At 40.8% G+C, this 262,776-nt stretch overlaps 4 protein-coding genes, 1 non-coding gene and 2 pseudogenes across 10 annotated transcripts; 3 read left to right on the top strand and 4 right to left on the bottom strand.

Moving 5' to 3' along the window:
• Positions 1 to 7,549: 7,549 nt before the first annotated feature.
• On the bottom strand, positions 7,550 to 97,390 carry PAK2 (p21 (RAC1) activated kinase 2). The gene is given in 17 exon segments (XM_047733980.1): positions 7,550 to 11,451; positions 11,898 to 12,035; positions 21,016 to 21,212; positions 23,417 to 23,516; positions 25,269 to 25,386; positions 26,996 to 27,108; positions 27,614 to 27,662; positions 29,132 to 29,195; positions 30,940 to 31,072; positions 32,490 to 32,597; positions 33,277 to 33,307; positions 35,316 to 35,470; positions 35,810 to 35,910; positions 50,947 to 51,000; positions 51,003 to 51,026; positions 51,029 to 51,152; positions 97,081 to 97,390. Coding segments are annotated over 16 exon segments (1,575 nt in total). The 5' UTR covers positions 51,132 to 51,152; positions 97,081 to 97,390; the 3' UTR covers positions 7,550 to 11,364.
• Positions 97,391 to 101,502: 4,112 nt separating this feature from the next.
• On the top strand, positions 101,503 to 101,575 carry TRNAK-CUU (transfer RNA lysine (anticodon CUU)). Its single transcript has one exon. It is a non-coding gene; the product is annotated as a tRNA-Lys (tRNA).
• Positions 101,576 to 103,952: 2,377 nt separating this feature from the next.
• PIGX (phosphatidylinositol glycan anchor biosynthesis class X) lies at positions 103,953 to 144,141 on the bottom strand. The gene is made up of 8 exons (XM_047732299.1): positions 144,041 to 144,141; positions 141,329 to 141,623; positions 141,088 to 141,274; positions 138,252 to 138,315; positions 121,659 to 121,800; positions 109,663 to 109,876; positions 107,542 to 107,642; positions 103,953 to 104,470 (listed from the first exon to the last, which is right to left on the bottom strand). Exons 1-8 carry the CDS (start codon positions 144,139 to 144,141, stop codon positions 104,327 to 104,329), a joined length of 1,248 nt encoding a protein of 415 aa, XP_047588255.1. The 3' UTR covers positions 103,953 to 104,326.
• Positions 126,902 to 128,798, top strand: LOC125087706 (ras-related protein Rab-5A-like; annotated as a pseudogene).
• CEP19 (centrosomal protein 19) lies at positions 141,452 to 147,974 on the top strand. Of its 6 annotated transcripts, none has more exons than XM_047734037.1 (3): positions 141,452 to 141,602; positions 144,268 to 144,431; positions 145,042 to 147,973. In XM_047734037.1, exons 2-3 carry the CDS (start codon positions 144,302 to 144,304, stop codon positions 145,401 to 145,403), a joined length of 492 nt encoding a protein of 163 aa, XP_047589993.1. In that variant the 5' UTR covers positions 141,452 to 141,602; positions 144,268 to 144,301; the 3' UTR covers positions 145,404 to 147,973. The 6 variants fall into 6 exon arrangements, with proteins under 6 accessions (XP_047589993.1, XP_047589948.1, XP_047589958.1 ...); XM_047733992.1 differs by having other exon boundaries at positions 141,453 to 141,602; positions 144,291 to 144,431; positions 145,042 to 147,974; XM_047734002.1 differs by having other exon boundaries at positions 141,477 to 141,602; positions 144,232 to 144,431; positions 145,042 to 147,972.
• A 47,225-nt stretch (positions 147,975 to 195,199) lies between these two features.
• On the bottom strand, positions 195,200 to 224,080 carry NRROS (negative regulator of reactive oxygen species). The gene is made up of 3 exons (XM_047734051.1): positions 223,898 to 224,080; positions 201,053 to 201,173; positions 195,200 to 197,427 (listed from the first exon to the last, which is right to left on the bottom strand). The coding sequence occupies exons 2-3, from the start codon at positions 201,158 to 201,160 to the stop codon at positions 195,457 to 195,459; spliced, it is 2,079 nt and encodes a 692-aa protein (XP_047590007.1). The 5' UTR covers positions 201,161 to 201,173; positions 223,898 to 224,080; the 3' UTR covers positions 195,200 to 195,456.
• A 4,906-nt stretch (positions 224,081 to 228,986) lies between these two features.
• On the bottom strand, positions 228,987 to 229,253 carry LOC125083301 (60S ribosomal protein L7a-like; annotated as a pseudogene).
• Positions 229,254 to 262,776: the final 33,523 nt, after the last annotated feature.

Here is a 262,776-nt window from a genome sequence, read left to right on the forward strand (position 1 = left end):
AATGGGCTCTCAACAGTGAAATTAAAGGTATTCAAGCTACTTGGATTGGCTAAAAATGCAGCCTTGCATTGGCAGGGTTTAAGAATCTAGTGAGGCCTGCCACCTGACTCCTTCAAGGATGGCCCTCAGAGCTCTGTCCCTAAATGAACACTGTTTGGGAGGATGTCTGGGTCCGTGATGGCAAGGCAGACAGAATCCTGGCCTCTAGAATGTTTCTCTGTCCCTTAAAGTGAAAACTTTTGTGCAAAGTGTGGACAGAGCCCTTAACAGGACAGACACCAAGGATGATAATGAGCTGTAGAACAGGCCAAATGAATGCTCTTGCTAATAACTGTTGGCTTAAATTAGCTTCTATATGTGTGACAGAGCTTGGCTTGAGACTAGCTCATAATCTAGGCACACAACTGTCATAGGTTAGTTACGCCCCACCATTTCAAATTTTTTGGGTGGCTAGCTGTACCCAAAGAACCTAAGAATAGTGCACAAACTGACTTTTTAAAATTTTTGCAGTAATTCACAAATCATACTTTTCTTTATCCCTATCTACCTCTTCTCCCTCCGAAAGTCCAGAGACTGCTTAATCACAAAAGATCCGCATTATGGAAGACCATGGTACCCTGCAATCCTGAACATGGTCAGTCTTCAAATTTGCCTTGTGCTCTTTCCCTACCTACTAATCCATCCCAATCCAGTGCTAACTAGGGTATTGCAACAGACCCTCAACACATTTAATTATATGACTGAAGAGCTTTTGAACCATAAAGTTTGCACTAAATCACCCTGAAAGGCAGGGGGTGTGGGTGAATAGAACATCCTCTCATCTCTACTTGCTTCCTCTTTTTCTCTTCCTCTCAGCATGACAAGACCTGAATTAGGATGGGTTGAAAATTACAACCTTAGAAAGCAGTCCCATTTAAAACACTATTGACACCAAGCCAAGATCTTACCTGAGAAAACTTGAGAAGGCAAAATTTGTCAGTGTTCTATCATCTTTCTAGAATATTGTCCATGGGGCAGGGCACCTGGGTCAGTGGCTTGAGCATCTGCCTTCAGCTCAGGAGCATGTTCTCAGGGTACTGGGATCAAGCCCCACATTAGGTTCCCTACTCAGCGGGGAGCCTGCTTCTCCCTCTCCCACTCCAGTGCCTGTGCTGTCAAGTAAATAAAAAAAAAAAATCTTAAAAAAAAAAAAAGGATACTGCCCAGTGTTTATCTTCTAATTTACACCCACTACTGTCAAGGTCCTCTGTGTCCTAAAGACCTTCACACGCCAAAATTTTTTTCATCCATTCTCTAAGAGATTAATGCTCAACCAGAATTTAGATTAATGGATTAGTGAGAAGGGGAGAGGGGAGAGGTCTAAAACTTCAGGGGATATTTGCAACAAAGAGAAGCTCATAATCCAAATGAGTATTTTCTTTTTTAAAAGATCTATTTATTTTAGAGAAACAGCATGCAAGTTGGGGGAAGAGGCAGAGGGGAGGGAGAGGAAAAGAATCTCAAGCAGACACTGCACTGAACAGAGAGCCCGACTCAGGGCTTGATTACATATTCCGGAGGTCGTTTCCTGAGGAGAAACCAGGAGTTGGAGACTTAATTGACTGAGCTACCCAGGTGACCCCCAAATAAGTATCTTATTCATAGAATGGACTGGGACATAATTTCAACACTCACACACTGGAGGAAAATACCTGAAATAATAATAAGAATAATAACAATTACTATTTTTTATCATCAACTTCATCTCTTTTCAGCCAAAGGTGATCTCAGGGCCTCCAATTACAAGTGAAAAGAGGATTCCAGAATTTAATCAAGTTTCTTGACTGGTAGGATGTTTAGCAGCCAACAACGAGATGTGGCCCTGTGGAAAACAGTAGACAGCAAATGGGTGGGTACATTCCTTTGGGTAAAGTGGCTCATACAAACAAAACTACTATCCAAAGAGTCTAGATTAGTATACAAGCCACAGTATGGCTTCTAGGAAGTGTCACCTTATACTAAAACTCAGGAGAATATATAGCTCTGACTCTGAACCAATGTTTCATTAAACTGGGATAAACTGAATCAAATTGTTTTTAATCATCTTTAAATCATCTTTTTAATCATCTTTTAATCATCTTTTCAACGTTCACACTTGAAACTATCCTATCCATAAAGCAGTTTCCAACCCAAATTTAAACTCTTTCATTAAGGGGCACCTGGGTGGTTCAGTTGGTTAACTATCTGCCTTTGGCTCAGGTCATGATCTTGGGGTCGTGGAATCAAGCCCCACATTGGGCTCCCTGTTCATCTGGGAGCCTGCTCCTCCCTCTACCTCTGCCCCTTCCCTGCTTGTGCTCTAATAAATAAAGAAAATTGTAAAGAAAAAAAATCAATAAAATCTTCACAGTCTCTTTATAAAGTTTTTTGTTTTTTCCTTTTTTGCATTACTTATTTCTAGGTACTTTATATATTTGGTCTATTACAAATGGTAGATTTTTAAGATAACTTCAAGAGATTCTTGCATACTGTATATTCAATGGTAAAAATACAATCTTACTAAAAGCTTACCAAATCAATAGCTGTATCATATTCCAGAACTTAGTTCAAAATAAATGCTTGGTCATAGCATTTAAAAGCTAGGAATAGGGACGCCTGGGTGGCTCAGTGTAATTTTCAACCCTGCTTTCGGCTCAGGTTATGATCTCAGGGTCCTGGAATCAAGCCCCACATCGGGCTCTCTGCTCAGCAGGGAGCCTGCTTCCTCCTCTCTCTCTGCCTGCCTCTCTGCCTACTTGTGATCTGTCAAATAAATAAAATCTTTAAAAAAAAAAAAAGGCTAGGAATAGGGGCACCTGGGTGGCTCAGTTAAGTGTCTGCTTTTAGCTCAGGTCATGATCCCAGGGTCCTGGGATCGAGACCCAGGTCAGGCTCTTCTCCCTCTACCTCTGCCCCTACCCTGCTTATGCTCTTTCTCTCTCAAATAAAATCTATTGAAAAAATAAATAAAAGCTAGGAATAAAAGTCCTCTATTCTGCAACAAGGAAGTCTGAAAACAGTAGAATCTTAGGAATCCTGAAAACCCCCCAGTAAGCACACTAGCTACCAGCTGAAGGAGTCTTCTTTTTGATGTTTTTTTTTAAAGATTTATTTATTTGACAGAGATCACACGTAGGCAGAGAGGCAGGCAGAGAAAGAGAGGGGGAAGCAGGCTTCCTGCCGAGCAGAGAGCTTCCTGCCAAGCAGAGAGCTTCCTGCCGAGCAGAGATCACAGGACCCTGCGATCATGACCTGAGCCGAAGGCAGAGGCCTTAACCTACTGAGCCACCAGGCGCCCCTTTTTTTTGGTGTTTTAAGAAGTGCCTAGACATTCAGTGGTCAATGGTGATGTTGGTTAAGAGTAGTTTCAGTGATATGCTGAGGGGAGAATCAAGGTGGTAACGAAGAGAGGAACAGTCTCTACAAGTTTTAGTTGAGAAAAATCAAAGGGAATTTGTTATAATAGGAAGATATGTGTGCATGCTTGTTTTGCTGAGGGTTATAGGTTGCAGGCAGAGGACAGCCAAGTCAGTCAGTGACCTGAGGATCTGGGAGGTGGTGAAGTATGGAAACAGGTCCTTGGTGAGGTTAGCTGCAGAGACAGAGAACATCTTCCACTGAGACCAAAAGGAAGAAGGTAAAGATAGAAACATGTAACATTCCAGCTTTAGGGTAGAATAAAGTGTTAAGATGATGGGATAAACGGGTTGAGAGTCATGAGATACTCTGCAGAAAGTAAGAAGAAAAAAAAAATCTAGGACCAAAATGAATGACTGGTGAACACCACCAAGAAAACCCAGCTGAAGATTGAGAAAAATCAATGTATAAATGAGTATTTGTTTAGGGCAGCGCCAAACAGTGCAAAATTACTGTTGTTATAGAAACAGCAAGTATGCACCAGACATCTATAAAAAGTCTATGGGAAAGACAGAATTAAAAGCAAAAAAGAACCCAGAAAAAAACACACAATCCAGAGATAATATGGCATGAATGCCCCCAAATTATTATGTTGAAGTCCTAACTCCCACTGTATTGGTATTTTTGGATATGGGAGTCTTTGGAAGGTAATTATGGTTAAAGGACTTAAGGGTGGGGCCTCACAATGGGATTAGTGCCCTTCTCCAGAGACACCAGAGAGACGGCTCTCTCCTCATGCACACATACAAGGTAGGAGTCCTGTGAAAACACAAGAATGAAACCTACTGTGCCCAACATCTCAATCTTGGACTCCAGAACTGTGAGAAATAAATTTTTGTTGGTTAAATCTTTCAGGCTATTATATTTCATTATGGTAACCTGAACTAAAAAAAAACTCACAATTAATATATCAAGAAAGATATTAAATTCATGAAATAAGAACAGAAGGCTATGAAATGAAGATTAGAAAACAAGAATGAACTTTTGGAGATTAAAAATCTGGGGGGGTGCCTGGGTGGCTCAGTGGGTTAAAGCCTCTGCCTTCGGCTCGGGTCATAATCTCAGGGTCCTGGGATCGAACCCCACATCGGGCTCTCTGCTCAGCAGGGAGCCTGCTTCCCTTCCTCTCTCTCTGCCTGCCTCTCTGCCTACTTGTGATCTATGTCAAATAAATAAATAAAATCTTAAAAAAAAAATCTGGTAGTTGAGGGGTGCCTGGGTGGTGCATTTGGTTAAGCATCTGACTCTTGGTTTCAGCTCAGGTCATGATCTCAGGGTCATAAGATGGATGGATGGAGCCCCACACCAGGCTCTTAGTGTGGAATCTGCCTCAGAATCTCTCTCCTCAACCTCTATCCCCTTCCACTCGTGCTCTCTTTCTAAAATAAGTAAATCTTTAAAAAAATAAATAAAAGGCAAAGAGGGTGGCTCAGTTGGTTGAGCATCCGACTCTTGATTTCAGCTTGGGTCATGATCTTGGGGTTGTGAGTTCAGGCTCCACGCTGGGCTCTGCACTGGGCATGGAGCCTGCTTAAGATTGTCTCTGCCCCTCCCTCACTTTCTCTCTCTCTCCCCTCCTCTCTAAAACAAAAACGAACAAAAAACAAAAGGCAAAGAGATGGAAAAGCAGAAGAGAAAGCCAAAGAAAACAGATGATTAATGCTGGAATTCTAGAAAGAATGGGGAGGAAAAAGTGGCAATTTTTACGATATAATATAAGAATTTCCCAGAACTGAAGAAAAGGAGTCTGTTATCAAGATGGCTTGCATTATGCCCAAAGCTAATAAAAGCATCTACACCCTCACCAAGGCACTTAACGGTAAAATTTCAGAACAGGTGGCTGAAAAACGGTTACATGTCAACATACTATCAGCAATGGCAGGTATCAGACAATGAGTAGTGACTTTAAAATTCTCAAGGAAGATAATCTCCAACCTAAAATCCTGTGTTATCAATTAAATAAATTTTCTGACATACACGTTCTTAAATATTTGACCTTTATGTACTCTTTTTCAGGAAATTAGTGGAAGATGTACTTTTTTGAAACGAGGGAATAAATGAAACAAAAAAATACGGTATCCAAGAAACAAAGGCTCTAACTCAGAAGAAAAGTGAACTTGAGTTTCAGATGCCAGGGTGGTAGAAGGCCTGTAGAGCAAGAGTCCAACACTGCAGTCCCAGCCAAGTTCCAGGAAAGAAAAAGGAACTGTCATTATCCGAGACATTTGTTAGAAAATAGTCTTCAGAGCGTTTTTGCCATTTTGTGGCAAGCCTGGGATAACTTGGTTAATAGGGACATAGGACACTTTGAAAAGAAACAATAAGAAAACAGTAAGAAAATTAACAATAAGAAAAAAACAGGAAAAGCAAGAAATGCTAATGTAATGACAATAAATTACTTAAGTGAACAACACTTCCACATAGTCAGAAGTAAAAGCTGACTACTGGGGTGCCTGGGTGGCTCAGTCAGCCAAGCCTCTGACTTGGGTTTCAGCTCAGGTCATAATCTCAGGGTGGTAAAATCAACACCCCTCCTCCCTGGCACGGGCTCAGAACTCAGCAGTCGTCTGCTTAAGACTCTCTCTTCCTCTCCCTCTGCCACCCCACCCCACACCTCTCTCTAAAATGAATGAATATTTAAAAAGAAATAAAATGGTTACTTGAATAAAGATTGTTACTTTTTAAAAAATAGTCCACACCCAGTGTGGAGCCCAGTGCAGGGCTTGAACACTCCACCCTAAGATCAAGATGTGAGCTGAGATCAAGAGTCGGGCACTCAACCAACCGAGCCACCTAGGCGTCCCCCCAAAATTGCTACCTCACTTAAATGGGAGACTAGATGGAATGAAATGGGAGAATGGGATGGTACGACTGTGCCCAAATTCTCAACTGTCATAAGCAATTACTAGATAAAGTAAATTGTAGAAGTGTCGAGAAATACCTGTTGAAGTATACAATTTTGAAAGGTGAAGATTGGGGTGCCTGGGTGGCTCAGTGGGTTAAAGGGCTCAGGTCATGATCCCAGGGTCCTGGCATTGAGCCCTGCATCAGGCTCCCTGCTCAGCAGTGAGCCTGCTTCCCCCTCCCTCTGTCTGCCTGCCTCTCTGCCTACTTGTGATCTCTGTCAAGTAAATAAATAAAATCTTAAAAAAAAAAAAAAAAGAAATGTGAAGATTAATGCCTACTAAGAACAGCTCAGCGTTAAAAGTAGAATCCTCTGTGGAGTTGGACTTGGCAGTGGGAAGTTTAAAGCTGGTAACCAGCACTGTTTATTACAATTCCTTTAAGATTATTTGGATTTTTAATCTATGTACTTTGGTTTGTTAAAAACCTAAAATAACTAGGCCTGAAACACTTCCCTTCGTTCTCCTTTTTGAAAGATAAAACTTGTTAAATAATGTAGCATAAAAAAATCTAATTAAAAAAATAAAAGCCACAAACTAGAGGGTATTATGCTGAGTGAAATAAGTCAATCAGCGAAAAACAATTATCATATGATCTCCCTGATATGAGGAATTTGAGAGGCAAAGTGGGGAGCTTGGGGGGTAGGGAAGGAAAAAATGAAACAAGATGGGATCGGGAGGGAGGCAAATCATAAGAGACTCAATCTCACAAAACAAACTGAGGGTTGTTGGGAGAGTGGGTGTAGGGAGAGGTTGGTTGGGTTATGAACATTGGGGAGGGTATGTGCTATGGTGGGTGCTGTGAAGTGTGCAAACCTGGTGATTCACAGACCTGTACCCCTGGGCCTAATAATATATTACATGTTAATTAAAAAAAAAAAAGATTATTATCTCAGCAAGGTAAGCATTAGAATTTCAGGCCAAGTTACTGGAGGTATTTAAACAGATCAGAAGTATTTCTCTGGGTCTGACAGCCAGAACATTTGTAAGATATGTATTCTAAACCTGATTTAAAAGAGGGAAGGCTCATGCTACCCATACATTTCTGAAAACTTTTCTAAATTGGAGCTCTGTAATACATTCAAAATAGTGCCATGTTTAACAAATATTTATTCTTAAAAATATCAAAATACTTCTTAAAAACCTATTATCTTTATTCTTTTAAACTATTCTGATCTGAAGAAAGAACTGAAGTTTAGGAAAGGGGAAAATGAACATAAAAAAAAAGTTTATTTCTAGCCCTGAAAGAACAAAATTATTGAACAAAGTCATCAAATACAGCAGTTAATGTCAAGGTAACAATTAAATAATTGAACGGGATTAAATTAAAAATAAAAGTCAATATAAAATTTGAAGACAAAACAGAAAAGACAAACTACTTTCAGTTAATTCCATTTCTATCTACCAAAATAAGGGGAAAAAAAGGTAACACATTCCTACCAAAGATGTCCAATTCTAAATATAATTCTTTGCTTTTCTTAATACATAATGAAAATTTGTTTGACAGAATTATACATTTCTTTCTCCCTTTCATTTGGCAACATTCTAGAATGGCGAGTGAAAAGGACTTCAGCTCTCTCAAGGGCAGGCCAGTGCTTGATTCTCCCTTGTAATTCCCACAATAGCTACCACAGTGTCTTTGCCAAAGTGGTCAATAAATGTGTTCAGTGACTAAAAACTGTATCTGCATTTTTTTCTGTGTTTTTTTTCCCTTTCTTACAAACCCACATATACACACCCTGTGGGAAAACTGATTTTAATTGTCTAGCTTACCTACTATGGAAGCAATGGAAACAAGGAAGACAATTTTCGTTCTATATAACGATGAAATTCCACTATAAAAAACCCAAAAGGAGTATGAATCTGGATTTTAACGCTAATTCTACAATGGTTTTTTATTTTTCACATTTCACTGGATATGGATCTCATTATATTTAACATTTTTAGATTAAAAAACTGATGCAAATTCTTTAAGCACCCGTTTTTTTCTAGCTATAATACTACAGCCCAATTAGATCTGAAATTGTTCTGGCTAGAATACAGTATATATAAACAGACATGTATTTATGTGAACCCTATAAAGAAATACTCATAGGTAGTTTTAAATTGCTTATTAAAGGCACAGGTTCATTCAGGACTGGTGGTAACTGGATACATTTTAAGTAGCTTAATATTTATGTGTGGAAGGGTAGAGAATTTATACTATGTGCCAGGCACTCAATACATGAAAAAAGAGTTGTGTTAGCTTTGATTTCTTATGCTACCACAACTGCTCTACTTTTTTACTAGTCTCAGGTAGGATATAATATTCACTATTTTCATGGTTCCCAGTTTTAACTGTCCCTAAAAGCAGCAAAAGGAACAAGAGGAGAAGGAAACTTTAAGACCACCAGAGAGTCTGAAATACAATAAATATTATAGTAATATTGTTTTCATAACACAAGAGGAGACTAAGGTAACTTTTAGAATTAAATGGGAATTTTCATTCTAAAGTGATGACAAAAAGGGTGAATACAAAAGGTAGTCATTAAAAAAAACATGAATCTTGATTCAGATGTAATTTTTCTTTCAACAAGATCTGAACATTTTAATTTAAAATTAACTAATAAATCACAATTCCATATTGCCTTTAGGATTATTTTGTTCGAAAATGACACATTTCAGAATTAACCAAAGTACATTGCTATTACAAGTTAGTTTATCCAAGTAAGTAAAGAATAAACCACAGTGTAGCTCCCTTAACCTAGGAGTCAGGTTTTAATGACAAAGTCCGTTGCCAGCAATGGACGTGCAGGTAACCCTCAAAGTTGTTGTAAATACAAATCCCAAACTGCTTCTATAAACTGAAAAGACCTTTGTTGAGTCACAGGCATAAAAATGGGGCATTGGCACTGTATTCAAAGAACATGGTCTTTATGACATAGGTAGGGAAGGGCCTTCTAGAGTTGATCATGACGATCAGTCTTAGCATCTAGTTGGTTTTCTATTTCATTGGTAGCATCTTCTTTATCGTAATCCATCCAAACAACTACTGACATAGAATGTTCAAATCGGAAACTCAAGAGGCACTGCAGATTTTCATCAGAAATACACCAGCCTGTTTCTGTAATTTAGTAATAGCTGCAAGTGGCCAAAATAATCCAGAGAAAAATGAAATCCAGAATCAAACTGAAAATAGAGACCATTAAGTGCTCTAGATACAAGTTTCACTATTTTACTCAGTCTTATGAAAACCTTCTTGCATTATCAATAAAAAACAGCCACTGCTATCCTTATATCTTAACACAGATGTGATGAAAAAGATAGGAAATAAAACACTATTCGTTCCCCTAATGTTTCCAAAATATCAAAATTATTTTTATTCATGACCTGTACTACTGCAGGATGGCAAATAGGTGTGAAGTTAATGATAAGTGGTAGTGGGGAACAAACCGTCTGAACCAAACCAGATTTTTTTTCTTTTATGCGGCTTGTGGCATGTCAGAAGGGATGACACCGCTTCCACAAGCAGAATAACAAAATATAAGGAGAGAAAAGAGACCAGAAGGGGGGGGTGGAGAAGAAAGGATACTCTCATAACTAATGCTACAGGTCACAGACCCTCTTCAAATTTTTAAAATAAAAAAAGTATTGCTATTAACAAGCACATTTCATTTTTCTTCTCCAGTTTTTTTACACACTTATTTTTGAAAAAAATCTAAAGTAACTCAACATCTCAAATAATCCACGAATTTATCAAGTACTTAAGTGACTTAAGTTCTCATACATAGTAAAATCTTGGTTATGGGCCGGAAACAATATTTATAACAAATCTCTACAATTTACTGGTCAGAAGCTGCATCTCTATGTAACCGTCATTTCTCTTTCATGAATATAATCTTATCTAATTATTTTAGAGCTCACTGAAGTTCTAGCCTCTCACTTTGTTTCTGCTAGCTCCAAGTATTTTTCTCCTTTAAATGGAAAAAACTTAACTTTTAAATTCTGAAAATTCAATGGTTATTATATTATTTACCAGAGGAGGAGGGGTGAGAGAGGGTTAATTAAAAAACAAACTAACTAAAATTACAACATATACAGAAACTTATTTCCAAAATGAAGGTAAAAGGAGAAAGGGCAAAGTAGCGGTAGCAACCAGTCACAAAGCCCAAGTTGGACAAGAAAGAAAAAATCACTTTGGTTCCTGAAGCCCAATCTGGAGAGGACACAGTCAGAAAAGAAACAAAATTGTAAGGATGCATAATGAATGGGATTCTTTTTCTGTCTCAATGATTTAGTTATAAATATAGATTATTAGTCTCTCTATACATGTAACAAATGCCAAACAACTCACTACTAGGAAATTTCTAAAATTGACTCTTTCACATTTGTTTAAAAAGGTAAAAATCACGTATTTTTCTTCCCTTCCTTCAGTTCAAATTATGAACTGAAATACTACAGGTAGTAAAAGCTGGCCCTAACTTCTATACATAGCTAACCGATTTTGAGCTCCTTTGCCAATATAAGGAGCTACATAGTTTTTATTACATCTGCCTTCAATTTAGGCACAAGAAAAATTTCTCAAAGCAACTCAAAGGAGCAAGGCAAGGAAAAAGAAGGCTATGAAGAAGAGAGAAAAGACGACCAGCAGATGAAACAAATACTCTGAAAAACTCGAATCTGCCATTCAAGTATTGAAAATACTCCCCAAAAGGGACAATGAATGGGATCTATTATGATGAAGTCAGCAAAATAAAATGCAAATCTCAAACACTATAAAATGGCCCTGATGGGCTGTCTGCTGAAAGAAGTTAAGGCTAGTGATTCAGTCTGCAATTCCTTTTGGACCCTATAAAGAAGGGAGTCAATAGAAAGCTGTCATTCTGTTTTGCAATTTTCTCTTGGCTGTCTTCAGGAAGTAGTAGTTTGCTTTTTCCTCCATGTTATGCAGACCATTTCTTTAAACCCCAAAAGAGTAATCATTTTCATATATTAAAAGATTTCTTTTAGAAAATGGAAGAAAGAACACGAGGCCACGACAATGATGTTAACGGTTACTCTTCATTGCTTCTTTAGCTGCCATGATCAGTGGTGTCAGACTGGACAAGGGCTTGGCCAGTTTCAGGAAGGGATGCTGCCAGAGAAGGGAGGGAAATACTTATCAGTGTCACCAGTTTAGAAGCTAAATATTTCCTTTCAATTAAACCCCAAAGACTATTTTATGGATTATAATTTAACAAACACGTATTTCAGGATGTGTATAAAATTAACATAATCAATATATCACTTTATAGTTGAAAGCAGTCCTTTTAGTTAATTTAGTATTATAAAATCTCACCTAAATGACCCAGATACCCACGCCAGCAAATGACCTTGTCTGAGAAGTGACAATATGCAAAACTCATATACTTGATTCAGTATTATAGCTATTTTATTCCCAACACATAAAATCCTAAACTACATCAACTGCCACGCTGCTGGTGATAAATGAAGAGTGAAATGTTATTAACCCTATGTAAACTTTGTTGGTTACTCAAAAAAATCAACTTTATCCAAAAATAGTATTACTTCCAAATTCACCTGTAACAATTCTTTGGCCGAACCCCTTTTCTCCACATCCATCTCCAAACAACGGTTTAAGAAATCCCGAAATATTGGGGAAAGTTTCTCTGGATTCTGAAGTTCTGGAGTTCCATTAGTTGCTATCAGGTACAAAGCCTAAAAATAGAAGAGTATCTCTGACATACTTAAGGTAGCACAACAAAGAGACAGCACTTTATCAAGTTTATGGATCTCTCACTTCTTCAATTTTTTAGAGAGATTTTTAAAAGTAATCTCTACACTCAATGTGGGGCTCAAACTCACAACCCTGAGATCTAGAGTTGTACACTCCACTGACTGCGCCAGCCAGGCACCCCTGGATCTTTTACTTTTTTAAAGATGTTCACCAGAAATAATAAACTCAGGTGTAGTATTATTTCTGCCCATTTGTAGCAGTTCTTTTCCCTTTACTTTTAGATGTTACATTCCCCTAATTTTTTGCAGAAATTAGCTTTATCTTTTTGGGGAGGGGTTACAAATTCAATACATGTTGATAAAAGAACTATAATACATAAGGGTATAAAGAAAAATAAGCACAATCACACTACTGACATACAGCATCCATTTGCCTTTCTCAAGATTTTATTCCAAGTCACACCAGATTTCAAAACAAGTTTTTATTTGCATTCTAGTTAGTTAACATATAGTGTTAATACTGGTCTCAGGAGTAGAATTTAGTGATTCAGAACTCCCTCCTTTTTTAAAACTAGCTGTATCTATATAGCTATACGTGACACAGGCAGAACAGGGGACTTTTAGGGCAGTGAAAACACTCTCTTATGATAATGGATATAGGTTATTCATTATACATTTGACCAAACCCACACAACTGTGTAATACCCAAGAGCGAACCCTAATGCAATCTGCAGACTCTGAGTGATAATGATGTGCCAACGTAGATTCTCCAAAATGTTTTTTTTTTAATTTTGCAATTCCCTAACTGCCTGATGTTGAGCATCTTATTATATGCTTATTTGCCATCTGTATCTTTTTTTCTTTTAATATTTATTTAAGTCATCTCCATGCCCAACATGGAGCCTGAACTCATGACCTCGGGATTAAGAGTCATACTCTTGCTCTACTGACTGAGCCAACCAGGAACCCCATCTGTGTTATCTTAATTATCTGTTGAGATCTTTTATCCATTCTTACATTAGTTTATTTTCTCATTGTTGAAGTTTGAAGAGCTCTTTATATATTTTGGACAGCATCTGATTATCAGATGGGTGTTTTGCAAGTATTTTCTCCCAGTCTGTGACTTGTCTTTCCATTCTCTTAATAGTGTCTTTCTCAGAAAGGAGATTCCCATTTTCTTTTTTTTTTTTTTTTAGTTTTATTTAAGTAATCTCTATACCTGACATGGGGCTTGAACTCACAACCCCAAGATCAACAATCGCACACTCCTCCAACTGAGCTAGCCAGGATGATTCCAATTTTAATGAAGTCCAATTTATCAATTTATTCTCTCATGGATGGATCATGCTTTTTGATCTAAAAACACTGCCAAACCCAAGGTCGCCTAAATTTTCTCCTGAATTATTTCACATTTCTGCAGTATAACCAAAATGCCATCAAAAAAGGGATACTGACGCTCAAACCATCAGGATATGGGTGTGCCTATTTCCTCGCTATCTGCACTCTAATGCCCATCTGCCACTGCACACTCCCCTTTCTGCCTTCATTTTTTCCATACCATTGCCCTACCCCTCCTCTAAACCACTCTTTCTCTAAGCCCTACCTCATCTACTAAGTCCTGGCTCTCCCCTGAAGGACTGCCTCATCCACAGCGGTCTCTAGGGGTCACCATTCCCTCCCAGAATTTGCGCCACTGCACCCAGAGAAGGAAGGTCCTTGTGGCTTCTCATTGCCTCTCTGAGATACCTACCCTGTCCTCCAGAACTCCCAGGCTTGCAGACTCATCTCCACCACATCTACCAAACACTGTTGTCATCATCTCTAACAGTACTCATAACTCCCAGGGATTTCAACAGCTTGAGAGGCTGGTGAGAGTTCCTTGCCTTCATCTTCTCCCATGCTCTTGTCCTTTGGCCTCCCTCAGCCACACAAGCCCATGGTCACAGCCTGTGCCTCACCATCAGTACTCATGACCGCAAGCCTGGAAATGCAGCTGCTCTTTACCTCCTACTTTTTTCACTCTGGGCACCCCCAACACCAGCAATCCCTTTGACTCTGCTGAACCTAAATCCCACTGATCTTCCAGTGTTCACCACAATCGCCTCTCTGATCCTCTTGCACTTCACAGCATTCACTTTGCTACACATTAAAACTGCTTATCCCTTGCCTGTACCTGTGCAGCTAAGGACAGTGGAAGAAAAAGATACATTCCTGATGACTGGCATCATTCACCTCATCATTAACAGGCCCATAGGACATCCAGCATTTCTACTACATATTTCCCCCTTTCACTCACTCTCCCACTCTCTGCTCTCTGTTTCAGGACACTCATGTCTCCTTAGCTCCTCTTGGCAGTGACAATTTCTTCGACTTTCCTTTGCTTTTGATAACCTTGACAGTGTGGAGGAGTACTGGGTCAGTTTTTATACTGTAGAATGCCCGATATTGGAATTTGATGTTTTCCTTGCGATTACAGACTTTGAATATGGGCTTTGGGAAGGAAGATCACAGTTAAAGAGTGCCATTTTCACTGCATCATATCAAAAGTACATACTACCAAATTAATTTATGACTGTATGTTGACCTTATCTGAGGTCTGTGCTTGTCAGGTTTCTCTTCTTCTAAAAGTTACTCTTTTTTTTTTCTTTTTTAAAGATTTTATTTATTTGAGAGAGAGAGAGACAGTGAGAGAGAGCACAAGCGAGGAGAAGGTCAGAGAGAGAAGCAGACTCCCCATGGAGCCAGGAGCCCGATGCGGGACTCGATCCCAGCACTCCGGGATCATGACCTGAGCCAAAGGCAGCCGTCCAACCAACTGAGCCACCCAGGCATCCCCTAAGTTACTCTTTTCTCCACTTTTTATACTCTGCTCTTCAGAAGAAAATCACTATGTGCTGTCTATACTTAAGGAGTGGGGAGTTATGCTCTATCTGCCTTAAGGAGGAACAACCACAGAAATTATTTGGAATTCTTTTCATGAGATTTGTCCCTTCTGCCCCACTTATTTATTTATTTACTCACTTACTTACATCAGCACGGACACATAAACATTATACTGAGGGTTATTATCCCTTACTACTTTATTTTGTGGTTCAAATTGCTGCATCTTTGGCCACTAGAGTGCTTTAATATGGCCCTTGCCCCTTTCATGAACTCCTAAGTGTGAGCTCTTCTCTTTAATTCAGTATGACTTATGATCCTATTTTATCTCCTTAGCTGAATTTTATCAGGTGTAATTCATTCTTTATTTTAGGGCTTGCTGAAGAGGTGAGAGCATGTGTCTTTCCATTTTCACAACCATCTCATTATTACACCACTTCCCACAGACTGCATCAATCTTACGGTTCTCCCCCTCAGCTTTATGCTTTTGTCATTTTACTTTTATCTACGTTCTTTTCCTCCCCCTCCATTATTACTTTCATGTAAAGTTTTATCTTTTAAAAATATTTACATAAGGAAAAAATCTTATATATTTACTCACATAGTTATTTTTAGCACTCTGATTCTTTTTATAGAGCGCTATTACCATTTTCTTTCTGCTTGAAAGACTTCCTTTAGTATTTCTTATACTGTAGATCTGCTGGTAATAAATATTTTCAATGTCTGTGTCTAGAAAAATCTTTATTTCACCTCAGTTTTTAAAAAGATATTCGCTGGCTGCAGAAGTCTTGATTTCTCCCTCCAAACTTGGTTACACATATATTAGAACATCTGAAGCTGTCTCACTATTGCTATTTTTCATCTTTTTAAAAATTTCATTTCTGTTCCTATTTGCTCCAAAAGTTGCTACCCTTCACATATGGAATGCAGTTACAAAAACTGCTTTAATGACTTTGTGTGCTCTTCTCTCTGTCAGTTCTGGTCTGCTGCAATGGGTTTTCTCATCATGGGTTGTACTTTCCTGCTCTTCTGTCTGCCTGAATAACTCTGACGGGATATTTACGTGCTTGTTGGCTGCTGGATATTTCCATATTCCTATAAGTATTCTTGAGTTTTGTTCTGCAACACAAGTTACTTGGGATCTCTTCAGGTCTTGTTTTTCAGATGGGTTAGCTGGGACAATAGCAGCAGGTAGTCTAGGGGTATTTTTTCCCACCAGTGAAGCAAGACTCTTTTGAGTCTTCTGTTCAATATCCTGTGTATTGTAAGGTTTTCCACTGTGGCTGACAGAAGCAGGCAGTATTCCCAGCCTCTGTATGAGCACCAAGCACTGTTTTCTTCAATCGTCTATGGGTATACCCCTGACCTTGGGTAGATTCTTCACAGAGATGCACCAGTGTCTGCTGAATGCTCAAGGGGACTCCATAGATTCCGGAATCTTCTATGAGACTTTCTCCTCTCCTGCTCTCTGTCTTGCAAACTCTAGCCAACTTGGTCTCCTCAGACTTTAAACTCCTTCTCCCTAATTCAAGGAGGCCATTGTGTCCCACCTACGTTCTTCCTCCCTGCACAGGGCTTAAAACCCTCTCAATACATTAAGCTGGACCAATCACAGTGCTCACCTCAAGCCTTTCCCACCTTTGGAGATCACTTTCTTCACAGATGTCCAGTGTCTTGCAAACCATTGTTTCACATATGCTAAGTTTTGCTGTTTTACTTTAGGCAAGGGTGGTGAATCTGATACCTGTTACTCTATCTTGACAGGAAGCAGAATTTCCTTCTTGCTAAGTTTCCAACAATTACATTCACACACTGCCAACCTGAATGATCGTTTTAGTCCTCAACTTACTTGATTAGCTGTGGTTACTGACAAGCAGACATCTCCCTTGCTTTTTGCATGGAGAATCAAAAGCATGTGTTTATTTGGTTTTGTGTACCTCTCCAGCCATTCCTCCTCATTCTCCTCTGCTGGTCTGCTACATCAAGTGTTAACTATGGATCGAATGCTTCAGGATGCAAGCTGAATCTTTTCTACTGTCTGTCTATGCCTACTTGGCCTGGTGATCTTATCCAGACATGTAACTTCAATTTCTGTAGCTAACAAGTCTCAATTTTACACCTCGGGCCTGATCCTAGATGGCCATACCCAACAGCCTATTCAACATATTCACCTGGATGTCTCTTCCCCACCCCAAATTTATTTATTTATTTTGAGAGAGAGGGCGAGCACTCGAGCCATGTGTGCAAGAGGGGAGGGAGAGGTAGAGGAAATCTGAAGCAGACTCCATACTGAGGTTGGGCCGTGGCAGGGCTAGATCTCACAATCCTGAGGATCATGACCTGAGCCAAAACCAAGAGTCGAATGCTTAACTGACTGAATCACCCAGGCAGCCCCTCACTTGGATGTCTTAGTAGGCACTACAAACTTGACATGTCTAAAACATGCTAAAATGTCACCTCCTAATGTCCCACCTGCCACCCCCACACACCACTCTACTTGCAGCCTTCCCCAATTTAGTTAAGGTGAACTTGAATTTCATCATTCCAGTTGCTTAGGCCAAACTCTTAGAGTCATTTCTCTCTCTCTTTCTCTCCCAGATAGGCTCTCCTTTTAAAATATATCTGGAATCCAACTACTTCTTCTACTACTTCCCACCTCTACTGATACTATTCTGGTCTAAGGTCCATTATGTCTAATCTTCTAACTGGTTTTCCCATATCTATCTCTGCCTCACTTGAAAATCTTTTCTCAACAGAGTAGCCAGAGTGATCCTATTAAAATACAAGTAAGACCATTTAACATCTCTGCTCCAAACTCTCCAGTTGTTTGCCTGTCTTACCTATGTAGAAGCCAGAATTCTTATAAAGGCCTGAAAAGGCACTACATAGTCTGGTCCCATTTCTTCACTGATCTACCTTTTTCCTCCTGCTGTATGCTCCCTGTACACTAGCTATGGGGGAAATCCTCAATGCTCTCTGAATATACCAAAAATGCCTCTGTTTCAGGGCCTTTCAGGTGCTGTTCTTTCTGACTGGAATGTTCTTCCCTTTGGTAACTCAGTATAACTCTTGTATCTTCTAATGTTCTAATGTCACCCCAGTGAAGCCCTCTCCAAGCACTCTTGTGAAACCAAACACTCTCTTGACTCCCTCTCTATCAGTCCCAGCACTTAGTCTCTATCACTTCATATACTACATATTATTCTTATTTTTTCTCTTTACTTTCTATGAGGGCAGGATTTTTTAAAAAGATTTTATTTATTTGAGAGACAGAGAGCGCACAAGCAGGGGGAGGGGCAGAGGGACAAGCAGACTCCCCACTAAGTGTGGAGCCACACATGGGACTCCACCCCAGGACCCTGAAATCACAAGCTGAGTGGAACAATTAACCCTCTGAGCCACACAGGAAACGGTGAGGGCAGGAATTTTTGTCGGTAGATAGCACTTTGTATGGTGTCTACCACAGAGCAGGTATTTGAATCAATATTTGTTAAATGAATGAAATGAGAGGGTTTTAAAAATTGTCCCAAAAGTGTTCTAAAGCTAATCACCTCTATAAAAGTACTTAATTTCTCACCTGAACTTTTTTTTTTGCAAGGAGATGAAAAACATTCAGGAAAAAGAGCATCAAAATACAATGCCACCCAGAAAGGGCCTCTCCTACATATACCAATTACTTGGCCTCTGGAGCCCACTTTATAGTAAATCCAACTTAGTTGGAAAAAAATTAGGAAAAAGAGAGTCTGGCAGTAAGCCTATAGTCATACATGGTAATTTAAGAACTTTTAAAAATAACTGCTTCATTGAGGAGTAATCCATGTACTATAAAAATCACCCTTGTAAAGTGTGTAATTCAGTGTTCTTAGTGTATTCGTAAAGCTGTACAACCATGACAACTAATTCCAGAACATTTTTATCCCTCTAAAAAGAATACCCACGTGTATTGTAGTTATTCCTTCTTCCCTCTTCTCCTCAGTTCCTAGAAACCATTAATCTCCTATCTTTATGGATCTGCCTGTTCTATTTATTTATATATATAGATAAATAAATATATCTATTCAGAGATTTCATATGCTGTTGATCCTCATTACTTGCAGATTCCTTATATGTAAACTCATCTACTCATGCTAAAATTTGTTTAACCCCCAAACCAATACTCTCAGTGCTTCTGTGGTCATTTATGGATATGCGCCGAGAGGCAAAAAGCATGGCGCTGATGTGCCGTCTGGTGTCCTAAGTGCAAGGAGGCTGTGATGCACCTTGTGGAGAAAACACATTTGGAAAGCTTCATTCAGGTGTGAGTTATACGTATACCAGCTGTGCCTTCAACATTACTCAATCAACAATATGTATGAAAATGGCTTTAAGAAGAAACACACATCAAGCAAGGTTATGGACTGATCAGTTGACAAAAATGTGACCATAAGCTGGGGCACCTGGGTGGCTCAGTTGGTTGAGCGCCAACTCTTGATTTCGGCTCAGGTCATGATCTGAGGGTCATGGGACTGAACCTCGAGTTGGCTCCCAACTCCGCACTCAGTGGGGAGTCTGCTTGGGCTTCTCTCCCTCTGCTCCTCCCCGACACTCACACACTCACTCACTCTGTCTCTCTCTCAAATAAAATAAGTAAATGAAATCTTAAAAAACAAATGTGACCACAGGCTTGCAGGAACCCAACCCTGTATTTCCCCTAGCAGCAACAGTTCAGCATTTAATTGCTTAATTCAGTTATCTGTGGCTTTGCAAAACCTAATTACCATGAATGACAAAAACTGACTGCAAATGGAGTCACATCATAAGTGATCTTTTGTGTAGGACTTCTTGCATTTAACATAATGCTTTCAGGTTTAATGTTGTCTGTATCTGTACTTCATTACTTTTACTATGACTAAATAATATCCCATTGCATTGATATACCACTTTTTTTGATATACCACTTTTACTCACCCATTCATCAGGTGATTGACATCTGGATTGTTTCTACCTTTTAACTATTATGAATAATGCTGTTTCGAACATTTGTGTACAAGTTTTTGTGTGGATGTATGTTTTAATTCTCTTGGGTATATACCTAGCAGTGAAATAACTAGGTTATATGGGTAACTCAATGTTAACTTTTGAAGGAATTGTCCAATTGTTTTTCCAAGTGCTGCATGCACCATATTACATTTCCACTAGCAATGTATGAAGGTTCCAATTTCTTCACATTTTTCACTAACACTTATTATTGTCCATCTTTTTTTTTTTTTTTAAAGATTTTACTTATTTATTTGACAGACAGAGATCACAAGCAGGCAGAGAAGCAGGCAGAGAGAGATGGAAGCAGGCTCCCCGCTGAGCAAAGAGCCCAATGTGGGGCTCGATCCCAGGATCCTGGGATCATGACCTGAGCCAAAGACAGAGGCTTTAACCCACTGAGCCACCCAGGTGCCCCTATTGTCCATCTTTTTGATTACAGTCATTTTTATAGGTGTGGTGTAGTATCTTTTTGGGGTCTGATTTGCATTTCTTTAGTAACTAATGATATTGAGCCATATATGGTAATTTAAAAGTAGAAGTAGAAGGAAAAAGAAAGGAAAGAAAGACAGAAAGAAGAAGAATGAATGAACTCCTCAACTCTCTACCTCATCTGCTGAAAGGCCTAATTGTTTCAAGTCTACCATCCCCATCTGTAACTCAGGACCCTCGCTCTTTTGTTTGTGAGCTTTAACATTGCCATCTACACAGATTTCTTATAGATGTGACCTTGTTCTCCTCTCCTGTGTACCTGGCAGTACAGGGGCCAAGGTTCAAAGCCACTATCTGAAGAGTACACCTAGAGATCCTTTGCGGAAAAGTAAACAAAGTCTTACTTAAGTGCAAAATTTAATACCATACAGTTTACTAAAAATCTACAAACTCTTTACCTAACACATTCAACTCAATAATCCAGAAGAAGCAAATATTTTTAGACGCAGAGACTAGGTTATATCGACATTGTATCCTAAATTTTTGACTAGTGGCTGGCGCAATCAGATTCTAAATAAATGTTCTGAAGAAATGTGTTTTTCTAAAAATAAGGCTGGTGTTTAATTGCTCTTACCCTCAAGGGATTTTCATTGAGGTATGGAGGCTCTCCTTCTACCATCTCAATAGCCATGATACCCAGAGACCATATGTCCACTTTAGGGCCGTAAGCTTTCCGTGTAACCACCTCTGGTGCCATCCAGTATGGCGTTCCAACCATGGTACTTCTCTTGCTCTGCTCAGGGGTGATCTGGGCGCAGAACCCAAAGTCGGCTATAAAACAAAACAAAACATATCTACAGTTAATGGTGCCCATGGATACTTTTATCTAAGAGCTCATGACAGATGACTTAATTAATAACATTTGACTATTCAGCCTCTTCTTTTTTAAAACTGTATTCAAAAAGTAAACCAGGGGCACCTGGCTACTGAAGAGTCCATAGAGCATGCGACTCTTGATCTCGGGGTTGTGTTCAAGCCCCACGCTGTGCATAGTGCTTACTTTAAAAAAAAAAAAAGTAAGCCAGAATGGGTGTCCGAGGTACAATGTAGAATGCAGAATGGGTTTACAAGTATCTTGATGATGTTATATACTCTCACTTTGTTTAGTTTTATTTCCCACAAGCAAAGGCCAAATGATCAGGTGGTCTTTTATTCTAAAGAACTATCCCAAAAATTTTAATAAAGTTGAAAAAGGAAAGTTACCAAAGGTGAGCATCAAAACTAAAATTCTACAAATCAGGTAAAAAGGTCCTCACCAGCTTACTCTACTCCAACCACCTCATTTTGTAACAGGCACAGAAAGCCTAGGTTAGCACTGAGTGTTAAATTTAGTGGGATGAGAATCTTTGGGATGAGAATCTATAATTTTTTTCCTCCCTTCTACAGACCCATTCTATTTCAAACTCAACTACTACTAACATTTAGGTTTGTAAACTTTGGACTTTTTGTTATGAATTTACACAGGTACAAACATCACCTGTGAACTGAATGGTTTATTTGACCTAGTTAGGACACTCTGTTAAACTGCTTTTTTAAAAAAAGTAAACTCTACCCCCAACATGGGGCTTGAACTCACCACTCTGAGATCAAGAGTCACATGCTTTACCAACTAAGCCAGCCAAGTGCTCCAGCAAATTGTTTTTTAAAATTTATTTTTAGAGATTTTTCCATAGTTGTAAACATTGATCTACCTCATTACTATAACCACACAGTATTACAAAATAACAAAATTATAATTTACCATTCCCATACTGCCAGACATTTAAGGTACTTTTTGTTGTTCTTTACAATGTTACAGAGAACAACTTTGTATTAACTGTTGTGCGTATGTTCAATAATTTTATCCAAGAGAATACTAAGTGAGCAATTGTTCAGTCAAATCATATTTATAGCTAAAATGGGTACTTGTAACAAACCAGGTACTGTTCCAAGTATCTTATAGGAAATCAACACACCTAATCCTCATGGTAACACTGAGATAGGTACATTTATTAATATTATTCTCATTTTATAAACTGGGAAACTAAGGCATACATATTTTTAGATAAGTTATCCAAGATCATTCATCTAGTATGTGGGAGAGCAAGGACAAATTTATCCAAAAAAGTCTAAGTCAGCTTACATGTGTATCCACCAAAAAAGTATGAGAATGTCCATTTCTATTTTGCCTGCTGATTAAGATTAGTAATCATATTTTTGACCCCTTTCCTGTGGTTGAATAATCTCCAGAAGAAATATCTTAAAAAAGAGATATTGAAAAAGGAGTCAAACACTCCAACAGAACAGAAGGAAAAAATTTTATCTGTTCATCCAAGAAATGCCTTGAATTTTGCATAGTTGGAGGAACCTCAACACAAGTTCTTCTTGAATCCTCCAGATGGCAGTGGTTGAAACTGACAGATTACAGCCAGCAGAGGAAAGAAGTCCAGGACTTCTCCCACCATGATTCTATCAAGTCTGATACAGAAGATAATTAGGAACAGAGGTTTTGTTTCTAGTCATCTCTCAGGTCAGGGTCATAAAGCCCTCCCCCAAATAGGCCATGCTCTATCAAATCCTAAGAAAGCTGAACAGCACAATGAGAAAGATTTACCCTAATAACAGAGACAAATTCAAGCTTATCTTTAGAAGACAGTACCAACAGGACAATCCCAGGCACTATTCCTCAGTGCTTTACATTTTTAATTCTCAGAGTAACTGAGACAGTAACTATATTATATATCTGAGACAGTAACTATTATTTTCCTTACCATCTGAGAACATAAATACAGAGATTAAATAACTCACCCCAAATTATTCAGCAAGTAGTAGCTGATCTGCTATTTAAACCCAAGCTGTCCAGCTCAGAGTCTATATTCTTTACCTTCTCCCTCCCCTTCCATATATTAAGTCACAAAAATATTAACAGGTTTCTTTTTACTTAAACAAAAGGCAGAACTATAGTAATAAATGTTACTTAATCATTTGCTACTTACTAAGTTTAACGGATCCTTCCATCCCCAAAAGCACGTTGTCACTTTTGATGTCTCTGTGGATCACTTGATTAGCATGTAAAAACTCCAATGCCTGTAAACACTAAACAAGAAAAACACCTATCAATGAAACAGTCCCTGAAAAGTCTAAACGAAGTGAGACATTACTTATGGCCTAAAGCATTGCTTCAGAATTCTAATCGAGCCCCTGAAAAGTAGGTAAGAACCTGGGAGGTCCAGTTCTATCCAGCTGTTCACTGATGTGATGTTAGGATATTTTCTTCATTTCTTTTAGAGCAGATTTTACATAAAGTGATTTCGACAACTTAGACACCACTGATGAAAGAGTAACTTTCCTCTTATGCCATGTTTCAGAAAACACAGAGTCAGAAGTAGGGAAAAACTCTGCCCCCTTCCTTAAAATTCAAGAACAAGATTAGAGTTTTAAGATCTGCTTGCCCCTGTTTTTGAATATTGCCTGAATATAAAATGTAAGCTTGGAAAAAGTTGTATTTTTATTTCTTACCCCCACTAGAGGAGAACAACAAAATAAAGACTGTATGTTATGAATAACAACTAAAAATCTCATTTAAGATATTCTACTATCCATTCAAGGAAAGACAGATAAACTGTACTACATTTACCAAACATTTTTTAAAAGATTTTATTTATTTATTTGACAGAGAGATCACAAGTAGGCAGAGAGGCAGGCAGAGAGAGAGGGGGAAGCAGGCTCTCTGCTGAGCAGAGAGCCCCATGTGGGGTTCGATCCCAGGACCCTGAGACCAGGACCTTAGCCGAAGGCAGAGGATTAACCCACTGAGCCACCCAGGCGCCCCCCCAAGCATTTTTTTTTTTTTTTAAGATTTTATTTATTTGTCAGAGAGAGAGAGCACAAGCAGGGGGAGCAGAAGACAGAGAGAAGTAGGGACTTCTCAGTGTGGGAGTTGATCCCAGGACCCTGAAGATCATGACCTGAGCCAAAGGAAGATGTTTAACCAGCTGAGCCACCCAGGCTCAGTTCTGCATTTACCAAGCATTTAAGCAGATTCTTGAGAACAAATCCTCCTCCAAACACTTGTACAACAAAAACAAATTTGTTACAATTCAAGGAACTCCTAAAATAATTTTTAAAACAATTATAAAAAGAAATTATTAGAGAAACAAATTAAGTATGGATACATTCTTTTAATACATTTAAAAGCTGACAAGTTTTTGTCAGCTTTTAAGTGACCACTCTTTGTTAGAGCTATGTTACTAAAATACCATATTCATAACTGTTAAAGAGTTCTTATTTCCTCCCCTCCTGAAACAACCAAATGGTCTACCCCTTCGGTGGAGCATAATTAACTCAGAAATACAAATTTTTAGTTTTAGTTTAGACTTAGGCAATTTGGCAGAATTCTACTGGCTTAAGTAACAGTATGTCTAAAAATTAAAGAGTGAATATCAAGAAACACCTAGCTTTTCACCTCTGAGGAGATTAATAAAGCCAGAAGCAGACTTAATACTTAAGGTGAACATGTGTCCTGCTTTGTGAGAGACAGTCCTTTTTTCCACTATCGAGCGGCCTTTCCTTTCACTCTTAAAAGTACTCTGTTGGGATGATAAGTTCTAATGACGAACTCCCTGAAATTTACCTGTGAGCTGGGCTCTTCAAAATCCATACTTTATTCCAGAATTAGCTTGCACAGGAAGGATTAAATGGTATGGAGACAACCTGCACAGAGTATGTAGAGAAAGTATCGCACATAGTAAAAATCACCTGTGCGAAAACTCTCCTCCTCCATTTTTTTTTTTTAACCTCCTGCTAAGGCTGTATGGTTATAACTTACCGGAAAGTGAGCGCACTCACCTCTCTGCAGACAGCGGCGATCTGTGCTTCATCCATGCAGGTCTCTGTCACAACATCAGTAAGTGATCCCCCAGCTAGGTACTCCATTACCACAAACAGTTCATCTCCCATCAGGTAACTAAGAAAACACGGAAAAACACACAAAATACACGCGCGTTTTTACTTTCACACCACTCTGTGCTTAAGAATTCAAATGTCAGACTCCCTGATCAGGAAGCTAGAAAGCTGGAAGCTGTGAGGGCCAGGAAGAAAACCGGCCAGTTGCAACACCACAGTGCGGGAAAGTAACTGACAGGGACTAGGACTTTTCTGAGTGATTTCAGAGCTGGCCTACAATTGTAACTTGATCGTTTCAATTAATATAACACTGTAAGGTAGGAATCATTCGTTCTGTTTTACAGATGAAGAGATGGAGGCTTGGAGAAGTTACTCACCCAAGTTCACATAGCTAGTAAGTGACAGAACCAGAATCAGAAGCCAAGTGTAATGGATTCCAAAGCTATGGCTTACTTTTTTTTTTTTTTTTTTGCTCTTCTTTTTCTTTCTTTTTTTTTTTTTTAAAGATTTTATTTATTTGACAGAGAGATCACAAGTAGGCAGAGAGGCAGGCGGGGGGCGGGGTGGGGGAAGCAGGCTCCCTGCTGAGCAGAGAGCCCCATGTGGGGCTTGATCCCAGAACCCTGGGATCATGACCTGAGCCCAGGGCAGAGGCTTAATCCACTGAGCCACCCAGGTGCCCCAGCTATGGCTTATCTTACCCACCCTGCAATACCGACCTGACATAGTACTTTCAAAAGCAGGGAAATAGACCTAGAAAATTGATTTTTATGAACATGGCCTCCATTACTAGGGCTAAAATCTAAAAATGTATTACCTTTTTCCCATTTTAAATACATTTAAATGTGGAAATAAGAAAGCCACCTATAATCTTCTATCTCCCCCACAATCACTATTTTAATTTTCATTTATTTTTCAATTCTTTCATTTGCATATATGTAACTGCTTAAGAATCCCCATATAATCGTAGAATATAATCTTCTATTCTGCTCTTTGTTCTGTTATTTAACATCAATTCTTAAATGAGGTTTTGACAAACTATTTGCCCATGAAGACAGGATCTAAAATAGAAACATGATCTGAAAGTTTAAAAACCATGTGGCCAGGCACTGCTGTCAGTCAACACATGAATCATAGCTCATTTCCTTAATGTTTCCGTTTCTGATCATTTGTAATTAATATAAGCACCAGCAGTAATGTCCTTCATTTAACTGCTCTCCCTTACTTGCCAGGTGATATATATGTAGAAAAAACCCTGCTAAAGTGCAATGTGCCCCCCACCCCTTTTTTGAAGATTTATTAGAGAGCTAGCAAGTGTGCGCACATGGGGGGAGGGGGGAACAAGGAGGGAGGGGCAGAGGGAGAGAATCCCAAGCAGATTCCCACATGGAGCATGGAGCCCAAGGCCTGGCTCTATCCAGGCTTGATCCCATGACCTGGAGATCATGAGTTGAAGTTGAAGTTTTGGAGCTGAAACCAAAAGTAAGACACTTAATCAACTGTGCCACTCAGGTGCCCCTGAAATGTGCTATTTTTTCTTTTACCTCTCTTCCTCCTTCAAGCTTACTTATCAACACTGACACCTACTCTGATCAAGTGCCTGAGTTAGCCCCCAAACCACAAGATGTAAAATTTCCACCCCCCACTGTTTAAGAAATAATTGTATTTACCTGTCCAAGAAGTTAACTATGTTGGGATTCTTTAATTCTTTCATCACCAGAATCTCATTAATGATTAATTCCTTCTTTGGCTGTTTCTGTAAATTAATCTGTTTGATAGCAACCTATGATAGAAACAGAAATTAAAAAAAAAAAAAAATCAGAACAAGTCTCCCAATTCTCTCAGAAAATTACAAACACCAACCAGGTAATGATTTACTTTATTGTGTATCTATTACATTATACAATGAGACTGTAACTTACTCACAGGTAGTACTTTTACTTCCACACTGCCTATGAACAATGCTTTGTAATACTTAGAGCCTAATTACTTCAAGATTACTCCTGAAGCTGATTACCCAACTCAAGGTCATACCAATGCCAGGAATTAATCCTCTTTTCATTCCGAGCTGGAAAAATAATTTTTTAAAGATCTGCTTATTTATGAAACTCAATACATAATTTCTTCTTTTTTCCCCTATTAAGAAAAGTGCTATAAAATACATAGAGTAATTCTTTCAACATATTCAACTGAAAAAAAGATTCCCATTGATTATTCATAGGTTTATCTAGTTTCCTCCTATACTAAAAAGCTAATGGTAACACCCAGAAGTATGAAAAAGTAGCTACCTCCTGTCCCAATGCCACATCAGTAGCAGTGAAAACTGTACCAGAAGCCCTAGGGGGAAAAAAGACATAACCAGATTTAAGGTTTCTAAATCACTACCATTTATATATCTAAAGACTTTATACTTAGAATAACTAGAAAGGGATTAAAGAACATTTAAGACTTAACATTTTTAAACAGGAGTAAAAGCAAGCACAGAAGGGGAAAAAATAAGAAAAAGGCAATCCTCCTAGCTGAAACTTGTTAGAAATTTGTCATAAATATACCTACGAAAATGTAGGAAAAAGATAAAGAAAAAATACATACTCATGGATCCTACATCCCTTTAAGAAACAAAAACCAACAAATAAATTTGAAGTCCTTGCATGCGCTTCCCAAAGGCATCCTTCCATGCTCCCAAAAGTAATCGGTATTTGGTGTTTATTCTGTAGTTGATGCACATCCTTTCCATGCATTTGTCTATACTTTATGTCTATCAATGGCCTAGGTGTGTATCACTATAAAATATATTCAACATAATTTTTACAACTTCTTATAATGGCTTTGTTTTACATATTTTTCTGCAATTTGCTTTTTAATTTTTTAAATTTATTTTTTATTTTATGTTTTGAGATTTGCTTTCTTAATTTAACACTGGATTTAGGGTGGGTCTTATACTTGCTGCTCATTACTATTATTCATATTATTCAATATATTATAATTTATCCATCATCATGCTCAAGAATATTAAGATGATTTCCAATTTTTGTTATTAAACCAGTTATGCAACTACATTTAGTTTTTTTTTTTTTTTAAAGAGAGGTAGAGGTGGAGGAGAGGCAGAGAGAGAGAGAGAATCTTAAGCAGGCTCCACACCCAACATGGAGCCGCATGAGGAGCTGATTTCACAACCCAGAGATCATGACCTGAGCAGAAATCGAGCCAGATGCTTAACTGAATGAGCCACCCAGGTACCCCACCTAATTTAGTTTTTAGAACAAAATTCATAAAGAGGTTTTCAAAAAAGACTTAAGCTCTCTTTCTAAATTCACAGAATACTGTCCAGAGATTAATAATAATAAAAATTCAAAATGTTCATTTACTCCCAGGCAACAGAAACAAAGTTAAGTATAGTTTGAAAACACAAATTACTGGACAAAATCAGATCAGTAGACTCAAACTTCAATACCCAATAACGTGATTAAATACACAGTTTTATTGCCTATCATCTTGTAGTAAATGTTCTTATTGTCTTTTTACATACATTTGGTGGTCAAAAAAAATATATTTGGTGGTCAATTTTTCCATCTAATCTCTTAACCACCAGTGGGAAACAACATTTAAGAAAAAAACAATGTACAGTCATTGCTCAATAGGTCAGTTTTGTAACACCAGGTAGAAATAAATACATTACTTATTTACACAAATCCAAGAATTCCACGCATAGAATGCTCTAAGTGCTCAACGTCAACAGGAAGAAGAGATACACTATACACCCAGGAATTACTACCATACTATTTAATACAGTCACAAATACTTACCCTTGCCCAATTTTTTCATATCTTGTGTATTTTTTCTTAGGGTCACCTATGCTCACAATAGTTCCTATTTTAAACAAAAAACAACAACAAAAAGTTGGAAGCTCAGTCAAGCATTTCAAAATTGTAAACTAGTATCATGACTCCTTTTAATAAACTACTGATTTCAGAACACTTGTTTTCAAACACAACTTTCAAAAATTACGTATGCTGGGGTGCCTGGGTGGCTCACTGGGTTAAAGCCTCTGCCTTCAGCTCAGGTCATGATCCCAGGGTCCTCAGATGGAGCACTGCATCGGGCTCTCTGCTCAGCAGGGAGCCTGCTTTCCCCTCTCCCTCTGCCTGCCTTTCTGCCTACTTGTTATCTCTGTCAAATAAATAAATAAAATCTTAAAAAAAAATCACATATGTTTCAAACACAGAACACTAAAGAAACTTAAGAAAATATCAGAAGCAAGAAGACATATTATTTCCATGAGGTTGGACCTCCTAGCTAATGTCTTAATTAACCTTTTTCTCAAAAATGAACACTTTAAAATGATCAACTGTATTTAGTCTGCCTAAGAATAAAGGGGTTCTCAGAATGTGGGATGTTCAGTCTTAATCGAGAAGTTGGTCATTCTACTTTTCATACTCCACTGAAATGTATTAAACTAATGGTAAATTATGAAACTACTTATTATCAGAAATAATATATAAATTATATCCAAATAAATAAGCCTAAATGGCTTTTGTAACTCTTCCCACATACCTTCTATCTTCCAATATGTTTAGGAAACCACTTATTTCTATAAAGATTACTCTACTTTAGTATGAACTAATCATATCTGTTTTAGGGAAGTTCACAAAGTCACAACTAAGCAACAGTTTTCCGATTAGTATTTGGACATAAAACTATAATATATTCTTATTACCACCAAGCCAAAACATGAGAAAACCATGCTAAGTTTTCACTTGCTCAAGGTAAAAGGAGGTATGATCATATTACAGAAACTCACACAAATAACCCAATTTTATGTAAGTATTCAATCTCAGGTCTACAGCCACTTTAGCTACAGTACTTTTCTGTGATCCTTGATCCCTCTATGTCAGTGTTCTTTATAACTATAGTTGCTGTAGACTTATAATTGGACATTCTTGCTACCCTCTCCCTGGCACTGTGTACATTATTTCCAATGGCTGACTCAGGCCAATGACAGTTAATGGATGAAAAGGGAGAAGAGAATGTTTTCACATATATCTATACAGGAAGGCCACATTGTTTAGTTATTTGGGAACATTTTGTATTCTCATATTGAGAAACTATAAGTATATATAAATATATACAAATTTCCTTTGATAAGGGTTTCAACCATAACCCTCAGATTTGGCCCTTTGGGAAAAAGTATTGCTCCTGAAGGTACTGATCACCGCATATATTATTCAACAGTCAATACATAATAAACAAGCAAATCAGAGTATGAATTTGGCTTTACTAGATCTTAATGGAAGTGACTGTTCCTAGAAGGAAACAATTTATGTCTTTTTATTCTTTAAGATTTTATTTATATATCTGACAGAAAGAGAGAGAGAGAGAGTAGCAGAGGCTGAGGCAGACTCCCTGCTGAGCAAAGAGCCTGATGCGGGGCGGGATCCCAAGACCCTGGGATCGTCACCTGAGCTGAAGGCAGACACCCAACCGACTGAGCCACCCAGGTGCCCCTATAATTGATGTCTTAAGCCAAAACACAGGGTATAAATTAAAATCCATCTAAGCCAAGTGTGTCAAGAGCTGTTAACAATTTAAGAATAATGTAAAATAAGTAACATACTTAGTTTCTCCATAATCTCTTCATCTGTCATTTTGGTCTTCTTTTTCTGTTTGTCAGAAGACTTGGCACCGCTATCAACATTAGAATCACCAACTGGTGCAGGAATAGGGTCAATTACAGACCGTGTATAAATCTGCAGAGAGATAGCTCGTTACTGAGATCCGAGGGAAAGTATTTAGGTATTCTTACCGTACACTATTCAGTTCTTTGATTTTTTAATCAAAACTAGTTTTCTCCAGTGTTCTAAAGAATGAGAATAATATTTTCAACTTATCTTAATAAAAGACCTATAACTAAGATGAATAAATGTTAAACACTTTTGACACATGATGTATAGATTTTTAAGAGTCTGTCTAGCAAAACACCAGATCTCTGAATGAAATCTAAGCTTAGCCAGATCTAAAAGGATATGCCAGCATTCTTACTACAAAAGAGAAATAAACAGCAAAATTACAGAAACATGATGTTGAATTAACTATTAATTCTCATAAAAACTTTTACCAAAAAACCCCCAAAGAACAAAAAAAACCTTTTACCGTTTCTACCGTTTCATTTTATTTTGTTTTATTTTTAAGCTTTTTATTTAAATTCAATTAACATAAAGTATATTATTGGTTTCAGAGATAGAGGCCAGTGATTCATCAGTCTTATATAATATCCAATGCTCTACCATTTCATTTTAACAGCCAATTCTAGGAGGTAAAGCCAGAAAACAAAGCTCTTTACTGTTAATCAGGACCCAGCAGCAGCAGTCCTCAGAGCCCTCCCTGCTGATTGTGCCAGCACTTCACCGCACACCACCTTCTCACACTTTCCTTGTACTGGCACAGGGATACAGGACTCTTTCTCTAAGATCATTTTTTTTTTTTAAGATTTTATTTATTTATTTGACAGAGAGAGAGCACAAGCAGGCAGAGAGGCAGGCAGAGAGAGAGTGGGGAAGCAGGCTTCCCGCTGAGTAGAGAGCCCAATGCGGGGTTCGATCCCAGGACTCTGAGATCATGACCTGAGCCGAAGGCAAAGGCTTAACCCACTGAGCCACCTAGGCGCCCCTAAGATCATTATTTTTTAAACTGTTCCCTATCCGGTTGGGAATTTCATTCTCTGCAGCCTCCTGAATGACACCAAGACTTTAAGAGAAATGTAAAATGGGAGATTATCTACACAATTTGGGTAAGAAGTAAGATTTAAGTTTTAGATATAGCAGTTATCAAAAAAAAAAAAAAAAAAAAAAAAAGATATAGCAGTTATCTGCATTGAGAAAAACAGAGAAAGCCAGAGAAATAGATGAATTCTCTGGAAGAACAGGGGTAATATAGAAAGGAGAAACAATGAGGTAACTATTTTAACTTTTAAGGAAGTCATTTAATTTTAATTTAAAAAAAAAACAAAAACCTAGTTTTTGATTAATGATTTTTAGGTAAAGATCTCATCAGATTTCCCCATACTGAGGGCTTTTGAAAATTAATCACTGGCAGACAACTACAGACTGCTGTTTCTTAAAAACACACATGCCCTGACATCCACAGTCCAAGTACCCAGACACGCACTGATTTTGTATGATCCGGTCGTGGGGCAATAACAGGAGGAGCAGCCTCTTCATCATCATCATCTTCCTCTGTTACTACTGCAGAAGTTTCTGATCCCTTGGTACTCAGCTGCATTAATCACATGAGCAAAGCAAGGAAGACAAGTCAGATGTAACAATAAACATACTTGAAAAAATGTATTTCTTTAATAGCTCATTTCAAAATGATAAAACCTCATTGGTTCTAATCACTTAAAAAGTAAAAGGAATCCTATAACTTACAGAAAAGTTTATGAAATGTTTATAGTAAGTACCAAGTTTTCTTAAAAGAAAATATATACCTTTTATATGGACAATTTTATGTCCCTTAAGCCCTAAAAGGAATCAATCACTTTGTTTGTTAAAACCAAAAATAAAGATCCTGTAGGATTTGTGTAAGTCAGAGTCATTTTCGGTCATTTAAGACAGCTAGATTCACCTTCAAAAATGGTGACTGACGAAATAAAAGAAGATGTTAATTTTTATAAAGAGCTTACTACATGCCAGGTGTGTGCTAGGTAGGTACGTTTCTTATTACCGCACTTTATCTTCATAAAACTCAAAAGAGATTGTTTTCCTCCTAACTGAGGAAACGGTTTAACTTAATATGGGTTCCTTATTGCTTAATCAAGTGGCTAGCTTAAAACATATTAACGTAGTTAGTATTTCTGGGTGCTGTAATTTATGTTAGAAAGCAAAATAAAAACTGAGATTTGTTTTGAGTAACTTAAGTTAGAACAAGAGCTACAAGAAGTAATATATTAACTTACTGATGGTGTTCCAGAAGGGAAGCCATCTTTTCTGAATACAAAAACAGAAAATAAGCTAAGTCAACAATTCAAACAAGAAAAATGTCTATATACTAAAGAGAAGGAAAAAAAATAAGAGGAAAGAAAATACAAGCAGAGCAAGTAAAATGTTCTTAGACCTGATTACATTTGAAGATGAGTAACCCCTTGAGAAAATGACAATACCAGTAATCAAATGTGAATTTACATGAGACTGTATTAACAAATCTCAAATCTTAATGGAACTCTGTAAATTTACTAAAAATCATGACTTGCATACTACAAAGGGTGAATTTTAAAGCATTTGAACTACATTTTCAACAAGTTATTTAAAAACATTTGTAACTATATTTCTCCATGTGTATATATTAAAACAGAAGTTTATTCATAGCAACACTTTCTCCAGAAAAAAAATGATCTAGAAACTTAAAGCAATTATTCAGACAACAGCAACTATGAAAAGGAAAATACTTGGCATAAATTTTGATAAATAAGAAAGCCATATTCCTGAGGGCAAAACACAGTTTGTGAAGACTCTAACAGTTGAAACATTCATTCTGGAGTTTAAAGAGCAAGTTTTGTTTGTTTTACTTTTCAATAGGCCCAGAGACTTTTACATTTTATACATATATATAATATCTAGCAATATATGCCTAAATAAGATCATTAATATAATTATGTATTATAATATACATTAATATTATTTAACATATACTATACATTAATAAACATATACAACATACTTATATTTGTTATTTAAGTATATAAATATATATTTATAAATATTATATTAAAGGTATATAGTTCATATAACTTTAACATATGTATTAATACATAATATGAAAAATAGGTGAAAAGAATATACCATTTTCTGGTCAACACTGATTTAAAAAAATACTAATTTACACGACGTACTGACACAGAAGTTCTCGGGACAAGTCTGACCTTTTGTAAGGATACAGAGATCAAGATCTAACTAACAAAGTCAAGCTCATTTGGCCACAGTGCTCTCTATTTTTTCTTTGAGCACAGCCCTATTTCTGTGAAAATGTAACTCAACTGCAATTAATTAATACTACATGTATGCTTTTTGGGGTCAGAGAAACATAAAGACACCTTGGGGATGTTATTAGCACAATCAATGGTCCACGGGTCAACAAATAAATTACAAGGAAAACAGTATGAAAATCCATGTGAGGGAGCCTAAACATCAAAAGAGAATCAAGAGATACAGCAAGCAACTATATTGCATGGTCCTTATTCTGACCCTGATTTGAACAAATTATTTTTTTTTAAAAACCCCTATACTCCCAATTCTTGGCCTAATGAGAATCTAATTCCAAGGTCTATAAAAATCTTCATTCTAATGTATTTTATGTTTGTATATTTGATACGTTTTTAATTTTTTTTAAGATTTTATTTATTATTTGACAGAGAGAGATCACAAGTAGACAGAAAGGCAGGCAGAGGAGCATGAGAGAGAGGGAAGCAGGCTCCCTGCTGAGCCAGAGAGCCGATGCGGGACTCGATCCCAGGACCCTGAGATCATGACCTGAGCCGAAGGCAGCGGCTTAACCCACTGAGCCACCCAGGCGCCCCGATAAGTTTTAATTTTTGAATGGACTTAAACATTTTTTACTTCAAAGTCTGTGTATTTAAATATGCAAACAACGTTCCTCCTATCCTACTAACAATAAATATATTTCTAGTATGAACAGGTCTATAAGTCAGCGCTTTCTCTTTTATTGCTGGGAGTCATTCTAAAGCAGTGACATGAAAAAACAAACAAAAGGCCAAAACATCCACTTTTGGCAAAACTAAGAGATTAACATACTCCCCAGACTCCAAATTATGCGTAAAAGCTGCTCCAATTAGTTTACGAAAGGCAGATCTACACAGGGGCAACAATAGAGACAGGAACCACACCACAGCTTTTCACTTTTCCAGAAGCAATCTTTTGATCTAGGTGTGCTTCCCAATTCTGCAATCCCATTTGAATCAGCCATTTACCACAGTATGACGTCTTACCAGGAGGAGTAAAGCTCAGATATTTCTGCTTCACCGTGTTGGAGTCATAGAACTTTAAGACATCCAGCACAGCCTGAGGATTCTTCTTTTGCTCTAGTTTGGTAATGTTAGAGGTCTGTAATAATCGAGCCCACTGTTCTGGCATGCCCTAACAAAAAGATATTCAGAAATTAGTTGTTTTGAGTTGCTCCAATAAAATCAATTTCCAAAAGTAAAAGACAAAACACATAAAAAACAAGTCAATCAACTATAGCCTTGATTAAATTATAAAATGTCTTATTTTTTTAGATCTATTTTGTGTAATTCTAACTAATGGGCTCAGCTCCCTAAGAAAAAGATACATCCAAACACAAACACTTTTATAAGAAATGAAAAGCACTAAGAATTCACAGTTAATACGTGGATAGAACACTTAGCTTGAACCTAAATACTGCAAAGAAAGGTTTGAGTGCTGATACATAAGTGAGTCCCAAATGGGTAAACTTACAGTGAATTCTCCAGTAACCGCATCAAAGCCAACATGAATGGTATGCTCAAAATCAGATGGAGGAGAAATTTCTGGCCGTTCTTTTTCCTTCTTCTTACTTCCTAGAGGGCATTCAAAAAAGAATCATCCTATTTAAACAAGATTAATCAAGGTACTCATAAATCTGTTTCTCCGAAAGAACCAATTAGGAACAAAGTTTTTCTAGAAGAGATTTCCCCTAAAGACACTGGCTGATAGGAAACTGATAAAAGTAAAGTAACCTATTCTGTCTTCAAGCAGGGTTGGGGACAACCATATTGGTGTCCTGATTAAAGAGGTACCTGGATTGACCCAGCACCAGGTCTGAATAAAAGAGCACACGACAGAACGAACAGCCCTTTAGAGCACTGGTTCTCATAAACAGAGGCCTACACTTCAGATACTGAGCAATCTGGAAAACAAAGTCTATGAAGTCCTATTTCCATTTGGCTCTATTCATCCCAAAAGAACAACTTACATTATTACCACCAACCACCTAGATAGTATAGACTGTATAAACAAAGAGTTAACAATAAGCACGCCACCTTTCTTGACCAACTCTAGCTTTTCTTTTTATTCAAGTTAATAACCGCTACATCTTCTTTTTTTTAAAATATTTTATTTGTTTATTTGACAGAGAGCTAGAGAGAGAGCACAAGTAAGCAGAGCGGCAGAGAGAGGAGAGAGAGAAGCAGGCTCTCTGCTGAGCAGGGAGCCCGATGCGAGCGGGGCTCGATCCCAGGACCCTGGGATCATGACCGGAGCTGAAGGCAGCCACTTAACCAGCTGAGCCACCTGGGCGCCCCAATAACTGCTACATCTTAATGCTTCCCAGTTTTTCCATGGTTCCACCAATTATTTCTGACACACATCTATCAATAATATTCTCTGTAAGTACCCCCATCCCCACTCCTCAGATCTTCCTGCTCTAATCTTGCAGTAGTTTATGCCTAGACTTCTGGCATAGTTGTCCTCCTAGCACATTCCTTCCCTTTTACCCTTGCTAGAATATTTTCTGGATACTTTGTTCTCTTCTTTTTGGTTTACCCCTTGATACTTCTTGACCACATATATATATTTAGGTTGAAAATGCCCCCCCGCCAGAACTTCTAATCTCCAGTGTTGCTATTTAGAAGGTCAATGACATTTTGAACTACTGTTGAAAACCAATTGTCCATATATGCCTGGGTCTATTTCTAGATACATAATTTTGTTGCAATGATCTCTTTATCTTTATGCCAATACCAGCCTGCCTTGACAGTTGTAGTTATAAAAGTAAACCTTGAGGGGGGCCTGGGTGGTGTAAGCATCTTGCTGCCTTCGGCTCAGGTCATGATCCCAGGTTTCTGGGATCAAGTCCTGCACTGGGCTCCCTACTTAGTGGGGAGTGTGCTTCTCCCTCTCCCTCTGCTGCTCCCCATGCTTGTGCTCTCTGTCAATAAATAAATAAAATCTTAAAAATAAATTAATAGGGAAGTATTCCTTTCCATTCAATTTTCTGGAAGATTATGTAAAACTGTTGGTATTTCTTCCTTAAACATTTGGTAGAATTCACCAATGGAGCCATATGGGTCTGATACTTTCTTTGTGGATGGTTAGTAACTACAAACTAAATTTTCCTAGAGACACTGTTTTCAAGTTACCCATTTCTTCTTGAATGAATGTTGAATATTTGTCTTTCAAGACATTTTCCCACTTTATCTAACATGTTTGAATTTGTTCCCTAATCATTTTTAATATCTATAAAAATGTGATCTCTTTCATTTTCAATATTGGTAATTTGTGTCTACCCCCCTTTAGTCTGCCTAGAGGTTTATCCATTTTATTGATATTTTCAATAAATCAGCTTATGGTTTCATTGATTCTTCTATTTTATTAATCTCCATTTTGAATTTTGTTATTTCTTTTCTTCTACTACTTTGGATCTTACTCACTCTTCCTTTCTAATTTATTAAGATGGCTTTGCTTAAGTCACTGACTTAACATCTTTTTCTTTTCTCATACAGATGTTTAATACCTAAAATTTCTTCTAAGTATTGCCTTAACAGCATCATACAGATATTGATGCTTTGAATTTTCATTTTCATCCTGTTTAATATACTTCCTAAGTACCCTTTTGATTTCTTCATTTATTTGCAAGTGGGTTTTTTTTTTTTCCAAATATCCCCAGGGATTCTTCTGTTATTGATTTCTAATTTAAATACACTGTGGTCACAGAATATATTTTGTGTGAGTTGAATCTTTCTACATTTATTAGGCTTTAAAAAATCTCCCTAGAATGTGATCTAGCTCAGTAAGTAGTCTATGTTCACTCAGAAAGAATGGGTATTCTGCCAGTAGAGTGTTCTATAAATATCAACTAGTCAAAGCTGATTAACAGTTTTAGCAATTTTCTGTCTACTTGCTCTACCAATTACTGAGAGAAGTGTACTTGCATCTCCAACTACAACTGGAACTGTCTATTTCTCCTTAAAATTATATCTGCTTTTGCTCTACTATTAAGTCCATAAATGTTTACTTCTATTATATCCTCTTGATGAACTGACCTTATTACTATTCTAAAATAAACTATTCCCTATCTTTATCCCTTAAATATTTAGGGCATTATTTTTTGCTCTAAATCTACTTTATCTGATTTTAGTCAGTCCAGGTTTCTTTTCACTGCTAGCAGACTTTAAAAAAAGTCCTTTTATTTTGACCTATTTTGTAGCTTTATATATTTAAGTGGATTTTTAAAAAAGATTATTTATTTATTTATTTATTTGACAGAGAGAGAGAGAGAGAGACAGAGACAGCAAGAGAGGGAACACAAGCAGGGGGAGTGGGAGAAGCAGGCCTCCTGCCTAGCAGGGAGCCTGATGCAGAGTTGGATCCTGGGATCATGACCGGAGCAGAAGGCAGACACTTAATGACTGAGCCACCCAGGCACCTCTTTAAGTGGATTTCTTGTGGACAGCATATAGTTAGTATAACCTCTGCTTTTTATTTACTTTTTAAAAAAGATTTTATTTATTTATTTGACAGAGAGAGACACAGCAAGAGAGGGAACACAAGCAGGGGAAGTAGAAGAGGGAGAACCAGGCTTCCTGCCAAGCAGGTGCCCCTCATACAGCTAGGTTTAAACCTACCATTTCATCATTTGTTTTCTAATGCTCTCTATTGTTTACATTTTTCCTCTTTTTGATTAAATATTTTTTATAATTCCCTTTTATCTCCTTTGTTGGTTTTTAAAAAGATATTTATTTATTTGACAGAGAGAAAGAGATCACAAGTAGGCAGAGCAGCAGGTGGGGGGGGGGGAAGCAGGTGCCCCACTGAGCAGAGAGCCCAAAGCGGGCTTTGATCCCAGGACTCTGAGATCATGACCCGAGCCAAAGGCAGAGGATCAACCCACTGAGCCACCAGGCACCCTCCTTTGTTGTTTTTTTAAAAATAACTCTTTATATACCATAAAGTTCATCTGGGTTTTAGTGGAGAGAGAGAGAGAGAGAGCGCGTGAGCGAGCGAGAGCTGTGCAACCACCACCACAATCTAACTGTGGACATTCTCATCATCCCTAAAAGAAACCTTGTGCTCATTAGCAATCACTTCTCATTGTTCCCTCTCTCCCTCCCAAACTCTAGGCAACCACTAATCTTTCTGTTTGCCTATTCTGGCCATTTCATATATACAGGACCACACAACGTGCAGTCTTTTGTAAATGGCTTTTTTAACTTAGTTTTTGAGGTTCATTTATGTGATAGAATGTATCAGAATTTCATTTCTTAAAAACTCGGTTACTTTTTAAGAGATTTAGATTAAAAAAAAAAAACTTTTACCATTTCCAGTGATTTTCATTCCTTTATGCAGATTCACATTTCCATCTGATAACATTTTCCTTCTGCCTGAATGATTTGGCTTAACATTTCTTATAGGGCAGGCCTGCTGGTGATAAATTCTTTCAGCCTTATATATTTAATATATATATACTAGGCTTTATGTATTTTAAAAAGTCTTTGTTTCCCCTTCATTTTTGAAAGATATGTTCACAACATACAGAATTCTAAGTTGACAGAATTTTTTTTTCGTTAAGTACTTTAAATATGTTCCTTCTTATCCTCTGAGATGCACTGCTACTTCCATGAAATCCACTGTCATATTTTGTTCCTCTAAATGTAAAGTTTCTTTTCTTTCTGGCAGCTTATTTTTTGGCTTACAACAAGGTTTTTTTGTTGTTATTTTTTAATAGACTTTTTTTTTTTTTTAAAGATTTTTTTTTTATTTGTCAGAGAGAGAGGAGAGCGAGCGAGCACAGGCAGACAGAATGGCAGGCAGAGGCAGAGGGAGAAGCAGGCTCCCCGCCAAGCAAGGAGCCCGATGTGGGACACGATCCCAGGACGCTGGGACCATGACCCGAGCCAAAGGCAGCTGCTTAACCAACTGAGCCACCCAGGCGTCCCAATAGACTATTTTTTTTTTTTAGCAGTTTCAGGTTCACAGAAAACTGAGCCAAAGGTCTGAAAGCTTTTAAAATGTTCTCTTTATCACTAGTTTTAAACAGTTTGATTATGTGTCATGGTGTAGTTTTCATCATATTTCTTTTGCTCTGGAATTCACTGAACTTCTTGAATCTACGGGTTTACAGCTTTCATTAAATGTGTAAAGTTTTCAGTCACTTTTTAATAAGTTTTTTTTTTTTTTTTTTAAGATTTTTAAGTCTCCAGTTTTTGGAGATTTCATTTACACTTATATTAGCTCTGCATGTAGGTTGTCCCACAGCTATTCTCTTTTGTTTCACTTTTCTTCTTCTAAGTTTCATTTTGGATGGTTTCCATTGCCATGGTCTTCAAATTCACTTATCTTTCCTTCTGAAATGCCTAATCTATTGTTAATCTTGCCCACTGGATTTTGATTTGTTCTTTTTTCTATTTTCCATCACTACTTCTAAATATGCTGAATCTTTCCTTTGGGTTCTTCAACATATGGAATATAATTTTTCACTTTTTTTTTTTTTTTTTTAAGATTTTACTCATTTGACACAGACAGAATGCAAGAAGACAGAGGGAGAAGCAGGCTCCCTGCTGAGCAGAGAGCCCGATGTGGGGCTTGATCCCAGGACCCTGAGATCATGACCTGAGCTGAAGACAGACGTCTAACCAACTGAGCCACCCAGGTGCCCCAGTATTTCACTGTTTTAATATCCTTGCTTACTAATTCATCATCTGTGTCATTTCTGAATTGATTTCAATTGATGGATTTTACTCATTATGGGTCTTTGCATGCCTGGAAAATACTAAATGGATGCCAAACACTGAAAATTTTTCCCTGGTAGGTACTAGATATTTTTGTGTTCCTGTAAATGTGAGCTTATTCTGAGACACAGATAGGCTATTCTTATTCCCCCATCATATGGCGGAGAAACAAATTTATGAAGAGTTGATCCTTTTAGGTATTAAAGTTTTGTTAGGTAAAATTGGAGCAACATTTAATATAGAGCTAATTCTACCCCATTAATGTTTTTCTGAATGGTGTGAACAGGAAATATTCCAGGCACTGTGGACATCGAGGATAGTTTCCTTTCGGCATTTCCAGTGATTCCTTTTCCAGCTCTGGGTAGTTATTCGTACATACAAGTGCTACTGAAGACTCAAGGGGGACTTCTAAAGATCTTTCTCTCTTCGCTATGTGTGTATAAAAACTAGTTGCCTTGACCTCTCCCAACTCCTAGTTCTCTTTCTTAGCTCTAGGAGACCATTTGTCTTCCCTTTACTGCAGCCTGACAACTCACACCAGACAGTAAGCTGGATCAATTGTAGGATTTACCACCATTGTTTCCCATTTCTCAGGGACTGCTTCTTTATTAGCTGATGTACAACATCATGAAAACCATTGTTTTGTATACTTTTTGCCAGTTTTTAGTTCTTTCACGTGGAGGGGTAAATCTGGTCCCTGTTACTCCATCTTGACTGAAAGTGTAACAGGTTTTGCTATCTTATCTGTGGTATTATGAAATTTCAGGATGATACGATTTGATGAGGTCTTTATTCTTTCACTGAGCTGAGTACTCAGTGAGTCCCTTCCATCTGGAAATCATATTCTTCAGATCTGGGAAATTTTTTTCTTTTATTCCTTGGATTATTTTCTTTGTTCACTATTAGTTAGATCAGTAAATCATATATTTCCTCTCATATTTTCCATCTTTGTATTTTTGTCTAATAATCTGGGAGAATTTTCTTGAGTGTCTTTCAAATCTTCTACCCACTGGTATCTTTGGTTTGGTTTATTAATCTTAAATGTTTATTTCCCAAGAATTACTTTCCATTGTTTTCTGATCGTTCTTTCTCTGAGAATATTTTCCTTATTTCATGGATGCCTTTTTGATCTTTTTGAAGATTATTTAGTTTACTTACATGTATAGGTTGGTTCCCTTTACCTCCACTGTCTGTTTCTTCTATATTCCTTTTTTATCCCCTTGTTTTGTACTCTTATAACAAGGGTGTTTTTCAAATGTCTAGTAATCCTTTGCTGTCTACTCATACAATAAAGTCTTAAAAAGTTAACTAGAAGATAAGTCAGCCTTTTCATTAAAGGTTGGGGGTGGGGTACCTAAAGTATTTTTTTCCAGGGCATTTGTTGATCCAGAGAAAACTCTTCCAATCTCTGGTCTGAGGGCTTAGAAACAAATTTAACATGTTAACATGCTTTGAATCTGCCTTTCTTCCCTTTTTTTTTTAAAGTTTCAGAGATAGAGTTTAGTGATTCATCAATTGCACATAACACCTAATGGTCATTACATCAAGTGCCCTCCTTAATGCCCAGCACCCAATTACGCCAATCCCCCCACCCACCTCCCCTCCAGCAACCCTGTTTGTTTCCTACAGTTAAGAAATCTGCCTTTCTTATTCTTGTGCTACACCTTTCACTGACTCCTCTGACAAGGATGAGAAGCCTCGTAGGTTTAATTTCTCCTCAAATACATATGAACATTAGTTTGTTCTTTTCTTCTACTGGAGGATGGGACTTAAAACATTTCACTGGCTGTATGGGGTAAAGAAGGGATCCTAATGGGCCTCTGACACCACCTACATAGATTTTCAATTAATTCCCCCCCCTTTCAGCCTGAGTATTATAGCTCCCCACCCCACCACACACACATGACGTTGTGTCCCTAAATCCTACACCTCTGAGATTTTTACAAGGAAACCAGTTCACTTCTCACAGACATTCCCATCTGCAAATGCTTAGGATAGGTCCTTGTCTGTTCAGTTTAGTCAGATGTCACTTTTCCATCCTTCTTTCAAAAATGTATACCCTGTCTCTTCTTCTATTCTCTTTGCCCTTGTTATATTAAAAAACATTTTTTTAACTGTCATTTTACTTGGGTCTGGGGAGGGATAGTGAATAGAGGCATGTGGTCAATCTGCTGTATTGTCAACCTGCTTTGTTAACCAGAGAAGTCTTCTACTATAAATGAGCTAAAAGTCATGTTGTTTGATAGGTCTGCATATCTACAGTTGAAAGGTCACTGTACACACTATTCTTTGTTTATAAGATGCTACTGACCCAGCATTAGTAAGAAACATATTATATTTTTTGACTAGTGATGATGGATTTGTGCTCAACTGTCCATCTCTTTTTTGGGTCTCGTGACATGCATTTATTTACAAGAGATAGGACTATGGTAAGTGGGCAGGGCAAATTAGGTGTAGCAAGGAGCAGAGGGAAATGCAACTGCAAGGCTAGTATAAATTTTGCTATCTCTACCGAAATGCACAGTTTCATCTATCATAAACAACCTCTTATTTTCAACTACACTCTGAGTGTTCGGAGGTCATGCCCTCTACTTCTCTTTGGAAGACTCTTTAGAAATCCCTAGACTTCCAACTCCATATCTGCATATAGGAGGAAATATTTTTTAACCAACTATAAACTAATAGTTTATTTTTTATACGGCTCTGAAGACAGAAAAACAATTTCATATACTACTGAAGTACTTTTTTTCGTCTTTTAAAAAAATCTGCTCAGCATCCCACTTTTGATTTGCATATGGTTGGCAAAGGTACTATTGTCTAAATGACCTTGATTACAGATGACTGGTCCAAGGTAGGCATGAAATTCAAGCCAGGTCAGCCCTTGTTCCCCCCACACTCCCAGCCAATAAGCATGGTTCAGGAGTGCATATCTAAACTAAGCCCAACTTAACACCCGAAAATCAGTCTCTCACTAGTGAATGAAGTTGTAAGAAATAAACCTCAAGAACTGTTGAGGGCTGTTTCTTAACACGCAGAGAAAAAAAAAAGCTGAAATTAAAAAAATAAAGCCAGGTAATACGGAAAAAATAAAGACCAGACATAGCTAGAGAATTCCTGGTTCCACCTGTATCTAAGGCCAACCATATTTTTCAACTTGGGAATGCTGAATTTAGAGACCTTTATTAAAGAAGTTTCACCTATATTAGGAGTACAGAATAAAAAGTTAAAGAAATAAAACAATTAAGCAGAACCTGAGACACATTTAAGTACACTAGTCCACTATAAAGGAAATGACCCAATATCTTAAAAATCTATTTAATTTCATTTGTTTTTTTATATAACACACACATACATACATACAAATACTCCCTGTATTTTAGTTGTCTTAAGAAGGGAAAGGGGTTATTTTAAAAAATATCTAAAACAAAAAGATAGTGAAGCAGGTCTCAAATTAAACCATCTGCGGGAAGGCTACTATTACATAAAGAGAATCATTCCTTTATAACTCTGGAAACCAAGAACTAAAAGGACCACCACCGAGAAAAAACCCCATGATCATCTATCAACAGATGTCCACCAGGCAACTGGATCACTTGCTGGGAAGTAATGGATCAAGGAAAGAAACTTCCAATAAAACCCACAACTTGTTAGTGTAGGAGGTGGAAAAAGATTCTTAGAACCACCTTCCAACTTTATCAGACAAAAGAAAATAAGCAGGCAGGCAGCAACTTTCAGCTAAGAGGTGGGGCCCTTATGTCCTGTGTTAGTTACACAGAAGGTGCTTAACAAGAATCCTAAGTAAATAATTGCCATATTCTTTTAGGCCACCACCTTATAGGCTACATTAGAACTGAAGTCTAAGGCTAAAAAATCCCCATCTCTTTAAAAGGAAGAGTCTTTCGGGGCGCCTGGGTGGCTTAGTCCATTAAGTATCTGCCTTCAGCTCAGGTCAGGATCCCAGGGTCCTGGGGTAGAGTTCTATCTACATCAGGCCCCTCAGCGGGGAGCCTGCTTCTCCCTCTGCCTGCCTTTCCCCCACTTGTGCACACTCTCTCTCTCTGTCAAATAAATAAATAAAATCTTTAAAAAGAAGACTCTTCCATTTCTACTCTAAAAGAATCAGTGATTCTCAACAGCTTCAAAATTAGTAAACCTTTATTTCATCACAAAGAAGGGTATTCTCTAAAAAATAGGAAGATGGGTATGGGCTACTATTATTAATCTTAGAATTCAATTTTTAGACTAGAAGGGATATTTACAGTTCTGTCATCTTCATCACTAACCAGAGGTGGAAGTGTGCACAGACTAAATAATTAGAAAATCACCTTGGGGGCGCCTGGGTGGCTCGGGTCATGATCTCAGGGTGCTAGGATCGAGTCCCACATCGGGCTCTCTGCTCAGCAGGGAGCCTGCTTCCCTTCCTCTCTCTCTCTCTCTCTGCCTCTCTACCTACTTGTGATCTCTGTCTATCAAATAAATAAATAAAATCTTAAAAAAAAAAAAGAAAAAGAAAATCGCCTTGGTTAATAAGTACTATACCATTCAACACTGACCAGAGGTTTTGCTTTGTTTTGTTTTGTTTTAAGATTTATTTTACAGACAAAAATCACAAGTAGGCAGAGAGGCAGGCATTGAGAGAGGGGGAAGCAGGCTCCCCACCGAGCAGAGAGAGCCCGATGCGGGACTCGATCCCAGGACCCTGGGATCATAACCTGAGCCAAAGGCAGAGGCTTAACCCTCTGAGCCACCCAGGTGCCCCTGGAATAGAGCCTTTTAAAAAAAATAAGCCAAGACAGTGGCTCATTGCCATTTTTTAAAAAAATTTTTATTTATTTGACAGAGATCACAAGTAGGCATAGAGACAGGCAGAAAGAGAGGGGGAAGCAGGCTCCCTACTGAGCAGAGAGCCCGATGCGGGGCTCGATTCCAGGACTCTGAGATCATGACCTAAGCCTAAGGCAGAGGCTTTAACCCAATGAGCCACCCAGGCACCCCTCATTACCATTTTCATTAACAAAACTACTGGCCTTGTTAAGCCATTTCTCACCTGGACTACTGAAGAGTCCTCCTAACTAGTTTCCAACTTCAGCCTTAGGCCTCCAACATACCTACTTTCTATACAGCTACTAGTCTCTCCTATTTAAGACAGAAATATGTCCAGGTCTTTCCCCTATTTAAAATTCTGTAATTGTTCCCTAGGAAACAGGAAAACATCTGAGCTCTGTAACATGGAATACAAGGCCCTTTATGACCTGCCCAGCTTCTTTTCCTGCCTGCAGTTTCCTCCACACATCATGCTATTCTTCCTCCCCCCCTCTGCTTTCAAGTCATAATGGACCATGCGCAGCTCCATGAGCATGCTATGACCCCTCCTGGATGTGGGCCACTGAAACTTTTGTAGGCACAGGACACACATTTTAACTATTATAATCCTCCTACCTATTTTCACTTATTCATTCTTAGTCTTCAGCTCCACTGTCACTTCTTTAGGAAGCTTTCCCAGAAAGGACAGACATCTTACATTATCCCTACCACCACTTTTCACAGTTCGTAATTTTATGCTGTAGTTCAGGTATCAGGAGAGCAGGGACACCATGTGCTTTGTTTATCTCACTATCTCTGATCATGCACAGGATTCCTACGATACATCTGTAACAAAATGTGAAAAGATTTGTTCAAGTTGTCATAAAACGTCTAATTTCTAATTTTCTTAACTCTTTCAGTAACACTGATTAACCAAAAATGAGTAACTGAAGACAGTCCAGCTTTTTTTTTTTTTGTAAATGAAAACATTAGCTATCTATTAGTAAGGACAGCAATAGAGATGTAAATTTGAGTAGCATAAAATGAGTATCTCTCTATCAGGCTTTAGAGTAGAGACGGCAAAAATCTTAGGGTAATTATGATTCTTCAAAATAAGAATACAGGAGCGCCTGGGTGGCTCAGTCATTAAGCATCTGCCCTTCAGCTCAGGTCATGAAGCCAGGGTCCTGGGATGGAGCCCCATATCAGGCTCCTGCTCAGCGGGAAGCCTGCTTCTCCCTCTCCCACTCCCCTGCTTATGTTTCCTCTCTCGCATGTCTCTGTCAAATAACTAAATAAAATCTTAATACATAAATAAATAAGAATAGAGGGCGCCTGGGTGGCTCAGTGGGTTAAAGCCTCTGCCTTCGGCTCAGGTCATGATCCCAGGATCCTGGGATTGAGCCCTACATCAGCCTCTCTGCTCAGCAAGGAGCCTGCTTCCCTTCTCTCTCTCTCTGCCTGCCTCTCTGCCTACTTGTGATCTTTCTCTGTCAAATAATAAACAAAATCTTAAAAAAAAAAGGAATACAGTTTTTTCCCTTCTAGACTCCTGTTTCAAGATGATAGACTAATGACATGCTGTAGCCCTCCTCCTTTAGAACAAATGTTTTTATTTATAATGGCAGAAAAAGAATGAGGAATGCCTCAAGATGAAGAGCAATTCAGATAAAACCGAGGAGAGAAATAACTGCTCGGGATACAGGCAGAAGGCCAGTTCAGAAATCTTGGGGTTGATTAAGCAGATAGATCTCTGTGTTCACTTAAGCATGAAGCTGTGTACACACACAGGGCTCTCCTTTCCTCCTAATCTTCAAAGCTTCAGGTCATAATTGTGTTGGAAATGTCAGCTTCCAGGAAGAACAGTAACCGTGGGAGGCTGCGCTGGAAAAGGAGGGACAAGCCCCCAGGAATGAGAGGAATTAAGGAGCACCCAGCCCTCCAAACATTTCACCTCTCTCTCTCTTCCTCCCTCCCTCCAACTAGGCTATAAAAAGTGCCTCTGTAGGTGCTCTACTCTCAACTACAAAGCTGAATGCGATTCTTCCCATCTTGCTCTGCAAATTCAATCCAATTGTAATTAAAATAACAGGTTTTTTTTTCTTTTCTTTTTTTTTTTTTAAGATTTATTTATTTATTGACAGACAGAGATCACAAGTAGGCAGAGAGGCAGGCAGAGAGAGAGAGGAGGAAGCAGGCTCCCCGCTGAGCAGAGAGCCCGATGTGGGGCTCGATCCCAGGACCCTGGGATCATGACCTGAGCCGAAGGCAGAGGCTTTAACCCACTGAGTCACCCAGGTGCCCCAGGTTTTTTTTTTCTTAAGTACATGATAAACAAATTCTAAAATGTACAGAGAAGAGCCAAGGGCCAAAGATCATAAAGAAGAACTTGGTTGGTTTGCTCTCTCAGATATTAAGAATCAGAAGCTATAGTAATTAAGGCAGTACAGTATTAGCTAAGGGACAAATAAGCCAATGCAATAAAAAGAGAACACAGAAACAGACCCTGGCACACTGGAAACCTGATCAACAATGGCTCATACTGCAGGTCAGTGGGGAAATGATTAAAGTGTCAATGAAAGATCTGGGTCACTGGTTTTTTTAAAAGTGAATATGTATCTCTACAGAAATATAAAAAACAAATCCAGATAGTTCAAAGGTTTAAACTGTAAAACTTTAAGGAAAACATAAGAAAGTATCTTTTACCCCTAATTTGGCAAAGATTCCTTTCTTTCTTTTCTTCCTTTCTTTCTTTTTTTAAAGATTATTTATTTGAGAGTGAGAGGGAGAGAATCTTATGCAGACTGTGCTAAGCACAGAGCCCAGCATGGAGCTAGATCTCATAACCCTGAGATCACCACCTGAGCAGAAACCAAGGGTCCGACGCTTAATCAAACTGTACCACCAGACACCCCTTTGATAGAATTTTTTTTAAGAGAAAGAAAAATAAGAATTAAGAAGGCAAACTTGTTTTCTTTTTTTTTTTTCAAACTTCGTTTTCATTTGTTTGTTTTTTTTTTTAAAACAGCCATAGGGGTTCCTGGGTGGCTCAGTGGTTAAATGTTGCACTCTTTGGTTTCAGCTAAGGCATGATCTTCAGGGTCATGGAAACTGAGTCCCACATGGGGCTCAGCACTCCCTGGCTCGCTCCTGCTCAGCATGGAGACAGCCTGGGGTTCTTTCCTTCTCCCAATCTCTCTTTCCCTGTCAAATCAATCACTCAACCAATCCATCTTTAAAACAGTAAAATAAAATAAAAGAGCCGGTAAAGTTTTAATATTAATACTAAAAAGTTATTAGACCTAGAATGTGATTAACAAAAGAAAAAAGGACCGGAAATCACAAAATAAAATTTAACAGTTATTAATTACAAGATCTCAAAAGCTGGATAACATAAATGCAATCAGAGCCATCCTACGTACCTTCACCCTCTCTTTGTATGGGGGGACCTTGAGTTAGTAATAGCTGATGAGTAATGGAGGGAAAGAAAGGGAAAGTGAAGTTAAGAAGAAGGTAAAATGAGAAGATTCTCAAAATGATCAGAGAGATGAGTATGCTCTTCCAACTTACGTAAATGCACGTTCACCTGTTCACAAATCCTACCGTTAACCCATTTCCTTTTGTGTGCTTTCTGCCTTTCCAAGGCTGAACCTAAGTCCCATCATGAGAATTCCCCTACCCCACCCTTTTATTAAGATTTTATTGTTTTAAGTAATCTCTACATACAACGTGGGACTAAAACTACTACCCTAAGAATAAGAGTCGCGTGCTCCACAGACTGAGCCAGCCAGGCACCCTTCCCCCACTCCCACTTTGCATTCTGTTCACTATAGGCAAGTCATTTCAACCCTGTCAGCAATTTGGTACTAACCTGCATAAATTTGTTTTCTAACCTCCATAATTATAAATATTGTGTTTACATGGACATTTTTGGGTTTTCCTACTCCATACACTAACTTACTACCATGGAAGAGAAGCATTCAGTGCTCTCCAAGACACACACTTGTCTGCCCTCTTCCCATACAGATTTAAAAAACATACTTCTATGAAAGTTTTCAGTTACAAGCCCACATGAAATCTTAAAAGCAAATGAGAAATAAGAGATATACCACAGAAGGAATAAGTTTTCAACTGTCCCATGATTACATCCTGTCTGCAAATCTAATTTCTCAAAGATCTGATTCTTTTAATATTAAATATATTAAATTACATCATTCATATTTTCACTGATTATGTATCTTAACTCTCAAGTTAAATGTGCATTTACTATTATGTATAAAGCACTAATCCTCTTCCACTTGCATTTACTTCTCAATGTTAACCTAGCTATAAAAGTGAAAATATATCTTTATCTTCACTTAGATGTATTACTGGCTATCAGAGCCATACAGTCATGCTTAATGTAATCAAATAAACTAATCCCTAATTTTTACTCTGAAAATCTCTATCTAATTCTAAAGTTGAAAAAGCTCTGAAAACCCAGGTTTTTTTCTTTAGGTTTGTTATCAAAACAACTTCAGTGACTTCAACTTAGATGAGATGACCATTTAATGCACAGACAGAACCCTTCACAAAAAGTGTTATTTGGTCCCAAATGCCAATCTTACTGAGGTTAAGAAACCCTGGACTGGACTAATGTTTGCAGAAGACACAGTGATGTACAGATCACTGAGTGCTGCCTCTGATGCTTCTCAGGGCATAACAAAATACATGATAAAAAGTGCAAGTATTACTACTACTGAAAAATCAGAAACTCTCTTAAGCAGATCTTTCTCAAATATCCAAATCTCATTAATGTTGGGAAGCCATAAACTATGGCCCAAGTCTTAGAAAATGAAGGAGAGGATTACAGAAATTCACTGTTTATAACAAGTAGATAAGCCAACATATTTAGTTTAATTCTTTCCTATCACAGGTTAAGAGAAATTCGCCTAACAGTGCCTATATGCCACCATTAATAGTTTTCTTGTATCTGTTTATTGCCCTCACCATAAAAATCTCAACTGTCTATATACTTCAATTAAAAGACATGGAAATCGGTAACATAAAATAACTGAGACTCTTGAAGTGATAGTAGGTATTTACCTTTCTCCGTGCCTGAGAATATAGAGATGATTTTATTCCTGGGCTTTTTTTCTCTGGAACAGAGGGCAATGGCTTCAACTGTGATTGGCTGACAAAGGGTCTTTGCCTCCGGTGCTGAAAATGGTACTGCTCATTCGCACAGGAGGTGCTGGAGGCCTGTCTTCCAGTTCTCCGTTATCAGACATGATTTGGAATTATGATACGGCCTGAAATAGAAAGGCAAAATCATACAGTTAACAAGTTGACAGCAAGGTAAAAAATAGTACAGACAAGCATAAACAGTAGTAATTATCCTCCTTCAACTCTGAATTAGAAAGGTTATCCATTTAGGGTGCAATCTGCAAATTTATAAACTCAATGAGTAAGAGATGAAATTGGTTATTAATATAGGTAATCTCCCCTAACAAAGTTGTAAATGGTTAGTTGAGGGAGTGTTTGAAAAGCCAAGTCCAGTTAAGAGGACGATGGTAAGTTTTGGGAGGGCATGATGATACCAACATATCAAAATATTCACCTGAGTCTAAGAGTATATATTCCAATGAAAAGACAGACAACACGGCAGTCTTAAAAGAGAGGGAATTCTGTAGAGGAAGACTATGCTCTGACTGCTCAATCCAAAGACGGGTCTCTGATAGGTCCATTTCTAGAGCAGAGACAGAACACTTGCTATTAAATATATCCACCAACACCACTCTCCATGAAGAATCTGACTCTACGCTCACTAGCCTTGTGATTACAACTTAGCCTTCACATAAACTTTCCTAAAGGATGAGAATGTGCCACTGATGCAATATTTGCTTCTCTGAAATCTGACACTCTAACTACATGTGTTAGTCCCTTGTAAGCTTTGCAGATAGTCCCATAGAACCTGACCCATCTGGGAACACTGACAAGTTAAATCCAGAGGTCTGGCTGAAAACCAGAGTATGGCCAAATCCCAAGATTTGGTTATCCTGTGATGCCCTGTTCAGGCAGTCTTGTTACCCCTCTTAATCCACATGTGACTAATTCAGTGGAAACTTCAACAATGTTTATATATAAATTAATATTGTAGGAAATATATATGTGTACATATATATAGCCTTTAAAAACAGTAGATTATACACATTTAAAGTCAGCAGGAAAGGGAAGGAGATGCTTAACTTCCAGATGAGTTCTGATACAAAAGTATATTAGGAAAAACAACACATTTCCCCAGTGAACAAGATTTTGATTGGTAATTAGATCCTGATTTGATTATAGTTATTTTAATACATGTAAGTGAAAACATTGTATATGTACAATGAAAAGAAGGCCAACTGTATCTAAATAAAATTAAAATTAAAAATAAATTTTTATTTTTTTATTTAGTTTGACGTCTAGTGCCTAACAAGAAAGTAGGTATCATTTGAGGAGAACTGAGGAATGAAGAGATTATGGTACTAATTCCACTTCGAATCTTACAGCTTTTGTTTTCCTTGACAGAGTATGTGTCCCTAGAACTGCCATATTTTATCTGCCATAACAACGGTTATTTCAGCCTACAAAAGAGGAAGGAGAGAAGATAAAGGGGAAAATGAACTTTTCTGGGGAGAGCGAGCTAAGGAGGCCTGGGAGAAGAGAGTACAGAAGATCTCTCATCTGTGAGAAAGACGCCTGAAGTGAAATCACTGTGGTGGTCAAAAGACGAAACAGGGCTGGAATCTAGGAACGTGATGCAGAAGATGCAGTCAGGTGATTCATGGGGGCGGGGGTTCGGTTTTTGCTCTGGAGGGAGATGCACCTGGTTATTCTTCAGTGTGGGCTGTCACGTATGCATCACCAGAGAGGACTTACCTACTGCTACAAATGGAAGAAAGGTAAGGCTTAGTCCTGTACTTGCAGGACTACTTGAGAACACGATCAATCAAGAGAGATGTTTTTTTCTAATGTGACCAGAACATCAAGGACACACCAGATGAACCCTGTAGCAGCTCACTTTCATCTTAATCACCAGTTCCAAGAGACACAGCATGTTAGGATTTTGTTTACACTGTGAATGCTCCATATTTATGCATATGAAATCTGAAAAATCAGGGTAATATGATGTCTGTGTGGCGTGGTCAGTTAGGCAGCTGACTCTTGGGTTTGGCTCAGGAGGCAATCTCAGGGTCATGAGATCAAGCCCTGCATCTGGCTCTGCATTAGCACCGAGATTGCTTCAGATTCTCTCTCCTTTTCCTCTGCCCCTCCCATTCATGCTCGCGTTGTCATGTGCAAGCTCTTTCCCTCCCAAATCCATCAATCAATCTTTTAAAAAATCAGGGTAAATATAGCAAAATTTCAAAATACATTTGCATAAATTCAAAGAAAGAAATGCACCAAAATATTAGTAGTAGTATCTGTGACTAACAAGTAATTTTTAGCTTGATTATAATCATCACAGCTGTGGTTAAGAAAAAAAGATCAATATAAACAGGGCACAACAGGGGTGCCTGGATGGTGCAGTTGATTGCGTGTCTGACTTTTGTTTCGGCTCAGGTTGTGGGCTGGTGAGGTCCAAATGCATGTCTGGCTCCACGCTCAGCATGGAGCCTCCTTGGGGATTCACTCTCTCTCCCTCTCCCATTGCCCTCCCACTTGTGCTCACACTCTGTCTCAAGATAAAATAAATCTTTAAAACAGGGCACAGGGCACCTGGGTGGCTCAGTCAGTTAAGCGTCTGCCTTTGGCTCAGGTCATAATCCCCAGGGTCCTGGGATCAAGCCCCACATCAGGCTCTCTGCTCAGCGGGAAGCCGCTTCTCCCTCTCCCACTCCCCCTGCTTGTGTCCCTCTCTCACTGGTCTCTCTCTGTGAAATAGATAAACAAAATCTTTAAAAAATAAAATAAAACAGGGCACAATAATTTCTTAACTGTAAACTGACTACAAATTCTGTCCTTAAGGTTGGCTCATAGATGGATCCTGACTAGACACTGCCAGTACCCCTTCAGCCGTGTGCTGCCCAATGTCGCGATAAGAGCATGGGTTGTGGAATGAGATCCCTCGGTTGGAATCCTGGTTCCAGTATTTACTCCAATTTGTGTCCTTGGATGAATTACTTAACTGTACCTCAGGGTTCCTTAAAAAAATAGCTGGCTCTAGGCCTGGGACAGGGGAAATACAAGATGAGCTAGAGTATCTTACATTGTCAGAAGGTAGAAGTACTTAAAAGGATGACGAACACCCACAGGAAAGAGTTTTCTTTTTTTTTTTTTTATGATTTTATTTATTTGACAGAGAGAGAAAGAGAGAGAGCACAAGCAGATAGGAGTCGGGAGAGAGAGAAGCAAGTCCCCACTGAGCAGGGGCCCAACAAGGGGCTCAATCCCAAGACCCTGGGATCATGAGCTGAGCTGAAGGCAGCAGTTAACTAACTGAGCCATCCCGGTGCCCCAGTAAAGAGTTTTCAAAAGCCAGTGCTGGAATAGTTCGGAGCAACAAAATTAATAAAGTAGCATTATATTTGACCCAATGTATAAAATAAATATACACAATGTCATATCAATACAAATAAATGAATAAATAAGGGTGGCTCACTCAATTAAGCATCCAACTCTTGATTTTGGCCTAGGTCATGATCTCAGGGTCATCAGGTCAAGCCCTGTGTTGGGCTCCACACTGGGCAGAGACTGCTTAAGATTCTCTCTCTCCTGGGGCACCTGGGTGGCTCAGTGGGTTAAGGCCTCTGCCTTTGGCTCAGGGCATGATCCCAGGGTTTCTGGGATCAAGCCCCACATTGGGCTCTCTGCTCATGCGGGGAGCCTCCTCTCTCTCTCTGCACTGCCTCTCTGCCTACTTGTGATCTCCGTCTGTCAAATAAATAAAATCTTAAAAAAAAAAAAAGATTCTCTCTCTCCATCTCCCTGCCCCCCAAAAGAGTAAATAAAATGGTGGGGTACCAAATCCTCCTCACAAAAGAATTCCAAATAACAAATGTAGACAAATCTTCTTCTAGCAGTCAGAATTTTAACTTCCCTCCCCACTGAATGTAGGTTGGACCTAGTGACTCATTTCCAAAGAGCAGTGTATGGAAAGGGAAAAATAACTTCATGGCGGAAAAATGTGGAAACACTGAATTAACCAAGTGATCAAAGGATAACATCTCCAATAATAACTTATGCTGACATCACTCACCACCTGATCTAATGTGATGAGAAACATACTTCACCTCTGCGGTATTCTTCCCCAAAATCCACAACCACAGTCTAATTATGGGGAAACATCAGACAACCCAAACTGAAGGACGTTTTACAAAAATTCCTGACCAATACTCCTTTAAAACTAGCAAGGACACGAAAAACAAAGAAAGAATGACAAACTGTCACCGAGCAGGAGTCTAAGTCTAAGTCTATTATACTCTGGAACAAAAAAGGACATTAGTGGAAAACTGGTAAATCCAAATACAATGTAGAATTTAGTTAACAGTAATGGACCAATGTTGGCTTCTCTGCTTTCGCTGACATTTTAGGGCTTATATTAACATTAGGACAAGAGAGATGATAGGTATACAGGAAATCTACAATCTCTGGAACTTCTCTATAAATCTAAATTATTCCATGATAAAGCCTATTTAAATGAAATTATGTAATAAAAGAAGAAGAAATCAGGAGAGGGATACAATAATAAGAGACTCTAACTATAGGAAAGAAACTAAGGGTTGCTGGAGGGGAGTTGGTTGGGGGGATGGGGTAACTAGGTGATGGGCATTAAGGAGGGGCATGTGACATAATGAGCACCAGGTGTTATATGCAACTGCTGAATCACTAAACTCTACCTCTGAACTAAAAAGAAGAGAGAGAGAAAAGAAAAGAATTATGTAGTAAGTTCCTCAAAAAGTTACAGAATTATCTATGATATGACTTGGCAATTCCACTCCCAGAATAAACCTAAGAGGGTTGTCTGGGTGGCTCAGTGGGTTAAGCCACTGCCTTCGGCTCAGGTCATGATCTCAGGGTCCTGGGATCGAGTCCTGCATCGGGCTTTCTGCTTAGAAGGGAGCCTGTTTCCCTCTCTCTCTCTCTCTCTCTCTGCCTACTGGTTCTCTCTCTCTGTCAATAAATAAATAATAAATCTTAAAAAAAAAAAAAGAATATACCTAAGAGAACTGAAAATATATATCCACAAATAAATTACCTATGACTGTTCACAGCATTATTCATAATAGCTAAATGATTAAAACAACCAAAATATCTATCAACAGATGGATATACAAAATGTGGCATATGCATACAATGGAATATCTGACCACAAAAAGGAGTAAAGTACTAATAAAAGCTACAATATGGATGGAACCTTAAAACATAAGTGGAAAAATAAGGGCACAAAAAGACCACATACTGTATGATTCCATTTATATGAAATGTTCTGAACATGCAAATCACAAGGAAAGAAGGTAGATTAGTGATCGCTGAGAGGAGGGGAATGAGATGTGATTACTAATGGGTATGGAGTTTCTTCTTGGGTAATGAAATGTTCTGGAATTAGGCACTGGTAAGAGTTGTATAACCTTTTCAATATCTTAAGACCACTGAATTGTACACTTTAAAATAGTAAGTTTTAGCTATATAAATTATATTTCAATTTTTAAAAAGGAGTTTTTACTTCATAAAGATTAAGTGAGCTAATAAAGACTGAATGTTGCTGCTACAATCATGATCACTAATATTTATAAAACTCTATGCTATAAGTTAGAAAAAAAAAGGAGGATCTAGTTCTTCTGCAAGAGTTCATAAGCTACTAGGGAAAGATCACACATGTCCCTTATCGACATCTCAACACATGCATATAAAAAACCACTTAGTTTCGGGCGCCTGGGTGGCTCAGTGGGTTAAGCCGCTGCCTTCGGCTCAGGTCATGATCTCAGGGTCCTGGGATCGAGTCCCCACATCGGGCTCTCTGCTCTACAGGGAGCCTGCTTCCCTCTCTCTCTCTCTCTCTCTCTCTCCGCCTGCCTGTCTCTCTGTCTACTTGTGATCTCTCTCTGTCAAATAAATAATAAATAAAATCTTAAAAAAAAAACAACACTTAGTTTCTTCAAAGGTAGCAGTTCTCAAACATTTTGGCCTCAAGCCCCCTTTACACTCCTAAAAATTATTGGGACTCCCAAATAATTTTTGTTTATATATCCATATTATTTATGTATTTTCTATATGAGAAATTAAAGTAAATTAAATATTTCATCAAAAATACTCATCGGCTCCTGGGTGGCTCAGCTGGTTAAGCGACTGCCTTCAGCTCAGGTCGTGATCCCAGGGTCCTGGGATCAAATCCTGCATCAGGCTCCCTGCTCCATGGGGAGTCTGCTTCTCCCTCTGACCTTCTCCCCTCTCATGCTCTCTCGCACTGTCTCTCTCTCAAATAAATAAATCTTAAAAAAAAAAACACCTCATCATATGTTAATATAAATAACATTTTCATGAAAGATAGTATTTTTTGAAACAAATATTTAGTGAGAGAGTAGCATTATTTTACATTTCTGGTATCTTTTTAAATGTCTGGTTAGTAGAACACTGTTGGACTCGTATTTGCTGTGTTCAATCTATTATGTTTTGGTTGACAGAAATGAAAAAAATCTGATTTTATACAGATATGTAGTGGGGAAAGATGTATTTTTTTTAAATATTTTATTTATTTATTTGACAGACAGAGGATCACAAGTAGGCAGAGAGGCAGGCAGAGAGAGAGAGAGGAAGCAGGCTCCTGCTGAGCAGAGAGCCCGATGCGAGGCTCGATTCCAGGACCCTGAGATCATGACTGCCCCGGAAAGATGTATTTTAATAGCTTTCAGTTAATTGTGGATATTCTTTCTTTAATATTACACCAAACTCAACCTTCGTAAAGGTAGGTTATATAATCTAAATCCAGCAATAAATTTTGTACTCTATTACCTTAAACTCGTTTTATACTTTGAATGGATCTTTTACCCATTCATGAATTTTATAATGTTATAAATTGATTATTTGGAAAATATTGGTTACTGAATATGAAGCTACTACAAATGTTGACACATTTTATGACACAATAAAAATCATATTCATTATATGTGATCTCATCAGAAAACTCTAAGTACTGGGAAACTATAAAACTCAAGAGAAGTAGATATAAGTTTTCTAAAATTATTATTATTATTTTTAGAGTCTCATGCTCTACCGACTGAGCTAGCCGGGCGCTAAAATTATTATTATCATTTTTAATGTAGGCTCTACACCAGCATGTAGCCCAATGTGGGGATTGAACTCATGACCCTGAGATCAAGACCTGAGCTGAGATCAAGATCAAGTTGCTTAACCAACTGGAGTATTCAGGCACCCCTAAGGAAATTCCAACTTTCGCTTGCAAGCTTAACTTTTATCCATTACCAGGGTAATTTTTGCGTCAGGTCTTATGTCAGAGTCCTGGGACTGAGACCTGCAGTGGGGTCCTTGCGCAGCGGAGAGTCTTACTTGAGGATTCTCTCTCCCTCCCTCTCTGCACTCCCCTTGCTCTAAAATAAATAAGTCTTAAAATATTTTTAATCAATTACAACAAATTCTAGCACTTCATTTCAGGAAGTGTCTTCTAAATACCTAGTCTGAACAACTAGTTTGTAGGCCAGTTGTTCTTTCTAATAAAAATGGTGTTCCATGGAGCTAGAGTGTATTACGCTTATAAGGGCCCCTATTTAGCCAGAGCAGCCCCACCTCGGTTGTTGAACAGCTATTTGTTGTTTATGCAGTAAAACTCAAATTGACTCAGTCCCCACCCCAATTATTAAAAGCAAGTCCAGGAAACCAGTCCAGGTAACAAATCAAATACAAGGGTGGGTCAGGTCAGGTGGACATTCAATCAGAGGAGCGCATACAGTCCCTAGCTACCAAGGTGATAGGCTAGTTTCCATAGCTACTATGGGGTGAATTGTAATTCAATTAGCCACCTCTGTGTGTGGCCAGGCCCCAACCACATGGCCTTTGCTCTATAAAAGTTAGTCTGGAAAGCAGGGAGGGGTCGCCCTCTCTGTAAGGGACGGCCCTGACCGGTCTGTTTGACGGTTGGTCTGATTCTTGATGCTTGGCGTGAAATAAAGCTTTGCTTGACCTTCGCTTTGTATCAGTCTTGCTCCTTTGACCAGGGACCCATTATTGGGGCACCAAACATTGGGGACCCAACAACGCTAAGTGAAACAAGTCAGTCAAGACAGACAAATACCATATGATTTCACTCCTATGTTGAATTTAAGAAACAAAACATAGGGCAAGGAGGGGAAGAAAGGAAAGCAAACCATAGCAGACTCTTAACTATAGAGAACTGAGGATCACTGGAGGGGAGGCAGGCATGGGAAAGGCCAACTGGGTGATAGGTATTTAAGGAGGGCACTTGTTACAATGAGAACTGGATGTTACATGTAAGTGATGAATTACTAAATTCTACTCCTGAAACCAATATTACACTCCATGTTAATCAGAATTTAAATAAAAACTTGAAACAAAACAAAAATAAAAATGGCATTCAATGAAAAAGGGGCTCAATCACCACAGTGCCCTCATCAAGTACATTCTTTCTTTTTTTTTTTTTAAAGATTTATTTATTTATTTGACAGAGAGAGAGAAACAGCAAGAGAGGGAACACAAGCAGGGTAGTGGGAGAGGGAGACACAGGCTTCCTGCTGAGCAGGGAGCCTGATATGGGGCTCGATCCCAGGATTCCAGGATCATGACCTGAGCTGAAGGCAGACGCTTAACAATTGAGCCACCCAGGCGCCCCATCAAGTATATTCTTCAGTAAAACTAGCTTTAAGAAAACAAGAAACAAAAAGAAAAACGAAAAAACCTCCAAGTGGTGGGGGGCGGGGAGTGTCTGGATAGCTCAGATGGTTAAGTGGCCCGAGGCTCCATCAGGCTTGTTGCTCAGCAGGGAGTCTGCTTTTCCCTCTCCCTCTGCCCCTCCCCCAGCTCATGCTCCCTCTGTCTCAAGTAAATAAAAATCTTAAAAAAAAAACAAAAAAAAACAACAACCTACAAGTGGGAGTGCCTGGTGGCCTAGTAGTTAAGCGTAGAACTCCTGATTTTCAGCTCAGGTCATGATCTCAGGGTTGTGAGAATGAGCCCCACATGGGGCTCCCCACTAGGTAAGGAGCCTGCCTAAGAGTCTCTCCTTCTCTTTCTGCCTCCCCCCACTGCAACGACAAAAAAAAAAAAAAAAAACCTATACAGTGCATGGCCAATACTTTGATTTCTGTTAAAGCACAGGCAGTTTTACCTACCACTACTTTTATACCAGCAATGCAAATTTCAACAGTATGAAAAGCAAAAAATATCTTAGTACTGTTACAAAAATAGGTTTGACCTCATAGACCCCAACAGTTACCATAGACCACACTTAAGAGAACTGCCGCCTTAAAGTATATCCCAGCTCTCTATCATCCTCATACCCCCAGTTTTAATGTGCTATTGGGGTGGCAGAAGACCCCTATTTATTCATCCTACACTCCCCACATTTTAAACGTAGGAAATGGTAAGGCATATAAACCTAACTAAACCTTTAACATGGTTGAAAATCTATATACAGTGGAATTTACTACATTACTTTTTATAACAAAAATCAGAAAGAGCAGTAAGCTTTCCTGGTTAGTCAGAAAGGACTAATTGCCATCTGTATGAAACACACACACACACAAAATTCTAAGCAGAGAATACTACATGGCAACTTTCAGAACACAGCCTTTCCTTATACTTTGGTTATCCAAAAAAAATTTCTTACTGCTCTATTTTAATATACTGCACAGCAGCTTTTTAATCTGCTGTACAAATTCAGTCCAGTAGAACTAAAGGGGAATATATTATTTGTATGTTTCAAACATTCTTCTTGGTGATTGTATATTATAGATAAAGCTTTATTAGCTGTCTCAGGGAAATCCCAATTAACATGATGTACCCTGTAGGCAACACATGTCTAAATAAAGCCCAAATTTAGATGAAACATACGTGTTACAGATGTCCTTAATGAAATTACTCAAGACAACAGATATGGACAGCAACAATTCTAAGTAACAGGCTCATAAATGATGAGATCTTAGTAATGATACCCATAATCCTTGATACACTGACACCAGCTTAGTAGAAGATGACTTCATCACTTCATTTCAGGATTTCTCCAACTAGTATCTATGTCTTCAAGCTGCTGTTAGAGGAAGAGGATAAAGCTATAACGAGCTTCCTAAAGAGTTCTATGCATTCAGGTTTTGCTTAGAGCTACCCATAACCAACAGACTTAGGACTAAACTCTTATATTAGGACATTTACTACTGAACCAATCTGATATCATATAAATGCACCACATAAATCATATGCTTTATGTTGCCCAAAACACCAAAGAATTTTCTGGCCTAATCATCTTTGCATTGTATATATATTTTTCCATTTTATATTTTCTTCATCCTTTTCTCTATCTAACCCAAATCTTTCAATGCTTAGCAATAATTATTTCCTTTATAGGTCATTTCTGTCTATCCCTCTTCAAAATGACCCTTTACTTCTTCTGAACAAGAATGACCCCTCACACACACAAAGAAGACCCCCTCTCTCCCCATGTCCTCTGAATACAAGTTACCAGGAAAACAAATTCAGAGAGTAGTAAAGCTGGATTAGAATTTATCTGGTCTATCTTTCTATTTTATATGAGAGGACCTGACACCCCAAAGAATAAGCAGTTTGCCTAAAGTGACACAAATCTAATTACAAACAAAACTAAGACCAGAATTCAAGGTCTACTAACAACTCTTAATCTCATGCTGTTTTTTCTTTTATTTATTATTTTAAAGATTTTATTTATTTGACAGAGACCACAAGTAGGCAGAGAGGCAGGCAGAGGGAGGAAGGGGAGCAGGCTCCCTGCCAAGCAGAGAACCCGATCAGGGGCTCGAAGGCAGGCAGGGCTTTAACCCACTAAGCTACCCAGGCGCCCTCTTTTTATTTCTTTTAAAGATTCTACTTGTTCAGAGATAGAGGGAGAGGGAGAGCACACAAACAGGAGGGGCAGCAGGTTAGAGGCAGAAGCCAGCCTCCCTGCTAAGCAAGTAGCAGGATCTGGAACTTGATCCCAGGACCTGGGGTCATGACCTGAGCTGAAGGCAGAGGCCCAACTGACTAAGCCACCCCAGACATCCCTGATGCTGTTTTTTCTCAATCATTTAATAGACTGTACCATTCTGGGGGGTTGTGGGGGTGGCACCTGGTTGGCTTAGTCAGTAGAGCACGTGTCTCTTGATCTCAGGTTCTAAGTTCAAGCCCCACATTGGGTAAAGAGATTACTTAAGGCAGGGGGTTGTGGGGGATAGAGGGGGAAAAAATGAAACAAGATGGGATGAGGAGGGAGACAAACTGTTAAGAGACTTTTTTTTTTTTTAAAGCTTTATTTATTATTTGACAGAGAGAGATCACAAGCAGGCAGAGAGAGAGGAGGAAGCAGGCTCCCGCTGAGCAGAGAGCCCGATGCGGGGCTCGATCCCAGGGACCCTGAGATCATGACCTGAGCCGAAGGCAGCGGCTTAACCCACTGAGCCACCCAGGTGCCCTAGATTAAGAGTCTCTTAACAGGGGCGCCTGGGTGGCTCAGTGGGTTAAGCCGCTGCCTTCGGCTCAGGTCATGATCTCAGGGTCCTGGGATCGAGCCCCGCATCGGGCTCTCTGCTCAGCGGGGAGCCTGCTTCCTCCTCTCTCTCTGCCTGCCTCTCTGCTGCTTGTGATCTCTCTCTGTCAAATAAATAAATACAATCTTTAAAAAAAAAACAAGAGACTCTTAATCTCACAAAACGAATTGAGGGTTGCTGGGGGGTAGTGCAGTAGAGATAGGGTGCTGGGTTATGGACACTGGGGAGGGTATGTTGCTATGTGAGTGCTGTGAAATGTGTAAGCCTGATAATTCATAGACCTGGTCCCCTGAGATAAATATAATAATATGTTAATAAAAAATAATAACAAATCTTCTAAAAAAACCCAAATCTTAAAAACAAAAATCTCCATATGGAATCACTATGGCAAGAATTTTAACTGTGCATCATTTATTATTTTAGGTGCCTTCCTGTCAAGACTTTAAGCAACTGAAAGGCAGGGATTATACAACCATCATATTACTATTACTATTATACATCACACTATCTACTACCTCTACTACTATATTATACATGGTACTACCTCCTTTAATGTATAACACAGATCGTTGCATGTATTAAGACAATAATATCTACTGATTTATGGTACTCTATTGCCTGATGAAATATTATCTTTCCTAAATTATTAGTTCTCTAACGAACAGCATTTAATTTACATATAAACTACCCAATATTAACAAAAGTATCACTGGAAAGATTTATACTTTTCCTCTAACAGCTGATTCATGGCCTTAGTCTTTGATCCTTTTCCATAAGACAGTGTTATTTTTTGGTGTATTGCTTCTACTGATGGTATCAAATGCCTAAAAAGTACAAGATGATGATGCGATAAGGTTCTTTACATCTTATTATTTAGTCAGAAGCAATAAAGAATATAAAGACAATTCATGATAAAATTCTGATTTTACAATGTTTTCATTCCATCATTACCAAAAATGTTTTTATTAAAACAATGATAAGTGTACAGTGTCTCTCTCCAAATCTGCTCAAACCCTTTTTGCTACTTTTCAGTGAAAAACAAGTAGGCGAAACAAAAAGCAAGCCCAAAAACACACTGTACTCTTCTAACAGGCCCATGTTTAATTGTGACACGACTCAAAGACAAACAATTCCTCATTGTCTACTGAAGGAGATTAGGGGAAGCTAAATATACAACAGAAATGAAAAAAGGAGTGGTGTCTGGGTACTAGTCAAACTAGTAAAAAGACTAATTTTTTTACAATCTAACTTGGATCAACTATGGTATTTAAGTATAAATCATTATTATTACTGACAAACGTGACAATTTAAAAAAGCACAGTTTGCTTTGTATTTTCACTTATATTTATATAAATAACAAATGAACCTTAAATTTCAGTACCTTATGAATGTAATAACATTCATATAACAAACAGTATTTGAAATATAATATCAAACAGTATTTGAAAAGACTTCTAGCAATCTCTGATAAGCTACAAGCTACAATAAGCTACAAGAGCTCCCAAACCACTGGCCTCTCTTCCCCTCCCATTCCAAAAAACCCTCAAATGCCTTTGAGAGTGAAAGTATCCATGAAATATCCTAAATCACCTCAAATGGACAACACACACTATGGAAGGCAAGTCCACAAATTAGAAGGTAAGGAATGTTTTTATTTGGTGGCAATGGCCGTAACATTAGGCCTATTAGTAGCAAAGCCAGAAAGGAAAAGGGAAAGAGGGATACAGACACTAGAAACACAAACTGGGTATACTGGAAAAGAATAAAGAAGGAAGTGGAAAGAAACTTTGCTCGAACTCAAATAAATGAGTGGATAACCTATCAAATGTATAAAATTGCAAGGATAGGCTAGTTAAGATGAAATGGATGTTTTCCATAGAGCCCAAGGCTGAATGAAATCAAGAACAAAAGAGTAAGCAATTTACTAAATCCAGTTATTCTTGGGGGATTTTTTTTTTTTTTTTTTTACTAACTCTAAAGACCTTCAACGTCCACCTTTGATGGCTGTCATAGGGAGCAGGTAATAAAACCGAGTCTGCCTAAATTAAGAAATAATAGAAGGTCCCTTCCACATGAGACTAAGACCTAAAAGTATAATCTCTATAAGACTAAATCGGGAATAAATCTCTCTGGGTCAAAGGGAAACAAGAAAACCTTAAATATTCTGGGTCCAATATCTTTGGTTAATATGGGGGTGGGGGATGAAGGTGAAGATTTCTGAGTAATCCTAACAAGAAAATGCACATTTTTGGTCTGAATTCATCCTACCTCTGAGGTCCCCAAATTCCCAAAGAGGTATAATTGAATATGGTCATGCTAGTAAATGGCAAACTCAAACAAAAGAACTTAATACAGGTCTCAAATAATAACCAAAGATAAAATTCTGAGGAAAAGGAACATCTCATAGTTAAAATTCAGAAAATGAAACAAGGCACTGGGATTGAGAATGATCCAAAACAAACTGGTGAAATAAATGTGGAATGATCTGACAGAGAAACATGTCAAGAAACCTGAAAAAAAGCAAATATGAAAAACCACCACAGACTCCTTTCAGTAAGAAAAACCATAATACCTGAAAACGGGAACTTGACATTTGCAGTAAAAATTAGTATAGATGAAACAGAAGAAGAATCAGTGAACTGGGAGATGTCTTTAGAAAGTCACATTAGAAAGCAGCAAAGAGACAAAGATATAGAAAATATGAAAGAAAAGTAAGATGAATAAGTTGGATGACCTAAGATATAACTATTGGAGTTTCAGTAGGAAAGGACAGAATGAATGAGGACTGGTTTACTAGATAGTCAGTAGCTGAGAAATTTCTAGAACTGATGAAGGACACAAATCCTTAAGATAAAGAAACCTAATAAATCAAAAGCAGGATAAAAAAGTAATTGAAGTAAAGTCACAATCATAGTCAAAACTAAGGTCAAAGGACCAGAGTTTCTTGAACTCAGCAAAGGAGGAAGGAAAAAGGGCAACTGGACTTCAAGCTTACTTCTTGATACCAACGATGATAGCCAGAAGACACTGGAAACATTCTCAATCTTCTGAGAAGGAGCCAACCTACCTGCAGATTCAACAAAACTCTTTCCAGAATGAGGACAAATAAAATATTTTGAGACAAAGAAACTTTTCAAAAGATTAGAAGTACTCTATACTCTTAACTGAAGTCAGTTGTTGGAAATCAGTAACAAAAGATTTAATTAGAACAATACTCTGTTAAGTTTGGAAATTTAAAAACACCTCTAAAAAACTTAGGTTAAGAAAAGAGTCATAGTATTTCCCTCTCTCGCTGTCTCTCTCAGTCAAATAAATAGTAAAATCTTAAAAAAAAAGAGATCACAAAGAAATTAGAAAATACTTATTAGAATTGAATGAGAATGAAAAAGCTGTGTGTCAAAACTTACAGGATTAGATAAACAAATATTGTATATACTTACTCTCCAGCATGTTTATCTTTAAAAAGATGTGAAGGGGCGCCTGGGTGGCTCAGAGGGTTTTAAAGCCTCTCCCTTCAACTCGGGTCATGATCCCAGGGTCTTGGGATTGAGCCTCACATTGGGCTCTCTGCCTCAGTGGGAAGCCTGCCTCCCCGTCTCTCTCTGCCTGCCTCTCTGCCTACTTGTGATCTCTGTCAAATAAATAAATAAAATCTTTAAAAAAAATACAAAATAAAAAAGATGTGAAATTTGGTATGTGCTATAATAAGGGTGAAGTTTAAAGACATTAAGTAGTAGGAGCCAAACACAAAAGGACAAATACATATAATTTCACTTCCAGGAGGCATCCATGGACCACTTCCATGGTCACATCTATGAGTGACCATCTCAGAGTGGTCAAATTATTCACAGAGACAAAAAGATTAGTAGAGATCATCAGGGCCTGATGGTGGAGTGAAGTGGAGACTTACTGTTTTAATGGGTAGAGAGTTTCTGTTTGGGAAAACAAAAACAGTCTTGAAATGGCAAGTTTGGGTGCCTGGGTGGCTCAGTTGGTTAAGCGACTACCTTCCGCTCATATCATGATCCTGGAGTCCTAAGATCAGTCCTGCACTGGGCTCTCTGCTCAGTGGGGAGTTTGCTTCTCCCTCTGACCCTCTCCCGTCTCATGTTCTTTCTCTCTCTCTCTCAAGTACATAAACAAAATCTTAAAAAAAAAAAAAGGAAAATGGCAAATTTTATGTTAAATGTATTTTACTACACGTACACAAACTTGTAGGATATAATTAAAGCACTTAAGGACACTTACAGTTCTGAAGTTTTACTTTAAAAAAGAACTAAAAATTAATGAGTTAAGCATCTAGCCTAAGAAGCAAAACAAAAACAAACAACAAAGTAAACCCAAAGAAGTAGGACGAAAATAATTCAGCTCAACACTGAAATTGCTTAATAGAAGACTATTCTAATACAGTGGAGATGAATAAGCTAAAAGTTAGATCTCAGATAAAACCAGTAAAATACCTCTGACAAATTTAATCAAGAAACAGAGAAAGCACAAACAAACACCCATAGGAATGAAAAAGGGTTTTAGGGATTCTGGGTGGATCAGTCGGTTAGGCGTTCAGCTCTTGATTTTTGGCTCAAGTCATGATCTATGGTGGTAGGATGAGGACCCGTTGGGCTCCATGCTCAGAGGAGAGTCTGCTTGGGTCTCTCTCTCTCTCTCTCCCTCTGCCTCTGCCCCTCCCCCTGCTTGTGCGTGCTCTTTCTAAAAATAGATAAATAAACCTTTTTTTTTTTTAATAGATTTTATTTATTTATTTGACAGACAGAGATCACAAGTAGGCAGAGAGAGATGGAGAAGCAGGCTCCGCCAAGCAGAGGAGCCCGATGCGGGACTCGATTCCAGACTCTGGGATCATGACCTGAGCCGAAGGCATAGGCTTTAACCCACTGAGCCACCTAGGCGCCCCTATAAAAGACATTTTTTTTACACAGTTTCAACCCACACACTGAATTTTCCAGCTGTGCAACCACTATGAACCAAGAGAAGCCTGGAATTCATCTTGCTCTGTTCATTTTTACTGCAGAAGTACTGTTATTTACTATTTGGAGTATCCTATTATTTAAGAACATGCTCACGCTGGTGGAGTTATCAATAGCAATACCTCTGCATGAGACTGCATTAAGGCCAAGCCTTAATGTATCTAAATAGATAGATACAGGCATTTCAATCTGATTTTTATGTATGTCGTGATCAAGTATTTACAAATATATATTTACAAATAGAAATTACATAGTTTATTACAGTTTTCCTTTATTTTTTCTATTAATTTCTCCCTCAAAACTGATTCGGGGAGGTGAGTTAGGCACTACATTGATTTTTTACCCTGAAAAGAGGACTGGTTTAAATAATCTCTAACTTTTATTTCATAGGAAAGCAGTACAACACAGTGTTTTGGAGTAAAGATATAGATATCCTATTTCTAGGAATCAATCCCAAAGACACAATGGCAAAAAAAACAGACAAACATATATAAATGGACATACATAATAACAGGCTGTATTACCTGTAATAGCAAAAGACTGTAAGCATCTCAAATGGCAATAAATATGAGACTGGTTGAATTAGCTATGACGTACCCCCCACTCAAGTAGTAGGAAGCTGTAAAAATGAGTGAGGAAATTAATCTATCCATGGAATGATCTCAGGGTATACTACTCATGAAAATCCACAGATTGGAGAAAAATATAAGTATGGTATGCTACCCTTTATCTAAGTGGAAAGGAAAAGGCATGTCAACACACACACACACACATGCGCGCACGCGCACACACACACACACACACAACCTTATTACTTTTTTTAACAGAAGGATAAACCCTAACTTTTCTCAATGGTTACTTTGGGGGAAAAAAGGGAACAAAATGGAGGGGACTGAATTAAAAAGTCCGATTTCTCTGAATATATCTTGCTTTGTATATTTGATTTTGGAACTTTGGAAGTTATATATAATCATCAGCAAAAGTAGAATGAGTAATACTACTTGAAATAAATATCACAGAGACCCAATCACATAAATCACTGGACACTAAAAATATGCTTGGGTACTGAGTTCTCTCCTTAATACTCATCACCCATCTAGCCCACCTCCCACCCAACCTTCCTCCATCAACCCCTCAGTTTGTTCTCAATCGTTCAGTCTCCTACAGTTTCCCTTTCTCTCTTTTTTCCCCTCCCATATGTTCATCTGTTTTGTTCCTTAAATTCCACATGAGTGAAACCATATGGTATTTGTCTTTCTCTGACTTAGTTTCCTTAGCATAACACACTCTAGCTCCATCCGCATCATTACAAAAGGCAAGATTCCATTTTTTTGGTAGCTGAGTAACAATTGTGTGTGTGTGTGTGTGTGTACACACCACATCTTCTTTACCAATTCATCAGTCAATGAACATTTGGACTCTTACCATTGTTTGGTTATTGCTGATAATGCCACTATAAACATCAGGGTGCATGTGCCCCTTGAATCTGTATTTTTTGTATCCTTTGGGTAAATACCTAGTAGTGCAATTGTTAGATCATATGGTAGTTCTACTTTTACTTTCTGAGGAAACTTCTTACTGTTTTCCAAAGTGGCTGCACCAGTTTGCATTCTCACTAATCGTACAAGAGGGTTTCCCTTTCTCCCTTTCTTCACAACCTCACCAAACCTGTTGTTTCTTGTGTTGTTAATTTTAGCCATTCTAACAGGTGTGAGGTGGTAGCTCAAAACTACAATAAATTAAGATAAACACAAATTTAGCAAATTTTTCAAGATAAAGAGGAATATCCAAAATTCAACTGCATTTTTGTACACTAAACAAAATCAAACTGGAAGGGGAAAAGATACCACTTATAACATAATATAAAAAACATGATGTTCCTAAAACAGAAGTTCCCAAACCATCTCAATTCATGGTGCCCTTACTATTCTCAGTGACTATTCACAATGCCAAAAGAAATTCTTAACAGTTTCATTTATTTAGTAGGTAGGTCCAAACACTGTATTAGTATTTATGTCCCCAAAACTTAGAGTAGTATTTTAAGAAGCAATACACATAAACTGAAGATTTCTTTTCTTTCTTTCTCAATCACTTAAAAACTGGAAACATGTGCCCGACTGGCACTGCACCATACAAGAACTCAAGCACTGCCCACCCTCACTTTCTGTTCCACATTGATTTCTGTTCCTTTAATCACAGCAACTGCTTCATAAAAACAGACATTATGAAAGCTATCAGAACTTAATGTTCAAACTGTGGAAACTCCCTAGGACTGGAAGACCCTACACAGTGTTCAACAGGTGTTGATCACCGATTCTAAAATTTAAAATACCATGGTGCCTCTGAGTTCAGGGGGTATCTCAGAGTACACTGGCACAGTTTGGGAACCATGGAACTAGAATCTTTATACAGGAGGAAAATATATTCAAAGATATTAAGGAGAACTACTAAATGGAGAGATACTAATGTTCAGGAAACTTAAGACTCAAACTGGGCACCTGGGTGACTTGTCGGTTAAGCATCTGCCTCCAGCTCCAGTCGTGACCTCAGGGTGCTGGGACCCAGCCCACATGGGGCTCCTTGTTCAGCGGGACCCTGCTTCTCCCCTGCCTGTCACTTCCCCTGCTTGTGCTTGCTCTCCCCCCGTGTCAAATAATACATAAATAATTAAAAAAAAAAAAAGGAAGAAATTGTAAACAAAAAGAAAAAATTTAAAAGACTCAGAACTGTATAAATGCCAAATTTCTTCAAATTAATCTAGATTCAGAGTAATCGTAATCAAAATCCCAGATGGGTTTTATGAAAAATTGGACAGCTAATTTTAAAATCTATGTGGAAGAGCAAAGCCCAGGAAGAACAAAGACATTCCAGAAATAGAATAATGTAGAGAGACCCTGACAGGAACATTTTTTATCTAAGCTGGATCCTATACTAGATACCACGCCCTTTATCTTTTCGGATCCTTTCAGCCTCACCTATCTCTTACTCAAGCTGCTACTCCACCTACCAGTTCTAGATTGGATGTGGCCAACTTTTAAATGGAGGCACATGACAACACCTCACTTCATTCCTGAGCTGCACACCACCCACTCAATTGCAACCTGGTAGTGCAGGGGAGTTAACTGTGGGATCTGTTCTCCTCATGCTGGAGAGTCTATGACCAGCATGAGGAGAACAGATCCTATCTCATTAGATATATCCTTTTTCTTATCCCCTGTTGGATGATCCTGAGAATGACTTTCTATAACTTCCTGGGAGGCAACACAAGGAGACTGAGCTATCAGTTCCACTTCCATACCAAAAATATCTTTAGATGAATTAAAGATTTAATGTAAAAGGCAAAATTCTAACTTACAGAAAATCATATAGGAGGGTATCTTTATGTAGAGGAGTTATCTTTATGATATAAAGGAAAAGACTGATAGATATGACAACATTAGATATGCTGCAAACCAGGAGATATTTGAAAAAGAAGCAGCTGACAAAATTATATTCAGAACATACAAAGAATTTCTATAAAGAAATAACCTAAGGGGCACCTGGGTGGTTTAGTCGTTAAGCAGCTGCCTTTGGCTCAGGTCATGATACCAGGAGTCCTGGGATCCAGCCCAGCCGGAAGCCTGCTTCTCCCTCTCCCACTCCCCCTGCTGTGTTCCCTTTCTCGCTGTGTCTCTCTGCCAAGTAAATAAATGAAATCTTAAAAAAAAAAAAAAGAAGGAGAAGTAAAAGACAAGCAATCCAATCAATAATAAGCAAATGACCCAAATACCACTTCGTAGAAGACAAAGTAAAAGTAAATAAATACATAAGAACATGCCCAACCTCATAAAAAATCATGGAAATGTAAGCTAAGGCCACTAGCAGATACCGTTTTATACCTTCTAGATTGGCAAAAATTAAGAAGGCTGACCAAAATCAAGTACTATCCAGGATGTAGAGCAAAGAGAATTTTCCTAACTGCTAGCAGGAGTGAAAGTAAAAACTACTTCAGAAAACAACTGGTATTAGCTTGGAAAGTAGACCATCTATTTTACATTCTGCAACTCACCAATTTTACTCTTGGATATAAATCCAAGAAACTCTTACACATGTGCAAATTTTAAGAACATTTATAGTAGCAATGTCATGCCAATTAAAGACCAAAAACAACCCTTATCAGACCAGGCTATGCACTGGTAACAAATACATCCCCAAATCCTAATGTTTTAACACAATGAAGGTTTATTTCTAGTGGACACAAAACATGAGGAAGTTAGTTCTTCTCCTTGAGATGATTTATGGATCTAGGCTGCTAAGATCCTCATGTTCCACTATCTTAACAAGTCACCAGCAAAATGGAGAGAGAGAGACTGAGAGGGCATGTGGGCCTCTAAAAGTGACATAGCTCACTTCCCACCTCGTGCTCAAAAGGACCTGCCATATACAAGGCCATCCGTGAATGTCCGCTAAATGAATGCATGCGTACAGAGGGGTGACAGATCACGTCTATCCCTTCAAAAGAGCATCACTGTAACTTAAAAAATGATGTAAAGAACAGTTTGCACAGATAAAACACGGGGGCAGGATATTCCAGGTACTACCAGAGATGCTGAGAGCCAGCAGGCTTCACTTCACGGAGCGGCTGGCTGCCATGTCCTGAACGCTGTGATGAGAATTCTGAGGCTGCATTCCTCTTATGGGAAGGAATGAAACAAAAATAATCCAGCAAGGACAGAAAGGCCAAAAAAAAAAAAAAAAAAAAAAAAAAAAATCCCTCCTTGCTTTAAGAAAAATGTTTTTTTTGAGAAGTGAGATAAGTTAAAAAAATATATATATGTATGTGTATATATACATATATACATATATACATATATATATATATATATTCCAGGAGACCTGGGCAGTTAAGTGGGTTAAGCCTCTGCCTCTGGCTCAGGTCATGATCCCAGGATCCTGGGACTGAGTCCCCCAGCAGGCTCTCTGCTGAGTGGGGAGTCTGCTTCTGCCCATCTCCCCCATTTCTCTCGCTCTCTCTTTCCCACTCTCTTCTCTCAAATAAAATCTTTTTAAAACATATATATTCATTTTTTTTTAAGATTTTATATTTATTTGACAGAGAGAACTCACAAGTAAGCAGAGAGGCAGGCAGAGAGAGAGGAGGAAGCAGGCTCCCTGCTGAGCAGAAAGCCCGATGCGGGGCTCGACCCAGGACCTGGGATCATGACCTGAGCCGAAGGCAGCGGCTTAACCCACTGAGCCACCCAGGCGCCCCATATATTCATTTTAATGTATTTTTATATATTTCTTTTTTTTTAAGGATTTTATTTATTTATTTGACAGAGAGGCAGGCAGAGAGAGGGGGAAGCAGGCTCCCTGCTGAGCAGAGAGCCCAATGCAGGGCTCCATCCCAGGACCCTGAGACCATGACCTAAGCCAAAGGCAGAGGCTTTAACCCACTGAGCCACCCGGGCGCCCCTATTTTATACATTTCTATATTAACTACATATTTTATATATTAAATATATTTACACATATATTCATTTATATATATATGTATATATATACTATATATATATATATATATTCCTAAACAGTATCAAATGGCATACCAGAGGTTTAAAAAACCAATCACTTAAGGGGCACCTGGCTTACTCAGTCAGTTAGAGCACACAACTAACTTCTTTTAATCTCAGGGTTCTGAGTTCAAGACCCATGCTGGGCATGGGGCCCCTACTTAAAATCGAAAACAACAACAAAAAACTGAACACCTAAAAAGTTTTTCTTTAACTCCACTTCCCTCTCCCTTAATGCCAGCTAGACTGAATGGCTAATGACAATTATGCCGTATTAATCTTTGTACTCCTAGCACACAGTACAGAGTATGGCACACTGTATGTGCTCAAGAGATGCATACTAAATTGAATCAAGACTGGGTGTGTAAGTAAGGTTATAAAACAGACATCACTGAGGGATATGCATCTTATTTTAATGTTTTTAGTAATCTCTATGGCCAACATGAAGCTCAAGCTCATAACCCTCAGATTAAGAGTCATATGCTCTACTGATTACACCAGCCAGGCGCCCCAGGATGTGCATTTTAAGATACCTTTAAAGAAGAAATGGATCACCGTCACATTTTAGTAATTACATTAGTGATACCAAAACATTTTCAAAATATATCAAATTAAGATATTTGGGGGAAAATGGAATACTATCAGGTAGAGAGGCTGACCACCTATAGGAGTTGCTCCTAAAGTCATCTTCAAATTACTTGTTTTAAAACTGGTTCCTTGTATTCTGTAAAGGGGCTATCCAATACGGTAGACATACTAGCCATACATGCCTATTTAAATAAAGTTCAGATACTTAGTCCACATTAGCCATATTTTCAAGTGCTGAGCAGTCACAGTGGTTAGTGCTGCCATACTGGCCAGCACAGATATAGAACATTTCCATCATGGCAACAAGTTCAAGTTGAACAGCACTATTCTTTTTTTATTTTAAAGCTTATATTTATTTATTTGAGAGAGAGAAAGCTTGCACAAGCATGGTGGGGGGAGGAAGAGGGATAAACAGATTCCCACAGAGCAGAAAAGCTCAACATGAGGCTCAATCCCAGGACCCTGAGATCATGACCTGAGCCAAAGCCAGATGCTTTACCAACTGAGTAACCCAAATGCCCCAAATCTAGCATTATTCTAAACACTTCTACACACCTACTAATACATAATCAAAGGAAGAATGGGTTATTTTAAATTGGCTATTTCTAAGTCAAAGCTTATATCCAAAAGGTTTAAAAACTGTACAGTTAGTAGTTTCTTAAATTTGTCAAAAATGGAAAGCAGGGCACCTGGGGCTTAGTTGTTCAGCAGCTGCCTTCCGCTCAGGTCATGATCGGGTCCTGGGATCAAGGGCCAACATCCAGCTCCCTGCTCAATGGGAAGTCTGCTTCTCCCTCTCCCGTCCACCTGCTTTTGTTCCCTCCCTCTCTGAGTCTCTCCGTCAATAAATAAAATCTTTAAAAAGAAAAAAAAATGAGGGGCGCCAGGGTGGCTCAGTGGGTTAAGCCTCTGCCTTTGGCTCAGGTCATGATCTCAGGGTCCTGGGATTGGGCCCTGCATCGGGCTCTTCTGCTCAGAAGGGAGCCTGCTTCCCCCTCTCTGTCAAATAATAAATAAAATCTAAAAAAAAAATGAAAGCAAACAATTCACTTCTTTACCAACCTGGTTAAAAGGTTTTAATAAGTCAGTAAGAACTAGTCTAGAATTTAGTAGTAGAGGATTTTTCTCTGAAAATGTGCCTAACATTATGTATCCTGACTATTTATATGAGCCCAGTTGTGGGTTAACAACCAAGAACTTCATTTTCCTTCTCTAGAATTCTCTCCAACTTTTAAAGTATAAATGCCAATAATCAGTAATATGGTATTATAAAGTCTTTCTCTTTTATGAGAATCCTTCAGTCTTTGATATCTAGGGAGGAATTAATTCCTAAACCTCAACAATGGCAAGATTTATTTTTCAATTTGTTTCTCAGATTAAGTCTGCTAGAACCCTGTTCCTACGAGAGCATTCATATGACCATATTTGAACAAAGAGGACTAAAGCATGATGACTTGTAAGATGACAACATTCCATCAATGTGATTACAATGTGATTATCTTCCTAAAGGTCATTTAAAGAGCACCAAAGTGATGTCTAGTGATTGTCTATTTGACAAACTTAAGTTACATAAATACTACATCAAAATAAAAAGTTTCTGCACAGCAAAAGGAAACAACAAAATTAAAAGACAACAAAGACAACCTACTGAATGGGAGAAGATATTTGTAAATGATATAAGTGATAAAGGGTTAGTATCCAAAAATATATAAGAACTTACACAGTTCAACACCCAAAAGCAAATAATCCAATTAAAAATGAGCAGGGAAAAAAAAAAAAAGCAGAAGAGCTCCCCCAGCTTGTGCTCCAGCACAGGTGTGTTCTCTCTCTGACAAGTAAATAAAATCTTTAAGAAAAAAATGAGAAGACATGAACAGAGATTTCTCCACAGAATACCTACAGATTCCCAACAGACACATGAAAAGATGCACATCATTGATCACCAGTGAAATGCAAATCAAAACCATGAGATCTCATCATCTCACACATGACAGGGGAAAATAAAAAACACAAGAAACAATTGTTGGAAAGGACGTGGAGAAAAAAGAACCCTCATGCACTACTGGTGGGAATGCAAACCGGAGCAGCCACTGTGGAAAAACAGCATGGAAATTCCTCAAAAATTAAAAATAGAACTACCATATAATCCAGCAATTCTACGACTGGATATTTACCCACCAAAATTAAAAAACACTAACTCAAAAAGATATATTCACCCCTAGGTTATTGCAGCATTATGTACAATAGCCACATTATAAGAGCAATCCAAGTGTCTAAACCATAAATGAATGGATAAAGATGTGGTCTATAAATACAGTGGAATATTACCCAATCATAAAAAGAATGAAATCTTGCCATTTGCAACAACATGGGTCAATCTAGAGGGTATAAAGTTACGGCGGAATAAGTCCATCAGAGAAAGACAAATACCATAAGACTAAACTCATACCGGAATTTAAGAAACAAGACAATAGAACAACAACAAAAAAGAGATAAAAAACATACCCTTAAATATAGAGAAAAAACTGATAGTTATCAGAAGGGAGGTCGGTGGGGAGAGGATGGGTGAAACAGGTGAAGGGGGTTAAGAGTACCCTTATTGTGATAAACTCCTGAGTAATGCATAGAATTGCTGAATCACCTAAAACTAATACAACACTGTAGGTTAATTACATTGGAATTTTAAAATTAATACAATTCAAATATAAAACATTTAAAAAGAACTTACACAAACGCATTTCACATAAACACCAGACAGAAAGTTCCTCAAAATGCTAGTATATATCATTTAGCATTACTGTGTTTTTTTTTTTTAAGATTTTATTTCTTAGTGTGAGAGAGAGAGAGAGAGAGAAAGAGCATGAGCTCAAGTAGGGGGGAGTGACAGGCAGAGGGAGGAGCAGTCTCCCTGCTGAGCCAGGAGCCTGGTATCAGACTTGGTCCTGGGATCCTGGATCATGACCTGAGCTGAAGGCAGGCACTTAACCTGCTGAGCCACCCAGGAGTTCCTAGCATTATTATATTTCAAAGCCCAATTTTTTTTCTGTAAACAAATACACAAAAAACAGCAGCAAACACCATCATAGAAAGCTTTTCCTCCCCACGATCTCCTCTACTGGCTATATTTTATCAAATGATAACAATGGTTCTCTTAAGGGTAACAGAGCTGATTGCTTTTCCCATCCTTTTACAATATACACAAGGACAAAAATACTGTCCATATTCTAATTAATTTTAAAAGAACATGTACTGTTTTGTAATGAGGAAAAAACAGTTGTCCTCTTCAATTAAAAAACAACAACAAAGACAACCAATCTGGGCAAAATGGTTGAAGGGGATTAGAGGTACAAACTTTCAGTTACAAAATAAATAAGTCACAGGGATGAAAAATACAGCACAGGGAATACCGTCAATAATATTGTAATAACCTTGTCTGGTAACAGATGGTAACCACACTTAACTGTGGTGAGCATTTCATAATGTATAGAAGTGTCAAATCACGGCTCAATTGGTTGGGCAGCTGCCTTCCACTCAAGTCATGATCCTGTGGTCCTGGGAGTGAGCCCCACGTCCAGCTCCCTGCTCAGCAGGGGAGTCTGCTTCTCCCTCTCCCCTCTGACCCTTTCCCCTGCTTGTGTGCTCTCTATCTCACTCACTCTCTTTCAAATAAATAAATAAAATCTTTTTTTAAAAAGTGTCAAATCATTATGCTGTACACCTGGAAGCAATATAACATTGTATGTCAACCACAGTTGAATTAAAAAACAAAACAAAAGGGCGCCTGGGTGGCTCAGTGGGTTAAGCCGCTGCCTTCGGCTCAGGTCATGATCTCAGGGTCCTGGGATCGAGTCCCGCATCGGGCTCTCTGCTTGGCAGGGAGCCTGCTTCCCTCTCTCTCTGTGCCTGCTTCTCTGTCTACTTGTGATCTCTCTCTGTCAAATAAATAAAAAAAAAATAAAAAAAAACAAAACAAACAAAACAAAAAAAAACACACACCCTACTGATCTTCAAGAGTTCATACACTACTACTTCTTCAACTGTCATAATCTCATAGGATCTCTACTCCTATATGCTCTGACAGCACTAATTCATTCCCATGCTAGTTACTGATTAGGTCTCTCAATTCCAAGTTCATCCTTTTTGTCTACTCTGAAAATAGATCTGGGGACCTTTCAGTGTGTTTCCCCTGGCTAGCTGGGCACGATATTAAGCTATATCAGTAGAGGGCGCAGGAGACAATGTAGGAGAAAAAGTTTCTACTTCCTGGTTCTGGTGTGTTTGCTCCCCAAACTCCTCCAGCACCAGGCTTCTGTACCGCTAGGCGACCAGCATCACATCCGGCAGCCCCACAGCTCTCCCACTCTCTCTTTTGGGAGCTGCTGTAGTGGAGTTAACACCTCCCTGTCAACAGCTTTCTCTGGTACCGTAGAGAGCAGATGTCCAGCAAGTTCTGCCCACACACGCACCTCTACCATTCAAGGATCCACAGCCATCTCTCCCAAACAAGATCTGGATCTCAGCACTAGGGGAAAGATGGCTCCTTCCTAGGTGCTGAGATATGAGCTCTAGGGTTAGCAGCTGCTCCTTACGTGCTACTGCTATTTACTTCTTACTAGCTCATCCCTCATTATTCTATATTCTTGTTAAAGTCAATAATTGTTAAAGTCTTGTTAAAGTCAATTATTCTTTCTTTTTTTTTTTTTTTTTTTTTTTTTTTTTTTTTAAAGATTTTATTTATTCATTTGACAGAGAGAAATCACAAGCAGGCAGAGAGGCAGGCAGAGAGAGAGGAGGAAGCAGGCTCCCTGCTGAGCAGAAAGCCCGACGCGGGGCTCGAACCCAGGACCTGGGATCATGACCTGAGCTGAAGGCAGCGGCTTAACCCACTGAGCCACCCAGGCGCCCCTCAATTATTCTTTCCATGTTCAAATTACTCTGTGGTTTCTCTCCTGATTGGACCCAGAATGATACAGTGCTATCCGTAAGTTTTACACTTACACACTTCTTTGTACTTCAATCACTGGCATCTTTCTTTTCTTCTCTAAGAATTTAAACTCCTGGCTTGCAAGGAACACTTTTCTTAATTTGCTGTATCCCTCTGACATTGTCCAAAATAATGCTTTTAACACAGAAGGACTAACAAATGTTCAAACTCACTTCAAATGCTTCAAAAATACTCTATCCACCCTCATTAGTTTAAGGCCACTATAAACAAATAAAATACTTTCTAGTGACCCACAACTGTTTCAGAATTTCACCACCCAAAACATAAAATAAGCACGATAGTGTAAGAATGCATTCCTTGGTGTCCCTAGACTAAAAGCTTTCAGAGACAGAACAGCCTGCATGCTTAGACCTCCTATAAACTTTTAAGACAGGAGATAATGAACTGCTCATGCTCACAGATTGTTCATGGCTACAGGGGTCAGAAATGAGGTTAAGGATGAATAATGCTTATTTCCGTATAACTATAAATAATGAGGTCAGAAATTATGATGTTACAGAACATCAGGACAAGGATGTTACAGCCAAGTGGTAAGTTAATTATTTAGAAACAAGGAAGATAACTACATTGGAATTTCAGGGTGACATGACTGGAAGTATACAAGCTTTATGGTAAACCTGCATTCTGTGCTTCTGAAACCTAGCAGGAACCTCCCCTTCACAAGCACAGTGTTATCCACACTGAGGGAATCTCCTGTGAGGAAAACTGGGAAAATGGTCAGAAGGCTGCCCTCACTGGCTGCAAATCTCAGGTGCCTTGTTTTCTGCTGAAACTGAACCCTCTAGCATATCCCAATAAAACGTAACTTGCTTATGTGAAATCTGTATGAAATGCTTGTTTTCATCAAGCCTCCAAAACCAGTCCTCTGGGGGACTACCTCAGTAGCAAGTTAGAATTGGGAGTCAGAGCTGGAAGTACAGAATACACAAGAAACAAGCTATGCCTTGAGTTCAAACACAGAAAAAGCTGCACTGCTTTTCAAATGCCTTTTAGTAATTTAAAGCAGTACCACTCAAAGAGTGCTACATGGACTATTGCTTTTACCAGTACTCAATGAAATACGGAAATTAAGAAAAAGTGTTTAGAAACTTTCAGAGCAATCTGACACAATAATTTGCTGTTGACCCAAAACACAACAACAGCAACAACAAAAGGGGCTTATATTTTGTACATCTGGTTTTTATTTCCATTTTATAGTATTTTGCAAAAGTTTATTAGTTTATTACCAAAAGATTCCTGAGAGGCACTGCTCTAAATCAACTCTGAACATAAAATTCTTCCCAAAGGATCTGAGTACCTATTTCTCAAAAGATACACAAATGGCCAATAACCCATTCAAGATACCTGACATCATTAGCCATTAGGGAAATGCAAATTAAAACCCCAATGAGATATCATTTCATACCCAGTAGGATGGCTACATTCAAAGCAGTACAGGTGTTAGTGAGGACAGGGAGAAATTGGAACCCTCACACACCGCTGGCAGGGACTGCAAAATGGTACAGTTGCTTGGAAAACATCCTGGTAGCTCTTCAAAAGGTTAAACATGAAGTTACCCTATGACTCAGCAATTCCATTCCTATGTATATACTCAAAAAGAAGTAAGAATATGTCCATACAAAAACCTGTAGACAAATGTTCACAGAAGAACTATTCATCTAACATGTCAAAAAGTGAAAGCAACCCTATTTCCATTAACCGATGAATGGATTAAAAAAAGTGCGGTAAACCCATAAATGGAGTATTATTAGTCATAAAAAGAAATGAAGTATTCATACATGCTACAACCTTGAAGAACAATGTGCTAAATGGAAGAAACTAGTCACATAGACCGTTTTATGTGAATCTGCTTAAGTGTCCAGAACAAATTCATAGAGACAGAAAATACATGAGTGGTTGCCTGGGACCAAGGGGAGCAGTTGCGGAAAATGAGTGACTGCTATAGGGTACAAGATTTCTGTGATAATACATTCTAGACTTAGAGAGTGATGATGATTATGCAAACTTACAAACACAGAAAAACAAAATCCACTTAGTTGTATACCTTTGAGAGGGGTGGATTTTATCATATATGAATTATCCTTTCTCTCTCTTTAAGGGAAAAGCAGTCACAGTGGGGCAGATGTAGACACAGAAAGAAAGGGAGTGATGGAAACAGGCAGAGGGACGGTTCCCCTCTGGGGAAGAAACAACTCTGAAGCAATTGCTGCAGTCTCCTACAGTACTTTAAAAAGAAGACTTCTAGGGGCGCCTGGGTGGCTCAGTGGGTTAAGCCGCTGCCTTCGGCTCAGGTCATGATCTCGGAGTCCTGGGATCGAGTCCCACATCGGGCTCTCTGCTCAGCAGGGAGCCTGCTTCCTCCTGTCTCTCTGCCTGCCTCTCTGCCTGCTTGTGATCTCTCTCTGTCAAATAAATAAATAAAATCTTAAAAAAAAAAAAAAAAAGAAGACTTCTAAACAAATGAAGAATGGAAGCATCACTGGAAAGATCATACAGCCTGCAGTGGGACTACTCTCAAGGTGACAAACGACCTAAAGTCATACTTCTTGCTGTGCTCGGAAAAGGAATCATCTTCAAAATTTCAAAAGCTACACTTCCTATCTTCTACTCTGCTGTTCTTCATTTGTGGAAAAAAGACCAGCTGTCATCATTTAACAAAAAAACAAAACTGCTCTCTGGATTATGTTTTCTGCTGGTAAAATGTCTATCAGGTGACAAAAATATGGAAGTAAAATGGTCAGTTTTTCCATTTTTAAGAAATTAGTGTTCAAATGATTTTTGAAAATCATTTGTTTCAGAGGCTTTCACACTCTCTAAATATCCTAATTCTCAAAACTATCCATGCCTCTCAAAATGTCTAAGTCACGGCAGCCAACAACTTAATCACTGTTATTTATTATCCCAAATGCACTCTCAGCCCCTCCCAGTCTATTCTTCACACTGCAGGGGGAACGACTTACAAGCACATTAAACTCTGCCATGTCAGTGTTCCACTTAAAGCCTTCAAGTGAGAGACTGAAGACAGAGCTCAACAGTACATGCATAAGCAGGCCCCTAACTTTCCATACTCATTTTTGTAGTTTTAAAGAGCTCTCCTGTAGCTTTGTCCTTTCTTTCACTTTTTCTCAGGCCTTACATAGGACCTTCTAGGAAGATTTTCCATTCACTGACCAATCATTCCATCTCCCTGGGACACCAGACTTTCAGCACTAAACCCAGGAAAGGCCTCAGCAAACCGGCATTGAGTTGGTCACCCCTACTTTCTGTCCACCAGCTCCACCTGTCAAACACTCACTTCAAGTACTGACTAAAGGCCACTTTCTCAGAACACCTTCTCCTCACTCCCAATCCATGCATATTACTTTATTTCCTTTAACATTCATCACACTGGATTGCTTTAATGTCTATCTTCCTTAACTACATCATAAACTCCACAAGCATGGATCCACTTATTTTGCAGACCACTACATCACTAACACCTAGCACTGTATCCCGTTCTACTGTCTATGTAGTAATTGCTGAATGAATAATCAACCAGTGAAGGTTTATCTGTGATGGCATCAAAGTTCAAGGGAAGGTTTTTTTTTCCTTTTTTAGGCCAGAGGGAACTCAACAAAATTTGAAGTAGCAGTCACTACTCTGTCTTCTTTCAGATCACTATTCTAGAACTAAGACAATTAAATGCTCTATTTATTTTGATCCTCACAATTGATAAAACTGATCCAAGAACCTCATCTTAACCATCACATACTCAATATAAGACCAGCACAACAATAAGTAGTCTAAATTCTGACTACTCAATCCCTACTACAATCTCAATTTACAACAGAGCACATTCCCATCTAGAAGATGGGATTCTGGACAATAGGAACAAGTATGATCTAGTTCATGAGACAGCAAGAAGACAAGAGGGCATATGGCAGACTTTTCACAAGTAGTGAAAAATCAGATTGTGGGGTAGGACCAAAAAGTCACAGGTGCTGGGCAACAGGGAGCACCTGGAAGTCTGAGAGGTTGGTTTTGAGTATTTCATGTTCTCAAAAGTAGTGCCCGATCATTACAGAAACAAAAACAAAAAACCCAGACCAGAATAAAATCTAAACAAAAAATATTTGTAACTCCACTTCCCAGAAAGATGTTTTTTTTTTTCTATTTTCACACTAGAAGCAGGGAAATGACACAGTTGAAGGAAAAAAACCTTAGTCTCTCCTAAGTCAGTCAATATTTATTTTGTGCCTACACTGTGTCAGATGCTAGAGATCAAAGATAACTATGATTAAGTGTCCCCTTTAAGCTGGCGTCAGTGGGAAAATAACAGACAACTACTCTGAAATAAGGTTAAGAGCTGATAGGGATGTGTGGAATACAATGGAAAGAGGAACCACAGCTCCCATTTATATAAGTTACTAGGCCAAGAAATCAGACTCGGCTTTTGAAGGATGAGAAGGAATTTACCAGGCAAGGAAAGAGAGGAAGGTCTCTAAATACAGAGGAAGCAGGGTGTATAAGAAACGCAGTAATCTAAATGTGATCCTTTTTTTTTTTTTTCTTTTTCCCCTTGGCGTTCACCCAATCTCCACAGTGAAAAAGTGAAACAATGACCAAGCATGAAAAAAGGGACAAGACTCAGAAATGCTTCAAAATGACCGTAAGGTAGGAATGGGGAAGTAAGGAACAACCATTAAAAAAAAAAAAAAGGCGGCTTTGGTCACAAACCCAAATGGCAATAAAAAATGAAAAAGGGTGGGGGGCAATAGATTTATGAAATGTGTTCAACTTCAGAAGAGATGCAAACTGAAAGAAGGTAACATTTCCTACTATCACAGTGATAATCAATCTAAAAATAAGATCTTTGACTAAAAATGGTTAACAGCAGACAGATTACTTGATTCCTACAGTGTTATCCAGGTTAAACAAAAATTGGAGCCGGCTTATTCTCATAAACAATGGTATCAAACCAGAAGCCACCCACCGTGGTCTATCACAAATTTCCACAAAAACAATTTATATCAGATCTCTGAAGGATATCCACTAACAATAAGGTCAATCTTAACTAGATTCATGACCCAGCCATGCTCTGCTTCATAAAACTAAGTTCAACCATGTGCCTAAAAGAAAATATGAAGACATGTTGTCCCTCTCTACTAGCCATTCTTTTATTTAAAGACCAAGTCAGCCTCAAAGAACTGAACTAGTCTCCCGCCCTTGCTAAGCTGTTTCTTGCTATGCAGAGGGGGGTTTGTGGCAACCAGAGATCCTTATTTTCCCCTCTGATCTTTCTACATACAGTTAGGATTTTACCATGCAAGTTCCAAAAAAAAAAAAAAAACCCCACCAAGTGTCTATGTGCCCATGTGTCTGTAGGTTCACATGGAGCTATATAAGCACAGAGAAATATGGAATGCACATAGCTTCCTGAGAGGTGTAATCACATAAGCAAAGTGCTGTGTTGTGGGTATAAGGCTAGAATCAGGAAGAGCCCTCATGGCACAAGTCAAAAACCAGGGTAGGATAAGATCCCACCACAACTACCGTATCAGATGAATGTCTATTAATCACCAGAACTCGGGCTAGGAGCTATGTATTCTTTGGCAATACACCTAAGAGGTATCATCCAGAAACCCAGCTAACTATAGCAAGGGTAACCCATGAACACTTCTAACAAATATACATCAGATAATATATAACAATTACAATTCAAAGATAAGAAGCAGAAAAAATATTCAACAATTTTTGTTGATCCCAACAAAATTAATGTAACACAAGAAAAGAGGGGCACCTGGGTGGCTCAGTGGGTTAAAGCCTCTGCCTTCGGCTCAGGTCATGATCCCAGGTCCTGGGATCGAGCCCCGCATCGGGCTCTCTGCTCTGCAGAGAGCCTGCTTCCTCCTCTCTCTCTGCCTGCCTCTCTGACTACTTGTGATCTCTGTCTGTCAAATAAATAAAATCTTTAAAAAAAAAAAAAGAAAAGAAAATACCCATCACATAAAGCAGTCTGACTTAGATGATGAATCACCTCAAGACACAGAATTAATTTCTGAACAGTCTGGCAAACTAGGAAACAGGCATATATGGAGAGAAAAACCAAAGATAATATGAAAGTAACTTAAGAAAAGGGAGTGGCACAAATTTTTAAAGGATATAAAGAAGCTAAAACTTTATTATTTTTTATTTTTTTTAAGATTTTATTTATTTATTTGACAGAGAGAGATCACAAGTAGACAGAGAGGCAGACAGAAAGAGGGAGGGAAGCAGGCTCCCTGCTGAGCAGAGAGCCCAATGCGGGACTCGATCCCAGGACCCTGAGATCATGACCTGAGCCGAAGGCAGCGGCTTAACCCACTGAGCCACCCAGGCGCCCCGGAGAGTTAGTTTTTAATAAGTATACAGGTTCAGTTGGGGAAGATGAAAAAGTGGTTGTGATGGGTATACAACAGGTACCTATACTTAATGCTAAAGAATTATTATGTAAAAATGGTGAAGATGGTAATTTTTATCTTATGTATATTTTACAATTAAAGAAGCACAAGGAATCATTAAAAAACAGAAAACATTAAGTAAAATGATAAAAACACACCCAACAGAATTCATTTTGACAATAAACAAATGTTTTAAGCATTCATTTTGAATTAAAACAAAAATAAACTACAGGGGTGCCTGAGTGGCCCAGTAAGTTAGGCAATGACTCTGGTTTTGGCTCAGGTCATGATCTCAGGGTCATGGGATTAAGCTCCACATTGGATTCCACATTCAGTGTGGGGGTCTGCTTGAGCTTCCCCTGCTTGCTCAAGTGCATTCTCCCATGTGTACTCTCTCAAATAATAATAAACAAACAAATAAATAAAATCTTAAAAAAAAAAACCTACATGTAATTTTAAAAAGGCACCAACTAAAACAAAATGGTATGGAAAGACAAAGTTGGATAATTTACTGAACAAAGACATTTAGTACAGACAGGAATTTAAGTAAAATACAAGATTCAGAAATTATGATGATTATTTTTATTAAGTATAATTCATAATGAGACCTTTAGCAGTAGATAACTTACATATACATCAAATAATACTGCATCAAAATACATGACAAAAATCATTAGAGTTGGGAGAATGAGAAACAAGTCACAGACTGGGGAAAAAATACCTGCAAAAGAAATATCATATATGAAGGACAGTTACCCAAAATATACAAAGAACTCTTAAAACTCAGCAATAAAAAAATTAACAACCCAATTTAAAAATGTGCATAACTTCTGAAGAGATACTTCACCAAAAGTGATACACGGATGGAAAAGCAGCATGCATCATTAGTACTGATGCTCAATATCAGTCATTAGAGTACTGCAAATCAAAACAATGAGATACCACTACATACCTATCAGAACAGCTAAAATCCAAAAAATTATAAACATCAAGTGCTCGTGAGCATGCTGAGCAACACGAACACTCACCCACGGTTGGTGGGAAAGCAAAACGGTAAAGCCACTTTGAAATTCAGACAGTTTAGAGATTTCCACAAAACTAAATATACTCTTACCATACCATCCAGCAATTATGCTCCTTGGTATTTACTCAAATCGGCTGAAAACTTATATGCATACAAAAATGAAGCACAGATGTCTACAGCAACTATATTCATAATTGACAAATGTGAAGGCTATGAAGATGTCCTTCAGCAGGTGAATGAACTAACTGCAGTACATCCAGTCAACGGAATAAAATTCATTGCTAAAAAGGAATGAGCTATCAAGTCATCAAAAGATGTGAAGGAAACTTAAATGCATACTGCAAGCTGAAAAGGTTACATGGTGTATGATTCCAATTACAGGACATTCTGGAAAAGGCAATATTAAGGAGACAGTAAAAGCACTAGTAGTTGCCAGGAATTAGGGAAAAGGGAGGGCTAACTATGCGGAACACAGGAGATGTTTAAGGCTGGGAAACTGTTCTGTATGACACTGTAATGATGGATACATGTCAACAATCCACATTTGTCCACACCCATTAAATGTATAATATCAAGAGTGAACCCTAAACTATGGGCTTTGGTTGATAATAGATGTGTCAATGTTGGGTTTATCAATTTTTAAAAAACTATCACGCATGGTGAGATGTTGATGGTGGGTGTAAAGGGAGTTAAGGGAGAGCTTGGGATATACAGGAACTCTGTACTTTTTACTCAATTTTGCTGTGAACCTAAAATTGCTACATAAATAAAGTCTATTAATTAAAAAATTAAAAATCATTAGAAATAAAAGAAACTGACATTCAACCAACATATACTTACTGCATGCCCATGTGTTCTAAGTTCTAAACAGAATAGCAGCAAAGAAATAGAGAAACAAGAAAATGAACAAAGCCAAATGACTTCAGATGAAAAGTGCTATATAGACAGACACAGAAGGGCAAGAAGTTAGAGACCAAGTGGGGTAGGTGGAGGCTATTTTAGATGACTGATCAGATCCCTAATCATCAAGAGAAAAGCAGAAATCAGGGAATCAGAAAACAGAAAACCAACAGGATAAATCTGAAAGCTGGTTATTAAAAACTAAATAGGTGAACACTTGGCAAATCATGAAAATTAACAAAATCACTAGTAAAAGATGGAAATAAACACCACAGACTTTAAGGTACATATTACATATATTCATACAATAACAAATTTAAAAATCAAAATATATATATAATCGGAAAAATACAAATGATCAAAACTGACTCAAAAAGTAAGGATTCCTCAAGATTTTACAGAACTACAGAAGTTACCACATGGCCTGTATACTCCTATTAAACTAAATTTCTGAGTTTTTTTTTTCTATTCTTTCGATAACTTCTGTACACTGACTAATATGAGTGGGATTCTGGTTCCTCATAATACGTGCCTTTGGCTATTAGCAAATTTATTAATATATATCCTTGTTAGTAGTTAAAAGAAGAAAAAACCTTAGTTAGCATCACCTAAAGAAGTATTACAAAAACATTTAATAAAATTCAGAAGCCATTCCTATTTTTTTGTGAAGTCAGAACAGAATCTCTCCCTAAAGAATCTCTCTCTGGTGCTCCTGGGTGGCTCAGTGGGTTCAAGCCTCTGCCTTTGGCTCAGGTCATGATCTCAGGGTCCTGGGATCAAGCCCCGCATCGGGCTCTCTGCTCAGTGGGGAGCCCTGCTTCCCTTCCTCTCTCTCTCTTTCTCTCTGCCTGCCTCTCTGCCTACTTGTGATCTCTGTCAAATAAATAAATAAATAAATAAATAAATCAATCAATCAATCTTAAAAAAAAAAAAAAAAACTCTCTCTCTAAAACCAACAACTGCCATCATTCTTAATTGTAAAAATATCAGAGATACTCTAAGACAATATCACCTCTCTTATTGAACCATGTCTTAAAAATTCTGGCTAATGTAATAAAGCCCTAAAACAGAAATCAATATTGTGACTATTGGAAAGGAAGGAAAGGTTACTATAATATTTTCAGACAAGACAATGAACCTAGAAAACAAAAGTAAATAAAATTTTAATTGAAGACCAGTAAAATAATAAAAATATCAGACACAAATATCTAGTTACATCTGTGTACTTATCAGAAGTAAATCAAATTAACTAAAACAAAATAACAATTTAAACGAGAAAGGCAAATTAAACTGCATTTTTATTTTCCTAATAAGCAAATTTTATTAATTTCATTAAAAATGATGCCTGCTTCATTAAGGATAGCGATCAAATGGGATAAACACTGCTTGTGATGACACACAGAAAACTTCTCTGAAGGATAACTTAAGACTGTTACATGCTTATACCTTTTCATTCAGCAACTCCACTTCTAGGAAAATATTCTAAAATAATCAGGGATGACTAGAAAACCATTTATTATAACATTTTTATATAAAATATTGAAAATAAGTTACACATTCAGCAATAGGAAAAGAGCAAATAAGGCACAGCTGTACAATGGAATGTCAGGCAAACATTAAAAGATGATTTTAAGAGAATCTTTAAGAACAAAGGGACACTTTCAAGATTTAGCACGGTAACAAATTATACAGAACAGGATTCTAATTTTATAAAAGCAAACTATGTACACACACACATATATAAAGAAGAAAAAGTACTGGCAGAAGCATACCAGAATATCAACAGTAGTTATCCATACATAATGGAATATGGTGTTTAAGAAAAAAAAAAAAGGCAACTTTATTCTTTTCAAGTATTTAGTCAGGAAGGTGAAAAAAAGTTTCAGGAAGAATTTACAATAGAGACACCTTATCAAACATCTAGCTCGATTCCACTAGTTTTTGTGCCAAGTACCTTCTCCTTTTTAATACTTTGCTCTTTAGAGCACCTGAAATTTTGTTTAAATGCTTTACCCACCTCTTGCTGCTCATGTTTATTATACAATAATTCTGTTCCACTTTAAGCCTATAAATCACAAAATAAACTAAAAAACAAAAAGCAAAAACAAAAAAAAACAGTAATTAAAAATTTAAAAGCTGAGAATGTATCTTAAAATTCACCTTGCAGGGGCGCCTGGTGGCTCAGAGGGTTAAAGCCTCTGCCTTCAGCTCAGGTCATAATCCCAGGGTCCTGGGATGGAGCCCCCACATCGCATCGGGCTCTCTGCTCGGCAGGGAGCCTGCTTCCCCCTCTCTCTCTACCTACTTCTCTGCTTACTTGTGATCTCTGTCTGTGAAATAAATAAATAAATCTTAAAAAAAAAAATTCACCCTGCTCTCCCACTCTCCGCCCTGCGTGGAGCCCAATGTGAGGCTTGAACTCAGGACCTGAATATCAAGACCTGAGCTAAGACCAAGAGTTGGATGCTTAACCAATTGAGCCATGCAGGTGTCCTAAAATATACCTTTTCTGATGAAATAAATGCCAAGGCAAAAATAAAACTTTGTAGCTTTCCAGAACCTATCAAGCATTTACCTGAAAAAATATTACCAATGTAACAGCTTGATCAGAAAGATGTGAGGAAGAACTCAGTAATGTGAGTTAAAAGTGCTCTGCATGCATATGTGTGTGCATCACTTTTAACCAACATTAAAGAGTTCTTCCTTACATCTCCCTGTTTGATTAGTTTCAACTGGCAAAAATTGAGAAATAACTCTCATTTCCAGATAAATAATTCATGCTTTCCGCACACCGCAAATAAGGATTGTGGATTAAAACATGTTAAGAAAATATATAAGAAGAATATTTATATCATAGTAGAGATCAGAAAGACTCCCAAAGAGCTACACTCAACGGTGGAAATTTGAAGGATGAGGATGAAATCAGTAGATGACGACAAACAGGGGTCAAGGGGCACCTGGGTGACTCTGTCAGTTAAGTGTCTGCCTTCGGCTCAAGTCATGATCCCAGGGTCCTGGGATAGAGCCTCACACTGGGCTCCCTGCTCAGTGCGGAGCCTGCTTCTCCTGCTCCCACTGTCTCTCCCCCCTGCTTATGCTCTGTCTCTCTGTCAATAAATAAATGAAATCTTAAAAAAAAAAAAAAAAGGAAAAAGGAAGGTTTAAAGGGGGCATTTTTTGTTTGTTTTCAGATGTGAGCTTACAATGAAACCAATACAATATTATTCCCTGAATTTCTATAATCGATTTATTTTCACAGCAACCTACAACTCCTGAAACTTTTTTCTATACCCGTATTTCATTTCAGTAGCCAAGCTATTTTATATTGTTAAAACTCTTACTTGCCCCCACACATATTTCAGAAGGATTTTTTTTTTAAGATTTTATTTATTTATTTGACAGAGAAAATAGAAAGCACAGTAGACCGTGGAAGGCAGAGGTGCTTAACCGACCGAGCCACCCAGGAGCCCCCATATTTCAGAAGGATTAAGATTAAAATACAAGGGGCGCCTGGGTGGCTCAGTGGGTTGGGGCCTCTGCCTTCGGCTCTGGTCATGATCCCAGCGTCCTAGGATCGATCCCCGCATTCGGCTCTTTGCTCAGTGGGGAGCCTGCTTCCTCCTCTCTCTCTGCCTGCCTCTCTGCCTACTTGTGATCTGTCAAATAAATAAATAAATAAAATATAAGGAAAAAAAAAAGATTAAAATACAATTGTTGGGGTACCTGGGTGGCTCAGAGGGTTAAAGCCTCTGCCTTAGGCTCAGGTCATGATCCCAGGGCCCTGGAATCGAGCTCCGCATTGGGCTCTCTGCTCAGCAGAGAGCCTGCTCTGTTCCTCTCTCTCTCTTCCGCCTGCCTCTCTGCTTACCTGTGATCTCTGTCAAATAAATAATAAATAATCTTTAAAAAAATAAATAAATAAAATACAAAGTTTTATTTATTTAAGTAACCTCTACACTCAATATGTTTAAATTTTTGAAGTTTTCTTTATTTAGAGCTTTTAAATTTTATTTATTATTTAAAGTTTTATTTAAGTAACCTCTACACTTAATATGTTTAAATTTTTTAAGTTTTATTTATTTAAAGCTTTTAAATTTTTATTTATTTATTTAAACTTTTATTTATTTAAGTAACCTCTACTCAATATGGGGCTGGAACTCACAACCCTGAGATCAAGAGTCACATGCTCCTCTGACTAAGCCAGCTAGGTGTCCCAATACAACCATTATTAAGAAGAATGTTTTTTTGATAAAGGTGAAATGCGAAACATCTTCCTAAGAGAAGGTGAAGGATTACTACCTATGATATATGAAGAGCTTCTACAACTTGATGAGGAAGTACAGACTGATATAGACTTTGGACAGTAATTTGGCATCTATCAAAACTTAAATGCTCACTGAAGAAACTTTTTAATGGAAATACTGGTACACATATGCCTATGCACAAAGATACACAGAAGCCCAGTAAGGCTCCAGTTCTACTTGCTCAAAATTGAGAGAATAAAGACTGTCCCTGACTTACCATGGTTTGACCTACAGTTTTTCATCCTTACAAAGACATGAAGTGAAGTTTCCACACTCAGTAGGAACTGTATTTTGAATTTGCTCTTTTCCCGGGGTTGGAAATATGCAGTACCATACTGTCTTGTGACACAGGGCAGTGGCAGCGAGCCACAGTTCCCAGTCAGCTACGTGATCAAGAGGATAAACAACTCATACACTTAAAACCATTCTATTTTTCCCTTTCAGTACACTACTCAATTAAGTACATGAGACAGTCAACACTTGAAAAAAAAAAAAGTATTATTTTATTTAGAGAGTTCTGCCCACCAGCAGTCTAACCTAAGTGTTCTGAGCACGTTTAAGGCAGGCTATGCAAAATGATGATGTTTTGCCTTATGCCATTTTCAACTTACAGTGTTTTTATTGGGACAAAATCCCCTTGTAAGCTGATGAAGATCTGTACAGTAGTCCCCTTTACCACGGTTTCTCTTTCTTGCAATTTCAGTTACCAGCAGTCAACCACTGCCTTGGATCCCATGGCTGAGGTATCATCCGAAGGTCAATGGTAACCTATCCTTACATCACACTGCCTCTGCCATTCACCTCATTTCATCTCATCATGTAGGCATTTTATTATCTCACATCATCACAAGAAACATGAGTACAGTCTAATGAGAGATTCTGAGATAGATCACATTCATGTAACTTTAATTATAGCATATTGTTATAACTTCTATTTTATTACCAGTCACTGTTATTAATCTCTTACTGGGTCTAATTTATAAACTAAACTTTTTCACAGGAATGTATATAAGGAAAAAAGACAGTATATATAGGCTTCACTCTATCCGTAGCTTCAGGCAGCCACTGGATGTCTTGGAAATATCCTCTGTGGATAAGGTGGGATTACTGCAACATGAAGAACCATGAATAGGGCACCTGGGTGGCTCACTTGGTTAAGTGACTGCCTTCAGCTCATCCCAGGGTCCTGCGATCCAGTCCCACATCCCACTCCCTGCTCTGCAGGGAGTCTGCTTCTCCCTCTCCCTCTGCCTGCCACCCCTCCGCTTGTGTGCATGTGCACGGGCGCGCTCGCTTGTGCGCTCTCTCTCTCTCTCTCTCAGCTCTGTCAAATAAATAAAATCTTAAAAAAAAATGAATAATTAAAGGACAATGGACTGTATCATGATCGTTAAAAAGATGAAGTACAGGGGCGCCTGGGTGGCTCAGTGGGTTAAAGCCTCTGCCTTCGGCTCAGGTCATGATCCCAGAGTACTGGGATCGAGCCCCGCATCGGGCTCCCTGCTGAGCAGAGAGCCTGATTTCTCCTCTCTCTCCTCTGTCTGCCTCTCTGCCTACTTGTAATCTCTGTCTGGTCAAATAATAAATAAAATCTTAAAAAAAAAAAAAAAAGATGAAGTACAACTGTATATATTGAGATGGAAAAGAATATGTAATAACCAGACCTTGTATTTTTAAAAATTGGTTAAAACCACATAGTGCTTATTTCTGCATAAAGAAAACAAAATTGTTAACAGTGGGTACCTCTAAGGGAATGGGACTAGAAAGTGAGGAAAGAGCAACTTTTTACTTTTTTATTCTAAATAACTGGGTTGCCTTGAACCTTTTATAATAAGCACGTGCTACTTTTGGAATTTAAAAATAAGGGGAAAAACGCTAGTCCATTATGATGCTTATTTCTGGGGGCTGAGGATAAAGTGATTTTTGTCCTGTCTCTTAATAATCTCCTCTACTCTTCAAATTCTCTATGAGAAATACACATACTTTTTAAAATTTGAAAAACCTGTATTTGTATCAGTGGCAAAGCTTTTTGTCCCCCCAATATTTTAATTTAAACAGTTATGGTCTCAGAAAAATTGGTCCTGACATCCCAACCTCTTCCGAAAGCATACTTCTTTTTTTGAAGATTTTATTTATTTGAGAAAGAGAGAGAGAGCATGCACAAGGAGGGGGAGATGGAGAGACAGACTCCCCAGTGAGCAAGAAGTCCATAGGGGACTCTTCCAGGATGATGACATGAGTCAAAAGCAGATGCTTAACTGACTGAGCTACCCAGGCACCCCTCCAGAAAGCATTCTTAAATCTAAGTTTGGGAACATAATATTTGCTACAGTAACAATTAAATTGTAAAACTTATTTATTTATTTATTTATTTATTTATTTTTAAGACTCTATTTATTTGACAGAGACAGTGACAGAGGGAACACAAGCAGGGGGACTAGAAGAGGGAGAAGCAAGCTCCCTGAAGAGCAGGGAGCCCAATGCGGGGCCTGACCCCACGATCCTGAGATCATGACCAAGCCGAAGGCAGACACCTAACGAATGAGCCACCCAGGCGTCCCAAACCTATTTTAGAATGGAATAATAACTAACCTTTATTAAGAACTTAAGCACTGCATTTGCAAGGTACTTTACCTGCATTATTTCATTTGCTTTAAATAGCCCGATGAAAGTTGTATTATATTATTATTACTATCAATCCCCATTTTACAGAAGAAGACAACCAAGTCCTGGAAAGAGTACATGCTTACCTAGGGTCAGGTAGAAGAACCATGATTCAAATCCAGTCTCCAGCATCTAACGATTCAAGACATATGGAAGGGTAAGTACTAATGTACCTCAGAGATAATAAATAGGCTAGAACTCTGAATCCCACATGAATGTTCAGAATGGCTATCCTTAATAGGTTAATGACCCTAAAATGAGAAGTAGTGAAAATTCTGATTACAGAAGAAAACAATCAGTATTTCTTCAAGGCAAGGGGGGCTATTTTTCCTTCTCTTTCTGCTTCTACCAAGTACAAGAAGGATACAAGAGACAACTCGGATTTTTAAGTAACTTACCTGCCCTCTGACTGGAATTAGCCCTCTATGTAACTATGTAAACTGATCAGAATCCTGAAGCCTTAGCCTTGAAACAAGACCTAGTTTCAAGTTTTAATCAAAAGGAGAAATTTCGGGGCGCCTAGGTGGCTCAGTGGTTAAAGCCTCTGCCTTTGGCTCAGGTCATGATCCCAGGTCCTGGGATCGAGCTCCGCATTGGGCTCTCTGCTCAGCAGGGGGCCTGCTTCCCCCCCTCTCTCTCTGCCTGCCTCTGCCTACTTGTGATCTGTCAAATAAATAAATAGAATATTAAAAAAAAAAAAAAAAAAAGGAGAAATTTCAGGGGCACCTGGGTGGCTCAGTGGGTTAAACCTCTGCCTTCCGCTCAAGTCATGATCTCAGGGTCCTGGGATTGAGCCCCACATGGGGCTCTCTGCTCAGCAGGGAGCCTGCTCCACCCCCCACCCGCCTGCCTCTCTGCCTACTTGTGATCTCTGTCAAATGAATAAATAAAATCTTAAAAAAAAAGATTTCAGAAAGTCAAAAGAAACATTATACTTGATTAATAGAATAATCGATATTGACAGAAAAAATACAGGAATGACTTTAAAGTACCTACTTATTTATCTTTATTCGAACAAGTTCTCTTTTTAAAAAAGTATAATTGAAAGTTTATCCTTAGCTATCTAAGCAAGTTTTATGTTTTTTCTTTAAAAAACTATAGTTAAAAAGAAATATACACCACTGTAAACCATGCCTACTTGGAAACCTGCCTATCATAAAGATCAGAGAACCACGGGAACCCCTATTCATTTGTTTAGCAGATACACTCCAAATACAAACTTATTTGGGGGTTTGGACGGTTAGTATTAAACATCACAAAGTCCAGAAGAATAATTCTCTTTTTGAATAATGGTAAACCAGGAATCAAACCCCTAAGTGAAGAGGAATATCCAGTCATTCTTCCTTCGTAAAAGTATCTGCTTATAGAAGAACTAACAGGCTGATATCAACAGACCAAATTTCACACTCCAACATTTCTGTACATTAGGCCCCTTTGACCAATAAGGCCTCTCAAAATTGACAACTGACACTATCAAATGATGATAGTATTAAAGCTCCATACAAAGGTCACTTAGGTAAAAGTAGAGTATTTAGTGAAAGTAAAATTCACTGAATTTTGATCAACCACTTTCACCAAACCCTAAACTGGCTTAACAACCTACATATATTACAAGTGAAAAACATTTTAAGGTTCATTTTCACATGTAAATCAGTTTTCTTGGGTAATTAATAGATTTAAAAAGCTAAGGATTAAGGAATTGCCTTAATCAATACCCTATATTAACAGAACATGAACAAAGCTTTCCATTCATATGTATCTGTATGTGTTTATATACATGTATGTTTCCACATATCCATAAAAGATACTTAGAAGTTAGTGTGAGTGTGTTTTACAAATGCCATAGAGCTTCTGGCAAAGTTGACAAGTTCTAAACCTGCTTTAAAAATTACTATTCACTGTCTTCACCCCAATCTAATTTTATTTTATGTTATTCTTTTGGACAATCCTACAAAAACCAAAACCCCACAAGCAAATTCTTGTAAATTTCAATATCCTGCCTACTTATAACAGCGGAAGAGTCAAACAGAGAAGGGGGAAAAACGTGACGTGCACAACCTTGATCCAAAACACAGCTCGTCGTTGTCTAATTTTAGGCCTAACCATTTTGATTGTCTTTTACAGAGGTTAAAAAGAAAACAAACAACTACAGATAACTTGTAAAGTAGAACTGAAACAATTATATCAATGGGAGTTGGCATGATTTATCAAGGAGGAAATAAATCACGCTCACCACTTCCAGTTAAAATGAAGCTACAAGGAGGATACGGCCCCGCACCAACCAACAACAGAAATTACTTTTCACACTTTAGTTCTGGGATGACTTTATCTTTAAAGAATCAGTCAAAAGGCTGAGTCCACCGAAGGCTGTAGTAACGTCCTATGTGCGTTGGGTTAATGCCAAACACAGTGAAAAGCCAACCTTCGCCTAAATTACCTAAAGAAGCAACTATTCACCCCCTGGCTGAAGACCAAACAAGAATCACGAGAAGATCCGAAAGTTCGGTTAGTAGGCGAGGGCCCCTCAAACCCTCGGAACACTATACGGTCCCACTAACCGGAATATGGAAGAGACCGCACACTGCAGTTTAGAAACAGAGTATAAGGGACGAGAGACAATATGCCTAACCGATGAAACTAGGACGACCAGAGAGTAGCAAGGAGGGGCTGGTACTCAGTACGACAGGAAAAAATCGAGGACTAAAAGCCGAGACGTGAGGTCGACCACTAAACTGAGAACAGGACGACGCTGAAATGCGAGGGAAGGGAGACCCAGAGTGGGCAGAGCCTGTGGCGCGACACTGCCCTGGGCAGGGCTGGTCCAGGAAGAGTTAGACTTCGCCAGCCTAGCGAGCTTCCCATTTCGGGCTAAAGCCGAAGAAAACAGCCCTAGGGAGCAGAACAATGAGCCACCGCCCGAGGAGTCGCGGCTCCAGGCACGCAGGTGGCTGCTGCCCCGGCGATACCCCTGGCAGGTAGGCTGCCGCGGGCCGCTCGCGCCGGCCAGGCCGCGGTGGAGGAAGGAGGAAGAGAGCGACGGCCCGCGTCCCAGCCTGTCTGCACACTTACCCCAGGCGAGGAAAGGTCCCCGCCCCAGCTAGGCGCCTCGGTCCGAGCTCCCGGCGGGCTCCGGAGCCGCCCCGGGCAAGCGCGCGGCGCGGGGCAGGCGGGGACGGAAGGGGAAGCGGGGCGGGAAGACAAGCCGCGCTGGAGCGCAGCCGCTGCTACCGCTAGGCCGAGCGGCAGCCGAGCCCCGCGGGCGCCGGCAGGGGAGGGCAGGGAGCCTTCGGCAATGGCGACGGCCCGGGCCGGAGGGGAAGCGGAACAACCGCCGCCGCTGCGCGTGGCCACAACCCTGGGGGAGGGCGACGGCGGGGAGCGGGCAGGGGCGGGGCCAGAACACCGCCCCTCTCTGGCCCAAGCCCGGAGCTCCACGGGGCGGAGATCCGCACCACCTCCGGATGGGCGGGCTCGCGCGGGGGCTGCTGGGAGTCGTAGTTTGGACACGTGCACCCGGCTCTTCTCGCTTTCTTTCACGCTCTTTTTTTTTCCTTCTTGGCGGTGGGAGGGGCGGGGAGAGTGTTCTTTAAATTGAGAAAGACAGCCAGTCCCTCCTTTAATTGAGTATTGTCTCCATTCGGGTCCGTGCCGGTCAGAGATGCTGACCAACATTGCTGTTAAAGAAATCTGCTTCCGTACATTTGTTTGTGATAACAACTACATTGTTATCCATTTTGCATTTTACTTACAAACTGTTTTTTGCTGCTAAATGAAGTCCCACCTCCTTGAAATTAAAGCCTTCATGTTTTATCCAGGGAGGAGTTCATCAGCGTATTCACTAATTCTACAAACATTTGAACATCTAAAATGTATCATTTAGGCATCAGGGATAACGGGTGGACATGAATCACTTTGCCTTTGTGGAGCTTACAGATATGTGAACAAGTAATTAAACTCATGATATCTGGTATGAGAAGAAAACTGGGGAGATTATTTTGGATTGGGTGGCCAGAGAAAGCATCTTTAGGGAGACAACATTTAAGCTGAGAACAGAAGAGAGACATGAGAAGCTCCTAGGAGAAAGCATTACAAGCAAAAGGATCAAGAAAAAGGCTTGCTATGATCAGTAGAGAAGACCGGTGTAGCTTGAGCTTAGTGCAAGAGTAGTGTACTGTGAAAAAACATTAGAGTAGATAAGATTCAGGTCAAGAAGAATCTTGAATGCCATACTAAGGAGTTTGGATTTATTTCAAAAAGGTATTAAAGAGTTTCAAACAGGGAAGTGAAGTTATCTGGCTTATACTTTAAGATCACTAGATTGCTATATGGAAAACGTAGTATACAGATGCAAGAATAGAAGGGAAATGAACTAGAAAGGCAGTAATCGTGACTAATACTAAGGACATGGTAGAAATGGAGAAGGTATCTAGATTGTGCTTATGTATAGATGTAGAATAAAAAACCAGCTGAAGTTGAGGGAAAGGAAACAAGAGCAGTATAGCACAGTATTATTAGATAACCTGAAAAAATAGTCCATTATAAACACAGTGAAATGCTGGATAAAAAGAGCATCCCTTCAAAGGCATAACTAAGCTTTCAAGGAAGAAAGAGGAATACCTCTGATAGTCCTCCAAACTCCCACACAACCCAAAGCGGGAGCAAGAAACCTGAGTGGTAACAGCAGGATGGTGAAGCTATGGTTGTAGTGAGGGTATGTTAACTATCTCAGAAATCTCTGTGGTTTTACTGGCTGCACATAAGACCAAAGACAAGGCCTTGGGCATATACGAGGAGTTGGGAGAGTGATCCTGCATAAGGCTGGGAAACTCACAGGGTATGTGCTCCAAGAATAGACTAGGGATTAAAAAAAAAAAAATTTTTTTTTAATCCCCTGTACCAGCCCAGGGAGACAAGCAGAAATTACTATGTTTTAGTCTAGAGTGGCATGGAGGGGGAAACAATCTCCCTTTAGAATTCATAACCACAAGCTTTCCCTCACATGGGTTTGAAAGTTCAAATTTATAGTACCTATACTGTCTAAGAAACAGCAAGTCAAGAAAGGGGTCCCAGCTTGGTAGTGCTTGGAGGCCTAGAAGAAACAAATACAAATCCTCACTGCACAGGTTCACTCTTAATCCAGGATTGAAAGGATTTCCAAAGATAAAGAGGATTTTGAAAGCTAAATATGAGCACCCAAAATATAATTATAATATATGTGAGGAAATAAGCCACCATGAATGAATCAACAGAAACCACAAACAAAATATGAAGCTTGTGAACTTTAGGTAGTGGAACTATTGGTTACAGAATATAAAATAATTTTAAGGGTACCTGGGTGGCTCAGTCGTTAAGCATCTGCCTTCAGCTAAGGTCATGATCCCAGGGTCCTGGGATCAAGGCTGCATCCGGTTCCCTGCTCAGCAGGGAGCCTGCTTCTCCCTCTCCCACTCCCCCTGCTGGTGTCCCCTCTCTCCCTGTCTCTCGCCCTCTGTCAAATAAATAAATAATCTTTAAAATAAAATAAAATAAAATAAATTAAATGATTAAGCAAATAATACAGGAGTAAGAAACAAGATATTGCTTTTTTAAAAATATGACCACACAGCTTTGAGAAGTAACAAGTAGATCTTCTACAAATAAAGAATTTAATAATTGCAACCAAAGCCAATGTTTGGGTTAAACAGTAGATTACACATTGAAGAGAGAATTAGTAAACTGGATGACAGATCTAAAGAAATTAGTAAGGGCAGCCCAGAGACAAAGGAAATATGAAAGAAAGATCGAGAGACATTAGGGATATATTGTGAGGGTCTACCATACACCTAGCAAGAACTCTGAGAGAAGAGAGAATACAAAAAGGACAGTATATGATGAGATAATGGCTAAGAATTTTCCAGAACTGAGTAAAGACAAGAATCTTCAGATTCAGGAAGCAAAATGAAGCCCAACCAGGATAAGTAAAAGGGATCTTTTCAAACACGACAAGGTCAAACTGCAGAAAACCATAGAAAAAGTAACGGGAAAGGAAAGACATATCCTACAAAGAAACGACTATTAAGTTTCTGAACATTTCTGAACTGAGACAATGGGTGCCAGTTGATAGTGGAAAATATTTTCAAAGTACCAAGATAAAATAACCACACTTAAACAAATGTAGACTGAGCTATATTATCAGTCATATGAAGGTGAAAGAAAGATACCATCAGGGGCGCCTGGGTGGCTCAGTCATTAAGCGTCTGGCTTCGGCTCAGGTCATGATCTCAGGGTCCTGGGATCAAGCCCCACATCAGGCTACCTATTTGGCGGGAAGCCTGCTTCTCTTTCTCCCACTCACCCTGCTTGTATTCCCTCTCTTCTGCTCTCTCTGTCAAATAAATAAATCAAATCTTAAAAAAAAAAAAAAAAAGGAATCAGACAAAAGCAGAGACTGTTGCCGGTATTGTAATAGGGTTGTATGGTGACAATGGTACCTACACTTTTGGGAAGCAGAGCAAAACCATAGACTTGTGGAATCACTATGCTGTACACCTGAAACTAATGTAACATTGTGTGTCAGTTATACTTCAATTTAAAAAAGACAAAGACCTACTAAAGGAACTCATTAAAAAGATATACTTCAGGAAGAGACTGATTCCAGAAGTAAGGTCTGAGATGTAAGAAATCAGATAGCTAGCTAAATCTACCCATCCTATCACTGGTTAGGACAATCCATAAATCCATAAACCCATATTTAATCCATATTATCTCATTCTCTCACAGCCTACCAAACCCTACATTCAACTACCTGCCAGTAGTATATTTTCTAAGTTTGGAGGACAATGTGGAAAGGTGTTAGTCATCTCACCCTAATTTATCTCCATATCTTGAGTACCAATTATCAAAATATAAATGAGTACCTAAAATAAATAGAATTATCTTCCTCGAATCATTCTTAAACTCATTATATTCTGAAATCAATAGAGCTGCATTAGATCTTTCCAGTTTCCAAGCCATATATGTACCATCTTCCATGAGACCTAGCTAAATAATCTAAATTCCTGGTCGAGTGGCTTAGATACACACACACACACACACACACACACACACACACATCTCTGCCCTATCACCACCCTTAGCTGAGGTAACTCATGTCTCTGTTTATCTAAACAAACATAACCTAACATTTAAAGAAAAATAAACCATAAAAGTTCAACAAATACTGGAACAAAATGACCAAGAGGACAGTACCCATTTTCTTCACTTTAAACAAAAAAGGCCATACACAGAATTACAAAACTGATTTTAAAAATACAGTGCTTGGTGTGCCTGGGTGGCTCAGTCCATTAAACAGCTACCTTTGGCTCAGGTCATGATCCCAGGGTCCTTGGATGGAACCTGCTTCCCCCTCTCCCTCTATCACTCCCCCAACTTCTCATGCTCTCTCTCACTGTCAAATAAATAAAACCTTAAAAAAGTAAAAATTAAAAAAATTAAAAATACAGTGCTTAGGGTGCCTGGCTGGCTCAGTTGGTAGAGCATGCGACTCTTGATCTCAGGGTCATGAGTTCAAGCCCCATGTTGGGCACAGAACTTGTTAAAAAAATAAAGTGCTTATTCAAAGTATCCAAAGAAGATAAAAAAGAGTTCAAAACCAGAAATGTTCTATAAAAAGTAATGTCAAAAAAAGTGATGTCATCTGCAACCATTTATTAGGCAAAAAGAGTCATATCAAAGTACTCTTCATTCACTTTCACATTTTTATTACACCCCTGAATACCTGTGTAAATGAATAAATGGCTGAATCATATCCCAGGCCACCATCTCAAATATTAACTTGAAAACTCATTTAAATACTGATGAAACTTGGTTCTGATATACAAAAGAATATATATATATTCATATATATATATATTCTGCCCCCCACATATACTTTCTTTTTTTTCCCCACATACACTCTTAAGAGGTAACAGGTTCCCATCCAGTCATAATTCAATATGCTGTCTGTTCATGTTACTGAATTTTAACTGACATATAATTTCATTTCAGTGTCCCCATACTAATCCCACTGTGAAAGAAATGCTTGTAAAAAACAGGAATTCAGGACGCCTGAGTGGCTCAGTTGGTTAAGCAGCTGCCTTCGGCTCAGGTCATGATCCCAGCGTCCTGGGATCGAGTCCCACATCGGGCTCCTTGCTCATCAGGGAGCCTGCTTCTCCCTCTGCCTCTGCCTGCCATTCTGTCTGCCTGTGCTTGCTCTCTCTCCCTCTCTCTCTCTGACAAATAAATAAATAAAATCTTTAAAAAAAAAAACAGGAATTCTTTCTTGTAAGAAGGTACTAAATAAGTATAAAATTAGACTGGGTTTGAAATATTAGTGGTCTCTAATATTTCTTGTTTCATGGAACTCGGTTGCTTTTTCAATATTTACATTCTTAAGCACACCTTCAAAAAGAACTATTATGACTCATCAAGTCATACATGTCAAATTATAAAAGATTTATTCCCATAAAAACACCAGAATGTTTTAGGAAGCTAAGTGGTGCTAGCATATATAAATATATATCATTCCATTATTCTATGAAACAAACATTGCAAACAAACCCTGGTTTACTGGCTTCTGTTTTAGAACATGCTTGTCCTCAATGCATTGCCCCAAATAAACAGAAGGACATGCTTGCCTTTTTATTTTTATTTTTTTCTTCAAAGACTTTATTTTTAAGTAATCTCTACATCCAACGTGGGGTTCAAACTCAAAACCCTGAGATCAAGAGTTACATGCTCCACTGACCAAGCCAGCCAGGTGCCCCATACATTTTTTATTTTTATTTTTATTATTTTTTAAAATATTTTTATTTCTTTATTTGACAGAGAGAGATCACAAGTAGGCAGAGAGGCAGGCAGAGAGAGAGGGGGAAGCAGGATCCCCACTGAGCAGAAAGCCCAATGTGGGGCTCAATCCCAGGACCCTGAGATCATGACCTGGGTGGAAGGCAGAGGCCCAACCCACTGAGCCACCCAGGTGCCCCCACCTTTTTATTTTTTAATTAGCCTATGGCACTTTATTTTCTAACTTTTCCCAGAAAAACAGTAGAATAAGAACCTTTGTTTAAAAAAGAAGTCACTGAAGATACACAAAAGAGGGGTACCTGGCAGTAGTCAGTAGAGCATGTGACTCTTGATCTCAGGGTCATGAGTTTAAGACCCAAGTTCAGCATGGAGCAAAAGATACAAAAAATATTTTTTTTTTCATAAATGTACAACTTAATAAAACATACTCTAAAATGACAATCTGAATTGTCTTTCTGACAAATTCAGTACTAAACAAAAACTGTGTCTTAGTACTTAGTATTTAATTTCATCTAGCCATTCATATATTCAAAATAGTATAAAATACAAAAAGAATGGAAATGCTTTAAGGAATAATCAATCTTGATATTAATAATTTCTTAGCTGTCCTACTTTATTTTCTTTAAACTCTGGATGAGTAACTTAAATATTCTTATAAAATTAATGTTTAAATAAACTGATTCATCCAAAATATTTTATTCTCATTTATAATGATTTTCTCAATTTTTAGCTGAAATTAAAATGTTTCTATTCATAAAATGAGAATAATTTGTCTCTAACACATAAAGTACTCTTTTCATGACTGAAATGAAAATAAAATCACTTCTCACAAAATAAATATTAATTCAACAAAATTAAGTTTCCTCTCCTATTGGCACTTGCTTAAAGATTATCAATGGGGGGGGGGGGCCTGGGTGGCTCAGTGGGTTAAGCCTCTGCCTTCAGCTCAGGTCATGATCCCAGGGTCCTGGGATCGAGCCCCACATCGGGCTCTCTGCTCCGCAGGGAGCCTGCCTCCACCTCTCTCTCTCTGCCTGCCTCTCTGCCTACTTGTGATCTCTGTCTGTCAAATAAATAAATAAAATCTTTAAAAAAAAACATTAAAAAAAAAGATTATCAATGGTCTATACAACAGAGCTCTAAATTCTGGAATGGGTTGAAAATGGTCTAAAATTTCCTCTAGTACACAAAATTACAGCCATAAATGAAGACAAAAACAATGACATAATTCTAGAAGAACACTCCTTTTTTTTTTAAACATGTTATTTATTTATTTGAGAGCTAGAGTATAAGCAGGGGAGAACAACAGAGGGAGAGGGAGAAGCAGGCTCCCTGTGGAGCAAGGAGCTGGATCTCAGGACCCTGAGATCATGAACTGAAGGAAGCCACTTAACCGACTGAGCCACCCAGGCACCCCTAGAAGAACATTTCTGATCTCAAGTAAATAGGTCTTATTTAGGTTTATGGGAAGCATTAAGCTCCACAAAACTTATAGGGAAAAATGGCCATATTTGAAAACAGCCACAAGGATCAGAGTTGAACACAGGATGGTAATGAGCAGAGTCACAGAACATACTAAAGAGGTATGTATAGTTAGTCCCACTGGAACCTGTAGAGTCACATTCTTATATACCTAGAGAAAGAGAGAGAGAGAGGTTAGAGACATCTAAAATGCAGGCCCTAAGGTGAGACCACTATTTCTTTGACTTTAATGTAATTTTTTTCTTTTAGTATCTTTCAGCCAATGCTACACTACATGTAACATTATTGTTTGAGTGATTCTTTTGGATTCAACATTTCATTTAATGTAACAGAATCAGATTCATCACAATAATCCTTAAATTCTCATTAATTTTGATTTCTACTTTTTACTGATGCTAGCTATCTCCCATTGTCACCTCTGTAATCAGTATAAACATTTACTTCTTTTTGTTACCTTTCTATTAGAATACAGAATTATCTCTCAGTCAAAGCTCTAAAGGAAAAACATTAAAACAACAATAAAGCTAAAGTATCCAATCACTTCTGTTTTGCTGTTTCTCTCCCCAAACTACCTTTAAAAAAGTCTATTATTCACAAATTACACAGTTGAATGTGTCTTTTACTGTTAAAACATCAAAGTCACTGTCATCCTGACCAACAAAACAGTTCTCCTACAGTTCAACTTGGTTTCTATTTTCTATTTGGTTTTGAAGATAAAGAGGGTAAAAACTCTAGGAAATTTTGTGGTTTAAAATAGTTTTTAGGGACACCTGTGTGGCTCAGTCGGTTAACTGTCTGTCTTCCGCTTAGGTCATGAGCCCAGTCAGATGGAGTCCTGCATCGGGATCCCTGTTCAGCAAGGAGCCTGCTTCTCTATCTGCCTGCTGCTCCCCCTGCTTGTACTCATGTGCTCTTTATTTTAAATAAATAAAAATTATTTATTTAAATAAATAAAATCTTTAAATAAAAAAGAAAGTAAAATCATAAAAAAATAAAATAAAATCGGGTTTTTTAAAAAAGATTTATTTATTTATTTGACAGACAGAGATCACAAGTAGGCAGAGAGGCGGGGGGGGGGGCAGGCTCCCCCCTGAGCAGACTGATGCGGGGCTCGATCCCAGGACCCTGAGATCATGACCTGAGCCGAAGGCAGAGGCCTAACCCGCTGAGCCACCCAGGCGCCCCAATAAAATCGGTTTTTAAAAATATTAAAATTTAGGTAACTTGGGAATGCTCTTATTTTTTATTCCTTTTTATAAATATCTGGAGTATAATTTCACATCCAAAACAAATGTTAATAACATAATCTGTAACAAAACCACCTGAAAATTATCTTTTAAAAAACTGGTGTCTTAAACAAACAAGACTTAGTGTAGATCACCACCTCAGTGATGCTCACCTATTTTCCTGATATATATAAACAAGAAATGTTAACACACACATAACACACACAAATCAAAGGGTTCATTAAGACCTTTTATTTCAAGTTACATGGTCTAAAAGAGAACTGAATTCAGAATGTTTTAATAAGGTAATTACTTATTTTGTAGCAATGCACACTACCAGTATTTTAAATTAATAAATTGTAAACACTAATTATACTCTTCATTCACATAAGAAAATCACATGTAATTCTCCAGATGTATTTTAGAGTGTAAAAAAAAAAGTTCAGGTTCCATATACTAATGGAAATCTACTCAAAAGCAACTCTACGCTGCAAAACATATTAGCAGAGTCATACGTCTTACAATTGTCAGCTCTAAGAGAGTTCCCCACTACAAAATAGCAGTGCTTTATAATAAGACTTAACGGTAACTAGTTGTTTTCTAGGCTAGCTGGTAGACAGGCTTCAAAGCAACTCCAAGGAAAATACTTCAAATCTATATTAATCTACAACAGCACATACAAACAAATCTGCTTTATGTTTATCTGTCTGTCTGTGGGCTTAACATTTGAATTTATTTTACTTTTATTGCAGACTCATTTGACTCCTTGTAAAAGTAAATTGTAAAAATGATGACAGAGATTGTGCTATTCCACCAAAGGAGGCAGACCTTAAAGATAATTAGGGTGAAAGTGAAACACAAACAGATAGTACAATCATCAGTTAAAATGCAGCTCATAAAAGAGGAAGGAAAGGTCAGGAAAAGAGGGAAAGAAGAGAGATGGTTGTATAAGATGGTTGCCACTCTGAACAGAGAGAAGTAGACCATGTTAACTTAAGAAGGTAAATAGAAAAGTGTACACTCCTCAGACAAAGCCAATGTCAATGAAATAAGAATACTTACCTAATTTATTAACTGAAAACAAGGTCGGGGTCAAAACTATTAAAATGGCTGGCCACAACCTGGATTTAGATATATAAATTGCAATACAACTGTCTAGAAACTTTATAGTTGAAATATTACTACTTGGAGTCTTTATTTCCCTTTTCTCACTTTTTCTATGTAATATATTAAAGTTAACTGATTTTGTTGTTCAAAAATTAATAAAAAGTTCTAAATAAAATAAAGTACCTATAAAGTAAAACCAAGAATGAAACTGGACCACCTTCTTAAACCATACGTAAAAATAAACTCAAAATGGACTAAAAACCTAAATGTGAGACAAGAAACCATCAAACCCCTGGAAAAAACATAGGCAGTGATTTCTTTGATATCAGCTGTTGAAACATTTTTCTAGATAAAGTAAAACCAGATGGACATAGCACTGTTATTTGTTGCTACTCCACACGTTTAAAAAGCATATTAGCTTACTTGGGCTCCAGACTAATATAAGGCATGGAACTAACCCTAAATCTCCAGTCCCCAAATTAAATGATTCTATGACTCTACGGAAATTAGGAGCCATTGTTGCTATCAGCAAAGAAGTAACATTAAAAACAAACAAAGGGCTCCTGGGTGGCTCAGTTGGTTAAGTAGTTGTCTTCGGGCCAGGTCCTGATCCCAGGGTCCTAGGATCGAGCCCCACATTGGGCTCCTTGCTCAGCAGGAGCCTGTTTCTCCCTCTCCCTTTGCCTCCCTCTCCCTGTACTTGTTCTCTCTTTCCCTGTCAAATAAATATATAAAATCTTTTTTTAAAAATTAAAAAAAAATAAAAACAAATAAAAACCAGCTTTTAATGGTAGAATATAAAATGCTAATATCCCTTAAATGTGGCAGAAACATTATGAGTTTTAAATAATGCAGCATGATCAAAAAACACCTCAAAATATTAACTTACTGATTTGTATTTCATATTGTTCCACTGGCATATATCCTTATTCTTCAAAGCACAAGGAGCTGCCACTTGTGACTGAGCCCAGCATTTCAAAATTGGAAACTCTGAGAAAAAGTGGTAGAACATTGTATCAGAAAACATGCATCTGGACTAGACACTAAGCCAGTCTTCCATGTTGAGATATGAGTACTCATACTCTTTGCCACACAATGTACAAGACCTGAATCCATCTATCACATGCCGTTTTATTTTAGCCACCTGTTCTAAGAGGATGCCTAAGAAATTACAAAATTACCAAGCCTGTACAGAAGTTAAGCATGAGTTCTTAACAAATCCCATTACAGTAGGTGCCACTTTTTTTCTTAAGATGTTATTTATTTATTTATTTGAGAGAGAGAATGAGCAGAGGGAGGGAGAAGCAGACTCCCCACTAAGCAGGAAGCCAGCTGTGGAGCTTAATCCCAGGATGTAGACATCATGACCTGAGCCGAAGGCAGACACCCAACCTACTGAGCCACCCAGGTGCCCCCAGTGGGTACAATTTTTTAAAAAAACTTTAACTTAAACTTTTTTTGAAGTATAACATATACTCAGAAAAATTAACAGATCCTAAGCATACAACTGAAAAGAATTTCCATAGATTACACAAACCCATATAAAGAGCATTCAGACTAAAAAAAACAAAACAAAACAAAACACAATACCAGAACTCCAGATGGTCTCTGAAGAGAGGGCACTTTTCCAAACTTTATTCTGAGTAATTAAAAGAAAAAAAACTAGGTTGGATGAACAGATCTAACAAAGTTGAACAGTTTATTATTTTCTCATCATGAAATAGATCATGGCAGCAAAGGATGATTAAAAACTTCCTATCGCCCAGTCTTTGGTGCTACTGATTTGTGAATATTCTAATCAACCTAAATTTGGAGACACAAAGAACCAAAATCTGAAAGGGACTTCTTAAAGTCCTGATTCTAGGAAGACTGAAAATGAGGCTGCATAGTTCCTTGTTTTGTTTTGTTTTTTAATTCAAATGCACAAATAAAAACAGAAAGAACAATTACTCCCCAAACCAAAAACTCATGGCTAACAATTACACAAAACTAGGTGGTAAAGTATTCCCTCAAACACAAAAAATCTATACAAGTATAGACAAAACACCAACAGCTGTAAATCCTGCAAATCAGCATAAAGAAACAGAAAGCTGCACAGGGGCAGAGGATCAATGGCCAAAAAAAAAAACCCCACACCAGACATTATATGAGTCCTCATACAAGAACACAGCACCACCTATAGTCTTGTCAAAAGAATCAAACTGAATCTGATCAACAGCTCTGGAGCCAGCAGCCAATTTCCAGGAAATAAAGAGGCTAGATGAATGGCATAAGCACAATCACGAAAACCTCAACTATGAGAAACTAGACAAGTTAGATGACCCAGGTTTCTCAACAGGTGAATCTAAAAAAAAGAAAGGGAAAGAGGGGAAACCTGTAAATTAAGAGACTTAGTGGAAATACTTTTCTTCAAATGGGGAAGGTAAGGCTTTACTATCCACGAATGCCCACTTGGGTGAAAAAAGTATAAACAAACATAAGCAACTGATTAAAAGTCAGGATATGGGTTAGTCTTAGAGGAAAGGAAGAGGCTATGATTGAGACGGGACACACAGCTGCTTCTAGGGTGACTGGTAAAGCTCTATTTCTCTACCTGGGTGGTAGTTATAAGGGTCTTTGCCTTATAATAATATACTAAACTATTTATTTGTGAAGTTTTTCTATACTTATGGTGTATTTTACAATGAAAAGGTTAAAAAAAGGGGGCTGCCTGAGTGGCTCAGTCAGTTCTTCTTCGGCTCAGGTCATGGTCCTGGAATCAAATCCCACATCAGGCTCCTTGTTCAGCAGGGAGCCTGCTTATCCTTCTCCCTCTGCTGCTCCCTCCGCTTGTGCTCTCTTTCTCTCTCTGACAAATAAATAAATAAATAAATAAAATCTTCTAAAAAAGAAAAAACAAGTTAAAAAGGAAAGAAAAAAGAAACCTTCTGTCATCCCTGTCCTTGACTTTGGACTTGCCACTATACCTTTATTTTTATTTTCAACCGCAGAAAAGACTTGCAACTCTCACCTTGGTCACAATACATCAATAAATCAGGGTTATTGACCACAATAAAGGTTTCTCCATCTTTACTATGTGGCCGATGATAGCGGTAGTGCACAGGCAAAAAAGCTTGGAAACAATCAATGCACTGTGAATCTTGTCTGGCATAAATAAGAACTTCGGATTCCTTAGACAAATAATTGGGAGCTTCTATATTAAAGTCTTCGGAAACCATCACTGCCTATCAAAAAGAAAACAAATATTAATCCAAAGAAGAAATGGAGAAAATCAATAAAACCAGAAGAATGCTATACAGATGAACAGAAATGTCAAATTCACTCCCCCTATAAACAATTCCCATTTCATTCTATCCTCGATTTTAAATAGAAAAATAAGATGTGATCTATGTTTAATAAAAGTTTGTTTACTAAAAGTAAACTGAGGAAATTATACTCTGGGGTGTGGAATTTCCCCATAACAAAAATTATGTATTTATAATATCCTTATCAAGCTTTGTTTAGGTGACAAAACAGGTACTAAGAAAAGAGAAATTTTGTGAATACAGCATCATTTAATAAATATGAAAACTATGACAAAAACAGTTAACCCAGTATTGGTTGAAATGATTGGTATCATTCTGGTAATTTCCTGTTCTTCAGAAAATTAGGTAAGATGGCAGTGAGTAAGATAGAGCACTGTGGTGAGGAAGTCAAAGCAAAGGTCAGTACTCTTCCCATATTAGGTATAAAAAGTTAAAAGGAAAATAGTAAATGGTTCTTTAAAAAAATAATATGGTAAAAACCATTTTAAAACAGGTATTCTAGGGGCACCTGGGTGGCTCAGTCAGTTAAGTGTCAGCCTTCAGCCTTCAGTTCATGATCTCAGGGTCCTGGGATTGAGCCCTGTATTGGGCTCCCGGCTCAGGGAGGCATCTGCTTTTCCCTCTCCCACTGCCCCTCCCCCCTGCTCATGCTTTTGCTCACTCTCTCTCAAATGAAGAAATAGAAAAGATCTTTAGGGGCGCCTGGGTGGCTCAGTGGGTTGGGCCGCTGCCTTCGGCTCAGGTCATGATCCCAGAGTCCTGGGATCGAGCCCCACATTGGGCTCTCTGCTCAGCGGGGGGCCTGCTTCCTCCTCTCTCTCTGCCTGCCTCTCTGCCTACTTGTGATTTCTCTCTGTCAAATAAATAAATAAAATCTTTAAAAAAAAAAAAAAAGAAAAGATCTTTAAAAAAGAAAAAGGTATTCTATTCCAAAAGTAAAAATGCATATGTGAGAGAAAATAGTCCTAAATTATAATGTAAGTACATATTATATATGTATATCCATCCACACATATTTCTGTATAAACATACATACACACATTCACATTCACATATATTTACACATACATATATACAGACACTATATAATCTGTGAGTCTGTGTGTATGTGTGTATGTACAGATGTACACACACACAACTTGTCTCTAGATTCTCTATGTGAAGCCCTGACATATCTCCAGGGAAAAAAAAAAAAAAAAAAAAAAACAGAATTAACATCTTCCCATCATGGCAAACATCCTAATTCTCCTGTTTCAGAGTGACACCAAGTGCTGTATTTTTTCACGTTTTTCCTTCTCTGTTAATCACAGGAATAAAAAAGTTCATTGGCAAAGGGCAAGGAATATAATAATCTTATGACTCATAATGAACTTTAAAGGTGATTAAATTAAACCACTGTCAATGAGGGCATTGTTCAAGAATCCAGCCGCTGCTTGGATATGCTCAATGACTAAAATGGAGGTTATTACTTTGAGTCATATCATTTTATCTTCCGTTAAAAGGTTATTCCTTTTTTTTTTTTTAGATTTATTTATTTGAGAGAGAGAATAAGAGTGTGGGAGGGAGGGTCAGAGAGAAGAGGGAGAGAGTCTTAAGCAGAATCAGTGCTGAGTCCAGAGCCCAACACAGGACTCGATCCCACAACCCCGAGGTCATGACCTGAGCCGACAACCAGGAGTCAGACGCTCAACCTACTGTGCCACCCAGGTATCCCCATTCCTTTTTTATAAGTAGAAATCTGATGCTCTGGTCTTTAACATTCGCAACTGTCCTTGCTTACAGTATCTACAATAAATCTGTTCCTTATTTCACTAAGGGTCACTCAAACATCTCCACTAAGTTTTCTCCTCCTCAGAGAAACAGTCATAGTTCTCTTAGGGGGGCCTGGGTAAACAGCTATAATGTATTATCAAAAAACCGAAATGATACACAAAAAATTCATCAAACAAGAGTATATACTTGTTAACAGGCATGGACCTATTCCTTTTCACAATACTCAACTAACACATGTCACAAACCACCAGAGCTAAGTTAAATGAGTTAAGCTATGAAATTGTGCCATGTCTGTAACATTTGCCAGATCTTTCTCTTATGAACTACAGCTCTTTCAAAAACAGGAAAAAATTCTCCCAATTAAGACACAGTAATTGGTGCCTTTGAACAACTTATACAATCTAAAAATATGACTTTATAAAAAAATGAAATGTAGACTACTTTTCTGACACTGGGATGTTAATTCTAACAGCACATTTTAAAAAATGATCTCCCTGGCTAAAGGTTCACCAATTTTACCCATCTCAAAGAACCAGCTTTATTTCGCTGGTTTTCCCTATTGTGTTTCTATTTTCTAATTCATTGATTTCTGCTGTTTTTACTATTCCTATTCTCCTACTTAACTTTGGTTTCACATGCTCTTCTTTTTATAATTTAGGGAGGCTTATCTATCACTAATCTGAGATCTTTCTTCTTTCTAAAACAGGCATTTTAGGACTACAGATTTCCCCCTAAATGCAGCTCTAGCAGCACCCTACTAATCTAATATATTGTGTTTTCACTTTTATTCAGTTCAAAATCCCTTATTTCCCTTTTGATTTCTTCTTTGACCCACGGACTACTTAGAAGTATGTTGATTGGCTCCCAAATGTTTGAGCCTTTTCCAGAGAGCTTTCTTTCTTTCTTTTTTTTTTTAAGATCTTATTTATTTGAGAGAGATATAAAGACAGCTCATGCACAAGCGGGCAGAGTGGCCGGCAGAAGGAGAGGGAGAAGCAGGCTCCCAGCTGAGCAGAGAGCTCGACATGGGGCTTGATCCCAGTACCCCAGGATCATAACCTAAGATGAAGGTAGGCACTTAACCAACTGAGCCACCCAGGCACCGAAGATCCTTCCATTCTTAATATCTACTTTAATTCCTCTGTAGTCAAAGAACATACTTTGTGAAACTTGAATTTGTCTAAATATATTGAGACTTGTTTTATGACATAGAATATGCTCTATCTTGATAAGTGTTCCAGGTACATCTAAAAAGAATGTATATTCATTCCACTGTTGCTGGGAAGAGTGGTCTATAAATGCCAATTAGGTCAAGTTGACTGTTTTATTCAAATCTTATAAAGCCTTACTAATTTCTTGTATCAATTAGTGAGAAAAGGGTACTGAAACCTTCAGCTATAAGTTATACCTTACAGTTCTACCAGTTTTTCTTCATCCATTTTGAATCTGTGCTATTAGGTACATAAATGTTTATGGTTATTATTTCCTCCTGCTGAGTTGATCCCATTATCAAAATGCCTTCCTTTAGCTCTGGTGATAGTCTTTGTTCTGAAATCCAATTCACCTAAAATTAATATACCCACTTCAGCTTATTTGACCAGTATGAGCACATCACATCTTTTCTTTTCTTTTTTTTAAAGATTTTATTTATTTATTGAATAGAGAGAGAGAGAGAGAGAGATCACAAGTAGGCAGAGCAGCAGGCAGAGAGCGAGCCTGATTGAGCAAAGAGAGAGCCTGTTGAGCAGAGAGCCTGATACGGGTCTTGATCCCAGGACCCTGAAATCATGACCTGAGCCGAAGGCAGAGGCTTAATGCTCTAAACCACCCAGGCACCTCCATATCTTTTCTTTTAAAATTTAAATGTTTTAAAATAAGACATTTCTTGTAAGCAACATACAGTTGGATCTTGCTTTCTTATCCAATCTGATGATCTCTGTCTTTTAATGGGGATATTTAGACATTTATATTTAATGTGACCATTGATATGGTTAAGTTGAAGTGTATCATCTTGTTTTCTATATTTAACATCCATTCTTTGTTCCTTTTCTGTTCTTTCTCTGCTTTTTGGATTGAATGTTTTTTATAATTTCATTGTATCTGCTTTGCTGGCATACTAGCTAAAACTCTTCGTGTTTTTCTTAACTTTTATTTATTTTTAGGTAGGCTCTAGGCCCAATGTGGGGCTTGAACTCATGACCCTGAGATCAAAAGTTGCCTTGCTCCACCACCTGAGCCAGCCAGGCACCCCTGGCTCTTTGTTATAAAATAACTGTTTGTTATTTTTATGTTTAAGGTTTACAGTAAACATCTTTAATGTAGCACAGTCTACCCTTAAGTGGTATTAAACTACTTCACATTTAGTGTAACAACCTTATAAAAGTATGCTTCCATCTTCTCCTTCCCAACTTTGTGATATTTGGTGTCATGCATTTTATTTTTACATATGGTATGAATGTTATATTATTTTTTCAATTATCTGGTAAATAAAAAATTTAAATAAGAGGGGAAAAAGTCTTTTTTTTAAACATTTTATTTATTTATTTGAGAGAAGAGAGAGACAGTGAGAGAGAGCATGAGTGAGGAGAAGGTCAGAGGGAGAAGCAGACTCCCCGTGGAGCTGGGAGCCTGATGTGGGACTCGATCCCGGGACTCCAGGATCATGACCTGAGCTGAAGGCAGTCGCTTAACCAACTGAGCCACCCAGGCGCCCAAGAGGGGAAAAAGTCTTATGTTTACCCATGTAGTTATCATTTCAAGTGCTCTTCTCTCCCTAGTGTAGATACAGATTTTATCTGGTATTATTTTCCTTCTGCCTGAAAGACCTCCTATAACATTTTTTATAGTGGAGGTCTGTTAGTGATTAATTCTTTTAGATGTCTGAAAAGTATCTCACCTCCACTTTGAAAGATATTATCACTGCATACAGAATTCAAAACTCACAGGTTTCTTTTCTTTCCATACTTTAAGGATGGTGTTGTACTATTTTCTTGTTTGCATTATTATTATTATTATTTTAAAGATTTTGTTTATTTATTTGACAGATCACAAGTAGGCAGAGAGGCAGGCAGAGAGAGTGGGGGAAGCAGGCTCCCCGCCGAGCAGAGAGTCCAACTTGGGGCTCGATCCCAGGACTCTGGGATCATGACCCGAGCCGAAGGCAGAGACTTTAACCCACTGAGCCACCCAGGTGCCCCGCATTATTATTTTTTAAAAAGATTTATTTATTTATTTATTTGACAGACAGATCACAAGTAGGCAGAGAGGCAGGCAGAGATAGAGAGAGGAGGAAGCAGGCTCCCTGCTGAGCAGAGAGCCCAATTCGGGGCTTGATCCCAGAATCCTGGGATCATGACCTGACCTGAAGGCAGAGGCTTTAGCCCACTGAGCCACCCAGGGACCCCTTGTTTGCATTATTTTTGACAAGAAACCTGTTACCTTTATCTTTGTTCCCTTATATTTTACGTGTTTTTCTTTCCCTCTTGCCACTTTAAAAATTTTCTTATTCTCTGGCTTAAATCAACAACATAAGAAACAACAGGTGCTGGCAAGGATATAGAGAAAGGGGAACCCTTTTGCACTGTTGATAGGAATGCTAACTGATACAGCCACTCTAGAACACAGTATCAATGTTCTTCAAAAAATTAATGATCCAGCAATAGCACTACTAGGTATTTACCTAAAGAATACAAAAATATTAATTTAAAGGGATACATGCACCCTGATGTTTATAGCAGCATTTTCTTAGCTAAATTATGGAAACAGCCTAAAAGTCCATCAATGGATGAATGGATAAAGAAGATTCAGGGGTGTCTGGCTGGTTCAGTCAGTAGAGCATGTGACTCTTGATCTCAGGGCTGTGGGTTCAAGCCCCATGTTGGCCAGGGAGCCTACTTAAAAATAAAAAGATGTAGTATATATATACAATGGACTATTATTCGGCCATAAAAAAGAATGAAATCTTGCCATTTGCAATGACATGGATGGAGCCAGAGAGTATTAGGCTAAGTGAAATAAGTCAGGGAAAGACAAAAAGACAAATGCCGTATGATTTCACTCACACATGGAACTTAAGAAAGAAAACAAACGAACAAGGAGAATAAAAAAAAAAAAGAAGGGGGGGTGGCAAACCAAGAAACAGATTCTTTTTTTTTTAAAGATTTTATTTATTTATTTGACAGACAGAGATCACAAGTAGGCTGAGAGGCAGGCAGAGAGAGAGAGGAGGAAGCAGGCTCCCTGCTGAGCAGAGAGCCCGATGTGGGGCTCGATCCCAGGACCCTGGGATTATGACCTGAGCTGAAGGCAGAGGCTTTAACCCACTGAGCCACCCAGGTGCCCCATAAGAAACAGATTCTTAAATAAAGAGAACAAACTGATGGTTACCAGAAGGGAGGGAGGGAGGGGAAGGAGGGAGGGGTGGGGTGGGGTGGGGGGGGTGTGTGTGTGTGTGTGTGTGTGTGTGTGTGTGTGTGTGTGTGTGTGTTAAACAGGTGATTGTGATTAAGGAGTGCACTTGTTATGAGGAGAACTGGGTGATATATGGAAGTGTTGAATCACCATTTAGTACACCTGAAGCTAATATTACACTGTATGTTAACTAACTGGAATTTAAATAAAAATTTAAAATTTTTTTCTCATTCTCATTGTTTTTTTTTTTTTAAGATTTTATTCATTTGAGAGAGAAAGATAGTGAGTGAGCACAAGGTGAGAGGGGGTAGAGGGAGAGGGAGAAGTAGACTCCACTGAGCATGGAGCCCAACATGGGGCTTAACCCCAGGACCCCGAGATCATGACCTAAGCCAAAGTCCGACACTTAACTGACTGAGCCACCCAGGTGCCCCTCATCTCATTGTTTTAAACAATTTGAGTACATGCACCTCGGGATAGTTTTCTTCATGTTTCTGGCACTTGAGCAGCTTAGACATATGGATTTATAGTTTTCACCAAATTTGGAAATTTCTCAGCCATTATTTCTTCAAATTTTTTTCCATCTCCATTTCTCTCTTCTCTCCTTGGGGATTCCAATCACACCTTCCCTACCCCACTCCCCACACTGAGCTTCATTGAGATATAATTGACATATAACATTGTATAGGTCTAAGGCATACAACATCACGATTTGAAATATGTTTATAATGCAAAATGATTGCCACAGTAAGGTTAGTTAACACATCCATCATCACTCATAGTTACCTCTTATGTATATGTGTGCGTACAATGAAAACTTTTATTTTATTACTTTTTAAAGTAATCTCTACATCCAGCACCGGGCTCAAACTCATGACCCTGAGATCAAGAGTCGTATGCTCTACTGAGCCAGCAAGGTACCCCTGATGAACACTTTTAAAGTATACTCTTTTAACAATTTTCAAATATATAACACACTATTGTTAACTATAGTCACCATGCTATACACTAGACCCCCTGAATTTACTCATCTTATAACTGGATGTCTATACTCTTTGAACACCTTCACCTGTTTCTCCCACACTCTTGCTCCTGGCCACCATCAATCTACTCTGTTTCTATGATTTCAGGTTTTTTTTAGATTCCACATACAAATGAGATCATACAGTATTTGTCTTTCTCTGACTTATTTCACTTAGCTTGTAGCAAATGGCAGGATTTTCTTCTTTTTTATAGGTGAATAACATTCCATTGTATCCTTTTTTTTTATTTTTTTTTTAAGATTTTATTTATTTATTTGACAGAGAGAGATCACAAGTAGGCAGAGAGGCAGGCAGAGAGAGAGAGAGGGAAGCAGGCTCTCTGCTCAGCAGGGAGCCCGATGCGGGACTCGATCCCAGGACCCTGAGATCATGACCTGAGCCGAAGGCAGTGGCTTAACCCACTGAGCCACCCAGGCGCCCATATCCTTTTTTTTTTTTTAAAGATTTTATTTATTTATTTGACAGAGATCACAAGTAGGCAGAGAGGCAGACAGAGAGAGAGAGAGGAGGAAGCAGGCTCCCCGCTGAGGAGAGAGCCTGATGCAGGGCTCGATCCCAGGACACTGGGACCATGACCCGAGCTGAAGGCCGAGGCTTTAACCCGCTGAGCCACCCAGGCGCCCCTGTATCCTATTTTCATACATATTTTCTTTACCCACTCATCTGTTGATGGACACTTATGTTGTTTCCACGGCTCGTCTACTGTGAACAATGCAAGGAACATGGGGGTGGAGATATCTCTTCAAGATAGTCCAATCACAGGTACAGTAGGCCACCTGAAGTTGTCCCACAACTCACTATTATTCTATTCACTTTTTTTTTTTTAGATTTTATTTATTTATTTGACAGGCAGAGACCACAAGTAGGCAGAGAGGCTGGCAGAGAGAGAGAGAGAGAGAGAGGAGGAAGCAGGCTCCCTGCTGAGCAGATATCCTGATGTGGGCCTCAATCCCAGGACTCTGGGATCATGACCTGAGCCGAAGGCAGAGGCTTTAACCCACTGAGCCACCCAGGCGCCCCCACTCTATTCACTTTTTATGTTCCTCTCTCTCTCTTTTTTAAAATCTGTTTTAGGTAGTTTCTATTACTATGTCTTCAAATCTATTATTCTTTTCTTTTGCACTGTTTGAAATGCCATTAATTTTATCTAGAATCTTTTCTATCTCATACACTGTAGTCTTAATCTTCACAAGTTTAATGTTCTCCTTTTATATATCTTCCGTATCTGTACTTAATTTTTTGAACATATGGAATACAGCTATTGTAACTGTTTTCATAGCCCAATTCTAACATCTGGGACAGTTCTGGATTGGTTTTGATTGATTCATTTATCTCTTCATTACAGGCCATATTTCTCCCCATCATTGCATCAAATTTTTTATTAGAATCAAGACACTGTGATTTTGATATTGTTGGGTACTGTATTCCTATAAGAATTCTTGAGCTTTGTTTGTATGCAGTAAAGTTACTTATAAACAGTTTGACCTTTTAAGGGTCGTGCTTTTAAGATTTGTTAAACAGGACTGCCATGATGTTCCTTCTAGGGCTAAATATTCCCCACTACTGAGTAAAAGTTCTTCTGTTTACTCTACTGAATGCCCAATGAATTATGAGGCTTTTCCTAGCATGGTTGCTGGGAACAAACACTACCACTGGCCCTATGTGAGTGTCTGACATTGTAACCTCTAATTTTTTCATAAGGTCTTTTACCAGAAGCAAGTAGTTTCCTCACAAAAATGCACTAATCAGTACTCGACTATGAACTTGAGGGGAACCTTTTATGGATCTCTGGAGTTGTCTCTGTGCAGCTCTCTCTATACTGCCTTGTCAATTCTGGTGACCTTCGTCTTCCCAGGATTTCACGTTCATTTCCTAAACCCAAGCAGTCCACTAGGCTCTGCTTGGGTTCTTGCTCCCTATGTTATAGCTCAAAAACTCTCCAAGGCAATAAGCTGGGACAGTCATAGAGCTCATCTTATTTATTTTCCATTAATTTCAGACATCACTACCCTCACTGCTTGGTATTCAATGATCTTTCCCATTATTTCATATATTTTGTCTATTTCTTGGTTATTTCAAGTGGGAGAGTAAATCTGGTCCCTGTCCTCCAACTTGGTGAGGACATTAAGTCCTATTACTACATATTTTGACTGAGTAAAATTTATGATTTCAAAAACACAGCATTTCCATTTTGACCTACAGAACAGCAGTTTCATATGCTTCAATCTAATATTATGCCTTTTTCAAAGAACGTGAGAGGTTTTAATTAAATATATCAAATAGCCCTACCTAAAAATGAAGTGAGATTCATTTGAAGTGCTTTATTCATTATGACTCTGTTTAAAGCTTGTATTTATTTTCAAATTGCTCACAAACCATCACAAACTCCTTACAAAACACTTTATTGCCACCATAACTCATTTAATTTGAACCCACTGTTCTATGTGCTGCAGTCACAAATTTTATCTCATAGAATAGTTAAGATCTCAATCTAAATACATAAGTATCAATCATTCCCTACATATAAATTTCCTTCTATCCAGTTATACTCCTCAATACCACTTCTTGAGACAAAGTTTCTCTACACAAAGGATTGGGCCACAGTCTCAACTCAGCTAGGCAGAAAGAAATAGCATCTCATATATTAGGAAATCAACTTCTAATTATCTATGTGTCACAAATGAGACATCGATTTGAAATGAAAAAGTAAATTTACTTAAAGGGCTTATAATTAGGGATTAGAAAAATTGGGAAATAGAAAATTAAGATAAAGAAAAGCTTGTCAATCAATCCAGAGTGGCATCCTTTGCCTGCCCAGTTTTCTAGTTACAATTAATCTGCACATACCCCAATCTCATCCCAAGATGGTGGGTATGTGATCTCTTTTTGGGTACTCCTATGCAAAAAAAAATTTCCATTTTCTTAAAATGTTGTAGGCAATTTTATTAAGTAGGTTTAAATATGATTCCAATCCATGTCACAATAAGCCAAGAACCACATTTAAATTTGAAACCTATTATTTAAAAATTTAAAAGCCTCATTCAGAATTCATGACTCAGTGAAGGAAAGGAATGAGGAAAAAAGCAATGAGGTCTTTCTACATGTGTAAATGTACTGAGACTGCCATATAAGGGAACATGTTTATTTAAACTGTAATATGTGTGCAAAAAAACAGAACACAGGAAGAAACTTGGTGAATGGGGGTCAAGATAGGTGGACGCTTATCATTGTACACCTTTTTATATCTCCTATATTTTGAACCATGAGAATATAATCACCTATTCAAAAAAATTTGAATAATTAAATAATTACTTGATAAACAAGTAATTAAAATAGGTGAAGAAGTTGGCCTAAACCACAATTATAAACTGTCATCATAAATGACTCCAAGTATATCTATTTTGCCTCTTTTATATTCACATATAGATTATAATCTTAAGAATGAAGATGGTGTTTGCCATAATTTCTTAACAGGAATTATCTGAGTTGTTAAAACAGAATTTTGGGTCCAATCTAGATCTACTGAATTAAGCTTTCCCAGGAAGACATAATCTGCACAAAAAGTGGCCCCAAGTGATTCTTACCAAAAGTCAGAGAACCCATTAATTAAAGAATAAAATTCATTTCTGGAAAGAGCAACAACTTTATAATTAGACAACCCTGGATATATCTCTTGGCTCTTCCATTTATCTGTGTGATCCTGGATAATTTACCTGGCCTCTTTGTGCCTCAGTTTCCTTATCTATAAAATGGAGAAATAATACTTCTGGGGTTGTTATAAAGACTGATCTGGGGGGAGGGGGGTATGAAGAGGGTAGTTGGGTTATGGACATTGGGGAGGGTATGTGACATGGTGAGTGCTGTGAAGTGTGTAAGCCTGACGATTCACAGACCTATACCCCCAGGGACAAATACTACATTATATGTTAATAAAGATAATAAAAAACATAAATCACACACACACAAAAATGGATCTATGCATGGGTTTGGGACATAATCTTTATCTAATGCTTAATTTTACCTTGCTTCCTTAAAAAAAAAAAAAAGAGAAGATATCTGACATACAGATATCCAATAAATATCAGCTTCTTTTCCTCCCACATCCAAATTATACAGGTGTTGATGTATAGGTCACTCAAACAATACTGTCAAATGCTGCTGAAGCAGTATTTATAATCATTAACCTTCTCAAAGATATATAATTTTCTTAGTTATGAAACTAGGAACAATTCTAACAAAAACCATTCTAACTAGCTCAGTTCAGTTGGCTTATTACTGACAAGCTTGACACATTATCACTCATTTTTTAAATAATACTCCCATCCTACCTAAAAAAAAAAAAAATGTTACTTTATACACTTTAACAAAATGAATAAAAAGTACAATGTTGTCTTGTCTATTGTTTTTCCTTAATCAAAATGACAGCATTCCTAAAATAATTTCTCTCAAAAAAAAAAATCCTCTAATAGCTTTACCTCTGTTATGTTTCTCTCTCTTAATGAAGCCAACTCATATGGATCCACAAAAAGTCCCGTCGGGATGTACTGTTTAATTAAGAGTCGGCAGGTCTGTAAGTCCTCAATGCTTTCTCCAAATTTCACTTTTATTAAAAGGTCTCTGTAAGAGAAGCATGTTTAAAATATATCTCTTCATTCAGCTGTTAAATGAGATAGCATAACATTACATTGAAATTAGTGGAAACACTCTATTTCAAACTCAAAATCTATTTTCAAAACATTATAAAGTCAAGTAAGTATTTATTTCATGTCAGAATCACTCAATTAGATCTTTCATAAATTTCTGTCAAGAGCCACAGTTTAGTATTAGTATGAAAGCAGACTACAATCAACAGAAAGAAATAGTCTAAAAATAGGCATACACCTATTTATATGGCAATAAAGGTGCCAACATGATTTGATGGGGAGAAGAGAGTCTTTTCACCAAATGGTACTGAAACAAATACCTATGTAGAAAAAATGAACCTTGGGATGCTGGGTGGCTCAGTTGGTTGGACGACTGCTTTTGGCTCAGGTCATGATCCCGGAGTCCTGGGATCAAGTCCCGCATCGGGCTCCCAGCTCCACAGGGAGTCTGCTTCTCCCTATGACCTTCTCCTCGATCATGCTCTCTCTCACTGCCTCTCTCTCAAATAAATAAATAAAATCTTTAAAAAAAAAAAACTCTTAAAAAAAAAAGAAAAAGAAAAAATGAACCTTGACCTCAATCTCATACCATATACAAGTATTAATTTGAAATAGATTATAAACCTAAATGTATAATTATCCCAGCTTTCTGTCTGAAGCACATTTGGGACCAAATGCAAGGAAGGAAATCCAAAGCACAACATGGTGGTTTTGCTTAAATTATAAAACAGAGACAGAAGTTAAGAGAGACTAAAGTGGCTGGAAGTTAAGGTGCTAAATTCCAGAGAGGAGGGAACTATGCAGAAAGAGTTCTATAAATCTGAGTTGGACTCCCCTTGATTTTTTGTTGAATAGTAAGAAAAGCAAAAGCAAAGTGTAATTCCAAAAGATGGTGCAAAGAATGACCAGGGAACTGAATATGAGAAATTTGAAAATTTCACACAGTTGGGAGAAATTTGCATTCCAACCAAAGTATAGAGATCACAGCTTTTGGTAGAGACACCAATAGGGTAAGGCCTTAGTGGCTAAATTAGCCTTGTAGTAAAGGCCACTTTAACTTTAGGCCCATGCAAAAAAAGGTTAACATAATCAAGCTGATAAACAAGTAACTGCTAACAGAAAAAATAAGACAAACACACTAAAAAATGCTCATATCTACAACATTCACACTGTTCAGTATCCCATCAAAACTCACTAAACATATGGGGTGCCTGGGTGGCTCAGTCAGTTGGGTGTCCAACTCTTGGTTTTGGCTTGGGTCATGATCTTGGAGTTGTGAGACTGAGCCCTGAGCTGAGTTCCATGCTCAGCACAGAGAATGCTTGGGATCTTTTTTCTCTTCCTCAGCACAAGCACACTCTCTTACCCTCTCTCTAAAATAAATATATAAGGCACCTGGGTGGGTCAGTCAGTTAAGTGACTGCCTTCGGCTCAAGTCATGATCCCAGGGTCCTGGGATTGAGCCCTAAATCAGGCTCCCTACTTAGCAGGCAGTCTGCTTCTGCCTCTGCCCCTCCCCTTCACTTGTGAAGGGCTCTTTCTGGCTCGCTCTCTCTCTCTCAAATAAATAAACTCTTAAAAAAATAGATAAATTAGATCATTTTCAAAAAAAAGTCACTAAAGATGCAAAAAAGAAGGGAAATGCGACCAATAAACAAGAAAGAAATTGTTCAGTAGAAACAGACATAGAAATGACAGAAGTGACAGAATTATCAAAGGATGTTAAAAATCCTCTTATATATGCCCAACACGTTCAAAGGTTTAAAGAAAAATACGAACACTGCGAGAGAAAGAGAAGAGATTTTATATCTATCTATATATATATAGATATTTTTTTTATTTTCAGCATAACAGTATTCATTGTTTTTGTACCACACCCAGTGCTCCATGCAATCCGTGCCCTCTCTAATACCCACAACCTGGTTCCCCCAACCTCCCACCCCCCGCCCCTTCAAACCCCTCAGATTGTTTTTCAGAGTCCATAGTCTCTCATGGTTCATATATATTTATATTATATTTATAATTTATAAATTTATATCCTATATAAATTTTATATATAGATATTTTTAAAAATATTTATAAAATTTTATATAGATATAAACAGACAACAATCAACAGAAAAAATAGTCTAAACATAGACATACACATATTTATATATTTATAAATAAATTATAAATATAATATATGTATATATTTATAAATTATAAATTTATAAATATAATATAAATATATATTTATATACTTATATTTATGATTTATTTATAAACATAAAAATATAAATTCTATATTTATATATTATTTTATATATAAGATTTTATATATGAGATATTTATATATTATATATTATATATATTCTATACACACATATACATATATAATATACATATATTTTTATATATAATATTAAATATTATATTAAAATATTAAAATATTTTAAGACATAATGGTTGAAAATTTTCTGAATTTCATGAAATTTCATGAAAACTATAAGTCCATAATCCAAGATATTCAACAAATCCCAAGCAGGATAAACATAAAGAAAACCACACCAAGGGGCACCTGGGTGGCTCAGTGGGTTAAAACCTCTGCCTTCGGCTCAGGTCATGATCTCAGGGTCCTGGAATCAAGCCCCGAATCGGGCTCTCTGCTCAGCAGGGAGCCTGCTTCCCCCTCTCTCTGCCTGCCTCTCTGCCTACTTGTGATCTCTGTCTGTGGAATGAACAAAACCTTGAAGGAAGGAAGGAAGGAAGGAAGGAAGGAAGGAAGGAAGGAAGGAAGGGAAGGAAGGAAGGAAGGAAGAAAGAAAACCACACCAAGACATATTATCAACCAGTCACTAGAAAAAAAAAATCTTAAAAGCCATCAGAGGAAAAAGAAGCATTATGGAGAATAACAAAGAACAAACCAGAGGACAATGGGACAAAGTATTTAAAGTATTAAATGAGAAAAGGCTATCAATATAGAATTATATATCCAAAAGGAGAACCCTTCAAAAATAAAGGCAAAAAAAAAAAAAAAAGCTAAAACAAATATGAACTAAGAGAATTTGTCACTGAAAGAACAGTAAAGGAAATTCTTCAGGCAGAAAGAAAATGGTATCATATGGAAATAGGGAAAGACAAGAAAGAAGAACAAATGCTAAGTATGTGAGTGAATATAAGAACTTTTTTGCTTATTTTTTAATTGCTTTAAAATTTGGTTGATAGAAAAAATGGAACTCTGTTCATTTCATGGTGGAAACGTCAACTGGTACAGCCTCTAAGGAAAACAGGATGATGAGTCTACAGAAAATTAACATGGATGATGAACACATTATGTTAAGTGAAGTAAGCCAGTGACAAATACTGTATGATTCTGCTTATACGAGGTATCAAGAATAGTCAAATTCACAGAAATAGAAAGTGAAATGGTGGTTACCAGGGGCTGGAGGAAGGGGAGAATTGGGGGCTATTTAATAGGTAAAGTTCCAATCTTGAAAGATGAAAGAGTTCTGTGGATGGATGGTGGTGATGGTAACACAATAATGTGTATGTCCTAGGGATGCCTGGGTGGCTCAGTTGGTTAGGCGGCTGCCTTTGGCTCAGGTCATGATCCCAGCGTCCTGGGATCAAGTTCCACATCGGGCTCTTTGCTCAGCGGGAAGCCTGCTTCTCCCTCTGCCTCTGCCTGCCACTCTGTCTGCCTGTGCTCACTCTCTCTGACAAAAAAAAAAAAGTGTATGTCCTAAATGACACCCAAGTGTACAATTAAAAATGGTTAAGATGGGGGATGCATGACTGGCTCAGTCAGTAGAGCATGTAACTCCTTTTTTTTTTTTTTTTTAAAGATTTTATTTATTTATTTGACAGAGAGAGATCACAAGTAGACGGAGAGGCAGGCAGAGAGAGAGAGAGAGAGGGAAGCAGGCTCCCTGCTGAGCAGAGAGCCCGATGCGGGGATTGATCCCAGGACCCTGAGATCATGACCTGAGCTGAAGGCAGCGGCTTTAACCCACTGAGCCACCCAGGTAGAGCATGTAACTCTTAACCTCAGGGTCACGAGTTCAAGTCCCATGTTGAGTGTAAAGCCTATTTAAATTAAAAAAATTTTTTAAGTGATGTAAGTTTTATGTGATGGGTGCTCTACCGCAATTAAATAGTAATGAAGAAATATATGACTACTCAAAACAAAAATAACAGTAGTGGGGATTATTAGTAAAACATAAAGCTGATACATGTATGGCAACAAAAGCATAAAAGGGAGGAGAAAAAAGTAAAGTATTCTAAGATTTATACATTATTCATAGTATGGAATATATTGGAAGGTAGACTATGATAAGTTAAAATTGCACACTGTAAACCCTGAAGCAACCAATTAAAAAAAGAGAAGTATCGTTAATAAGCCAAAATGGAGATAAAGTGGAATGCTTAAAGAATACTCAATGTATCTAAAATAAGGCAGGAAAAGAGAGAAAAGATTAGGTAGGACAAATAGAAAAGCAAACAGAGGAGTGTCTGGTTGTCTCAGTCGGTTGAGCCGACTCCTGATTTTGGCTCAGGTCATGATCTCCGGGTTGTGGGATCAAGCCCCAAGTCAGGCTCCATGCTGGGTGAGGGGCCTGCTTGAGACCCTCTCTCTCTCTCCTTCTACCCCTTCTCCTCCTCTCTCACACTCTCTAAAAAAGAAAAAGAAAAAAAAAAAAAGAAAAGCAAATAGAAAAAAAGTGGCAAGATGGGTAGATTTAAACCAAACCAACCAAATCAATATTGATATTAAAAGTAAATGGTCTAATCACTCTAATTAGAATGTAGAGATTGACAGACTGGTTAAATAGAAACAATTATATGCTGTGTACAAGATACACATTAATAATAAAAATATGGAGTGGGCACATTAATATAAAAAATGCAAAAAAAATGCAGACTTCAGAACAAGGAATACTGTCAGGGATAAAAAAGGACATTACACCAAGATAAAAGGATCAATTCATCAAGAAGATATAACAATCCTAAATGTGCTGTATGCACCTAAAAACATTGCTTCAAAATATTCATGTATTTTACTTCACAGCAAAAACTGGGAGAACTTCAAGGATAAATAGATAAATCTGCAATTATAGCCAGAGATTTTAATACCCCTCTCTCAACAATGAACAGACTAAGTACAAATGCAGGAGGGATACAGAAGGCATGAACAACTTTCAATCAAGTTTATCTAACTGATATATATAAATGTTCTACCAAACAAAAGCACATTACACAGGCCATATATATAACAATATGCTGGACAACAAAGTAAGTCTCCAGAAGTATCAAAAGACTGAAATTATATTGCGTATAGTCTCTAACCACATGGAATTAAGTTAGAAAGCAAAAGGAGGAAGAGACACAGCCTTCACCAAACCCACAGCCTGAGGCTGAGTCTCCTCCTTTTGGTCTGCCTGGGATCTGCTGCCAGGTAGCTTTGACTTCACGGCTGCTTGTGTCATCTCAGGTTTCTTAACTCCAGGAAAAAAAAAAAAAAAAAGGATACCTCACAACCTGAAAATTCATTTAGGAGATTGAAATTAGGGACTTCTTTCAAATCTGGACATGGCTAACTGAGAAGCAACAAGACCCAACAGGCCAAATATTATAAATAAAATACACCAGTTGAAACTAGTACTTCTGGGAGAGTCTGTCGTTGGCTAATGAAGCCTAGTTCTTTGTTTCATGAATTTCAAGACAGTGCCATTGTGGCTGCTTTTTAACCCAAGCCATCTACCATGATAATGTAACAGTGAAGTCTGAAATATGAGATACAGTGGTCAAGAATGATACTACAGCCTAGCACCAATGTACTATAGAGAAGCACAGGAAGCCATAGTTGAATATGAGAGCTCCAACGAGGAGTCCCTTGCAAGAGCAAAACACTGGGTTAAAAAACCTCAAAGGAGGGCGCCTGGGTGGCTCAGTGGTTTAAGTCTCTGCCTTCGGCTCAGGTAATGATCTCAGGATCCTGGGATCAAGCCCCACATCGAGCTCTCTGCTCAGCGGGGAGCCTGCTTTCCCCTCTGTCTCTACCTGCCTCTCTGCCTACTTGTGATCTCTGTCTGTCAAATAAATAAATAAAATCTTAAAAAAAAAAAAAACAAAACCTTCAAAGGAAAGCAAGTCCTAACACTGTCATAGCTTTACCAGGAAATAAAGCTGACCTAGAATAAAAGAGCTATAGATTCACAGGAAGCACAGCCCTATGAAGATGACAAGTTTATTATTCATGGAGACATCAGCTAAAACCTCAATGAATGTGAATGAAATATTTACAGTTATAGCTAAAAAGCTGCCAAATAATGAACCACAGAATCTAGGAGCAAATTCTGCCCAAGAAGAGTAGCAGAACTTACTGAACCCACACAGCCAACCAGGGGACAGTGTAATTAAACCTCCAATTTGAGCTAGCTGGACTATTCTTCTGCTTCCTAAATGTAAATACCAGTGAAACTGATGCACCTAACCAGTCCAGTCCAGTATAACTTCCAAAAAGAGGCTTATGATGGTCTCTTTTTTTTAAAAAAGATTTTATCTATTAATTTGAGAGACAAAGACAGAGAATGAGTGGGGTGAGGGGGATGCAAAAGGACGAAGCCACCCAGGGACCCAGAGTCAAGTTTCTTTCTTTCTTTCTTTTTTAAAATTTTATTTATTTATTTGACACAGAGACTCAGCAAGAGAGGGAACACAAGCAGGGGGAGTGGGAGAGGGAGAAGCAGGCCTCCCGCCGAGAATGGAGCCCAGTGTGGGGCTTGATCCCAGGACTCTGGGATCATGACCCAAGCCGAAGGCAGCTACCTAACGACTGAGCCACCCAGGTGTCCCAGAGTCAAGTTTCTAATACAGAGTTATTTTAAATGTTTCAAACTTAATTTTTAATAACATGTATGTGTCCCTCTGCCTGTTTCAGCAATACAAGAAAATGAGAGCTGTGTGTCTACTTGCTTTACTGAAAGGTTAGGGGAAATCACTTCTCATCACCAGAGATCTAACTGGACCACCAGTTAATCAGACAGTTCTATGAAAAAGTCTACGAAAAAGACTTTGAACTTACTGATTTAGACTTTGCAAAAAGATTCTTTTTTAAAAAGGAGGTTCTAAAGATGCTTATAGTTTGCTACAGTAACTCAGACAAACAGTAATTTCTCCTAGTATCTACCTTTAAAGCATATATTCCACATCTTAAAGAAATTAACAGGGTCAGCTGGCTGGCTCAGTCCACGGAGCATGCAACTCTTGATCTTGAACCCCACGGCGGATGTAAAGAATACTTAGAAACACAATCTTAAGGGACACCTGGGTGGCTCAGTTGATTAAGCAGCTGCCTTGGGGCTCAGGTCATGATCTCAGGGTCCTGGGATTGAGCCCCACATGGGGTTCTCTGTTCAGCAGGGAGCCTGTTTCTCTCTCTCCCCTCTGCTTCTCCCTCTCCTCCCCGCTTGTGCTCTCTTCCACTCGCTCTTAAATAAAATCTTCAAAAAAATAAAAATAAAATATAAAATCATAAAACAAAACAAATTAACCACAAGAAAACTGTCCCAATGGCTGTCTGGGTGGCTCAGTTGATTAAGCATCTGCCTTTGGCTCAGGTCATAATCCTGGGGTCCTAGAAGCGAGTCCCACATTGGACTCCTCCTTCAGCGGGGAGCCCACTTCTCCCTCGACCTGCTGCTGCCCTTGCTTGTGCGCTCACACTCGCTCTTTCTGACAAATAAATAAATTAATTAATTAATTAATCTTTTTAAAAAAAGAGAGAGAGTCCCATATCTTCAAGCTAAAGAATGAATATCAGTGGCATCTAAACTATAACTAGTCCTGTTATTTTAAAAATAGCCTTTAAGGTAAGGGTCCCTGGGTGGCTATTAGTTAGGCATCTGCCTTTGGCTCAGGTTATGATCCCAGAGTCCTGGGATGGAGTCTCGTGTGGGGCTCCTTGCTCCGCCTAGAGTCTGCTTCTCCCTCTACCCCTCTTAACACTCATTCTTTCAATCTTTCTCTCTCTCTCTCTCTCTCTAATAAATAAATAAATAAAATCTTTTTAAGAAATAAATAAAATAAAATAGACTTAAAAAAAATCAAATGTGGGGCGCCCAGGTGGCTCAGTGGGTTAAAGCCTCTGCCTTTGGCTCAGGTCATGATCCCAGGGTCCTGGGATTGAGCCCCACATCAGGCTCCCTGCCCAGCAGGGAGCCTGCTTCCTCCTCTCTCTCTGCCTGCCTCTCTGCCTACTTGTGATCTTTGTCTGTCAAATAAATAAATAAAATCTTTTTTAAAAGAATCAAATGTAACCATAGCTAGCTTTAGGAATATGAAACTGATAAATGCATCTTTGTGGGGGAGGGGCAGAGGAAGAGGAAAAGGGAGAATATCAAACAGGCCCACACCCAGCATGAGCTTGACGTGGGACTTGATCCCACAACCCTGAGAACATGACTGAGCCGAAATCAAGAGTTGGACCTTTAACAGACTAAGCCACCCAGGCACCCCATGATAAATGCATCTTAATGAATAGCAACTCCTGCAAACATGTGAGCTCTGCAATAAAAATGAAGCAAACCAGATGTGCCTCTATTTACTTACTGATTTTGATTTTGTTTAGGGGCTAAAAAGGGGCTTTTGTTTCCTTTGGACACAATAAAGTCAATGCACTAACAATATATACATTTAAACTTATTTTAAATTCAATCTTCAACTGTATTGTAAGTAGGGTACTACACTGAAGCTTTCATGTGTTTACTACTTTTCTGTAATACTAAGAGTTGTTTAAAAGTATATGAACTGTACAGTTACTAAAACAGCTTATTATTTCCCCTCTCCTCCTTTGAAAGGAAGGTTTCAATTATTCCTATATGGCCAGAACCACCATAAACAGGATACCTGTAATCTGTCACATGAATGTTGCAATATATTGGTAATCTTGCAGCCTTGTTTTCCCAAATTCATTTTAAATCTTTTCTTTTTTAAGATTTTATTTATTTGACAGAGAGAGATCACAAGTAGACGGAGAGGCAGGCAGAGAGAGAGAGAGAGGGAAGCAGGCTCCCCGCTGAGCAGAGAGCCCGATGCAGGACTCAATCCCAGGACCCCGAGATCATGACCCGAGCCGAAGGCAGCGGCTTAACCCACTGAGCCACCCAGGCGCCCGCCAAATTCATTTTATTTTGATCCGTTTGATATATTGCACTAATTGTTTTAGGTATTTCCACTATGTGTCAGAAATGATTTCATCTATTAAAGTGCTGAACAGTTAGCAGAATTTATACATCTACAGTAACTCAGAATTAGTAAGGAAAACAGTTCACCAGTATTTAGTTTTATATTGAGATGCCCAGGGTGGAACAAAATAGTACAAAAAGAAAAAAAAAGGGCAGTAAAAAATTTCTGGAAAATCTCCCAAAACCTTAAAATCAAACAATGTATGTCTAAATAACTGATGTGTCTAAGAAGAAATCAAAAATGAAATTAAAAATATACTGAACTAGATGGAAATGAAAATAAATGTCAACATTTATAGAATAGACCTACAGCCCTGTACAGAAAGAAACTTATTGACATAAAAGCAAAGACACTTATATTAGGGGAAAAAGATCTAAAATCAACGACCTAAGCTGCCATCTTAAAAAGCTAAGAAGGAAGAAGAAATTAAAATCAAAGCAAAAGGAAAGAAATAATAAAGAACAGAAATCAATGAAACAGAAAGTAGACAAACAACGAAACGTCTTCTTTCCAAAGGTCAGTAACATTGATGAATCCTTGTACTGATCATGAAAGAGAAAAAGAACAGACTATCCATACTAGGAATAAAAGAGTTGGGGGGTGTTGTATGGGTGGCTTGGTTAGTTAAGTGACTGACTCTTTTTTTTTTTTTTTTAAAGATTTTATTTATTTATTTGACAGAGATCACAAGCAGGCAGAGAGGCAGGCAGAGAGAGAGAGAGGAGGAAGCAGGCTCCCTGCGGAGCAGAGAGCCCGATGCGGGGCTCAATCCCAGGATCCTGGGATCATGACCTGAGCCGAAGGCAGAGGCTTTAACTCACTGAGCCACCCAGGCGCCCCAAGTGACTGACTCTTAATCTCAGCTCAGGTCTTGATCTCAGGATCATGAGTTCAAGTCCTATGTTGGACTCCATGCTGGGTATGGAGCCTACTTAAAGAAAAATTGGGGGGTGCCTGGGTTCAGTCAGGCATCTGCGTTTGGATCAAGTCATGATCTCAGTGTCCTGGGATCGAGCCTCGCACCTGGCTCCCTGCTTAGCAAGGAGTCTGCTTCTCCCTCTCCCTCTCTCCAACATCTCCCCCACTCTGCCACTCATGTGGTCTCTCTCTCTCAAGTAAATAAAATCTTTAAAAACCGAAAAATTTTTAAATAAAATAAAAAATTATTTTTAAAAAAGGAATAAAAGAAGGAACATTACTATACAACCTCTACCTATGAAGAGCACAATAAGGGAATATTTGAGTAATTTTATTCCAATTATTCCAATAAATTAAACAACTTAAATAAAATAGCTAAATTCTTAGAAAGAAAAAAATGACCAAAACTGACAAAAGAAAAAATAGAGTATCTGAATAGCTCTGTATCTTCAATTTGTAATTTAAAAAAACTTAAAGCCTTCCATATAAAAAACCTCAGGCCTTTTTATTGTTGAATTCTATTGCATATTTTAAAAAATAATATCAGTGCTACACCATCAGAAAATAGAGAGAAGTATTTCCCAATCTTTTTACAAGGCTAGAATTGGCCTGACACCAAAACCCAAGTGAGGCATCACAACAAAAGAGAAGTACAGACCAATATCCCTCATGAACTGAGAAGTAAAAATCCTTAACAAGATACTAACAAATTAAACCCAGTAATATTTCAAAAAGATAATGCATCATGACCAAGTGATAGGTTTACTGGAATTATCAACATATGTATTGTACCATACTGACAAAATAAAGTAAAAAAATCATGATTCTCTTAGAGTAGATGCAGAAAAAGCTTTTGACAAGATTTGGGGCACCTGGGCGGGGGGGGGGGGTCACGTGGTTGGGCGTCTGCCTTCAGCTTAGGTCATGATCCCAAAGTCCTGGGATTGAGCCCTGCATCAGGCTCCCTGCTCAGCAGGGAGCCTGCTTCTCCCTCTCCCTCTGCCTACTACTCCCCCTGCTTGTGCTCTCTCTCTATGACAAATACATAAAATCTTTTAAAAATTTTTAATTAAATAAAATAAAAATGGGTAAGATTTAAGCAGATGCTGCACAAAGGAAGATAAACGAGTCCCCAAAAAGCACATGGAAAGATGCTCAACACCATTAGTCATCAGGGAAATAACCCATTAAAACCACAATGAGTTACCACTACACACCCACCAGAATCTCTAAAATTAAAAAGACTGACAATACCAAGTGTTGGTAATGATGTGGCAGGGACAGAATTCTCACACACTGCCTGTAGGAATGTAAAACAATATAACCGCTTTGGAAAACAGTTTGGTGGTTTCTTAAATTCAACATATACCTACCATATATCCAGGAACCCAAGAGAAATGAAAACATGTTCACACAAAGTCTTGTATACAGATGTTCATTATAGTTTTATTTATCTTAGCCCAAAATTAGAAATGGCCCCAATGCCATAAAAATGTGAAAGGCTAAACAAATTTTAGTACTCAGCAACAAAAAGGAACAAACTACTGCCATGCACAATATGGATAAATGTCACTGATATAATGCAGCGAAAGAACCCAGATATCAAAAAGACCACTTGGTTTCATTTACATAAAATTCTAGAAAACTATATAGTGAAAGAAAATAGATCACTGGTTGGCTGAGTCTGGGTATAGGTGAGATAGAATAATTCCAAATAGCACCACATGGGTATTTTTGGAGATGATGAAAATACTCTATATTTTGACTGGGGTGGTGGTTAATGGATATACAGAATTGTCAAAACTCAATGAAGTTGATTAAAAAGTCACTATGAGGGCACCTGGGTGGATCAAGACCAACTCTTGGTTTCAGCTCAAGTCATGATCTCATAGTCATCAGGCCCCACACTCAGCACAGAGTCTGCTTGAGATTCTTTCCCCCTCTCCCATACCCCTCCCCACCAAAATAAAAAAATAAATATTCTTAAAAATCACTATGAAATAGTACTATAATAATTCCTCTTTTACCTGTAAGAAATTAAAGCATGGGTTAAAACACCCGTGTTACCGTTTTTATAGAAAAATTGTTACCTCTAACGCAAAAAGTATGGGGAAATGCTTTGAGACTTTATATAAATGTATGATATTAGGTTTTGGTTCTCAGATAATCAATAAATTTTTATGGACTCATTGCTCCAAGAACACAGCAGCAACTTCAAGAATTGAATATTAAGAGCAGCTATACAGAAAAAGAATTGTTTTGATTTTTTTTTTTGCTTATATTCTTCCAAATAGGTAATTTTACATATAGAATTTTATTTTCCTAATAATTTATATTCATTGAAAGAATTCTGAATAATATTTATGGTATTGTTATATTCTATTTTTATCCAAATATATCATTTCTAGTGATGTAAAAGCTAAGGGCAGAATACGCAAATCAATTAAATCTAAAAGGATTTAAATTAAATTAAATCCAAAAGGATTTGAAGAAACAAATATTTTTCCTTCTCAAATACTTACCAGCCTCAAAGAAAGAAAGAAAGAAAGAAAACCACAGCACTCAGAAACTAACTTATCCGAGAGTCAGGATTCAAACCCCAATAGTTTTACTCTAATGCCCACATTCTTAGACACTGTATCACTCTGCCTCTATAAAAGTAGGATATACCTATAATCTCTTTTCTTCCAGATAATGTATATCTATTCATGAACATGTACTATTTTATAATTAGAAAAAATATATATACTTAAAAAGACAGAGACTATTCAGGACCTCTCTCCAAGATGACATTCAATCTATTAATCGGAACATGTTGGATAACTTTGTTGATCTTTATGAAGTCATTCAACTGTTTTAGCTTTCAGTTCACATTCTTTATCTTGTTCACAAATACAACATGTAAAACTGCATCAAGTCTTGCAGAAAGTAAGATATACTGTATCTACAGCATTTCTTTGATCTACCTAATGGATCTGTACGAAGGACATAAATTTGTCATAAATTCATGCTAGTTCCCAGAGACTACCACTTCCTCTTTTGTGTTCATACACTATCCTTTTAACAATCTGGGCTAGACCAGAAGCTACAGCAACCAACTCTCAGATTATCCAAAGATTACAAACAGAAGTTCAGCAATCACTTAAGTAAATTCTTCTACTGCGCTAAACTATAGATTATCACAGAAGGGAGAACCTACACTCAATTAAAATTCTAAGGTCCTTTTATATAATTCCCTTATGTATTCTGCACTTCGGTTTCCTCCTACCAGTATTTGCTTGGCCTTCTCCAGAGTGGAAGTAATTCTTCTTGACCAAGAAGACAGAAATAAGAGAAGGTAACTAATTCTACTTTCTACAATCTGTTCATGTTTCCTTCTCTACCCAGCAGCAAGATTACACCTGCTCTAAACATAATGGAAGAGCCTTTCACTGGCATTTTCTGAAGGTCTCCAGTAACTCTGAGATTTCTAGTTTCTGAGTTTATTCTTGTGGGTTCTGTCACTCTTCATCCTTGGTTTTATATCCTGGTTTTTACCTTCAGTACTTCTAACTGGACAGCTACTTTTGCTGTCACAATGGCCTCTTCAGGCACTTCTTTCTTCCTCACTGGAGTCACTTATAATTGCATTGCCAAATTTGCATTACTTAGTATTTCCCATTTCTCTTGAGAATACATCCCAATTTCTCTAAAAACAGGTTATAACCTTGGCATGGGGCACCTGGGTGGTTCAGTCAGTTGGGCATCTGACTCTGATTTCAGTTCAGGTCACGATCTCAGGTCCTGGGATGGTGCTCAATGGGGAGTTGGCTTGTGATTCTCCCTCTCCCTCTGCTCCTCCCACTGCTTGCACACACACACTCTCTCTCAAATTAATCTTAAAAAAAAAAAAAAAAAGCTATACCCTTGGCATAGTTACCCTGACATTGCTTAAAATTTGTCTGAAATCCAGTTAAAAATTCCTTTCAGAAGTGACTTCCCTCCCAAAATCAGTTTTATTACTGCGTAGTCACATCTCCTCTTGACTAAAATTGTAGTGCCCAATTTGATCACCTATCTCATTGTTTGTATAAGAGCTAACATTTCCTATGGATGTACTATATGACAAGCACTATATTAAAAGACTTCCTATATATTCTTAGATTTAATCCTTGTGAACCTAATGAGGAAATACTATCATTATCTAATTTTACTGGTAAGGTGGCAAAGATTTAAGTAACTTGACTAAAGCCACATAGTTACTAAATAAAAGAGCTACACTCTGAGCCCAAGTCTGTCTGAGTTAAAAAACAAAACAAAACGAACCCCAAGTTTTTTCTACTATACCTCCTAGCCATTCACACGTAGGCTGACTTTGAAGAGGGTGGAGAGTGAGATGTCTCAGTTTAAGGAGGCTTATAAAATGCAATGATTTAAAAAAAAATGCAATAATTTTAAAAAAATAAACGTATCAGATTTTGTAAATCATGTATCAGAACTACTATTTCAAATTAATTACCTTGAAAGCTTTAAAGTTTGGGAAGTTTTCTTACAGAACAGTTTCTACAACTTTTTACTAGTCTTTTTTTTTTTTTTTTTTTTTTTTTAAGTATTTTATTGGGATGCCTGAGTGGCTCAGTGGGTTAAGCCACTGCCTTTGGCTCAGGTCAAGATCCCAGGATCCTGGGATTGGGTCCTACATCGGGCTCCTTGCTTCGCAGGGAGCCTGCTTCTCTCTCTGCCTATGCCTGCCACTCTGCCTGCTTGTGCGCACTCTCTCTCTCTGACAAATAAAATCTTTGGAAAAAAAAACTACTTTATTTATTTATTAGAGAGAGAGCGAGCAAGCTCACAAGGAGGGGAGAGGCAGGCAGGAGAGATAGGCTCCCTGGCAAGCAAGGAGCCCCATGTGGGACTCATTTCCAGGGCCCTGAAATCATGACCCGAGATGAAGGCAGACACCCGACTGACAGCCACCCAGGTGTTCCCACTAGTCTTTTAAATATCTTCAATACTGGTCAAATATTCATTTTTTTTAAGATTTTATTTATTTATTTGAGAGAGAGACAGTGAGAGAGAGCATGAGTGAGGAGAAGGTCAGAGGGAGAAGCAGACTCCCCGTGGAGCTGGGAGCCCGATGTGGGACTCGATCCCGGGACCCCGGGATCATGACCTGAGCCGAAGGCAGTCGTCCAACCAACTGAGCCACCCAGGCGTCCCTCAAATATTCATTTTTGAGAATCTTTTTTAAGAGGGTGCAAAGCAAGGCTTATTGAGTGATAGTAAAGTTTACTGAATGATAAAGAGTAAAAAGCTCCTAAAGAGAAAGGGGACCTGAGAGGGTTGCAAAGAGTAATTTCTATTTTAGAAACAGCATGGTCATTTGGAACCAATTCTTATAAATCAGAAACAGAGATTTAGGGTGATATAATATCTTAGTACATGAGGGCATGGCTTTGGAGAATGACAGTCATAAATTTGAGTTAGAACCTTACCACCCTAACTTCTACTAAATTATTTAAATTCTCTGAACCCTACTTCTCTCATCTGAAAAGGAAAAAGGGAATCACTTCTTGGCCTCCTGGCTAAGATGAAGTGAAAAGGAAGAAAGATATCATCTATCTCACAACCACTGTGAAGATTAAGTGAATCTGGCTGTATGTATGTTACATATATATACATAAAATACACATGCGAGGGTCTGGGTGGCTCAGTCGGTTAGGTGCCTGCCTCCAGCTCAGGTCATGATCCCGGGGTCCTGGGATCCAGTCCCATGTCAGGCTCTCTGCTCAGGTGGGAGTTTGATTCTCCCTCTGCCCCTCCACCCTCCCCCACTCATGCTCATGTGTGCTCTCTCACTCACAAAAATAAATAAAATCCTAAGAAAAACCCACACATGCATGATAAATAATAAACATTTTTCTCCTCTTCTCTACTGTTATTTCATTTATGTATTTATTTGACAGAGGGAGAGAGTGTGCTTGCAAGCAGGGAGAATGGCAGGCAGAGGGAGAAGCAGACCCCTGGCAGAGTAGGGGGCCAACACAGGAGTCCATCCCAGGACCTGGAGATCATGACCTGAGCCGTGGCAGATGCTTAACTACTGAGCCACCCAGGTGCCCCTCTACTGTTATTTTAATCATTGTTTCAAACTGTGAACCACATATGATAAATCTGTCATTTATAACATTTGTAAGAAAGCAAGAGATTTTCGGTTTATCCATTTCCCAGCTATTGATTTTTTGCTCTAAATTATATGAAACAGTATTTTGACATTAGTGAACGTCAGTGGGCAACTTACCTGTGGAAACCATCTTTCAAAACTTCTTGCCTCAAAATAATTTCTGAACAAGTAGCCCTTATGCCTATAAGAATCAGAAGATTTCTTAAAATAAAATAAGCGCTCAGTGAAAGAACATTTAAATAATTAGAAAATAATTGCTTGAATAGGCTTTACTTGCCTGGAAAATCTAACCAACCTATAAACAAAAGAAAAACTTTTTAAGATTTAAAGAATTTGAGCTATCTAAAAGCTACTTCTAATATAGCAGAGGCATCTAGAACATTGATCTTGGAGTAATACTGCCTAATTATAACCCCAGTCTGTCCCTTAAAGCTATGTGACTTTGGACAAGATAGTTTATTTCTCTGCTATTTGTCATGAGTATTTAATACATGTAGAAGCACTTAGAACAGGGCTTACCAGATGACCTTATTCAAGGTCAGCATCATAAAATTAAAAATTCAGGGGCACCTGGGTGGCTCAGTCAAACGTCCAGTTCTTGATTTCAGCTTAGGTCATGATCTCAGGGTTGTGAGATCAGCCCTGAGACAGGCCCTGCGCTGGGTGTTGAGCCTGCTTAAGATTTTCTCCCAACTCCAAATAAATAAATAAATAAATAAATAAATAATTCCATTACTAATGACCATCAACTGTTCTGGGTACCCTGCTATATGGAACATTAATCCATTTTCAAAAGCTGGAAGTGCACTAACATTAAAACAAACACAAAAGGGACGACTGGGTGGCTCAGTCGGTTAAGCTGCTGACTTCTGTTCAGGTCATGATCCCAGGGTTCTGGGATCAAGTCCCACATCGGGCTCCTTGCTCAGTGGGGAGCCTGCTTCTCTCTCTGCCTCTGCCTGCACTTTGCCTGCTTGTGCTCTCTCTGACAAATATTTTAGTATACGCGCTGCCGAAGCGAGCACTCTCTCTGACAAATAAATAAATAAAATCTTTTTTAAAAAAACAAAAAAAACCCAAACACAAAAAAACCATATACTATTATGTATTGCTAAGTCTTTTAGATTCATTCCTGAAAAGACGCACACACACACACACAAAAAGATATGAGAACACCAAAATTTACAAGGAAAGGAAAAATAATATTTATTAAATGACATCCATGACAAATCCTCTACTTGGGGCTTTCACATATTTTAACTTTCACAACCCAGCAAAATAGGCGAAATTACTGCCATTTGCACACGGGAGGAAACTGATTAACAAACAGTTCTCACTGGCTCTAGGCCATACCACTAACTAAGTTACTGATTAGAAGCAAGATCTCCTAGAGTTTTAAAGCCTAAGATATTTCCACTTTCCTAGCTATCTAAAAAAACCCTTATTTGCTTCAGAGAAGCATATATAATCATTTCCTAAAAATACCTTTGGGTATCTTTTTTACAAATCCAGATGTTTCACTATGTTTAATTTTAATAGGGGTGGAGAGTCAGGATTTATATCTATCTAGAACTTAAATTAGAAAAAAAAAGTCAGATTAATAGGCTTAAATTCTGTTGGGATATATACTGGAGAACACTAAACCCCTTTCATCTCGGGATGGTAGAAAGGTTAATTCACAAACAGTATAGCAAATAGATTATTCATAATTTTTTAAAGCAAAAATACCATTTTCTTTTTTTTGAAGATATTTATTTATTTATTTGACAGAGAGAGACACAGCTAGAGAGAGAGGCAGGCCTCCTTTTTTTTTGTTTTTTTTTAAGATTTTTATTTATGTATTTACTTATTTGACAGAGACAATGCTAGACAGAGGGGCAGGCTCCTCGGTGCAGGAGCCCAATGTGAGGCTCCACTCCGGGACTCCAAGATCACGACCTGAGCCAAAAGCAGACGCTTAATGACTGAGCCACCCGGGTGTCCCAAGCAAAAACATCATTTTCAAAATAAATTTGTTGCATCTGAATTGACCGTCAAGATTTTTCCTCTTTTTTTTTTTCTTTTTAAGACTTTTCCTCTTAAATATTACTTTATTTGATTACAGTGGCCAGAACTGGCTCTGGAAATTGACCTCTTTTTAATGATTAAAAACCAGGGCTGGAAGAGTCTTTAGAAATCACCAAGTCCTGCTGTTTAAAAATTCATTTTGGCTTCATAATACTTCAAGTAAATCTGGAAACCTAGTATGTGAAGACACAAAAACAGTGACTGACCCTAGTCTAATATTCTCACTTTACAGATGGAGAAACTTAACCTAATTTGTACTGACTTTCCTTATTGTAATTACTATTGCACTTCCCCACTACTCTGCAAGTTTTGCGAGGGTTGGGGCCATATTTAGCTCAGCGCTGGATCTACAGCGCCTAGCACAGCACTTCGGCCCTCCGAGTCAGACCCAAAGAAATGAAATCAACTCACTTGTCCAGCCTGTAGTTAGAAGAAAAGCCCCAGCCCAATCCAATCTATTACAAAAAATTTTTTTGTTAAAACTAGTTGTCCACCCCTTCCCACGCCCTCACCCCGTCAGTCTCTCCAGTCTGGACTGGGATTCTCAAACCCCATAGGGCACTGTGGCCTTGCTGATCCTCTCAGGGGTCCCAAGCTTCATGCATCCCAAGACACTTGACGGCTGTACTGCCTTCCCGATATTTTAGTAATAGTACGGCCAGTACTACCTCTGAACGACAAAGCCCGACTCTCCAGAGACCCAATAGACGCCTCGGAGCAGTGGCTAGGCGGGTGGGAAAGGTGGGAAGCACGTGGCCTCCGTTCTTAACCTCCTCCAGGTCACCCAGCAGGTTCTAGGTCCGCGCGACGAGAGACACACCTCGGAGGACCTAGGTGTCCGGACAGTCCCCCACCCGCCGGTCCCCCAACCCCGTCCCTCGTTTACCAGCGTCGGTGGGGGTGGCAGTGAAGGCCGTGGCGGGTGTGGTGAGTCCAGCCGCCTCCCAGAGGAGCAGCCAGGCCACCGCCCGGACAACCACGGCCGTGACAGCCAGGACGCTGGAGAACGCGCTCCCCACAGCGCGCGGGGACGAATTGCGGACTGAGGAGCCCGAGCACGCCTTATGCCGCTCCTAGAGCGTGCTGCCACGGAGTCCGTGACCGGCACGGAAGACAACGACACGCGCCTGAGGTCCTGCGGTTCCCCCGGTCCCCGCAGCTCTGGTCCCCCCGAAACTTCCGGCGTTGCTGGAGGCGGCACCTCTCCGCCGTCTTTGCTCCCTTGTCACCCCGCCCCTCGCCGTCGGGTCAGGGGGCGGGGCGAGGAGCGGCGCACGCGCCGAGACGTACGCCGGGGCTGTTGCTGTGGGAACATCTCCCTTGGCCCCCATCCAGACCCGGGCTCTGGAGCAGTCTTGCGAGCGGTATCGCAAGGTGGACTGTCTCCACCTCCACTTCCAGGTACGTGCGGATTCGGCCGTCCTGCGGGGGAATTCACCCCACAGTCACGTCTGCGAGGCTATGGCTGTAGCCTCTTCCTGCAGCGCCAGGCTCCGCCCGGCCTCAAAGCCGAGTTAAGTTCTCTGTGCACTGCGGTTGTGGGGAAACAAGCCCCTCACGGCGGTTTTAAGCTCTTCCCCGCCACAGAAGATGCACTTTCTCTATTTCTCTAAGGGTAAGAAAGTCAGCCTTGCAGTATCGGGGACGTGAGTTTGGGAGAGGATCGTCTCTCTATTGGCAAAATCCGTACACTTTTAGGTGCTGTGGGGGATGTTTAGTAAAATTATGGCGGTCACTGATTCCTGGGAAGAAAAGTATTAATGCCTATGAGGAAGAGTTAGGTAAATGTGTGGTCTGTCTTCTTGAATTGAAGTGAATCTGTAAGTAGGCCTAGATGCAGACTGGAGCTAGGACAGGTGTTTGCAAGAGGAAGGATGTCAGAATGTACCATCGGAAAGTGAAAATAGCAGTATAAGCATGATATTAAGAAATATGGAGATAAATTTTGGAAGAAACACTTAAAAGAATTGAAGCTGGTTGACTATGAAGAGAGGAAGGGCAGGGAACAACAGTTTTTTTGTTAATAATCCTCAGAATTATTTTACATTTTTAACAGAATATAAACATATTAGTACATATAAAAGTTAAATTTTATTTTTTTTAAATTATTTATTTATTTATTTATGAGAGAAAAAGAGAGAGGCGCAGAGTCGGAGAAGCAGGCTCCCCGCTGAGCAGGAAGCCCAATGCGGGACTCAATCCCAGGACCTGGGATCATGACCTGAGCCAAAGGCAGACGCTCAACCATCTGAGCCACCCACGCGCCCCAAAAGTTAAATTTTAAAAAGAAAAGACTCTGTAGTAAAAAAACAAAACAAAACATTGTTATCAATTGTATACATCAGTCATGAGTACAGCCATTTGCTTGAGTGTGTGGAATTTATATTGTGCTCAGTAGGATCTTTCAGAAGGCTTACTAACAGACAGTATTTTAAGGACATGAACTGGGAGTAGTATTTGAAGAAGGGGGTGGGTGGGATCCTTTGTGTCAGATCAGAGCACAGTAATTTGAAATGGCAGTTCTTTATGATTAATTTCTTAAGAGTAAAAATTCTGATGTTCAAAAATAAGAAGTGAAAAGTATAGGTGATGGTATATCCATAAGACAAAACACTTGACAGTCATAGAAATGTGTGTTTTAGTAAAGCATTGAAGGACAGAATCACGTAAGTTATTACATTTACAAGGCAGGAAATAGATGTATAATGTAAAAAAAATACTATACTAAAAAAACTATATGTGTAGAAAAAAACAAATCAAAGGTAATCATTATATATATGTTTCTTCCTCCTCCTCCTCCCCCACCTTACCTCCAGTCTTCTCCAATGTACTGTGTTCCTATGGTGATGCTCTAGAAAAATCAAGTTTATGAAGGTGTCATCACTCTATACTCCCTTTACCTTTAGGTTCCTTGACATTTGCAAATCTTCCTGAGAATATCAAAGTCCTACCCAAAGCAGTCGCTATAATTAAGCGTATTTTGGCACTGGGCACCAACAACAGGAATAGAAAGTATTAACTGCAAAATAGCTGTGTTTCTTGTAACTGAGAAAACATAGAGAGACAAATAAGTTGAAATAAAAATGATGTAAACTTTATTGACTTGTATATGTGGAGGTTGAATCTGTACCGGGTCTGCATTTTTTATCAGACCTGTAGACTATAAACACTTAAAGGATATACAGAGGCTGTGTCTTATATTAGTAGATTAAATTAAATTTTTTAAATGATTGTATTTATTTATTTGAGAGAGAGCTTGTGTGTGCGCGAGCCAGTGAGGGGAGGAGCAGAGGGAAAGGGAGAAAAGCAGGCTCCCTGCTGGGAAAGGGAGAAAAGCAGGCTCCCCACTGAGTGCAGCGGGCAGTGTGGGTCTCTGAGATCACGACCTGAGTGGAAACCAAGAGTGGGCCCCCTCAACTGACTGAGCCCCCCAGGTGCCCTTAGTACATTAAATTAAAAAAGTATGTATGGTATTTTGCTGGGATATTCTGGCGAACAGTGTATATGTTCCCTGCCCTCATGCAGCATATACAATAGAAGGGAAGATAAGTGATTCAATAAGTAATCATAGAAAACTTCATGAGTAAAATGGGAAAGTCCAGAGGAGACAGACCCAGTCTGATGAACCTCTCAGGACTTAATGTTTAAGGTTAAAAAATCATAGTATCTTGCCATAGAGGGTGCTTGTACATACTTGTTTAATTGATAAATAAAAAGATCCTGTAAGTTGATTCTTGGCCTGACTTCGGGTTCATGTACAATCTTTGGTTAAGAATGCAGTACACTAAGAGGTCCAGACAACTGCCCTTCCAGGCTCATGTGTGAACAAACCTACATACCTCATTGAACCAGGGATCCAACAACTAAGGATAACCCCAGGGCTATACTGAACTTTCAGGGTAGCTCTCAAAGTATCGAAGTTGACAGGCTGAGCATGCATCTCTAGAACTGGACTAGAGCCAGATCTGCTGGGGAGAAGGGGTACTGGGGAGTGTGATTTATTCAACACTTATTTTTTTTTCCCCTTTAGCAGGAAGTCATTATGTGACTAACATATTTTCATCAGATTTCCTCTGATTTGCCCTGAAGTGCATGTGAGAATGATGTGCACTGCCAAGAAATGTGGAATTAGGTTCCAGCCTCCAGCTATTATTTTAATCTATGAGAATGAAATGAAGGGAAAACGTCGCCAACGCATCATGCCAGTCCGAAACTTTTCAAAGTTTTCAGGTACCTCATGTTTTATCTTGCTTCCTATCTTAAATATTCTCTAAATCACTTATTAAGAATGATTTCAGTCTTGTAATAGAGCACCATGGCCTTCAGAGTTAGACACCCCCAGGTTCAAATCATGACTATCAGGGTAGGTAGGTAAACCCCAGCTAAATTGTCAGAAAGCTTCAGTCTCCTGATCTGTAAATGGAAATTGATAATCCCACCCTTTCAGAATTGTGATATGGGTTAAATGAGATTGCATTATTCAATAATACTGACTCCCTTCTCTCCCTCCAAATGTGTTTTTTATTTGTCTTGATATTTTCTTGTCTTGATATTTTCTTTTCAGTACTAATATCTGAAACTGTAATAAATCCTTTTCATCTTAGATGTTTTCTCCAGTTGCAAGTGTTTGACATCTCCTTAAAGTGATTTTTAAGTTAAGGAAATAAAAAATGCATCCCTCTTCCCACACTCAAAGCTCGATATAAAAGAATAATAGTTCTGCAAAATTATTCATTCTGAAGCAGTCACTTAGCTACTTGGCTCTCACAGCAGATAATGCTTTCAGTAGTTTGCGATGTGTCTGTTGTGTATGGTATATAATTTTGTTTTTCTCTCCTAGATTGCAGCAGAGCTGCTGAACAATTAAAGAATAATCCGCGACACAAGATTTACCTGGAACAAGTGTCCCTGAGGCAGCTAGAGAAGTTATTCAGTTTTTTACGAGGTTACTTGTTGGGGCAGAGTTTGGCAGAAACAATGGAACAAATTCAACGGGAAACAACAATTGATCCTGAGGAAGACCTGAACAAACTAGATGATAAGGAGCTTGCTAAGAGAAAGAGCATCATGGATGAACTTTTTGAGAAGAATCAGAAGAAGAAGGATGATCCAGATTTCGTTTATGACATTGAAGTTGAATTCCCACAGGATGAACAGTTGCAGTCTTGCGGCTGGGACACAGAATCAGCTGATGAGTTCTGATACCAAAAACTCAAAGAATTAATTGAGCTAGCAGAAACTGCATGTTTATACAAAGGATGTATAAACATGGTTCTAGAAAATCTGTAAAGAACACTAAATGTACATGTTGGGTCAAGTTTGGATTGACCATGTCACTTTTCAAAACCAGGACATGTATCTACTGTGTAGATTCATGAGGAATATACAAAAACCAGAATATAGGAATCTGCCTTTAAGGAGCTCACAATCTAATTGGAAGATAACTCAGAAACTTGTGAAAAACTAATTAACAGAATTAGGCAACAAAAAGATTAGAGTCAGATGCTTGATAAAAGTTAAAGGGGGTTAGAGCCTAGATGATGTTAGGGTTAGAATAGTCAGGGAAGACTGTGTCCTTTAGTAGAGAGATGGGACTTTGTCTGGTCCTCAAAATGGTAGTGTTTGGATAGAAGTTTTTAAGATTCCAGATGAGAGAAGCTGGGAGAAAAAAGGGGCTTTGGGGAGGGTAGTGGTAAAGAGATAGGGACTAGAACATTTTATTTGAGGAACAGTAAGCAAATTATAGTTTGGTAAGATTGGAGGGTATTTATTGTTACCAGGGAATTACCCTGTGTGCATTATGTTTTTATATGTATTGGACTCTGGAGTAGGAGACCAGCCCTACAGAATGCCCTGCTGCTGCAAGAGGGGGTCATCTAATAGACAGTAGGGGAATTCTGCCACTCCAGGATCAGGAAACCTGTACTAAAGATATTCTGAAATCCTGAAGGTCTTCCCATAACTGATGTGGTTTGTTTGTAACATGGGAAATCTAGCCATAATGAATAAATAGGCATTGCCAGTTTAGGCCTATTCATGTGTTTGGATCTACAAAGAGAAGATCTTTGTTGAACCAGGTTATATGTGTACAGATACATCTTTCTTCTCATTAGAATATTGTTTAATTGGCAGATATTCCATGTTTTCTGCAAGGAGATTAATACTCATTAAATAAAGCTGTAAAAATTACTCACTCTTTCCACCTATTCATCTCCACTGTCTTTACCAGTAAAAGCCCCATGAAAGGGGTCACTCTTATAGTGGTATCACAAGGGGCTTAAGATGGTCAGGCATCATATGTATATTTGCCAAAGGTAGCCAAAAAATTTCAGAATCAGAGACCTCCTATATCTACACAGTATTCCATGGTACAGATGTAGATGATATATTTTAAAAGTTGACCTTAGGTTGTTTTTCCTTTCACTATTACAAGCAACGCCACAGCAAATAACCTTGTACATTCTCTGTTCTGTGTACTTGTAAAACTATAAGTAATGCCTAGAAGGGAATTGTTGGGTATGTCTGTTCCAAATTTTAATAGATAATTGCTAACTTGTCCTTCAAAGAAGTTCATTCATTCATCCATCCATTCAGTATGTGTACTTAATGAACACATATTACATGCTGAGCTGTATTATTCTGGAGTCTGAGTACGTAGCAGTATACACAACAAAGTCCTTGCCTTTACAAGGTTTACAATCAAGTGGCAGAAGAGAGACATTAAACATAAATACATAGAATAATGTCACATATGTGCTTGAAATTAAAAACATGGTAAATAGACAATGATCGAGGGGTTGGGAGCCATTTTTTTTGACAGCGATCAGAGAATGCCTCACTGTAGAGGTGGGACATTTGAGTAAAGACCTGAAGGAGGTTAAGGAAGAAATGATGTGCATTTCATGAGTTGTAGAGAAAGGTAGGTGTGTGGGCCCCCAGAGCTGGAATGTGCTTGGCTTACCAAGGAAGAACAAGGACACAGATATGGCTAATACAGACTGAGGAGGAGAATAATGATAGGAGATGAGGTTGGAATGTTCTTACCAATGCATAGTACTTCCATGAAGGCTGTACCAACTTAAACTGTTGGCAGTACATGAAAGTACCCATTTCCCCACATGTGCATTAACAGATAGTGTTCTCAAATTTGTTGATCTTTCCAATTTTATAATCTAAAAACGGCACCTCATGGTTTTAATTTCTATGTCTTTTATTATGAGTGAGATTGAGCATTTTCATACACTTAAGGATAATTTTTTTATGACAACATGTCATTTGCTCATTCTTCTGTTGTGTTACTGGTCTTTTTCTTACTGATTAGTAAAAAGTTCTTTATTGGGGCACCCCGGTGGTGCAGTCAGTTAAGCGTCTGCATTCAGCGCTGGTCATAATCCCAAGGTCCTGAGATTGAGCCCCGCATTGGGCTCCCTGCTCAGCAGGGAGTCTCCTTCTCCCTCTCCCTCTGCCTGCCACTCCCCCTGCTTGTGCTCTCACTGTCAAGTAAATAAATTCTTTAAAAAAAAAAGTTCTTTATTAAGGAAAATAGCCCTTGGTCTGTGATATGAGATGCAGATACTTTACCTTTGTCATTTGTGTTTTGACTTTGTTTATGATATTGTTTCCAGGCAGATTTTTTTCAAGTCAAATTGATCAATGTTTTTCTCTGTGTTTCTGCATTTTTGTCATACTGAGAGAGGCATTCCTCACTCCTAAGTTTTTTTTTTTTAATTCCATGGTATTTTCTACATAGAAGTTTATTTTGGTATAAGATAAAAGATGTGAATCCCAACATTACTTCCAGATGCCCAACCAGCTGTCCGGCACTACTATATACCGAATTACCTATCTTTCCCCCATTGAGTTGAAGTGCATGCTTTATTATATACAAGTTCCCATATGTGTCAGTTATCTTTTGATTATATTAATGTCATCTATAGCACATTCCCAATCTATGTTTTTTGATGTTTATTGAGCACATCCTGTGAAGAGCTACAGTAAGATACAAAATGGGCCATAACTTTTGCCTTTGAGATATTAACATAGTTTACCAAAACAAGAAAACTAGCATATATGAGCTAGAGGTACTGACTGTCTAAAGCAGGAGGGGGAGATCATGTGAGCTGAGCAGTTGTGGATTTTTTTTTTCTTATGTACCTTATCCAAAGTAAATTCTGCTGACCTCTTTCACATTTTTTTTCCATTATAAAATGAATATATACTCAATACCATTATCTTTTTTTTAAAGATTTTATTTATTTATTTGACAGAGATCACAAGTAGGCAGAGAGGCAGGCAGAGAGAGAGGGAGAAGCAGGCTCCCCGTGGAGCAGACTGCCCGCCATAGGGCTCTATCCCAGGACCCTAGGATCATGACCTAAGCCGAAGGCAGAGACTTTAACCCACTGAGCCACCCAGGCACCCCTCAATACCATTATCTTAAAAGTTTAGATAGAGTGTAAAAGTAAAATCGGAAAATTCTCAACTTTACTCAATTCCAACTCTGCAGAGAATTTGGCTTCCCTAGAGGGCTCTGGATCCCATCTTCTGTTGTGGCCTTGCCTCACCAGTATTCTTTCTCTCTCTGCCTCTGTCTTTCTCATTTTCAGCTTCATTCCTTTCTGGCTCATTCTCTACAGTCTGTAAACATGCATAAGTTCTTGCCATATTAAAACAAGAAAACATCACTTTGCCTTTCTTTATCTCACATCGAATCTAACCAAATTATCGCTCATCTAGTCATTAGATAAATCTAACCCTTCCCTGACTACTGCACCCTTTAGAGCAGATCAGTCTGTAGTCTGATTCTAGATTAGACTAGACTAGACATGCTCAGCCTATGAAACTCAGTACTTTGAGAGCTGCCCTTAAAGTTCAATTTGGCTCTGGCTTCTTCTCACTCTGTTAGATCCCTAAGAACCTCTAGTTCATTGAGAGGTGTAGGTTTGTTCACATGTAAGCCTGTAAATACAATTCAGTTTGGATCTCTTAGTGTACTTAATGTACTGTAGTCTTCACCAAAGATTGTATATAAATCCCTGGGTCAGCATAAGAATTGAGCTAAAGGGTCTTTTCTATTTACCAATTCAGCAAGTATGTAATCAAGCACCAGGCACATCAAGGTACTGAGTGGTCACCTTAGACATTATGTCCTGAGAGGTTCACCAGATCTGCTCCCTTGCACTTTTGCAATTATTTTACTCAGGTTTTTTGGTAATTATTTCATCATGTACCTAGTATTTTGACAAAAGTAGTAGATGAAAATTGAGGAAAGGTCACTGGATTTGGCAACTAGGTCTCTGTTAATATTCAAGAATGAAGATTGGGGGCACCTGGGTGGCTCAGTGGATTAAGGCCTCTGCCTTGGCTCAGGTCATGATCCCGGGGTCCTGGGATCGAACCTCGCACTGGGCTCTCTGCTCAGCAGGAAGCCTGCTTCTCCTGCTTCTCCCTCTCCCACTCCTCCTTGCTGTGTCTCTGTCAAATAAATAAAATCTTTAAAAATAAAAAATAATTTTTAAAAAAGAATGAAGATTGAAGGGGGTGATTGGATAGAAATTGCAGGATAGGGACACCTGGGTGGCTCATTCAGTTAAGTGTTTGCTCTGACAAATAAATAAAATCTCAAAAAAAAAAAAAAGAAAGAAAGAAAGAAAAAGAAACTGCAGGATATTATGAAGGAAACATAGGATCATAGACCTAGATGAGAAAGCTAAAACGGGGCGGGGAGGGTGGAGAAGCTGAAACTATATAACTTTTAGAAGAAAATAAAGAGAGAATCTTTATGACCTCTGTGTCTCACTTCAGGCTATTTTTTTTTAAGATTTTATTTATTTATTTGACAGAGAGAGACCACAAGTAGACAGAGAGGCAGGCAGAGAGAGAGAGAGAGGGAAGCAGGCTCCCTGCCGAGTAGAGAGCCCGACGCGGCACTCGATCCCAGGACCCTGAGATCATGACCTGAGCCAAAGGCAGCGGCTTAACCCACTGAGCCACCCAGGTGCGCCTCACTTCAGGCTATTTTAACACCATAAACCGGGTGGCTGCTAAACAACAGAAATTTATTCCTCATAGTTCTGGTGATTGGAAGTCTGAGAGCAGGGTACCAGCCTTGTCTGTTTCTGGTAAGAAGATCTTCCATGTTGCAAGCTATGCACTTGCAGAGGACAGCAAGCCAGCTCCTTCATGTCCCACTTTAAGGGCACTAATCCCATTCATGAGAGCTCCACCCTTATGACTCCATCAATTCTAATGACCTCCCAAAGGCCTACCTTATAATACCATCACTTTGGGGGGTTAGGACTTCAACATATGAATTTTGAGAGGACTAGTAAATATTCAGGGCATAACACTAATTAGGTAGAGATCTTTGATTTGATACCAAAAATCTGATTTGTAAAAGAAAAAATGTATGTATTGGATTCATCAAAAATTTTAAATTTTGTACTCTGAAGACAATGTTGAGAACATAAAACAGACTGAAAGAAAATATCCACAGATCATATAACTGAAAAAGCACTTGTATCCAGCATATAAAGAGAACTCTTACAATTTGGAGTGCCTGGCTGGTGAGTCAGTGGAGTATTCAATTCTTTATCTCAGGGTTGTGAGTTCAAGCATTCAAGCCCCATGTTGGGTGTACAGATTACTTGAAAATAAAATCGTAGGGGCCCCTGAGTGGCTCAGTTGGTTAAGCATCTGCCTTCCACTCAAGTCATGATCCCAGCCAGGGTCCTCGAATTGAGCCCTGCATCAGGCTCCCTGCTCAGCAGAGAGCCTGCTTCTCCCTCTCCCTCTGCCTGCCACTTTCCGTACTTGTGCTCTCTACCTCTCTGTCAAATAAATAAATAAATTCTTTTTAAAAAATAAAGTCTTAAAAAAATAATTCTTACAACTCAGTAATAAAAGAAAGAACCCAATTTAAAAATGAACAAAAGATGGATGCCTGGGTGGCTCGGTTGGTTGTGTCCAACTCATGATTTTGTCTCAGGGATGATCTTGGGGTTATGAGATTGAGCCCCAAGACGGGCTCTGCACCTGGCACACTGTCTGCTTGGGATTCTCTCTCTCTCTCCCTCTGCCCCCTCCCCCAACACACTCTCTCAATAAATAAATAAAATATTTTTTAAAAATTGACAAAAGACTTACATACACATTTCATCAAAGAAGATATGCAAATGGTTAATAAGCACTTGGAAAGATGTTCAACATCATCAGCCATTAAAGAAATGCAAATAAACAGGGAAGACTGTCTGACTCAATCAGTAAAGCAGAGAACTCTTGAACTCAGGGCTGTGAGTTCAAGCCCCACAATGGGCAGGGAGCCTACTCAAAAACAAACAAACAAACAAGCAAAAAATGCAAATTAAAACTATGGTGAGATACTATTTCACATCCATTAGAATGTCTATAATGAAAAAAAGATAATTACAAGTGTTAGTGAGGATGTAGAAAATTGGAATGTTGTTGGTAGGAATATAAAATGGTAGAACCATTTCAGAGAACAGTTTGGCACTTTTGTAAAAAGTTACACATATACTGAGGCACCTGGGTGGCTCAGTCAGTTAGGCATCTGCCTTTGGCTCAGGTCATGATCTCGGAGTCCTGGGATCAGCCCTGCATGGGGTTCCCTACTCAGCGGGAAGTCTGCTTTCCTTCTCCCTCTGCCCCTCCCCACAGGCCCCCCAGCTTGTGCATACCCTCTCTCTCAAATGGATAAGTGAAATTATTATTTTTTTTAAAGATTTTATTTATTTATTTGACAGACAGAGATCACAAGTAGGCAGAGAGGCAGGCAGAGAGAGAGGGGAAGGGAAGCAGGCTCCCCGCCAAGCAGAGAGCCCAACGCAGGGCTCGATCCCAGGACCCCGAGACCACAACCTGAGCCAAAGGCAGAGGCTTTAACCCACTGAGCCACCCAGGCGTTCTGGATAAGTGAAATTAAAAAAAAAAAAAGCACATAAACTTACTGTACTACCCAGCAGTTCCACCCATGGACTCTATGCAAGAGAAATAAAGACATATGTCCACCCGAAGAGTGTACTTGAATTTTCATAACAGACTAAAAAGGGAAACGCTCCAATTATCCATCAGTTGGCACATGGAGAAGCAAAAGTGTAGTACCTACATGATAGAATACTGTTCAGCAATAAAACATTATGCTAAATGAAAGAAGCCAGACACAAAATACTATATATCATATGATCAATTTATATGAAAAAACAAAAAGGCAACTCTGTAGAGACAGAAAACAGACCAGTGGTTGCCTGGGGCTGGGGCTGAGCAATGGGAATTGACTGCACATGGGTCAGTGAATGATAAGGTTGATGGAAACACTCTAAACTTAGTTTTTTTTTAGTTTTTTGCACAATTCTGTAAATTCACTACAAATACTTGATCTGGGCACTTGAAAACAAGCAAATTTTATGGTGTGTATATATTTAGGTATGCATGTTTACGTCAATAAAGTTATTACAAAATAGGGAGGCAACTGGATGGCTCAGTTGATTAAGCATCTGACTCTTGGCTTTGGCTCAGGTCTTGATCTCAGGCTTGTGGAGTCCGACACCCCTTCCCCCGCCTTTGGCTCAGTGTGGAGTCTACAGAAGATTCTTTCCCTCCCTCTCCTTCCCCCTCTGCTCCTCCCCAACTTGCCCTCTCTTTCTCTCAAATAAATACAGAATTAAAATCTTTAAAAAAATGGAAACAGAGGGACGCCTGGGTGGCTCAGTTGGTTACGCAGCTGCCTTCGGCTCAGGTCATGATCCCAGAGTCCTGGGATCGAGTCCCACATTGGGCTCCTTGCTCGGCAGGGAGCCTGCTTCTCCCTCTGCCTCTGCCTGCCACTCTGTATGCCTGTGCTCGCTCTCTCTTCCTCTCTCTCTCTCATAAATAAATAAAATCTTTAAAAAAAAATGGAAACAGAATAGAATTAATGTCATCAGATCATTTGTTCTAAGAATGAACAGAAGGTTAAAAATGCGTTAAACCTCTCTAGACACTTGTAAGAGATGGAGCTTGAAAAAGACTGGAGGAGGGGTGGAATAAAGGCATTCATTTAATAGACACTTCTTGAATACTTACTCTGTGGAAACTCTCCAGGAGGTCTGGAAAAGACATCTGGTTTTAAAAGAGGTGGAAGAGGGGCACCTGGGTGGCTCAGTTGGTTAAGCAACTGCTTTCAGGTCAGGTCATGATCCCAGAGTCCCAGAATAGAGTCCTGTATTGGGCTCCCCGCTCCACGGGGAATCTGCTTCTCCTTCTGACCTTCTTCCCTCTCATGCTCTCTCACACTGTCTCTCTCTCAAATAAATAAATAAAATCTTAAAAAAAAAATAAAAGAGGTGGAAGAGCCAGAAGACTGATAAGGACCAGATAGGATGGCAGGAGCAAGTTGCAGTTTATGATTTGGTCTTTTCCTTAATGAACCTGGCAGAGCTGTCTGATTGCAGTGACAAGGACCTAGAGGAGAGTGTGAGGCAGTGGAGTGAAAATGAGAGGTAAGCAGAAGAACTTTTGTTCAGATGGAAGGATAATGTTGGATGTGTTCAACATACATGGAGAAAGTAGAACACAGGGGTTGAATGAAAATCTACAATCCAGGAGTTACAAACGAAAAAGAATGTTCCCCGTCCTTACCTCCTCTCCCTTAAAAACAAAGAAAATTACTTCCGGTGGTCAAATTTATAGGAGTGTTGGATGACTGAATTTACAACCAATCTTCAAACTCAAAACTTTTAGCTTTTATGGCTATAAAAGTCCTTGTCTCAATCTTTTACCATTTCACATGATAGCAGATGCTGTGGATTACCTACCCAATATCCTTTTCCCCTTCTTCATTGCCTGCAGAGGCCCAATATTATTTGGTAAGATGTAACTGCTCCCACAGAAGTCACAGATCCAGAGGCAAATTTGATTGGTCTCAATAAATCCCAGTGGTCCCATTTCTTTGTCTATGATTGGTTTAGAGATGGGCGTGTTACTCAGTGATAGCCAATGACATGTGTAGAGGATCTACAAGGATTTATGGAAAAAGTGTTCTCTATTTGTTGGAGAAAAGAAAAGTCCCCTTTAGTACTCTGGACATGTTATATCTGGATGTGACACCTGGAAATACTGTAGGCAGCCTGAGGATAACACTGGTCATTTAATGAGAGCAGAATAGAGAGAAACACAGGAAGATGGATCCGGAACCCTAGCATCTAACACCCGGAGTTAGGGACTCCTGCGAAATTACAGAGTCTGGAGGAAGCAACCGCTCGGATGTTGAAAGGTCCTGGGAACACTGAGAGGCAGAGGGCAGCAGAAAATCAGCCAGACCCTAAAATCATTGGGTAGATATAAAATGCTTAATGATTTGGGACAACAGTGTCAATAATTTAAAGAAGAAAATATAAAAGGACGGAATTAATAGTGGATGTGTGGAAAGAGGAAGAGAACAGGTACAGAGGAAAAAAAATGATAAAAGATTAGGTTTTGTTTTGTTTTGTTTTTAAGTCAGAAAAAGTTCTTGTTCTATCAGAAGCAAACAAACAAAATGGCAGTACACGTTCAAGACAGGCAGGATATTCTTTGAATGAATGCTCCTTGTTCCTTTTTTTTTTAAGATTTTGTTTGTCAGAGAAAGAGTGAGAGCATCCGCAAAAGCAGGGGTAGCTGCAGGCAGAGGGAGAAGCAGGTTCCCCCACTGATCAAGGAGCCTGATGTGTGACTTGATCCCAGGACACTGGGATCATGATGCTTAACCAACTGAGCCGCACAGACACCCCGATGCTCTTTGTTCCTAACCTAAATATGGACACCCTACTGTATGATTATGGCTGTAGGAGATTTTGAGTTTCTTGTAAAAACTCTTAGGTTAGGGGCACCTGGGTGGCTCAGTGGGTTAAGCCTCTGCCTTCGGCTCAGGTCATGATCTCAGGGTCCTGGGATCGAGCCCCGCATTGGGCTCTCTGCTCAGCAGGGAGCCTGCTTCCCTTCCTCTCTCTCTGCCTGCCTGTCTGCCTGCTTGTGATCTCTGCCTGTCAAATAAATAAATAAAATCTTTGAAAAAAAAAAAAAAAACTCTTAGGTTAGCAAATTCCATTAGGACTGCCTTCTTGACGTTTACCATATGCTTCACTACTTAAAAGGGAATTTTAACCAGAGCCAAGCATCTGTCATCACCACTGTTAAGTATTTGTTGATTCCGGGCGCCTGGGTGGCTCAGTGGGTTAAGCCGCTGCCTTCGGCTCAGGTCATGATCTCAGGGTCCTGGGATCGAGTCCCGCATCGGGCTCTCTGCTCAGCGGGGAGCCTGCTTCCCTTCCTCTCTCTCTGCCTGCCTCTCTGCCTACTTGTGATCTCTGTCTGTCAAATAAATAAATAAAAAATCTTTAAAAAAAAAAGTATTTGTTGATTCCACTGTCCTTTCCTGTTATTAGATATTGGGTACTACATAATTTTCACATTTCTGATTGGATGCATTCTCCACTGACAAGAAACTCAAAGGTATGCCTTATTTCTGATAATGAACCACAAAATAGAATGGATGCCTTAAAATCCTAATGTAATCCTCAAAAGTTCATTTTACCCAAAACTTAATCTCTTCCCTCTCTTGACCTCTTTTCCCTCTGCTCTACACCAAATGAGTTATCACCTTACACCTGAAATGAGTTATCACCTTACAACAAAAGCAGTTTGGGGGAGTATCCACTGTTTACTGTTTGAGAAGTACTAATACTCCATAAAAGGGAAAAGACTAACAGTAGAAGTATATACAAGCTTTATATTAAAGATGTTCCATTCTGGGGGGCGCCTGGGTGGCTCAGTGGTTTAAAGCCTCTGCCTTGGGGCACCTAGGTGGTTCAGTGGGTTAAGCCTTTGCCTTCGGCTCAGGTGATGATCTCAGGGTCCTGGGATCGAGCCCCGCATCAGGCTCTCTGCTTAGCGGGGAGCCTGCTTCCCTTCCTCTCTCTCTACCTGCCTCTCTGCCTACTTGTGATCTCTGTCAAATAAATAAATAAAATCTTTAAAAAATTTTTTTTAAAAAGTTTAGTTCTATAAAATATATATACATATATATGAAAAATATAAAGACTTGAGGTAAAAAATTATCCAAAACTTGCAAATAAGGGAAAAGATGAGGGCTACACATCTTTTCATTATTATACTGCCAGCATTATGGCAAACTATGTTTGACTTGGCTGTTTACTATTTGATTAAAGCCCAAATACTGTCCATTCATCTGTTAATTAAAAATTTTCTGTCCAGTAGAGAAGGTAATCAATAGGTTTATTTGCCTCTAGGACATTAATCTAGCAATCCTATTCTAACATTCCTTTGTGAAAGCCTATACATTCTTAGTTCTTCAAAATATTTTTTTAAAGATTTTATTTATTTTTTTTATAATTATTTTTATTTTTTTCAGCATAACAGTATTCATTATTTTTGCACCACACCCAGTGCTCCATGCAATCCGTGCCCTCTACAATACCCACCACCTGGTGCCCCCAACCTCCCACCCCCCACCCCTTCAAAATTCTCAGATCGTTTTTCAGAGTCCATAGTCTCTCATGGTTCACCTCCCCTTCCAATTGCCCTCAACTCCATTCTCCTCTCCATCTCCCCTTGTCCTCCATGCTATTTGTTATGCTCCACAAATAAGTGAAACCATATGATAATTGACTCTCTCTGCTTGACTTATTTCACTCAGCATAATCTCTTCCAGTCCCGTCCATGTTGCTACAAAACTTGGGGATTCATCCTTTCTTTCTTTCTTTTTTTTTTTTTTACAGCTTTATAAACATATATTTTTATCCCCAAGATTTTATTTATTTATTTGACAGAGCATAAGTAGGCAGAGAGGCAGGCAGAGAGAGGAAGAAGCAGGCTCCCTGCTGAGCAGAGAGCCCGATGTGGGGCTCAATCCCAGGACCCTGAGATCATGACCTGAGCCAAAGGCAGAGGCTTAACACACTGAACCACCCAGGCGCCCCTCTTCAAAATATTTTTGAACCAGTTTTATGGTCTTACTTGTCCCCTTCATCAGTAAGTTAGTAAGTCTCAGACACGTGTTCATTTTATATTGGTATGAGAGTTACAGGTTTTTATATTTTTTTAAACTATAACACCTGATAGCCCATCTGATAAAAGGATTAATGGGGACATAATTGTGACATAATTTAAATTTTCAACTTTTCACATTTCCACCTGTGAGAAGAACCAGGAACAGGAAACAGGCAGAAGATGAAGAGGCCAAGTTGCAAAGTCCGACAAATAAAGGAAAACTGCCATATGAGGAGTCACCCCACTTTGGGTTCCAGCTGGCCCTGGCAAGCAAGCGGTGTCACTATCTTCCTGACTTGGCCCCTAGGCAGGCCTACCCTAGTACAGCCCAGTTAACCAGTGGGATTCCAGACTAAGAGTGCTGAGGGCAGCAATGTTGCTGGAAAGGGTGGGGAAAGGGTGGTAGCCAGGACAATTGCCTTGAACACATATAGCAAGTACATTGTTTTGTTTGTTTGTTTGTTTTTTAAGATTTTATTTATTTATTTATTTATTTGTCAGATAGAGAGCACAAGCAGGCAAGGTGGCAGGCAAAGGCAGAGGAAGAAGGAGGTTCCCCGCTGAGCAAGGAACCCGATGTGGGACTCGATCCCAGGACCCTGGGATCACGACCTGAGCCGAAGGCAGCGGCTTAACCCATTGAGCCACCCAGGTATCCCCATAGCAAGTATGTCGTACATCTTAAAGTCCCTCTCTGGCCACTTCTTGGCTCTGCCATTATCCGCAGCCATAGTTCCACCTTAAAGGGAACTGGGATATTTAAGTATTCCTGCTAAAATTAAAAACAAAAAGCCCCCACTACCATTAAAGGGCAGAGTGTGTGTATGTGTGTGTGTGTGTGTGTGTGTGTTTAATCTATCAAAAGCAGCTTTGGCTTGGCACTGGAAGGATGTTAGTAATATTTTCTTAAAAGGTAAGCCATATAAGACAGGAAACAACATGTGTTGGAGGGGATGTGGAGAAAGGGGAACCCTCTTACACTGTTGGTGGGAATGCAAGTTGGTGCAGCCACTTTGGAAAACCGTGTGGAGATTCCTCAAGAAATTAAAAATAGAGCTTCCCTATGACCCTGCAATTGCACTACTGGGTATTTACCCCAAAGATACAGATGTAGTGAGAAGAAGGGCCATATGTACCCCAATGTTTATAGCAGCAATGGCCACGGTCGCCAAACTGTGGAAAGAACCAAGATGACCTTCAACAGACGAATGGATAAGGAAGATGTGGTCCATATACACTATGGAGTATTATGCCTCCATCAGAAAGGATGAATACCCAACTTCTGTATCAACATGGACAGGACTGGAAGAGATTATGCTGAGTGAAATAAGTCAAGCAGAGAGAGTCAATTATCATATGGTTTCACTTATTTGTGGAGCATAACAAATAGCATGGAGGACAAGGGGAGATGGAGAGGAGAAGGGAGTTGAGGGAAATTGGAAGGGGAGGTGAACCATGAGAGACTATGGACCCTGAAAACAATCTGAGGGTTTTGAAGGGGCGGTGGGTGGGAGGTTGGGGGCACCAGGTGGTGGGTATTGGAGAGGGCACGGACTGCATGGAGCACTGGGTGTGGTGCAAAAACAAGGAATACTGTTATGCTGAAAATTAAAAAAAAAATTTTTTTTTAAAAAAAGGTAAGCCATGTGCCTATACTCACATCCAGAGTGAATGCTGGGGTGAACCTTTACATTGTTTTTAAATAAAATGCTAGGTTTTCTGGGGCATACTTAGATTCATACATTTTAAGCATCTAATATGTGCCGAGCACTCCTCTAGATAAGAGTGATACAGAGGAGAACATGGCAGACAGGAACCCATGTTCATGCAGCTCACATTTCAGTGGGGAGAAATAAGTAAATAAGAAAAATCTCATATGACTATATAAATGCTGTGCAGATAAAGTAGGGCTGTATGGGGTTAATCCTTCCCTTAACCATCATTTCCTCCTACAAAATGTAGAAAGGAAAACAGAGAAAGAAAATTCAGCCTGATAAAGCCATGAATGGAAATTCCAAGATCATGTAACTAAAACACCTGTATGACCAAGTCACATTTTGTAACATTTTATGCCCAATAAACTTTTTTTTTTAAGACTTTATTTCTTTATTTGACAGAGAAAGACACAGCAAGAGAGGGAGCACAAGCGGGGACAGAGGCAGAGGGAGAAGCAGGCCTCCCACTGAGCAGGGAGCCTGATGCAGTCTGATCCCAGGACCCTGGGGATCATGACCTGAGCTGAAGGCAGGCGTCCTGAGATCTGGCTCCCTGCTCAGCGGAGAGCCTGCTTCTCCCTCTCCCTCTGTGTGCCTCTCTGCCTACTTGTGCTCTGTCTCTCTGTCAAATAAATAAATAAGATCTTTTAAAAAAATAAAAATAAAAAATAAACTCCAACTTCATCTTTTCCTAGCTGTTTCTAATTTTTGCCCATTCTCATGTGTGGCTTCATCTTCTTCAAAAGGCTAATGAGAGGTCACCTTAAGGGAAAGGAGCCAGGGCTTAGTTTTTCTGCTCTCCCTCCCCCCGGGGCCAATCTTTTCAGCCACAGCTGAGCCAAAGCCTCCCTTTAGGGGATGTTTGTGTGCAAAGGACAACCTGTACACTCAGTTGTCTCTGAGACCGATGACTGCTGAGAAAGACCCCTCAGAGACCCTTAGAGAACAGAATACCTTCCTCTTTGTCCCCTCCCCACCATTTCCTCATGTGTAAAATGGATGTTAAAACCTGTTTTCACTGGGCCGGTGTAAAGACTCATAAGGTAGTGTATGCGTATGAAGCATCCGGCAAGGAGTCAGTATTGAATAGATGGAAGTTTAAAAAAATGTCTCTTGCCCTCATGCACTGCTGGTGGGAATGTCAACTGTCAACTGGTGCAGCCACTGTGGAAAACAGTGTAGTTTCCTCAAAACATCAAACTTAGAAATACCCTCTGGTCCAATAATTCCACTACTGGGTATTTACCCAAAGAAGATGAAAACACAACTTTGAAAAGACACACGCACCCCCCTGTTCATTGCAGCAGTATTTACAACAGCCAAGATACGGAAGCAACCCAGTTCCACTGAGAGATGAGCGGACAAAGAAGATGCAGACTATTAGCCATAATGCACAATGGAATATTGGCCGTAAAAAGAACCATCTTGCCATTTGTGACAACATGGATAGACCTCGAGGGCATTATGCTAAGTGATGTAAGTCAGACAGACAAAAACAAATATCATAAGATTTCACTCATATGTGGAATCTAAAAACACAAAGGGGACAAACAGAAAATAAACTAAGCCCAATAAACAGAGCCACAAATAGAGAAAACAAGCTGATGGTTGCCAGAGGTGAGAGGTGTTGGGGGATGAGCAAAATGAGTGAGGAGTGGGAGACACAGGCTTCCAGTTAATGGAATGAATAAGCCACGGGAATAAAAGAGCATAGGGAATATAGTCAATAATTCTGTACTAGAGTTGTATGGGGACAGATGGGAGCTACCCTTGCAGTGAGCACAGCACAGCATATGGACTTGTCATAGCACTATGCTGGCCACCTGACATTAATTTAGCACTCTGTGTCAACTATAGTTCGATTTTTAAAAAAATTATTTTTATTTAAAAATTTTAAAAAATATTTTATTTATTCATTTGACACAATGAGACACAGGGAGAGAGGGAACACAAGCAGCGGGAGTGGAAGAGGGAGAAGCAGGCTCCCTGCAGAGCAGGGAGCCGGATGCAGGGCTTGATCCCAGTACCCTGGAACCATGACCTGAGCGGAAGGCAGATGCTTAATGATTGAGCCACCCAGGCACACCCCCGCCCCCAATTTTTTTTAACCGGGAAAAAAAAAGGCTCTTGCCTCTAGTGCTCTTGTAAGCTCCAGATACATGCTAGTGTGTACATCTGTATTTCCAGACATACAGAAGGAACACTAAAATTCAAGGCAACTGAGGCTGGGCGGTAATAGCTCACTGAAGAACAGAATCAAGATTTTATAATATTTTGAAGGACTGCACTAAAACCAATAGGATGAAATATTATGGAGATCAAAGTCAAGTCCAGAGCTTCCATTAAGAAATATGAACTGTAGGAGCACACTCTGGGAAAGAATTCACTTAACAGCAATTAGCGTGAGACAGAGGGGGTTTAATTGACAGTAGATTCAGCCTGAACAGACCACAGAGCAGCTGCCAAGGACGTTAATGTAATCCCAGGCTGCACTAATTGAGGTTTAATGTCCAGATCCAGGGAAGGAATGGCCCAATGTACGCTCCTTTGGCCAGTTCCTGTCTGGAGCCACATTCTTTCGGGACCCTCATTTTAAAAGGGACATTGACAAAGTGGACCATGCCACATGAGAATCTATGGGGAGACACGCTGGGGTTTTTGTCTGGAAAAGAGAAGATTGCTCTTAATGCATGTTATTTGAAGAGTTTTTGTATGGAAGAATGCAGCAGTACTTCAGGAGAGCAACTCTGGCACGGTGGGTAGCCGTTTAAGGAGCAGATCTCACCTCGATAAAAGGAAGAACTTTCTGAGGATCAGTTTCCAGCAATAGGAAGGATGACTTCCATTAAATAATGACCTGACTATCCCTGAGAGCAATCTAGGAAGGCAGTGTTTGGGAGGTTAAGTGGATCAGTGGTTTTCAAACAGCTTTCTAGGGAGTGGCATCCTAGGGAACTAGGGTGGGGGAGGGGAATGGTAATCATTCCAGAATGATTAGAAAGGAAGGAGACTAAAGAGGTGGAAACGAGATCCCTACTTTAACCATAGCAGCTCGGTTCTTACGTTTTCAGTTTTCCCCATTTCGGAGTTCTACTTGAGATATTTGTCAAGGGCTCTGCTGTTAAATCAAATTTTTGAAAACCACTGGGGACTGATGGCTTTCTCACCAACTCAGGTGTCGACATAACACCCATCTCTTTGGCCCAAGACTGGTCAGAGAGCACTCTAGAATAGAATCTAGGTAAGTCTTAGCTCTGTCTGAGCTCAGTCATTTCTGCAGCTTTCTAAATGGCCCTTCCCTTAAAACAAAAAAATAAGGTAGTGTTACACCCAAGTTTTTGCGTCCGAGAGACCACCAAGGAGCCAACACCGATACAATCACACGAGGGTTTATTCGACAAGCTTAAGCCTGGGCCCAAGTATACCTGACACAGCAGAGTAGGGACTTGGACCCTGAGGTGACATGCTTAAGCTTGGGCCCAAGTATACCCGATGCAGCGTAGTAGGGACTTGGACCCTGAGCTTGGTTAAGGCAGGGGTATTTATGGGTTCCTGTTACTAAAGCAGGGTGGGGATTCCTGGAACCAATGCAGGGTGGGGCTTACTAAAGCAGGATAGGGGAAAGTTCAGCCCTTGGGCACAGGGCTCTGAGATGGCTGCCAGAGCTAAGATGGCTGTACTTATGCTAAGGCTAAACCTGAGGTGGGATGGCCTTGGTTTTTCTCGGCCTCCACAGTAGTCTTAGCCTTTCTGTCAGCAGCCCTTTGTCTGTAATCCCTCACAGAGTGCTGGATACCTAGCATTAACCTTTGAGCTTTTCCTCACAAGCCCCCTTCCCACCTTGTTTTGCCTCCTCGTGCGGGCCTTCCTCCTGTCCTCCCTCCTCCATCAATCTCCACTTCTGGCAGATAAGGCTTGCCTCTCCATCCCCAAGGGGGAGAGAAATCCTGGGGCCAACGTGCAGTCAGAAGTCTAGCCATGGACATCTGTACCTTTCCTGTCCAGCAGGCCTTCAGGAGACATGACTGGACCAGCACAGCCCTTGGAGGGGAGCTCTCCAGGTAGGATTCCTTTCTGCCCACTGGGGGGTTCCCCCCACCCCCTGCTCCAGGCTTGAGCTCTCTCCTCCCTCTTGGTATAAATTACTACCATTTATACCAAGGCTTCCCAAACTAGTCTTCAAAAAAGTTGAGCAGTTTTTTCTAAAAGTACAGACCCAGTAACTCCACAGATGGGTTGAATAAGAATCTTGCAGGATAGGATCTGGGAACCTGTCTTTGTAACAAGTGTCTCCCAAGGGACCCCATTTGGGAACCAGTGGTGTCTATCACTCTCTTTGGCTCGGAGCCCATCTTACCTTTCATGATGATTCCTATCTTATGCATCCTGTCTTCCCTTAAAATGAAGGAACATGTGTCATCTGGATTTGTTCCTCCACTTCCCATCACCAGGTGGGAATTCAGCAACTGACAGTGGAGGGGGTGGGGGTGCATTAGGTAACGCCTAGAGTCTTCCACTTACTTTACAACCCACAGGACTTTGGATCGCAGAAGTCTCTTCACAGTTACTTGGAGGGTTTGTTAAAACACACATTGCTAAAAAAAAAAAAAAAGAAAAAAAAAAAAACACATTGCTGGGCCTCACCCACCCTTGGAGTTTCTGATTCAAGGTCTGGGGTGGGACTGAGAATTGGCATTTCTTTTTTTTTTTTTTAAGATTTATTTATTTATTTACTTGACAGACAGAGATCACAAGTAGGCAGAGAGGCAGGCAGAGAGAGAGGAGGAAGCAGGCTCCCCGCGGAACAGAGAGGCCGATGCGGGGCTCGATCCCAGGACCCTGGGATCATGACCTGAGCCGAAGGCAGAGGCTTTAACCCACTGAGCCACCCAGGAGCCCGAGAATTGGCATTTCTAACGAATTCCCGAGACCACCCTGTGAGAAACACTCCCTGAGACTTGCTTTCCTTCTTTCTTGTGGTGGATGTTCCTGTTTCTAATGTACGATTCCCTTTGGTTCCTACTAACTCCAACATATTCCAAAGTGCCCTCTGCATATTGGCCTCTACTCTCGCAATAACATGATTTCTATGAGATTCATGTATACTGTGGCCTTCCATCTGGAACCTTCCCACAACCTCTGGTTCTGTGCCCATTTATCTGTGGCCCAGGGGTTTCCCTTCACAAGGTGCTGTACACTTAGAGAGCATTCTTGCTGAGGAGATTCAGAGAAGGGAGAGACCAGCGTAGGCTGGAGCAATTGGGAAAGCTTCAGAAAAGGGATCAGATTTCAGTTCATCCTCACAGAGAGAGTTGTCTCTTTAGCCTGGGTGGCTCAGTAGGTTAAGCATCTGCCTTCAGCTCTGGTCGTGATCCCAGTGGGGAGCCGGCTTTTCCCTCTCCCTCTGCTCCTACCTCTACCCCTCCCTGTCCCCTGCTTGTGCTTGCTCTCTCAAAAATAAATGAATAAATAAATAAATGAAATAAAAATCTAGAGTTTTTTGGAAAGAGTATTCCTGCCAAGTAAACCAATAGCCAACAACCCCTGAAAACAGACACATATATTGGGATGACACTGAGGGGGGACGGGCCCACCCTGGCCCACACGTCTCTTGGACAAAGCGGTGAAGTATTGCTATGGGAAGGCATCTCTCTGTGGCCACAACTGTGAGAACATATGAAGCCCTGCAGGCCAGGAGGCGTTGATTTTGTTGTATCAGTTTGCTGGGCTGTAGAGGATCCCCAGGGGAGGTGGGGGGCAGCAGCGCTGTGTGGGCCGGGCAGCTCCCGTGAGGTAGTGAGCGTGTGTACTCCCAAGGCCCAGGAGAGATAATTCCACTTCTTCTTTCTGTGGAAAAGCCCCCACCCGTACAGGGTGTGGCAAGAGAGGACCTGAGGAAGAAGTTTTGCTCAATAGGAAATGAGCTCCCGTGTTGCAATGCGGAAGTTCTGCCGGCTTCAGTTGGATGGTTTTGAATTACAAAGAGAAAAGAATGTGTCAAAAGTGAACTTGATAGTGGAAAATGGAAGCAGCCCAGGCATCCATCAGTAAGACGTTATTCCTGTTTCTGCTCAGGGTGCCAAAAAAAAAAAAAAAAAAAAGACATTGGTTAAATAAATTGTAGAGTTGTCCATGATGGCATATCGTGACACGCATAGGAAAAAGGAGATAGGGCTGGACTAGTGACCTAGAAAAGTCTCCTAGTTACACAGTTAAGCGAGAAAAACAAGCTGCCAAATGAGTATATTATAATCCCATGATTTGGAAAATATATCCGTAAAAACTCTTGAAGAATGATCACAAGAGAACTGTTAACAGCTGCCTCTGAGGAGGGAAGGGAGGTTAACATGGGAGGTGGGGAGCTTGGGAGTTTAGGTGGGATTTTTAATTTTTTAAAATTGAATTTCTGTATGGTTTGAGATTTTTTACATGTAATTAGAAGAAATACTAGCTAATGCTTACTGAGTACCAGACACTGTTTTTGACCTATTAACTTACTGAATCTTTCCCATAAATCGATGGAGATAGGTATTATTAATTTCCCCCATTTTACAGATAAAGAAACTGAGACACTGCATTTCAATGGCCTATCCAAGGCTGCACAGATAACAAGTAGAAGAGCGGGGATCTGAACCGAGGTCAGCTGGCTCCAGAATTTGTGCACTAAACCCTCTTGCTAATACATTTCTCAATGGACTATTAACTGTACGTGTAGTAGTAGCCTAACTAAAAACACACCATACACATAGAAAGAAAAATGGAATTTAGGTTCTCTAGAGCTGTCCTTTTAAAATATTGATCCAAAAAAGAAAAAAAAAATACTGATCGAAAGAGTCATTCTGAATTCCAGCTGAGATAGGATAATCCAAGCGTAAAATAAGAGTGATTTCAGAGCATGGGAAAGCCTTGCTTCTCTTCCCTCTCACAAACTGCTGGTTAACATTTCTTTCTTTCTTAAAACTGTATTTATTTATTCATTCATTCATTCATTCATTCATTTATTTAACAGAGAGCGGGAACACAAGCAGGGGCAGAGGAAGAGGGAGAAGCAGACTCCCAGCTGAGCAGGAAGCCGGATATGGGGATATGGGGCTCCATCCGAGGACCCTGGTATTATGACCTGAACCAAAGGCGGCTGCTTAATGAACTAAGCCACCAAGGCACCCCTAATGATTCTTGAACAAGGGCTAAATGTTTTTACTACCGAAGAGAGGTAAGGTTTAACTTGCAAATATTTTGGCACAAGATGTAACCATTTCAGATAAGATTGTATAAATCTCTGATTTACTACTAGTTGGGTGTGGATAGCAATTCTACACAAAGATCAGGTCATGATAGGGGAAGGGGAAAGACCGAAAGGAATGAGAATCTGAGAGTACCATAAAGTTGATCTGGGGAGGCTGGAGGCAGCAGATTATCACATACTAGCTTTTAATGCCACTGCTTGACAGTGATAAGAACCTTGCTTTTTATAAGTACTTGCCCATGTATTTTACACATTTGATCTTTACAACTTCTTTAAAATCATTAAAAAAAAAAAAGGGAAAAAAAAGTCTAGTTGATACAAGCTCTAGAAGTTTAGGGTAATGAGCTCCCCACCCCCCACCCCGCCAACTAGGACCTGAAAACACCAGGCTGCCATCCAACTGATAGTCCCCTTGTGTCCAGCTGAGTGTCCAGTTGGGATGACAGAGCAGGAACCCTGTTCAACCAAGAAGCAAGGGGGCCAGGCTGTTTGCTCTTACCCCTTCCAGCATCCCACCTGCATTTCTGAGATCTTCTTCCAACTCTTTTTCCTTCTGTCTTTGCTTCCCATCTTTCTCCAACCCCAAACTCACATTCGCCGTCATGAAAAGCAGGAAAATACACTTTCTTAAAGATTTTATTTGTTCATTTGACAGAGAGAGATACAGAGAGAGAGGGAACACAAGCAGGGGGAGTGTGAGAGGGAGAAGCAGGCTTCCGGAGGAGCAGGGAGCCCCATGTGGGGCTCGTTCTGAGGACCCTGGGATCATGACCTGACCCAAAGGCAGCTGCTTAACAACTGAGCCACCCAGGCGCCTGAAAATACATATTTTTAAGAAAGAAATTTGCAGGGCGCCTGGGTGGCTCAGTCGTTGGGTGTCTGCCTTCGGCTCAGGTCATGATCCTGGGGTCCTCGGGGGGCATCCTGCTCCGTGGAAGCCTTCTTCTCCCTCTCCCAACTCCCTCTGCTTGTGCTCCCTCTCTCACTGTATCTCTCTCTGTCAAATAAATAAATAAAATCTTAAAAAAAAATAAAAAGAAAGAAATTTGCTCTACCAATAGGGTTGGATTGGTAATCCTATTCAGTTGAGTCCAATTAAAAGCCCTGATAATTCTTTGAACTCATTTCCACTTAGTCACCTAATTAGGTTGGGTAAAGTTTCATAACTCAGTGGCTTCACTTCTTAATTAAATTCAATTTATCAATTTACTCCATTCAATCTTGAATTTTTCTCATATTCTCTGTACCTTCTAGTGCTACAATAGTTTTACATATTTAAATGATCTCCTGGTGGATACCGTGTATCTCCCATGGTTTTGCTTGACTCTGTGGTCACACCTCCTAAAAAGGCCAGGCTAATGACAAAAAGACATGGCTATGCTCCACAAATCCTTGAGATCTGGAGGAGAAAGAAATGTACAAATGCAAGCAAATATACTACAGTTCCCCTGGGGTAATTGGATGACTCTTGAAATTTCCTGCAGTGTGTGCTTGGACTAGTAGTGGAGGGTTAAAAGCACTGAGGAGCAAGAAAATTAACAACCAAAAAGCTAAAGTGCACTACAAGGAAGGCATCTCATGATTTTTGTTTTTACAGTTTCCACATTTTATTTGTGCCCTTACCTCAATCCACATAGTTCTAAAAATAACCACCAGGGGGCAGGAGTGTGCCAATGTCAGATGCTTGAATCTGCTGGATTTGGAATCCTTTCAGAGAATTTCCTCACAGAGAAATTTCTGTTTGGATAATACAGGTTAAGAAACTAAGGCAGAGTGAAGTAAATAGTAGGCAACCTAGCATCATGTGAGTGGCAGAGGTAGGATTTGAACACTGGTTTCAGTAATCAGTCAACTAGGCTCTTTTAGAACTCAGCCTGTCTTTGCAGCTATGATTCCCTACAAACCCTACCAATGTTTACAACCTCTAAAAAAAAAAAAAAAAAAAAAAAAAGAGGACTTGATGAAGACCCAGGACTCTGTACTCCATTTCTTTTGAAACAAAAAAAATATTATTCTCTCGTCAGGATTCAGCTACCATCTTGTCAAACTCAAAAGGCCAGGAATGTTCTGGATCACAGGGACCATTTAGGAGACAAGCCCGGAGTACCATCGTCCGGGGTCTGGGCCACCAACCTGTGACCGTGAACGTGCAATGGCAGAGATGCTCTACAGGATTTCTAGAGAACCCACACATGTTGTCACACTGCTAATTTCAGCAGCGAAGCATCTTTAATATCCATTCTGCTCATTAACAAAGCCTCTGATGGGACCTAGACACAGAACGACTTGTTTCCAGTGAGGTGGAGTGCTTAAAGGGACAGAGCCCTGGGGTTTCATCAAATCCACAAAGCTAATTTTAGGTCTGTTTTTATACCCGCTTGATAATGAACATTATGTGTGTGTGGCCAAACTTGGGCTGAGACTTGCTTTCATTGTAAGAACTTCATCTGTTGGCTACCAAATCAGCCCTAATAATTATAAACAGCCCAGTTGCCTTAGGCTAGTGCAATACGTTTTGTTTACACCCTGCTTTGGGAAAAAAAAATCCTCTCTACAGACATATCTCCATCTCTTTCCTTCTTCCACGTGAGAAAAGTTCATACTTAATGCCAATTCATTCACCACTTGCCAGAGAAAGCATCTTTCTCTTTGTTACTCACAGGCCTGATTCCCACAGCTCCTTTTTTGTTTGTGTTTTCTCACAGTTTGTTGAGTGTGTGTTTGGTAATTAACAAGCCCTTTGGCAACTTTTCCTAAACTGGGTTGTAACACCTGGCAATTCACTTTTTGAAAGAAAATATTTATATCAAATATTTAAAGCCAAAGTCAACTTTAAAATACAAGATGCAATTGAAAAGAGAAGAAATATATTTAGTTATTATGAGATGGCTATTTTTACACCTTTCTTTCTTTCTTAGGAGTTAGTTGATACTACTGTTGATACTACTAAGTCCTGAAGAGTCAACTCAGAAATTATGACCCCCACCCGCCCCAACATCCATCTCCATACCCACTGCATTGGTCCTGACTTTTATTATCTGTTGTCTGCATTGTTATTATTGTCTAGATTGGTTATTATTCTTTTTTTTTTTAAGTTTTTTTTTTAAATTTATTTGACAGAGAGAGATCACAAGCGGGCAGAGAGGCAAGCAGAGAGAGAGAGAGAGGAGGAAGCAGGCTCCCTGCAGAGGGGAAAGCCCGATATGGGACTCGATCCCAGGACCCTGAGATCATGACCTGAGCCGAAGGCAGAGGCTTAACCACTGAGCCACCCAGGTGCCCATAGATTGGTTATTATTCTTGTTCCATAGTTCTTTTTACGTTATTGAAGTGTAGCAAAGTGTGCCAATTTTTTTTTGTTTAAGGATTTTAAGTACTCTTGGGCGCCGGGGTGGCTCAGTCAGTTAAGTGTCTACCTTCGGCTCAGGTCATGATCCGAGAGTCCTGGGATCAAGTCCTGAATCAGGCTCCTTGCTCAGCTGGAAACATGCTTCTCCCTCTGCCTGCCACTCCCTCTGCTTGTTCTCTCTCTGTCTGACAAATAAATAAAAACTTAAAAAAAAAAAAAGATTTTGAATAATCTGTGCACCCAACATGGGACTTGAACTCACCACCCTGAGATCAAGAGTAGCGTCTGATACTGACTGAGCCAGCAGTGTGCCTCAAGTGCATCAATTTTAAATGTGCAGTTCGGTGAATATTTTCATATATACGCCTATGTAATGCCACCAAAATAGAGGTAGAGCACATCTCACCCACCTCCCTCAAATATTACAACTACTCTGACTGCTACAACCATAGATTGTTTTCATCTTTCTTGAACATGATTGAATCAAACAGTATGCATTCTTTGGCATCCAGTTCCTTTGGTTAACATAGGGTGGGAAGATTTCATCCACTGTTATATGTAAAAAAGAAATATATATATATATATATATATATATATATATATTTATTTATTTATGTTATATGTAACAATGTTATATGTAACAATGTAACAATAATTCACTCTTTCATATCTCTATGTGGTATTCCATTCTATGAATTACACTATGAATATCACAATTGAATTACCCAGCCCTCTATGGGTGAACTTTTAGCTTGTTGATAGTGTTTAGTTATTATGAATAAAACTGCTAGAAATGTTCTAGCACATATTTTTTCGGTGGAGATTTCTTTGGGTATATACTAGAAATGGGATTGCTGGCTTGTAGGATAGGCATTTAATTAGCATAAATACCTACTATCCTACTATTTCCCAAAGTTATCCTGCATTCCCACCAGGATAGAGTTCAATTGTTTCATTTACTCATTAACACTTGGTATTACTAGTCTCTTAAAAATATGAGTCATGGCAGTGAATGAGTCTTTTTTTTTTTAAAGATTTTATTCATTTATTTGACAGAGAGAGATCACAAGCAGGCAGAGAGGCAGGCAGAGAGAGAGGAGGAAGCAGGCTCCCCGCTGAGCAGAGAGCCCGATGCGGGACTTGATCCCAGGACCCTGAGATCATGACCTGAGCCAAAGGCAGAGGCTTAACCCACTGAGCCATCCAGGCGCCCCAGAGTCTTACTAAATTATTGTGGACTGAATTGCACTTTCTTTATCTGAGCTTCTTTTTATGTGCTTATTTGTCCATTTGGATATCCTCTTCTGTGAAATCTTGTTTGTGGCTTTTGCCCATTAAAAGAATTAGATTGTAGGGTTTTTTCTTATTGATTTGTAGACGTTCTTTGTATATTCTGATAATGAGTCCTTTCTTGGCTATAGAAATCGTGAAAATCTTCTCCAATATAAGGCCTGATTTTTCACTTAATAGTATTTCTTTGATATCCAGTCTTAATTTTAATCAGTCTAAAGCATCCTTTTTTTCCCTTTTGTGTATTGCCTTGTATGTTCTGCCTAAAAAATCTTTGCCTATCCCAAAGTCATAATGATATGCTCTCATTTCTTTTAGAAATTTTATTGTTTTAGTTTTAACATCTGGGTCTATGATCTATTTCAAATGAAATGTTGTAGGTGATATGAGATAGAGGATCTTTTTTTTTTCCCGTGAGACTATCCAGTTGCTCTAGTCCCACTTATTTTTTTTAAAGATTTTATTTATTATTTATTTGACAGACAGAGATCACAAGTAGGCAGAGAGGCAGGCAGAGAGAGAGGGGGAAGCAGGCTCCATGATGAGCAGAAAGCCCGATGTGGGGCTCCATCCCAGGACCCTGGGATCATGACCCGAGCTGAAAGCAGAGGTTTTAACCCACTGAGCCACCCAGGTGCCCCTTGAGCCCCACTTATTGACAAGAATGTCTTTCCCACAGAATTTCAGTGGTGCCCTTGTTATACATAAAGTGACAGTATATGTGTTAAGTTTACTTCTGAATTCTCTAGTCTCTTCTATGAATGTGTTTCCTTGACTTACCCCCATACAATGCAGAATTGATTAATTGTAGCTTTATACTAAGTCTTGAAATCTGGTAGTGTAATGCCTCCAGCTTTGCTCTTCTTGAATATATCTTGACTCTTCTAAGTCCTTTGCTTTCTGTATAAATTTTTAAATTTTCCCATCAATTTCTACAAAAAATAATCTTCCTGGGATTTTGATTGGGATTGCAGTGAATCTGTAGATCAATTTGGTGACATGCAGCATCTCAGCAATATGAGTCTTCCAATCCATGAACATGGTATATTTCTCCATTTATATATATATCTTTAATTTCTCTTAGCAATGTTTTATAAGTTTTAGTACAGGTCTCTTCTCTTGCACATCCTTCATTGTTTTTATTTCTAAGTATTTGGTGTTTTTATGTTATTATAAGTTCTGTTTTTAAGATTTTGATCTTCTAATTGATTGTAGAACATATAAAAGTACAGCTGGTTTTTCCATATTGATTTTCTATCTAGTAATTTTATTTAATTCATGAATTCTAATAGTTTATTTGCAGATTCTTTTAGACTTTCTGTGTATATTGTCATATAATCTGTGAATAATGACAGTTTTACTTCTTTATTTCTCATTTTTATGCCTTTGTTCTTTTGCTGTATAGTAATTGCTACAACCTCTGGTACAATATTGAATATTGGTGGTGACAGCACCACCAATCAGTCATGTTTCTGATGTCGGGGGAAGTGTTCAATATTTAAGCATTAAGTATAATGACACCTACAAGGTGTAGATAGATGCCATTAATTAGATTAAAGGGTTTCTTTCAATGAATGGTTTGCCAAATGTTTTGTCATTAACAGGTATAGAATTCTGTCAAATGCATTTTTGCTGTTGAGAGGATTACATGATTATTCTCCTTTAATATTTATTTATTTATTTTAGAGATTCCATTTATTTATTTGAGAGAGAGAAAGAAAGAGAAAGAGAAAGAGAGAGCTTGAACATGGTAAAAGGCAGAGGGAGAAGCAGACTCACTGCCAAGCAGGGAGCCCAATGCTGTGCTCCATCCTGGGACTCTGGAATCATGACCTGAGCTAAAGGCAAATACTGAACTGATTGAGCCACCCATGTGCTCCATCTTCTTTAATCTTTAATGTAAAATTTACATTCATTGATTTCAACAGTTATACTAATCTTGCATTACTGAAATAAACATGACATTACTGACCAAGATGTGATATATTTTTTTGTATATTGCTGGATTTGACTTGCTAATATTTTTGGTTGAGATATTTATATCTAGGTTGATGAAAGATATTTATTGGCTAATAATTTTCTTTTGTGAGGGTGCCTGGGTGGCTCAGTCAGTTGAGTGTCCAACTCTTGGTTTCAGCTCTGGGCATGATTTCATGGGTCATGAGATTGAGCCCCTCCCTCCCCCCATTGGGCTCCACACTCAGCAGGGAGTCTGCATGAAGATTCTCTCCCTCTGCCCTTTCCCCCATTTGCATGTGCATGCACACAGTTTCTCTCTCTCACTCTCAAATAAATAAATCTTTAGAACAAATAATTTTGTGTAATGTAATGTAATTTTTCTTTTTTGATATCAGATTATCTTCACATCATAAAACAGATTGGGAAGAATTCCTTTTACTCTTTGAAAGTATTTGAACAATATTTATATTGTATCTTTCTGTTTTTCTTTTTTTTTTGGGGGGGGGATAGATCTAATTTAATTAAATTTGAGACACTGAAAGACCAACCTGGCCTGTCTTGCTCTTACTTAATGCATCACACTCATGAGATCTAGAAAATGAGGGGGGAGGAAGAAGAGGAGGTAAAATGGATTGGAGTGGCTTCAGATTTTTGACCCTGTAAACAGTGCTTGGTTTTAATATCCAACATGACTCTAGTTGGCTTTTAAAACACCAGTCATCCCTGAACCAAACAGATCTAACCCCTCGTGTTCGTCTATCATGCTCTTAATCATTTTTAAAAGACTTTTGTGAGGCCTTCTCTAACTTTGCCCACCAGCTCTTGTAGAGTCAGTCATTCCATTACCATTTGACCTTGATCTCTCTTCTATCATTACATGCATATTGTATTTGGCCGCCTAGAATTCATGTTTCCCGCACTTGGATAAAAGTCTTCCTAGGGGATATATAGCACTGTATAAATATTATAGTATTTTAATTCAAAGTGATTAGAAATATTTTTACATTGAATGGGCACCTGGGTGGCTCAGTGGGTTAAGCCGCTGCCTTCAGCTCAGGTCATGATCTCAGGGTCCTGGGATCGAGTCCCGCATTGGGCTCTCTGCTCAGCGGGGAGCCTGCTTCCCTCTCTCTCTCTCTCTGCCTGCCTCTCCGTCTACTTGTGATCTCTCTCTGTCAAATAAATAAATAAAATCTTTAAAAAAAAAAAAAGAAATATTTTTACATTGAGACAAATATAACTATATTATGGAAAGGGATCTAAGATAATACAAGACTTTTTAAAATGAAATAGGACATATAAAAATAATGCTAGCATTTATTGAACACTTACTATCCCCAAGGCACGGTACAAAACATTTTACGTTCATTACCTTGAATATTATTTCGATTCTCTTTCCTGTCCCTAGGGGTGAGCATTCCAGCTCTCCTGGTATTAGTGGCATGTGAGTGGAAAAGTCTGAGAAAGGTTGTTTAGTTGAACTGTGTATTTCCAGTGTCTAGTAATCAGCCTGGTACAGTGTTGAATCTCATTAGAAACTTGTAGAAAGAATGGGTCCTGCTGTCTCTGTTAGAACATCCTTCCTACCTGGTAAACTCTTTTTTTTTTTTTTTTTTTTTTTTTTTTTGTGGGTTTTTTGTTTTATTTTTTTTTTTCCAATCAGAATATTTCTTCTTTTTTTAATTTTATTTTTTATAAACATATATTTTTATCCCCAGGGGTACAGGTCTGTGAATCGCCAGGTTTACACACTTCACAGCACTCACCATAGCACATACCCTCCCCAATATCCATAACCCCACCCCCCCTCTCCCAAACCCCCTCCCCCCATCAACCCTCAGTTTGTTTTGTGAGATTAAGGGTCACTTATGGTTTGTCTCCCTCCCAATCCCATCTTGTTTCATTTATTCTTCTCCTACCCCCTTAACCCCCCATGTTGCATCTCCTCTCCCTCATATCAGGGAGATCATATGATAGTTGTCTTTCTCCGATTGACTTATTTCGCTAAGCATGATACCCTCTAGTTCCATCCACGTCGTCGCAAATGGCAAGATTTCATTTCTTTTGATGGCTGCATAGTATTCCATTGTGTATATATACCACATCTTCTTTATCCATTCGTCTGTTGATGGACATCTAGGTTCTTTCCATAGTTTGGCTATTGTAGACATTGCTGCTATAAACATTCGGGTGCATGTGCCCCTTCGGATCACTACATTTGTATCTTTAGGGTAAATACCCAGCAGCGCAATTGCTGGGTCATAGGGTAGTTCTATTTTCAACATTTTGAGGAACCTCCATGCTGTTTTCCAGAGTGGCTGCACCAGCTTGCATTCCCACCAACAGTGTAGGAGGGTTCCCCTTTCTCCGCATCCTCGCCAGCATCTGTCATTTCTTGACTTGTTAATTTTATCCATTCTGACTGGTGTGAGGTGATATCTCATTGTGGTTTTGATTTGTATTTCCCTGATGCCGAGTGATATGGAGCACTTTTTCATGTGTCTGTTGGCCATCTGGATGTCTTCTTTGCAGAAATATCTGTTCATGTCCTCTGCCCATTTCTTGATTGGATTATTTGTTCTTTGGGTGTTGAGTTTGCTAAGTTCTTTATAGATTTTGGACACTAGCCCTTTATCTGATATGTCGTTTGCAAATATCTTCTCCCATTCTGTCAGTTGTCTTTTGGTTTTGTTAACTGTTTCCTTTGCTGTGCAAAAGCTTTTGATCTTGATGAAATCCCAATAGTTCATTTTTGCCCTTGCTTCCCTTGCCTTTGGTGATGTTCCTAGGAAGATGTTGCTGCAGCTGAGGTTGAAGAGGTTGCTGCCTGTGTTCTCCTCAAGGATTTTGATGGATTCCTTTCTCACATTGAGATCCTTCATCCATTTTGAGTCTATTTTCGTGTGTGGTGTAAGGAAATGATCCAATTTCATTTTTCTGCATGTGGCTGTCCAATTTTCCCAACACCATTTATTGAAGAGGCTGTCTTTTTTCCATTGGACATTCTTTCCTGCTTTGTCGAAGATGAGTTGACCATAGAGTTGAGGGTCTATTTCTGGGCTCTCTATTCTGTTCCATTGATCTATGTGTCTGTTTTTGTGCCAGTACCATGCTGTCTTGATGATGACAGCTTTGTAATAGAGCTTGAAGTCCGGAATTGTGATGCCACCAACTTTGGCTTTCTTTTTCAATATTCCTTTGGCTATTCGAGGTCTTTTCTGGTTCCATATGAATTTTAGGATTATTTGTTCCATTTCTTTGAAAAAAATGGATGGTACTTTGATAGGAATTGCATTAAATGTGTAGATTGCTTTAGGTAGCATAGACATTTTCACAATATTTATTCTTCCAATCCAGGAGCATGGAACATTTTTCCATTTCTTTGTGTCTTCCTCAATTTCTTTCATGAGTACTTTATAGTTTTCTGTGTATAGATTCTTAGTCTCTTTGGTTAGGTTTATTCCTAGGTATCTTATAGTTTTGGGTGCAATTGTAAATGGGATGGACTCCTTAATTTCTCTTTCTTCTGTCTTGTTGTTGGTGTAGAGAAATGCAACTGATTTCTGTGCATTGATTTTATATCCTGACACTTTACTGAATTCCTGTACAAGTTCTAGCAGTTTTGGAGTGGAGTCTTTTGGGTTTTCCACATATAGTATCATATCATCTACGAAGAGTGATAGTTTGACTTCTTCTTTGCCGATTTGGATGCCTTTAATTTCCTTTTTTGTCTGATTGCTGAGGCTAGGACTTCTAATACTATGTTGAATAGCAGTGGTGATAACGGACATCCCTGCCGTGTTCCTGACCTTAGCGGAAAAGCTTTCAGTTTTTCTCCATTGAGAATGATATTTGCGGTGGGTTTTTCATAGATGGCTTTGATAATATTGAGGTATGTGCCGTCTATCCCTACACTTTGAAGAGTTTTGATCAGGAAGGGATTCTGTACTTTGTCAAATGCTTTTTCAGCATCTATGGAGAGTATCATATGGTTCTTGATCTTTCTTTTATTAATGTGTTGTATCACATTGATTGATTTGCAGATGTTGAACCAACCTTGCAGCCCTGGAATAAATCCCACTTGGTCGTGGTGAATAATCCTTTTAATGTACTGTTGAATCCTATTGGCTAGTATTTTGGCGAGAATTTTTGCATCTGTGTTCATCAAGGATATTGGTCTGTAGTTCTCTTTTTTGATGGGATCCTTGTCTGGTTTTGGGATCAAGGTGATGCTGGCCTCATAAAATGAGTTTGGAAGTTTTCCTTCCATTTCTATTTTTTGGAACAGTTTCAGGAGAATAGGAATTAGTTCTTCTTTAATTGTTTGGTAGAATTCCCCCGGGAAGCCATCTGGCCCTGGGCTTTTGTTTGTTTGGAGATTTTTGATGACTGTTTCAATCTCCTTACTGGTTATGGGTCTGTTCAGGCTTTCCATTTCTTCCTGGTTCAGTTGTGGTAGTTTATATGTCTCTAGGAATGCATCCATTTCTTCCAGATTGTCAAATTTGTTGGCGTAGAGTTGCTAATAGTATGTTCTTATAATTGTCTGTATTTCTTTGGTATTCATTGTGATCTCTCCTCTTTCATTCATGATTTTATTTATTTGGGTCCTTTCTCTTTTCTTTTTGATAAGTCTGGCCAGGGGTTTATCAATCTTGTTAATTCTTTCAAAGAACCAGCTCCTAGTTTCGTTGATTTGTTCTATTGTTTTTTTGGTTTCTATTTCATTGATTTCTGCTCTGATCTTTATGATTTCTCTTCTCCTGCTGGGTTTAGGGTTTCTTTCTTGTTCTTTCTCCAGCTCCTTTAGGTGTAGGGTTAGGTTGTGTACCTGAGACCTTTCTTGTTTCTTTCTTGTACTGCTATATATTTTCCTCTCAGGACTGCCTTTGTTGTGTCCCACAGATTCTGAACCATTGTGTTTTCATTATCATTTGTTTCCATAAATTTTTTCAATTCTTCTTTAATTTCCTGGTTGACCCATTCATTCTTTAGAAGGATGCTGTTTAGTCTCCATGTATTTGGGTTCTTTCCAAATTTCCTCTTGTTATTGAGTTCTAGCTTCAGAGCATTGTGGTCTGAAAATATGCAGGGAATGATCCCAATCTTTTGATACCGGTTGAGACTTGATTTAGGACCAAGAATGTGATCTATTCTGGAGAATGTTCCATGTGCCCTAGAGAAGAATGTGTATTCTGTTGCTTTGGGATGAAATGTTCTGAATATATCTGTGATGTCCATCTGGTCCAGTGTGTCATTTAAGGCCTTTATTTCCTTGTTGATCTTTTGCTTGGATGATCTGTCCATTTCAGTGAGGGGAGTGTAAAAATCCCCTACTATTATTGTATTATTGTTGATGTGTTTCTTTGATTTTGTTATTAATTGGTTTATATAGTTGGCTGCTCCCACGTTAGGGGCATAGATATTTAAAATTGTTAGATCTTCTTGTTGGACAGATCCTTTGAGTATGATATAGTGTCCTTCCTCATCTCTTATTATAGTCTTTGGCTTAAAATCTAATTGATCTGATATAAGGATTGCCACTCCTGCTTTCTTCTGATGTCCATTAGCATGGTAAATTCTTTTCCACCCCCTCATTTTAAACCTGGAGGTGTCTTCGGGTTTAAGATGAGTTTCTTGTAGGCAACATATAGATGGGTTTTGTTTGTTTATCCATTCTGATACCCTGTGTCTTTTGATTGGGGCATTTAGCCCATTAACATTCAGGGTAAGTATTGAGAGATATGAATTTAGTGCCATTGTATTGCCTGTAAGGTGACTGTTATTGTATATTGTCTCTGTTTCTTTCTGATCTACTACTTTTAGGGTCTCTCTTTGCTTAGAGGACCCCTTTCAATATTTCCTGTAGAGCTGGTTTGGTATTTGCAAATTCTTTCAGTTTTTGTTTGTCCTGGAAGCTTTTAATCTCTCCTTCTATTTTCAATGATAGCCTAGCTGGATATAGTATTCTTGGCTGCATGTTTTTCTCATTTAGTACTCTGAATATATCATGCCAGCTCTTTCTGGCCTGCCAGGTCTCTGTGGATAAGTCTGCTGCTAATCTAATATTTTTACCATTGTACGTTACAGACTTCTTTTCCCGGGCTGCTTTCAGGATCTTTTCTTTGTCACTAAGACTTGTAAATTTTACTATTAGGTGACGGGGTGTGGACCTATTCTTATTGATTTTGAGTGGGGTTCTCTGAACCTCCTGGATTTTGATGCTTGTTCCCTTTGCCATATTGGGGAAATTCTCTCCAATAATTCTCTCCAATATACCTTCTGCTCCCCTCTCTGTTTCCTCTTCTTCTGGAATCCCAATTATTCTAATGTTGTTTCGTCTTATGGTGTCACTTATCTCTCGAATTCTCCCCTCGTGGTCCAGTAGCTGTTTGTCCCTCTTTTGCTCAGCTTCTTTATTCTCTGTCATTTGGTCTTCTATATCGCTAATTCTTTCTTCTGCCTCATTTATCCTAGCAGTGAGAGCCTCCATTTTTGATTGCACCTCATTAATAGCTTTTTTGATTTCAACTTGGTTAGATTTTAGTTCTTTTATTTCTCCAGAAAGGGCTTTTATATCTCCCGAGAGGGTTGCTTTAATATCTTCCATGCCTTTTTCAAGCCCGGCTAGAACCTTGAGAATCATCATTCTGAACTCTATATCTGACATATTACCAATGTCTGTATTGATTAGGTCCCTAGCCTTTAGTACTGCTTCTTGTTCTTTTTTTTGTTGTGAATTTTTCCGCCTTGTCATTTTGTCCAGATAAGAGTATATGAAGGAGCAAGTAAAATACTAAAAGGGTGGCAACAGCCCCAGGAAAATATGCTTTAGCCAAATCAGAAGAGATCCCAAATCGTGAGGGGGGAGAAAGGGGATATAAAGGGGTTCAGAAAGAAAAAAAAAAAAAGAAACTGTTAAAAAAAGAAAGCCGATGAAAAATATAAAAAGGAAAAAAAATATATATATATATTAGATAAACTATTTAAAAAACGTTAGAAAAGAAAACGGTAAAAGTTAAAAAAATTTAGCAGAAGAAGAGAAAAAAAAATTGAAAAAGAAAAAAAAATTAAATTAACTGCAAGGCTAAAGAATCATGGGGAGAAAGCCATGAGTTCCGTGCTTTGCTTTCTCCTCCTCTGGAATTCCGCCGCTCTCCTTGGTATTGAAACTGCACTCCTTGGTAGGTGAACTTGGTCCTGGCTGGGTTTCTCGTTGATCTTCTGGGGGAGGGGCCTGTTGTAGTGATTCTCAAGCGTCTTTGCCCCAGGCGGAGTTGCACCGCTCTTACCCGGGGCTGGGCTGGGTAATCCGCTCGGGTTTGCTGGGTTTGCTTTCGGGAGCTTTTGTTCCTTGAGCGCTTTCCGTAGAGTTCTGGAAGACGGGAATGAAGATGGCGGCCTCCCGGTCTCCGGCCCGGAGGAGCCGAGAGCTTGGGGCCCCACTCCTCAGTGCGCCCTCAGAGAATAGCGCCCAATTACTCCCGTCACCCTGGCCTCCGGCCGCGCTCCGAGCTGACCGAGCCTGCGACCGGTTCAAGGTAACCCCAAGTTTAGAGCTTACTCCTCGGCTCTGTCTCTGTAGCCGGCTTCCCTGTTCTAATACCGGTAAGCTCTGTGACACTCAGACACCCCCGATCCTTCTGTGACCCTGTGGGACCTGAGGCCGCACTGACCCCGCCTGGGCTTCACCCCAGTTAAGCCTCTGGAGCGATGTCCCTCAGCGGAACAGACTTTTAAAAGTCCTGATTTTGTGCTCCTTTGCTCTGCCGCTTGCCGAGAGCCGGCCCCTCCCCCCGCAGTCTATCTTCCAGTCGCTTTGGATTCACTTCTCCGCCAGTCCTACCTTTCAGATAGTGGTTGATTTTCTGTTTCTAGAATTGCTGTTCTTCTTCTCTTCAATCTCCTGTTGGATTTGTAGGTGTTTGCAATCTTTAGATAAGCTATTTAGCTGATCTCCCGCTACCTGAAGTAGTCTCAGCCTGCTACTTCTCCGCCATCTTGACTCCTCCTCCTTCTTTTTTTTTTTTTTTATTAAAGATTTTATCTATTTGAGGGCGCCTGGGTGGCTCAGTGGGTTAAAGCCTCTGCCTTCGACTCAGGTCATGATCCCAGGGTCCTGGGATCAAGCCTCACGTCGGGCTCTCTGCTCAGCAGAGAGCCTGCTTCCTCCTCTCTCTCTGCCTGCCTCTCTGCCTACCTGTGTTCTTGTAAGGGCCTATTTAGCCAAAGCAACTCCATCTTGGTTAAAAGCCATTTTGTTGTTTGTGCAGTAAAGCTTAAACTGACCCTGCCCCCCCACCCTCAGAAACTTACTTAGAAGCAAGTCTGGGAAACCAGTGAAATGTGGTCACCTAGTTCCTAATAACAGAGGCCAGAATACAAGGCCAGGTCGACCAGTTCCTAATAACAGAGCCCAAAATACAAGTATGCTTGATAGCAAGAATGTGACATTCCACCAGGAAACTCCCAATTGTCTTCATGCTGGTGAAAAAATGGCCTTGGCTTGATAGTAACCAGGCCTTCAATATCCTGACAGTCTTCTTTACACTGATAGCCCTTCTGAACACCCCCTTTGTCCTCACCCACCGCCGAGTCCACCCCTACTCTGCCTTTAAAAACTCTGAATATAATCTGGCTCGGGGTCTAAGTCCCTACTCCGCTGTGTCGGGTATACTTGGGCCCAGGCTTAAGCTTGTCAAATAAACCCTCATGTGATTGCATCGGTGCTTGGGTCCTTGGTGGTCTCTCGGATGCAAAAACTCGGGCATAACAATCTCTGTCTGTCAAACAAATAAATTTTTTTTTAAATCTTAAAAAAATTAAAAAAAAAGATTTTATCTATTTGAGAGAGAGACACACACAGTGAGAGAGGGAACACAAGCAGTGGGGAGTTGGAGGGGAGAAGCAGGCTTCCCGCTGAGCAGGGACCCTGATGCGGGGCTTGATCCCAGAACCCCGTGATCATGACCTGAGCTGAAGCAGACGCCTAACTGACTGAGCCACCCAGGTGCCCCTTCTTTCTCTCTCTCTCTCTTTTTAAGATTTTCTTTATTTATTTGACATGAGGATGGGGGAGAGCAAGCACAAGCATGGGGAGTGGCAGGCAGAGGGAGAAGCAGGGTCCTCAGTGAGCAAGAAGCCCGATGTGGGGCTCCATCCCAAGACCCTGGGATCACGACTGGAGCTGAAGGCAGCTGCTTAACTGACTGAGGCCCCCAGGTGCCCTATATTGTGTCTTTCTTAACTATTTTGAGTAACTCACTAGTGAAGCCATCTAGACATGGAATTTTCTTTGTGGGGTGATTTAATTGCAGATTTAATTTATAGAACTGTTCAGATTTTTTCTTTCTTCTGTATCAGTTTCCTTGTATTTTTCAAGGACTTTGCTAATTTTACCTAAATCACTAAATTTATCGCACAAAGATAGTATGTCATCTTATAATCTTTTTTTTTAAGATTTTATTTATTTATTTGTCATAGAGAGAGAAGCGAGAGCGAGCACAGGCAGACAGAGTGGCAGGCAGAGGCAGAGGGAGAAGCAGGCTCCCTGCCAAGCAAGGAGCCCGATGTGGGACTCGATCCCAGGACGCTGGGATCATGACCTGAGCCGAAGGCAGCTGCTTAACCAACTGAGCCACCCAGCGTCCCCATCTTATAATCTTTTGAATGTTGTAGGATCTGTGGCAATATTCTTATTCACATGCCTGATAATGATAATTTGTGTTTTTTCCTCTTAATCAGTTTTGCTAGACAACTTTTTACATAAAATTGTTGTTTTGGAATAATTTCAGATTTACAGAAAAGTTGCAAAGACAGCACAGAAAGTTCTCATACCCCTCCCAATTTGTTTCTCCTTGTTAGAACTAAGAAACCAACATTGGTACATTACTGTTAGTTAAACTCTAGACTCATATTTCACCAGATTCTCTCATTAATGACCTTTGTCTATTCCAGGATCCAACCCAGGATAATATGTTGTGTTTAGTTATTAGTTTCTAAGTCTTTCCTTGTTTTTCATGACCTGGAGGTTGTGAGGAGTACTGGTTAGGTATTTATAGAATGTCTCTCAAATTGGATTTGTCTTCTGTTTTTCTCATGATTAGACAGAGTTATGGGTTTTTGGAAAGAATACTACAGAGATGAAGTGCCCATCTCACCACATCATATCAGAGAGCATGTCATATCCACATGACATGCCTGGTGATATTAATCTTGATCACTTGATTAAAAGTGATGCCTGCCACATCCCTCCACTGTAAAGTTGCTATTTTCCCATCTCCATATTCTTTGGAAGCCAGTTGCTAACTCCAGCCCACACTCAAAACCAAAGGAGATGGGAGGAGTCTGTTTTGCCTTTTAGAGTGGGGGATATCTACATGCATTATTTGGAATTCTTCTGTAGGGAATATTTCTTTCTTTCTTTCATTAGTTTTCTTTTTCTTTTTAAAGATTTTATTTATTTATTTATTTGACAGAGATCACAAGTGGGCAGAGAAGCAGGCAGAGAGAGAGAGGAGGGGAAGCAGGCTCCCTGCGGAGCAGAGAGCCCAATTTGGGGTTCCATCCCAGGACCCTGGGGTCATGACCTGAGCCGAAGGCAGAGGCTTTAACCCACTGAGCCACTCAGGCGCCCCTCTTTCATTAGTTATTAAATAATTTCTTTATATTAGTGTGGATGGATCCAGAGCAAAGCAGGCAAGGGTCCAGAATGGATTTGAAAGTAGTATAAGTAGGCCATTGACTGGCACCAGGGCTCAAGCCAATGTTACTTTTCCTGAGTTTCTTTGGGATTCTGAGGCTCAGAGGAGGGACTCAAGAATCTTTGAGATGACTGGATCTGTGATGGATTGATGTCTGTGTCACCCAGCTTTAGCATCAAGAAGGAAAAGGGGCCCCTGTGCAGATTTGTATTATGTGGCAAATGTGTAGTTGACATAGGAACAGAAACTCTTTCGTCTTTCAGGAACACATCAAATTAAGAAAACTGAAAACACAGAAAAGAGCATGTGTTAAAAGAGCGTGTGGCACTCTCTTTCTTTCTTTTTTATTTTTTTTGAAGATTTTATTTGCTTATTTGTCAGAGAGAGAGAGCACAAGCAGGAGGAGAGGCAGACTCCCCACTGAGCAAGGAGCCTAATGTGGGGCTCAATCCTAGGACCCTGGGATCACTATCTGAGCAGAAGGCAGATGCTTAACCGACTGAGCCACCCAGGCATCTCCTGACACACTCATTCTGAAACTGCCCAAGTATAACAAGGAGTACCTCAGCCCTATACTCGTCAGAGTAGTAGTAGTTCAGGACTCAGGTCTCAAGGAGACTGAGCAGAGTCAAGAACAGTGGAAGAAGAGCAGGAGAGGGAAGTGAAGAAAAGTAACTGTAAGTGACAATCAATGAAAAGAAAAATAGCTTTGTACGAGTCCCTGGAGCTAACATAGCTGACACAAAGCAGAGGCTCACTAAATATTTGCTGAGTAAATAAGTATCTTAGGGATCCGTGCCCACTTCCTCACTGTAGAGTGCCGAAGGGCATGGAACAAGGAGTAAGGTATTTCTGGGCATTTGGACTTGATACAAACCCCAAGCAAATGAATGATTCTTCTTAAAAAGTTAAACAAAACCGGGGCGCCTGGGTGGCTCAGTCAGTTAAGCAGCTGCCTTTGGCTCGGGTCATGATCCCTGGGTCCTGGGGTTGAGCCCCGTATCAGGCTCCCTGCTCAGCGGGGAATCTGCTTCTCCCTCTCCCTGTGCCTGCCACTCTACCTATGTGTGCTCTCTCTCTCCATCTCTCAGTCAAGTAAACAAATAAAATCTTAAAAAAAAAAAAAAAGTTAAACAAAACTAAAGGGTCTGTGATGTTGAAATCATAGAGAAGACACTGAGTGTAATTCCCTGATAAGGACATCAGATTTGAGGATGTGGTAGTGGAGTGATAAAGCTGTTTCCTTTTTTTTTTTTTTTTTTAAAGTCCCGGTTGACTGATACCAAGAAACCTGTGGGCAGTTCTCCAGCAGAGCACCCCTTGTCATGCTTGGTAACTTCTAACCTTCCTCTTGCCCTGTTCTCCTCAGCTGCTGTCTGTTGGTTTGGGGGCAGAGGGGAATTCCAGCCCACTTTGAGGGCATTAAGAGGGAGGTTTCTGGTCAGTATCCCTTAAGTGGATCCTGGGACTCTGAAGAGAAAGGGAGAGCTCAGACATACCAGTCTCAGAGGGTTACTGGACCAAAGTTGGTGAAAGCCTCACAGACAACAACCAAACAAAAAATCCATATAAGTGTTCTCAGAAATCTGGAAGCTCACAGTTATACACAGTAAGATAAAATGTGTGGCAGAATCTAAGGTAGTTTTATTATCATCTCTGGGCTATCAGCACGCCAGGAACCTTTATACTGCTTCATCTCATACCTAAGCTGACCACCCCTAACTCGGTCTAATTTTATTTTTCAAATTAATATTTTATTTATAAACATTTATAATAGTTGCCAGTTTCATTCACATAGTCCAACAGAAAGCTCCTTAGAACCACGGAATGTTAGATTTGCAGAACGCTATAGAGATGACCTAGTCCAACTTCCTTATTTTGCAGGCGGGGAAGGCGAAGTACAAGAGAGAAATGTGTGTATTTAAGGAGACACATCGAGTGAGAAGCCACGCTGGGACCATACCCTTGGCTATAACTTCCAGTCTAAACCTCTTCTGTTGTCCCAGTGTGCTCCTGTCTTGTGAGTAACCTCAGAATAGATTCAACAGCCAGCCCTGAGACCGTCCCGCCTTCCTACTATCAGTGCTCAGGAACTGACAGTGGAAAAACTTATCATTAAATGGCTAGTTAAAAAAAAAAAATCATGGGGCACCTGTGTGGCTCAGTGGGTTAAGCCTCTGCCTTTGGCTCAGGTCATGATCTCAGGGTCCTGGGATGGAGCCCCATATTGGGCTTCCTGCTCAGCAGGGAGCGCCCCCCTTCCTCTCTGCCTACTTGTGGTCTCTGTCTGTCAAATAAATAAATAAAATCTAAGAAAAAATCAGGGTGCCTGGGTGGCTCAGTGGGTTAAAACCTCTGCCTTCAGCTCAGGTCGTGATCTCAGGGTCCTGGGATCGAGCCCCACATCAGGCTCTCTGCTCAGCGGAGAGCCTTCTTCCTCCTCTCTCTCTGCCTGCCTCTCTGCCTACTTGTGATCTCTGTCTGTCAAATAAATAAAATCTTTTAAAAATTTTTTTTAAAAATTAAAAAAAATCATTTATGTAGAAAAGAATAGTTTGGGCTCGGGAAGAAGACTATCTCCCATGAAAGGTAGAAATTGTTAGTCATTGAAGACTGAAAAGAGTAGGATCATTCAAACAGCAACCCTCCCTCATTTGATACAACCCCCCAGAAGAGACTATATTCAGTCATCTCATAGGAGGTGATGAACAAGCATTGTCATACCCTGCCAGAAATTAAGCAGGATATAGAATTTAATATTGAAACCCAGTAATATGAGAACCTAGTAGTTTCGGCTACCAACTCAAACTTGAATTGTCCTCTAAAAATGAACAAACCTTACGGACGTGAAAGTTCAGGCATCAGTTAAGTCTTGACAAACGAGCCATGACGGTAACCATCTTGGTTACCATGCAACAGAGCTACTTCTCCCTAAATGACTCAGTGATTAAAACTACAAACAAAATACAAAAATAAACAGTAAGTCCAACATTTTGCGAGAGTACAGAGACTGACGTTTATGGGGCAAATAAATCAACATTGGACCTCCAAAAGAAATGAAATTTGGTCATGAACTCACAAAAATAAACCCAAGAAGAGCACCTAAAAATGAAAGAAAAGCGAGGAGTGAGGGCAAGTGGGTGCAAACTGGTAAGGGAGGATTAAATAAATCAGGAGGGGAAACGATGATCAATTCAGTGACCACCCAGTGGATTCCAGCACCAGCCACCAGACACTGAGCTTCTTGAGTAATTAAAGTATTAGCAATATTCTTCCTTTGAGGCTTGGGAAACAAATTGTACCTATTTATGAGATCTTAAATGCCAAAAAGGGGAGCGTACTTAATTTAATAGCTATCAGAAGAAAATAAAATCCAGTCGTTAAAAGGTTTTACCACTTGTCTGAATTAACTTAAAAAGTACAAAGTTGGGGATGCCTGGGTGGCTCAGTGGGTTGGGGCCTCTGCCTTCAGCTCAGGTCATGTTCTCCGGGTCCTGGGATCGAGCCCCGCATGGGGCTCTCTACTCCGCGGGGGGCCTGCTTTCTCCTCTCTCTCTGCCTGCCTCTGCCTACTTGTGATCTCTGTCTGTCGAATAAGTAAATAAAACCCTAAAAAAAAAAAGGTACAAAGTTGAAAAAAAAGGTACAAAGTTGTTCTACCTCCTAGAGGAGGAGGATGGGGTGTGGGACCGCCCAAACCCAGAGAAAGCTAAATAGTTCAGGAACTCCTCCCTCTTGAGAACCTGAATGCAAATACCAGCAGCCAAAAGTAGACAAAGTATATTTTATTTATTTTTTTTTAAAGATTTTAAAAATTTATTTGACAGAGAAAGAGAGCGAGAGAGGGAACACAAGCAAGGGGAGCGGGAGAAGGAGAAGCTGGCTTCCCGTCGAGCAGGGAGCCCGACATAGGGCTCCATCCCAGGACCCCGGTACCATGACCTGAGCCGAACAGACGATTAACGACTGAGCCACCCAGGTGCCCAACAAAATGTATTTTAAAGAATCTGTGCCTTCATTCCTTTCATGCACAGAATTCTATTTCAGGAGGGACTTCACAAATACCAGTTTCTTGTTTGTGAACACACTCTTTATGCAAACAGTCCTTTTGTTTCTGAAGGTAACTGTCTTTATGAAATCAAATATCTTTACTTTCTTCCCCTTTTAAGTCTTTTTTTGTTATTAATTTGTCCTATTTCATATTTTTGTACACTTTGAGTTTCTACTGTTGTGTTAAGCTTTTATCCTTTAATATTCACAAAAATTCTTTTTCCATTTTTGGACTTTTTTTTTCTCCCCGTATAATTTCTTCATCTGTCTATCCTCATACAATATCCAAATGGTACTAAAATCCATGTGAAACTGGAACTTAGATGAAGGCCACTGTGTCTTTGCCTTACCTTGGGCAACTATTTTCTCTAGATCCATTGGATTGATCTTGCTCAACAATTTGTCACACTCATGAGCTGCACTGTGTTTTTATTTCTACCCACTCCACCTAATGTTACCCCACCCCTTTTTTACATTATGATCATTTAAGCTTTCAATCCCTGGACTATATCTGTACAGGTTTTTCGTTCTTTTCTTCTTTCTCCTTCCTTCCTTCCTTCCTTCCTTCCTTCCTTCCTTCCTTCCTTCCTTCCCCTCTTTCTCTCTTATTTTTAGTAGGCTCCACGCCCAGCATGGAGCCCAACATGGGGCTCGAACTCATAACCCTGAGGATCAAGACCTGAGCTGAGATCAGGAGTCAGATGCTTAACCAAGGGAACCACTCAGATGCCCCCAGTTTTTCCTTTCTTTTTTTTTTTTTTTAAAGATTTTATTTATTTATTTGACAGAGAGAAATCACAAGCAGGCAGAGAGGCAGGCAGAGAGAGAGGAGGAAGCAGGCTCCCTGCTGAGCAGAAAGCCCGATGTGGGGCTCGAACCCAGGACCTGGGATCATGACCTGAGCCGAAGGCAGCGGCCCAACCCACTGAGCCACCCAGGCGCCCCCAGTTTTTCCTTTCTTAATGAACCACTTGCATCATATTGGCTTCAATTCATGCTTTAGTAGAATTGGTAGCCATTTTTGCACTTAATGGCAGCATTCCGTTTCAACAGTGAAAAGGAAAAGAAAACTTAACTTGGTCATCACAGTGCTTGCCACTCCCAAGGAGAGCCAACCGAGGGAGTTGGGCACCTTACTCTGCAGACCTTCGGCGTGTCAGGTTGTCCCTTGACATGGACATCAAGTCTTTTCTCCAGGATATGATATATATTGCAGAATATCTGATAATCTTCGAGAACCTTCAGTCCAGAAGTTAAATACCATTGGAGCTTCTGGCAAAGAAGAGTGGAGTGAGGTAGGAAAACATTATCTTTAGAAATAAAGTTGGATATAACAAAAAAAAAAAGAAAGAAAGCAAGGTGATTTTAGCACCCAGGATATCGGTGCTCTTTGCCTCTGTCACCATGTTCTGGGCAGCAGATACTTGGCCAGTTAGGAAAACTGTAGGACACGCAGTTGGGGCAGACAAACTTAGTCATATTTCAAGGGGAAAGTATGACATTTTTGAAAAGTCAGAAAGTTGGAGGGAGTTTCCTTTTCTAATGGACCGTTACGATCACAGTGGAATTTTTGTTGCTTTTATCTCCTTCGGAGGAAGGATGTTCTGTGATGTGAAACACAGGCAGTAGAGGGAGATAATATTGTTAAAGAAATCGAGTTCAGGAAAGTCAGGGTTGGCCTGAAGAGTTTAAAAGAAGTTTTTTGCATCATCTCTAAGTTTTAGGGGGAGAGGGCATTAGCAGACTGCAATTTGAAAACAGCCTTTCCCACAGATCTCCAAAAAACATGATCTAAGAGCATGGCTTGGGGAAGGTACGTGGCCAAAGGAGATTTTAATGGGGATAAAACTGGCTTTTTACTTTTTTTTTTTAAAGATTTTATTTATTTATCTGACAGAGAGAGATCACAAGTAGATGGAGAGGCAGGCAGAGAGAGAGAGAGAGAGAGGGAAGCAGGCTCCCTGCTGAGCAGAGAGCCTGATGCGGGACTCGATCCCAGGACCCTGAGATCATGACCTGAGCCTAAGGCAGCAGCTTAACCCACTGAGCCACCCAGGCGCCCAAAACTGGCTTTTTAAAGAACTGAAGAAAAAAGCTGGCCAGTGGAATGCAAGGTGAGAATAGCGTATTTTGCTAAGTGGTAAGTTTTCTGATGATATAAATAAGTAAATCCATACGTATGGCAACCTGTTGGTGCCACCTGTTTACTCCACACCAGGGGCCAGGACGTTATTTCAGTTAAATCTCAGGAAGTATCTCATAGAGGGCGAAGAGCAAGAAGATGCTCTCAGCAGCAAAACAAAATTGAATCTGATTCTTTCCAACACTGTAAAACGTTGGGGGTAAATTATCATAAACAGAAGGCTCTTAAGGGCATTGAACCGGCATGCGGGCGGGGGTGGGTGCATTTCTTTGGCAATATCTCCCTGTACACATTTATTTATTCTTCCTTATAAGATCTTTGACTTTGGCTTTCAAAAAGGTCCTTTTCATGGGAGGTGATTTTCTGGATCCTGATTGATGTGAGAAGCAGTTGACATCTGGGATGTACCTTTTTCTCTACCTCTCCGGAAAAAGGGGAGGTGCGTTTCCGCCTGGAGGCTGGTATCCCTGACCTAGCCAGAGGAGCTTCCCATTGCTTCCTCTTTTCCTCATTTTTCTTTATTTCTAGCTTGCATTTTGCAGCACTGGTAAGACAACAGGAAGCTCGGGGCTTCCTCTCCAGGGCATTCAGCTGAAGGGACGTGCTTACCGCATCGATAACAGTAGCCGGAAAAGAAAGAAACACACCCACCCTCCAGAAAGCATGACCCTCCTGCTCACTCTCTGTGCCCTCCCCATGTTGGCCCCATTTCTCCCTTGGAGGCCCAGAGGCCCCTTTGGGGTTGTACTTTCTAGGCCAGTCCAGTGTTCAAGCCTAATTTTATCCCCATTTAAATTGGATTTGGCCATATACCTTCCCCAAGCCCTCCTCTTAGATAACGTGTTTTGGAGATCTGTGCAAAAGACTGTTTTCAAACTGTGATCTGCTAAGGCCGCCTCCCCTAAGATTTTGAGATGATGCAAGAAATTTCTGTCAGTCTCAGCAACATGGGGGGTTGCCTAAAGTAAGTAGGGGTTAATCTTTGTGACACAGACTCAGTTGGTATCAGTAACACTGTGCATTGTCGTATACATAAAATGGTTCGTGTTGCCCTTTATAAGCGAAACAGCCATGAAATAAGCCAAGGGAGGGATTGTCATGTCCAAGGATAAGAGCTTTCAAGGTGACAGAAGTTTGGAATCTAGTTTTCCATATTTTCCATATTAAGGGATCTGAAGGCGGCAGAAGTGCAGTACTGAGCACCTGAGAAATGTCCACGAAAGGCTGCTGAGGACACCATTGCGCGGACGTGATGACGGGACAATGAAAACGAAAGTGTGAAAGACACAAGAACCCGCTTGGGAACAGGCATTAAAGAGCATTTTAGGAGCCCTGAGAAGACAGTGTGAGAGAGGCTCCATGTGGAATGTGGAGGCCTGTGTCCAGCTGTTCTCCTCTGCTTGTCCTTTCTGGGGTTTGGGGGTCCTCGTGGACCATGCATCACTGAGACCAAGAGCCGCCTGAGCTCTTGGAGGTCTTCAATACCGTGGACTTGCTCACCTGTGCCCCATGTAAACCTCCCCATACTGACCATTTAGGCAGCCCATGTGTGCTGGTCAGCAGTGGCCAGCCCCCTGGGGGGTGCTGTCCGAGGATGGTTGGGTGGACTTGGTAAAGATGGTCAAGTTGCCAAAGCCCCATTCTCTTCTTCAGCTTAAAGCTGAGGTCTCCCTGCCCGCCCCGCCCCCCTCACTTTGACCTTGGGCAAAACTGAACTGCCCTCAGCCTAAGATTTCCCCAAGTTAAGTGAAATTCTCCATATAAAAGCTTAGCCCCGAATAAACACTTAAAAATTAATGATAAGGATGGAGAAGACACTGCAGTTAGTGAGGAGTATTTTCCTTTTTCTTGGGTTTATAACACTTTTCTCCCCAGCCCCACTGCCTGTTTTCTTTGGCGCCATGCCATCACAATACCCAGGTTTTCAAATTTTATTTACTTATTTATTTATTTATGTATTTAGAGAGAGCGCCTGATCAGGGAGAGTTGGGGTAGGGCAGAGGGAGGGAGAGAATCTCAAGCAGATTCCCCACTCAGTGCAGAGCCGACATAGGCCTCAGTCTCACAACCTCAGTCTCACAACCATGATGTCAGGACATCATGACCTGAGCTGAAATGGAGAGTCGGACGCTTAGCCAACTGAGCCACCCAGGTGCCCACCATATTCACACTTTTTTCTAATTATTTATTTATTTATTTGACAGACAGAGATCACAAGTAGGCAGAGAGGCAGGCAGAGAGAGAGGAGGAAGCAGTCTCCCCGCTGAGCAGAGAGCCTGATGTGGGGCTTGATCCCAGGACCCTGGCACCATGACCTGAGCCGAAGGCAGAGGCTTAACCCACTGAGCCACCCAGGTGCCCCAATACTCACACTTTTTAAAAGAAGGTCTCCAAGCCTGGAAACTTCTCCCTCTCTAGTTTGGAGAGAGATGACCAGCTGCAGGGGATTTGCCTCTATACCCCTGGCTGGATCCTTTAGCCTTCTGTGGCTTTCCGGCACCAGTACCAAGATTTCTCTGGCTCAGCATTACTAAATACATAGCCGACTGCATTCCTCAATGTCCCACTGGAACCAGATGGGTAAATGTAGGAATCCTAGTCAAACAAGGATAACTCGAGAAGGATTTAGGAGACTGTTTACGGAGGGATGGGCAGGGAAAGGCAAAGCACAAGGCCTAATGCAGTGACATGGGGCTGGTAATGAAAGAGCTTTTACCCATCTCTAGCGGCTCCTAGAACCTCGATATAGCAGTGTGTGTAGAAAGTGCTACTTTAAGAGGAGAGTGAATTTTGGTTTTAAGTGTGACCAGTTTGAGACAAATTCGTAGGGAATGCCCTGATCTCACTATCTTCCTCCTCTCTGATCTACCAAGGCTTCTTCTTAGCCAATTACTATTGGAAACCAGAGAACAAGGAAACCCATTGAGGTAAATCTCCCGGGGCAGGACAGGGGATGGTGGAGAGTGCATCTGGAGGGGCACATGAAAGCTATCTGGCACATGAAACAAAAGTGGACCCTGTATGGATCCATGATGACAAAGGACCAGTGATACGAAATAAGGATTATAGTTTAGCCAATTTTTTGCAACTAGGGGCCTTCAAAAAAATCAGTGGACCCCTAGCAACTTATTTGTGCCTCTGGGAAAAACTTAAGCGCTTGTTTTATGACTGGGTTTTAAAAATCTGAATAATTCTCACTCGGGTTAACAGTTCAGTCTCTGACATTATTTATCTTTAATTCTGAATATTTGGCATGTGGCAACTAGAGGTGGCCCCTCTTCCCACCCATTGAGGAAGACTAGTTGGTTCAATCTGGCTTTCTGGGAGGCCCTAGGCACACACCTTCTGGTCCTGCCAGGGAACTTGAAACAGGCCCTGTGGGTCCTCATGCCTCAAGTGGTAGACTTGAGGAAGAGTAGACTCTTCTCCTGTAGGTGGAGGGAGGGATGGGCCAAGGAAGACAAAGGTACAGAATTTGCTGGTGAACCCTAGCTCAGGACGGGATGCAGAAATCCACCTGCTCTTCCCGTTCTTCTCACCATATTGACACAAACCTAGGAAATCACCTTTGGATCCTGGTGATGGACTGATCAACTCAGACAAAGCCACAGCCTTCTGAAGTCACCACCAGGGGCAAAAGGAGGACTCTGTCCTAAGTCTTTGCAATTCGCCATTCTGCGAGGCTAGGCCCTAAGAACAGATAGAGTGTGGGTGGTGAGCTAGTGGTGGGACTCGAGTGGCTTTGAAAGCCTCGCCTGACCCCTCAAGTCATTCCTTCAAGCCAAGAATTTGCTTCACGAAGTCCTCTGCTGAATGCGCATGCTGCCTGAAAGGGTGTGGTGCACATTTGTCTTTCTGTCTTCTCAACATTGAACTTCCCTTCCTGTTTTGAGAACTCCACCCCTTGCAAGTATTTATAGGAAGCAGAACCCGTTTTCTGCTGCCTGGGCAGGGGCACATGACCTAAGGTCAACCGACTCCGGACTGTGGCTCAGGAGCTAGTGACACGAGATGGCAGAATTTGGGAGGCCCTTCGTTTGGGCAATGGGTGGCAGCAGTGGTGGTGACCCCAGTGGCGGCGGCCCCGTCCAGAGTGTTGTCCAGCAGCGATGGCTTGTGGCATGATTTGGGCTGTGGTCCCAATGGTCGAGTAGCCTCCCAGTTCTTGCCCATTTCCCAATTCTGTTCCTCAGCCTTCCCAGAGAGGCTGGGCTTCCAGATGTCCTTTTACTCAAACTGCATGCTGCTTAAATCAGAGATTATCCTCAGTTGCAAGAAACTGAGAACAGTAACTGATGTGAGGGGTGACACATTAACTCAACAGAAGCCATGAATGCACAAGCCTTGGAGAGACTGATTTGTCTCGTTTAGCTATTTGTCACCTTGGGAAACAGCAGGACCCCAGGAAGAAGTGTTTGTGTGGATGGGAGGGGAAATCAGGCCAGTCTGGTCTTTGGGGCATGGGCTGCTGGGGCTTGCAGGGAACAGCACTGGACAGAGGCTCCAAGGCGTTCTGAGGGATGTGCAAGGCTCTGGGCTGGGGCATGCAGGCTGGAGAGAGCGCACTGGCAGGAGAAGGGGAGGGGCAGTAAGGGCAACCATTAGTGAGCACAGGTTGACTCGGTGAGTGCCAGAGTGTGGAGCCTTACCCAAAGGGCCTTTGGTGCCCTTGTAGGGCTGCTGAGGAAAGTCTCTGCTTTGTCAAATGAAGACCACTGTTTTTCTCTCTCTGATCAGCCCAAACACTTCTGCTGACGTGTAGTCTCCATGGTAATAGAATCAGCTTGTGGGCCTTCTGTCCTTTCCCCATCCCCTCACCCCCAACCCCACCCCTGCAACTGGGCCCTTTATGATTGTGCAAGGACAGTGACTACCAAAAGGGCAAGTCCGTGTCACCCCCCCAACTCTGATCTCCCCCCAACACTGCAGAGGAGCAAAGAAATTGTTCTCTATTCCCACTGAGAGAAGGAGAAGGAAACCAGGAATGTCGTGAGTGCAGGTGTTCAACTTCTGCTGAGTTGTTTGTGGGTTTTGTGAAGAGTAGGGGCAGCCTACAGGTCAGCAGAAACCACTCCTGTCTACATTCTTTTTTCCATCAGATCAAGGACTGTGCCTGGTGTTCAGCTTATTTCTTGAATAAACTCAGGACCCGGTTGTCATTCTCTTAACTTCTCCATGAAAGGGCCGTGTTTGCCTGCACAGACTGTGGGCACGAACCCGGGGCATTTGGGCCACCCTGGCTGCGGTGGCAGAGCCAGCCGCCACAGGAGGTGAGAACCCTTCTCTCAGACTCCCAGCTCAGAAACTCCTGTCCTTGGGGAACCCCTGGGGCACAGACTCTCACATCCATAGGATAGGCTCTTGGAGTTGTTGTCGTCGGGGAGCTCTGACCTGCTGCCCTCTCTGGTCAGCTCCGTGGGAGTCACCCAAGGGGAGGACACTGAAAAGTAATCTGGGTGAAATTACCAAAAAATATGGAAGAAAGAGAAAACAAGCCAGGTTTGATTTTAAAAATATTTAAGAGACACGTGTTTTATTGTCACAGAACATCACTTAATAAATACTTTAGCAGAATGATGAGCCTGAATCACAATGATAGAGGAAGAGCTTGGGGACAACTAGGAAGGCAACATTTTAAACTTTTAACTTAAACCTCAATTTGCCAGCTCCATCCTCTGCATCAGGCCCCAAGGTCGGGCGGAGAACCTGTGTCCTTTGGCACAGGGGCCCAGTTTCTCACCTCGGCGTGGAGCCAGGTCAGTATATGGAAGACCAGTAACAGCGGCTCTTGATGACCTGAAGCAGAGGCTTCCTGAAGGTGAGGAAGATGACGGTGCAGGCCACCAGCAGGGTGAGGCAACTGGGAAGAATGAGCACCAGGTACAGCAGGCCCATGTCCACCCGCTCCCATTTGCAGTCCTGAGGCATGCCTCCGGGCAGTTCCATTAGGCGAATGACCTTGGAGGAAAGGTTGCAAGTGACCATGGCCAGGTCGGCAATGGTGTGCAGGTGCTGCAGGGACCCCCAGCCCTCCACCCCACAGCAGTCATAAGGATTCTGACTGAGGTAGATGGTGCGTAGACTTCGGGTGAGGTGCTCAGACACAGCCCTCCAGGGAAGGGTTGTGAGAGAGTTTCTGCGCAGATCCAGGGTCTGCAGGGCTGGGCTGCCCCTGAACCGTGGGAAACTGGTCAAAGAATTCCCTGACAGATCCAAGTTTCTCAGATTCCCAAACCCAGAGAAGTCCAACTCCGTGGAGCTGGAATGGAGGCCCACGTTCCTGAGAGACAGGACCTGTAACGTGGGGGCGATATCCCGGAGAGGGGTGACAGTCCCGTTCAGAACCCCCCAGTTGCCGGACAGGTCTAAGTGGGTGAGCGCGGTCCCCTGGAATGAACAGTCTTGTAAGGCCCCCAGCCCGCAGCCCTCCAGAGAGAGGCTCCTCAACGAGGCCACGTTCCGGAAATCCACACAGCTTGGGGGGCCCAGGCGGTGCAGGTCCGCCGGCAGGGGGCAAAGGGAGATCTGATTGTGGCTCATGTCAATTGTAGTGATGTTACTGGCATCAGCAAAAAGGCCAGTGGGGATGCCCACGAGCTGGTTGGAGCTCAGGTTGAACGACCGGAGGCTCCTCAGGCAGCCGTGGAGGCCTGGGGCCAAGTGCAGCTCCAACAGCTGGTTCTGGCTCAGGTCCAGCTCTTTGAGCGCCCCGGGGGGCTCGTGCTCTCGGATATGAAGCGTCACCAAGCAATTCTGGTTGAGGTTCAGGTGCGCAAGGGAAGGCATTTTCTTCAGGAAGCCGTCGGGCAGGTACTGGAACTGGTTCTGGCTCATATCCAGGAAGCGCAGCTCGGTGAGGTCGCTGGAAGCAAACTCCTCCCAGAGGTTGACAGTAGTAATGTTGGTCACATTGCCGTCCACGAGGAGGAACTGTGCCACCATCTCCCGCGGCGAAGAGGCGTTGTACAGGTCCCCGTAGAAGCCCATGTTGTTGTCCCGCAGCAGGAGCGTGTGCAGCTTGCCGCACTGGGGCAGGAGCGGGAAAAACAGCAGCTGGTTGTGCGAGAGGTCCAGCGTCTCCAGCTCAAAGGCAGCCTCGGCCCCGGAAGCCAGGAACCATTCCAGGACGTTGTAGCTGACGTTGAGGAGGCGCAGCTGGGTGAGGCTGAAGTCCACGATGCAAGGAAGGTTGTTATAGGCCAGGTTGAGGTGCCTCAGCTCGGTCAAGCCATCAAAAGCGCCCCCCTCAATCTCAAAGATGTAGTTTCTCTGCAAATCCAGCTCCCTGAGGTGCCCCAGGCCCTCAAAGATGGAGTCGTCGAGCCTCATGACGGTGTTCCTCGCCAGGGACACCGACTCCAGCGAAGACAGGTTCCGGAGCATGAGGGCCACCATGTCTTCCGTCAGGGAGTTCCCCGACAGGTCCAGCGTCCGCAGAGCCCGCAGGCTGCGGAAGGCAGCCGCCGTCTCCCTGTAGCTCTCGGACAGGGAGTTGTCGGGCAGCGCCAGGCTGCGTAGACGGGCCTGCTTGCGGAAGGAGCCGCGGCTGATGCGCTCCAGCTGGCAGCCGCGCAGACTGAGGCTCTCCAGGAGCGGGTAGTGCCGGAGGGAATGGTTCCACAGGGTCCTCAGCGGGTTGGCGTCCAGGAGGAGCATCTGGGAGTACGGCGGGAGATGGCTGGGCACCAATTCAAGCTTCTGCCCTCGGCAGTCGGCCACTCCATCAGCCTAGGCCCAAAAACACACTGGTCAGCAGGGAGGGGGCCTCCAAGGCGGACATTTATGCACAGAATCCTGGCCTGTTCCCTGGACTATTCCTCCAACCACTGGGAGGGGCTCTAGAGATTGTATTATTATTTTTTTTTTTTTAAGAGAAAAAAGGACAGGAAAATGTCGCACAAAGAGAACTTTTCTCTGTTCTTTACCGTCACGCTGAAACAGTCAGCTGGAGTTGGGGCCCAGACCTCACTCGAGACCCGTTCATATCAGAGGAGGCTGAGCTCCTGTCCATTGGCTTCTGAGCAGGGACAACTGTGCTCGCGGTGTGGTTTCAGCTGTGAGAGGAACTGAGGATCAAGGCGGTACCTGGGTGTGAATCCCACCTCTGCCATTTATTTCCCAGGCGACCTTGGGCAAATAACTTAGCCTAAGTCTGTTCTTCCCTGTGAAGAATGGAGATGAAGTAGAGAGTGCCTGCCTCAGAGGACTGCAGTGGGATTGGAAGGGAGGCCGCACAGTGCCTGACACAGGACGCACCGTTCACCCAAATGGCCACTGTCATATCCTTATTGCTATTACCATGACATCTGTGCGTCCAGCAGGATCAATGCCAGACAACTGAGATGCTGTGGCATCTTCATTGCACCCGAAGTAATTTTGCCTGGGATGTTCCTCTACATTCTGGATTGATCGATATTAAAGCCGAGAAGGACTTTAGAGCTCATCGGCCCTCTGAATGGTACAGAGAAGTGAGGCCTGGAGAGAAGTGAAGAGCCAATGGCATTGCAGGAGCCCAGAGCTCCTAATGCTCAGGAGCCCAGAGCTCCTAATGCCCAATTCGGTGCCCTTCCTGGGTGCTGTTCCACCACGACTGTGCTGCATAAGGAGGCGGGATGGATGGAATGACCCTGTTCTCTCTGCAGAAATCACACAAGCCTCAGGATGCTTCAGTGCAGCCCCATGTTTTACGAGACTGGCAAAAACAATCTGTTACAGGATGTCAGATGTCTAGGAAAAAAAGTTTTAACGGATAAGATAGAAGAACAATGGCCTTCCTTTTCAAGGATTGGTCAGTTAGGAGAAGGCCAGTGATAGTGGGAAAAAAAATCTTTTTTTTAAATTTATTTATTTCAGACAGAGAGGGAGAGAGGGCACAAGGAAGGGCAGAGGGAGAAGCAGACTCCCCACCGAGCAGGGAGCCTAATGTGGGGTTCAATCTGGGGACCCTGGGATCAGCACCTGAACCAAAGGCAGATGCTTAACTGACTAAGCCACCCAGGCACACCCCAAAATTTTTAATGAGACCAAACTGTCTAATAATCTACTTTTACCACCCTTGATAATATGTGCAGATATATTACTGTGGCAAGAAAAATAAATTTGACCACATCTGTTAAGCAGCTGTATATTACTTCACTGCACAAAGAGCACAGTGTTAAAGAACAAGAGTTCTAGGGTCGGTCCACTCTGGTTCTGCTTTTCAACAAATGGGTGACTTTGGGCTGTTACCTAACCAGTCAGGACCTTCATTATTCCATGTGTAAAATGGAAATTATATTTATAATTTTCTCACAGGGGCTTCTTTTTCTTTTTTTTTTTTTTTAAGATTTTATTTATTTATTTGACATAGAGAGAGAAGCAAGAGCGAGCACAGGCAGACAGAGTGGCAGGTAGAGGCAGAGGGAGAAGCAGGCTCCCTGCCAAGCAAGGAGCCGGATGTGGGACTCGATCCCAGGACGCTGGGATCATGACCTGAGCCGAAGGCAGCCGCTTAACCAACTGAGCCACCCAGGCGTCCCGGGGCTTCTTTTTCTTGAGGATTCAGTGTGATTGTTTAGGTAAAACAATACAGAACCTGGCACGTGTAAGTGCTTGATAAATATTGGCTTGATGATTAGCATTATTTGATTAATTAATCTATTGTTGAGCATTGGAGTTGTTTCTAATTTCCAGATGAACATCAGAATGAATTTGTCAAGTTCCTGTCACACTCCCCCGAAAGACTTTGGAATTTTGATTGGGATTGCATTACAATTATGGGTTAATGGGTGGGGTGGATAACTGATGTCTTTACAAAGCTCAGTCTCCCCCTGCAGAAATAATGTATTCCTTTATTTGAGTAAGTGTTGGTCTTCCCCTAACAGGGACTCTCTGGAGAATGTTGTGGTTAGGGGCTTTCTTCAAGCCATGGGACCCTGTTAAAGCACAGCCACTGCAACTCTGGGGTCCCACCTCTGTAATCTCCTGGCAGCCCCAGTGAAGGGCTACAAAAAGACCACATGACTGTCAGAGCCCAGGAGAACCTCACCATGGCCACTTGATGACCACACATGGCTTAGGCAAGGAGGGGCACTGGAGATAGCTGGACTCCGGAAACTCTCAGCCCTAAGCGAGCCACAGGGAATCCAGTCTTTGAGCTCCTGGCAGCCCACCCCCCTGCTCCTCCCCACCAGGCTGGAAAGGGTCAGGTAGGGGGTCTAGCTGGAGTCCTGAAAAGCTATCAAAGAACTCACACTTTATTCCCTCTTTGTTCTAAGCCTGACTCCCTCCTGAATCAGCTACTGGGAGGCTAATCTTCAATTGCCTCTGTAAGGGAATAACGGAAGTCTGAAGTTGTAGCAGAGACTAACAACAATAATACTAGATAAAACCCATAGCTCCTATTACATACAAGGCACTGTTCTGAGAGCCTTATATACACTATTTAATCATCATAACAATGCAGTATTATAGTATTATGGGCTGGTACCACTATTCCGTATCTTACAAAGGAGGAAACTGAGACACAGAGTGCCCCCTGCCCTCCACCAATGTCACCAGCTGGTAAGCTGGGGTTTCAACCCACTCTGGCTCATAATCACCACTCCATACTGGAGTGTCTTACAGCACAGTGGTTAGAGGTTACTAAAAGTGGTTAAGAACCATGACCAGCTGGGCTTTTGAGATTTATCAGGGTTGAATGTAGGTATTACCCTGACATTCAATTTGTCCTCCCAGTGCCTTGTATATAATAGGACTCAAAGACTGTTTATTAAATGTATGTTTCCCAAGCAGACTTTTGATATCACAGACTTACAGGCAACGGAGAACATTTCCAGAAATGTGCTCAGTCGTTATGAGCCAAATCTGTTTGCACATACAGGCCAAAAGCCCTGCAGAGGGTAAGCTGTAAAAGCTCAGCTCTCCACTCCCTGGATTATCCTCAGCCTGAACGTGATTGAGGATGTCACTCTCAGCAGCACCCCTGTATTTGAGCCCTTGCTACTGGCTCACCCACAGGCTCTGAGTCAGGGCTTCTCCAACTGTACTACGCCCCGCTCAGGGATTCCGACACCATGAGTGTATCTCAACCATCCAGACATTTAACAAGCTGTTCTTGTTCTTGACCTCAGTCTTTGGGGCCTCCTATCTTCAGCAGGTATGAAAAATATGGGGCAGGGACTGCCTGGTCTTTCCCAGGTATCATCCTGACCATTGGGTTCAGGAGCAGCTTGCACACGACAGCCCGTGGGCAGCTACAGAGTGACTCAGACTCCTTCCTTCTCTGCCCTCTTGGATAGACAATCCACCAAAATGAGCTGATCTTCGTCAGGGCAGAGGCAACAGACAGCTCAGAGTTCCTGGGAAAACTCACCAACTCGCAGCCCCCTTCAGAAGCTGCTGTGGCCATTCCACTTCGACTTCTCCATTCCAGTGTCAAGAAGTGAAAACCCAGGCAGAGCCAGAGGGACAGTAACGCCATCTCAAGTGCAGCACTGCAGACAGAGGGCAAGGAAAAAGTGGGTCAGAGAAGGACATCTCTGAGGGCTGCTTTGCACTCTCGGTCGAAGGAGCTGGTTCCCAGCTGTGTCTGGTCTTGGAGGCCCACAGCTATAAGGAGGCGGAAACCCACAGATTCTTCAAATATCTCAGGTTAGCCAACACTTTCAGCCTCTTACTGCAACTATAGACGGCACTTATTTTTGTTTTGCCTCTGCCATTTGAGGGACAGGTGGCTGAACACTGAAACTTGTAAGAGAGAGGCAAAGAACTCAAGGAACCAGGTCTCAGGTCACCTGGAGTTTGCCATGTTTTGTAGTTCTGTTGAAGTTTTCTTCCCAAAGCTCAAATCTGCCCAATGCCTCACCTGAGCTTAATAAATATTTGCTGAACAAATGAATGAATGAAAGAACAGTGAATTGGGATTGAAATATTATTTGTAGCTTCTGGTCCCATAAAGTTACTAATTATTGTATTGACACGAGGCTTTTAGGAGGGTAGATCTCATTGGAGATGAGCCCTTTGAATACAGCCCTTTGGGAAAGAAAAAAGACTTTGATATTGTGCCTGGATGAGAGAAAAAACTGAAGGGCAAATGGAGAGTCATCTTCAGATATAAAAATGATTACTGATGAAGTGTGGTCGCCAGCTCTTTGGCAAGTGAACACAGAACAGGAACCAGGAGAAGGCTTAAATTTATACATCTACCAACAGAATTTTAGAACTAAGAGACTATAACAGACATCTGGTATGTCCTCTGCCATCACAGTTTTACAGGAGAACGTTCAAAGGCCCAGAGATAATAACAGCTTATTCAAGACTCCAGATCAACTTAGGACAGGGCTGAGAGCAGGCCCCAGGCTCCCTTCCCTGAGCTCCTGTAGTAAGCAGCATCATTTCTCTCCCTGAAGGTGCTGTTGAAATGACTGCCCTCTTGTTGGGAGGGCTGATAGCCCAGTGGCATTCCCCTCTCAGCTCTGTGTTCCTTACCCTCAGAGGCAAGGGCCTGGCCCCAGCATTTCAACTGCTCCATCCTCTCCTTGACATCCCCCCAGGAGGTACCGCAGGCCCTGCTCCCTAGTCTTCTCCTAAGCCAGCAGCACCAGCACTCATATGAACCTCCTCACCTATTTCAGGGGACCCACAGACCTTTCTCCCTCACACATCCAGGCCATCTCGGGCCCCTTCCTCTTTCTCTTTCTTTGAATGAGTTTACACATCTCTGAGGCTACCTTTAACTTCCTGGTCAGATCTGAATACTCACCAGTGAAAACAGACTAGCAGAAAAGCAAAGTGAAACCAGGTAAATCAACTATAGCTTTTATGTCAGGTCAGGTCAGCTCTCCTTACCACAGAGGGAACCTCTAACTCAGAATTCATCAGTCTTTGCTGGACACTGGGAATCCCCTTCCAATCTCCCCTTCCGCTTCTGCACCTGTGCAGAAACTAATACCTCATGGCAGGTACAGGGCACAGATGGCAGGAGCAGAACCATATGGGCTTTGTCCTTAGGATCATTGAACACACACGCACACACACGCATACACACAGGAAACAACCTTGGGATCACTGCCCAGCTTGAGATAAGGTTGCCAGATTTAGCAAATTACAGGATGCCATTTGAATGTAAGATAAACAGCAAATAACTCTTAAGTGCAATATGTCCCTTGCAATATTTGCATCCTACTTAAAGAAATTGTTTATCTGACATTCAAGTTTTCCTGGGCATCCTATATTTTATTGACGACAGACAGGGAAACGGCAACCATGGACTTGCCCCCCTCCGCCTTCCTCCCTTACCCCCTCTATCAGGCTTGGGATGGTACATGCTGCTGTCACAATCAACCTTCCAAAAGAGCCATTTCAATTTATATCGAAATGCCAAATCTAGATGGGTGCAGGGCAAACTTGTGATTTCTTCAGGGAGAATGTAACTCTTTAGACTGGAATGCTAGATAGGCCCAATGTCATGCCCAGGGTGTAATTTTAATTTCTGGGTCAACGAGAAAATTTTTGCAAATTTAAAATACACTTTCTCCTTCCTCCTAATCAGCCAACCAGGAAAGAAAAATTATTGCTGTTCCTTCTGGGCAACTCCTCTCATGAGGCAGCATGGGAAAATCATAGGCTTTAGAACCAGACAGACAGGGGTTTGAATTATGGCTCCAGCATTTGTTCTCTATCCTTGAGCAATTCATATAAAGTGTCTAAGACTCAGATAATCCTTCTATAAAATGGGGATAATAATAACTATTCAGAGTTTTTATGAGGTCAAGTAGCATATGTGAAAGTGCTTCATTTACTATGAGGATGCTTAATAAAATAATTACTATTTATGAGTTTCAAATACTATTGAGCTGGTTGAGTGGTTGTTATTTATTAACTCCAAGGTAATTTAAAGAAGGAAAAAGAATGAAAAGTGTGGATGGAAGAAGAACTATATCATTATGCCAACTGAACATGTGAAAGGTATGCAGGAAGACTGCATTAAAAATTCTGTGTTAATAAATTCCAGAACAAGGTTAATCCCACTAGCAAATGATTATGCTGGTTGAGAGCTGGTTGTCCTCAGAGAGCAGTCTTACCCTGCTCTGTACCACAGGGAGTTCACTTCTGAAGGCTGTTTCCCCAGTTCTGGGTGTCAGCTGCTCTCCTGCTGGTTCGGTCAATGGGAGGCACAACGGGAGGTTAGACGGCACAATACCCCGAATCCAGGGTATTTCTTTCCCTCTCTCTCTCTGCCTTGGACAGAGAAGTCCTTGAGCTTTGACTGGTGACTACTAGACTCTAGTAACATTCTCTTGCCTCTATCCTTCCCCTATCTACGGAAAATCACAGCTTCCTGAAATTGCTAACCTCTGGATTGACTGTCTACTTGCCCATTACCTTCTTAGCCTCTTCCATCATGTTTAGCCAATTTCCTGCATTAAATTTCCTCTTTAAAAAGTAATCTGGGCGTTTCTGTTTCCTGGTTGGACCCTGACAGATGTGATGACATAAGTGAGAATGGCTTGGGATCAGTCCTAAATAAAAAGATACATAATGACCCTAAGAAGAATAAAAGGCTTTCAAAATAATCACCATTCACATTGAGAAACACTATTCCGGGAGCGTACAGAATGATTTCTCAGAGGCATAGTATTGCAAAGAGCACAGGATGAGTTTGGATGCCTGGTCTTACTGGAAATCTCAGGAATCCTATACTGCGTGCTTAAAACTGCTTCCCTTCCACCCATAATTAACCCCAGCTGGGGGAGGACCACTCCACAGAGTATCCAGCTATAAGAGAGCATCTAAGCTTATGGCAAATAATAACTGTCCCACTTCAATCTCTCTGACATCTTCTAGAAAATACATCCATGTATAAAGCCAAGTCATCTTAACTACAGTTTTGGTAGAGAAAGAGAACCGAAAGGAAAATAATTATAATGGAGGGCACATGGGGCAGTATGACATTAATAATTTAAATAAAGTAACCTGGAAACCCACCCCCCAACCCCAGATTTAAAAGGGCCTGGATCCACGGTTCCCATTTCATGGACTGTGAACCACTTTCAGGAGCCACAGAGGAAATGGAGCCACAAGGAACTGCCAATCAACTTGAGTAGGGTTTGAGTAAGTACCACGTCTCCTCCAGGTCTGGGTGGCCAGCGGGGAAGTCCCCTGTATAAAAGCTGAGGCCCTGACAGGAGAAGCAGATGGCATTTACAGACTCTGCTTGTATCTTCTTCTTAAACCAGATAACAAAATTGAAGTGTTCCTTCTAAGTGTGGAGGCAAAAAAATGGTAAGTCTTGCTCTCTTTTATACAGAGTCTACAATTCTGTATTCTTCTATTCAGTTAACAATTTCTATAAGGTCTATTTTATCCAGTCATGGTTTTCATGGTCATGGCTAACACCAGAGATTGTGAGCTTCTAAGGCACTAGTGACCCAGGTGCTAGCCAGGTCTGTAATACATCTCACCTGGAGGTATGAGGACTCTAAATCTGACCTTCTGTCACAGGAAGTCCTCTTAGTATTGCATTTATATTTTTTCTTTACCTTCTAACTATTTTGTTTGTGTTTAGTCATCACAAAATGTCCTTGCCAGTTCTTCCCTAAGAAGTCCTTGAAATATTAGGACCTCCAAATGCTTTACGGCATCCCCTGGGCAATCCTTAGTCTTGAGGCGCAGCATTCTGATTGACTATCATGGAAACCTGTGACTCAACCCATATCAACCCCATGTCTATAACAGTGTTCCTTTTAAAAAATTTTATTTATTTATTTTAAGTGATCTCTATGCCCAACATGGGGCTCGAACTTTTGACCCTAGTATCAAGAGTCGCATGTTCAACCAACAGAGCCAGCCAGGTGCCCCTATATAGTGTTCCTTTTTTAGGCAGAAATACGATATAGCTTTTTGTCTAGTTTTTCTCTGTTCATACCTAGTTATAATAAATAAGTGGTGAAATTCATTTCATAAAAGCAACACAAATCAAGACTATATTCTAGAACAAGAGAACACTAACAGTGAGGAAGAAGATCGCAGATCAGCTGTAAAAATTCCTCTTTGTTTTGGAAAGTATGCTTGTTTGCTTTTTCTGGTTCCACAAAATAGTATGGAGAAGCTCCTGCTTCACTGAGCCAAGTAAGGTCAAAGAAGACCAAGGGAATGGTCGTGCGGGCTGAAAGGGATGGAGCATTTCCTCCTCTCAGACTGGGTGTCCTGATCCTGCTGGCAGCAGCTGGGCTGTATGCTGGGGGAGAGCTTTCCATATCCATTCCCATGCCCACCTCAGTTCTTGGCTCAGGACTGCTCGAATGGAAGATGGCAACATGTGGCCAAGGAATGGCTTTAGTGAGGCGCTGTGTGGGTGTTGCTTGCTTTTGCAAAGGACAGGGAAGAGAGGGTGAGTGAGATCTTTTGACTGGTCTCTGCTCCTTGAAGTCCTGTCGTTTCCACGTCCCCGTCGTCACAAGATTTACAATTGTTCAGGGGTGCAACATCCCTAGTTTTGTTAGATTGTCTAACAATGAAACATATACGTATACTACTTTTTCCCCCAATGCATGTAGATTTTCCTGTATTAATAAAATAAAACTTTTTTTTAACGAGTGATTAATTCTAAATAGTTTCCTGTCATGATGTAATGTCTTAATTAGCAGGTAGTAAAACACAACCACACATAAAGGCCTATCCACAGGTATTTTTGTCCATAAAAAGATCTCATACTGAAAGTTTGGGAATACTAAGGAATAACTCTGACTTGAGTTTTGGTTTTGTTGTATGGGAGGGTTGTGATTCATTTTCAGGAAAGGAGGCTGGATTTCTAATATCCAGAGGCACCCTGAATACCTCACCCCCATATTCTCACTTCCCCACCCCCTCTCACCGCTGCTACTACAGAGCAAGGAAGGCACCCTCTTTGCTAAAGGTGCTATCAGTAAGTGTTAAGAGTGTTATACATACATTAGCATGTAATTGAGAATTTTCCCCTTAAAATAATCAGAGAAGCTGAAAAAGTTTTAAACAAAGGGGTCTTTGGAGAAAGATGGCAACTCAGAGGTGCTGATGTCAGAAATAAATATTTATAGGGACACCTGGGTGGCTCAGCCATTAAGCATCTGCCTTCAGCTCAGGTCATGATCCCAGGGTTCTGGGATGGAGTCCCACATCGGGCTCCCTGCTCATCTGGGAGCCTGCTTCTCCCTCTGCCTGCCGCTTCCTCTGCTTGTGCTCTTTGCTCTCTTTCTCTCTCACCCTCTTTTTCTCACAAATAAATAAATAAGTAAACAAATAAGTCAACAAAATCTTAAAAAAAGAAATGTTTATAGACTGGTCTGAGGGGAAGAAATCTCTAGAAGCGGAGAATGCATAAGCACAGGGTGTGAAAGTGTGAGGTTGGCCTCTGTGAACATAAAAGCCACAGGCGCTAGCTGGAGGTCTCCACAGAAAGGGAATCTGCCTTTGTTTAAAAGTAAAAGAGCAAATCCCACCTGGGATCCTAGAAGAAAGAGAAGGGCAGCTGGTCACACACTGTAGAGAGCAGATACTAAAGAACAGAAACCCCAGTCATGACCACTTCAAATAATTCCTACTACCAAGAAGTATTTGAAAGCCTCGGGCAAACAGCTCTGGTCTCTTTGATCCATAGCAAAATATTAGAGTGACTTTAGTCCTCACCAAATGTTCAAACTTAGCATCTCCCATGGTGAGATCACTTGACACTCCGAGCTTCTGGGTAGGGCGCCTTGGGAAACACAGAGCCCCATCTCTGCAGTACCCTTGCCAAGAACATTTGCCCTGGACCCAGTCATGAGGAAACAATCAGATGGATCCAGGTTGTACACTGTCCTACGAGACAACTGGCTTGGGCTCTTCAAAGAAGTCAAAGTCTTGGGGCACCTGGGTGGCTCAGTGGGTTAAGCCTCTACTTTCGGCTCAGGTCATGATCTCAGGGTCCTGGGATCGAGCCCTGCATCAGGCTCTCTGCTCAGCAGGGAGCCTGCTTCCCCCTCTCTCTCTGCCTACCTCTCTGCCTACTTGTGATTTCTTTCTCTGTGTGTCAAATAAATGAAATCTTAAAAAAAAAAAAAAGAAGTCAAAGTCTTGAAACACAAAGAAAGACAGTGGAGGGGGAAAAGGGGGAGGTCTGAATACAAGTGAAGAAGAAGCACAGTAACCAAGGGTAATGCATGTACCTCAAGTGGATTTGGGAGTTTAAAAAAATCTCTAAGAGAGGGCGCCTGGGTGGCTCAGTGGGTTAAGCCTCTGCCTTCGGCTCAGGTCCTAGGATCCAGCCCCACATATGGCTCTCTGCTCAGCAGGGAGCCTGCTCCACCCGAGTCCCCCACCCCCCCCGCCTGCCTCTCTTGCCTCTCTGCCTACTTGTGATCTCTCTCTGTTAAATAAATAAATAAAATCTTCCAAAAAAAATCTCTAAGAGAAAAATTCGAGACAACTGGGGTAAATTTATATGTATCTCGAATGATGTATTTTCAGATGGTATTATGTACAAGTGATATTATCAGATTACTGCTCATTTTCTTAGGTATGAAAATGATTTTTTGGCTATGTACGAAAGTGTCTTTATTCTTGGGAAATGTCTGCTGAAGTATTTAGGGGTGAAGTTTCACGATATCTATAATTTATTTAACCTACTTTCACATGGCCTGGGCTGCGGGTGGAGAGAGAAAATTAAAGCAAAATATTACCAAAAGATAAATTTAGCATGATACTTTCTTTTAACTTCTCTGTAAATTTGAAATTTTTCAAAATAAAAATAAACAGGGAACATGAGATAAATGTTGGAGTTCCTAAAAGAAGAGGAGTAATAATAGTAATTTGTTGTCCCAGTATTTCTTGGAACATAACATTTTTTTATGAAACAAGATGGGATTGGGAGGGAGACAAACCATAAGTGACTCTTAATCTCACAAAACAAACTGAGGGTTGATGGGGGGAGGGGGTTGGGAGAGGGGGTGGGGTTATGGATATTGGGGAGGGTATGTGCTATGGTGAGTGTTGTGAAGTGTGTAAACCTGGCGATTCGCAGACCTGTACCCCTGGGGATAAAAATATATGTTTATAAAGCTGTAAAAAAAAAAAAAAAAAAAAAAAAGAAAGAAAGAAAGGATGAATACCCAAGTTTTGTAGCAACATGGACGGGACTGGAAGAGATTATGCTGAGTGAAATAAGTCAAGCAGAGAGAGTCAATTATCATATGGTTTCACTTATTTGTGGAGCATAACAAATAGCATGGAGGACAAGGGGAGATGGAGAGGAGAAGGGAGTTGAGGGAAATTGGAAGGGGAGGTGAACCATGAGAGACTATGGACTCTGAAAAACGATCTGAGAATTTTGAAGGGGTGGGGGGTGGGAGGTTGGGGGCACCAGGTGGTGGGTATTGTAGAGGGCACAGATTGCATGGAGCACTGGGTGTGGTGCAAAAATAATGAATACTGTTATGCTGAAAAAATAAAAAAATTAAAAAAAAAAGAATTTATTTTTTTTGTCAGAGGAAGAGAGAGCACAAGCAGGGGGAACAGCAGGCAGAAGGAGAAGCAGACTCCCCACTGAGCAAGGGGCCTGATGCAGGACACAATCCCAGGACCCTGGATCATGACCCGAGTTGAAGGCAGACACCTAACTGACTGAGCCACCCAGGCGCATTCCGGAACATATCATTTTTCAAATATTCTCCTGAGAAGAGTGCTCAATAAACATCTGATATGCATATACATAAACCTTAAAGATAGCCTAAAAATTCTAGCATTTGACATTCAAACTAGAGCCTCCAGATAGCTTCTCTCCTGTGTGAAAGGAACCCGAGTGTTAGATCACATGTTCTGACTTGAGGTACTAATATAACTTCCACTGTCCAGGTCAGTCGATAGCTCTGTCCACCACACCTGCAGTCCCTCTGAGAGGCAGCCCTCAGGGGAAACACATGACCTCCCTGCCACCTTTGCCTCTACCTCCACCTCCAACAAGCTCATAGAATCTTGGGGGAGCACCTGACCAGAGGAGGTCAATCCTTACATGCAGCCAGCACCCTCTGAGTGATCCTGATGCAGAGACAAGGGAGAGAATTAGGTAACTTTTTTTTTTAAATAGGCTCCATGCCCAGTGTTGGATACTTAACTGACTGAGCCACTCAGACGCCCTAAATTAAGTAATGAGCAGTGGAAACTGGAGCTAAGAGGCACAGAGAGAAGGCAGAATTGAATATTTAAGGGCTCTTGCCATGAGGAAGCAGAAGCTATGAATTAGATGACAAGGTGCATAAATAGAAAAGAATGAGCCTGGTGGTGGGTAGTAAGGAGGGCATGTATTGCATGGAGCACTGGGTGTGGTGCATAAACAATGAATTTTGGAACACTGAAAAAAAATTAAATTAAATTAAATAAAAAAAAAAGAAAACAGTCAACAGAGGGCAGAGATCAGAGAAACTGAAATAGGAAGAATGACAAGAAGGTAGGCCCTGCAGGCTGGGTGGCAAGGATGGGCTCTGAGGCTGCCTTTGGGGCTCCTGACGGTTCTCTGCAAGGCCAGGTCCATTTCCAAGCTCCATGTTTTCTCATGATAGCATCCCCATGCCCCAACCCCCTAAGGGCAACTGTTGGATCTTGCCAACAAAAAGGACTTAACTAAAATAAGACTTGTTCTTTGGGCACCTGGGTGGCTCAGTCATTAAGCATCTGCCTTCAGCTCAGGTCATGATTCCAGGGTCCTGGGATCAAGTCCTGAGTCGGGGTCCCTGCTCAGTGGCAAACCTGCTTCTCTCTCTCCCAGTCCCCCTGCTTGTGTTCCCTCTCTCACTGTCTCTCTCTCGTGTCAAATAAATAAAATCTTAAAAATAAAATAAAATAAGACTTGTTCTTTAATAAGCTTAAACACAAAGGACAAAATTGAACAACAAGGTGCACGTGAGTTTTATGATGCTACCTGAAAATTAGAGAAAGTGGCTGAAATACGAATCTAGCAACGCATTTTTCAAAGTGCATCCTACAGGCAAGAATGACAGAGGGACAGGAGAACTAAAGAGCAGAAATTTGTTGGGAAACAAGATATTAAACTAGTCTTGAATTATCTCCCTATAGATTACTTATTAATTTTGCAAAGGCAAAAATAGCAGTTATACGGTGGAGAAACTGGCAGCCACCTCCCTTAACCAGATGGTCAAGTTACTACAGGGACTTACTGGGGTTACTTGGCAAAATCCCAATATAAACCATGGATGAAATAACAATATTATATAGAGGCACCTGGGTGGCTTAGCTGGTTAAGTGTCTGACTCTTAATCTCAACTCAGGTCTTGATCTTAGGGTTGTGAGTTCAAGCCCCCCATTGGCATGGAGCCTACTTAAAAACAAAAAACAAAAAACACAGTATTATAGTAATGTTAAATGCCCAGATTTTGATCATTGTGCTACATTTATGTAAGAGACTAATCTTGTTCTTAGAAAATATACACTGAATTGTTTGGAGGTAAACGGGGATGTCTGCAACATTATTCTCAAACCATTCAGGGAAAAAACCACGTGTGTGTATGTGTGTTTTAAGTAGCCTCCATGCCCAGTGTGGGGCTTGAACTCACAACCCTGAGATTAAGGGGCATGTGCTCTACTGACTGAGTCAGCCAGGCACCCCCATATATGTAGTTTTAACTAAATAAATATATATATAGAGAGAGAAAACAAATATGACAAAATTTTAACAACTGGTGAATAGAGGTAAAGAATTTATGGGAATTCTTTTAGTTAATTTTGCAATTTTTCTGTAAGTTCAAAATGGTTTCAAAATTAAAAGTTACAAAAAATTAACACATAAGAGCACAAACAGTTTTAGGGGCACCTGGGTGGCTTAGTCGGTTGTGGCCAACTCTTGATTTTGGCTCAGGTCATGATCTCAAGGTTGTAAGATTGAGCCCATCATGGAGCTCCTTGCTGGGAGTGGAGCCTGCTTAAGAGTCTCTCTGCCCTGCCCACCCCCCCACCCCCACTGATCCTGCTCCCTCCCTAAAAAAATAAAAATAAAAATAAATAAAAAATGTACTCTAAAACTAATTATATTCTTGTGACAGGAAAATTGACTTATTTTGGGTACTGACAAATCATCATGTTAGATAATTGTAGACATCATCTCTGTTTTATGAGATTCTGCACATAAAACTAACTTGATTTGCAAGACTTTTGCTTGGAGAAATTGTTCTGACACCAAGCAAATGGTTTAGGAAGATATATTTACTGCTTAAAATGTAGTCTGGAAAAGGAAAGAAGAACGGGGAGGGAGAAAGGAAAGGAAAAAAAAGAAAAGCAAGAATAGCATTTTGACTCAAATTTTAAATTCAAGGTGAGGGGGGACCTGAGTCCTTCTGACCGAGGCCCAAAAGATAGATAGATAGATAGATACAAGATAAAAACTATTCAACTTTTCAATAGTGAGTTTAGGATTACTTTGGTAACAAGCTATGAAATCTAAGAAAGATGTCTAAAAATTTTTAAAATTTAATTTGTGCTCTCTTTCCCTACAAATAAGCCACAGGCATACTTTAAAAATCGAGAAAATCTAAGAAAAAATGTCTAAAAAAGTTTAAAATTTAATTTGTGCTCTCTTTCCCTACAAATAAGCCACAAGGCATAATTCACATACCATATAATTCACACATTAAACGTGTACAGTTCAGTGGTATTTAGGATAGTCACAAAGTTGTATAGTTATCACCACCATCTAATTCCAGAACATCTGTATTACCCCAGAACAAGGCCCTATTTCCATTAGCAGTCACTTCCCCCATCCCTTGGCAACCACTAATCTCCTTTCCGTTTCTATGGATTTGCCTATTCTGGACATTTTATGTACATTGGATCATACAATACATGGCTTTTTATGCCTGGCTTCTTTCACTTAGCATAATGCTTTCAGACTTCATCCATGTTATAAGCATGAATCAGTCAGTAGTTCCTTCCTTTTTGTGGCTGCATAATATTCCATCATATGGCCAAATTTACCACATTTGCTCATGAATTCACTAGCTGATGAACATCGGACTGTTACCACCTTTTGCCTATTATGAATAATGCATCTATGGACATCCATGTTCAAGTTTTTATCTGGCCATGTTTTCAATTCTCTTGAGCATACACCCTGGGAATAAAATTGCTGGGACGCGTCATCCTTCTGTTTGATTTTTGAAGAAATGCCAGACTGTTCTCCAGGTCCTGCACCATTTTACATTCTCCCTGGCAATGTACGAGGGTCCCAATTCGTCCCCATCAACACTGGTTATTTCCTGTCATTTTTATTCCAACCATCCCAGCAGGTGTGAAGTGCTATCCCTTTGAGATTTTGATTTGCATTTCTGCAACATCTAACAATGTGGAGCATTTACATGTGTTTATTGACTTATTTCTACATCTTCTTTGGATAAATGTCCAAAATGTGTACTATTAATTCCAAAGATATTTTAAACTTGATTTTGGTATTATATGTGAAAGAAAATGAAGAATAGTTATAAAAGTAAAGAACTGGGTGGCTCAGTCGTTAAGCATCTGCCTTTGGCTCAGGTCATGATCCCATGGTCCTGGGATGGAGCCCCGCATCAGGCTCCTTGCTCAGGGGGAACCTGCTTCTCCCTCTGCCTCTATCCCTCCCCACCGCCCGATAGAACGCTCTCTCTCACTGTCTCTCTCAAATAGATAAATAAAATCTTTAAAAAAAAAAAGTTGTAGATCTTTGGCTGTATTAGTACATTCCTATATTACGTAAAGAATGTTCAGATGGCCAATATATCTAAAAAGAACTGGCAGGGGCACCTGGGTGGCTCAGTCATTGAGCCTCTGCCTTCGGCTCAGGTAATGATCCCAGGATCCTGGGATCAACTTCAGCTTGGATCCAGCTTCCCTGGTCAGTGGGGAATCTACTTCTCCCTCTCCTTCTGCTACTTGTGCTCTCTCTCTCAAATACATAAATTTAAAATTTTTTTAAATTAAAAAAATAAAAACCTACATACTGAGGATTGGAGTAACATGGCATTTAGAATTTTGACGTGTGAATTCTGACTTCATAATTTGCTTCTCTGGCTTTTTCTCTTAATAATGAACTTGTTAAAACATAGGCTCTTAAACTTGTTAAAACAATGGCTTTTGAGGACCCTTTGCCCCCAGAACTTAGACCCTGAAGATGGGAGAGAAAATGGGCGCACTGCTAAAGGACAAGTTTACAAAATTTATTGAAGGTGTTGAAAATGTAGATTATTTTTGATTCAATAATTCCACTCCTAGGGGTTTATCCAAAGGAATTATAATGTATGTAAAACTACTTTTACAGAGATACTCAGTGCAATATTAGTAATAATAAATTTTAGAAGTGGAAACCAGGGATGCCTGGGTGGCTCAGTGGGTTAAGCCTCTGCCTTCGGCTCGGGTCATGATCTCAGGGTCATGGGATGGAGCCCCGCGTCCGGCTCTCTGCTCAACTGGAGCCTGCTTCCCCCTCTCTGCCTGCCTCTCTGCCTACTTGTGATCTCTCTCTATATATATCAAGTAAATAAATAAAATCTTAAATAAAAAAATATAAGTGGAAACCATCTACAAGTCCAACAATGAATGGATTGGCTAAATATGTTATGATACACCCATATGATGGGACTACTGTGCTGCAATTAAAAATGCTTCAGTGGTAATAAACTTAGCAACATGGAAAGATGGTCATAATAAAATATTAAGAAAAAAGGAAGATGCAAAATAGAATGTATAGTGTAATCTCCAGTTTGCTAAAGGAATGTGCATTCATGTATGTGTATGGAAAATAGCTGAAAAAGGTGGAAATAGTTGAAAAAGTTGAAATAGTTGAAAAAGGTACACATCTGAATCTCAGCAGTGGGCAGAACTGCACCTGCTATTTGCTTTTTCCATATCTGCATTTTTGCTTCTTTGTGTTTTCTGATTTTCCAACGATCAACTTTAATTACTATATTAAGACAAGTTGTGGGGCACCTGGGTGGCTCAGTCAGTTACACATCTGCCTTTGGCTGAGGTCATGATCCCAGGGTCCTGGGACAGAGCCCTGCATCAGCATCAGGCTCCCTGCTCAGCCGGGAGCCTGCTTCTCCCTCTGCCCCCCACCCCCTACCTCGTGTGTACACACTCTCTCTCAAATAAATAAATAAAATCTTAAAAAAAAAAAAAGACAAGTTTTAGAAGAATGGAATCAATCTATTATTAATTAAAATATACGTTATAATCAGAGCCTAATAAATATCACTAAAGTAGAGAATTTCTTATAGGTACTTAGAATTGAAATTACTGTGAGCATGCTAAAAATTATCATATTTGGAGTCAATGGAAGAAAAATATATCATTGACTAATAACCAAAGTAAGTTGTTTTATAGACATTATTTTTCTTTTTCGGAGTCCAGGGGATTTAGATTTGGGGCTGCATGTTCTCAGTCTGGCTTCTGGGAAGGTGGCTACTAAGGGCAAAGAAGCAGCACAGGCTAAGGGGACAGATGGAACAGGTTCAAAGCCTGGCTTGACCTTGAGTACATCATTCAACTTCTTGGCCTTGATTTCCTCCGCAGGAAAATGGGAATCATGTTTGTGTTATAAGGCAAGTTTTCAAAGAAAGTTCAAGAAATAGTCTTTGTCATATTTATAGTGTCATCCTTAGCAGGTTAAAGGTTATCGACTTGCCTGTGCTTAACCACACCCTGGGTGGGAGCCCCCTGCTTTGTAAGCAGCTGGTTGTGCAAATACCCTTCCTATTTGCTTCTAGGACTTGGATCCCACACTCAGCCTGCACAGATAAGCGAGGAGTTGTAACCATTTGAATTTGCTGGCATCCTCCTTGGATGTGTGGCCCTAGGAATTTGTGAGAAAGGACTCATCTGTTGCACATGACTGTCCTGACACATGCCTGTTCGTTCAAATTTAGTAACCGACCATATTTTTCAGAACTGTAGCATTTCTGAAGGCACTGCCCACCAGTATTTTGGAGGTGAGAATGCTCAGGTCAGAGAGATGAGATGATATGGGCAAGGTGCCACAGGGGACACAGTGTCATGGTTTCCAAGCACGGTTCAAAATACAGATGTCTGGTCCCCACCCCAATTTTCCTCGCTTGGGCTCTTCCCTAGTGACAACACTGGGCAGCCAGTGTGTGGCAGGCTGCTTAAACACTATCCTGCCGGACTTTGTCTCCTGGGGCTACAAAGGAGTCAGTGGCTTCTCTGTGTGCTCAGGGTCAGCCCTTTAGAATGAACAGAGGTCAGTTCACTCCATCCTGTTCCACGGCCACAGGTTTAAAAAAAAAATGCAAACAAATGTGCTTCCAGTGGGGTGACAACACCTTGCTCTTACTGGGCTGGCGATGGGAACATGTTGTCACTCTTGTTTATGAGAGCCCCACATAATCTCTGTGGACAGGCACCCAGCCAAAGATGCATCAGTTTCAAACCTATCATTTCCTTTCAGTATCACAGGTTTGTTCTCTCTCACATTCCAGTGGGGCCGTGGGTGACAATGAGGCCGTCATCTTGCTGATCTCACAGGGTCATGTCAAGACTGAATGAGAGAATGTGTGTGGAAAACGTTGTCAATGTAAGGAAACGTGTGGACTTCATTAGTAAGACAAGGTAGCATCAGAATTAAAGGGAAGGCAGATTTCCTTTGTGCCAAAGGGGAGTGGATATTAAAATAAGACGGAGGAGTGGCAGTACTGTCTCCCATCTGAGCTGTGGAGTGTGGACCTGGGGACACTCAGAGGTGGAGAGACCACCCAGAGTCTGTGGGAGACTATGGGCAGGAAAGGGATTATAGGTGAGAACTAAGGCTTATGGCCCAGAGTGGAAACGTTACCGCCACCCCTCCTACCTTGGCTCTCTTGAGAAAGAGCCCAACTGAGGAACGACACGATACAGATTCTGGAGGGCTGACCAGCTCAGTGGGTTAGGATTCAAGCTCCCAGCTTGCTCCCCAGGCTCTCAGTTGCAACAGTTAATGTTGATCGAGTGCTCACCTTGGGATAGATGCCGTTCCAGGGTTTTTCCATATAACGATCCTCACAAAATCCTAGCAGGTGAATGTTATCTCCATTTCATACATGGTAAATTGAGGCTCACAAAGGTGTAGGCTGTGGAGCCAGAGAATGTCAGAGCTGCAATTGAAACCTCGTCTGAATCCAGCAAAACTCAACCTCAATACCGCAAGCCCCAGCCACCCCCAGATATTTGCTATCCATGACTAAATCATGTATTTTCACACACTGGTTCCTCTGTGGGAAAGGCCCTTTTTCTGGTCTCCTCCAGCTGCCAAACTCCTATTCATCCTACATGGCCCAATGCATGTGTCTTCTTCTCATCATATCCTAAGAGTTCAGTTGGGCAATGATCCATATAATAAAATTTGGTACAGAAAGTTGTAGCTCTTACAGAAGTTTTTAAAAAAATTTTTATTATTTGATTTTACGTTCATGAAAAGGAATATGAACAGTTACTAGGTATTGTTAGTAATTTAACTTTTCCCCAATATTTTATTATGAACATTTTAAACATACAGCAAAGTTGAAAGAATTTGATGGGGCTTGCTGGTATACCCACCACCTAGCTTCTACTCTGAACATTTTACCACACTTGCTTTTTTCACACAGCTCTCCATCTACCCATCCCTCTATCCAGCCTTCAATACACCTTAGTTTTTGACACATTTAGAAATAGATTGTAGTCGGGGCGCCTGGGTGGCTCAGTGGGTTAAGCCGCTGCCTTCGGCTCAGGTCATGATCTCAGGGTCCTGGGATCGAGTCCCGCATCGGGCTCTCTGCTCGACAGGGAGCCTGCTTCCCTCTCTCTCTCTCTGCCTGCATCTCTGTCTACTTGTGATCTCTCTCTGTCAAATAAATAATAAATAAAATCTTAAAAAAAAAAAAAGAAATAGATTGTAGTTGCCAGCATACTTCCACCTAAATACTTTAGGAAGCATATCAAGTGGTATAACTAAAAATAAAGTTACTCCTTGTTCAATCTTCTGGATCAGTTTAATTAATTTAATCTCCATTTAATTGAGATTGCAAAGGCTATTTGGGGGAAAGTTTGTCTTGTTAAAATCAAAAATAAGATTTCAGGGGCGCCTGGGTGGCTCAGTGGGTTAAGCCACTGCCTTCGGCTCAGGTCATGATCCCAGGTCCTGGGTTCGAGCCCCACATCGGGCTTTCTGCTCAGCAGGGAGCCTGCTTCCTCCTCTCTCTCTGCCTGCCTCTCTGCCTACTTGTGATTTCTCTCTGTCAAATAAATAAATAAAATCTTTAAAAAAAAATAAGATTTCATAACCACTGCCTTAGTGTCCTCAGCCAGAATTAGGAAGAAAGCAGCTGCCACTGCAGTGTGAATGACTGAAACCCTCTTTTATGTGCTGCTCTGTAATGGGTATTTAGAGAGGTCATGGTGAAAAGTAATAAAGTTTTCACGGTGTAGTTTCAGGATGGCAGGGGAGATCATTTTGTCTTTTTCAAAATCCCTCAAATTGTACTGGCAAGGTGGCTATTTGTTCTAAGGCTGGGTTTTTTTTTTCCTTTCTAAAATCTATTTGAATTCACAGAAGAATGGGAGTAACTGGATTTAAAAACAAAAACAAAAACCCTTCCTCCCCAAAATAACAATGATTTTTTTAGGAATTCTTGGATAAAGCCAAAACAAGGAGATTGTAACTTACTGCTATTGGATACTAATGGCAATACCAGCACTTGAGGTTGCAAAGGTTTCTTACAGACACTTGATCTCACTTAGCTCTCTGCAACATTTCAACAAACTAGGCAGTATTACCTCTAGTTTTTACTGGGGTAAAATACGCATAGAATCCATCATTTTAACCCTTTTTGAGTGTGCAACTCAGTAGCATTAAACATACTCACATTGCCATGCAATTTCACCATTGTCCTTCTCCAGAACTTTCGCAGCATCCCAAAGCGAACCTCTGCCCACTAAACAGTAGCTCTCTGTTCAACACCCCCACTCTGCCCCCTTAGTTCCTGGCAGCTGCTATTCTTTGTTTCCCTAAACATTCACCTATTCTAGGTACCTCCTATAAGTGGGGGTTATATATCCTATATCACGTCATATATCGTGTCCTTCTGTACCTCGCTTAGTTCATTTAGTCTAATGTTTCCAAGGTCCCTCCATGTGGTAGCAGATACCAGAACTTCATTCCTTTTTATGGCTGAATAATGTTCCATTGTACGTACAGATCACACTGTGTTGGTCCATTCACCCATCAGTGGACACTTGATTGCTTCCATCTTTTGACCATTGTGAACAATGCTGTTGTGAACATTGGTGTGCAAACATCTAGGTTCAAATACATTATCTCCATTTTACAGATAGGAAATTCAAGGCTCAGAAAGGGCAAAGATAATTGTTCGGCAAAGCCAAAACTGGAGCTGAGTTCAGGACCGAGTAGAAGGTGCTGGAAATACACCTGCTTGTTGAGTGAATGTTCAGCAGGAGCACAGGTTTGTACTTGTTGGTAAATAGATATCCTATGAGCCAGGCCCCTCTCCTGGACCTGCCAGGACCCCACAATGACCCAGCAACCAATGATCCAGCAATCTAGCAACCTCTGCCCCGGCAGAGGTCCTAGGACACTGCTTCTTTTTTTTTTTTTTTTTTTAGATTTTATTTATTTATTTGACAGAGAGAGACACACTCATTGAGAGAGGGCACACAAGCAGGGGAGTGGGAAAGGGAGAAGCAGGCAACCCACCCGTTGAGCAGGGAGCGCGATGTGAGGCTGGATCCCAGGACCCAGGGATCATGACCTGAGCCAAAGGCAGACGCTTAACAACTGAGCCACCCAGGCACCCTAGGACCCTGCTTTTTTTTTTTTTTTTTAAGATTTTATTTATTTATTTGTCAGAGAGAGAGAGGGAGAGAGCGAGCACAGGCAGACAGAATGGCAGGCAGAGGGAGAAGTAGGCTCCCTGACGAGCAAGGAGCCCGATGTGGGACTCGATCCCAGGACGCTGGGATCATGACCTGAGCCGAAGGCAGCTGCTTAACCAACTGAGCCACCCAGGAGCCTAGGACCCTGCTTTTAAGGACAATGTCCATTCTGACTAGACAGTGCCCATCACATGCAGTGTTTGATGTTCTGAACAGCACCCTCCAGTGTTCATGGGGGCCCTGGGGCTTTTATGGGGATGAGGTAACCTGTGAATGCCCTGGAGTGTACTTGTGACAAATATGAGAGCCTTCACAGTTCTGCAAAAGGAGTTAGAAAGCCTAGAAAAAATCTGGGCCGTTAGAAGGAAATAAGAAGCCATTATTACTAAATATAACAGAAACTTCAGTTCAGGTCTTGGAGAAAGAGCTCGAGAACCTCAAACAAGAGTAAAGCCATCAGGAGAGTCCCATGAGGAGGTCTCAGAGTGTCAGTCTGGGCAGCGATAGGGAAACCATTAATGTATATGAAGCTGAAGGAGGTGAACCAGGGCCAACCATGGAATGACCTGAGGGGGAGAACCTGGCATTAGGTGGGACCCCCAAGGAAACATCAGAAAGGCAGGCGAGACCCAAGGGACTGCAGCTGGACCAGATGAGGAATAACAACAGGGAGGACCAGAAGGAGCCAGTACCCAGCCTGACATCTAAAAAGGAGTGACATCAAATAAATCTTTAAAAAAAATAAAATAAAAAGGAGTGACATGAGGTTACTGGAGAACATGATGTGTACCCCAAGATGAGCCCCTGCTGGCATTGTGGGTGCTAGGATGCCTCAGACATTGAGGTTCTGCTTGACAAGAGTCAAGGTAAAAAGACAGTGCTCAAATGCTAACTTCTGTGGAGAAATTCCCTCCTGATTCTTTGCTTTCCTGGAGGCGCAGCAGAGAGTCTCTTGGGACACGCAGCTAGTCCCTGACCCACAGTGATGTTTGGATTTGGTCTGGATGTGGGGTGTCCCTGTGTCTTCACAGGGCTTCGTGGCCACATTCAGTCCATCACAGGTACCAGCGCTGCTCCTCTTGCCCACCTTGCTGCTGAGAACATGACGAGGTTCTATTTCCTCCTTTATTCCCTTTGTTCAGTCTGAAATCACTCATGCATTGAAGTGAGAAGACACATGTGGTTTGGTCTCAGCACCTGACTCCATTTACTCTGGACATCAGTTGATTTTTCCCACCCACAATCATTTCGCCTTCTGGCGAAATTCAATTCCCCTTTGAGGAAATCACCCCTTCCTTTTTCCTTTCTTTTCTTTCCTTCTTTCATTCTTTTTTCTTTCTTTCTTTCCTTCTTTCCCTCTTTCTTTGATTTTTTAGAAAATTATTTATTTGAGGGCACCCGGGTGGCTCAGTCAGTTAAGCGTCTGCCTTCTGCTCAGGTCACAATCCCAAGGTCCTGGGTTCGAGTCCCACATCAGACTCCCTGCTCAGCAGAGAGCCTTCTTCTCCTTCCCCCTCTCCCTCTGCCCCTCCCCCCTGCTCATGCTCAATCTCTCCCTCAGCCCCTCCCCTTGCTCATGCTCAATCTCTTTCTGTCAAATAAATAAAAATCTTTTAAAAAATTATTTATTTGAGAGAGAGAGAGCATGTGCAAGTGAGCAAGGAGGTGGGACAGAGGGAGAGGGAAAGAGAGTCCCAAACCAACTCTGTGCAGGGTGCAGAGCCCAACACAGGGTTCCATCTCAGCACCCTGAGATCATGACACAAGGCAAAACCAAGAGTCAGATGATTAACCGTACCACTCAGGTGCCCTTCTTTTTTTTTTTTTTTTTTTTTTTAATTGTAAAATACACATAACATAAAATTTACCATCTTAACCATTTTCAAGCATAAAGTTCAATAGTGTTAGGTACATTTAAATTGTCATGCCACCAACCGCCTTCCTTTCTTAAGAAGTCCATGTTTGTTTGCATTTGACCTCAATCCCTGGCTCCAAGGAGAGGCCTAACCACCAGGCTGGGCCCATCAGAGCCCTCTATTTTCTTAGCCACAGTGATTGGCTTACAATGGGTACATCACAGATGACAAGTTCATGAGAATCAACAGAAGGATTGTTGTTAAAACTATCCGGAAAAGAGGCTTTCTGTTCCTGCTCCAGATGCCAAACTGGTGGGAACTAAGCTTGGAGCTCCAGTTCTTTGAATTCACAGAGGAATGGGAGTATCTTTGCCACCAGCTTTAGGACCTGCCTAATAACAGAAAAAAAGCAAAGCTGGCCATGTTTGAGCACCTGGATCCAGCCATGCCTGAAGCTTTTACACAAAGACTTTTTAGTTATTTAATACTTTTTTTTTTTTCCCTGAAACCAGGCTGAGTTGGATTTTTGTCATTTGCAACTAAAAGACCCCAGAACTCATGTTTACAGTGGCTTGTGAAGCTTGTTAAGATCTAAATACCAGTGTCCTTTACCACTTGTCTTCACCTCTGGGAGCATTCAGAGAACCTCACCTAGCCTAGCCCAGAAGCCCCCACACACTGAGCATGTAATGTTTGTTCAGTGATGTTGAGAAGAATAGTTTGAGGGGTGGGAAAGGTGTATAAAAAGAAGTTCAAAAAATATTTGTCATGAATATGCAGACCTGTCAGTAAGCATCACTAAACATACAGTATCCCCTGAGAAAGATCATGTTTTTCAGCCATGGTTGAAAGCCCACTGTCCTCTAACTTATGTGGTTGTAATGTGGGTCTGAGGACAGTGTGAGGCACATCCAGTTGTCCATCCAAGAGTCTCGTTATACACTGCGGCCAGAACGAAGATCATAATTGGTATTGGCATCGCTCTTCTGTGATGAAGAAAGAAGCCAAGGACAGACAGAGGTCAATGCATTCCCAACACAGGCCCAAGGCCAAAGACTCCAGGCCCTGCTCTCTGTCTGGGAGCTTCCTGCTCTTGGACGACAGGTGTAAGCACTAAGTGGGTGTATATGAGTTTTCATGAAGATCCTATGAGGGGACCCACTAGATGAAAGCAACTTCTTTATGAAACTGGCTTTGTTTTGTTTTGTTTTGTTTTAATCTAAAGGCAAGAATCAAAGTCTTGTTTTGTTCCACTTTTTTTTTTTTCTTGGCCCACGATTCCCTAAAATCACCTCTAGGAACTCTCAGACATAACACGTACAAACCCATAGGTGTGTGAGGAGAAGAAATAAGTCTCGGGGCTGTGAAACCCAGCAAACCATCGGCATCCACAGAAGCAGTTTTTGTGGCACAGTGGGTAGGTGAAGGGGGCACACGCCATCTCACAAGGCAGGTCCTATGTAGTGAGTGTTTCTACCATCCAGACTCCTACAGGCTGTACCCGTAAGTGAAGAAACCTCCAGTGGGGTCTCCTCTGTTCCCCTGGAAGTGCACCACTCACGACCAGGCCTATCTAGGCACTCCATTCTTAGGAACCTGTTCAGCCTCCTGTAGTCCCAGGCATGGTTGGACACGTGGCCACCTTCTCTCTGGGGCAAAGTGAGCCAGCAGCCCATTCTGAGGCCATTCCGGAGAAGCCTGGTCAGTGGCCCCTCACTTAAGTCAGCCCCTAAGGGCATGGGAATACAGCTGAACCCACTACAATCTGGTCCACATGGAGAGGCCACCAGGGCTGGGAAGAGTACTGGACAAGGGGTCAGAGGCCCGAGGTTTAGTTTGTCTCTGAGAGGAGAAGTAACAGAACCCTACAGAACTTCCCAAGGACAAACACTGGGGGAAGGGGCTCTGCCTGTCTTGCTCAAGTTCTATCCCCAAAGCCTTGAACACACCTACCCTCTAAGACAGCCATAAATACGTGTCTCCGTGCCTTCATCTATGAAATGGTGATTCTCAAACCACGTTATGGGGGAGGAAGGGAGATCCAAGCACTCAGCAGGCTCAGTATTCACAGATAGTCTCATTACCTGCAGTCACTCAGCCCAGGGAGGGAGCATCATTGTTCCCATTTCACAGATGAAGAAATTGAGGCTCAGAAATTCTCCCCCGAGCGCCAGGACGCAAACCCTCAAAAGAGGAATCTGAAGGCTCCACTGTTTTCACTACACCACACCACCTCTGTCAGCTCAAGTGCTCCCAGAGGGAGGTTTTCCACCTCCCCGGCGCGGTGGCCCCCAAAGTGAGCAGCAAAGCGGTGGCATTCGTAGGCAGCAAGCCACAACTTCCCCGTCCGTCCCAGGCTGTGGGCCCCGGACACGGACCTCCCATCAGCCGGCGGCGCCCGAGCTCGCCCACCCCAGCACGGCCGCCCCGCAGGAAATACTCACGGCTCCCGCAGGCCCAGGCGGCTCCGCGGGGCGCATCCTCTCCCGGGTCTCCGGCCTCCTAGAGAGCAGCCGAGCGCGGGGCTGGGCTGCCTCCTCTCCCTGGGGCATCGGATTATTTTAGCACTTGCGGAAGGAACGGACGGAAACTGTAGTCACATGGAGAGCGAGGCGCTCAGCGACTCAGCACTCGCGGAGAGCAGGCATCTTAGAGGGAACTGCTAGCGGTGGCAGGGGGATGGGAGGGGGGACGGCCGGAGAGACGCAGGGCCCCGGGGCGCCTGCAGGTGACCCAGGAGGCTGGTGACTTAGGATCTCCCAGCCGTCCTAACCAAGGCTCCCAGGCTTTCTTGCCTTAGAGATTTTCTTAAGTTTTATTTCAATCACCTGCTGTTCATCACAATACGTGCACTCCTTAATTCCCATCGCCTGTTTGACCCATTCCCACACCCACTTGCCTTCTGGTAATCATTCGTTTGTTCTCTACAGTTAAGAGTCAGTTTCCTGGTTTGCCTCTCTCTCTTTTTTCCCTTTGCTCATTTGTTTTGTTTCTTAAATTCCACATATGAATGAAATGAAATAGGGTATTTGTCTTTCTCTGACTTGCTTAAGCATTATACTCTAGCTCAATCCATGTGGTTGTGAATACCAAGGTTTCATTCTTTTTATGGCTGAGTAATATTCTATTGCATCCCATAGAGCATTGCATATATATACATATATGTATATATATACATATATGTATATATATACATATATATATATTCACATCTTCTTTATCCATTCATCAATCACTGAATCAATGGACACTTGGGCTGCTTCCATATCTTAATAATGCTGCTATAAACATAGAGATGCATGTATCCCTTTGAATTAGTGTTTTTGTATTCTTTGTAGTATGATTGATGGATCATAGGGCAGTTCTACTTTTTTAGCTTTTGAGGACCCGCCATACTGTTTCCCACGGTGGCTACACCAGTTTGCATTCCCACCAACAGTCCACGAGAGTTCCTTTGACTCCACATCCTCACCAGCACTTGTTTTTTCTTATGTTTTTTATTTTAGCCGTTCTGACAGGTATGAGGTGATATCTCATTGTAGTTTTGATTTGTGTTTCCCTGATGATAATCATATGTGTCTGTTGAACATTTGTATGTCTTTTTTAAGATTTTATTTATTTATTATTTATTTATTTATTTAGAGAGCACAAGCAGGGGAAGGGCAGAGGGAGAGGAAAAAATCTCTAGTAGACTCTGTGCTGCGCATGGAGCCTGACATAGGGCTCTATCTCATGACCTGAGCCGAAACCGAGTCAGATGCTTAACCTACTGAGTCACCCAGGTGCTCCCATCTGTATGTCTTCTTCTTCTTCTTCTTTTTTGAAGATTTTATTTATTTATTTGACAGAGATCACAAGTAGGCAGAGAGGCAGGTGGAGAGAGAGATGGGGAAGCAGGCTCCCTGCCAAGCAGAGTGCCCAATGAGGGGCTCGATCCCAGGACCCTGGGATCATGACCTGAGCCAAAGGCAGAGCCTTCACCCCACTGAGCCTCCCTGGTGCCCCTGTATGTCTTTTTTGAAGAAATATATGTTCATGTCTTCTGCCTATTTTTAATTGGATTATTTCTGGTTTTTTGGTGTTGAGTTGAATAAGTTATATATATATATATATATATATATATATATATACACACACACACACACACACACATATGTTATATATCATATTATACATATTATATATTATATAATATATATAACACATATAATATATATAATATAATATATATTATATATAAATTTAATAATATATTATATAATATATATAATATGTATAATATGATATATAACAACTTTTTTTAAAAGATTTTATTTATTTATTTGACAGAAAGAGAGCACAAGTAGGCAGAGAGGCAGGCAGAAAGAGAGGGAGAAGCAGGCTCCCGGCACAGCAGGTAGCCCAATGCGGGACTCCATCCGAGGCCTCTGGGGTTGTGACCTGAGCCGAAGGCAGATGCTTAACAGATTGAGCCACCCAGGTGCCCAAGTTATTTGTATATTTTGAATACTAACCTTTTATCAAAAATGTCATTTGCAACTATCTTCTCCAATTCACTAGGTTGTCTTTTAGTTTTGTTGTTTCTGTTCTGTGTAGAAGGCTTTTGTTTTGTCGTTATCCAAATAGTTCATTTTACTTTTGTTTCCCTTGCATCATGGGACCTATCTAGAAAAATGTTGCTAAGGCCGATGTCAGAGAAATTATGGCCTGTGCTCCATTCTAGGATTTTTATGGTCTCAGGTCTCATATTTAGGTCTTTAATCCGTTTTGAATTTCTTGTCTTAGAGATTTTGGGGAGTGGCGAACCACTGCCTATGAGCTCTGTTGACCTAGAAAATTTTCTTTAAGGTTACATCCAAGGGTAAAGCAGGAGCAGACTTAGGAAATGGGGAGGACATGCATTTTTCCAATCAGGAGAGAGTCCACCTTTGGAAGAGTCATTCGCTCAGGTAATCTTTATTAATAATCTCCTTTTATGGATGCCAGGCACTATGCTAACCACTTTATTTGCCTTATTCATAGCTCCTGTTCTCAAGGAGCTTGAATCTAGTGGAGAAGACAAGATATTTACAGTGTCTGTGGCATCCCAAGTGAGAAATGCAGGCAACCACACTAGGAGAGTCAGAGAAGGGATCTCCAGTTCTGTTCTTTCCTATAGAGCTAGAGGTTTGAAATGTCTGGGAGGGTTGGCTCGTATCTCTTATAGCCTGTTGATTTGTGATTCTGTGTGGCATTATTATCCTTGGAACGTCCATCCTGAGAAAACAAGAGGGCGCTGGGTGGCTCAGGCAGTTAAGCATCTGCCTTCGGCTCAGGTCATGATCCCAGGGTCCTGGGATCAAGCCCTGCATCAGGCTCTGCTCAGCCAGGAGCCTGCTTCTCCCTCTGCCCCTCATCCCACTCATGCACTCGCTCACTCTCTCTCTCAAACAAATAAATAAAATCTTCAAAAAAAAAAAAAAGTTAACCAACAACAACAAACAAGAGCAAGTCCTTCCTGCTCCAAACACCCAAGTTGTCTTTGCTCCCGAAACTATTCATCCAAAATGGTAATAATGATGACATCAATGAAGAAACTAAAGTCAAATGAAAGAGAATAAAGGCTCTCTCCCAGGCCTTTTTCTTCACGTGGTATGCATTTTCTACTCACGTGGGTGTAATCACCTTTGTGTCTATGTATATGTGATAACTCCTGGATTATAATCTCTTATTATATTATAATTTTATAATATTATATATATTATATTATATATAATATATTATAATACTATAATATATATTATAATTATAATATATTATAATCTCCAACATTCTCTCCCAAGCTCTTCCCAAGAAGATCCAGACTTATATTTTTAACTGTCTGCTGGTCAATTACTCCTCCCAGAGTGGCTGCAACACAATGTGTCCTTAACTGAATTCTTATCATCTGTCCTAGCCGGTTTCTTCCCTGTTTGGCCACCACCACTGTTAATGGCACGCCTGCATCCAGGCAGCCCAGCCCCTTACAGCTTCACTGCTCACATCCAAGGGGTCACCCATTCCTGCTGATTCTAACTCAGAAATGTTTCTTTTCTTTAAAAAAAAAATTTTTTTTAATTTATCTAGTTTAGAGAGGGGGTAGGGGGCAGAGGGAGAGGGAGCAAAATCTCTAGCAGACCTCTCACTGAGTGTGGAACCTGACCCGGGGCTTGATCCCATGCCCCCGAGATCACACCCTGAGCTGAAATCAAGAGCCTGGACACTTAACGGATTCAGCCACCCAGGCACCCGAACTCGGAAATGTTTCTTGAATCCAAACCTACCCTTCGTCCTTTCTGCTACTGCCCTGGGTCTAGATTCATCATGGCGCATCTGGACTATTTCAGCAGCCGCCTTAAACAGGGCTGTCTCCAATGCCAATTCTGCCCAGCAGCCACGGGCATCCTTCTAAAATGTATATTGGATAGTCTCGCCCCTGCTTTAAAGCCCTTTCATGGCTTGCCATTGCCTTTCTTACCCTTAAAACCAGGTTCAACAGCTTTAGGGGTCCCCAGAGGTCCCTCCAGTCTGCCTGGTGGGACTCTAAGCATGCTATCTCCTATTTATCCCGAGCAATTCCTCTTGTAAATGTTTTGTTTTTTTTTAAAGATTTTTATTTATTTATTTGACAGGCAGAGATCACAAGTAAGCAGTGAGGCAGGCAGAGGGGGGGGGGGGGGAGGCAGGATCCCTGCTGAGCAGAAAGCCTGAGGCGGGGCTCAATCCCAGGACCCTGAGGTGGTGACCCGAGCCAAAGACAGAGGCTCAACCCACTGAGCTAAATGTTTTATATATTAAGGTTCTTCACAGAATTTATTTTGAGGAAGGCAGCAGTTACCCCTCAAAAAAATCCCTAGAAAGCCAGCCGTCTTGATGGATTTGCAGAGACAAGCCAGTTTGTTGGCAAATAGCCCCGGCAGCTCTCCCTCTCTCATCTGGACCAAGCTGAAAGGACCTGAGACTTCCAGCTGAAATCGATGCGGCTCTACAGCTGAGAACAACACTTTCCCATGCCAGCAAGACTGTACCCTGACTGCAGAGCTCAGGATCCGACCCCCCCCCCCCCCCCGCAGGCCGCTCGAGGCAGAGGGGATCGGACTACTTCCTCTGGAGCACAACTGATGGCACATCCAGCCCCGCCCTTGCCAGGCACATTCCTCCTTGGGATGGTGAGAGTTTGGGGGACTATGTGCCTTTTTCTTTGAGCCTGCTCCAAGTGTTGTGGATTCTGTACCCATCTCCTGTTCAACTGTATAACAAAGCCAAGTTTAGTGTCCAGTAGGACACCAGCATTTCCGAGGAGAGCTGAAGTGAAAGCAAGGAGCTGGGTGCTTCTCAACTGGAGGAGAAAGTCCAGATGCCTCATGTAGCCTAATCTTGCCTGTAGCCTCTCTTCATTATTACCTGCCATACTTCAACATGTGTCTACAAGTGGGTTTCATCCAGTCTTTTTTTTTTTTTTTTTTGAAAGAGAACTTTTATTACTTTTACATATGGAAGATTCAAAGCGTCCTCTCAGCCTAGTTTGGTGACCGAGTCTCTAGCCTTTGTCTCTTCCAACTTGGCACCGTGAGCCACCCATTCTGGACCCAGGATGTTGCCTCTCCAGTGATGGTGGGTCTCATCATATCATTGTAATTGGTTCTGATGGCTTCCACCAGCTTGGCAGAGCTCCTCTGTCTTGCGAATTAACCTGTGTGAAGGCAACAGTAGTGCAGGTCTTCCCATGAACCAGACGCCCAGGCTGGCCTTCCACTTGGTAATGCGGTAGGGGACCGCCATCTTACGACACAGGGCAGGCATGAAGACAACCAGTTCAGTGGGATCCACATCAAGTGCAATCACTACCAGCTGAGCCTGCTTGTTTTCCACAAGGTGGTGACAGTATTAACCCTAGCTTGAAGGACAAGAGGCATCTCAGTGGAGACATCTGCTTTGCTGACAACTTTCTTCTCAGCCCAGGCCAACGGTCTTGACTTCTTCTCTTATTCTGTCTCTGGTCTGTATCTGGGGGACAGCTTGGGCAGTTGAGCAGCTGTTTGGCAGTCCAGTGAACTCGTTAATCACAGGAGGCACTTTTAGACATTTATAGAGAATGGCCCTTTGTCACTGCAGCCAGATGTAGCGGGCCCACTTGACAAAGCTGGGGAGGTCCCTTTTGGGCTGGATATCCCATCTGATGCCAGAATTCTTGGGTCTTTTCTCAGAGAGGGGACTGACCATCTTCTTGTCCTCCTGCTTCTTCCCATAGCAGGGACTGGGGCCACGTTCTTCCTCTTAGCCTTCTTTCCTTGGTGGCATCTTGGATGCCCAGAGGTGAGAACAGGTTTCATCCGGTCCTATCTGCTCACAATTTCCCTAAACACAGAACAAATGTTCCCCACTCTGTATTCCCTGTACAGTAGGGTTGTACAATAAGACCTCCCCTTCCTTGCAATGGTATCTCCTCTGCCTACCGCAGCCCTCCCCATCCCCAAGCCATTGCTTGGGCTCCCCTCTTCTGGGAAGCCTCCCCAGCAAGATCTCCACCTGTGGTGTTTTCCACTCTGCCTTGGGTTCTCTGCCCCGGCCACTGACCGGCAGCCTGAACATCTGGGCCTTTACTCTGATGGCTGGGCCTGGCCAAGCAATGAGCTAGTGCCTCCCCCGCTTCTCCTGGCCTCAGCGCATGACAGGGAGGGGATTTCCTTTGGGGCCTTAACTGGGAATTGTTCTCTTGCCCCACGTCAGCTGGCTCCTGGGGGACAGTCTTCAGTAGTTTCATTTCCCTCATCTGGAATGTAGTTTTTAAGAACCAAAAGTCGAAAACGGAAAGAGGAGAGGCCACCGCCCACATTGGAACTACTCAACCCCTCATGATGCCAGTCCTGGAAGAGCTTAGAGGTCAATGCAAAGACTGAGGGCAAGTGAGGTTGTCCCGGCTGAAGGTCCTTCTTGGCTTGTACACTCCTCTGCACCAACCATCTCAGGGAGCAGGTGGGTCTCAAATCATTGGGTCAGCTCCTCTTGCTTCTTGGGGCCCACCAGGTGGGGACTCACACAGTTCATAAAACTCTCCCAGGAGAAGGAGCCCATGGCCTCTCTCAGCCACTAATTCCAGTGACTGGCCTCTGTGTGGACACTGCCTCTTCCTTTTCCGGAAACACTGACAGTATCAACATACGATCAAAGATTTTGTGTGGTGCACAGATGACAAGAATCTGGCAGAAGTCTCCTGTCAGTGCCAGGGTGTGGTGAGCCCTGGGTTGTTGAGGGGGAGGGACACGCACAGTAGGCATGTTTCTGTTCAGGGCAGAATGGAGGGGAATCATAGACAGGAATGAGGCGCTGGGAGGGTCATGGGAGAAGCACCCACGACTAGTGGGTGACTTCAGAGGCAGTTTTGTGGAAGAGGCAGCATCTGAATTGTGTCCTTCAGAGATGGGATTGGGACTGGGGTCAAAGACTAAGAAGAGATAAGGAAGACCGTGTGTGAGATAAAGTTCCCCTCGAGGAGAGACTGTAGGAGAGATGATGGGATCTCTTTGTGTCTCTACGGGACTCTGATCACGGTTCTGTCTAGTGCTGCCCACAGCCACTTCTTGTTCTGGTTCTGCAGGTCCTGGGGCCAGGGATTATGGTTTGCTCACCTTGGTGTGGATGCCCAATAACACCTAGTCTAGCACCTAGTGCGTACCTAGCGAATTTTTTTTCTTCTTTATTGAATTATAATGGGCACACAACACATATAAGATTGTATTTTGTTTTAGGGGTACAACTTAGTGATTCAACATCTATATACATTAAGAAGTGATCTGTGATAAGCCTAACTTTGTCACCATACAGGGTTGTTACAATATTATTAACTATATTCCCTATGGGGTATATGACATCGCCTTGATTTCTTTCTTTCATACCTGGAAGTTTGTGCCTTTTAATCCTCTTCTCCTATTTTACCCATCCCCCAAGCCCCTTCCCTCTGGCAACCACCAGACTGTTTTCTGTATGAATCTGTTTCCGTTTGTTTTGTTTTTTAGCAACAAAAATTTCTTTAAATGAATGAAGGTTAAAGTGTCATTTGCTCTGGAGCAGTTGGAGAGGTTGAAGGTTTGAAAAAAATCACTTGTTGGTCATTGAGAAATCCTTTTTCATAATTGATTACTATAAATCTGAGCATCCTTACCATGGTTTCTAGGCCTTGCATGATCTGGTCCTGTTGGGGGAATGTGATCAAAAAAGACATGACCACTGGGATGCCTGGGTGGTTCAGTCGGTTCAACGTCTGTCTTCGGCTCAGGTCATGACTCCAGGGTCTTGGGATCGAGTCCCACATCAGGCTCCCTGCTCATTGGGGAGCCTGCTTCTCCCACTCCTTCTGGCGCTCCTCCTGTTTGTGCTCTCTCTTCTCTCTGTCAAATGAATAAATAAATAAATAAATAAATAAATAAATAAAATCTTTTACTTAAAAAAAAAAAAAGACATGACCACTGATTAACCCATGAGCTGGACGAGGATACTTTCAGGTTCTTCACTCCCTCCTGCATCCTGGGAATGTGGGTTCCACTTGCCTTTCCCGCTCCCAGAGGCTGCTGCATGGACATAGCCTTGAGATGGTGACAAGATGTTGAAAATACCTGCAGGGTATATGTGGCTGAGCCTGGTTAGGTCGTCTTTATATACTTTTAAGATCGGAGGCCAGGTCCGGGGATCTATTCATCTTGCCGCTACCCATGACAAACCTGGTATGTAAGTTTCCTTTGCTATTATTAAAACTGCCACCTACCAAGCCATCTTCCACCCAGGTATATGGTCTCTTAATAACTCTGAGAAGTAGGTAGAAGTAGGTACTGATAGTCTTAATTTACAAAGAAAAAAAAAAATAAGGCTCAGGTTGATCACGTGTTTTGCCTGAGGCCACACACTCAAAAGTGTCAGTACCAAGTTGTTTTTAGTAACAGTTAGTGGTTTCTTTAAAAAAAAAATTCCGATTATAAAAGCATTACATAGATACTGGAAAGGCTAAAAAGAAGAAAATCAACCACAGAGGCATAATACAGAGACAACTCATTATTAACATTACGTTCTGCTGCCTCCCAAGCTTTTTCTATGCCTAAGTGATATTTTTAATATAAAGTTAAGACCAGATTCCATGTGTTCTTTTTAAAACTTACATATAAATAATTTATAACAATACGCTGGACTTGTTTTCCTAGGTCCTTAAGTTTTCGTGGATAGGATTTTGATTTGCTCCACAGTATTCTGTCACATGGGTGTCTCTAATTATGTATCAGTCCTCTTTCTTGTGGCATTACAGTCCAGGTCCAAATAATTGGTTCTTATGCCAAAATCCTGGGGCCAAAGGTGTTTTCAAAAATCATAATTTGTCCTGATTTATAAGGGTAACACAGGCCATATGCCCGCTAATTCTTTCAACAGGGTCTAGAACCACACTCCCAAATCACCACATTAATATTTTGGCAACAAACGTACATATCCACATTTGGGGGTAAATGATAAAGGGAACAAAATAAGCTTCTGTCAGCTCAGGTCAGGTTTGGCAACCGAATGAGTTTGTGCCCGACTCACATACACACACATTGCTGGCTTTTAGAGTTATTTGGATTTCAGAGTGGTGGACTCCTGGGGCAGATTCGAAGCCCGGCTTGTTCCACATGCCTGAAGACTATGGCATTCTAGAATGGCAGCAGAAGGAAAGGCATAACCATGAAACAAGGTCCCGACTGCTCAGGGACGAAAAAGAATTAAAAAAAAAAAAAAAAAATGGTGGGGGGCATCAGGCTTCTTGCTTCGCGGGGAGCCTGCTTCTCCCTCTGTCTGCCTGTACTCTCTCTGTCTCTCTGACAAATAAATAAATAAAATCTTAAAAACAAAATGGTGGGGGGATTCCTCAAACAGGGAGGGGTGCAGGCCTGAAGGCCAACTGTAGGACAAAGAGCAGGTTCCTTAGAAGTGAGGGAGTGCGCGGGAGGGAAGGAAGTGAAGGTTATGGAGACCAAAAGGGCCTCAGCAGTGAGACAAAGTGCAAATGTCACAGAGCACTGGTCAAAAGCTCCCAAATTCACTTCACACGCGCGCGCGCGCGCACACGCGCACGCGCACACACACACACACACACACACACCTCAGAAGCTCTACATGTCAAAGAGGAAGACTACCCCAGGGGCTCCTGCCAGGCCTCCTGAGACCCTAGGATTGAGGAGAGAAGGGTCAAAGGCTCAGAAGCAGCCTGTTGTGGGAGAAGAAGGAGCACAACCTTGTTGATTTCATAGAGGAGTAGAGTGTGGGCCCCATTCTCCTCCCTGTTCCTGTGTCAAGTGTGGTTTGCTGTCAAGTGGTAGCAGGTTCAGCCACAGCCAAGGCAGGTAGTGGGGAGAGGGGCCCAGAGAGCGAGAGGTCCTGTGCTGGGCGCCCTGAATCGGGAGGATGATTTGCTACGGCTGCTTTCAGCTGGGGAACAGAATGAATGGTGGGGACTGGGGCTTCTGGGGTGTGCAAGGCATGCTGGGAAGTGTGGGTTTTAATTGGCAGTTGGGCAGTTTAGCCACAAGCTGGGGGCAGGGTGGGGTCCGAAGAGGAGGGGAAGCTGGTGAGCCGGAAACAGGGAGGAGTGATCTTTTTTTTTTTTTCACATCAGCACACCAGAGGATGATTGACCTATCAGAACCCATTTTTATTAGCCTAGCACTGAGCAAAAAGGCTGAATTTAGGCCTTTCCCCGGCTCTGAAGGACATTCTTCCTCTTGTCCGCTTCTCAACACAGTTACCAAGATCTGTCACAGCCACGATGCATTTCCCATATGCATCTTGCCAATTCCCTCCTTCGGGAATCTTCTCATCTCTACTAGGTTATTGTCACGACCCTCTTAGTGATTTCACTAAAGACTCACCTCCCCAGAAACCTGCTCCAATGAATCCCATCCTATTCACTCTATTATCTCTCCTTACACAAAAACACCACCTAATTCTTCCAACTGTCAGCATCTTGATGCTTGAAAACATTATACTAAGTGACAGAGTGACACGGTCCTTGACCGTACTATCTTGAAAGAGTGCAGAGTTTCTCTTTGTAGCTGTGGGGTATTTTGAGGCTATACATTTAGCTTTCCAAAGGAAAAATATTTCCCTGCCATTGACCTCTCCCTTTAACATCTATTTAAATGTTTTTGTAAATGTTATGTTTTGGAGATTTTTTAAGTTATAGATTTTTTTAATTTATCATTCCAATTTTCGAATATGAGCTGCCAGAGGGAGTGCTACAGATTTCCTATTTAAAATGGAATTATCGGGGCACCTGGGTGGCTCAGTGGGTTAAGGCCTCTGCCTTCGGCTCAGGTCATGATCCCAGGGTCCTGGGATCTAGTCCCGCATCGGGCTCTCTGCTCCACAGGGAGCCTGCTTCCTCCTCTCTCTGCCTGCCTCTACCTGCTTGTGATTTCTGTCTGTCAAATAAATAAATAAAATCTTAATAAATAAATAAATAAATAAATAAATAAATAAATAAAATGGAATTATCCTTGGGGCGCCTGGCTGGTTCATTCAGTTGAGCCTCTGACTCTCGATTTTGACTCAGGTCGTGATCTCGGGGTCATAAGAATGTCTCTTGCGTGGGTTCCATGGTCAGCACGGAGTCTGGGAGTCTCTGCCTTTCCCTCTGCCTCTACTCCTCCCCCTGCTCATGCTTTCTAGCTCTCACTAAAATAAATAAATAAAATCTTTAAAATACAATTATCCTGGGGGGCCAGGGTGGCTCATTTAGTTGGGCGTCTGCCTTGTACTCAGGTCATGATTTCAGGGTCCTGGGCTCGAGTCCCACATCAGGCTCCTTGCTCTATGGGTAGCCTGCTTCTCTCTCTCTCCCGCTGCCTGCTGCTCCCTCTGCTTGTACTCTCTCTCTCCCTGTCAAAAAAATAAATACAATCTTAAAAATGTGTATAAAAAGAAACATTTCTTTCTCTCTACATGTGAAATAAAAAGCCCTTTGGCCTTGACTAAGAAAGCTTTAAAAAATAAGTAAAATAGGGGCACCTGGGAGGTTCAGTTGATTAAGCAACTGCCTTAGGCTCAGGTCATGATCCTGGAGTCCCGGGATGGAGTCCCAGGATTGAGTTCCTCATTGAGCTCCTTGCTCAGTGGGGAGTCTGCTTCTCCTTCTGACCTCTCCCCTCTCATGCTGTCTCTCTCTCAGATAAATAAATAAAATCTTTTAAAAATAAACAAATAAAATAAAATAAAATTATCCTTAATCCTATGTTGGAGGTGGTTGCTAAGGAGATCTTTAATGTATATTAATTAAACCATATTAATATACTATCCAATTATTTTAAGTATAATATAAAGATAATACATACTTAAATATTTATAAATTTATATAATTTAATGTAAAAATTAATTATATATCATTAGATATCAGAAAAATCCAGGCAGCTGGTATTCCTTGTTAGAGAGAAAGGGGCACTCATCACTCTGAGAGCAGAAATGACTCCCTTCATCTGTTAGAGGAAAAGAAGACTGTGTACCTAAGGCTTGGATCTATACTCGTATTTGCTGGGCTTCTGAGAAGTGGTCGGCATCCAAACCCCCTTACTATGTAGGGCAATCATTCTTTGCCTGGCCTTGGTAGGAAACAGAGCCCCATCCCTTGGAAATTAGGGAATGATTGCATGATCCAGGCTCATCCATCTGAATCAGAGAACCATGGGTCTGAAGTAAGCAAGACAAAGGAGCTGACTGCGCCAGAGGCATGGCAGGGGCCTCTGATGTCTGAGCCAATGGTGGCAGCAACGCCAGGGCCAGGGCTCAGCAGCCAGAGTGATACCGCTTTCCAACCAGGCTGTCCCCTTAGCATGACCACGGCTGTGGTTACAGCTGCCCACTTCCCCTTGGTGCTGCTCATTTGCTCATCAGGATCTTCAGCCTTCACATTGACGCTCACCCACTATCCTTCCAAGAATCCCTTTCCTGCTCAAAGGAGCCAGAATCCGTTTCTGTTGGGTGCAGTCGAGAATCCCTCCAAATGGGGGGAAAAATACAAAAAAACCCTCTTAAAGTTGGAAAAGTTGATGGGGGAAAGAGGAGAGGCAGGGGAAGGGAGGAGGTATTGCAATTTAGAAAGGTAAACTATAAGGTTTTTCCTGGAATTAGCAGAAAGCCATGACAGCAACAACTCTTGCTGGAATAAGAACACATTAGGGGCTCCTGGGTGGCTTAGTCGGTTGGACATCCGAGTCTTGATTTCAGCTCAGGTTATGATGTCTTAGGTCATGATCTCAGGGTTGTGAGATCAAGTCCCACATCAGGCTCTATGCTCACTACGGAGTCTGCTTAGGACCCTCTCTTCCTCTGCCTCTCCCCACCGCCCCTGCTCTCTCTCTCAAATAAACACATAAATCTTTAAAAAAAAAAATCTCTCTCCCTCTCCCTCACCACTCCCACCCATCTCTTTCTCTCTCTTTCTAAAAAAAAAAAAAAAGAAAAAAGGGATAAGAGTACATTACATTCAGTTATGAGCAAAGCTTTTGGATTCTTCCCAAGGAAACCAGGACTACAATTCAAGTGGCACAAGTCAAAAACTCGAGTCCACCGCCATAGAAGGACTTGTGTGAGTGATAAAATCCTTTTCAGAGACAGCTGTGTCTGATATTCTGAAATGGTGTTTTTGGTGCGTGTACTTTAGGAGTTAAGCCTGGAAACACATTAAAGAACAAGAGTGAAATGTTAGCCAAAACTTGATAGTAAGAAAACTGAAATATTTAAAACATGCCAAAAATATTAGAGGAAACATTAAGAAAGAATAATTTTTTCAGGTGAAGTCATCTCAGCTCAAACTGAAGAACTGAGAGAATTAGCTTATGATTATGTGGTAGAAATATTGCAGTTTGGGTTATAATTACTATTTAAATTATTCTGAAATTAGAATTCTATGTAATTATAATCACAGTTGTTATAATTGAAATTATTGACAAGAAAATGGTATTTTCTAAGTTTATAGTGATTTATAGGTTAAATTTGGCAATACTGAATTTAAGATCACTTTAATGAAATGATCCTTCTTTCAACCTTAGGATCAAACATCTTCAGTCATACAGATGGTTTTTTATTACATGGGGTAAAGTCAGATATACTCCCGGTGACTGGAAAAGGAAGCAGGCTTAGACAACAGCTTAATTGAAACAGCATTACTTAAGAAACCCAAAAGGTATAGCACTCTCCAAACTCACATAACTTTAGAAGAAAAAGAAAAACAAACAAAAAGAGAAGAACTCTTTCTTTCAAGGAGGAGCCACAAGGAATAACCATTCTACTTGGAATCCATCACTAACCTCAAGTGGTCCCCAGAAGTGTGCCCCTGTTTTCGTTCTGCCAGCCGTGTCTGTGAGGAGTGCGAGATGGTTCGTTGGCAGGAGAAGGAAAAGGTGTTTAAGAAAAGCCTTCCTGCGCCACTTGTCCTAGGAGGGGATGAAGGTGTTCTGGGAGGTTAGGAATGGAAATGGTGTCGGGTTGTAGGTCATGGGGGAAAAAAGGCTGAATGTGGAAGGAGAGAAGAGATCCAGAAATCAGATCACCAGCCTCCGCACATCAGAAAAATGGCCCCAAAGTGGGGAGATACGGCTGGAGGGGGGAGATCTTTCCATCCTCAGGCCGGCTGGATGTCTGTCCAGCTAGAACCAGACCGTGTGACAAGCTCTTTTAACCAGAGACAGAACTTGGGCTTCAGAGTCAGACTCTGGCTCGAATGCTCATGCTTCAGCAGCTGGCAGGAGGATGAACTTGAGCAGACATGTGTCCTTTGGGCCTCGGCTTCCCCATAGGGAAGGCGCCTCTCACACAGCAAGTGTTCAATAGACCTTAGCTATTATTATTGCCTGCTGACAATTTCATCTTCCAGAGAGCAGAGGAAGTACTAAGGGGAACTGCCACTCTGAGCCTAAATTTGGCCAAAAGGAGGAATTGGTTGGCAGAGTGGAAGTGACAGAACCTTGCAAGAAGGCAACTGTGTCTTCTTGAAGTTGGCGATGGTGAGAAAAGTGACAGCGCACTGGGAGATGTGGTCCCTCTATTTTAATAATTGAAAGAAAATACAGGGCTTGAGACTTTAGAAAGATAATTTATTTTCCTTTTTTTTTTAAGATTATTTATTTATTTATTTGACAGAGAGACACAGCGAGAGAGGGAACACAACAGAGGGGGTAGGAGATGCTGGCTTCCTGCCAAGCAAGGAGCCCCATGCGGGGCTCGATCTCAGGATCCTGGGATCATGACCCAAGCCAAAGGCAGACACTTAACGATAGAGCCACCCAGGTGCCCACAGTTCAGTAGCTTCTTAAGAATAGTCACTTTAGGGGCGCCTGGGTGGCTCAGTGGGTTAAGCCGCTGCCTTCGGCTCGGGTCATGATCTCAGGGTCCTGGGATCGAGTCCTGCATCGGGCTCTCTGCTCAGCAGAGAGCCTGCTTCCCTCTCTCTCTCTCTCTCTCTGCCTGCCTCTCTGTCTACTTGTGATCTCTCTCTGTCAAATAAATAAATAAAATCTTTAAAAAAAAAAAAAAAGAGGGACGCCTGGGTGGCTCAGTTGGTTAAGCAGCTGCCTTCGGCTCAGGTCATGATCCCAGCGTCCTGGGATCGAGTCCCACATCGGGCTCCTTGCTTGGCGGGGAGCCTGCTTCTCCCTCTGCCTCTGCCTGCCATTCTGTCTGTGCTTGCTCTCTCTCCCTCTCTCTCTGACAAAAAAAAAAAAAAAAAAAAAAAAAAAAAAAACCTTAAAAAAAAAAAAAAAGAATAGTCACTTTACCCCTCAGATCCCAAGTAAGTGAATAAAGGGAAAGGAGCTTAAAGAAGCCATATAGGTACATATATGTTTGACTATAAGAGAAAGGCAGCCTAAGATGAACAGAGAGGGGCATGCCCACTGGTGAACACAGAACATGGAACGGATACCCAACACACTTTTGAGAAAGTGAAAGCCTCACATGAATAGAGGCCCATTAAGTGCTCCGTAAAGTCATATTCAAAGCAAAAAAGGGATACTCTGTTTGTGGTCAATGCTGTCATGTTGGTGGGTGACAAAGAGAAAGCAGAACTCCTCAATTTATGTTTTGCTTCTGTTTTCTCTGTCAGCGGGAATGTTCTTAGAACAGAAACACCCAGAGGAAAAGTTAACTCAAGGTGGGAGAAAAGGCCGCAAGAGACAACCCCAGTGTCTCTACACGAATTCCAGGAATCCGACCAGAAGAAATGATCTTCCAGAATGTGGGGAGATTTGCGAATGAATTACCCTGGAAGCATCATCCAACTGTGGAGGCAGGCACTCATCACAATGTTCAAAACAGTGAGAAAATTCAGTTCTACACACCACAAGCCATTGTATTTATTCTGATTCCTAGAACCAAAATGGATTATTAATGAGAAGGTTCACGAGCCCCTCAAAGGGGCAGTGATCACTAAGAGTCAGCTTAGAGGACTACACATTTTGATCCTTGCCATCTCTTCCCCAGGGAAGTTTGCAGTGCAAACACTTTAAATGAATTATGCCAACATTGATTAATTTCCATCAGGAATGTGTTTTCTGGAACAAACAGTAAGTCACTTTAACGCTTTGATCATCTTTCGATGACACTGAGACATTTCCATTTTATCTGTTTTAGTTTTAATCAACTGAAAGATTTTTTCACCAGGATCAATGCTTCTTCATTTCAGTTTTTAAATTTTGTCTCATGGCTTGGCTCCTTTATCTGTGTCAGATTGGTCTCAAATTTTACTAACGTTCCTATCATTTTAGGTGACATTGTGATTGCATCCCTGCCCCCCACCACCACATCTGTTTCCTTATTCCCGGTGACTACCCCAACTTTTGTCCATATCTCCACCAGGCAATCTGGGAACTCTGAGGGAAGCTAACACCACCCCTGGCTGAAGCAATGGGATGTTATTATGGCAGGAGATAAGACATGACTTAATTCAGGCCAATGAGGTTTAAAAAGGCCTTTTGTGGGGCTTCTAGGAAAGCAGTTCCCTTCTCTTCCTTGCCTAATGTGGTATGAAGATGTGACGTCTAGAAGCACTGCAGCCATTTTGCTGCCATGAGGAAACCTCAGCTGAGGGCTAAGCCAGCACACAGAGTAGGTCAGGACCTGGGGGCTTGCATGGAAACTAAGCTGACAAACTATGTTTGAAGGAGTTATTTATGGGCTTTACAGTTGTAGAAGCCATTAAGTCCCCTCTCTGCCCCCCCCTTTTTTAGCTAAGTTTAGTTGAGCTTTCTGTTCCTTGCAACTGAAACTGTCTTAACAACTCTTAGGAGTTGTTTAAATGGCCATTATGGGTATAATTTTTCTTTTTTTTTTTTTTTAAGTTTATGTATTTGGGGTGCCTGGGTGGCTCAGTGGGTTAAGCCGCTGCCTTCGGCTCAGGTCATGATCTCAGGGTCCTGGGATCGAGTCCCACATCGGGCTCTCTGCTCAGCAGGAAGCCTGCTTCCCTCTCTCTCTCTCTCTCTGCCTGCCTCTCCGTCTACTTGTGATCTCTCTCTCTGTCAAATAAATAAATAAATAATCTTTAAAAAAAAAAAAAAAGTTTATGTATTTATTTTTAGCAACCTCTATACCCAATATGGGGCTCGAGCTCACAACACCAAGATCAAGAGTTGCATGCTCTTCCGACTGAGCCAGCCAGGCGCCCCTACCAAGTCCAATTTTCTGCCTCAAAGTTTGCAGGCCTAAATTTTGTTAAAATTTTTATTTTCAATTGTTTAGTTAAAAAAAATTGGGGGGTGCTTGGGTGGCTCAGTCCTTAAGCATCTGCCTTTGGCTCGGGTCATGATCCCAGGGTCCTGGGATCAAGCCCCACATCAGGATCCCTGCTCCCCTGGAAGTTTGCTTCTCCCTCTCCCACTCCCCTTGCTTGTGTTCCCTCTCTCACTGTATCTCTCTCTGTCAAATAAATAAAATCTTTTAAAAAAATTTTATGTTTCATTATAAGCAATTATCAGTTTTATTTTCTATTGATTGTGTCTGTCAGTGATAGTCATTATGAATGGGATAAAAGATTAAAGATGGTTTATATTTTTTGGTGAATTCATGAGGGTATTGCTAGCAGTGAGTCAGAAAGAAGGAGGGAGAGAGGGCGCCTGGGTGGCTCAGTGGGTTAGGCCTCTGCCTTCAGCTCAGGTCATGATCTCAGGGTCCTGGGATCGAGTCCCGCATCGGGCTCTCTGCTTGGCAGGGAGCCTGCTTCTCCCTCTCTCTGTCTGCCTCTCTGCCTGCTTGTGATCTCTCTCTCTCTCCATCAAATAAATAAATAAATAAATATTAAAAAAAAAAAAGAAGGAGGGAGAGAAACAGGTGGAAGGTAATCCTGCAAGCATAATGTAAGAATATAAATGTATGCAACAGAGAAAACACTTAACAAAGCTAAAAGGCAACCTACAGAATGGGAGAAGATATTCACAAATGACATATCAGATAAAGGGCTAGTATCCAAAATCTATAAAGAACTTATCAAAGTCAACACTCAAAAAAAGAAAAAATCCAGTCAAGAAATGAGCAGAAGACATGAACAGACATTTCTCCAAAGAAAACACACAAAGGACCAAAAGACACATGAAAAAATGTTCAACATCATTCAGCATCAAAACATCACTTACAAATCAAAAGCACAACGAGATACCACCTCACACCAGTCAGAATGGCTAAAATGAACAACTCAGGAAACAATAGATGTTGGCGAGGATGTGGGAAAAGGAGAACCCTCTTGCACTGTTGGTGGGAATGCAAGCTGGTGCAGCCACTCTGGAAAAACAGTATGGAGTTTCCCCGTGAAGCTAAAAATAGAACTACCCTATTGACCCAGCAATTGCACTGCTAGGTATTTATCCAAAGGATACAGAAATGGTGATTTGAAGGGGCATCTGCATTCCAGTGTTTATAGCAGGAATGTCCAAACTATAGAAAGACACCGGATGTCCACTGACAGCTGAATGGATAAAGAAGATGTGGTAGGGCGCCCGGGTGGCTTAGTGGGTTAAAGCCTCTGCCTTTGGCTCAGGTCATGATCCCAGGGTCCTCAGATCAAGCACTGCATTGGGATCTCTGCTCAGCAGGGAGCCTGCTTCCTCCTCTCTCTCTGCCTGCTTGTGATCTCTGTCTGTCAAATAAATAAATAAAATCTTAAAAAAGAAAAAAAAAAGATATGGTGTAGGGATGCCTGGGTTGTTCCATTGGTTAAGCAGCTGCCTTCAGCTCAGGTCATGATCCCAGGGTCCCGGAATCGAGGCCAGAATTGGGCTCCCTGCTCAACGGGGAGCGTGCTTCTCCCTCTCACTCTGCCTGCTGCTCTGCCTACTTGTGTTCTCTAGCTCTCTGTTAAATAAATAAATAAAATCTTTAAAAAAAGAAAAAGAAAGAAACAATGTCTCTGGGGGCATCTGGGTGGCTCTGTCATTAAGCCTTTGCTTTTGGCTCAGGTCATGATCCTTGCTCAGGGGTAAGCCTGCTTCTCCCTCTCCCACCCCCCCTGCTTGTATTCCCTCTTTCACTGTGTCTCTCTGCCAAGTAAATAAATAAAATCTTAGAAAAAAGTAAAGATAAAATAAAAATAAAACGATGTCTTTGTGTGAGTTAGAAGGAATGCCACTCCAGCCAGACACAGCCTCCCAGTAAAAGAGGAGGTTTAGCCTTTCCTCCTCCCCTTTGCAGTAACCCAGCACAACTATATGGCGTGGTGGTCAGCTTGGCAGAAACTTTGGCCCCTGGGCCATGTTACTGGGAGCACCGAGCTGAGGGACCCAAAGTTTCAGGGACATCAGTCTGGGTCATGAAGGGATGATAGTCTGCTGAGGAAAGAAGCAATGACTGACCAAGTAGGTTGGCTCAGGGCTGTATAGCTTCCTAAGAGCAGGGCAAGTGGCTCCAGCATTGGTCTGATTTTAAAAATAGATTAAGTATTAAGTAATTGTAATTAATTTTGCTAGGTATTATATTTTGATTTCAGCTCTGCTGGAAAATATTCTTTTTTTTCCCCTAAAGATTTTATTTATTTATTTGAGAGAGACAGCATGCAGGGGTGGGGCAGAGAGAGAGGGAGAAAGAGAAGCAGACTCCCCATAGAGCAGGGAGCCAGATCTCGGTCCTGGGATCATGACTTGAGCCAAAGGCAGATGCTTAACTGACTGAGCCACCCAACCGTCCCTGGAAAATATTCTTATGTTGTAAAGATATATACGGAAGTATTTAGGAGCAAAATGGCATGATGTCTTTAAATATACTTTTAAATATGTTAACAAAAATTTAATAAAGTGAGCTGAATGGGGAAAAAATATTCCCAGAAGACATTAGGGACACAGGAGGAGGAAAAGGGAATATGTCAAGGTTGTAGTAAACATCGGGGTAAACCCCAGGCTCCTGGGCCAGGAAAAGAGCTCACTAAGGGCATTGTTCTCAGCATTTCCTTCCCACTTAGGTTCCTGTCCTGACTCCCTTTGGGTTTGCAAGTTTCTGAGAAACTCATGCTCTTAGCAGGATCTTCCCAGGGTGTGAGCAGTCAGCCTGAGGACCAAGTCATCTGAAGGGCTGTCCCATGTAGAGATGGAAAGAAGGACTGAGAAAAGCAGATTTCAGCTGGAGAATAAGCAAAACAAAGCTGATTTCTTGGGGAAGCAGCCAAACTCCCATCTCTGGAAGTATCAGGCACAGGCTGGAAGACTTGAGAGCGTTGGCCTTGACTTCTACACCCTTTCAGCCTCATAGGCCAGGATCCAGGGAAAGGGGTGTGTGAGGCCAGAGGCATCGGAACACGACAGAGCTGTAGGAAAGGAGGGGCCAGAGCTGGGCCTTGAGCTTTTTCTCTGGCTTCCCTCCTGGACCCTGCCTCATAGTGCTGCTTCCTGTCTCTCACCATCTGGAGAAGCCAGTTTCCTTCAGTGGCTGATTTCATTTGATAAGGAAAGGGAGGGGAGCCCCAAGTTAAGCCATCATGGGGTCTGTCCTTGAGCAGAAACTGGAGTTCAGTCTCTCCAGTTCCTACTCCCATCCTGCTCGGTCCCCCAAGGAGGGAGAGTTAGGAGAGAAGATGCAAGCCAAATTATTGCTGCAAGGTTTGTTTTGAACTTGGCAAATACTGTATTTCAAGAATGGGGACCACCTGGGTGACTCAGTTGGTCAAGCATCTGCCTCCGGCTCAGGTCCTGACCCCAGGGTCCTGGGATCAAGTTCCATAGTAGGGTCCCTTCTCAGCAGGGAGTTTGCTTCTCCCCCTCCTTCTGACCCTCCCTCCCACTTGTGCACATCCACTCACTCACTCACTCTCTTTCTCCAATAAAAAAGTAAAATCTTGGGGCGCCTGGGTGGCTCAGTGGGTTAAAGCCTCTGCCTTTGGCTCAGGTCATGATCCCAGAATCCTGGGATGGAGCCCCGCATCGGGCTCTCTGCTCGGCGGGGAGCCTGCTTCCTCCTCTCTCTGTCTGCCTGCCTCTCTGCCTACTTGTAAACTCTGTCTGTCAAATAAATAAATAAAATCTTTAAAAAAAAAAAAGTAAAATCTTAAAAAAATAATAAAAGGATTTTCTATCTCTGTTGAGGACAGAACAATACAGATCAGGTCAACAAAGAGGGCCCCAGGACCATTTTGTGCTGGGCTTATATGGGATATGAGGATGAATAGAGGCTTTCCTTCCCTCAGAGCATTCAGAAACTTCAACTGCAGCCAAAGGGCAAAAATAAAATGTATAGACTCACTGTAAAACATACTTAGTTCTGAGTTACCAGGAGAGAATATAGAATTTCACTGGAAACACCTAACAGACTATCTGTCACATTCTTTCTTATCCGTCTGGTGTAGTTTAGATGCAGGCTTAGGTGAGGGGCAGGGAAATGGTCGGATACTAATGACTCTCTGGTGGTCTTGTCCAGACCAGAATTCTAGAGGGAGATATATCCTTATTAGCCTCTCTTGGCCACGGGTTGGGGGTGGGGTGGAGAAACCCTCCTCTCATAGAAGGTTAGAAGCCAAGTCCCTAGAAATAGTCCCACTCTGTTCTGTCCTGTCTTGCTTCTCGATAGCCTTGGAACCTTCAAGAATCCAATTTGTCCTAATACTTCATTCCGTGCCCATGAAACGGGAGCCAAAGAACTCTTGAGGAAGAAATAGTCATGACAAATGATGTTTTGGAAGACTTCTATTGTTAGTAAAACCTTACCATATCATTATCTTAGGTGACTAGCTCAGTTCTGTGAGGTGGTCATGGAGAGCACTGTTAAATTCCATGGGCAGAGGAGAGAGCGAAGGCTTGAAGGTAAGTGATTGGCCAAAACCACACAGCAGGAAAATCAGCATGTGGTTTTCGGCCAAGCCCCACCAGGCTCGAGGTGATAAACTCCCATGTCCTTTCTCCTCCTGACACTGCCTCTACTGGAACATGCCAGGGTAGAGAGACTGAGAAGGCACTGGCACAGTGGATTTGGGGGGCAAAGCAGTGAGAAGGTACTAGGGTCGCATTCTTTTGGAATCCCCACCAAGCTATCTCTCATCAATGTACTTTGGTCCCCATCCCCACGTGTTCGGTTCCCCAGGATGCCTTCCCCACATGGCATGTTGGAGCAGACCAAGCTACAGTCCGGACTGTAAGTGGGTGCCCACACTCTCCTCCAGCAAGTGATGGAAGGTGTGTAAGAGATAGACTGTCAGAGGCAACTGAAGTCTTGAAGAGAAATGTGATCCTTCTGGGAGCAAGGTGAAGAGCTAGAGGAACACCCCGCTTTGCCCTCCTTCTCAGTGCCTCTCTGCTCCCACAGTGACTGGGTGTCAATAAGGAGATTGTGTAGATTGGTTAATAATCATGGCAGTGGGAAAATGGAGGAAATGAGAGAACAGAAGAAAGAAAGCTGGAGGAACTAGAACTTTCATGGGCAAAAGCAGAAGATAAAGAATAAGGAAAAACAGGGACGCCTGGGTGGCTCAGTTGGTTAAGCAGCTGCCTTCAGCTCAGGTCATGATCCCAGCGTCCTGGGATGGAGTCCTACATCGGGCTCCTTGCTTGGCGGGGAGCCTGCTTCTCCCTCTGCCTCTGCCTGCCATTCTGTCTGCCTGTGCTCGCTCACTCTCCTCTCTCTCTGACAAATAAATAAAATCTTTAAAAAAAAAAAAGAATAAGGAAAAACAAAGAACAAAAAGTCAGGTCCTCAGAACTACTGAGAGCATCCTCCTCCTTCTAGAAGAAAAACACCATCAGCTTTACAGAAAACACGGTGTTTGTGGCTTAACCCACCACAGGGTGTGTGTTTGGCTTTGAAGTGGAACTGAGGAACTAGTTAACTTTTTCCACTCTATGGGTTTCCTCCTACAAGCTCCTCCCCTCAGGGCCCCTCACAGCACCTCACCCTCCCACTAGCACCTGAAGTGTACCACTGCTGCCCCCTGCTGGGAGAACCCTGTTGGACTCCAAGAGAAGGGATGCCTTCCGAGGGTGGCCTCTTTCCACATCAGGGGCATTTAAAGTACTCCAAGGAGTAGGCAGTAAAACACAGTATTTTAAATACAGAAACACACTAATGCGGAAAATGTCTGAAAGGTCTGGGCTTGTAATAAGCATATAGGCCTGTTAAAAGAAGGCAGGATAAGGAGAGATGCCCCCCCCCCCCACCAGAGACAAAAGGATTTTAATGGGTCTTAAACTATCCATCTTCTCCCTTTGGCCTTTCTGAAATATATTAACCTTCCTAAAGCACAGTGTTTATTGTGTGTGTGTGGGGGGGAGTCTTCAGAGACTACATACGTAACTAAGAGAATAATGTTGAAAATCTTCAGCTATGCTTTTCTCACCTCTTATTCCAAAGTCCACAGACTGACATGGACCTACCTTGTCAGCCTTTCCTCCCATGGATCTTCCTTCCACAGACTGTGCTTCTTCTTCTTTTTTTTTTTTTTTAAAGATTTTATTTATTTATTTGTCAGAGAGAGTGAGAGAACACAAGCAGGAGGGGTGGGAGAGGGAGAGGCAGGCTCCCCACTGAGCAAGCTACACTTGTGGTGAAATTGCATAATGTATAAACCCATCGAATCACCATGTTTTGCACTTAAACTAACGTAATATTGTGTGCCAATTAGCCTCTTTTTTTTTTTTTTAAAGCACATGCTGACTTCTAAGCAAGATAAATAAAAACAAATTTACATCTGGGCACACTGAGGTGGAATGGTGAAATAATAAGTATAAAGAAAATATCTTAATAGCTATCAGAGAAAAAAAAGATTAACTACAGAGAGGTGATAAGACTGACAGCAGACTTCTTATTATCAACTATTCATGACAGAAGATAATAGGGTAATATTTTCAAAGTGCTAAGGAAAAGGAATGGTTAACTTAGAATTTGTTTCACTAGTCAAACCTATTCAAGAGTGAGGGCAGGGCACCTGGGTGGCTCAGTTGTTTCAGTGTCTGCCTTTGGCTCAGGACATGATCCCAGGGTTCTGGGGTCCTGGGATAGAGCCTCATGTTGGTCTCCCTGCTCAGTGGGGAGCCTGTGTCTCTCTCTCCCTCTGCCCATCCCCTTGTTTGTGCTCTCTCTCTCAAATAAATACATAAAATTTTTTAAAAAAAGATTTTATGTATTTATTTGACAGACAGAGATCACAAGTAGGCAGAAAGGCAGGTGGGAGGCAGGAGAAGCAGGTTCCCTGCTGAGCAGAGAGCCTGATGCAGGGCTCATTCCCAGAACCCTGAGATCATGACCTGAGACGAAGGCAGAGGCTTAACCCACTGAGCCACCCAGGCACCCCTAAATACATAAAATCTTTTTTTAAAAAATGAGGCAAAATGGAGACATTTTCTAGACACTTAAAGCATTAAGAGAGCCTCACGAAAAGATAATTGTCAAATGCCCAGATTTTATTTTCTAAATACCATTGCCTACTAAAAGAAACCAGGCCTTCTTGCTTAAACAATTGACTCCTGGTCTGGAACAGGAAAGGTGCAAGATGAACCTAGGACATCTTGTTATGCCAAAATTCTATCCCATGTACAAGATTATTTATTACAGCATATCTGTAATAAGGGAAGACAGAGAATAACATAAATGACCATCAATAGGGTAATAAGTGATTATAGGTAGTAATAGGGTAAATAAGTGATGGGTCATCCATACAATGACCACGCATTAGTGTGAAAGATTTAGTGTGATGACTATGGAATCAGACTGCCTAGACCAGAGCCAGTCTCTCCTACTTTCTAGGTTTTGACCTTGAACAAGCTACTTAAACTCTTCATTGACTCAGTTTTCCCTTTCTAGAAGAGGAATACTAACAGTGCATATTCCATAAGATTGTTCTAATGTTGCTTAAAAAGGGGTCACCATAGATAAACCGGTAGAATTCCTATATGCTATTAATAACCAATGAGAAAATGTAATGTGAAACAAATTCTATTTTAATTTAAAGAAATAAGACACCTTAGATACCTCTAAGGAAGAATACTTCTTTCCTACTTGTAAGATTTTTATCCATTTGAAAGGATATGTACTTGTGGGGTGCTCCATCACTCTGCCCCATTACTCATTCTGCTCCTTGGAGGACACAGTGACATTAAATAGCATGTTTAGGAAGAATAATCTGGGCATGCCAGGCTCAGTTCTGTTTTTCTTCTTGGGGAACAAACTGCTGACAGTGTCCTATATATAACTATATCTATTAGATTATTTGCATACATATTTTGAGTGCCTACTAATATTTGTTGGCTTGATCTACTAAGCACTTAGTTATCTAACCTACAGCCACATCTTCCAACCTGGTCTCTATCAGCAGTAAAGGTAATATTCTGGGTACTACTCCTGGGTACCCTCCTGGGTTCTACTGTTTCTTCCCTCAGTTTGTTCCAAACCTAAGTGGGCAACCTAATCTAATTATTGTATCCTCAAAGATAATATTGAAAGATATAAAAGATGGTAAGATATACCCTGATCATGGATGAGAATACACTTTATCGGGGCACCTGGGTGGCTCAGTGGGCTAAAGCCTCCGCCTTTGGCTCAGGTCATGATCTCAGGGCCCTGGGATCGAGCCCCGCATTGGGCTCTCTGCTCCTCATGGAGTCTGCTTCCTCCTCTCTCTTTCTGCCTGCCTCTCTGCCTACTTGTGATCTCTGTCAAATAAATAAATAAAATCTTTTTTTAAAAAAAGAATACACTTTATCATAAAGATAACAGTTCTTCCCAAAGCTATTAATTCAATATGTATATTGGTGTATATTTTCTATATTTATTTTTTATTTTTAAAAGATTTTATTTATTTATTTGACAGAGAGCACAAGTGGGGGAGTGGCAGGCAAAGGGAGGGGGAGAAGTAGACTCTCCACTGAGCAGGGAGTCCAACACAGGCTAGATTCCTGGACCCTGAAATCATAACCTGAGCGGAAGGCAGATGCTTAACTGACTGAGCCACCCAGGTGCTCCTATTTATTCATTTATTTATTTATTTTAAGTAGGCTCCATACTCAGCATGGAACCCAACACAGGGCTTGAACTGACCCGGAGATCCAGACCTGAGCTGAGATCAAGAGTCCGACACTTAATCGACTGAACCACCCAGGTGTCTCTATATTTTCTACTTTTAATACAAATCATAACAAAACTTTCGGGTAACTTGGCAAGCTAGGTCTAACATCCACATGGAAGAGCAAAAGGACTAAGAATAATCAAAACAATTTTTTAAAATTACGAGTTTGAGGGAACTGCTTTTTAAAAAATGATCATAAGAGGGGCGCCTGGGTAGCTCAGTCATTAGGCATCTGCCTTCAGTTCAGGTCATGATCCTGGAATCCTGGGATTAAGCCCACATCGAGCCCCACATTTTAAAGTAAGAACAACAAAGAGTAGATGATTTAGCCTATGCGTAGATAAATAGACCAGAGAAATACAAGAGACAAAGAAATAGAACAGATAACATATATGGAAAAAATTGGTAAGCACAGAAGGGGCATTGCAAGTCAATGGCGGAAAGCATGTGAACCATTCAGTAAGAAGCATTACATATTAATTACATCGTTTTTTTTTTAAGATTTTATTTATTTGTTTGAGAGCAACACTGCAAGAGAGGGAACGCAAGCAGGGGGAGGGGGAGAGGCAGAAGCAGGCTTCCTGAAAAGCAGGGAGCCCGATGCGGGGTTCGATGTGGGGCTCGATGCGGTGCTCAGTTCCAGGACTCTGGGATCATTCCTGAGCTGAAGGTAGATGTTTAACAACTGAGTCACCCAGGTGTCCAATCACTTTGTTCTAAATAAGGAAACTTTGACTTTCTCCATAATAAAAATAAGTTCTAGGTAGATTAAAGACCTATATTAAATTTGTTTAAACACTTTCCCTTTGTACTACAGAAAGAACGAAAAGCCTTAAAATACCTTTTATAAAAATGCCTTTCACAGTCCGTGATGCAAACTCATCACAATGTTGTCAATGAATACACGCCCTGGGTTAGAAAGCCTATATTTAATAAGCTCGCAGGGCCAAGGTGAAATGCAGAGAAAGAAACCAGCTTTTCACCTGAATAACCATGGTGAGCCTCTCTCAGATGGCCTAGAAATAAATTGACTCTTCATGGAACACTGCGAAGCATCTAGTGTATAAATTCTCTGAATTATTGGGCTGTTTCTAACACATTTCTCATGCCAGAAAGGCTGACCCCTTAATCACAAAGCCAGCTTGGTCAGACAATCCTGATTCCTCCACACTCCTTTATAAAAGTGTGTGGCAACAGGAATTCTGCTAGAGTCTTTCTGGAGTCTTTCTAGAGTCCTTCTCTGGCACACAGGGCATGTTATGTCCAACTGTGCCGGGCCTGAGTGCACTTGCCCATGAAGTGGTCAGAATTTAGGTTTCCACATACATCCCCTTACTCCCGCAGGTTGAAACGTGCTTATATCAGGTATTATCCGTGGGTTTTGCCCTTGCACCTGGCTTGATAAACAGAAGTACTGCTCAGAAGAGTAATTGGTCTAAATAATTGATAAACAATTAGGCAATGTCCAGCAAAGGTAAAGCTGGGCTATAACCTATAACCCAAGAGTGCCATTTCTAGCAAAACATTCTAGAGAGAGAATAGCATTTGTACAGAATACACCCCAGTTTTGTTTGTAATAATAAAAAGTAGGAAATAACCCAAATGGTCATCAACAGAAGAATAAATATATTGGAGTATATTTGTAAATGGAATACTATACAGTAATTTACAATGAATTAACAGTTCTACGATCCAGTTTGTTTAAGCCACAGGACATAACGTTATAAAAGGACATAAGCAGTATTATATACTCATAGATGGTAAATATGCAAAAGTATAAACATTCTTTTTTTTTTTTAAAGATTTTATTTATTTATTTGATAGACAGAGATTACAAGTAGTCAGAGAGGCAGGCAGAGAGAGAGAGGAGGAAGCAGGTTCTCCACTGAGCAGAGAGCCCGATGTGGGGCTCGATCCCAGGACCCTGAGACCATGACCTGAGCCGAAGGCAGAGGCTTTAACCCACTGAGCCACCCAGGCGCCCCAAGTATAAACATTCTTTATGGAATCATGCATATGTAGAAAGTATATAAACAAACATGGGAATGACAACTGTCAGAATCTGGAGGGGAAGGGAAAGGAAAGGAATCAAATCACAGGCAAGGACATACAGGAGCTTCAACTGTATCTATAGCTTTCTCTTCTGGGAAAAAAATTATCTGGAGCAAATATGGCAAAAATGATAAGATTTATTAAAGCTGCATGGCGGGCACAAGGGTGTTTGTTGTTATTCTCTTCATTCTTCTGTTTATTTCAAAGATGTCAAAATTACAAAGGAATAGTCACAAAGCAGAGAAAACTTCAAGCATGTGTCAGGAGCAGGGGGTACAAATGGGAATCAAGTCAGTGCAGTCACAGAAGCCCAGGGAGGCAGAGAAATTGATTTTTTTAAAGATATTATTTATTTATTTGACAGAGAAAGATAGAGCACACACAAGCTGGGGGAGCTTCAGGCAGAAAGAGAGGAAGAAGCAGGCTTCCCCACTGAGCAAGAAGCCCAACGTGGGGCTCAATCACAGGACGCTGGGATCATGACCTGAGCTGAAAACAGACACTTAACCGACTGAGCCACCCAAGTGCCCCGGGAAAATAGATTTAAAATTGGATGGAAAAGAGAAATAAACCTTATATTATTTATGACATTTGGATCATGAATATCACCAGAGATTTAAAAAAAAAAAAAGGAATGAACTCATTATTTGGAAGTCTTGGTGAAAAAAACCCAATTGCTATAGATTCTACAAATACTTAAAAGAAACAAGGTTTGGGACGCCTGGGTGGCTCAGTTGGTTAAGCAGCTGCCTTCGGCTCGGGTCATGATCCCAGCGTCCTGGGATCGAGTCCCACATCGGGCTCCTTGCTTGGCGGGGAGCCTGCTTCTCCCTCTGCCTGCCATTCTGTCTGCCTGTGCTCGCTCGCTCTCCTCTCTCTCTCTGACAAATAAATAAAATCTTAAAAAAAAAAAAAAAGAAACAAGGTTTTAGTGAGCTGATCTTTTGACAAATTGATGAACTGCTATTAATCAGTGTTCAATGATTTAATGTTTAGCAAATTGAAAGATGTTTAAACAGTATTTATCCTTTGATAAATGTCCTTTGCTCAGATGACACACCTCCTCCGTGAGTCTGCCCGGATTGAACCACTTGCTTCCCCCCAAATGCCCTCTTCTACCTCTGAAGTCCCACAGCATTCGCTCTGCACTTTCCTCAGGCGATATCATTTTCTACCACATGTTTGTTACAGGTTTTTAGATGGGTCTTGGCTTCCTTGCAGGACCACAAGATGCCCAAGGGCAAAGTTTTATTTGTCTTTGCTTGCCTGATAATGTGGTGCCCATGGTAGGTCCTTAGTATGTATCTGAACAGAGGAGAGGAGAGGAGAGAGACCAAGAAGTCTAACTGAGGAAAGAATCAAGTAACCAAAACGTCTGCTTCTTTCCAGTGTGCAAAGTGAAAGAGGTTCTTACCTGCCCATGCTTTGAGTTTAGGCTGCAAATTTCTGCTGTTTCAACATTGTGTTCTCTTGGGCCATTTCCTTTGAGATGAACTTCTGCCAGTTTCTACCTTCAGGCTCAGCGTGTGGTGCCGAGGAAGCAAAGTCAGAAAAAAAATGATGAGACCTTTTCCCTGCCATGACAGTGGCTCCCAGTGTCATACAGACAGCGGCAGAGGAGTGCTTGGATGGGGAGCAGAAGCCCAGCCAACCCGCTATCAGGATGCTACACGGAAAAGCCATGGATTCCCAAGGCTGCTGACAGCTGAGACAAGACAAGAGGCCTCTGGTTGGCTTTTAAAGTCACCAGATTTAGCAAATAAAAATAGAGGACACCTGGAGGAATTTGAATTTCAGATAAGTGCCAAATATTTCTTTTCTTTTAAAGATTATTTATTTATGTATGTATTTATTCATTTATTTAACAGAGAGCAAGAGATCACAAGTAGGGGCGCCTGGGTGGCTCAGTGGGTTAAGCCTCTGCCTTCGGCTCAGGTCATGATCCCAGGGTCCTGGGATCGAGCCCCGCATCGGGCTCTCTGCTCAGCAGGGAGCCTGCTTTCCCTCCTCTCTCTCTCTCTCTCTGCCTGCCTCTCTGCCTACTTGTGATCTCTCTCTCTGTCAAATAAATAAATAAAATCTTAAAAAAAGAGAGAGAGAGAGATCACAAGTAGGCAGAGAGGCAGGCAGAGAGAGGGGGAAGCAGGCTCCCTGCTGAGCAGAGAGCCCGATGCAGGGCTCGATCCTAGGACCCTAGATCAGGACCTGAGCCGAAGGCAGAGGCTTAACCCACTGAGCCACCCAGGCACCCCATTGTGCCGAATAATTCTTCAACATAATTATTATCTCAGGCAACATTGGAGGGGCATACTTAAACCAAAAAATGATTCATTTATCTGAAATTCAAATTTCACTGGGCATCCTGTGTTTTCTCTGGCAAGCCAGACATGGGCCAGGGATTGTGTAGTTATTGGTGGTTATAATTAATAGGCAGAGTAAGAGGGATTTGTTCTCAGAGGTGGGGAGGGAAGCAGAGAGGAGCTCGTCCAGACCCTGACTTAGCCTTCCGGACAGGCTGAAAAATAAACAAGCCTGAAAAATAAAACATCTGCCTGTGTCTCCAGTCTCTCCAGGCAAGCCAGCCACTGCCACCGCTCATGTCTGCCTTTTGAGGAGCACCCACCTGGTGATCTGTGGACATGTCTTATCCCCCCTTGAATAGATGGTGACCAAGCTTTTGAGTTAGAGATCTGGGTTCAAATCTGAATTCGGACACTTAAAGATGGGCGACTTGAACAGGTCACTTATCTGCTGAAAACATCCATTTCCCTTGCCTATGGAAAAGAAAAGCCATCATGGGGTGCCTGGGTGGCTCAGTCTTTAGGCATCTGTCTTCAGCCAGGGTTATGATCCTAGGGTCCTGGGATCGAGCCTCCCTTCAGGCTTCTTGCTCAGCGGGAGCCTGCTTCCCCCTCTCCCTCTGTGAGCTGCTCCCCCTGCTTATGCTCTCTCTCTCTCTCTCTGTGTCAAATAAATAAATAAAATATTTTTTAAAATGAAAGCCATCAAGATGTTATGATAAATACACGAAGTTGTGCAGGTAAAGCCCACTGCAGGTGCTCTGACCTAGGAGCACATCTCCAAGGACCCGAGGACGGGGTCCTCCAGGCTGTGGGCTGTGGAGGAAGTGCTCAGCAGATGCAGGGACACGAATGAACGGTCCAAGTGAGGAGGGTGAGCTCTTGATTCATTATCTACACTAAAGCCTCTTAAATTTTGTTCTTACCGTTAGTCATGATCTGATGGAAAGATATAAGAAAGCCTCAGTCATAATTTTCCGCCAGAGGCTACCGATAAGGCTCTGAGGGAGAGAGGCCCCATGGGCAGGGCCTGGGGGTGCTCTTGTCACTTAGCTGGTCCTGTGCTTCCTCCCGGGAGGGGCCCTTGTGGGGAAGAGCCCCAAACTCCTCATGGGGTCCCAAAAGAGGGCAGGCCACAACAGCTTGGGCCATGTGGGGACACATCCAGGTTTGGGCAGGTAGGACTGGCCCCGAGGGTCCAGCAGGTCCTCATGAGCCCCCCTTGGGCAGATGTCTGGCTCCATCTTCCTTCAAGAGCTCCTTTTCTCCATAACAACCTGCAGCCCGGGGTGCCTGGGGGGCTCATTTGGTTAAGTGTCTGCCTTTGGCTCAGGTCATGATCTGAGTCCCGGGATCAAGTCCCTGCGTCAGTCTCCCTGTCAGGAGGGAGTCTGCTTCTCCCTCTGCCCCTCACCCTGCTTGTGCTCTCTCTCTCTCACGCATGCACACGTGCTCTCTCACTCAAATAAAATTAAAAGAACAACAACCCTGTAGCTCCACCCAATGAGAACCAGGAGCAATTTCATTTGGTTGAAGCAATAGAGGCTTTGAACAAAAACTCCCTTGCTGTCTGTTATGGACGAACGATTTCTACCAAAATTCATAGGTTGTGACCCTAACCCCCTCCACCATGTGACAGTATCAGGAGGTGGAGCCTTCTGGAGGTAAGTAGAATTAGATGGCGTTGCAAGGGTGGGGCCTTAGTGAGCGGGTTAGTGACCTTCAGAGTCAGGGGAGAGCACGCATCATCGCTATGCTCTCTGCCTTGCTGGGGTACAAGTCTGAAGTCAGCTATTGGAAGAGGGGCCCTCACCACAGGCCAGCCCTGCTGATGCCCTGATCTTGGACTTCCAGTCTCCACAACTGTGAGAAATACATTTCTGTCATTCATAAGCTACCCTGTCTGTTCATGGTATTTTGTTATCATAGCCCCATCTGACTAGAATGCTGTCCTTTCCCTAAAATATTTCCTCAGTTTGCCACATCACCAAACTCCCCTCCAGACTGACCCTCCCCAAAAGCAACTAAAATTAAAGTCGGGGGCAGATCACTGAACTGGCTTTCCTTTGAATTACCAACCTCACCCTCCTTGACTCTCTCTCTTAAACAGGGAACAGAAGCTTGAGGCAAGAAGCACAGTCTCTTTTTTCAAGATCCAAAAGACTTGAGCTTCTTATTCTTGCCCTTGGCGTAGCCGACCAGCTCCTGCCAAGACGCAGCCCCTGCTGTTTGGGCAGTGCCTGTTGCTTCTCAGAGCTGAGTGTGGCGCTAAGAAGCAAGTCCTCTCCCTCCCTTTCAGCTTCCTTTGTCTTTTCATGTTCTTGGATTCCTTAAGAATGCTACTCTTTACCTGGCCAAACTTTGAAATTACAGCATGTCTGTCAGTGTCCGTGCAGCCCCTGGCCTCTCTGCTTTGTGACTGCCCCCCACCGACCACCCCCACCCCCGCCAGCCACAGGGGCTCAGAGCGGGGATCCCAGCAGCTTCCCAGGTGCTGTGTGAACCCCCTCCCACCCCTTGAGGGGACCAGCAGGGAAGCGGCGGCCCGGGCTTCAGAATTTGGTATTAGGACTATGAGTCCAATCTGGTCATGGGTTGATCTCTCTCTCTCTCTCTTTTTTTTTTTTTTAAGATTTTATTTATTTATTTGACAGACAGAGATCATAGTAGGCAGAGAGGCAAGCAGAGAGAGAGGGGGAAGCAGACTCCCCTCTGAGCAGAGAGCACGATGCGTGGCTCGATCCCAGGACCCAGAGACCATGACCTGAGCCGAAGGCAGAGGCTTTAACCCACTGAGCCAGCCGGCGCCCCATGGGTTGATCTCTTAAAAGGAGGATATATACTGGCAACTATTTTCCCACAATGTGGACTGTGCAGAAGAGAAAGTTTAGGGAAAGAGTGATGTCTCAGAGGTGAGACAAGGAAGGGGTGAATTTCTGCTCAAAATTTCTATAATGAACTCCTTTTGCTTAAACTACTTCACGTTTCTGTTGCTTCAAATATTTTTAAGTGTTTCCTAGTCCCAATTTTAAGACCAAATGAGTTAAAAGTTGTTTTTCACACATACACGCAACCTACAAAAAAGATTGCTTTTCTTTCATGGTTGGTTCCTAATGATATTTGCGTACTGTAGACCAGCTCAGTAATAATATTGAGAAACGGGGGCGCCTGGGTGGCTCAGTGCGTTAAGCCTCTGCCTTCAGCTCAGGTCATGATCCCAGGGTCCTGGGATCGAGCCCCACAACAGGCTCTCTGTTCAGCGGGGAGCCTGCTTCCCCCCTCTCTCTCTGCCTGCCTCTCTGCCTATTTGTGATCTCTCTCTCTGTCAAATAAATAAGTAAAATCTTTAAAAAATAATAATAATATTGAGAAATGTACTGAATGTTTACTATGTTCCTGGCACTATTCTAAGCTGCTCAGTGTGCCTTTCCTTTCATCCTCACAACACTTTAAAGGAGGTAGCACTCTTCTACACATTTTACAGATAAAGAAACTGAGGCACAAAGAAATCAAATATCCCCCTCAAAGTAACAGAACTAGTCAGTGGTAGTAGTGGGTTTGAATTGAAGCAGTACTGACTTACTCACTACACTACGCGCCTTCGGAGCATTACCGAGGCAACGTGACAAAAGACCTCCCAACAAATCTCTCACGCCCTAAAATGTTCCCTGGCCCTTGTTCCAGCAAACCAGCAAACACAGCATCGAAGTTGTCTCCACAGAGAGATAGCAGGATCAGTAAAGAGAAAACTTATGGGGTGTGCTAGTTTCCAAGGGCTGCTACAGGAAAATACCACACGGGGTGGCTTTAACAACAGCATCATCTCACTGTTCTGGAGAAGTCCGAGACCAAAGTGTGGGCAGAAAGTGGTTCCTTCTGAGAGCCGTGAGGGAGGAATCTGTTCCCTGCCTCCTTCCTAGCATATGGGGCTTGGCTGACAATCTTTGGCATTCCTTGGCTCCTACTGCATCATACCAGTTTCTGCCTTCCTCTTCACAATACCCTCTTTTTATAAGCATACCAGTCACACTGGATTAGAGGCCCAGCTTTCTCCAGTATGGCCTCAACTAACTATACCTGCAATGACTCTATTTCCAAATAAGGTCATATTTGGAGGTTCTGGGAGTTAGGACTTCAACATATGAATTTTGGGGAAGCCACCATGCCACCCATAAAACAAGGTTTTATTATTTCTTTCCTGTTGCAGTTTTTGTAGTTGATGTAATTAATGACACAGGAAAATAGTATTATGAAACAAACTGGTTACAAGGAGGGGGTAGAGGATGACTTCAGTTCTGATAGAAAAATTTAAAAGTATATATGCAAAACATAGGATGGCTATGTACGAAAATATTGATGGTATTTACCTCTGCTCTGTGATTAAATATTCTTCCCTTTGTTTTTGTGTATTTTCCTGCTGCGATTTTTAGTGATTATATCTCCTTTTTTTCAAAGTGATAAAAAGTTTGATTCTAAGATGTGACAAACCTCAGGTGCAGCTTTTCGGCTTTGGTTTATTTTATTTTATTTTTTTTTAATTTTTTAATTTGATAGATCACAAGCAGGCAGAGAGACAGGCAGGGGCGGGGGAAGCAGGCTCCCTGCTGAGCAGAGAGCCTGACTCGGGGCTCGATCCCAGGACCCTGAGATCATGGCCTGAGCCAAAGGCAGAGGCTTAACCCACTGAGTCACCCAGGCACCCCTCAGCTTTGGTTTAACACTCAAATTTCATTGCTACTCTGCTTCAGTAAGAATACCAACTACACTGTCCCTGAAAAAATCCCGATAAGGACACTGACCTCTCTCTTTCTCTCTCTCTTAAGATTTGTTTATTTTAAAGAGAGAGAGAGAGAGAGTGTGTGTGTGTGTGTGTGTGTGTGTGTGTGTGTGTGAGCACAGGCAGGAGGGACAGAGGGAGACAGAGAATCTTAAGCAGACCCCATGTCCAGCATGGAGCCCAACACCTCTCCATCCCACGACCCCTAGACCATGACCCAAGCCAAAACCAAGAGTCAAAAGCCCAACCGACTGCGCCACTTAGGCACCCCAAGGACACTGACCTCTTTTAAGTGACTGCATAAATGTACGCACTAAGGGACACAGAAGGACCAACAGAAGAGATGCCTTCAGTACTAGTTCTGGCTTTGCCAGAAACTTGCTCTCAGCGTATGGTTAGTTGTTTTTTTGTTTTTGTTTTTCTGTATGTATTTTCCTGGTCATAAAACAGAGATTTTGCCTCTCCTCTCAGGCTTCTCAAAAATCAGTCCTGAATCGTGATCTCTTAGTTCAAGGGAGAATTACCTGGGAACTTAAAACACAACAAAACAAACGGACACTGAAGCCTGAGTGCATCCCCCACGCTATCTAATCTCATTTGCCTGGGCATCCTATCTTATAACATCTTCCCAAGTATACAGTCTCTTGATCATGATGGGTGCATACAGACATCAAAAATTATCAAATTAGGACACCTAGGTGGCTCAGTCGGGTAAACGTCTGCCTTCAGCTCAGGTCATGATCCCGGGGTCCTGGGACCGAACCCCCCACCGACTCCTTGCTCAGCGGAGAGCCTGCTTCTCCCTCTGTCACTCCCCCTGCTTGTGCTGTCTCTGACAAATAAATAAATAAAATATTTTTTAGATTTTAAATTTTTTTAGATTTAAAAATTTTTACTTTTAGTCTTTAAAATTAAAAGCCTTCCAGGTGATTCTAATGGGCATCCCAAAATGAACACTATTGATCTGGGAAAACCTCCTGAGTTGAGCAGATGAAGAAATGGCCCTAGATGGGAAGAAGTCGGCTTGGGCATCATGTCATGGCCAGCAGCGCCACCAGCACTTAGAACCTCTAATTCCTGCCTACTGCACCAGTGCTATTGCCTGAAAACCAAAATGATAGGACATTTATAAATTTAAAAGGGGGCATTAAAATTTATGAAGGACTAGGATTGTTACTCAGAGATGTAGGGCACACAAGGGCTAAAACAGAAAACAACCCACCAGCGTTTACCTGATAGAGCCACCACTTGGAGCGGCAGTTGGGTTGTCTTGTCCATGTCTTTTCACTCTGCCCCGCCCCTGGGGTTGTGGGACCCTGTGGGGCTAGGTAAGTGAGGAAAGCAACATGTCAGCAGCTCCCGCCCACTGTCAGCGGCCTGTTGGCTGCCTCTTTCCTTAACTCCAGACTTCATAGTTCTCACTGCTTTTTGAGTATTTCCACCTCAGATTCAACGTGTTCAAAATTGAACTCATCTCCTTCTCCAATCTATTCCTCCTTCTCAATTCCTTATCTTAACAGAGTGCCATGATTCCACCAAATACCCACACTAAAAAGAGTACCTCATGGGGCACCTGGGTGGCTCAGTGGGTTAAGCCTCTGCCTTCAGCTTAGGTCATGATCTCAGGGTCCTGGGATCGAGTCCCGCTTCGGGCTCTCTGCTCAGTGGGGAGCCAGCTTCTCCTCTCTCTGCCTCTCTGCCTACTTGTGATCTCTCTCTCTGTCAAATAAATAAATAAAATCTTAAAAAAATAAAAAGAGTACCACACCCTCTACACACAATGACGTCCATTTATCTTCGATCTCTTAAATACATCCTTCTTTTACATCTTTACAGTCACTTTTGGGTCCTGGTCATTGCCTGCCTAGGCCTCCTGACTCATCTCCCATTTTTCTATCACTGCCTTTTGCAGCTAGAGCAACCATCCAAGACCACAGATCATGCCGTGCCCCCACTTGAAAACCTTTGAACGGCTTTCCCCATGAAAAATAGGATGAAACCCAAACTCCTTAGCATGGCAGTTGATCTGGCCCCAGTTGTCCCATTTCATATCCTTTCCCACCACTCCTGCACTGTCCCCATACATACTGGGTCCACTTACACCTCTGTCTCATGTACATGCTCTTCCGTGGGCCTACAACAGTGGATCTACCCTTACTAACTCGAATTTGTCTTCTAAGACTGTTTAAATATCACTCCGGGGACACCTGGGTAGCTCAGTTGTTAAGTTTCTGCCTTCGGCTCTGGTCGTGATCCCAGGATACTGGAATTGAGCCCCACATCGGGCTCCCTGCTCAGCAGGAAGCCTGCTTCTCCCTCTCCTACTCCCCCTGCTTGTGTTCCCGCTCTTTCTGTGTCTCCCTCTGTCAAATAAATAAATATATAAGCTCTTTATAAATAAATAAATAAATAAATAAATAAATAAATAAATAAATAAATAAATAAATCTCACTCCAGATTAAGTAAAATACTCCCTCTCTCCCATGCCACACTATTCCTAATACATAATTCCATGAAAACAATTTTTTCTACTCTTTCATGGTAGTCTATTTCCATGTGCTTTCTCACTAGATTGTGAACAACTTTATTTTTTTGTAAAGGTTTTGTTTTTGTGTTTGTTTTTTTGAGAGAGAGAGGGAGAGCATGAGCAGGGGGAAGGGGAAGAGGCAGAGGGAGAGAATCCACAAGCAGATTCCCCACTGAGTGCAGAGCATGATGTGGGGCTTGGTCTCACGACCCTGAGATCATGACCTGAGCTGAAACCAAGAGTCAGATGCCCAATCCACTGAGCCACTCAGGCACCCCTCAACCATCAAATGAAAAGACCTTTTAAATACTGTTTGAAAAATGTGGACAGGATAGCTAACTAAAATAAACAAAGATATATGGCCTATTTCCATTACAATATGCCTCTAATTAATCTAACTTTAGATATTAGCATTTTAATAAATTACTTCAAGAAGTCTTTCTCAAGGAATATAGGACCTCAAAACTTATTCCCACTACTCAATCTTATCCCTAATTTGTTTATAAAGGAAAAAAGGCAGCAGAAATATAATTTTTTAAAAATACAATAAAATTTACTAAATATCATACAGCAGATAGACAGAATTCAATTTCCCTAAACTCTTTCTTGCATGTTTTCTTGTCTAAAACTAAACAGATGTTAAGGACTGTTAATCTACAGAGAACTCCCTAAATGAGTCTTACTTCCTAAGTCACTCATCATGAAATCCTGTATTCACGAGCTAATTAATGACAATCTCCAATTCTGAGGGGCTCTTTTAAAGAACCATATACTGAAGAGGATAGAATATGCCCTCAATAATATTTTAATGACTACACCAAATAAAATGCAAATGGTTCAGGGGGAGGTTCCAAAAAGGAAATTAGGACAGACTAGTAAAGCTCTCCCTTACAAAAAGATAAATGCAGAAATTCTACTTTTTTAAGGAAAATAAAATCCTTTGTAAAATTTGAACCTATTAAAAAAGGTTGATGTGTCAAGCAACTTTTAGCAACATGATCAACTAATTCTCTTTTAAGCTTTTGGATCACTGGACCAATTTCTTCAGCCATGCTTACCTCTTATAACTCTTGGCAAACAACATTATCAAACATTACCATACCTAGGGTGGAGGTGAT

This window comes from Lutra lutra, chromosome 1, assembly GCF_902655055.1.
Source record: "Lutra lutra chromosome 1, mLutLut1.2, whole genome shotgun sequence".
Lineage (NCBI taxonomy): Eukaryota > Metazoa > Chordata > Mammalia > Carnivora > Mustelidae > Lutra > Lutra lutra.

Excerpts from the sequence above, each read along its gene's own strand:
- NRROS (XM_047734051.1), bottom strand. The coding sequence starts at position 201,160 with ATGGCGTTACTGTCCCTCTGGCTCTGCCTGGGTTTTCACTTCTTGACA. Across the intron at positions 197,428-201,052 it reads CTGAAGGGGGCTGCGAGTTG|GCTGATGGAGTGGCCGACTG; the intron begins GTGAGTTTTCCC and ends TTTTGGGCCTAG.
- CEP19 (XM_047734037.1), top strand. The coding sequence starts at position 144,302 with ATGATGTGCACTGCCAAGAAATGTGGAATTAGGTTCCAGCCTCCAGCT. Across the intron at positions 144,432-145,041 it reads AAACTTTTCAAAGTTTTCAG|ATTGCAGCAGAGCTGCTGAA; the intron begins GTACCTCATGTT and ends TTTCTCTCCTAG.
- PIGX (XM_047732299.1), bottom strand. The coding sequence starts at position 144,141 with ATGCATGCTCAGCCTGTCAACTTCGATACTTTGAGAGCTACCCTGAAA. Across the intron at positions 109,877-121,658 it reads GAGAGAGAAACATAACAGAG|GCAGTGATGGTTTCCGAAGA; the intron begins GTAAAGCTATTA and ends TCTTTTTGATAG. Across the intron at positions 107,643-109,662 it reads ATTGATGTATTGTGACCAAG|AGTTTCCAATTTTGAAATGC; the intron begins GTGAGAGTTGCA and ends ACTTTTTCTCAG.